We start from the raw sequence: 273,593 nt of genomic DNA, 5'->3' as shown, positions 1-273,593 counted from the left end.
TGGTCACTGCCTCTGGATTGTGTCATTCTTTGTCTTTGTTCCGTGTTTTAACCTTTGTTAGAGACTCAGCCATTGTGCAGTTTCTGCTCAGTGACCTATAATATCCTAATTTAGTTGGCATTTTGATCTCGGACTCCTGGTGAACAATCCATCAGACGCAATGCTCTTCTCCTTTTCTGTTTTCATCACTTTGCCACTCTTTTATTCCTTTGTACCTTTAGAGAAAGCTCTCCTGAGTTTCCTTACCCTCCCCACGCTCAGCTCTCTCTCTTCTTCAGTTCTCCTCAGGTTAAAGTTGGTTTCACCCATTCACATTTCTCTCTTTCTTCCTTCTGCATCTCTCCCCTCTTTCCAACCCTGCTCCTCCCTCCATCCCTCCGGTCACCCACAGGCTCTGGGATGCATAACACACCCGTGCAACCTCTGATAAGGAAACTGCTCTTCTGCTGAGCAACAGGTGCTGGGAGGTGAGGTGGAGCCCATGAGAACAAGCTTTGAGGAAGGATGTTTGCAACCCTCTGAGGACCAGCAGCAGGTGTATGTATGCACATACTCCTTACCATCACCAGAGGGAGTTCCCAGTGCTCACTTGCATTTTCTTTCCAGACATTGGTGGGAAGGAGAACTAAGCAGCTCTTGCCTCATCCCAGCACCGGAGCCTTGCTCTGCATTGCCTCCTACTAACAGCAAAGGGAGGATCTGCACAGCACCCCACAGCCTTCAAAGAACATTGAAGGATCCTCTCGCATCAGGGAGCACCACAGCACCCAGCAGGTGCCCCAGGGAGCAGGGCTGGAGCTCTTCAGTCCCTCTCCTGCCTTCCCTACCATCCCCAGTGGCTGGGACTAATTGCAGTATTCTCTAATCAAGACAGCATTTGGAACCTGAACACTCAGAACAGGATTGCCCCCAGTTTGACTCCCCCATTCCCATTGGCTTCGGCTCACCAATTGCGTTCCACTGTCTATGGACCCCATGGGGAACATGCCCACATCTCCTCCAGCCACAGGGACATGAATATTGCAAGGGCTGGGAACCAGCTGTACCAGGAGGGATTTACGTGCTGATATCCCTCTCCAGCAGAGCAGCAGGCTCTTGGTCTCTGGCACAGATGAGCTCCAAGATGCCAAGCCAATCAAGCACTACCCAGGCAGTGTGAAATATCTTAACCACAGCACAAGGTTGGCTCTGGGATGTGAGCAACCTAGCAAGAAGAGGAGCCAGAGGGTTTAAATCTTCTGCAACATGGCCTGAGACCTGCTGAGAAGATGCTGGAGGTAATTAACAAGGGAGATACAGCAGGTGTATATATGGGTGGAGGGTCCTAACAAGGATAGCCACCTTCTCGCCTGTGTGCAGCTGGGGCCACAGGCACCATTTCCAAAGGGGTTCAGACCCACACAGGGTGTGCTGTGTGCCTGCAGTCCTGTCCTCCTCCCCCTCGTGCATCACAGCACCGTCAACTAAAATAGCAACACGGGGCGCCGTGCACTTGGCCACATGTGCATACACCCCTGTGCAGAAAAAGGCGTGAGCTGCTGCAGCAGCAGCTCCCCATCTCTCCTTTTCTATCGCCACGGTGGCATTGTAATGAGAACATGAAACAGGAAGATAACACCAAAAGGAGGAAAATAAAGCCCTTTTTTCCCTTCTCTCTCCTGTTTAGGACGCGATGCCAACTGCAGCTTTGCAGGCCTATCAGATCTGTCAGCGCAACTGGCAGTGGAAGCAAAGGGAAGGTGCTATTGTGCGAGGCACTGCTTGGCGGCTCCTCTGCTGGCTCAGGGAAGGAGAGAGAAAACAGAAGCAAAACAAGATGCAGGCGTTCAATGGGAGCCAGAGACATTTGTTATCAAAATGGAAATGCGTCTCTTTGTTGATGAAGGTGTATCTGCTTCCCATTGTCTCTGGTGCCAGCCTAGTGAAAGGCTCCTTTGATGGCTCCGTGTTTGTGCACCGGCTATGAAATTGCTTTAGAAGACAAAGGGAGCACGTGTTTATTGGTAATGAAAAGGAGGTGAGGGCTCCGTTTCTCTAACCCCTGCTTGCCACACAAGTGCAATTTCCCCGGGAGCAGCTGTCAAAGGCTCCTGGAGAAAATTGGAAGGCTGAGGGTGGATGGGGGCCGCTGGTGCACGGCGAGACGCGCTGCTCTTTTGCAGGGCTAATATGGCCATCTGCTCTGCTTTAGTGCTCTGGTCCAACAGTTGGAAGCCCTTCAGCCACAAAGCACAGCATTGGGTTGGAGGAGAGAGAAAAGAAACCTAGAGCTGGGTTGATCCTATCACTGATGGGTGTGCAACTTATTGGCTTGCCTGGGCCACACTGAGTGAAGAGAAACTGCATTGGGCAGGGGAGAAAATATATAGTATATCTCACAGAATGGAATGATAGAATGACTTAGGTTGGAATGGACCTCAAAGGCTGTTTAGTTCCAACCTCACCACTGATGAATATAAGTAACAAAGCTTCCTTTTTAATAACCCGAGGGTTGAACACCTTTCTGCTCATCCCATAGAGCAGCTGTGGGCTCAGCTGGGAATGCACCAGGATGCACGCAGCTCTGGACCCAACTCCTGCTCATCACACAGCAGTGGTCCGGATAGGAAGGCGCTGCTGTCCCCATCTCTCCTTCTCGGTGGTGGCTGCGTCGCTCCTTTATCTGCAAACAAGGAGGGCTTTGTGGCAGGCGGATGCTGCAGCAATTTCACACTGGGCCTTATCAGCACTCACACACAGTGCTGGGCCATTGGAAGCTAGATGCAGCGTTTGCAAGTCTAACAAGCAGGGTTAAATGCTGCTTTCTCCCCCCCCCCCCCCTTTGCTTTTCCCCTCATTGCTCCTTCCTCTGCCCTCCCTCCTCGCTGCTCACAGCATCGCTGGCTTTAAGAGCATCCTGCCTGGCCTGCTGCTGCTAAAGGTGTTAATTTATTGTACTCCTCTCTTTATTCAATTATTGGTTTATTAAAACTGCCTGAGGTGATAGAGCAAAACCTCTGCTCTCCTTCAATCTGTCAGCAGCTCTCTGGGCAGGACACAGGCATGCGGTGGTGCCTTGCTCAGGAGCTGTGCCCTCATCCATGGGGCTGGGAGCAAGGCTGTCTCCAGGGCACAGCATCCCCAGCCCCATTGCCAGGCTCACCCAGCCCTGCCTCTGCCCAACCAGCACCTACAAAACCTCAGCCCCCTCTTTAGCCCTCTCAACAGCTGCCAATGCTTTCTCCCTTCTGATCTGCCCTCCAGCTCAGCCACAATTACTCAGGACACCATTACAGTGACATAGCTTGTTACAGATGGCACTGCCTGCCATGTGCAAGTCAGCAGCACGGAGAGGAGCGATTAATGATAATGGCTGACATTTTACACGGCGACTCCCAGTCTCAGCATTGGAGCTGGAAAACCAGCTCTGAGACCAGCACAGTGCAGCAGGTGGGGGCTCAGCACCCAGATCTGCCAAACAGCCTCAGATATCCCCACTTCCATCCCTAAGGCTGCCCCAGACACTGCTGATGTGTGTCCCGCTTCCACCCGTGCAAAGGAATCCATGTGCTGATGTCTCCACTCTTGGTGATGTGCTTGAAACCTCTTCATCACAACAGAGACCTGTCTCTGCTGACCCAGACAGCTGGGAGGGCTCTCGGGTGAGCATCCCATCCCTCCCTCTTTCACAGAGGCACAATCAATTGCATCCCAATGCCATTGCTGTGCACCAGCTGGGCTCACCTTCAGAAGCCCCCGAGGAGGAGATGTGATGACTCCTGGGTGCCTTGTTCCCACACCTCCTTCCTGTCACAGTTAGAAAGCTTTGCCTTATGCCTCACCTGAGTTGCCTTGTCACATTTTTTTCCTCCTTCACTTGCTATGGATAAACAAGCCATGAACAGAGCAGTTGTCCTGCACACCGAGATGAACTTGTAACACCATCCATAGGGAACAAACCCCACCTAAAACACTTGAGATGAAGGCCAAAGACCTAGAGATAATTGATTTGCAGGAGCAACAGGCATTTATGCAATGTGTTGATTATAAACCAGCACTCCCAGATCTGTGCTCCCCCAAACCACCGCAGGGCACGAAGCTCCTGACTCACAGTCAGCATTCTGGGCAGTGTGGGCTGAATAATTCATTGCTAACCCTACAGATTTGGCTTCTGCTCCCATCCGTGAGCTCTCAGCATAGAGATGTCTCTCCCAGAGTCTATTCATTAGGTGAGGTTGCTGATGAAAATGGCAGAGGGGACTCCAGGCGTGAAAGCCTGGCCCTGGTGGGAACTTTGGATTTGCTTTGCTTTGCTTTGCTTTGCTTTGCTTTGCTTTGCTTTGCTTTGCTTTGCGTTGCAGGAGGAATTTCATTGCAAAATCTCAGGGCTGCTTCGGATTGGCCACGCTGCTCACATGGTGCTGGCTCTGCCTCCCGAGGAGCTGAACTCAGGCTGGAATGAGTTTCCAGGGTGAATAAGAATATCACATTTGATTTCCACTAATGTGCTATAACACTGCTTAAAATTCACGTCTCCCCGACGGACGGATCCATCCATCTATCTGTCTATCTATCTAATTTTGTTTCTAGAGCACCCATCACTGCTCTGTCTAATTATTAATTCATCCGCTGGAGTGGTTGCTGCGAGCTCACATCAAAGGCATGTAGATACAACCGGGAGTCAATCAGCTGAACAATGCAAACAGATCTTGTCTGCAATCTGCTGGTCAAGATGCTTCCCCTCATCTAACCCCATGGGGCTGGAAATCTTTATGTGAGAAGGGCAGGGGGATGTAAAGAGATGGGAGCGGAGATTTGCTTCGGGGTGACAACGTCGTGCTGGGCAAGCTGCAATTTGCTTGCAAAGGAATGGAGGGATTTTGTGTGCTCTGCAGCCCCTCTGCACGCCCAGGTGCTGCATCTACAACAGACAGCAAAAAAAACAACGACAGTGTGGCTCAAGGGTGGATTTCCAATGGGCAGAAGGAGGTGTAATGCCTTGAGACAAGGGACAAAGAAAGGGAGAGGTCATGTCTTGAGACACCTAAAGGAAAGTAGCAAGGATAAGGATTGCTGGGCTTGTTTGGGTGATGATGAGCTTTGCAGAGGAGCTGGAACAAAAGTGGGGGCTGAAAGGGCAGCTGATGTCTGCCGCTAAAAACAGCAGCAGAAAGAGGAGGAGGGTAAATGGTGACAGAGTGGGAGAGCAAACAGAGAACAACCTTCGTGGTCACAGCTGGGCCATAAAGAAAGAGCTGCTGTGCTGCCAGAACCACCATGGACAGGTGGGGATCCAAAGGAGGGTACAGCCCAAGGAGGTGACCATGCCATGAGGGTACATGGCAGCCCCTCAGCCCACTGCATCCACAGATCTCCATCCTTCTACCCACAGCCCCTAAACCTGAAGGCAGGATGAGGAAAGCACATCAGACACTGCCTGAATGAGTCACCTTCCCCTCACCCCGCCGTCCCCCCAGGTGACACTACACGTGGGAGGATAAATATAAATAAAGAGGGGGGGGAAGAAGCCGGAGCGTTTTGATGACTCATGTAATATTCATTTGGAATTAATTCGTACATGATTCTATAAAAAAAGATACATTCCACGAGATTATTTTTGTGAGCTCTAATTTGCTGCTGGCAAGGAGCAGCGTTTGGGTCTTTTATGGGTATTAGTTCCATAGTGTATAGCAGGAGGCAGAGGAAGTTTAATTATGATTCAGTGAGCCACATTGTGGGTATGTTTTAAAGCCACTTAATTAGCGTAGAAATATACAGCTGTAATTATCCTGAAATATGGCCTAATTAACCTATGGAAAACCCATACACACGGCTCAGGAAACTTGGAAGCTCTAATAGTCTATTAATACACCAGAGCTGACAGCCTGTCATGCTCATGGGGCAGAATGAGAGGGGATCTCCTGCTGGGACAGCTGTGGAAGCAGAGATGGGACTGTCCCATGTCCTGTGGGTTGGGCACACTGTTCTGACAGCCCCTAGGCAGCAATGATGCTGTGGAGCATCCCAGCTCATCCCAGAGCATCCCGGCCCTTCCTTTGATTCTGTTCTCACACTGTAGGGCAGCTCTCAGCCCCATAAGCATTCAGGGGGCTCAGGAAGCACTCAGGGCACCTATGTTGCACTGGCCATGCTCTATAGCTCTTCTTCCTACAGGACTGGATCCCATTTCACACTGAATGGAGCCATTCTCTATTGGTTGAATTCCCAGCCCTGGAGCATGAAGTGGATGAACTGGGAGATAGCCAGAATGTGGCCAAGGCAAAAAGGGGATGGCAAAAGGCCTCCTGTTTATTCCTGGGTGTTAAACCTATTAAAAAGCAGGAAGAACCAATGACCAATTCAAAGCCTCCTTCATGTCATAGGCTTTCCCAAACAACTTGCAGACCCAACATTCCAACTCTTGGAACAGAGCAGGTAGGAGCCTTAGCAAAGCCAAGCATCCAATGGATGCCCTGTCCCTCAGCCCTGTCATTTTATAGATGGGGAAACTGAGGTACAGCACTGGAAATGTAACTCCCTGATTGTGTTTTCCTTCAGCTATGCGCTGACAATCAGAAGTTGGCTGGGAAAACAGCCTGATTTTAATAAAGCATCATCTGTCAGAAAGGGATGTTGACTTCCACTCAAGCTCCAGGAGCAGCAGCAGGACTGTTCCTGTGCAGGGGGTGAATGCAGTGGGGTGGGGAGAGAAGGGAGGATGGAGGCAGCTGGCGCGGATCTCTTCTCTAGGCAGAGCACATCCCTAATATTCACTGGCGTCTGCGTCCTTTGGTGATCAAAGCAAGAGAAATTGAATCCGGCTGTAATCATCCACAGGATAGTTTGCTTAAAATTCCCCTAATTATGGAAGTGTAGAAAATTACCGCTCCGTGGTGCTCTGAATAGGAAATGGAAGGTTTCCACAACCCAATTGCCACCACTGTGACTTAAAAAGAAAAGGCAAAGGAGGGCTGGGGAGAAGGAGAGGGAGAAAGAGATAAATGGACTGTGTGTGAGCAGGGCAGGGAGGGGAGGACCAAGAGAAGGAGGGTAATTGCTCCTATCCCTCTGCCTGGAAGGTCATCAATTTTGGAAGGCTGTGAGCTGAAGGGGGAAATACAAGCGCTGTGAGCTGGTCCTTGCAATTCAGCCATCACACATGTGGCTGTATCACAAGCAATGCTTCATCCAGAGCTTCTGGTTGGATCTCCAAAGACTCTTCCCAGTGCCATTCTGTCTGATATGCTCAGAGCCACCCAATTGTAACAGCAGAAAGGTGTCTGTGCGTCCCTCCGCCCATGGTGTCTGTTTGTCCCTTTGCTCTCAGCCCCTGGGTTCAGGTGGGAAGAGACCTAAGGAAGGTTCTTGCCCAACAGAAGAAGGTCCTCACAGCACTGTAGTGTTCTCCTTCAAGCACAGGCTCTGCCATGCTCCTGCCTCTGCACGCATCCTGTTTGATTGGAGGTGTCTGCAGTTCCTGGCAATAACACGGGACATTAGGCTGCTGATGACTTTGCATAACAAGAGGATTGCAATTAACATGACGATTCCTTGTGTTCCAGCACGTGTGCACGGGTCATGAAGTCGATGTAACAGAGTGATCCAAAGGGAGTTGTTTATCTAGCTGTGAAGGAGCTGCGTTCCTGCTTGCTGCTGCAGTGTCAGCCATTGCCATCTCATACTCACATGCCACCATGGGGACATGGTCTCACTCTGCACACGCAGTGTCCCCAGTCTGACACCCACCCAACGCTGTCACCTCCTGCACTGGAAAAGCAAAAGGGTCTCTGCCCATATGTTTGCCATCACATTTGCACAGACCTGCATGCCCAGCACCACGCAGCTGGGCTGTGTGCCATCATCTGCCACCTACCGTAACGGAACCGATGTCTCTGCACTCCCTTCTCCTCCACCTCTCCTTCTGTAGCTGTAATGAGTGGCCAGGAACAAATGAGCAGTGTTTATCATTCCTCTGATGTTAAGCAGCACGTGGTAATTAATGGAGACACACCTGAAGGTTTGCTGGCAAGTCCCCGGGGCTCCTGCTGTGCTATAGGAGAAGCGATGCCCCATCACAGCAGTGCTCCCTTGGGTGTCTGGATGGGGGTACACCTCTCTGGGTCTTCCCATTGCCCATCCTTCCTTCTTCCACTTCCCATAGGCTACATGGCTACATGGGATGTTACATGGCCTATGGGAAGTGGAAGAAGGAAGGATGGGCAATGGGAAGACCCACAGCTCTTCACATATCTCATTCAAAGCCTGATGAAAGCAGGGTTCTTAAAGACTTATCGCATGCTGCTGCACACTCATATCTTTCTGTTTCTTCAGCCCATGATTTGTCCCCCAGTTCATAGCCAATACAGTCCATACCTTTCTTTGCATAACTCCAAACCACCTCATTAACGAGAAGAAAACCAAACCCAAGCCATTATGAAACCAACATACAAGATACGAACAGCTAAGCTTTCCCTTCTACTGCAAGGATTAAATAAGCAGAACTATCAGCACGGAGTATTCCAGACACGTCGGGCTGCCGTAAAATTTAAGAGGTGAGCAGTTAATTTACATATTCCCCCAATGCAATGGGGGTGACACTTTGGAAATTAAAAACCGACGATACAAATGGCATTTAAAGTTCATTTAATAGTATTTGTTAAAATTCCACTGGCAAATCTGTCATCTGTATAGCAGTTCCTATTACTGGAAGTAGAGAGAAAAGAAGCAATTGAAATCCAAACCCACCCCGTCACTGAAGGGTCTATTAAGACAGTAGATGAGAATTTGCGTTATCGAATAACCCTAACAGGAGGTTTTGTAAGTGGAAATGTAAACTGCGGAGGGTTCTAAATGGCTTTAGGAACAGACTTGACTACGTTTCTCCTGGAGAAGAGGAGGAAACGTTTCCCTGGGGGAATGGGAGCACCTAAACAACAGAAGGGGATTTCCAAAGAACAGATCTGCACCCACCCGGGGTTAGGTTGAAGAAGTGCAGTTGGATGCACAGTGCAGTGCTGTGGGTCTGCTGTGGGTCCAGCTTTTGTTTCTCTTCCTCTGGAACTCTGAGGAAGGCTCAATCCTGGCCTGCAGGGCTGGCTTCCCTTGGGATGCACTAATAGCTCTGCCTTCGGCTGTCTTGCACCTAAAACAATCCTCTCAGCCCTTTGATGCTGTTTGCAGCCACAAACTCTCTTATTTAATGACTGGTCCAGAATCTCATCTACTACAGGAGCTTCATCCCGCAGTGAATACTGTTGCCTCTCCCAACAAACTCCCCAGGGTCTCTGGATCCTGGAGAACTAATGTGATGATGAAGAACATGACTCCCACTGGCCAGGAAGAAGCAGAGCAAGACTGTTTCCATGCAGCAAGGAGCATCTTGATTTAAGTGACAGGGAATTCGTGCACCATCTAAAAGAAGCGAGATATTTGGACTCCTTTTTGTTCATTTATTTATTTACCCCTGACATAAATATGGAAGGGGAAGCATTGCAGGTGAAATGGCGCATAGAAATTAATTTAGTTCACAGTCCTCATAAATATTAACAGGCTGGTAAATATGTAACCCTATTTCTCCTTCCCTCTGTGTTTATTTCCTCCAGGTCATCCTCAGCAGAGGAGGTGAAGTTGCTATGGTTAGAAAGGGTGACCATGGAGCACCCAGCCCTGGGGATGCTGCAGGATGCTGAACCCCCTCCTGTTGGAAAGAGAAATACCAGGGGGAAAAATAGAGATATTTCTTCTTTTCTTTCTTTCTTTCCTTCCCCCCCTCCCCAGCTCTTTCAATTCAGGAGAGCATCTCCCCGCTCTCTCCTCCTTCAGTAATTTCACCAGATAAACAACAGAGTGAGAAATTAATAGACGTTTTCATTTGCACTGTAATAAAGTGTGTGTATCGGGCGAGGACAGTGGAAGAAAACTCCATCTAAAGATCAAAGCAGCAGCCTGGTGTCTGATGGGCTCGGTGGCAATACGTGCCCTGAGCTGGGCGAGAGCTCAGTGCCAGCAGGGTGAGAAGGAACACATGGAAGGAAACACAGAACTGAGTTTGTGGGGTTGATCTCTCGAAGTAGCAGCACTCGAAAAGCAGATGGATGGAACCATGGGGCCATGTTGTCCCACGGAGAGTGGCCACAGCCATAGGAAGTGGGAATAGATGGGCAGGGCTCCCATGTGGGCAATGGAGTGGGACTGAGGGGGACACGGGGAGAGCAAAAGGCAGAGACTTGCTTTGGGAGGGATTGCTTCTCCTCCAGTAATTAGCACCTGTGCCCTGCTGGTTTGATTCCACATGCTCGTGTTTTCCCCTTCAACAGTGCAAGATGATGGAGGCTTGAAAGCAACCGTGCCATCTTCTGCCACCTGATCTTTTCATGCTGGGATTTATGGGAGATGGCACCCTGTATTTTGGTGCTTGCACGGATCGCTGCTGAATTGGAACCTGCCCTGTTTTCATGAAGGGATTCCTCCCTATTTGGCAGAGAAAACGGGTTTGTTTTCGGATCTAGCCTGTGTGAAAGATCACATGGCTGCAAAGAAGATCTTGAATGGGCTCCAAATGGTGAAAATGATGAAGGCAGATCTGCACCAAAACCTCTAACATTTGCAGCTTCAGATATTTTCAGCAGGGAAAACCCTCTGCTTGGCTAAACCTCACAGAGCAGACAGATTTCACTGGCACGAGCTTCCCAAAAAGGCAAAATTGTGAATCATATACAAAGGAAGCAGGAAAAAAAAAGAAACAAAAGGGAGGGGGGGTGGGGAAAGGCTATTGAGATGTTGCACAGTGCTGCCATGTTCATATCCTTAAGCAGCTTAAGGGAGCCAAGGTTGGCACATGGAGTGCGTCAGGTGAGGGTGCAGAGGTGCATGCAGAGAGATGTGGTGTGGAATGAGGGAAGCAGAGGGGACAGATGACAAAGGTGGCAATGCTATTTGTGCCCAAGCTCCCACGAGTATTCTGATCTTGGAGATGGAATGATGCCCCATCCCAGCATCTGCCCTCTGCCCCATCACTGTGCTTTAAGTTTCATTGTGCTCCAATGTTCCCTTTCATCACCACTGAGTGACCCCATCCCCTCCGTGCTGTTGGGTTCCGTAAGGAAGCTTAGAGCTTGGGCAGTAATTGCTGTGTCGTGGGTTGACACCTCCAAAGAGGCAGCTCGAGTCTTAGCAACAGAAAATCCAGAGGCAAAGCTGGAAACCTATTAATGTTTAACACACGGGGAAGCTGCTGTCTGTCAGATGCTCCCATCACCCCAAGCTTGGCAGGCAGAACGTGTTAGCACATCTGAAGCTGCCGAAGGGTTTGATCAGCCTGACATATCATCTCCCCTTCTGCTGTGGATCTGGTGCATACACAAAGAGGGGGACCCAGTGGGATGAACACAGAGAGGATCATGGGCAGCTCCTGTGGCCTTTTGGGTGAAGACAGTTGGTGGTGCAATGGGAACTCAGGGGCTGCAGTGAGCGGTAAAGCAAAAGATGAATGCTCCTAAAACCCATAAATAAATTAGAATAAAATGGACTGAAGGGCCCTCCTTGGACAGCCTCATGTCTGAGCACTTGTCTTGTCACGTACTGAGTGTTCAGTCTGTTTGCTGAATTTCTGATCCTGTTAAATTTCCCACAGAGGAATCATTTCTCTGACCCCCAAAGACCTCAGTTAAGCTGCTGACAACAAGTTGCCTTTCCTCCCTTCCTTTTTACAGCTCTTTAGATATGATCTGTTGACCCCCCCCCCCCCCCCCCCAGTAGTCTTCAAACTGCAGGTTGAAAACCACTGACCTGCAGCACTTTGGGGTCTGCCACCTGGAAACTGCCTCCTGACATCAGGGATTGGAAAACATGCCATAGATCCTATATTCCTTTATGGCATCACACAGCCCTGAGGGAAAGTGGCTCAGACCAAACCAGGAGGGCACACTCAATAGAGTGCACAAGGTTGGGACCGCTCATTCCCTTTGTCAGCCTGGAGACATGGCGACCCATAAATGAAGGTGAATGTGCCTGTCTGCCTCTGCAGCAGGCAAGGAGAAATTGGATTTTGTTGTACCTGGAGCAGCCGGAAACTTGTAGTTTTTAGCTGCTCTGCTGAGTGCTTTCAGGCACTGCTAGTTCACACGAGAATCCAGGAGATTCAAGCTAAAAGTTAAGTTAAAGGTTAAGATATTGCTATGGAGACAGAGGCAGTGAATATGCCCACTATCAGCCAGGGAATCCCTTAAAGGGATGCAGAAATGGGGTGACATATAGAATCATTATGGTTAGAAAAGACCCTTAAGATCACCTAGTTCAACCCATCACCACCATACCCACTAACCAGGTGTCACATCCACTCTTCTCTTGAACACTTGCATGGACAGTGACTCCACCACCCACATGGGGGTCCAGTTCCATATTGCACAAGCCCTAGAGCACCTGAAATACAGCTTTTTGCATCCAAATATCTGGCAAGAAAGGATGCAGAGGAGTAGGGGTTGGGCTGCACAGAGCTCTGACTCCCCCAGACCATGACATGCTGAGCCTGGCCAGAAGGAGCCATTGATTGGTGTGACGGATGGGGGCTTAAAGGAGGAAAGTGTGCCAGATCAATATGCAATCCACAGTACATGAATCACTCCAGCTTTTCCAATTTATTCAGCTCCAAATCAAACGAGCTAACAAAAGATAAATATATAGCCATGGGGAGGCTTGGAAGGGGGGGGGAGGCAGACTCATATGGGATAATTAACTAGCTCTTATCATTCTAAAGAAACACTAAGCCAGTAAATCTATGAGTAGGAGAATGCTTCAGAGAGTCATAGCTGGTGTAAAGCAGAAGCTTTGGAATCTCCTCCTCATCTCCAGGGATGGCAATACTGCCCCTGGGGCATGGCACAACCCCAAGCTCAGGATGGGGATACCCACACTGTGGCACAATGGGGTTTCAGCCTCTGCCCTGCACACGCAGACCACCAGCTGGAGGCCAACACCACCATTTGGTTCAGCTCAATAGAGGAACCCAAGGAAACCTATTTCCTGATGATGAAGGAGACAAACTCTGTATTTTACTCTCAGGTCAACTTGAAATGTCCTAATGTTCAAGTCAGAATATTTAGGTTGGCTGTGGGGATTGCCCTGCGGATGGCCCACCCCTTTGTAGCACTGTTTTCCTTGGACTGAAGGCTATCATTAGATGACAGATCGTGGTTGTAAGAGGAGAGCTGGCGAAGTTTAGTCAGACACAAGCAAATGCCATTTCTGCCTTTTACAAAAGCGAGGGTTTAGCTCTCAAATATGTAGACATGCCACAGGGTTTCATTATCCCTCAGACCTTCATTTTAGGCATTCATTTGCTATTTACACACAAAAAAAGAATACGGTTGCTGGGAGATCACATGCCCCTGCAGGCTCTTTCCCAGCACTCTGTACCCCCCCCAGCCCTCCCACCCCCCATGTTGAGGGGTTTTTTTTTCAGCCAAGAGATCTCTGGCTTTGCAAAAACAAATGGTGCTCCACTGCTGCAGCACCCTGATTAATTACTGATCTGGTAGGATTTGCTCTGCTCATTATCAACTTCATTAACAGGAGAGCGACAGGGAGGGGGAAGGCTTTGAGGGAGGGAGCCAGGAGTCACAGACAACAAATTCTGTTTGTTTTAGTGTGGAAGTATTTGGAAAAGGCCCATGCTTCTTTCTGTTGCTTCTTTCTGTTGCTTCTTTCTGTCTCTGCTAATGTCTTCTGCTCCACTGTTTGCGTTCCAGCTTCGGGTCTACACGTTGCTGGGGGGTGATCCCATGGTGTGTCTCATATATTCACCCCATTTTTGGAGCTCTACTTTTGGCTCTTCCCATTTACAACTGGTTTCTGCCTCCCACCACCTCCTGCTCAGCACTGCAGAACAAAGCCACCAGGAAGCAAAGGAGAGATGGAAGGGAAGAGATGGAGCAGGAGGCAAACCCACAGGTGCTGAAAACCTCGCTATTCAATTCTGATCACTTCTTCTCCCCTAGGCCCGCACAGGCAGAAAAGTCAGTTTAATTAAAACTACATTCATTCTCTTCATACTGAACTGATGGGTCTCCCGGAGCCATCTGTCTGCCAAAGCCATGTGTGTGATGCTGTGCAAGGTGTGCTTTTGTCACTGCACATGGGCACTTGGTCCAGCCCTCATGCTCTGGGATGGACGGGAGGACAGGGTGGGAAAAGATTTCTCTTATAGAGATCCATCTCAAAATGGAGATAGGAAACCAAAGTATTGCCAATTTTCCCAAGATGGCCAATTGAAATGTAGTTTAGGTTGGGTCACTCCACACTTCACTCTGATAGCTTTAGATTGCTCCATTTCAATTTTGAGCTTCGGGGCTTCTTTTTAAAAGCATATAAGTTTAAACTTGAAGTGAAATGGAACACTTCAGCTAAAACTCTCCCAGACTTTGTATCTGGATAACTCGAAGCTGGGGTGCCATGATAATTTCCAAGCTGTGTTTTCTCACCCCCAGGATATTCATCACAAATGCCTCCCAAACCCGAATCGTCCTGTTACAACAAATCAGTGCTGGGGAAAAACACATCTCAGTGTAAAATATTGCCACTGCCTCAGCCTGTCAGAAGCAATCTCGTGCTTTCCATTCTCCTGCCAGGTCTCTCAACCCTTCCTGACCACAGCACGCTTTGCTGCGTGTTGGGAGAGAATCTCAGAGCAGTTGGAGTGGCATGAGGGGAAAAAAGGCACTTTGTGCATTAAAGCTGAGCCTACAGTTGCATGGACAGACCTAGGTACAAGCTCATCTTCCCCTACACAAAGGTGCAGCTGTTTTCTGTCACAGCCTCAGGATGTCTTCTTGCTTGCTGTCCTCTTTGCTGTTCCAATTGGGAGCCAGGAGATGCGCTGAGGAGGGAAGAGGGGTTTTGTTGCCATGTCAGGGTTTTTAATTTCCCTGTGTGGTGATGCTATCGTGGCCCTGACAGTGCACTAAACACGTCTTATCTCTCTGCCCGTGGAAAAAGCAATATCAATTTTGTGGCTTTAAGGGCTGGAGCGAGAACAATGCGCCATGCATTGTTAAACAAGCCACCGGCCCTGTGCTGTACAAGCAGAACAAGTGTAGTCGATGATAGGGACTTGCAGCATAATTCCAGCTCATTGGTAAGCATGAAACCTTCCTTGTCGCCCCTACCTCACCTTGAGCATCCTGCTCTGCAGCAGCTGAGTGAAGTGGGACACAGGCTGGGAAGACACAGGGCTCTCCATCCATCCATCCACCTCCTGCTGCCTCCTTTGGGGCTTTGCTGTTTGATAGGAGCTCTCATATGCCCCCAGCAGCTGGGACAGAGGGTGGGCTGCCCAGTACACACCAGTGCTTGCAGCTCCCAATTTATACACGAGGATCATCCTGCACTGAAGCCTAATTGCTTCTCTTAGCAGACAGATTCACATAATGAATACATTGTTTTGAAATGTTGAATAGCAGCTGTTGATCAGTGATATCTCCGAAGCAAGGTCAACTGTTATGCAGTAAAACTCCATCCTGCCTTTCATATCCCATCAGCTCCTCTCCAAATACCAAATGCAACAGAAATCCAGAATGAGTTTCCTTGGAGAGCATCAGGGCTGGATGTGTGCTCTGGACATTGCACTGTCCCCAGCCCCAGCACAGCTGGTAGGGGAGCACACCTGGCATGAATGCAATGCCAGCCTCCAAAGGGTTAAGGGCAGCATCTCCATTGGCCCAGAAAAGAAAGAAGGGTTGGTTTCACAGGCTGGAGAGCAATTTCAGCATCCATTCAAGCTTTGTGCCACTCTCTGAAATCTCAGTGCACCCCGACTAGATCAGAAATTGGTTTACACTGCCTTCTATGCATTTATGAGTTTGTAAAAGTTGATTTATTTCATTCTGTTGCTACTCAATACTACAGCCGAGACACCTACTGAGAATAGAGCTAGGATTCAGTATAAAGTTACCTAAACAAAGCCACTGCTAATGGGGTTGCTGGATCAGACAGCATTTCATTTCTCACTGCACTGTGAGGAAATGCCTTGGCTGTAGCACTAAGTTCAGCCCAGCTTCTGATGGGGGAGTTTGGAGCTGTGGTCAGGTGCAGTCAGCAGAAAAATTGCTTTTCACTTCTCAGAGGGCAGGGTCTCACCTGGAGGGTTCCATTTCTCACAGGGCACCACACTGGCTCACAGTAGAGCTGCGGTTCCCCTTCTCCTGTCAGTGCAGGAGAAAAGGCAGCAGGCTGAGTGGATGCTCAGCCCAACCCAAACAGCGCCCTTCATGCTTCCTTCCCTCTCTGCATCCTCTTGCCCTCAGCCTCTCGGCTCCTGCCTGCCCCATCTTCCCAAACCTCTTTGCTCATCTCACTTTTGCCCACCTCAACCGAGAGCTTGACAAGCAAAACCCAATTGCAAAACAATTGGAAAGCAATTTTGCAGCTGCCTCGTGATAAGAGGCAGAACCAGGATCATGGGTGTCTGCTTAAAAAACCACGACACGCAGAAATAATTCTCTCTGCTCATGGAGAAAGAGAAAAACCATATGCAGCACGTGCCCTGGTGGCCTGGCTTCTTCTTCCTGGGTTCTTAGGTCACTGTCACACTCTTCTGTTTGCTTATGTTGGGTTGGCATATGGGCCTGATCATCTTTGAGTATCCAACCTTAATGACTCTGTGATTCTATGAGTGGATGTGATGGTGGACTTGGTGATCACTGGGGTCTTTCCCAACAGTAATGATTCCATGATTCTGATTCTACTTACATCCATCCCTATGATTGATTCCCCATTGGCTCGTGGCCTCAGCTGTTCTCTATGTCTATCAGCAGATCTGGGGAGGAGCTGTGGTTGCTTCATGCCTGCACAATGCAACACAACCGGGTTCTGGTCTCAGCTCGCTTCAGCTGACACTACAATAATAGAACTGAATCATTAAAATCTGACGTGACATATTGAAAACTCATGTCTTTTCTCTGAATGTAAAAATAATGCTTCCCTCCCCCTTCCCCCCCCACTAAGTTAAACCCAAATGCAGCAACTTCTAAAACTTTCACTGTAACTTTCTGATCCAGATCTGAAAATTGCCTGTCAAATCAAGCCAACAAATCACAGCGCTGCCCTTCCTCTGCTAATTCTGTGCCAAGAGTAGCATTCCTGCCGGAGCTGCAGGAAGAGCAGAATGAATAAACAGCAACTGCCATCCAACCCTGAACCTTTTCCTTCAAAGATGACAGCAGATAATTGCACATATTCTTGATTTAACAGCTGATGCTGGAGATTAAAGCTGAAAGGAAGAGGCCACAGTTGGGGAACGTTTAGCCATGGGTGGGAGAGATAACCAAGGTGGCTGTACATGGGCAGGCACACAGTCTGAGTGGACAGAGGTTTCCTGCTTCACCTGAGATGAAGTGCTTTCTTATAGGAGATAGGTCTCCTATATCTAAGGGGAGCAACAAGAAACAACTCCCCAGGTGAGGCAGCAGGAAGATGGAAGAAGTGGGAATACACAATGCCCTGTGGGGTTGGGGCTGGGTGGGCCCTAACTCTAACCCTAACCCTAACCCTAACCCTAACCCTAACTCTAACCCTAACCCTAACCCTAACCCTAACCCTAACTGAAACCCTAACCCTAACCCTAACCCTAACCTTATCCCTAACCCTAACCCTAACTCTAACCCTAACCCTAACTCTAACCCTAACACAAACCCTAACCCTAACTCTAACCCTAACTCTAACCCTAACTCTAACCCTAACCCTAACCCTAACCCTAACCCTAACCCTAACTCTAACCCTAACTCTAACCCTAACTCTAACCCTAACCCTAACCCTAACCCTAACCCTAACTCTAACTCTAACCCTAACTCTAACCCTAACCCTAACCCTAACTCTAACCCTAACCCTAACCCTAACCCCAACCCTAACCCCAATCTGGGCCATCCCACACCTTGCAGGGTTTCAGGTTCTGCAGCTTTTTAAAGGCTCCCAATCCTCAGACACAAATCCTCCCAAAGAGATGTGCAGCCCTCCCCATGCCCATTCCAAGCCCTGAGCTGTAGCACACCAAAGACAAACGATGCACCTATTAGCACCACATCAATATCATTTAAAGCCCCATTCTGAGGAGGGCCTGGCAGCCCTGTTAATGCACTTAATTTCCTTGTGTCTCTGAACAGACATAAATAATTGTGCAGCCTTAGCCCTTCCTGCTCCATCCTCCGCATCCAGACGGATTATCTCTTGTTCTTTCCCCAGATTTGGCTTCAGGATGCAAACACCATTTACAGCCATTGATTCTTCCAAAGGCCGAGTATATAATGTGCCATAAAATGAGATTTTGATACGTAGTGGGAGGTTAGAGCAGCTCTGAGTTGTTACAGCAGCCCACGTTCTCACATTTGGAACTCCAGCTCCAGCAACTTGCCACTGGTTCCAGCAGAACCTGCTGTGGGAAGGGCACATGGTGACCCTGCATGGAAGAACTATAGAATGGTTTAGGTTGGAATGGACCTTAAAAATCATCTCGGTCCAAAATTACTTCAACCCCATAAGCCTCACACGTGGGATTGCCTATGGGCGAGAGGTGGCTTAATGACATCCAACAATGGAGGTCCAGCATCATGAAACATCAGCTCAATCCTCCACGTCGCCCAAAAGTGAGTGTAGGGAACAGACTGCAAGCAAAGGAGTGAAGATTTATCATGAATTAATCACAATAGGGCATCTTTCCTTCGACTTGTATAAAACTCCTGCATGATAATTTAGTGGTGAGAGTATCCTCTAATGAGCTTCGAGGAAACTGCAGTCGTCTTAATGGGCTCCTTAATGAAGAATCATTTAGGTTTTTATTAACACTGAGGAAAAACACATGGCGTTTGGTAGCGATTCAGAGCTGGATGAACGTGAATAATTGCTTCAAATGCTCAAACACAAGGGCTGTAACGGGCCCCAGTTTGGTGCTTTGAGGGATAGCACAAGTTTGGTCTTTGGGAGATGTAACCAGAACGAAGAGTTGATTTTGGTTCCCAAGCAGAATTTCCAGAACAACACACTCTGTGACAAGTGTCATTGGTACCATAAGGATCCCAGATGTTCTCACAACTAAAGATGGAGATCCAGAGGAAACTACCCAGTGGATCTCAACCCTAAATCTTGCACTGGGTTTGCTGCATGTCCAGCCAATGCTCATTGAGAGCAGCGTTTGCCCAATCACGTGGACTTCTCAGTCTGCTCCTACATGGCATTAGGTATTTTCTTATTGAAGTCCTGTCTAATCCTATGGGAGGAGGGTTCCTGTTGGTTTCAGAGGAGCACAGCCCAGCCCCAGAGTGAGCAGCCCATGATGTCCATGTGATTTTCTCATTGCTGATCCTCTTCCAGGTTCTGAAATCTCCTCTGTGACACACCAAGGCCATGGCACATCAGTTGGGATGAGTTGGGAGAGCCAGGAGAGGAGCAGGGGATAAAGGTGTAGTGATGCACAGAGGTGATGCCCTGAGATGTACCCATCTCCTGTCCTGAGGGAGAGGCTTTGCTTAATTATAAGCTTTCTAAGAGCCATCTGAATTTGCTCCCAAGAGGCCAGCAGTTGAGAAAGACAGAAATAACCATGAAATTACTGTCTTAATCTACGCTGCTTGCTACGCAATCAGAAGGACAGCAGTTACCGTATCATTATGGAGTGAATTAAATGGGTATCTGTGCCCTTAAACATAAAACATTACCAGGAGGCACCTGCTGAGTGTTGCATTTTGGAGAAATAAACGAGACAAAAGAAGGGAGAATGAGAAAAGCTATTTTGGGTTAAAGGGGAGAAAGGAAAAGGGGATCATCATTGTCTTTTCCGATGTAGCCCTTTGCTAGATGCAGTATCTTCAGTGCAGTGCAAGCAGCAAAGGAAGGCTTTTGCCAAATTCAATAGAATTAGTCAATAATATTTCATTAATACCAGGGCAGTATCACAAGCTTTTAAGTGTGGACACAGAAATCACAATTTATTTTCAGGCTAGATCTACTCTCCCTGTACAGCTGGCAGTGAAATTAATGGCAATATTACCATTATAATTAATCTCTAACCTTGAAATTTTAGTAATGGCTAAGAAAAGAAAAGGAAGCTATCTTTAAGGAGAAACGTTCCAGGGAGGTATTATATGCAGGTGGATTTATTCCACTTCCAATTAAAAGACTAACCCTTCTGTTATTCTATCAGCTTTGATTTGCCAGCCGCTCTCTTTAGTTTCACTGCAAACTGAAATTAGGTTCCTCTGTTTCTAATGGAGTCAACACCAGATTAAAAGGAGATTTACCCAAATAGCTGAGGAGTGCCTTCAGCTTTACTAATTCATGCCAATTTGTGGATAGCAGCCCTGAGGTTTGCTTGGGCTCTCCCAAAAGCTCCATCTCTCTGCGATCCGGTCCAATTTATGTACAAACCACCTTGGGGTCACGTACCAAATTTGCTCTTTGTGAATGATGAGTTAAGGACCAATGGGCTGAGATCTGCAGAGCTGAAAGAAAGCCAAAATTTATACATAATCTCCTGTAATAACAGGGTGAAAAAAGGTCATCAGCTGGTCAAAGCACGGAGTAGGGATTGAACCATTCTCTGTGCCAGGAAGAGAACCTGGAGTCTTGAGCGCAACAGGGACAGATGCTAGACTGGGCCATTATTCAAGCTTCCATCATCTCCACCACTAATTAATCCAGACTCCCACTCCCATGCTGTGATTTACCATATAATCTCCTCTCTGCTTGCTTGCTCCTGTTTGGGTTTCCAAGAGACATTCCCCCACCCATTGGGGTGTGATAGCTTGATTCATTTTTGGCTCATTTCCCCATCATGCCTAAGTGATGGACAATGCGTCTGGAAGCCAGCACAGAATAATAACATTAACTCTATGTCTAGCAAACAGACTAAACTTAAGAGAATGCTGCCAAAGAAACCCCTAGGAGGAGAAAGTGATGAAAATATAAATGATTAGAAAGAGATAAGAGACAAAGAGTCTAAACCTGTCCAGGGAGAGAGGAAATGAAAGCGGGGAAGCGATATTCATTGAGTTTAAATCAACTCACTGCTCATCACAGATTGACACCAGCTGAAGATCTGCCTCCCTGGGTGCTGCTGGGAGGGCTCAGCCCTCATGCTCTGCAGGCTGAGTCCTCCAAGCCTTTGCTAGCCTACAAGGCTGCAGAGCATGGTGAGTTGTTCTGTGTTCTTGCAGCAGTGTGGCGATGTGTTTTGTTTGCAACCCCTCCTTCAGGTGCAGAACAGAAAGAGCCGAGCGGGTTTTGGTGCACCCTGGAGGATGGATGCAGATTTGTGAGCACACACGTGTGCTCGTGCAATTAGAAGTTTCCCTATAGAAGCACGTCCCTTAGACGTGGATGGGTTCCCCACCCCAGAAGGAAGAATTTATGGAAATGGAGGAAGGTGTTTTAAATTATTCAATATAAATGTAAATAGGAGAAAGGGTTCCTTTGAATAAATTGTGTTATTTATGCTCAGCCCTGGAAAAAATGGGCACAGGTTAGGATCTGCTTGCAAAGCAAAGGCATTTGTTTTCCTGGTAGTTGATGCAAATAACGTAAATACGCTTTACATTTTAGAGGGAAGCTTATGAAATATTAAAGGCAAATTCCTAGGTTCCCATCTCCTGTTGAGATGGAGTGATCTTAGGGGAAACTCGACGCTGTGATGGTGGAGCACAGGACAGCTGAAGGGTGCAGAGCAGAGAGAAAGCAGAGCATGGAAAGGGCTGGCTGGGAGAGAGCTGCGTGCATAGAGCTGGAGAGATGCCTGGAGGGACCAATATGCAATGAAGGAGGGGGACATGTAAGGGCTGTCTCCCAGGAGGGTCTCCCACTCTGCTGTTCCCAGTGTGTGCGTAGGGTGATGCATTTTCCCAGGGGACAACAACAGAGGAGGAACAGGGCATGGAAGTCCCTCAAGTGATTCAGTGCTCATAAATTACCTCTCTCTGCCGCTTCTGTGTCTGCAGGGCATGTTGTCATTGCAGGGGGGAGGCACAGGGATGGAAGAGCATCCTGAGCCCTGACAGCAGGCATCATTCAGGGCAGTGGTGGGATGGGGAGAACTGAGAGCATCACTTCGGAGTTTCAACATGTTTCCATAGCGAGAGACTTATTTCTCCCCATCCAGGCACCCAAAGAGCCATAAACCAGCTCAGAAGCAGAAGGTGAAGGGCAGCAATTAAAGGCAGTGGTTGGAGGTGCTGTTGGGCACGGAGGGTGTTTACAGCTGAGCAGGGAGCAGAAGCTATCCCTGCTTTGGTGCTGGGCCAGGATGTCAAGAGCAGGTCTTGAAAAATGCAGGAGAGTGGATGTGCATGACTTGGTAGACACTGTGACTGCAGTATGAGAGGGGATAGGAGCAGCGCCTGCCCCCATCCTCAGCAGCCCCAGTGGGGATGTGACATGTGGGATCGAGCTGCAGCTATCAGCAATGGCACTGCCCTGCAGCAGAGGCAGAAGGGCACACGCACACTCCTTTGGCATGCCTGAAGCAAGTAACCCAGCTCCTGTTTGACTTCTGATTGTGGGGTCTGCCAGCCTAAGCTGCAAAACTCCAACAACATCCAGCATCTTTGCAGCATTTTAAGCAGGACCCCCAAAAGAAGACATCACTTCAAACTCGTTGACTTGATGACTGATTGGGTCATTGCCTAAATCTGGAAGCTGCATTTGTATTTACCGACAGGGCTGGAGATTCCAGCAATGCAATCATTTGCTTGAGTTCCCCAGGCAATGGTGTATGATAGGCAGCTGCAAATGGTAATGGATAGAGAAGCATTGGTAGGGGCAGAGCTGCAGGAAGGGAGGAGGAGGAGGAGGCAGAGCTTGTGCTCCCTGCTATTGCACAACCAGTAAGTGCTTAATGGGATGATGGTGAAGGAAAAAACCCCAATGAAAAATAATAGGAAACCTCAAGGATAATGTGATGGCTTCTTGCATTATCAGCAATAAGGCACATTTCCAGCCAATGGAGAAGGGTTTTCCCCAGTACTGGCCCTAGGATAGAGCAGCACCCCAATGAAATCCAATAGGGATCATGTCTGTGTGCTGGGAGCGGATCATGCAGGCTCCAGCTGGGTGCTGCTCTGCCACCGGCTCAGCACCAATTATTTATGAAAGGAAATAGAAACAAAACTGCTTGACATTTGAAGAGAAATCATTACCACGCACTTGTGGCGAATCAGAGCTGGAGTGCTTTAAAGTTCCTCCGTCCCAGCGCTTAATTAGAGACCAGGCAGCTCATGTTTTAGCTCTCACAAAAACTAAATTAACCCTTGGCTGCTTTGCCAAGTTCCAAACTCTGCTCCTGGACAACGTCTTCCACTCCAGGTGTGCTCTGCTCCCATACCAGAACTCAGAGCATCCATCAGAGCTTTTGCTCCATAGCAGAAGATGTGGTGCTCCAGTGTGGTGTCAGCACCCACAGGGCTTTGCCAGCTGTTGCTTCAGGTCAGATATTGGGAACAGTTTCTTCTCTGAAGGAGAGGTTGGACACTGGCACAGCTGCCGATGGGGTCACCATCCTTGGAGGGGTCTCAGAGCTGTGGAGATGTGGCACTGAGGGATGGATTGTGGCTGAGTTTGGGGTTCTTAGAGGACTTTTCCATCCCTCGTGACTCTGTATTTCTAACCTTGGTTTGGGTTTGGGTTCCACAAGACATTTCCATGGATGGCTGAGCTCTTCCTAAGGAGCACACAGGGCAATGAGCAGAGCATCCTGCCTGCTTTGGGGCCCCAGCTCAGCTGCCATCCTCCCCCTGGATGCTGCCTCCAGCCACATCCATAAAGCAGAGCAGCAGGTGTAGCATGGAGATAAATAGACTGAGGAGCACAAACTGCTCAGATAATGGGATCTGTATAAGCTTCCGCAGTAAACGATCATTGTAGCTACAACTGAATTTCCTTAATCTAGACAAGCCTCTGCTCTCCTGTCCTTCAACCAGCAGTTTAATTTGCATTAAAAAATCCTTCCAAGATGATGTGGATTGCACTTCCCCCCCCTCCCCCCTTTCCATGCTTTACAAGATATAAACACCGCATCTTCTTTTTCAGTGTAGCCTCTGGGAAGGGATCCCTGTGAAACTGAGAAGCGGGGCCATTTAACAGATAAATGATTTATATGGAAGATGCTATGGATGACCTGACGCTGACCTGTGTGAATTAATTCCAGCGTTTGAGTTTCCATTTCTATTAAAACTCCATTTACCAGGGAAGTGAAAAGGTAATTATCGTCCCCTGCTTTAAATCACTCCGCTGCTGAATTATTAAAGGGAAGAATTAAAAATAATCAGGCTTTTTCATTATACTTCATAGAGAGGAAATTAAAGGTGTAAGAATGTATTTTTTTTTTCCCCCCCCCTTATTTTTTTCTTGCTTGCATTTAAGTATTCATTTCGGAGATTGATGTCGAAATTGAAATCATTCTCTCTGTATGCCCAGCTCATTCTCTTTATGAAGAAACACAGACACACGTATATGGGGAAAAAAAAGAGGGGGGAGAAAAACAGCAAAAACCCTCTTGTGATATTAAAAGAATAGAAGGAAGAAGGGATTTAACATGAAAAAGTACCAGGAAAGCGTTTTGCATTTTAATACCCTTTCTTTTTTCCTGCACAATTACACCTCTGAGTGATCCAGCAGAGGGAGATTAAGCTGCTACTAATTTCAGATATACAGTTGTAAAACGCTGGGTTAGTTCTTATCAGGAGAGGTAGGAAAATCCAGAGCTCTGGCAGGCAGCAGATTGCTGCTGGTGCATTGGAGCTCCCAGGGAAAGCAATACGGGGACTGCAGCGGTGCAGCACATTTGCACTGCAGTTGATGGCAAAGATGGATTGTTCTCCTTTGCTTTCATGAGGTTGGAAATGAGATCTGAGATCCCCAAATCCAACCCCAACCCATCCCTATGAGTCACATCCCTATGAACCACATCCACCCCTCTGTTGGCCAAACCAGGGAATCGAGGGCAGCTGACATCTGGCCCTGGCAAAGCAGCCACAGAAGTTGATATATGATCCAACTGATAAAGAATTAAAGGAGAGGAATATAATTAACATCAGTCAACACGGTTTTCATGGAAAATAGGCCTTGTCGGACAAATCTGATTTCATTCTTTGATGAGATTACGGGTCTGGTTGATAAGGGTAACTGCAGAGATGTAATATATTTAGGCAGTTGTAAGAGGTTTGACTTTGTATCTCGTAACCTTCTGATTAAAAAATTAGCTCTATACGATATCAGTAGAGCACGTGTTAAATGGATTAAGCAGCAGCTATCTGTCGGCTCCTAGGAAAGGGGAATCACTGCACCATGAAGGGAGGCACAAGTGGTGCTTCTTCCACATTTCCAGGCTTGGACTCAATTTTCCTCAATAATCTTGATATGAAAAAATCAAATTAATGCTGATGAAATGCGCAGGAAACCCAAAGATCTGAGGAGAGATGGATGGCAACAAAGAAGGGCAGAACGTGGAGCGGAAAGCTTCCCCCAGTGCAGAGCAATGGAGGATGCAGTGTACAGAGAGCACTGATCCATCACTCCCCGGGGAGACATGAGAGCTCCATCCGTTAGTTTATCAGAGATGGAGAAGTGACTTGACTGGAAGAGATAAAAACCTTCACGGGGAGACAATGGCAGGTAATAAAGGCCTCGTTAATCTGCCACCAGAGACACGAGGGGAGCCCGATGACTGTGAGATGAAGGCAGGGAAATTCAAATGAGAACTCGGGCCAAACTGTTTCACTACAACATAATTAAATGCTGACAAATTGCTGGGAGGACAGCCCTTCCTCCAGCTCCTAAAGTACCCATCCACAATGCCATGCTGCTGCTCCCAGCCCCACGAACCCACCCATCCCTTCCCAGCAGCACAGCCCCATCCATGGGGATGGGATCCACACACATGGAAAGCACTGACTCCTCTCAACCTCCTCATTGATCCCACTGGCTTTAACCCAGAACCAGGATAACCCAGTCTGCACTGCCCTCATGCTCAGCATCAGCCTTTAAGCCCCCGGCCTCCAGCAACCTTACCTTTTTACCATATTCCGTACAGAACTTAAACTACCCAATCTCCTGGGCAATGAATTTATTATCCCTTTAACAGCCTGAAAAAGAACTTACAGCCCTTGTAATAATACCTTATATCTCTCCAGGGTTTTCCTTCAAGGATCTCAAAGAGCTGTGCAAATAACTGCTCCTCCTTACGTTCCCACGTGCAGCATTCCCTCCCATCCTCCAGAACTCATGTAGATCACAGAACATCCCATGTTGGAAGGGACCCATAGGGATCATTAAGGACACGGAGATGTTTCCAAGCCCTGCAATTCCATGACATCAGAAGACAAGTAGGGAATAGGTGAGCGGGTAAAGAAGATGTGGGTGGATATTGCAGATGGATGAAGTGATAGAAGTGTGGCTACAAGCAGGTGGGGTCCCCAAATGGAGCAGATGCTCCATCCTGCTCCCATCTCCTGGGTTCAGTTTGTGGACCCATCAGCTGTTCTCCTCTTCCCATTGAGTTTATTTGGCCTCTTCAACCTCTGGGGCTCCAAGCAACTATTCTCACTTGGATTTCTTTTGTGCTCCTTCTCCTTCTGCCCTTGCTACCACCTCCTGCCCTCCCATCACTTCCCACCACAGCCCACTGAGTGTAAATATTGCCACCAAACAGAAATGCCTGCACAGACACCTTCCCATTCACCTCCCCTCCCTTCCCACCACGCGAGTCTGCAATAAATTAGGAGAAAAATGCTGCTGAGAGGTGTCAGAACAATTTCTATTAAACATAATTTCCTAATGAAAAGGTTATAAGTAGCTGTGTCAGAGCTAATCAAAATTCAATCTCCCCATCACAGCTCGGCAGCATCCCCCTGCACCTCCTCCAACCTCTATGGCCGTGTCTATGTGTCAGAGCAGGGCTCTGTGCATCGCACCCCATGCAGGATCCCAGCAGCCTGACCCCCAGGTCCTCACCAGCTCACGACCTTCAGAGCTTTGCCCCATAGCAGCCAGAGAGGATTCACTCCCAGGGATGACTTTTCCTTGCCTCCAGCACCGCCCTGAAGTCATCCCTCTCATTTCTTGCTTTCTCCCTCCCCTCCCACCCTTCCTCTTCTCTCTGTCTTCCCCAAGCCACTAGGGAGGACTGCAGACAGGATTACTCAATGATAACAACAGCCACCATCCTAAATCCAGTCAGGGATGGTGGCTAATCCCTTTAATGAGTTGCTGCAGCTCTGGCAGCTGAGCCAACCTGCACGCTAACACATCCTCCACCCTTCTCCTCCCAGAGAGAGGCTTCTGAGCCAGCAGACAGGCACAGGACATGGTCCCCCTGCCCCCCATTCTCTCACACTGCCTTCCCTTCCCTTCTAATGAGGCTTTCCCTCCTTGCATAACACGTGCTGCCCGGGCTTTTCCCTCCTTTTCCTTATTAAGATGAAGCTGTCATTGGCTTCCCCACTCTGCTGGTTTGTTGGGGCTTTCAAAGCTTGGAACGGTATTAAATATTCAGCCCGCTCCTTTGGGCTGCATTTCAGAGCTGTATCCCTCCCTTTAATTGCTCCGTCAAGACGAGATGAAAGTTTGATGCTGAGGCTTTGAGTGGAGCTAACTCCAACACTTTGGGCTCTGCCGATTTATTTATTTAAAGATAAAATATCTGGCTTATTCTGCTTAAATTAGGCACCGCGCAATTACTAAAAGCCCCCTTCGTTTGTTCTTCTGCTCATTTATGCATTCTCTCAATCCAATACCCAACAATTCACTCCTTCCCACACTGGTTTTGTGCCAAAATATACTCCTTCCTTCATCCCTTTCTCTCCATCCCTCTCCTGTCACCACACGTACATCTCCTCAAACACCTCTTCCAAAGCAGCACCGTGCCCTGAGCTCCCATGGGAAGCAGATGGAGACTTCCAGCCGAGGAGGCAGCTCCCCTGGGCACTGCTGCAACAGAAATCAGCAGCGGGAGAGAGCTTGGCTGGCGAGGAAAGCACAACCACAGCATCCTCTGCTCAGCTCCAAAGGCTGCTCTGATTGATGGGCGCCCAGCAGAAGCTTGTTAACCCACCTCCCTCCCTTCTACCCCACCTCTCCTAATGGGCTGAGCTCCCAGCCATTCCCCAGGGCCCTCTGGAGCAACCCCTGTGCATCCCCTGATGCCTCCCTTGAGCATCTTCCCTCTTGCTTTGAACGGTTTCTGTGCACGGAGTCCAGCTTCGCACTGTTTTCCACGCTCAAATTCAGCTCCTTCTCATTGCAGGCTGCAGCTGGATGGAGGTTTGTTCTCTTGTTTGCTGGGGGGCTTTTTTGCTTTGTCCTCATCCGCCCCTATGTGCATCCCAGCTGCTTTGCACTAAGGTCTGGAATCAGTGGCTGAGCACATCTGTGCCACAAGCAGGGGACAAGGTCAGCCCCTATCACAAGGCAGCAAACAGCAGCCATCCGGCTGCACTGCCCTCCTGCTTCCTCTGATGTAATTAACATCCCTTTGTTATTGTCTGCAATCACGGCTGTCTCTGCTTTAATCATCTCCCAGCAATGAGCATTCCTTCTCATTAGGGGCTTAAAAACCTCCATTATAAACATGTAAATGGGACGCAGTGAGGAGGGAAATATTTTACTATTCCAATTTCCTGTTGTGCCACTGCCAGCGAGCCGTGATGTTATTACCAAGCATCTCCATGCAGCACCAGCATCCACACGACCAGACCGCATCACTTTTGCCACCAGCATCTAACAACACTGGCATCAATGCTCCCAGTCTTCAGTGGTGAAAGGACGTTTTTCTTTTGAGGATGCGATAAGAGATGAGGCTCTGAAAGCAAAGGAGGATGTGATGCACCCCTAGGAGAGATCCAGCTCTCCGTTGGCAATACTGGTCTTTGGCCACTTCTGCTAAGAGCTCTGGGCCAGCAGCTCCTGACCTGATGGCACAACTGGGCTAATACAGGCCCACACTGTATGGACCTGGCTGATACTGCTGATTTCCTTCCCAGCTACCTGCAGAGTTGCCTACAGAAGCTCCCTCTCAGCACAAAGATCCTCCAAAGAGGTCTGCCCAAGTGTTTCTCCCCTCTCAGAAAGAGCAGGGTTCTGTATTTCAGGAGGGGTACAGTCCCTCCTCCCTTCTGCACACACTCCTGCCCTGCAGCCAATTGATTTGAGACGAACCCCTGTGTGGCCCTAATACACCCTCACCAAAAGCTGTTGTGCAACTCAATAACATTTACCATGCAAAGAGCAGCTCTGTTTGCACGCGGAGCAGCTGAGGAGGGAGTGCTGGGACCTGGCTGCAGCTGATCCACAGGAGCACTCGCCATCCAGCCCCAAAAAGATGCTGTTCTGGGGGGTAAGAAGCTCTGCTGCCTTCCACAGCCACGCTCATAGATCTCCCAGCATCTTCTGCTCTAAAAAGGCCTCTCATGCGCAGCCGCTATTTGGGCAACAGCTGGAGAGCAGAACAGCTGTGACACTGCTCCTCTGCTGTGACCACCAGAGCTCCCACCAGCAGCTTAACCTTCAGCATCCAACCTTCCCCCACGCCAGCCTGGAGCTCATGTTACAGCACTGTGTCCGTTTTCCTCTCCTCTCTGTTTTTGTCTGTAGTGGGGAACAAGGGACACTTGATCTGATCTCTGCAGACAGGCTTTCTGCCTCGTGCACAGTAAGGTCTCTGCGAGCAGAAATCACTGAATACACACAAAAAATTTCTCACCCAAGGTGGCTAACAAAGCCCCAAAGGCAGAAATAGCAGCCAAGGTGCAGAGGAGAGATAGCAAATCAGGCACTACTGTGCTTTCAACTCCAATCTCCTCGCCTTACCTGCTGATAAAACGTCGCCGAGACTTCTTCCATCTCTCAGATCCTTCCTAGCTCATGGATTTGGCACCCATGAACTTTTTAATTTCATAAACCAGCAGCGCCTCGCCTTCCCTTTTTTTGCACTCACTTGCCTTCTTGGAGCTCTCTAAGCCAGGTGCAGTCACTTGATAATTCCTTGTAATGTTATCACATTAGGGACTCTGCACCAGAGCTGAGCTGCAGCCTCAACTCCAGACCGCTGCAAAAAGAGCAGGGCAGCTGGGATCTCAGGCTGGAGGGCATCACACAAACCTTATTTATCTGATCCCCAGCCCTGCTGCTCATTCTAACACCTACAGCATCCTCCTGTGGAGCATCAAGCAGCTAGGCTTCTTGCCCCCCACCCCAAAATACACTTGGGTTCCTGCTGGGTGTTTTGTATCCTCTGTGCACCTAAAGGGAAGGGCATGCATCGTTTGGATAAAAGCACATGCACCTTTTTGCACTCCAGATGGGCTCACTTAGTGAAAGGAGCAAGGGCAGGAAAGCTAACAGAGGTTAAACAGAGCCTTTTGTGCCAGACCCTGCGCTCAGGGCAAAGCCATCAGGTTTAATCCTCTTTACAAAACACACTGGTTTGCTCCTGAACTTTTCTGTGTGTTCCCTTGGAGACGAGCCCTGAAAGCTTCTCTAGCAGCCCCAAGCATTCTGGCCATGCTTCTACCTTGCCTTGGCCAAGCAGGGGATGAGGGGCATGAGAGTGACCAGGTGATTGCCTCCTGCAACAGAAATACCCCCACACCAGCACAAGTTATGCTTTGTCCCATTCACACCTGTACCAAGCCACAGCCAGACAGAGCATCACTGCCAAGGGCAACAGGGATGTGCACAAACAGCTCAGGAGCCCAATACTGACCCACTCACAGCCAATGGCTCGTAGCGAAATGGGATTTATAGGCAAACACATTCACCTGCCCAGGGGCTGCTGCAAAACTGTCTCATTCCCTTCCAAGCACCACTCAGTCAGAATTTAATGTGTGCACTTTGCTGTTTATGTGCCCATCCTGGGAGCTTACAGCACAGCCAGTATTTTCACAGATCCTTGAAGCACTGAGCTGCTCCTGTGCTCAGCCTGCACCGTACAGCAATACAGATGAGATCTGGCCTTCTCTCATGGCTAGGATGGGATACAAAAACTACCACCCAAGTCAGAAGGATTTCAGCCTTTGCTCTGGTTGCTTTCTGCAATTCCTTTATTAACCAGCCAAGCCCGCAGTCATTCTGCCTCTCCTCACTCATTCACTTTCTTTCTTTCTCCCAGCTCCAAGGTCTGTAGGAGTAGCAATGAACCCAGACCACAGTGCTGGAGCACCCCAACTCACAATGCAACCGTGAAGCCTTCAGCCTTGGCATATGGCTTATGCACAGGGCTGGGGAACGATCATCAAATCATGGAATGGTTGGGTTGGAAAGGTCCTCAGAGCCCACCCAGTGCCATCCCCCAGCCATGGGCAGGGCTGACCCCCACCAGCTCTGCTCAGGGCTCCATCCCACTTGGCCTTGAGTGCCTGCAGGGATGGGGAACCCACAGCTCTCTGGGCATCCAGCCTGAAGTTCCAAGAGTGTAATTAATTCCTATCCCAAGACAGGAGGAGAAGTGTATTTGTTTAATGAACGCATTCACAATTTGTTCCTCGGCTCAGTGTGTGTTCTGGCATTTTATTAAGACTTTTTCTTACTGGTGGGGGGGGGGAGAAGGGGAACAAAGACTAATAAAACGTGTTAATGACAAATACCAACTGCGTGAAGAGAAGGCATTAAGGATGATTTGTGGGCCGGGTGGGGAGAGACCGAGCACCCAATTCAGAGTGAGGGAGGGCTGGCATCATCACACTGACAGCAATGAGCAGCGGGCTTCAGCCATGCTCAGGTCTTGCTCATCAGCTCCTATCTCCCACTGCATCTCCTGTGCAAACCCTTGTAAACCCTTTCTCCCCAGCCCGCTTCTCTCTCAGCCACCAGACCACATCCAAGGGGGAAATTATAATCTTTTACTTTCTTAATATTACCACCCTGACATGGCAATAAATAACCAGAACCTCCGCGCCTCTGTTTGCAGCAAATATTGTTCTACAAGAGATGAAGGCAGATATGATCCTCAATATACTGCCCTTCACCGGAGTTATTTTCTCATTCCTCTATTTTGGGTGATGCTTTCTGGAACCATTTATATTTTCCCTCCGTCACTTTAAAATCAGAAAGAGCTTTAAAGAGAAAATTGCATTCTGTTTCCCTCTCACCTCAGAGCCTCAGCTTTCTCCATCCTTTTCTCTTTGATATTTCTGTTTCCTAAAGGAAATAAATAAACAAGTATTTCCCCCAGCAGCCTCCAGAGGTGACACCGTGGTCATTTCTCACTACTTGGTTGTTTTTTGGGGTGTGCAACCCATTCAAAATGAATCATTCTTGTATTTTCTTTTTGCTGGGCAGAAGTTTCTTCCAATACCTCCAAGCTGGAGGACACCAAGCATCTAATTTCCAGCAGAATTTCTCCCATGCTGAGCTCTATCCTTGCTTTCAACACCTCTGCTAAGCGTGGGCTCCTGCCAGGACATGCATGGTGTGTGAGCCTGGAATCGTGCATCCTTTTGGCTTTATTACCAAGGACGAGTCACTGAGCCACCCAATGCCTGCAGCATGTTCTTCTGTACCCACATCAGCCAAAATCCAACCTATGTCACCTAGAACTCGTGCCCCTAAGAGAGGCACAGCATGCATTAAAACCACAAGCCACGCTGTCACTTCGGTGTCATCCCATCCTTTCAGAGGTGTGGGAGGCAATGAACAAAACCCCACCTCCTCATTGTACACAAGAAATTAAAACCTCATTATCTTTCGTACACCATGGGGAATAAACCACAGCTCATGAAATCCCACAACAATGGGTCATTATCCAAACGAGCACCGCCTCCTTACCAGCACAGCTGGGGATGAACACAGTTGCTCGTGCTGTGCCCATCCATAGTGATGGGCTGATATGTCAGTCATGGAGCTCCCTCGTGCCCTGACAGCCAAAGCCAGCCAAGGAAAGGCTTTTCTTTTCCTCTCTCTTTTCTTGGTGGTGGGTTTATTTTTTGGCAGGGAGAAAGCACACAGAGGAAGAGCATGGGCACTCCCTCATGATAACCATGCCATATAGGGGCCCTCACCCTGCTCTATCTCTCTCTCCCAGTATTGGGATGAAGACTCGAAATGGCAAACCTAGAGCCAAGAAACCAACCCACCACGGGGCCAACATCTCCATCCAAAGCTCCATAACTGCACATCCCCCCACCCTATTGCTCTGGCATCCCACATAGGATGCTCTGCCCCTCCCCAGGAGCAGCACCAAGCTGAGCATTGCCTCACACTGCAGGAGAGCAACCCCCCCCCCAAACCAGGGAGCAGATCAGTGGGTGCCTGACAGCTGAGAACCCATTTCCATACTGTTTATTCTTCATTCCCATTGTCTGGTGTAATGCACACAACATGTAATGGGCTTGCTCGCAGTTTGCAGTAAACAGTGTTTAGAAGCCTATGGGTGGATTGGAATAAGAGCTACTTTGTATGAGAAGGCTGAGGTTCATTCAGCAGAGCTCCGTGTAACTGCTGCAGCAGGAGGAGGGCTCCTTCCCTACCCAACACAAGCTCAGCCTTTGTGATTTCTTTGTGGCAGCAGTTAAGTACCTCGGTGCCTTCTAACAGAAAGTTATGGTGCTTCCTTGCCATTTTGGTAATGCAGAAATGAGCTGATTCATGAGTGCTGGGGGGGGGGGGGGGGGGGTTATAAGTTTTTCACCCTGATTTCATGCCAGTCTTGCAGTTCTCAGACACTGACTTGTGGCACAATCCCCCCCCCAAGCATCTCCTCCCCTACCGTGTGCTCCCAAGGGCAGCCTCGTTAACTCACCTGCAAGGTTATTTATTTGGCAGTAAAAGGCACAAATAAAACAGAGCAACCTAATGAAGACAGCGCGGTAAGTTTGGCCCGTTTTTAATCTTAATGCTGCATATATTCCCCGTTTGGGTCCACAGACTTGTCAACAGCTTTACAACTTTGGATGATACGAGGAGAGGAGCTGGGGAGCAGCATTAGGAGCAGCCCCAGGGGAGCCCTTCTGCAGGAGCCAAGGACGTGTCCTCACCATTGCAGCAGTGACAGAGAGCAGAGCAGAGCAAGCCCTGCTGCGTGTCCTGCCAATAAAGCCCTCCAAGGCTCATTCTCCTCCTTTCCTTAGACAGGCTTTGTAGTAACCAGCTTACAGAACGGAGAGTAAATCTATTCAGAAGCTAAGGATTTTCTGACAGAAGGATGGACGCAGAGAAAAAGAAGTTTCCTTTCTGTTGTAAGCAGAGGCAATGGGAGCTCCATGGCTCTCCTGGATGCTGTGAAGGTCTGCAGGAGAAGGCTCAGCCCTGCGAGGTCTGCATTCCTCATAGGCAAGGCAGGAGGCTCGTAGCTTTATGGATAGGAGAATTGGGACTGGGTGGAATTATATGACTGCTTCACAGCGCTACAGGGAACCTATGGCAGAGTTTTATTCCCGTTCTCCATCACCTTGCCCCATCCAGGGCTCAGAATGGGGTTTAATCAAAGCTGCATCCTTTACAGCAAAGTAAATCAGGAGCTGCTCCCTGGAGGTCCTTGCGCAACAGCCTGCAGGGAGCTGCAGGGCTGCACTCTGTGCACACAGGTATGGAAGTGGACAGACTTCAGGCTTTTCTGTCCCCCTGCCCCAGAGCCTTCCTGCTGCTCACCCCTCCTCGTGCTGGGATAACAGCATTGCAGTGCAAAGCGTGCTTGGTTGAGATCCATGGGCCCCGAGCCCTAGTGAGGAAGGAGCAGCCTGGCAACCCGGCTCCCTGCAGGGCGCAGCATGCAGACACACAGAGATGCTTCTCGTGTGAAGCACAGAAACTGCCACCAGCTGCAGAGCTGGTGGAAACCAGCCCAGCCATTGCCCAGCCCTCCTCCAGAGCGGGCTGACTCAGAAGGCTCACTGCCTCCCAGGCAGCTCCTGTCGTGTCAGGGCTGTCACTTCCACGTCCCACCATCAGCCAGAAGGGCTTTCTGTCGTCTGAGTTTGACCTTCTAAGGATGTTCAGCATCTTTCAGCATCTGGCCCATGAAGGATGTGACATGCTCCACAGACAGGCAGGACACAAGGCTCCTGCTTGGCAGAGCAATAGGGACTTCATTCCCTTTCCTCCTGCAGCAGGATTCCAGCTCCCAGCAGGAGATGTGGCAATGCACAGCATGGGACCCAGGTGACTGAATCTTTCCCTGGAGGAAGAAGCTTTGTCTCACTTTACTCCTGCAAAAGGACACTCTCCAGCCATGCTCTGCTTATTTCATTCCCTTGACACATTTTCCTGTCTCCATTGACGAGGGAAATTCCTCTGCACTTCAGGGCTCACTGAGCTGGCTGCAGCCTGGCTTTGTACCAACACCTGCAGCTACCCTGCTGGCTGGGTTTCCCGAGGGGCAAAGAAGCTTGTCTGTCTTTACAGGTAATTAAATCTGGATTAAAACAAGATCTTACTGTAATCCAGCCCAGGAGGAATTGTAAAGGGCTTTGGGAGGTGATGAAGCTCCACAGCAGTGCCCAAGCAGTGCCCTGCACCTTTTTCTGCCCCATGAAGCCAAAGCTCCCCTACAGTTTGCCTTATCGGCTTGGAGCATAAAGAGCACTGAAATACATTGCTCATCCCCAGCAAGGCTTTGCTAGGGGAATCTGCCAGACCCTTTCCCCATGCCTCAGTTTCTCCAACCATCAAGTGAGGCATCAGTGAGCAAACTAAGCCCTTGGTAAGCACACCAGCAAAGAGTGCATGCTGCAGCCCCAGCAAAACTCCTGGCACTTGCTGATCTCCTCAGCTCCTCCTGCTGCTGCTGCTGGGCATTTTCCATGGTGTGTCCCTATGACCGGGCACACGGAGCTGCTGTTCCCTGCTGGGTTCCCACTACACCCCCATCACTCCCGGCTGCTGCATAATGGGCCTGAAAACACAGAACCGATATGCAAATCTGACATTTAATTTGGATACAAGAGCTTAATGAGACTGTGGAGATTCTGCCACTTGCAGCCTCCACATCCTGCATCCCGCAGCCACACTCCTTTAATTGAGCACGTCCCCATCCACATGTACTGATGCACACTCGTGAGCATCTCCACTCTCCCAAACTGCAAACCTCTCCCTGTCAGGATGAGTGCTTCAAGCCATCACAGTAGGGCCTGGAGCACACATCCCACACTGTGTGTGCCACCAGTCCCAGTGTTCTCACCATCCCAAAACCTCAGCAAAATCAGCTCTTAATGAGTTTAAACAGCTCCAAAGCAGCCTCCCTGCTAAGCAAAGGCTGCTTGGGCATCCCTGGAGACCCCCTTCACCGCTCTGCCCTCCTCTGCAAGGTGTGGAAGGAGGAAAGAATGCATCCTCCTCAGCGTGCAGCTCGTTCTGACGTGAGAGGCACCCCTGGAAGCTGGAGCTGAACTGGAACAAATGGAACCATAATTAATCTGCCTCCTCGAGTGCAACAGCCTGAAATCAGCACGCTGCCGAGAGCCTCAAGTGAGATGAGCATAGGATATATTGGCACTGAGCAGGGCAACCAAGAATGGGCTCAGGCCTTCTGAAATCAGTGCAATCCTTAAAACATCCAGCGAAGAAAACAAATAGCAAAGCCCAAGCGAAACCAGGAAATCCTACATCCGTAGGAGTTACATTTTGTGCCACCTGCCAGAGTGTGAAGCCTTGCACCAGCTCAGAAACACAGCCCCTTATTGCAGCAGCAACAAGGCACCCCATGCACCAAGGGCAATGCTGCAGCCCCCAGCTAAAGCTGCCATGTTTAATTGGGAACTAGAGCTGGGATTGAGGCAAAGGGATGGGGAGAGCCAGCCTGGGGGAGGGGATGAGAGAGTGGCTGGGGCAGCAGAGCAGCAGGAAGGGTTGAGTACCTGGGACATGAGCTCTTCAGCATGAGCAGGATGAAATATTAATGCCAGCATCCCGAGAAGGCAGTGCAGCAGCGTCTGTGCCGCTCGGCCATGAATAAAAGATGGTCCTGAAAATGAGGAAAAGCAGCAAATTAATTAATCGAAGCAAAAGTCTCTCCACTCCCATTAAAGAACAAACTGCAACCCTCCCTCACGCAGCCTGGGGAAGAAGCTGGAGCACAGAGGCAAGCACCAGCAGGGACTTCTCCCAGCACCTGCCTCCTCCCATTGACCACCAGTGCCTTTCAGCCCTGATCCTGGTCCAGTTCCCCAGAGGAAGCGCTTGGCAGAGGGCTCAGTGTTGCTCCTGGAAGGCAATGTGGTTTTCTCCCTTCGGAGGTGGGGATTGTTTGGGTGCTGTTGTGCCCGAGGCTAATCCCTTCCGCCTCACCGGTTGACTGGGAACAGAGCAGGGGAGGCTGTGCAGATGGAGAGCCACCCTGAGCACCAGGCAGTGATTGATCTCCTCTTCTGAAGCTTCGCCCATAAATTATAGATTTTAAGCAGTGTTTGTTTAAAATATTCAGCTTGCCACTTAAAAAAGAATACTCACACACACCGGCAATGGGGAGGAGGGGAAGGGCAGTAGGAGCAAGAGGTGTTTCCTTGGTTGTCACACAAGCTGCCTTCCTGCCGGGTGCTGCAGCAGCACCTTCTTCTCCCCACAGCACATTGCTCAGGCCCAAAGGTTTGTAGGAGCAAAGAGCCTCTGCTTTTTCCACCTTGCAACCAGGGTACAGCTTGTCCCAGAGGCTTCCCATTGCAGCCTGGCTTTGTTTGCAAAGCCAGAGCCCAAAGGCTGAAGGAGGTGAGAAGGCAGCAATACAGCCACAAGCGCACCTAAAAGCACAATCACTGCTTTGATTCAAAATTCAGCTCTCCAACTGCCACGGCCAAGGGGCAAATCTGTAAGAGGTGAGAGGCAGAGAGCTGCAGCTGGGCTATTTCTCATCAATGAAAGATGCTGCCTTCCATCCACACTCGCCATCAGCAGAGCCTGCATTGCCGCCTGATGGCAGAGATGGAGCAAGGCTTGCTGCAGTATGAGATTTCTTGAGCTTGCAGCACCTCCCAGGCGAAGGATTTCATAGAGGAGACAGCACTGGAGATGAGATAGGACCGTGCCTTCTGCTGGCTTTTGCAGCTACCATCACTATGCTGTGTTGCAGCAGCACTGGCAGGGTTCATCCAGCCCATAGAACAGCAAGTGAGGCTGCCCAGCATAGCCTAAGGGTGCCGCATCCCCTCCTCCTGTATCCCTCGGAGCAATCTGTGGGTCTCTGGTGGTCTCTTCTCATCCCGCTGCCCACCTGCATGACTTCTCTGACCCCAAAAGGAAACAGCTGCACAAAGCTCACCAGCCCAGCCTGGAGCTCAATGCTGCAGCCATAACCTCAGCACAGGGAGTCAGATCCCCCGACTTTCTCAGCAAGGCATTAAAATGCACTGATAAGGCCAAGTAAAAGGAGTGAGGCTGAATGAAAATCTACTCTTCGCTTTCAGAGATTCAGAGGAAAAAACACACACACACACAAAAAAAAGAACCTCCAGGAGATCAAAGAGTCAACAAGCACCTGCTGAACGCATTGATTTTACAGCTTCTTTTTTGGCAGCCCTGTCTCCAGGTTTGCTCAGCACCTCAAGCAGGGCAGGGCTACGTGCATTGCACTGAGTCCTTCAGCTGGGGGCCCACAGCCCATCATTGCCCCACAGTGCCATATCCCAACAATCCCAGCCCTCCCTAAGCTTAAATCCCATGCTCTGGCAGCGCTGTGCTCCTCACCATCCCTCCCATGAGATGCTGACCCTTCTGGTGAGCTCCACAATCTATTTTGAACAAAATTAGCCCCGAACTCCGTTTGCATGGATAAATATAGCATCAGCTGCTCTGCCAAGCCATTTTTCTCTTGGTTAACACATTTATCCAAGCTGCTCTATTTGTCTTTCCTCCACAGACTCATATTCTTCTGGATTCATTTTGTCAAACAAATTGCACAAGCTGGACTGCCCATTTACCCAGTGTTGCTTGATTACAGGGGTTATTTATGAACCAGCAAGACATATGGCATTAAGCTTCTTAATAATAATAATAACAATGAGAAGGGGGGAAAGCACTAGAGAGGGGGAGGGGAGGGGGGGAATGTTTTTCATTGCAGACAAAAGCTCCTGCCATGGGTGATAAATTCCAGACACTTTTCCCCTGTTGTTGTGCTGCTGGCATGACAAGCTGCATGGGCAATGGCACGCAGCTGAGCTGCAAGAGCACGGCTGGAGGTAAGGAGGTAAAACAGCAGCATGCACAGGGCAGCAGAGGCATGCAGGGCAAGCAGGGGCTAAACTTGCACAGCGTGCAGCCATCGTCAGGTCCCTCTGGGTGTCCCCTCTTTGGTCCCATAGAGCAGTGAGATAGGAGGTGGTGAATTGTTGTGAGCACACCTCTGGGTTCCTGCTGTCAATTCCCAGCTCCCAATGCAAGGCATTTAATTTCTGGGTAGCTAAGCCACTTCTGAACCTGTTTTCTCCCAACACTTTCCTCTGACTCAGTCACTTAGTCTGGAGGTATGTTTGGAAACACTCTGTTCAGCACAAGGAGAGACCAGTCAGTTCTCTGGACTCACCCTCCTCTGACCTGGAGAGCCTGGCTCTAATGAGGACTCACAGTAATTCAATCAAAAGCTCTTTCAGAGGAAGATGCTTGATTAAGGGCCTGGGAGACCTCGCAAGTGAAGTCAGTCCTGCAAGAGGACGGTAATTAATTATTTTAATCAGTGGGCTCTAATCTCAAGGTCTAGAGAAAAGCATCAGCAGCAAAGCTACTCCCACAGACAAAGTGGAACCTTGGCACGTTACTGGGAGCCCAGTGCTCAGGATGGGGCTCAGCCCACTCCAACCTGCAGAGCTGCTGCACCATCCCATCCCACTCCCTGCTGCCAGAAGGCTGAGCCATTCCATGGGGCAAAGGCACTTAGTACAATTTAGCCTTTCAAGAGCAAAGCTTGGCAGCTCTTCTCTCACCCTGTCCCAAAAAGGAGAGTACACCAAGCCTGAAATCAGAGGCATCAAGCTGAGGGTCATTCCTTAGCATCCAGGCTCCCCTCACTGTCTCAAAGGGAAGAGCAGACAATAGGATAACCAAAAGCCAACATTAATACTCAAGGCTTTCTCCTGGAGGATGCAAATGGTTCTGCAATACTGCATCAGCTTCTGCTTCCTTTTCCATCAGCTGGCACAGAGCTGGGGATGTTGGGCAGGCAGACTTAATCAGGCCTCGTTTGTGATTACAATGAACTCTTGTATTTCATGGCCTGCATCCTAAACCTGCTCTCTAATTCCCCAAGGGAGAGGGATTTACACTTTCAATTTTATGTCTAGTTAGTTAATGGTTCATTACTGTCAAAAGGATCAGTCGCTAGAAGTTAAATCCTACAGGATTTATGATAAAGAAGAACCAAAGGCTGCAGTGGAAAACACACCAGGAATGGGGGGGGGGGGGGTTGTTGGACAGCCCTCAGTGCTGTGACATGGCGAGTCTAGAGCAAGGTTCATCTTGTCCCTCCCTGCTGGCTGCTCTTCCCTTGGATGTTGTACCACGTGTCTGAATCTGGTACCCAAAATTCAGTAGCAGGCTCCCAGGAAAAAGGGAATTGAAGTAAATTCCTCTTGTCTTGTTTTCCCCTATTCACAGAAAGAGGTCCTGCAAGCCAGGGATCAGATGGATGGGAAATCAAACGCCCAATGCTTGTTGAGCTCCAGCCTGCCTTCCATCAGTGCCATCCCAGCAGGATTCCCAAGCTCTCCTTGGGTAGGTGATGCAGCCACTGTCACCATCCTATAGCATAGACGCTGTGCTTATTGTGGGTAATCAGAGGCTTGCAGCAAGACAGCAGCTTTGGCAAGTCTCAAGTGGGTTTGCCCTGCTCATGTTGAGTTTAGCCTGCCACAACAAGAGGCACTGGAAGGTTTTGGCTCCCTTCGCTGGATAAAGGTTTCTGTGAAGTACACACAAGCCTGCCAATAGCTGAAAATTGGCATCTCTGCTTCTGATCCCATCCCCTGAGATAGACGCATGGTTTGTCTGCTGTCAAAGCGGAGGTATTACAGCAGCTACACTGAAAAGGTCTGTCAACATCACAAGGCTTGAAGTGCAGGGGCTTCTCACCTGCACAGAACTCACTCCAGGCTTGAAGCAGAGCAAGCAAAGTCCCCATACACCCCAAGCAGAGAAGTGCTATTTTTATTTGGCAAACACTTTGCTTTGCCGTGCTCATCATCGGAGGACAAAAGCACTGCAGCAAAGAGCAATGCTACCCTCTGGTGCTGCCTGGGGGAACGGCTGCTTTGCCTGCTGCTCTCTAGGGATGCTGCAGTTGCAAAGCGGGGTTGGTGCAAAGCGGGGTTGGTGCAGCAAAACAACTGCTGTGCCATGGAGGGAATGGAGGCAGCTGCACCCCAACGCTGCTGTGCAGGTGGGGACCTCAGCCTCCATTCGATTCCCATTTATCAAACGTCACCTGAATGGAACTTTTTGTTGTTATTTCCAATGGATGCATTAAGAGGAGGTGGTTCGGTTCCTAGCGTTCACTTACTGCTATTGTGGTAAACAGCAGCTTGCATTGTGATGCTCAGGAAATGCCCTTTTTGTTAAGTGTTTGTTTATATGGAAGTGGAGCTTTCCCCTGTGTCTGCGTGTGTGTGATTATAGCTGCAATGCTTTCTGCTGACAGCATGTGTTTTCCATCTAACTCTTTGAAGCCAACACATAGACTCGTATCATAGGGATCACAGAATGGCCTGGGTTGAAAAAGGCCACAATGCTCATCTCATTCCAACCCCCTGCTATGTTGCAGGGTCACCAACCAGCAGACCAGGCTGCCCAGAGCCACATCCAGCCTGGCCTTGAATGCCTGCAGGGATGGGGCATCCACAGCCTCCTTGGGCAACCTGTTCCAGTGCGTCACCTAGGAGACCATTGCAAAACAGCACTAACTTTGTGCCTATGGGGTGGTGGTTGGAATGGATGATCCCAGCGGTCTTTCCCAGCCTGGATGATTCTACAATACAACTTTACTTACACTGTAGGCTGGTTTGGGAGAGGTGAGAGGTGCTCAAATCACCCCTGAGTGTTCAGGATTAAAGCTTTAGACAGGGCTCAGTATTTGGCTGGGTGTCGGCATTGTAAGAAGCAATGAGGAGACTTGAAATACCTCCCAGTCTAATGGAATTCATGAATAAGAGTTTGTTTTCCTTCTGTAGCTCCTTGGGGTAGGGATGGTGCTCACCAAGACTTTCCAGCCCTGAGCAGGGAGGTGAGCTGCAGGGCTTTGATTGCAGGAAAAATGTCCTTTTGCCATAAACACGGACAACTTCTGCCCAGGTGGAAATAGAAGACCTATAAAAGGCTTACAATGCATAGGGAACGCTCTTATTTTCTCAGCTTTACAGCTCTGTGTGACCTCATTCCAGTGCAAAACAGCACACTCCCTTTGGAGCCTCACTGGCGGAGCAGCAGCACAAACGTGGACAAGATTAAGGAGGATGCTTTTATGTAGAATGAAAATCCACCTTAAGCGAGTGCTCTGTGGTTGAAAGGTTGGGGAACTCATGATGGAGTTCCTAATTTTCCATTGAAAATGGGGTGGAGGCATAGGGAAGAACCTAGGGAGCTGCTGCAGAGGGTGCTGTGGAGTTTTAGTGGAGTACATATATACTTATATATATATATATGCACCATATTTGCAATAAGCCGTGATGATGTGCCTTGTGTTACATTCTGATATCACTTAGAGAGAGAAAAAGGCAAGAGATATGGGAAGAAGGACAGAGAGATTGGATAGGCAGGGAAGGAAGATCTGAGTTACCAGTATAGGAACTGGTCTGGTAATACTCAGGTGATGGATGCACAGCTGGCTGTTGAGTTGTGGTCCTTTTTGTTTATTGCAAAAAGGGGATGTGTCACCAATGTTGGTATGTGAGATGGAAGTAGGTGAGATTCAGCACTTCCATATGCATGAAGGGGGAAGGATAACATCAGCCCTTTCCTCCAATAGAGATGGGGATTGCAGAGACACTGTCCCTTATTGCGTTGGTCACAGAGCATCTCTTGAAACAGGGGGGTTTGCCCACAGCTGCACAGGGATATGGCACTGGAACAGGTTGCCCAAGGAGGCTGTGGATGCCCCATCCCTGCAGGCATTCAAGGCCAGGCTGGATGTGGCTTTGGGCAACTTGATCTGCTGGTTGGCGACCCTGCACACAGCAGGGGGTTGGAACTGATGAGCACTGTGGTCCTTTGCAACCCAGGCCATTCTATGATCCTATGGTTGGATCTCTTTCTGCCATAGATGCTCCCTGCCTTTGGGACTGTCTGGCCTGGAAGTGGAGCTCCCCAAGAGGCAGTTAATGCACCAGCTGTCACAGGCAATTTGCACAGACCACAGGATGGACCCATTGCTTCCATTCCAGGTTAGAAAAAGAAGGCTCCTGGATGCATGCACACTGTCACAGCCCATTCCTGAGTGCATCAGTTACAGAAAAAACACAAAGCTGTGCATAAAACATAGAGCGCATTGTTAAGCTGTTAGAAGCAATACACAGATTAATAAACCAATTAAATTATCTTCAAAGAATAGGAGAGGTAGTTAATTGTAATCAAGTGCTGGCTGGCAGGATCCCAAGTTCCATTAGGAATCAATGCTTAGCCAAGTGTGGTGGAGCTTCTGATGCTCTACATGAGCGGCTGAGTACCTGGAGAGCCACAGAGAGATTTCTTCTGGTAAACACAGACATTCGGGAGCATTTATCTTCTCCAATAAAGGGTTTTTAACAGTGGCAGGGATCTGATCTTCATTCGTCGCCTCACTTGTTTTAGTGATGGCACAGAAGTGCGTAGCATGTGGCTGCACCGTTTGTCAGCTGTCAGTAGCAGAGAAAACAGGCTCTGAAAAGAGCAACAAAGCTCGCCCCAGTCTCCACGTCCCTGCTTAGCCCATTAAAATATGAAGGGTTTGGAATAAACCCACTGTTTCGTGAGTGACAGCTTTGATGGGAAACTCCTGGTGAGGGGATTTGCTGTCATTTAAGCGGGTAGATTGACATCTATTGCAATGCTGCAATGGGATCTTGCAAAGAGCAGTGACAGCACTGCCTGGTCACAGTACCTGTAGTTCCTTTCTTCACGGGGCCTTTGCCCATCACTTTCTTATTTTAAGGTGTTCTGTTTTGCTGCTTTCTCTGCAGTGACCCACTTAACTTCTCTGGAGAGGACTGGAAGAGATAGGGACAGGGGACTCCAGCTTGCTAGCTGTGCCCTGAGTACAGGAACACAAAGCTTTCCAGCCATGGTAGCAAGCAGAAGCAGACAACAATGGGTAAAAAGCTGCCTGGGAAGTGCTTGAAAACTGCCCTCTTCTCCAAACAATTTGTCATTATGGACTGGGGAGAACTGCTAAGTGCAACAGCAGTCTGGTTCAGTGGACAGCTGTGGCTCCAGGGGTGATGGTGATGGGAGAGGGGGTAACATGTGCCTTGGAGTAGAGCCCATTGGGCGGTGGGTAGGCAATGCTGTGCCCACACTGTGGGTGTCCCTGGGGCTGGAAGGGCTCAGGCAGGGCAAACCCACTGTCTGCCATCAGCTGGAGGGAGGGCAGAGAGCAGGGGGATCTCCTTGCCCAGCCCTTATACACACTGCCATTGTCCCAGCTAACAATGGGGGAGATGAGCGAGCCTTGCAGCCGATGACACAAACCCAAGTGCAGGGAGCAGCTGGTTGGCTGCTAAACGGGAGCACTGTGTGTACTGTAGCAACAGCCCCTACCCGTCTATTGCTGCCAGGGTGAGATCCAGGCCAGAGCATCCCTCTCCCACCAGTCCCCAGCCCCAGGGTAAAACTGTTCTGTGCCAGACCTTCCTGCCCATCTTTAACCCACCTCTTCCCAGAGCCAGGAGCTTTGCAGCTGGCCCAGATCACAGGGGTACCCTGCATCCCTGCAGGCATCTGCTTCCAGTTGGCTGCTCTTCTCTGAGAGCCTGCATGCTGAGAGTTAACCATCCTGTCCTGATGGTGTCTTCATAAATAAGCAATGCTCATAAACAGTTTCCATTCCTGAAGGCCCAGCAGGTAGGAGGAGAGAATGCAGGGAAGCTATTTCCATTTTCTGTAGCTTGCATTATTCATCTCTCCTGAGACAGAGAGCAGAAAGCCTGGCTGAGAATGGAAGGCAGAAGCAGTGCTGTGCTCTGAGACCCTTACTCTGCTCAGCAGCTTCCTCTTTTCCAGCTAAATTCCCCCAAAACAGAGCAGTCTAAAGTAGCTCTGAGCCTCAGCTGACTGCCCAGGTCCTGTAATGTCTCCCAACCCAGCATCATCCTGTGTGTGCTCCCCTTGAATCCCATCTTAATGAGGGATATGGTGTCACTGGGTTCAGCAGGAGAAGCAGGGAAGATCCAACCCTCTGAAACAGCAGCTTTTCCAAGTTCAAGTTCTCTGTCCACATCAAATCAGTTACATGAGCCCTTTGGCCTCACCCTGCAAGAGCCAGACCTAGATCTGCAAACTGAGCTAGCAGCTATCTATCTGCCAAGCCAGACAGGTCCATCTGACAGAGATGCCCCTCCTTCCCTAGGGATGAGTGTCCCTGTAAGCTCAGCACAGAGCAGCTTTGCTCAATACAAACAGCAGCTCTGGCAGCCAGCAGCTGTGTGGGAAAAACCCAACCCCTGCCAAGCACCAGCAGGATGCATCACACAGGAGGCAGCAAGGAGGAGGCGGCTGACGCAGGCAGTGCAGCTCTGCTCCTGCTGAGGCTGGGGAGCAGATGGAGTGAACATAGAGCTCCATGCCTCCACCAGCCCCCTCTTCCAGGCTCCTGTTATCCTGGCTGGATCCCACGAGGATTTCTGAGCCTCCTGCAGGAAGATTTACATAGCTCTAGGCAGGAAGGCTTGAGGCTTCCTTGCAAGGAGGGCTGCTCTGCTCTGGTAGGGCAGCAGCACTGTGTGTAGCACAGGGACTGTGCCTGGTGGGTTCTCAGGTCCCAACGGGGTGGGATGGCAGCAGTGCCAGATGAAGCAGGCATCCACTATGTGGGATCTGATGCTGTCATCAGAGCTCATTGACAGAGGCCTTCCTTCGAGGAGATATCACCTAATGCTGTGGGGACAGAGAGGTTCTTTTAGGGATCCTTGGTATTGAGGACAGCCCATATTGCCATGGTTATAATTAGAGTTTGATTATCACATATAAATGTTGGCATTCTGAGTAGATTATTGGTATCTACAATTGTGAGCAGTCAGTATAGCTCATAGTTGCACAGAATTTCCAGTAATCAGCATAGCTTTGTTGTTACCTAGAATTGTTCTGGATCGGGTCAAACTGTTACTAATCAGCTCTCCATACAGTAATCATAATCTCAGGCTCAGAGTTCAGCTAAAAGCCACCGACTCCTCAGGGATGGATGGTGGCATTGCCCCTGACCATGGGGGCACTGCAGCTTTCTCTGCCTGCCAGCAGTTCCCATCCAAGTCCCACCTCGGACTTGCAGCTGCTTGATTTCAGAGACAGTATTTCATATGCTGCTCCGCAGCGCATGTCACCACATCCCAGCCACCCAGTGCCCATGGGCAAAGCTTCCTGTAGCAAAACCCCCCCTGCCTATGGTGGGGCTTTGCATGAAGCATCCCTTCCCTTCACTGGGCTCACAGGGCTGCTTGGAGTGCAGCATCCCCAGCAGTGCTGCAGCCCTGCCCACCCTGTTTCTGTGGCTGTGCTGCACGCAGTGCAGTCTCCTCCACCCCTGCTCTGTGCAGTGGTGCCACAAAGCCCATGGGCTTTGTATCTGGGCCGTGCTCCATATAGCATCCTTGGGGCTCCCAGGGGCTGCTCTGTCTCTCCAATCAAGGGCAAAGCTCTTCTGCAGCCTCCCTTCCTCATCTATTGAAGATGGAGATGGAAGGGCCTGGGTTTTGCAGTAAGCACAAGTCCTTCACAGCCCTGTGCTGTCTGGCAGGTGAGCATTTGCATCCTTGGAGGCACAGCTAGATCGATCACAGTGGTTCTTGGATGCCCTCTCTTGCTTTTCCATCCCGTAACTCTGGCTCTAACAGCCTTGTGGAGAAGGCTAAGGACCTCTCCTTGGGAGATGATGGCCAGGCCCTCCTGCCTCCCATTCCCAGCAATAGCAGTGGACAATTACTGGTAGGGAGAGGCTGTGGTGTGGGCAGGGTGTGAGTCAGACCCACAGCATTCAGCTGTGCAGTGATTCATGAGCAAGAAGGAGGGATGCTCTCTCTCTCCATGCCTTGAGAAAGGATGAGAGCAGGGGAGAGGTGTTCTTCCTGAGAAGGATGTGCTCCCAGCCTTCTCCTGGAAGGGCAATGTGCTGCAGCAGACGTGCTTTGGGGCAAGGCCAGGTTTTAATTGCTGCAGCAGCACCAGACACCCGAGTCATGGTTCTCCTCTGCGTCTCCACTCCCAGCCTTTGTGCTGCAACTGTCCTGGTGCTGCAGGATCAGTGCTGCCCTGATGCATCTCAGCACAGCAGGAATGCTCCCTACATTCCCCACCAGATGGATTTCAATGCAGGACTGGGGGCAGTTTGGCTGATCTGAGCTTGCAGGAGGGTCGGCTGTGCTTTGTCCCACTGCACTGATCTGTGCCTGCTCATATCTGCCTGCACTGCTGCACTCTATTCAGCTACCTCCCTCCCCTGCTTGTTCTTGTCTGTCTGTCTGTCACTGCCTGACACCTACCCCTGCACACGCTGCCTACCCCCCAGTCTGTCTGCCTATCACTAGATCCACTCTCTTTTCCTTTCCTTTTGCCCCTACGTTATGTATGACTTGGGGTCTGATTTTTGGCTCTGATTTTCTCTGTTTTATGGATGGCATCCAGACTGCAGTCTGCAGTGAAGGGAGCATCCAGCTGGAGAACCTCTGCAAGGAGCCTTCTGCAAATCACCTATGCAGGATGCTCGCTGCCAGCACTGCCCAGAAACTGCACAATCACGCTTGCCTCCACAGCACCAGCAACCAGAGATTTAAAGGGAGCTGACATCACTTGCAATAGTACCGTGGGGCTAAATGGAAAAGAACCCACCGGTGTGTGTGCTGTTACATGTGCTGCCCCACATCACAGCCCTGTCTGGATGCAAGCCTTGGGCTTCTGGGGTTGTTTTTTATTTTGCACTATGACTTTGTAGCAACACGCAAGTGTTTCCGTGAATTTGCATGGCATCAATCTGTTTCCAGTCTTGCTAATGTTGGCTTTCTGTGCCAGTCTGCTATGCCTTTGCTCAGCGCTGTCAGTCTGTACCAGCTTAACCTGCTGTTATTGTGTTGATGCATGCACACAGCTAGGTGCAATCCTCAGCCAGCCTGGGTGTCAGACCCCATTTGGAGCAGCACACCTTGCAGCCCACTCAGTGAGCCAGCAGCCCCAGTCTACATTCTGTGGAATAAGCAAAACTCCCCTGCACCGCCAGTTTGCAAAACCTCAGCATTTGAATGTCACCTGGGCTCAGGTTTTGCTGGAGCAGAATATGCCTTTCCATATCATCTTTCACCAAGCCAGCCTTTTTTGCAGAGCCCAGCCAGGGATGGGAGGAGGTGAGGAGCAAGCAAGACCCCTGCATGTCTGTGCTCCTTCCATGGAAGCCTTAGGATCCAAACTTGAGGGCAAGCAGCTCCCTGGTGCTGCGATCTCTTTGCCCAAGAACAGGGGAGATGTCTTTTGCCTGGTTGCCTTCAGGCTTCAAAGATATTTTGCCTGTGCAGAAGCAGTTCTGCTTAGACCCTTCCCATTGTAATGCTGGGAGACAGAAGGGAATGGTTCTTGGTTGTGTCCTTTCTGCCACCAACCCCGGGGCTAAACCAAGAAGGCTTGTGGCCTGTGGCATCACAGTGCAGTGTCCCCACTGGTCCTACTACCACCTCCTGAACAAAGGCAAGCATTGGGTTCTTGAATTAGTGCAGGCTGCACTGGTGAGGACTCTGACTTCTATGCGTCTGGGGAATGGGAATCCCTTCCCTTCCCCAGCAGAGCTAAGCCCAAGCTCTTCTTCCCACATCCATACCACCCTCCTTTACATCAAAAAAAACCCCGCATTTCCAGGGAAGGCTGCGGGCTGGCATGCAAAATGCCACGTTCCCATGGCAATGGGGATCCAGCACCCCTTCCAGCCTGCACAAAGATGGAGAAGGGCGGTGGTGGTCTGCAGGGGGTGCCAAACAAGACCCCCCTACCCATACTTAACCATGCTGAGGGGCTGCCTCGAGGCTCCCTTGGCCTTCCAGCACCCCACAATACCCAGGCCCGGGGTCGGGGCGGGGCAGAGGCAAAGCTGCAGAAGCAGCCCCCCTTCAAGCACCGCAGGGCTGGGGGCTGAGCCTGCGTGACGCTTCCCGGTCTTGATTTGCTGGGACCGCCCGAACGGCCCTTCCCAAACTGCGGGAGCTCCGCGCCGCCCACACCCCGCCGGGAGCCTCGGGCAGCAGCGGGCGGCAGCGCCGGGAGCAGCGGGCAGCGGCGGGCGGCACCGCGCCGCAGGTAGGCAGAGCACCGGGACACCGCGGGGGATGCAGCCCCCGGGCAGAGAGGGGAGCCGAGGGGAGACGTCCATCACCCCGGGCTGGGGGTCCTCGGGTGTGCCACGGTGATGCTTTGCAGCGCGCACCGAGTGGGGAGGGGGTTTTGGAGCTGGGGGGGTGGCGGTGATGGACGGAGATGCTCTCGATTTTTCGCATTATGTTCCCTCTTCCCCTTTATTTCTCGAGGGTCGGGATTGCGGCGCTGCTCCACGGGCGCGCCCGCGCGCACACGCATCCACCTTCATCCCTGCAAGGGCGGATGCCCGCGCTCTGCTCCTTGCACGGACGCACGCAGATCCCCGCAGACCCCCGCGCACCCTCTTTTGCTGCCCACTCTCAGTGTCTCACACCCTTGATGTCCTGACATGTGCCATCCCCCGCCGGTGACCCCCTGCTTGGCACGGCGGTGGGCACGGAGGTGCACTGTGGTACAGAGCACGGTGCAAAGCTTCGCACTGCAGGGATGGATGGAGTCCCTCGGATGCCCGTGCCCTTGTGAGTCCTGTCCCCTTGCACAGCCCCTGGGGGCACGCAGGACAGGGTGATACCTGGCTCTGCTCCTGCTGCAGGCTACAAGGGACCAAAAAGCTGAGGGATAGGAAGCTGAGAAAATCAGAGTGCTTTTGTGCATCAATGGGAGGGGGTCATCCCCTCTGGGAGCACATCTGAACTGATGTGGCTGTGACCTAGGTAGTGTCCCAAGATGTTCAAGGAGGAGCAAGTCAGAGCTGGGGAACAGCAAAGCAAAGGGCAAGAGGAATGTGAAGGAGGCTCAGTCTCCTCTGTTGTGCCTCCATCTCCTTTTATAACCTCTTGATGATCAATACCAAAGAGAAGGGAATTTTTGTGCTTCACTGGGGTTTGAGGTTGTGCAATAGAGACCTTGAGGAGTGAGTGAATGGTTTTGGTATTTCCTCTTTGAATGTTATATGAAAGACCCAAAATATGCTAAAAAGAAAGGTCCAGCTGGCTGAGGTACGGGCAGTTCCTGGCTCTTCCCTGGATGCTTTGCCAGGTTCAGGCTGGGCTCTTCTCTCCCCTCTGCTAGACTGGGATCCAATGGGTGCCAATTCAGTACCCTTCTTGGACGTCCCCCTGTCCCCTCTGCAGAGCAGCCTTCAGCTCCATTTCTTCTCTGCTGCTCCCCCACTCCTACCCTGTGCTTTGCATGTCTGTGGCTGGATTTCCCATGCAATTGCTTGGCTGGGTTGCAAACCTTTAATTGATTCCTCTTGGTTGGATCAGATCATCAGCAAGGCTGGGGTTTAGCTCCAAACCCACGCAAACCACAAGCAGCCCGCAGAAGGCTGAATTGCAGGGATAGGAACCCAACAGGACATCAAAACCCTTCCAACCAGCAGCCAGGCTCAGCCCCTGGAGACTGGGTGCCATCCTTCAGCATCTCAGCTCTGTGTCCGGCTGCCGTGTCCCTCCTTCCTGCTGCTCTTGGCCCCTTTCCCTCACTGCATCGCAATGAGTCATCTCTGCTGAGCTCACCCGCTGGGAAGGGGGGGAGGGGGCAGTCTGGATCCCTCACCTGGCACCGAGCTGCGCAGGCACCAGGAGCATCCATTCTCCTGCCCGGTCCTCAAGCAGACACCCAGCCCAGCACAGGCTCAGGGCGGGCAATGCATGAGGGTCTGTGTTGTGCTTCATGCCTGGTATGGGGATGTATGTAGAGAAAAGAGTGTGTCTGGCATCCCTAAGGTACAAGATGCAGCATCGTCCAGCCCACACTGTGCGTGCCCACATCAGCACAGCACAGCTGTGTGCCACAGCACTGCTTGGCTCACCGTATCTCTCCCCCCACCCAGGCTCATTTCTCTCTGGCAGCAACCTCTGGGCATCTCGTCCTCGAAAAGATGAACCCCACCGTCAGCATTGCTGTCATCCTGACAGGTAAGGCTCTATGGGGTGGGACTGGGGGGGCTGCTCGGATGTCCCCATCACTCACCTCTCCCCTTTCTGTTTACCTGTCCCAGTGCTGCAGGCTGCACACTGCCAGATGATCCGGGACCTGAGCGCCTGCCTGCTGGGCCAGAGCCTGCGTGTGGACTGCCGCTATGAGAACAAGACCAGCAACCCCCTGACCTACGAGTTCAGCCTCACCAAGGACAACAGGAAGCACATCATCCAAAGCACCATCAACGTCTCTGAGAACATCTACCGGAACCGAGCCAACGTCACCATGCACAAGAACCTGGTGTGCCTCTACCTGCACAGCTTCACCACCAGCGATGAGGGGGTCTACATGTGTGAGCTGAAGGCTACCAACGACTACACTGGCAACCAGATAAAGAACATCACTGTCATCAAAGGTGAAATGGGCAGTGGGGCAGGGTGGGGCTGGCTGCATTGTATGGCAAAAAGACGAGGCGAGCAGCAGGGTCCCAGCACCCCATAGCACTCAACCCTCACCTTATTCCTGTGAGATCTCATTTCTCTCTCCCACCTCGCTCCCCATCCTCACAGATAAACTGGAGAAGTGCGCCGGCTTCAGCCTCTTGATCCAGAACACTTCGTGGCTCCTGCTGCTCCTCCTCTCCCTGCCTCTCCTGCAAGCTGTGGACTTCGTGTCCCTGTGAAAGGAAAAGCCCCCTGCACCCCTATGGAGCATCCCAGCCAACCCGCCTCCCCTGCCAGAGCGCAGCCCTTGGAAAGAGAAGATTTGGAACACACGAAACCTCTCTCTATGTTATCTCTATATAGCCGTGTATCTAATGCTAACCACCGTCCTGTGCTCAGCCCTGCCATCACGCCCTGCTCTGCTGCATGGTGGCTCTGCTAGGCAGCATCGCTGCTCCCATCGTGCCCTCCCCGCGCTCAGGCTGGTGCTGGGGGATCTGTGCTTCTCCCACCCCTTAGCTTTTGGGGTTCTGTTTGGCCTGGGGAAAGACAGCTGGATGAGCAGGTAAGAGAAGTAATGGGAGAGCATGGGGATGGGTCCCAGCGCTGTGGCTGCAGCACCAGGTGACCCAGTGACTTCCGTCCATTGCAGCCAAGCTGGAGCTGGGCAGGGGGGGGGGACCAGCCCGTAGCTGTGACGAGAGCAGTGCTGCCAGCCCCACAGCGAGGCCTGCGGAGCCTCTCTGAGCTAGCCACAGCCCCGTGCCCCCAGGGGAGTGAGCCTGGTTGGGGAGGGGGCTCCTCCGCAGCACCCCTCGGCTTCATTTGGGGAACATCTGGGGAACATCTGAGCTCCCCATCCTTCCCCATGGCACATATCCCTGTCCTCCAGCCCCATCAGACCGCTGGGAGGAGCCCGTGTGCCCCCTTCCACCTCCCTGTTCCCTTTCAGCATCTCCCTGTCTCTATTTAGGGGTAGAAAAAGGTAGCTAAGGCCATCCTTGATCAAGCTAAGATGTTTCCCAGTGGTCAGCAAGAGTGGGGAGAGGGACCCCGAGCACAGCCCCAGCTTGTCCCCATGTGCCACGGGACCCCAGGAGCCAGCAGACCCAGATTGAGCAAAGAGCTCTCCCAGTAAAGGACACGGGGTAGGAGGAGATGTTGACAAGAACATCAGCTCCTTGGAGTGAACCCCACACTGATCTCCACGTGCAGTGCCTGACAGCTGAGAGCAATTCCCAGCAGCTGGTCCCCACTCCTTGCTTTTCTCCGGCCACCAAAATCTGCCTTCCACCCCCAATGCCTCTCACCCCAATGCCTGTTCCTACCCGGCCCTGCCCGCTTGCTTGCTGTCTTAGTGCTGCCCAGGCTGTGCGTGGCCAGGGGCAGGGCAGAGCCCAGCCGACCACGCGGACACGTCTCCCAAGTCTCATTTTTTTGGTGACCATTTGTAGTTGTTTCCACAGCTTGTCGTCAAAGAGATTCTGTTCAAGGAGAAAAAAAAAAAAAAGAAAAATATGGAGAAAAAAAAAAGAAAAAAAAAGAAAAAAAAAAGAAAAAAAAAAAAGAAAAAGAGAAAAAGAAAGAAAAGCCAACCTTATGAAAAGCAACACCAACAGTAACAACAATACACCTGTCCTCCGGGAGTTTTCCTCTGTCTGCACAATAAAACCTTAGGTTGTGTGTTGGAGATGTGGCCACCTGTGTGTGCAGTGAGGGGCTGTGAAGGGGATGGGGGGGTATGGTTTGCCCTACTGGGGGGTGACCCCCCTCCTGTACCCATCTACGACTCCATTCCGTACCGGAGAACCCTACCAGAGAACCCTGCTTAGCTCATTGTGAGCTCAGGGTTGGGGCCACCTGCGGTATGGGGAGAGGGGCGGCGCAGGGTAGGTACCAGCAGGTATCCCTGGGCACATGGGCACAGGCTCCCTTGGCACCCCATCTCCACCTGTGGAGGCAGCCCTGGTGGGTAGGGACAGCGTGGGAGTGGGGCTGGGCACACGACGCATCCTATAGCCATGGGATGTGTGCCATGGGGTGCACTTACCCCTCTGTGTGACCCCATAGAAGCCTCTGGGAGTCACACCCAGGCGCAGACGCGTGGCCCTCCCTGTTTTGGGGCTGGAGCTGGGCAGCAGGGAGGAAGATGCCACCATAATTGCATCCCGCCTAATTATCGTCAGCAGGTGCTGGCTGAGTCACAGCCACAGCGGTGCCGGCTCACCGGGTGGGTCAGGCGTCAGGGAGAGGCACCCAGGATTGTGCCCTGATGTCCCTCTGTGTCACTGTGGGGCCACAAGGGTGGCTGCTCCCAGCCCCCTCCCACAGTGCTCTTCTCCCTGGGACACAAAACCCAAGACCACCTCCCCTCTCCCCACTTACTCCTTATCCATCCGTTCCCTCCTGGACCCCCATCTCCTTCCCTATCCCCTCACTCACCCTTCACCCCCACAACCCCCCTTCCCATCCCCAGCCTTACCATCTTCCCGTGGGCCACCTTGAGCTCACGTCCCCTTTAAGCCTCCCTGAAGCTGGAATGCGAGAGGAGCATTTCGGCGCCCCGCGAGGTCAGATAAAGACTCTATATTTATCTAGCTGGTAACCTGAGCCCTGAATTTCTGCTGTGTGGTTTTTACACTGCCCTGCAAACCCTCCGGCACGGCCCCTCCGGACCATTCCCAACTGAACCCCGGGGGTGATCAGACCCTGCCACAACTCCCCAACACATCCCTGCTCTCCTCCAGCCCCTGGAAGCACCCCGAGGAGGGAGGACTGAAACAAGGCAGCCCCATGAGCCGCCCTTCACCCCACACCGTGCCAACCTCGCGCTCCTGAGCGCGCACCCACTGGTGAGTGCAGGGAGCACAGGGGGGATACCAGCGCTGGGGAGGGGGCTGCGGGATGCCAGTGGGACCCTTCACTCTGCCCTCTTTTCCCTTTGTTAGGGGTGAACCCATGGGGAAGGTGTTTTTCTATCTCTGTAGAGGGTGTTCATATGGGACAGCCCAGCACCATGCCTGGCACCCGGCCCCTGGGTGGGCACAGCCATGTCCCATGTATTTCCCCCCAGGCTCCCTGTTTTGTTTTTCCACCTGCAGACCTCAAAGCAGTAACCTTGGGCCCTCCATCAGGTTTCCACTGTGGGTTTGGGTTTTTGCTGCCTTGGGATGGCCCTGGAGCACTGAGCAGCCAGGTGGGGATGTGTCAGCACAGTGACGCCAGGCCTGCACGCGTGTGCTGAGCTGGGAGCATTCTCAGGCTGTGACTGCATGAGGAAAGCTCCCCCACCTCGCTTCCCTCCCAGCACCCTCAGCCCTAAACCAGCCTGCAATGGGCAGCGTGCTCCACGTGGGATCCCCCCCATCGCCTCCTCTGTGGCAGCATGCTGGGAGCTCTGCAGTAACCTCCAGGCTGGGACATTGTGTCTCAGGGCACAGGGACAGGGCTCACAGCCTGCGTAAGTGAGAAGCAGCTGAGCCGTAACACCTCGGCTGGAGCCAGGGCTGTGTAAGCTGAGCTCACCCTGGGGCTCTGCAGCCACCAAGGGGGGGAAAGCTGCCACCAGGGCCACCAGTGCAAATGTCAGCTTCCCTCAGTGCCTAGGAGAGCCATGGGGATTCTATTGAGAATGCTGGTTGGAGCAGAATGTGCTCCCCCAACACGAGCATCCCTATGGTGCTCATGGCCACATGGCCACAGACCGGACATTCCCGTGCCTCAGTTTCCCCAGGGAGGATGATGAGGGTGCAGGAGGCCTGACTCAGCCATGCCAGCCCCAGGGCTTTGCTTTGCATCAGAAAGGCTCAGTATTATTATTGGGCAGGGAGGGGCCAGGCAGGTCAGGAAGCGATGGGAGGAACCGGGGTTTTCTCACACCCCCTCAGCTCCTCGGGCTCATGGCACGCTCCGCTCTCCCACAGCCCTGGGGTCCACAGCGATATGACATGGGGACAGCACGGTGCAGATCATCCTAGCAGACACAGCAGCCCTACATGGTAAGACCTCTCCTCCCATGATGCCAGTGGGTTCACCGCTATGTCCAGGGCAAGATCCTCTCCTGAACCCCACATCCCTGCACATCAGCTCCCCACACCCCCAGGGCAGACAGTGTCCTCTAGGGATTAATCCCATGGACTGAAAGCCCCTGTTGGAGCCACAGGGCTCCAGCACCCTCATCCCAGTGCCCATGGGAATACTGGTCCTTGGCTGGGTCCCACATCCCCCAGCAAAACCCCACAGTATGCACTGGATCCTGGCTGGTAGAGCAGCTCCAGGGCCCTCCCAGTGCTGGCACGGATGGGCCAGGGAGAGCCGGGTGTTGGTGGCTTGTTTGCCTGCAAGGGGATTATTCACCCCTCGGCCTCAGTTCCCAAACAGGTCTGTGCGCTCTGGCTTGCTCTCGCTTGTAAATAGTTTCCTCTTGCTGCTCCCTCAGCAATAGCAGCCAGGACACAGCCCAGGGCTGAGGAGGGAGGATCCCATGGTGATCCCACTCGGTGACCATCCCCATGCCAAGCTGCGCCCTGCATGGAGCCAGCCTCCATCCCATCACCTCCACGCTGCCTTGGAGTGGGGCCAGTGCCCGCCCCAACAGGGCTGGGAAAAACCTCTGAGCTGGGGTCATCTCCTGGGTGACAAGGGACTCTCAGAGCCACACGAGCCACTGTCCGGACAGGGAAGGGACGTGAGGCTGCACAGCCCTGGGACAGGTAGGAGACCTGCATCAGCACAGAATAGAGCTGTCCTCCCTGTTTGCTCGAAGCTGGGGAGGTTTCTTGCTGCCCTGTCTTTGACTCCGTGCTGGTTTCTTCTTTGCTCCGGGTGCCTCCTTCCCCCTCCTGTCCTGTGCATGGGTCACCGTGTGAGAGAAGCCAGCACTCCCCATGGGACCCAGTGCTTGGCTGTCACGCTGCCCTGCAGGCTGGCTGTGCCTGGTGACAGGGACACAGCGGTCACCTGCACTGCTGAATTATTGATGGCAGGCAGGCAGGGCACTGGCATGGCAGGCAGACAGGCTGTATCCTGCAGCACGGTGTCCCTTGTTTGTCCCCACTGTCCCCAATGCCTCCTGGTGGGTGGTGGCTGCAGCTTGGCCCCAGGCACCGTGCAGGGAGCAGGGATGGATGATGAGGATTCCTGTACTAACAGCAGTACTGGCAGCAGTGCCAAGGCTGGGGCAGGGACATCGGCTGACCATGAGTGCACATTGCCATGCCCTGTGCAGCCCTACTTTGGTGGTGTCAGGTAGACACTCTGTCCCCTGTGTCCCTGCAGCCTCCTGCTCACCCCTCGCAGGGTCTTCATGTGGGGGTCCTGGGGTGGGCACTGTCTGGTGTCAGTCATAGCCCATGCAGCTGAGCCCAGGCCCTTCTCTTGCAGCCGATGCCTCCAGCCAAGCCCTCTGAGCCCCAACCTCCAGCATGTCCCAGCTCTCCTCCACACTGAAACGGTACGTTGACTCGTCCCGCTATGCCGAGAACACCTACAGCAAGATGCCCAGTGGCTACAGCTCCTACACCTCCTACGGCTCCACTTATGCCTATGCAGACAGAGACAAAATCGGCTTCAAATCCAGCTACCTGCCCTCCCCTCGGTACCATCACAGCAGACTGTCCCCAACCAGCTGCTATGACAGCGGCCGCCTGCCCCTCTACCCCGACTCCAGCATCCGCCTGAGCCCCGCTTACATCCGCACACAGCCATCAGGCGGGGGGCTGAGCGGGGGCTCGTGCTACACCTTCACCGGGACCCCCGGCAGCCCCTCTGGCTACGTGTCCACCTCCACACTTCTCAGCCGTCGCAGAGCCATCAGTCACTCGGACCTGGCCCAGGAGTTTTCGGGGCTGCACACCTCGGATAGCGCCTACGCACCCAGCCCCAGTGCCCTGTACCAGGCTGCCACGCACTCTGACTACGTCCGTGACTACCTGGAGAAGAGCAACCACTGCAGCCTGCCCTCCAACCTCCCCGACAGCCAGCTCTGTGAAAGGGATGATGCTTACGGCCCTGACCCTACGGTACGTGGCACGCGGTGGGACGGTGACGTGATGCCAATAGGGCGCGTGGTCCAAGTGGGCTTGCATGGGGCAGAGGGAGACTGCTTGGGATCGGTGCAGTGCAGGGATGGTGCCATGCAGGGATGCTGCTCGTGTCATTCTGTCAGTGAGTGCCAACCTAACGGGTGCACACGGGAACACTTCTCTGCGGTGCTGGCTGCACCGTGCTGCAGCACACACAGTGGCATGGCATAAGCCATGGTGGCACAGTGGCACACGTGGTGGCACAGCATCATGCCTGATGACAGGCACTCAGGGCTCCAGTAGGCGCTGTGCCATCCCCAGAGCAATGGCCCAGGGCAGGAGCAGCTCTCGTGCACTCAGCCCAGCTCTGGTGCTCACAGCAGCGCTGGTAATTTTCCACTTGGGTCCCCTTCCAAGATCCCGTCAGGCTCTGCCCATGCTGTCTCTCAGTCCACCCCATGGTGGAGGTCGGTCCCCCTCAACTTAGTGCCTGACCCACAGCTCCATCCCAGTGCTGTGCACCCAGCAGGGAGGATAAGGGCTGGGGGTGTCATTTGTGCATCCCCAAGAGCAGGATGAGGGGCTCTTTCCCTTCAAGCCCCACATCCCCCCCTGTACCCACGCACCTGGGAAAAGTGCCATGGGAGAGCTCTGGAGGTGCCGGGGGACAGCAGGCAAGCAGGGAGTCAGATCGCTGACACCAGCTGAGGTTTCCTTGGCCTTTAATGTGCACACCTGCTATTTTCCATTCCTATGCATTTTTCCCCCCATTCCCAAGCAGGGAAGCGAACGTACCAGTCATAAAACAAACTGCAGGTGCCTGCAGTCACGCCAGGTGCCGGAAACATGTGCACCCACTGCTACCATCAGTTCTGCCCCATTACACAGCCTCAGGGGCAGCACTGCAGCCAGGGCATGAATGGGGCTGTCCCCATGCCTGCTCCCATCCCCTCACCTTGGCATCACACAGAATGGAGGAGCATGGCACCTCCATTTGTCAGCACAGGGAGGTTTGTGCAGCTGCAGCAAACAGAGCAGTCGTGGTGCCAGGGAGGGAAGGAGTAGTGCTGTGCCACCCCATTAACTGCCTTGTGGGGACATAGGGTCAGGAGGCCAAAGCCAGCCCCAGAATCACCGACAGCTCAGCACAGCCCCATCCTGAGCAGCTGATGGCTCTGGCCCTTGGCCAGTCCCGGCCCTGCCTGCTATTGCAGTGCCTGCTCATGGCAGAAGGTCACCGCTGTCGAGGGGACAACTAGGACGGGTTGCTGGCTCCTTCACTTCCTGGCTGCAGCCTTGCCCCAGGAGCCTGCATCCCTCTCCAGCTATAGGAGCAACCAGAGTCACTGGGGAATGAGGTTGGTTATGAGACAGGGCTGATGCCACCCCTTCTGCCATCCAGCATCCTGGGGAATGCTGCACCAGCACCCACACCGAACCTGGGGTACCCAGCAGGCTCAGTCCTGACCCCAAGCCACGTGCTGAGCTGCAGGGCAGGGTGCTGTGCCCCAGCCCTGAGTTGCAGCCATGCCCCATGTGGGTGGGATCGTACTGTGGGGCACCCAGTCTGAGCCCAGCGGGGTGTGCACCCCTCTGTGCACGCCGTGTCCCTGTGTGTGTACAGTGTACACAGCACAGGCTGTGTATATATATATATACACGAGTGCAGATTACGACAGGGCTCCTCTTGTGATGCAAAAAGCGCTGGCCCTGCAGATGAATAACGCTGCAAGATGCCTCCTCAGATATTTTTGCTGGTGCCAAAAATAGTCTCCTTTCCCCCTCCCACCTCCACCATCCCCTCCAGTGGCTGTGCACCGCAGGCAGGGCAGGCTGCAGCTGCATCACAGGGGGTACAAAAAGCACCTCCAGTGTGGGCTGGGGGAGTGCTGGGGGCTGGCAGGGGGCAAAGCAGCCTCACTCCATGCCTGCTACATAACAGCCTGTGGAAATTTCCCTGCGCAGGTGGTCAGGGCATGGATGGTCAGAGGGGTGAAGTGGTGGGATGAGGGATGGGGATGCAGGACCAGGATGCAGTTTGGGCACGCAGGTTGGGGATGCAGGATGGAGAGCTGGGCTTGCTGCCAGCCTTTTCACCTGCCCTTGCTGCAGGGACAGAGCTGGAGCACTGCCTGCTCCGTGCCTCAGTTTCTCCAGTGCTCGAAGGGGAGTGACTGGGGGGGGGTCCCTGCTCCATGCCTTGGTGAAACAAACCAGTCTGAGAACGACCCTCTGAGCCTAGTCCTAATGCAACCCCCTCCCCAGCCCGCCCTGCAAAGGGGTGCCTCTCCCTGCCTGCCTCTCTCCCCGTCACTCTCTCCCTTAACACTGTCCCGTGAGCTCCGCATCCCATTCGGATACCCTACAGCCCCGCTCCACGGCTCGGGGGCAACTTTCCATCCGCTAGGAGCCCCGGGGAGGGAGGGGGGTCGTGCCGGTGGTGCTCCCCACATTATGCCGTGCCGGTGGCAAGACGGAGCCCTGGAGCTCGGGGGACATCGCGTGTGTCCTCCCAGCGGTGCCGCGTCCCCAGCGCAGCAGGGGCAGCGGGCACGGCCGCCCCTCGCGGGCCCCCCTGGCTCAGAGCTGGCTGTACCACGCGGTGCGGCGGGGGCTGGCCGTCACGGAGCCCTGCTGCTGCCTCTCCACCCATTTGATGTCAGAGCTGCTCAGGTGCCGTCAGCTCCAAAGAGCCGGCATCGGCTTCGGCACCGCAACCGCCCGGCCACGGCGGTTCTCCGGCCCGGCCTGACCCCGTACTCTTGCCCTCGGCCGGCCCGAGGAGAGGAGACCCTCCTGCCCACCCTTCCTCGGCCCCTCGCCATTTCTCTTTGCTCGCGGGGGGCACCATGCGGGACTCGTACACGGTGACGCTGCCCGAGGAGCCCCCCGTGCTCCCCGACCTTCACAAGGAGCTTCGGCCCCGCACCTCCATGCCGGGCTCCCTGCTGGTCTCCACTTTCGTCGGGCTCGTTCTCAACAAGACCAAGGTACGAGCAGCCCGGAGGATGGTGGCTGAGGAGGGGGCGATGGGGAGGGGGAGCCTGCTGTGTGCTTTGGAGAGTGCCGGGCCCCCCGCTGCCCCTCGGGGCGCACATTGCTGCCATTGGGTGCCTGGCACTGGGTGCACATCGATGCCACCGGTGTTGGGGGACGGCACCTCCCAGGCAGGGAGCAGGAAGGGAGGTGAAAGCACGTGGCTGCGCACCAGAGTCCCTTGGCCAGCGCTGCCCCGGCCGTGACCTTGGCCCCATCCCATGCCCCCGTGGCAGGGAGGAGGGGGTGGCCATAACAGCGTCATGTCACCGGGACAAGTGGGAACAGCACCTGGGGTGGGGACCCCCAACGCAGGCACAGCGAGGCCGTGGAGGTCAGGGTCTGGGCACTTGAATAAGTCGGGCTTCTCCAGCTCTTTGCTGGTGTGCGGGTGGAGCGGGGCAGCCCGCATCCTGTCCCCATCCTCGCTCTCTGTCCCCTGTCCCCCTCCCGCAGTGCAGCCTCAGGGACTCCCCAGCCACCGCCGCTGCCGCGTGAGCCAGCTCTGCTCCGCCGCCTGTGAGCCGCGCCGTGTCCTAGATAAAGCCCCGGCCGGGCGAGGGGGATTAGCTGGAGTTGAGTCACCCAGGGAAGGGAAAACGTGGGGGAGAAATACGACCTTGGTGCGGCCACGGCCACGGCATGGGGGTTCTTGTGCATCCTTTCCCCATGGAAAGGGATGGGGGCTGTGGGGCCGCTGGGCCAGCTCCCTGCTGCGGGCATTGGTTTGCATGCAGAACTGCCGGGCAGAGCCACGTGTGCCCGGCATGGGGCATCTGGGTGCCCGTCGGTGCTGTGCCCCTGCGGTGGGTGATGCTTGCACCATCGCTATGGCACACGTGTAACTGTATCTGGGTTATTTTGGGCTGCTGTCAGGGCTGGGTGCTCAGCACCTCCCACACGCGCACCAGCTGCTGCTATTTTGGAGCTGACGAGCCCCCTCCTCTCCTCCTCCTCCCCCTCCTCACGCCTTGGGGAGGACCGGGAGTTGTGGCTGTAATGGGTGCAGGTCGGGAGGCTCACCCTGTCAACACCTTCTCTGGACTTTATCCCACAGTGCAGCCATGCTTCTGGAGGGTGGCACTTGTGTGGGGTGTCCTGGAGGGATGGGCAGCAGCGGGACACCCCATTCAGCCATAGGGCAGGCATGGAGCACGGCTACCCCTGGTTTCCCAGGGCATAGGGCTGGTAGGGAGAGGCAGAGGGTGGCCAGTCTAGCCTGCAGGGCATAGGGCAGCAAGAAGGACTTTGAGCCCTGGGAGTCATCCCAGGCCAGGCAGCTGGGTGAGCAATGGGTCCTCAGGCTTCTCCTACGCATGGCAGTGCCAAGAGAACCCAGAATGCCCCTGCATGCCCATGTGGGGCTGCCCCACAGGGGTGCTGGTGGCCCCACAGGCTACTCACAAGCAGCCTGTCACAGCCCTGCTCCTTCTCTCTGCAGAGCTCCAAGGTGGTGCAGGGGCTGACTGGGCTGCGGAACCTCGGCAATACGGTGAGTGCTCGTCCCCTTCTGTAGGCACAGCCCCAGCCCACACAGTGCCATTCTGTGGGCACATTAGGGACCCCAGCATCCACTCTCCCAGTAGTGCAGGTGGACAAATGCTTCCCCACTCTCCCCCCTGCTCTGTCCCCATCTCCTGCCCACCCGCCCCAAGGTGCCCCCCCTGTCACCACCCACCTCCCTCCATCCGCCTCACGTTGCCATGGTTTTCTGCCTCCCCCAGTGCTTCATGAACTCCATCCTGCAGTGCCTGAGCAACACCAAGGAGCTGCGGGATTACTGCCTGCAGAACCAGTACCTGCGGGACCTCAACAACAACAGCCGCATGCGCACCGCGCTCATGTCAGGTATCCAGGGTGGGATTGGGGGTGAAGGGGGGCAGGATGGGGACAGCCGTGGGGCACATCCCCCCCCTCCCCATATCACTGAGCTTCCTCTCTGCACGCAGAGTTTGCAAAGCTGATCCAGCTGCTCTGGACCTCATCCCCCAATGACAGCGTGAGCCCTTCCGAGTTCAAGACGCAGATCCAGAGATACGCCCCACGCTTTGTTGGATACAAGTAGGGACCGGCGGTGTGGGGCTGGTAATGTGGGGCTGGAGGTGCATGCAGAGCCCCCAGGGGTGTCTCACAGCCGTGTCCTTTTGCCTTACAGCCAGCAGGATGCACAGGAGTTCCTGCGCTTCCTCCTGGATGGGCTGCACAGCGAGGTGAACCGTGTGCTGGTGCGGCCACGGGCCAATGCTGACACCCTGGACCACCTCCCGTAAGTGTGGGGTGGGCAGTGGGGTGGGGGCTGGATGTCTGTAGATCTCAGCATTGCTCAGCATTGCTCTGTCCTTCTGTCTCACAGTGATGATGAGAAGAGCCGCCAGATGTGGCGGAGGTACCAGGAGCGGGAGGACAGCCGTGTCAGTGGTGAGCATATGGGAAGGGGAGGGGGCAGGCAGGGGGCTGGGGCTGGGAGTCTCACCCTTCTCCATCCCCTTGCCCCCCAGATCTCTTTGTTGGGCAGCTGAAGAGTTCGCTGACCTGCAGTGAGTGCGGCTACTGCTCCACAGCCTTTGACCCCTTCTGGGACCTCTCCTTGCCCATCCCCAAGGTGAGGTGCTCTTCCCTGTCCCCTCACCCAACACATTGTGCCCCATATTCTGTGCCCCTGACTGTGCCCTCCTCCTACAGAAAGGCTATGGGGAAGTCACCCTGATGGACTGCCTGCGGCTCTTCACCAAAGAGGACGTTCTGGATGGGGATGAGAAACCGGTATGGGGTGTGGGATGGGGGCACAGGGAGTTGCATGGGTACAGGATGGGTTCTCACCGTACTGCTCGCTGCCTGCAGACGTGTTGTCGCTGTAAAGCCAGGACGCGGTGCACGAAGAAATTCAGCATCCAGAAGTTCCCCAAGATCCTGGTGCTCCGTATCCTTTGTACTAATCAATGGGGTTGGCGGGGCTGGTGCAGGGTGGCAGCTCTTTGCAGGTTCCCTTTTGCTCCCCATTTCCTTGACGTGGGCCCCAGACCTGAAACGCTTCTCAGAGGCCAGGATACGAGCCAGCAAGCTCACCACCTTCGTCAACTTCCCACTGAAGGACCTGGACCTGAGGGAGTTTGCCTCGCAGAGCTGCAGTAAGTGCTGGGGCTGGGAGGGCAGAGCTCAGAGCTCACGTGTGGGCATCGCTGATCCTCACCCTGTCCCCCCAGACCACGCTGTTTACAACCTCTACGCCGTCTCCAACCACTCGGGCACCACCATGGGGGGACACTACACTGCCTACTGCAAGAGCCCCATCTCCAGCGAGTGGCACAGCTTCAATGATTCCCGGTGAGGCTGCGCAGGTGGCACGGGGAGGGAGACCTCGTGTGGGCACCTCATTGCTCATAATGCATCTCCTTGTATCTCTGCAGCGTCACCCCGATGTCCTCCAGCCACGTGCGCAGCAGTGATGCCTACCTGCTCTTCTATGAGCTGGCCAGCCCATCCTCACGCATGTAGCCAGCCCTTGGGCACCCCTCGGAGCTTCCTACCTGGATTTGAGCCCCCCAAGAACAGCAGAAAGCCCCATAATGAGGGCAGAACCCAGGCAGCCCTGGTGCCTCCGGGCCGCTGGCGTTTGCTTTTTACCCTGGGGTAGGTTTTTCTTTCTTCTTTCTGGTGTGTAATAAAAATACTGAGCAAGGGGCATGGGGCTGCCTGCCCCCACCAGGACCTCGGGGACACCCAGAATTGGGTCCCTTCTGGCATCTCCGTATCACTCTTGCCATCCCTGAGGATCCATGAGTCTCCTCCCAGCTCTTCCAAACCTCCTGGTGAGGATTGCAGCTCTTTGGTCGCCTCCATCCCACCTCCATCTGCTTTCCAATCAGCCCCGGACTCACAGCCAAGAGGGAGGACAATGTTTCATGGATTTTTCTTTCTATTTATCATGGACTTCTCTCAGCCTGGACCATCCTTCCTGGCTGCCCAGGGACTCACACGAGGGGGGGCTGACCCACCTCCTTATACGACGGTGCCTTAAACCATTTTGGGGCGCGGGAGGCCCTTGGGGTGCACAGGGATGTCCGTCCTATGGGGGGTGGGGGGGTGGGCAACACCTTTCCAGTACTGGGGCTTTCCTCCCCTGTTCACCAGGAGCCCTATGGGGTGCCCAGAGATGCTCCCTTCACCCAGCCCCACTGCTCCATCCTCCAGCTAGCAAACGCCAGTGGCCTTTTTAGCCTTTTCTCTAATTTATTCTCCTCCCCATCCCGCCCTGCCTGAGGTGCAATGGGGGTGGGTGGGGGGAGATATGCAACTGACCCAGGACAACCCCAGCCCCAGTCCAACCCAGCACCCATCCTGCTTTGGGCATGGACTGAGCCCCCCTGCCCCGAGCACATCCCCCAGGGGCATCCCAGCAGGGCTGGGTGGTAGAGGTGGGTCTCGGGCTGGGGTAGTGCTGCAGCTCGGCAGGTGGCTTGTTTACTGTGTAAGCAAGATGGGCAGGATGTGTCTCGTACAAGGGAGACTCGTGTAGGAATAAATTTTAGCTGGAACAGAGCGCTGTGTTTGTGTGCTTGGCTCGGGGCTCCAGCAGCGGGAGGGAAACTGAGTCAGGATTCAGGTTAAGAGGAACCACAGCATGGGGCTCCCCTGCAGCAAGAGGATGTGGTGGCTGTTGTGTCCATGGGGAACAGGGAGCCTCTCCTCCTTCTGCGTCCAGGCTCTGCCCCCAAAGCCCTGAACAAAGGCCCTTTTCTGCCCAGCTCAGGCACAGACCTGTGGCATTAAGGGGCAGCAGGAACACAGGCAGCAGTGCTCAGATATCAGCAAGGGGGGGACAAGAGGGAAGGAGGGGTGTACACCCAACACAGCCCCTCCAGGGCTGCCCAACTCCTACCAGCTCCTGGAAAGCTGTGTCCCCAGCCCCTGGGACAGCCTTCCAGCTCTGGTTCAAGCACACTTTCCCCTTTAAGATGTGGGATCTCCGTGCCAGGGTCTGACCTCGGCATCCTCAGCTGAGCTGGATTAACGGGGCAGAGGGAAGGGGCCCGTTGAGGGAAGCAGGGCCTCCCAGGGCTCCCCACACACGGCCATAGGGCTCTGTGGGGCTGAGCAAATGCGGGCACAACCAGCACCATATGCGATGGGAACATCCAGAGAGCAGTGGGTGGAAGGACATGCGGCCATGCTGGGGAGCAGAGAGCTCTGGGGGGGCTTTTAGATGCTCTGTACCAGGAATGCTGCTACCATGAAGGACTTCACTGAAATCACGCTTTGCCCCGAGGCTCTGGAGCACAGTGAGGTAGGGCTGGGGCAGGGGTGCCACCTGATGGGTCTCCACAGTGCAGTCCCTACAGTGCTGTGCATCGTTGCTTTCATGCAGACCGAGTTCTGCAACCCCGTCTTTGAGGGAGAGGAGCCCCTGGCAGTGCCCACAGCTGAGCAGCCACTGGACGAGGACGGGGTGGGAGCCACATCACCCCAGGATGCCCTCGGTACCTGCATGGGGTTTGTGTATGCGCCCGTGTCCGTGGGGCCACCAGGAGCTCACCCATGGGGGTGTGGGGATGCATGGGGAACTGCTGGCACCCTGGGGACAAAGGGCTGGGCTCAGGGGGTGGCACAGGGCTGGGGACACGGCAGCACCCCGCTCTGCCCACTCTCCTTTGCCCTCCCCAGGCCGGCAGCTCTGGGTGCAGGCGGGCTGGCAGTACCGTGCTGACTGCAGGTTCACCTGGCTCTGCGTGGCTCTGATGAGCGCCGTTCTCCTCTTCCTCATCTCCCTCCTGCTGGGCATCATCATCCACCGTGAGTGGCGTGTGCAGGAAGAGCAGGGGGACCGTGCTGTGTCCTGGGTGGGCTTCCAGAGCTCCCTCCCCATGCTACATCCATCCCTCTTGGTGCAGAGCTGACATCCCCGCCACCACCCCACTCCCCGGCTGCAGCCCTGCCTGCCCGCAGCTCCGCCACCACCACTGTGGCACCAACCCAGAGCGACCCCCAGGACTCCAAACCCTCCACCCCAACCTATGGCCGACCACCTGCAGCCAGCACTCCAGCACTGGGTAAGTCCCCACACAGGCTGCACACTGTGGTGGCCACATCCCCGTATCCCCTAACCCAAACCCATTTGTAATATGCAGTGTGTGGTGGGACCCTGTATGGCCCCGAGGGCTCCTTCAGCTCCCCCAACCACCCTGGCCCCTACCCACCCCATGCTCTCTGCATATGGCACATCGAGGTGGCATCCGGCATGGCCATACAGCTGACCATGGATGCATTCAGTGTGGAGGGCACTGCCTCCTGCCTCTTCGACCGGTTGGAGCTCTATGAGGAGCAGGGAGCCCGCGGGGGCACTGCCAGGTAGGGCTGTGTGTGCCCAAGGAGAGGGGTTGCATACCCAGGGATGGGGCAAGCAGTGCTATTACCCTCACTATGCCCCCAGGTTCTGTGGCAGTGTGGTCCCCCCAACCTTCAACAGCATCTCCAACCACCTGCGTGTCACCTTTGTCTCTGATGGCAGTGTGGGGGCACCAGGCTTCAATGCACGGTACCGTGCTGTGGCCCCCAGTGAGAGTGAGTACACCATGTGGGTTGGCCCCAAAATACCCAGGGGTACAGGTATGGGGTTGGTATGGGTATGGGAATGGGAATGGTATGGATATGGGTATGGGTATGGGTATGGGTATGGGTATGGATATGGGTACGGGTATGGGTATGGGTATGGATATGGGTATGGATATGGGTATGGGTATGGGTATGGGTATGGGTATGGGTATGGGTATGGATATGGGTATGGGTAAGGGTATGGGTATGGGTATGGATGACCAGCCCAGATACCTGCACTCACACCGCAGAGAGCTGTGCATGGGATGAGCACTTTTGTGACCAGGGGCTCTGCATCCACCTGGGCTTTGTCTGCGATGGGTTCCATGACTGTGAGGATCGGAGTGATGAGGCCAACTGCAGCGTGAAGCACAAAGGTGGGATGGCAGCGTGTGACCCCCCACCTCCACCCCAGCTCTGGGGAGGTGATGGTAGAGGGGAATGGGGGCACAGCTGCCATGTCTGTGTGTGTTGTGTGTGTTCCCAGAGTGTGGAGGGCCACTGACCGCCCTGGAGGGTCAATTCTCCACCCCAAGCCACCCCCAGCCTTACCCACACCAGCAGGTGAGAGAAGGGATGCTGGGAGGAGGAGGAGGAGGAGGGCAGGAGAAAGGCTTCATGGCTCTCATGGCTGTCCCCATAGCTGTGCCTCTGGCAGATCTCCGTGCCCCTGGGCCACGTCATAGACCTGCACTTCCACAACTTCAGCCTGGAGTCACACGAGGACTGCAGCTTTGACTTCGTGGAGGTTCACGACAGTGCAGGCACTGGAACTGCCAGCCTCATGGGCAGGTGTGGGTCCTGTGGTTCAGATGGGGAAACTGAGGCATGGAGCGGCTGCTGGAGTGAGCCAGAGGATGAGGTTTAGGGTTCTACACACCAATGCCCTCTCTTACCCCATGCAGGTTCTGTGGCCACCAGTTGCCACCCACCCTGACCTCGTCGCGCCACGTCATGACAGTCCTCTTTGTGGCAGATGAAGGAGTAGCAGACACTGGGTTCTTTGCCACCTACGAAGCCCGCAATGCCACAGAGAGTACGTAGCCAGGCAGGAAGCAAGGTGCCAGCAGGGGCTGCATGGTCTCCATCCCTGGGGGTTTCCAAGGCCAGGCTCAAAGAAGCCCAGGTTTTCCCTCAAGTCTGACCCTTCTTGGAGCAGGAGCTTGGGCTGGAGGTCCCCTGGCTCTCTGCCCATGCCCACCCCCATGCCTTGCCCTGGCAGAGACCTGCAGCCCCACAGAGTTTTCCTGTGGCAATGGTGAGTGCCGGGCACTGGAGTCTGTGTGTGATGGCTGGCATGACTGCCCCGATGGCACCGATGAGCTGAACTGCACTGGGGTCTCTTACCCTGCATTTGGTGAGTGCCCATGGCTGGGGGACACCCCCTGACAGCCATCCCACGGCCACCACCTACCCCAGGTCTACACCTGGAGGCCATCAGACCCTCTGTGACATACAACCCCTAACCCTAACCCTGCATCTCTCCCTGTGCAGGCTCCATCTGTGAGCCCGTGGAGGTGGAGATGTGCCTGGGGCTGGGTTACAATGCCACCTCCTTCCCCAACATCTGGCTGGCCATCCCGGACCAGGCAGGAGCCGCCGAGGTGCTGCAGGACTACCAGGTGAGGTGCTGGGCTGCAGGTGGGTGCTCTGCATCATACCGTGCTCACTGCTTCTCTCCTGCAGACGCTGATGGAGCTTGCCTGCTACCAGCACCTCCGCCTGCTCATCTGCAGCCTCTTTGTGCCCAAGTGCACTCCGGATGGGGGTGTCCTGCAGCCCTGCCGTGCTGTCTGCCTGGCTGCTGAGCTGCATTGCCAGCACTCCCTGGGTCTCCTTGGCATCCTCTGGCCCATCAACTGCAACATCCTGCCCGACTCCAATGACCCTGTGGAGTGCTTCCAGCCCTGAGATGGCGAGGAAAGAGGAATGGGAGCTGCAGAAGAGCCCCCTGCTGCCTCAAACCTCCATTCTACTCCAGCTGTGATGTGTCCTGCCCTGAGGCCTGCCAGTTTGCTCTGTGCTCAGCTCAGTGCCCAGATGCCACGGGCTCTTTGCAGGACTGAGTTCCCAGAGAAGGACTCTCTGCCCTCTGCAGCAGAGCTGTTAATGCTCCGTGAATGGAGCAGGGCTGGGCCAGGGTGAGCCAGGCTGCAGGCTGTCCCCCAGTCCCAGAAGCAGCAGAATAAAGAGCATGAGTAGCTGATGAAGTGATGGAGCAGGAGATGTGTTTGGGGACGGTCTGCATATGGGTCCCACCAGATTATTACTGGGGAAATGGAGGCATGGGCTAAGAGAAGGAAGCCAGGAGTGTGGGCAGGAATAAAAGGACACAGGACTGTCCCAGCTGCGGGGAGGACATGGGCTGGTTGTTGTGCCCTCAGTGGGATGGGAGACCCCAGGGAGATGAATGATGGGTCTTGGAGAGTGTCATGCAGGCAGCTCCATGGTGCAGGGAGCAGAACTCACTCCAGCCAGGGCTCTGCCCTTGCTGGCCATGCTGGCACCAGGCCACCCCACTGGCCACAGCCTGGCAACACCCTGTGGCCACAAACCACCTCCCAGCTGGCCAAAACCAGCAGCCCCTTCACACCTGGGGGTGAGCAGCCAGACCCCATGCAAGCACAACAGCTTTTGGTTATGTGGACCGGAAAGGCTCAGCCAACAGTGTCACCCACACCACCGCACCCTGCAGCATCCCTTGGATGCACTCAGTGCTGGAATGGATTCAAGGAGAGCTGGGAGTGCCTTGCAAAGCCCAGCACCGTCCCAGCTTTGTTGCATGCCTGCAGTCTCCCTGCCTGCTGCCTGCACCTGCAGCCTGTTGCATTCCTGCACCATGCCTGCACCCTTTTCAACCCCCACGGGTGCTCCCAGAGCTGGCACTGCCACAATGCATGTACCTCACTGTTCCTCTTGTAAGGGACAAAGCACCAGCCAGGGCATCACACACCTCTAGGGCTCCTGCTCCCTTCTCTAACTCTGCTTCTTTCTCTCCTTCTGCTTTCCCTCTGTTTTCTCTCACATTCCCCATTCCATCGTGCTGTCCTGCTGCCCAGATGCCTTCAGCGCTGATGATTCTCATCCCACGCCTCCCCTCGCCCCGCTGTGCTGTTTGTCTGGCTCTCCCTTCCCCCTGCTTACTGAGCTTCCGACACCACGGGATTATTTTTCTTTTTCCCCTTGTCTTGTAGCTTTTGGCTCCCGGGGCCCGTGATTTCCTTTGGAGTTTGGGAGGAGAGACGTGGGGAGGAGGAGGAGGGGGGGGGGGGGGGTGGAGAAGCAGCCTCTCCTCGGGCCTTCGTCAGAGCAAAGCGGTCAGGAAGAGCTGCAGCCATCCCAGCAGAGCACAGCAGGCTGTGGGGACAGGAGCTGGTGAGTTGGGGAGGGGGGAGCATGGACACAATGGGGTCCCAGCTCTGGCAATGGGGCAAAGAGAAGCCACATTTCTCCTCCTTTTCCTCTTTACTGCAGCCATCACATCCAGGAATGGGGAGAGAGAGACTTCATTAGGGCAAGGCCATGGGGAAAGGGCTGGGGGCTGCGCTGGGGATGGGAGGGCTGTTGGGTGGTCCCAGCACCGGGGTGGTCCCAGCACTGCCCCATGCGATGCTGCAGCCCTGGATGGCTGTGTGCGGGGAGCCGGGTGGCTCGGAGCAGAGAGCTGGCCGTGGGGATGCTGCCAAGGGCAGGGCCACGATGCAACTGGAGCTCCCGAGCTGCCGCCCTGCCATGAACTGCTGTCTACTGAAAACACAGCCCATGCACGGTGTCACCCATCCTGCCAGCAGTGCCCACCATCCAGAACCCGGCATGCAGCCGGTGTCAGCACTTGTGCACTGCCATCACCTCCCCTGCATGGTCCCCTCCTGTTTCTGGCTTTGGCACTTCCACGGTTTGGGTGGGCAATGGGGATGTTGCAGCAGGTGCAGGCAGTGCCTGCCAAAAAGGCAACTGGGAGAGAATTGAGGGCAGCTGCAGGGTGCCAGCTTTCTGAATGGGTGCCCATAGGACTGTAAGCTGTGTTCTGTGCCCCCTCCCAGCCCCTGCATGGAAGACGAGATGAAGCAGCTCTTCCTCCTCTTCCTCCTCGGGCTCATCAGCAGCTCTGTGCAGATTGAAGACAACAAGATCCCCAGGCAGTGCTCAGGGCAGCCGGGCATCCCAGGCACCCCAGGCTTGCACGGGGGTCAGGGTCTGCCAGGCAGAGATGGACGAGATGGCCGGGATGGGGCGATGGGGATGCCAGGCGAGAAGGGCGAGATGGGCCCACCAGGTGAGTAAGGGGTCGTGTCAGTAGGGGACCCTCACCAGGGGAATGAGCTTGTGTCTGAACATTGGCACAACCCTATATTGCTGGGCTGGGAGGAAATCCCACAGACACCCCCTTTGTGCTGCCACCACCCTTCTTCCCCTGCATGGAGGGCCCTCCAAGAGTCAGCAGCTTGCTGACACTGGCACCACTGTGTTTCTCCCTTTCTTCCACCTCCTGCTTCAGGAACCCCAATGTGGGTACAGCGTCCATTCCTTGGCTCCTTGGGATAGAGTGGCAGCACCCATGGGATGCTGAACCCCGCTGAGATGGGTCTGGGCAGCTGAGCTGGGGGAGTTCACACGGCAGGGGTTGTGCTGGGGACAGCAGCTTCAAGGTTACACTGTCCCCTCTGTGCTCCCTCCAGGAGCTCCTGGACCCCGTGGGGAGATGGGCAGCCCAGGCGTGGATGGCATGCATGGTGAGAAGGGGGCACAGGGTGAGTGTGCAGTGGCCCCCCGCTCTGCCTTCAGCGCCAAGCGCTCCGAATCACGCAGCCCACCTCTGGCCGACCAACCCATCCGCTTCGATGTGGTCCTGGTCAATGAGCAAGGCCACTATGACCCCGCTACTGGCAAGTTCACCTGTGAGGTGCCCGGTCTCTACTACTTTGCCGTCCATGCCACTGTCTACCGTGCCAGCCTGCAGTTTGATATCATGAAGAACGGGCATTCCATCGCCTCCTTCTTCCAGTACTACGGGAACTGGCCCAAGCCCACCTCGCTCTCGGGGGGAGCCCTGGTTCGCCTGGAGCCCGAGGATGAGGTGTGGGTGCAGGTGGGAGTCGGGGACTACATTGGCTTCTACGCCAGCGTGAAAACAGACAGCACCTTCACCGGCTTCCTCGTCTACTCCTACTGGCAGAACTCAGCTGTCTTTGCCTGAGCATGAGGCTGGGGATGGGGACCCCATGGGCACCCCTTGGGGATGGGATCTGGCCATATGGGAGCCAGGATGCTCAGTATCCTCCCCCTGCCCTGCCGTGGCTTCATCACCTCGTGCCAGGCAGGGGCACGCTCTCCCTGCTACCCCATGCAGCGCTGTGCCAGAGCTAAGCATGAAAGCACCCAGCTTTGGGGCTCTATGCCCATACTGGGAGCTGCAGTGACCTGATGGCCGCGTTGTCCGTAGGCACGCAGCATCTCCCCGGTCAGCTTCTCCCTGCGGGCTGTCTGGCCGCTGGCACGGCGAGGGGCCCGTCCTGCCACCCCCTGCCATGTCCCAGGGTGGGCAAGCCATCCTGCCTGCATCTCTGATGTCCCCGTCCTTGTCCCTATCCTCCAGCCGCCCCTCTCCTCCTTCACCCGCAATAAAAGGGGTCTTTATCCCTGCGCCTGCTGCTGTTCGGCCCTGACTTGGGGTTGGAGGGGCGGCTGGGACCGCTCGGGGGGCTGCACGGAGTTACGCCGCATCCTAACGCTGAGGACAAGGCGCCAGCAGCCAGCACAGCCGCTAGGTGGAGGCATCGGCATCCGTTTGCTTCCTCCCTCCCTGTGCGCCTTCCCCTAAATCATCGAGGGGAGGGGATGGGGCGGGACTCCCGTCCCAAAGCCCCGATTTCGGTTCCCTGCAGTGCGCGACGTCGTGTCTGGGGGTCGCGTCCCCGCACGGACCCCCCCCCCTCCCTCCGGTGCCATGGGACAGGCTGGGGGCCCCGACAGGGCTGGGGACACGGCGGTTGGATCAGGGGGATTTGTTGCCCTCTGCCGTGTCCAGGACTTGGGGAGTTGGCCAGCTCTCTCCCATCCCGGGATGCAGTGTGAGAGCAGTGATCCGCTCGGGAGAAAGGTCCCTATTTTTAGCCGTGGAACGAAGAGCTTCCTCATTCCTGCCCAAAATAGGTCCTGCGGGGATAGGGGACGAGCAGGGAGGGGGCTTTTGGCTGGGGGCCGAACTCTTTCACCCAGCAGCCGTGCTGCCCATCAGGCTGGGGACAGTGGGACCAGCAGCCCCACAATGCAATGAGCGAACACTACAGACCTTGGGACCATGCAGGAGCCTGGAGCCAAGGGCACATCGCTGCATCACACCTGGGCACACAGCACAGCAATGCCCGAAGCCACGCACAGCCCCACAAGGACTTGCAGAAGCTATAGGGCCAGGGGTGAGGGCTCGCTCCCCATGGGAGCCCTGCAGCTCCCTCCCAGCCCCAGCCACAGGGTCACGTTGCAGCGGAAGCGGCTGTTTGGGTTGAAGATGGCTTTTTCTGTAAGCAGAGCTGCTCAGGGATAAACAACGTGGCAGAGCAGATCGATGGTCGGAACTGTCTATTCTGGGAGGAGGAAAATGACTTCTCTTGGGATGAGGCCAGGGGAGGTATGTGGGGGTTGGGAGCATCTTCCAGGCCCTATCATGATGCAGAGCGCTTGGTGCAGCAGCTCTGGGCTCTGCTCTCCTTGGGATGCTTCTACTCTCCTATGTGCTTTGTATGGGGTCAGACTGCTGGGGCCTCCCCTGAGCACCATAGGGGTGCCCACAGCTGCTTAGGGATGAGGACAAGGAGGGGATAGGGCTAATGGGAGCCACAAGAGGCTTTAGTCTGTGGCAATACCTGGCAGCTTCTCACAAGCTCAGCTCCCTGAGGAAGAAGTGGCCACAGCCCCTTTTCACCTGCACCCAGGTGAGGGAGGGACAGTCACCCCTTTGTCCAACAGGAGGGTGAAGCTGCTATAAGAGCAGGGTGAGCAGATCGGTCTTGTTGTGCAGCTGACGGAGGTGGCAGCTGGAACAGAAATGTTTATTCAGTTAAAAAGCAAAGAAGAAGTTCTGGCAGCCCTTCCCAGTGCAGCACTCTGCTTCTTGGCCACAGTAAGGTCACAGTTTCCAGCTGGAGGCTCGGACCCAGCAGGGCTGGGGCTCTGCAGCAACAATCCAGGGCTACCATGTGCAGCTTGCAAGAGGTGTTGGTTGTGTGTGTGCCCAGAAGGGTGAAGATACCAAGTGGATCAATCATCTCCACCAAGATCCCAAACCTTCAACTACAGGAGCAGAGTATGGAAATGCCCTCGGTGGCAAAGACTGTGCTGGTGACTCCTGGCTGACCTGGTAAGAAGTTCAACCTGGGGGAGGGGATGGAGGCTGTCCTCAATTAGAGGAGGCAAGCAAAGGGCTCAAGTGTGCAACCTGGGCTGAGGAGGGGTCCATCCTGAGCATGCACACCAGAAATGCTCACACCAGCACTGTGCATGAGCTCTCATGGCTGTGCTGGGAAATGGGACCCTGTTGGGGTATCTAAAGTGCCTATAGAGCAGTGTGAGGACAAACAGGAGGGACCTGTGGGCTCTGTGTGCCTGCAGTTTATTGGGGTAATGGCAACCAAAGCACTGGTCCTTGTGGGAATGGGATCCCCCTTGGTAGCTGGCAATAGCTCACAGCAGCAGGTGGCTGAGGAGCGGTGCTCAGGTGGGTAAGCCCCTACAAACCAGAGGAGCTGAAAGAAGGGGACAAGACCAAAGGAGGACCCAGCTGAGGGCTGCAGGAGGGCAGACAACAGGTTCTTCAGGGATCAGCATGAGAGAATCCCACGTCCTGGTGAGCAGAAGGGGACCTACAGGAGTAAGGATCACCTCCTCCAGCCTCAAGCGATGTTTCCATCTGCACCCCAATGAGATGGAAACCCTGCGGAGGCAGCAGAGAGTTTCCATTCATGAGGATACCCTCAGCCCAGCTGAGCACAGCCCCGTGCTGCATGCTCTGAGCCACTAATGAGGGAGCAAAGCTGGTGCCTGGGAGCAGACAAAAGCCCCCCGTGGTTCTGCTGCTGATCATCACCTGCTCCCTCCCCATCGGCCAGGGGCTGTGAGCTGCTTTGCAGTGCGTGTCTGTCATGCCAGCTCCCTGCTGTCCCACAGGCAATGGCAGCTCATTAGGGCTGGGATGTTGCAGCTGGGCAGACAAAGGGATGCCAGGGATTTTCCCAAGGCCTGGGGCAGGCTTCAGTTCCAGCAAGCTGTCAGCATCCCCCCACACAAACACACCTCAGTGCTTTTAAGTGGGGGTAACCCAGCAGCACCACACTGCTCCCACCCTACTAGAAGGAAACACACCCAGGACCTCAGACCTTGTGCCCGTGCCTGGTCTGTGAGCATCTTTGCAGCCCCACACCAGCTCCATGGTGCTGGAGAAATATCAGGGCAGTGCAGGCTGCCATCAGCCAGGGGATGGTTGCATTTTCCTCTTGTAATTGCTTGCTGCATGTGAGCCAAGTGCGTGCAGGACAGCTCCCAGGGGAAGGCTGTGTCCTTTACATCCTGTTCTCACTTGACCACAATGGGATGAGCTGGATGCATGCATCTCTACATCCTCTGCTTGGATGCCCACTGCACAGGGCATCTCCCTGCTAAGTCCCATCCCCCAGCCCACCTCAGCTCCCTGAGGGCATGGAGGAAGGCAGTGCCTCAGTTTCCCCTGGTGCAGCCAGTCCCCTGCAGGGCTTGGCAGCCCCACGCTGGCTCTGTGCCTGGCTGAGCTGCACTCCTGCAGCCTGCAATCCCCCTGTGTGACTTTCAGCCAGGACTTATGAGCTTCCTCGTTAAAATTAGTTTGTTTGCTGGCACGGCCCTACCAAAGCAGGTGAGTTCAGGGCAGGGTGAGCCAAAACCCCTGAGGTCTCTGCCCATCAGGCTCCTGAAATGTATTTTCCAAACAGTTTGCAAGGATTTTGGAGAAGCCAAGGATGCTTAAAAGCACACAGTAGCCTGCCAAGAGCTCAGGGCCAGGGAATAACTGTGCAGCAAATGCATCTGCTCACCAGTAGCTCAGCACAGCTGAGCCCGTCTTGGCCTTTTTGTGAGGCAAAGCTGCCCCTGTTCTGCTCCCATCCCTGAGGATACGGGGCTCGCCAACACCCTCTGTCACAAGCAGCAGGGTGTGGAAGCACCAAGGACACATGGGAGCTGGGATTATGCATCCTCATGCTTTGTTCTGCCAGCCTGGGAAGTCTCAGCCTTTCTGCTCTGGGTTGTTCCAGCTCTAGAAAAGCCAAGCACAGATTGCTTTGGTCCAGGGCAGAGAAGCACACATTTCTTTCCAGGAGCAGCTCAAGAGCCTCCGCAAAGCAGACTGCTTTCTCTCTCCATTGCTAAGCAGCCCATAGTGACAACAGCCCTGGAATCCAATTCTATGTTAGTGATGGAGCCCAGTTGTAAGCAGAGAGGAGGTGCCAAGGGAAACCCACCCCAAGAACGAGGCAGCTTCTGGTAGAGGAAACTTTAATTTGCTCGTTTGTAGTGCAAAGAGTTAAACTTAAGGCAAAGCTTTCTCTCTCTTTTTTTTTTCTTTTTATATAAACAGGCAAAAAAAAACCACAAATGGGCCCCTAAAACAGTGACTGCTGTAAGAATAAAAAAGACATGTGGGGAGAAATCGCAGTCTGGAGAAGGCGTCCTTCCTCCCCTGAAACCCACATAGGAAACACTGCACCCCAAGATCACCAGCTGGCCCCAGTCAGGGGTGAGTCCATCTGAGCTGCAGGAGAGGTGGCTTGGAGGTGAGGATAGAGATCCCAGCACACAGCAGTCCCTGCAGAGCCGCTCTCAGATACCATCAGTCCACAAGCTTGCAGTGCAGAGCTGTCTCCCAGCATGGCCTGGCCTCTCTGCTGCCTCCGTTTTGGCTTAATTCACTAATCAATTATTTGTTAGCAGGAGAATGGAGAAAGCCACGCCAGCCGCCCCCAGGCTCTTGGCTTGCAGTCGAGGAGTCAAGGCTCCTTCCAATCTGGCTCCAGCCAAAATTGGCTCTGATGCATGGCTGACCCCAGACAAGCAGCTGAAAAAGGGAAAGCTTTTTAGCGCGTGGCTCTCTTGCAGCCCAGCAGTTTCTTGGAACAGTGCTGGGATGAGGCACCTCAGCCCTCCCCAGCTAGGAATGGACGGCCTTGTCAGACTTCGTGGGACGCTTACATTAAACAAACTGTATTTCACACTGCAGACACAACAGAAGTATAACCCTGCCCTAAACATACATAGCTGTGGTCCTGGTGCTGCTCCGTGCACACGAGGTCTGTAGCACTTGTGCCTGGAGCTGGAATGTCTCAGTGGGCTTCAAGAAGGATTGGGGTGTCCCCTTGTCTCCCAAAGAGCCACCCCTTCCTGCCAACCCAGCCTGGCATGTAGCAAATGCTCTCCAGCCTTAGGGAGCCTGAGGGCTGCTCAGGTTCCCCAAGCAGCAGGTAACAAACTCCCTTCAAGCCTCTCCATGCAAGTAACATGGTATGTGCTTGCTGGTCTTGCATAGGTGTGGAAGCAGCAGCAGTGCTGAGCTCTGCAGTCAGGTGTCCTGGGGGGAGATGGTGCACATTGTGGCTCCTACTGGCAAGGGAAAATTGGGACACCAAAGCCGTGGTGGTTGGGACATTAAGGTGCCTCAGAAACCCCACTGTCCTCCAGCTGAGAGCTGGGCTCAGCCCTTTGGTAGAAAAGCCTAAAAAGCTCGTGTGCTTTGCTAGAGCCTTGCAAAAGGGGCATGCAAATCCTTTCCCTGGGAGCTGCCCCACTTAAATGGCAGGAGGAAGAAAGAGTGCAAATGCAGTCCACCAGGTAGCTTTTTGGCCAAGCCTTGGTAGAAAAACACTCCTTTGCCTTGCACCAGTCCCAGTAATTCCCAAGGCAGCACAGCCTTTATCCTTCCATCAGCTTTGGCTACAAGGAACCAGAGTATCCCTCTGTGCTTTGTTTCAGATCACAGGCTCAAGGCAACAGGCCTTGAAGCTGAAGTTGTCAAATACAGAAACAAAATAACCCCAACCTTTCATCCTGCTGCAGAGATCAGTACTGTGCTTGCTAGCAAAAGCTACAGCCTAGTCGTGCACTGAACGTGGCTGACAGACACCTCTGACAGCCTCTTGGTCCATCAGCACCATCCTTAGTTCTTTGGAAACAACTCAGGGCAGCCCTGGGAAGAGCCATCCCGCATTCCAGCGTGAGGCAGAGGCAGGGGGTGTCTTCAATCGCTTGGGAAAACAACCCATATTACCCACCCTACAGTTCACAAGTATACGTTGAGTGTCTGGAGGATCATCTGGCGGCACAGCGGGCAGTTGCGTTGGTAGATAGCCTGCTGCAGGAGGACTTCTGTGCACTCCTGGCACAGGCACAGGTGCCTGCAGGGCAGAAGCAGTACTGTCTTGGTTTGATCTTGACAGATGACACATTTCTTACGTTCCTCTTGTTCTTTCAGAAGCATCCAGGGGTCGTTGTCTGGAGCTCCTGCTCCATCCCCAGCCGCTGCATTCAGCTGCTCTCTCCTTGGAGCTTTCCCCCAGGAGGTGCTCGGCTCATCCCTGGATGCCTGGAGACGCTGCCCAGACACAGTGCTTCGACTCAGAGCTGGATGTGCCTGCGGGACTTGCTCTGCATCCGGCTGTTCCTCCTGCTGGGCTGCAGCATGGTTGTCCTCTGCCAGCATCAGCCTGCCCAGGAGCTGGGCTGCCCCTCGCCGCTCGCTCTCTCTGTTCATCGTTCTGCCCCCTCGGCTCCAGTTGGTCACCTGCAGGCTCCAGTCCACCAACCTGCGCCAGGTCTGCGAGGTCATGGCCATGCCCATCACCAGGACAGCCATCTGGTAGAGCCTCCACACCTCCTGCTGCAGGCGGGGATACGCAGGCAGCGTGTGGAAGTAGCCAAGCACGTGGCCCAGGAGCGTGAGGAGCAGCCCGGGGTTGAAAATGACAGTGCTGACGACAATGATGGCAATAAGCAAAGCCAACCCGTACACGTTGACAAAGAAGATGCCAATGAGAAGCTCGGTGGTGGAGACCAGCAGCTCAAAGGCCAACTGGCAAGGAGACCAGAGCAGGATGGAGACAGCAATGGCGCTGCTGGAGACGTGTGCCAAGAAGGCAGCAAACAAATCAGCAACACGCAGCACCGGGCTGATCACCGAGTCCCAAAGTGCCAACAACAGGGTGAAGAAGTTCTGCGTGCCCAGCAGGCACAAGTTGACCATGCTGTTAACCAGGTAGGCCAGCAGGCTGATCCCTATGGCCAACCCCTCACCCGCCTCCCTCAGCAAGGCCTGCCCCGAGCCCAGCAGGCTGCACAGCCCGCGCTGCAGCAGCTCCCTGCCCCGCAGCCCCACGTGTGTCAGCAGGTGGCCCAGCACCTTCAGGCCCTCCATGGCGGAGCAGCAGCCCCTCAGCAGCCCGCCCAGCCCCTGCGTGGCCCCCAGCACCAGCCCGCAGGCCGCCTCGAGCAGGCCGCACAGCCCGCCCAACAAGCCGTTCCAACAGGCCCACAGCCCGGCTGCGGCCGCTCCGGGGAGGCTGGCGGCGGTGGTGAACAACCAGAGCAACGCGGTCACCAGCGAGGAGACGAGGAGGAAGTTGAGGTCGAGCAGCAGCAGCAGCAGGTCCAGCGCCAGGCGCAGGCCGCGCAGCAGCAGCAGCACCAGCTCCATGGCGGGGCCCGGCCCGGCCGCAGCCCTCAGCCGAGGCCCGAGCGGGGCCCCCCTGCTATGGGCGCCGCCATCTTGTCGTGGGCGGGGACGCGGAGCTGGCCAATCGGAGGAGGGGGACGCGGCTAGTCTCGTCTCTCATTGGGCGGTTCGGAGGACGCGGCGGGGGGGAGGCGCCTCCGATTGGTTGTTTGGGTTAGGTCGGATTTAAAGGGCCAGCAGCGCCGAATTAAACCCTGTCCCCACCCGGAGCTGGCTACAGGGGTCACGCGTGCGATGAGTCGGTGCCGGCCTCAGCGCTGACAGCCGGCAGGTTTCCGGTCGTGACGCTCCAGCACAGGGTCAGCCGGGGCAGTGCTGCTCGCTCCACATCAAGCGGTTTCCTGTACAGGTCTCAGAATAATCCCAAGGCCAGGACGGGCCCAAGGTTTGGCCAGGGAGTCGCTCTGACAGCAGGTCCTGCTTCCTACTGAGCGGTTCCTGCCAGCTTCCAGGCTGGGCATCCCCAGGAGACAGCCTGGCCCCACTGCATGGACGGTGACGCCAGTCAGAGGAACACCCAGCATCGTGCCCAAGGCTTTTTAAGGAAGGAGAGAGCAAGTGGAGCAGATGACCCATAGGAAAGACATCCAAGGCCCTGGGCAGTGCCTGGACACGGTGGGATCCCCTTGGAGTAGGGCTCCTTGGTGCCTCCCTGCAGCCCCCTTGCACTGCAGAGCGAAGCCATGTGTCTGTCTGTCTGTCTATCTGTCCTGCTGGCTGCTTTCAGGTCTGTTCCATCCCTGCCTGGCTGCTTTCAGGGTCTTGGCTGTGTGTTCCCCCCCCCCCCCCAAGTAGGGTGTGTGCCAGTGCCCACGTGACAGAGCCAAGATGCTTTGAGCATTTATGGTAATGTTTGGATTTCTTATTGCTTTACCAGGAGGCAAAAAAAAACACAGTAGGTGGTGGTGAGGGGGGGGTGGGGGGGTTGCAGAGCAGCAGAGCTGGGCGTGCTGTGCTCCATTCATTCCTCACTCCACGCCATGGGGAGGGGCCCTGCAAGCCCCATGCACCTGTGTCCCCTTCCCTGCTGCTGCTGGAGGGGGGGGTGGGCAAAGAGAAGGGCCAAGAGTTGCAAGGCTTCTCCTTCCTTGCTCCTTTTTCCTGCAGGTAAAGACCTGAGGGAAAAATCACCCTGAGAGAGGCATGAGGGGCTGCAAACACCCAGGGGGGGGTCACTGAAACCTCTTCATGATGGGGTGCTTGGCAGCCAGCCCCCCTTTGTCAGGCTCCCCCCAGCTGTCCCCACACTTGCTGGAGGTGTGGGCACGATGCCACCACCCTCCCAGCTGTGCACAGCAGCTGCCTGGAGCGGGGCGGGCTCCTGCTGCTCAGACCTCATTGCACTCATTGAGTCAGGGCTGGGTTGTACCTTTGGGGTGTAAGAATCAGAGTGTGGGTGCATCATGCCCCGGGGTTATGCTGGCACCCAGCCCTGATGTGAGGCTGCATCACTGCCTTCCCAGCTCTGAGCTCACCGCAACGTGTCGAGAAGCAGCAGCAGTCAGGGCTAAAAGCAGAGATGAAGCATCTCGATGCTGGAGGAGCTTTCTGGTTGTCCTGGATCTAGGGGGGGGTGTGTGTAATGCTATGGGGCGTGTGGGACCCAGCGTGCGGCTGTGGGGGTGGAAGAGGAATGGGAAAAACAGGGAGACAAAGGGTTGGCAGCCCAGCCTGCAGCTGCACAGGGGGGAAATGATGTTGAGGAGGGGGGAAACGGCGCCGGGGGCTGCCACGGCTCCCACCTACGCTGCCTTGCAGCAGGACAAAGCTTCCCCGGCCCCAGCATCTCCTCCCAGCGCTGCCTGGGGGCAGGAAGGGTGGTGCTGGGGTGTGGGTCCTGCTGGCATCGTGCCCCCGCTCCCAGCCCTGGCTGGGCCTATAGAACTGTCCCCAGGGTGCTGACCCCTTACCGGGGCAGGCTGGCTAGCACAGCACGGTGACACCAGCACGCAGCCCTGCCTTGTCTGCTCTCAAGGTGCCCAGCTGAATGCCCCAGCACAGCCCCGTGCTCCAGGTCAGGCTCAAACAATGGCTCATTTCAGCACATCCGCTGCAGGAAGGTTCCCCATCCCCGTCCCCAATTAGGCTCCGCTCCAAAGCGGTGTGTGCCTCGCTCTTCCCCCAGCCTCCACCTCCGGGTGGGAAGGAGCTGCGTCCCCAAGCATCCCCACTGGAGGCACCACCATCTATAGGCTGTGGGGATGGGGAGCCCGAGAGCTGTAAGGAACGGAGCTGGGATCTCTCTGTCGTGTTGGAGCCCAGCCAGGCAGCCCTGGGAAAAGCAAGTCTTCATCCATGGGAAAGTCCTGCGAGGAGAAATCCCTGCCCGGCCCCACAGCTCCCATGGGTGCAAGTGGCCTGGCCTGTCCCCAGTGTGGCTGGTGCAGGCAGGGGGATGGCATGTGGATACAGCCCCGCTTGCTGCCTTTGCCCTCTTCTGAGCAGCCCCAAACCCTGCACAGCATGGAAGCCCCCCCACCCCCTTCCCAAATGTGGTGACACTGTGATTTTTTGGCTCTTCCTTCCTGCTCAGTGACACGAGCTGGGGAAGCCCGGTGACGTGGAGAGCTGAGACCTCGGGTGCCCGTTCCTCTGGGAGCTGCAGCATTAGCAGGGGGCGAGCATGGAGCACAGCCGGGCCCCCGCCTGTCTCTGCACCATAGGACCCCCCGCCATCCAGTCCTATAATCCACCCTATTGTGCAGGCGGGTGCCCGGCCCCGGCCCATCTGGCGCCAAGACAATGGGGCCTTTTTCCATCCGGCAATAGCCAGGGGGAGATGAACTCAGCATCTTCCGAAGGAAAAGGCCTGTTTATAAATAGCTGTCCCCACTCTGCCGGCTTCCCCCAGCCCCAAAGCCTTCCCCTCTCAACTGTGGTGCTGAGAGAGGATCCTCAAGGCACAGACGTGATGGTCCATCCCAGTTTGGCTGTGCAGTGTGAGAGGGCAGTACGTGGCCATCTGCACACCATGCAGGGCTGCACCTGCTTTGGGCTGCAGGGAGCCCACATCCATGACATGGGGTGAGCATCCAGCCCTGGGTATAGGGCTCCTTCCCCATGCCTTGGCGGTGGCCCCCAGCCGGGTAGGGTTTCCCCTTCGCTCCCCAGCTGTCCTTGTCCATCTGAGCTGCATGTTCTCGGAGCAGGGTTGCATGCCCCAAAGCCTTCCCCACCATCTCCAGGGCTAATATGGGGCTGGGTGTCCCCTTTGCCATCTCAGCTCCTTTTATGGGAGCTTTGTCACTACTCGGCATCTGCAAAGCCGCCTTCCATCCCCAGGTGCACAAATCCAGATGTCATCTTCCTCCCCCCCCTTCCGCTCACATCCTTCCTCCCTCCACCTGCTCCCAGCCCCTCCTAAACAAAGCCCCGTAGCCATGGTCAGTAATCCCTGCAGAAGGGAGAGCGGAGGCATAAAGGAGCACTGGGAGCCCAGCCGAGTAAGGGAGCTTCCTGCTGAGCAGTGGGACATCACAGGGCTCTGGTTGTGGTGCAGGTTGTCTGTGGGCTCCTGGCATAGCTGATGCTCATCCCTCACCCTCCACATGGGATCACATCCTCGCAATTCACCCCATGCTTCCATCCATCCCTCCATGCATCCTGCAGATCCCTACAGCTGGAATGCAGCCCCAGGGGTTTCTCCCTGGACTGATGGAGGCAGTGAGCCTCCCATGGTTGAGTGCTGGCCCCACTCCCAGCCCTTCCCTGAGGAGGGGGCCCCTTTCACCCCAATGGTGTTGTATGAAGCAGCGCAGGCCTGGGCGGATACAGCAGCCGGCTTCCATCCTCCTTTCATCCACACCGAGCACAGGAAGCTGTGCCAGCAGCAGCGCATCACACAGCACCCATCAGCAGCCTTCATCACCCATCATCATCTGATGCTCAGCCCCATGCACGGCCCTTCCTGCAGCTCCCCGCTGGCTGCACAGAGCCAGGTACAGGAGGAACAAAATGCAACTACAACCCGCCTGCAGCTGGAGATGCTCAGACAGCGCTGTGGGACAGCCCTGCTGCGGGCACACTGCCTGTGGGGCTGCCCCACACCTCGAGCAGAGCAAGGATCCATGCACCGACCTCCCTGCTCCGGCTGCGTGTGCGGGACGGCGCCCCCACGGCACGGCGCATGCTGTTTGTTTGCATAGCAGTGAGCAGGAGCCGAAGCCAAATCCATTAAGCAAGCAAATAAATAAGAAGGCGTGAGATAAAGCAGCTGAAGGCAGCCCGCCTGCTGTGCTCCCTGCTGAGCCTTCACCCACTGGGTGCCAGGTGATTTCATGCTCAGCCTGTCCTCCCAAACCCATTATCCCCAGAACCACGAGGTTGGTTGGGAAACAACAACCACCACCATAGGAAAAAGTTCTCTTCAAAGCAAAGCGCCCCCCAAACCAGGAGGCACACAGAGGCTGCTGTAGGCTGGCACCTGCAGCCAGGCTGTTTTCTCATGGGACCAACGTTGCCCTTTTCCCAAGGGCTGGGAGTTTTCATTTTGCTTTGTATTTAACGCGGAATAAAGGCTCGCAGTGGAACTGAAGGCACAGCAGCGTGGCAGCCAGGCTCTCCCACTTGTTTGTTTGCAGCTCTGGGTGCTCTCTCTGCCCTCGCTGGGTGGCATTGGGGTTCATTCAACTCTGCTTCGTACAAAACAAGCAGAGCACGGGGCTGTGCTGCAGCATTTGGGGAGAGGAAAGCATCCAGGGATCCCCAGCCCTGGGCACCTATGTGAGCATCCCCATGATGCACCCATAGAGGAGTGAGTGAGGCTCTGCTCCATGCACTTGTTCCTGGAGGGCCGCCCCTCCGCACAGCAGCGCCAGACCAGGAGCCTTATCACTGCCCAGCACTGCCATTTTAAGCAACTAATCTCGCCGGGAAAGAATTTAATCATTTCCGATGAATCATCGAGTCCATTTGGCTAGGAAAGGGTATTTTGTGGGGGGGGGGGAGCTGCTCCGGCACTCAGCCAAGGCAGGAGGGGGCAAGGCGAGGGCTGGTGTGGGGCATTGCTGGGGCTGGGGAGTGAGAATGGGGATGCTGAGGGGACTGATGGCAGGGAGAGGGGCTGGGTGGGGTGGGCAGAGGTGTGCAGCCCCCAGGGTCCGTGTTTCAGAAGCAAAGCACAGGGGTGCAGAGCTGGGGGAGGGCACACTGCCTGCAGCAGGATAAGGGTCAGCAAGCTTTGGGTGCAGATGGGGAGAGGGCAGGAGGGGCTTCGAGGGAGCTTTGGTGCTCACAGCATAGATGTGATAGAGAATGGGGACACTGAGGCACAGGAGGGTTGCAGCGGGGAGTGGGGGCTGCTCTGCTCTTCGGGCTTGCACCGGGAATGGGTCTCAGTGGGGTTGCGTTGGGGACGGCTGATTTCCCCTGGATAATAGCAGCCTTGTCCGCCCCACCGCCCCCGGGCCGGCCCCCAGCCAGCCCTCTGCCCCGGCCGTGCAAACCTCGGCTCTTCCACAGCCGCCCCATTCAGCAGCTGCGCGGGGGTTGGGGGGCAGCTTTGTGCCATGGGGCCCCTCCGTGGGGCTTTGCTATAGGGACGGGACGCGGGCTGGCAGCGAGCATCCCTGCCGGTACGGAGAGCGGGGTCTGGGGGCAAAGCCACAAAGATGGGGGTCTGTATGGGCTGTCCGCTCCGCAGCCCAAGTAACGACAAAAGCTGTTTCGTTCTCCCGCTGCTCCCGAGCCCCTCTCCGTGGCTTCAAGGTGAGCCGGCTGCTTTATGGGGCTGCTTTATGGGGCTGCTCGTCTGGACGCGGACTGAGCCCCACTCTGCTATTCCCGAAGAACGGCAGCCCGGTCGCACCCCGCCCCCCCCCCAACCCCCGAGGGGTTCCCACCTCCAGCGCCTGCCTGTCTGCTCCCAACAACCTGAGCAAGCCCAGGCAGGGCGGGCGGGGCGGCAGGAATGAGCCGCAAAGGAACCCGGCTCCGGAACCGAACCGAACCGAACCGAATCGGCATCGGGGTGGGGCGGTGGGAGGGGGAAAGAGGGGAGAGGAGCTCGGCGCCGCGCGACCGCTGGGGGGGGATAAGGGGCCGCGGGCGGGGGGCAGCAGCACCGCGCCTTCCTCCTCCCCGCCTTCTCCTCCTCCTCCTCCTGACGTCAGGCAGCGGGTCCCGCTCAGTCGCGAACGGGCGGCGGCGGCAGCGGGCATGGCTGGGGGGCGGCGGGCGGCCCCGAGCTGCGGTTGGGGCTGGAGGGGCGGCTGGGGCTGCTGGGGCTGCTGCCCTTTCTTGTGCCTCTTGCTGTGCTGCGGTAAGTGGGGCTGGGGGGTCGGTAGGGGGGCAGGGAAGGATCTGGAGGCACCTGCGGGGCTGTTTGCGGGGTGTGGCACCGGGAGCACCTGGGGGGGAGGAAGGGGGGAATCGGAGCGTGTCGGCTCTTTGGGGAGGTGCGGGATGCAGCCCGACTTGGGGTGGGACGAGGGGCGCTTCGCTGTTGGGATGCGGTTGGTTTGTAGGGTGTCCGCGGGGTGTGGCTGCTCTTGGGGTGCGTTTGGCTTTCAGGGTGAGACGCGGCGTGCAGCCGCTTTTTGGGGTGCAGCCGCTTATTGCAGCAGGGCGCTGAGTGCATCAGCTTTGGGGTGCAGCGTGGAATGCGTCTGCTTTTGGGTGCCGGGTCCTCTTTGGGGTGCAGTCCTCTATGAGACGGGAGATCGCAGGGCGCAGTTGCTTTAGTGCTGGGATATGGTGCTCTCAGGGTGCGGGGCTTGAATAGGGAGCCCCTTCCCCACCACTCCCCTCTCCCCGTCCCTGGGATGTGGCCAGACCCCGCTCCTGCGGTTGGGCTTTGTGGGGCTGGGGGCTGTGCTGCGCCCCCTCCCCAAATGGACCTGAAGGGCCCCATGGGCCGTTCCCCACTCTCGGGCTGAGTGCAGACAGCCGGGGGGAGCTGACGCCCTTCGGGCACCGCCTGGCCAGAGTCCAGGAATGCTAAAACCGTGATGCGGGGGAGCGGGATGGGAGCAGCCCCCCCCCCTTCCCCGAGCCCGTCCCCGCCCTGCACGTCCCCAGGCTCCGCTTCAGGAGTGGATGTGTGTGTGTGTGTGTGTGTGTGTGTGTGTGTGCAGAGCTGGGACTGCCCTGTGTTGTCCCTGGGGCCGCTTTGCAGCCCCCTAAAGCAGCACAGGGCAAGGGATGCCCGCTGTATCCCCGGTGGCCGTGGGCAGGTGGCTGTGCCTGCACGTGTGTCCAGTGTGCACGGGGTGCCTCGGTCAAGCAGTTAGGAAGCATCCACCCCTTTCCTTCTAAGGAGTTTTTCCCCAGGCTCCGTGTTTCTCTTGGCTTTTTACACTCTTTCTTTTTTTATCCTCTTTCCAGTTTGTTTTCCCCCCTGGTTTATGGGCTGTGCTTCCTGCCCCACACCGTGCCCTCCCCATACCAGGGGTCCCCACGCCTCAGCCCTGCCTGCCTGCAGCACAGCACGGGGGTAACCCTGCCCTGATTGAGGCCTGGGTGATGCAGGAGAGCAAAGAGCTGAGCTCCCAACCCGTGCTGGGATCCCCTTCCTCGCAGCACACGTGTCGAGTGAAGCACCCATTGGTTGGCAGCACCGTGGTGTTGGCGAGCAGAGCCGCTGTGAAGGGCTTGATGCTTCCCAGAAGCTTGAGGGGCTGCAGCCAAAGCCGTTCCCAGGCGGGCTGGTGGCTTGCTGTGCACCCTCAAGTTGGGGTATATGCAGTGGGGCTGTTGGAGAGGGGAGTGTGAGATTTGCCATTCCCATTGCACACAGCTGGGGGGTTTGGGATGGCAGCAGAGCATTGGCTCCATCACCATCCCCAGCAGAGCACAGAGCTGGCAGCAGCTGCTCCCCCCCAAGAGGGAAGCAGAACCCCACTGCATCCCCCCACCACCATGCCCTTCTGCTCCGTGTGCTGCCTGCACACCTCGGCTCTGCACAAGGCTGCTGGAGGGGCCGTGCTGCTCCCCACCCCCTTCCTCTGCTCTAAAAGCAAATCTTTGTTCTTGCAGAGCGTTGGCTGCAGGCCGGCTGTCCGCCAGCCAGATGGAAAGGCACGGGGGCTCTCCTCCCTTCCCCTCTCACTTGCTGCAGGCGGCCCCTCCGCATCTCGAGGTCTCCCTTTGGAGTTATGCCAGCCTCTCAGGGCTCACTGTTACGGGCTGGAGCTCAGCTCTGCAGCCCGTGCATGGTCAATAGTTCTCCAGCCTTGCCCCGGTGCCCATTGCTGGGTTGAGGGGGCTGCCCTTGTGTCCCCATGCAGCAGTGCCTGAGGTGTCACCAGCTGCTCCCTATAGCCTGGCGCCTGGCTGAGCCCTTCACCCCGGGTATCCAGCCTGTCCTGGAGGAGGTGGGGAGCAGGGAGAGGTGGGGAGGGGGCTGCAGTCTCCCTGTTCGCCTCTTCAAGGGCAACGAATGGGCAGGAGGGGTTCCTGCTGCCAGTCCCGGATGCCAGCCATTCCCCAGCTCTGAGTTCATGGTTTCGGCTGCTTGGCGGCCAGGATGGGGGCTGTCATGCTGAGTGGGTGAGCTCTGTGAGCTGCAGCTTTCCTGCCACGGCGTTGCCTCTGCCTGGGGCTGGGGAGCAGAGCCTGGCATGCCCAGGTCTGTGGGTGCCCGGCTGTGCCAGGTGTCTCCGGTTCTGCACTCAGTGCAGTTTCCTGACCCCAATGCATCCTTTATCTCTGGGGCTTTCACCTGTTTTTCCAACTCCTCCTTTTCCTGCACGCTGTTTTGCTTGTCCCTCTGCTTAGTGCCAGCTGTGCTATGTGCCTATGGAAGGGGTGAGGGGCAGGAGTGGGCTGCTGCGGTGTCCCAGTTGTGTTGGTGGTGTGAGCCAGCACCTTGGCTGTGGCAGGAAGGGCTCCTGACTGCATTATGGGGCCGTGCCACTGTGTGCCCACTTCACACAGAGAGCGTTTTATGGGCACGGCGTTACCCTTTGAAGCTGCTGCCCGTGTGAGGCTGTCACCAAGCAGTGCTATCAGGTGGCTGTTGACACAGCTGCCTCCCTGCAGCCCTCTTATCTCCCCCTTCCCATACGTGAGCTGGGCGGTGGGTACTGCACTGCTGGACCTATTCTTGGGCTCCCCATTGCCATCCTATCCTGGGGGACTGCATGGGGCATGCACAGCTCATGGTGTGCCAGCCATGCCATGACACAGCTCTGCTCTACGCTGTGCCCAGCTGGGGCTGCTCAGCCTCAGTGCAGGGCAGCTCTGCTCCGGGCCCTGGATCGATAGCCATTACCTTGGAGCACAGCCAGGTGCTCCATTAGTACTGCAGGCCCCCGTGCTGCAAGCAGGGATATAACAAGGAGCTCACCTTGGGTATGTTGCAGGGAGGGTGCTTGGGTTGCTGGCTCTTGGGGTGGAGACCTGGGGTGAACCCTGGCCCTGCTGTGCTGGGGACGTGGTGTGAGGTTGCCGTTCCTCCCCCAGGTGCAGCTGGCAGGTTGGAGGTCCACATGCCAGCAGTGCTGGAAGTGGAGATCGGGAGCACAGCCAGACTGGAGTGCAGCTTCTCCATCCCTGGGAACGTCTCCTTCACCTCCATGGAGTGGTTCTATGTGAGTGCTCTTGGGGTTGGGTGGCCGAACTGGGGCTGTCCCTGAGGTTCTACATCAGGCTGGTCCCCAGGTCAACCATGGTCACTCCAATCGGGTGAGGCTGTGCGTCATCACCGCCAGCGGGGCACGGATAGATGAAACGGAGTACAGCGAGAGGCTGTCGGTGGGGGAGGACAAGGCTCTGTCCATCAGCAAGGTGACAAGGCACGACAACGCCAGGACCTTCATCTGCCGGGTTGGAGCAGATGGCCAGGGTGTGGGGGAGAACCGCACCGAGCTCTACACCTACAGTGAGTGATAGGGTGGCCACGGTGTGGGGCTGGGGGTCCTGTCCTGTTCCTCCTAATGCGTGGGGTGGCTTCTTCCAGAGATCCCCGCTCCCCCTGAGATCATACCCAACTCGGCCGGCATCCCCACGCAGAACAGCGACATGTCGCAGGTGAGGAGAGGTCCCCAATTCCCCATCCCCATAGGGGCACCCCCAGGGCTGTGCCGTGCCCATGGTGCTCCCTGCTGCTGCAGATTGCTCAGTGCACAAGCGAGAACAGCTTCCCGTCCCCCAACATCACCTGGTACAAGAACGGGGAGCCGCTGCTGCAGGAGGAGGACAGTGAGTCGGGGTGGGGATGGGGATGGAGAACCGCGTCCCTCCATCAGAGGGATGGGATACCCGTGCCCTCCATGCTTGCGGGCTGGGAACAGCAGCTGCGTCTCCTGCAGAGACAAAGATCCTGACCACGTTGGTCCGCCAGTCGAATGGGCTGTACACGGTGGTCAGCACGCTGTTCAGCAAGGTGACAAGGGAGGACCGCCGGTCCCTCTTCCACTGCACTGTGCACTACTGGCTGCGGGGACAGATGCGCACCAAGGACTCTCCGCGGGTGAACGTCACTGTGTTCTGTGAGTTGGGGGCCAGGGGCTGTTCCCAGTGCTGTGCTTTGGGGACCCGCACCCACCCTGCCTGCTCCTTCCTCCCACAGACCCCACGGAGCACGTGGAGCTGCGCGTGGTGACCAACTCGGGGACGGTGAAGGAAGGGGATGATGTGAAGTTGGTGTGTGATGCTGATGGGAATCCGGCACCTGTCTTCAGCTTCTTCAAGAGAGAGGTAAAGGGGGGCGGGGGGCGGTCAGGTCCCTCTCCCTTAGCATCCCAGGATGGAGGGGCTGAGGGTTGTGCTGTCCCCACAGCTGGAGGACAGCTGGCAGGATGTGTCCGCGCTGGCTGACACCAACAATGGGGTGCTGATGCTGCAAGATGTTAACAAGAGCAGCAGCGGGCTGTACAGGTGCCAGACGCTGGACTTGGATGATATGACCCAGCATGAAGGGGATGCGGAGCTGATGGTGAACTGTAAGGCTGGGGACACTGCACCCTGCGGGTGGTACCGCATCCCTCTGCTCACACTGCCCCGCTCCCCATCCCTCTCCTAGTCATCGAAGGGGTCCAGGTGAAGATGGAGCCATCCTCACCCCTTCAGGAAGGGGACAGCGTGAGGCTGAGCTGCAATGCCCACAGCCCCGTGGCCCTGGACTACCAATGGAGGGATGCAAGGGTGAGCAATGCTCGGGTATTGGCCTTCTGGGGTGCCCTTTGGGGCCCATTCCTGCCATGGAGTGTGGGAGGTGCTGACCCTCAGCCCTGGGTTTCCCTCTCCAACAGGGCAGGAAGGTGGCGGAAGGCAACCAGCTCCTCCTGAGCAACCTCACCTTTGAGACCTCCAGTAACTTCAGCTGCAAAGTGCAGGCTCACAGTGTTCCAGGGCTGGAGAAGAGCAAACAGGTGGCTGTGGCTGTGCAGGGTAAGGATGGACATGGGTTGAGCACCACGCTGCTTCCATCAGCCCCATCCCATGGGGAGATGCAGACACTCACTGTCTCTCCCTGCAGGGAAGCCCCGCATTGTGGCCATCAGCTCCCCGCTGTACGTGAAGCAGGATGAAGTGATCAACCTGACCTGCAAGGCCATCGCCTTCCCCCGGCCCTCCGTCCATTGGAGCATCAACGGGACGGTGAGGGATGGGTGGGGGCTGTGGGTGGCTCTGGGGATGGGGGCTGTGTGTGGGTGCTGAGCCCTGTGCTTTCCCATATCAGACCCACGAGTACATGGAGAACCAGCACATTGCCAGCAACCTGACGGTGCGTGTGAACCACGACCTGCTGCGGGAAGGAGCCAAGTGCCGGGTGTCCAACGCGCTGGGGGTCAGCGAGAAGCACATCCAGCTGCTGGGTGAGCCCCATCTGCCCCCAGTTCTGCTCTGGCTGCTCTGTGCCACTAGGAGTCGTGCTGCTGTCTGGCCTGGGGAGGGAGCCTCCTGCATCTGCTGCTGCTTTCCCTGTTCAAACAAGGAATGAGGCTCTGTCTCCACCTGCAGGGGTGAAAGTGCTGTTTGGTCTCATTCTCCTGCTCAGCAAGGCCAGCAAGCTTCCTGCAGGGCAAGGCTGCAAAGGGATGGCTGGGAGCTGGCTGCCCAGGGAGGTGCTGGTATCACCATCCCCAGAGCTCTAAAAGGACTGTGGAGATGTGGCACTTGGAGACAGGGTTGGGGTTGGACTTGGTGGTGTTGGAGGTCTTTTCTACCCTTCATGGTTCTATTGTTTCCATGTGTCCTGCAGACAGCAGGTGGTTGCTTTGCTGGGGAAGGAGCTCCTTTTCTTACCCCCTGGGAGCACAGGCAATGTGATGCACGCTCACCCCCCTCTTCTCCTCTCCTATCTAGATCAAAAGACATCAGAGAGCAAAGGCATCATCATCGTGGCCATCATCATCTGCATCCTTGTGGTGGCCGTGCTGGGCTCCATCATTTACTTCCTGCACAAGAAAGGCAAGATCTCATGTGGCCGCAGCGGCAAACAGGACATGTAAGCACCGCCGTCCTCGGGGCAGAGCTGCTTTGCCATCACCACCGCTTCCCATCCCATCCCACCTCACCCTGCCCAGCATGCCAGTCTGGGCCGCTTCCAGCTTCCCGCGTTGAGGAAGGAGCAGAGCTTTAGAGCAGCCAAAGGGACCCATCCCCAGGGATGGGCTGTACAGCCCAGGGCTTCCCCCCAGCTGGAGCATCGTCCCCAGCCATCCCCTGCCCCACGGCATCCCGCGAGGTGGAGCCTGGGGGCTCGGTTTGCCTCTCTCCCCCCAGCCACGTGCCCTTGGCTATGGCAAAGATGTCTCAAAGTTGTCACCTCCCTCCCTTAGCACAAAGCCAGAGGCACGTAAAGACAAGAATGTAGTTGAAGTTAAGTCAGATAAACTTTCCGAAGAGGCGGGGCTCCTGCAGGGTGCCAACGGAGACAAGAGGTCGGCTGCTGACCAGGTAGGACCGAGCATCGTGAGCTGGGGCCAAGGGCTGTGCTGCAGCTGAGCAGCAGCCAGAAGCGCTCCAGGTAACGCTTTCCTCCTCCTGCAGCCTCTCCCCACCTTGCATGGGCCTCCATCATCCATCAGCAGCGCTCGAGGAGGGGCTGGGAGGGAAGGGAGGGGATGATGTGCTGCTTTGAGGATACGCAGGGCTGCTCTGCCAGCTCTGCTCCGTGCCAGCCCTGGCGCTTCAGGAAACAGCTGCCTGGCTGTGCGCCGTGCAGGCTGCTCCTGGGGCTGCCCCAGGGATGCTGGGGAAGCGGCTGCACAACCAGCCCTGGCAGAACTCAGCCCATTGCAGGCTGAGATGGCTCTCCCAGGGCTGAGAGCCCCCAGTGCCCATGCCAGGCTGTCACCGTGCCAGAGCTGGGCTCTGTGCGCTCATCCCATATTGCAGCACTGAGCAGGCTGCACTCCTGTTAGCCTTAGATTAGAATGGCTCCAGCCCCTCCTGATGCCAGCACAGCTCGCTGCTCACTGCCCTGGGAATGGCACACGCTCCTGTTCTTACCCCCACCTGTTTTGTTTTACTAACTAACTGCTTTCCTTTCTCCCCCCCCCCCCTCCTTTCTCTTCTGAAGAGCGAGAAATACATCGATCTGAGAAACTAAGAGAAGGGCGATACTCCTAAGTGCTTTCTTCCTTCGATCCTTTCCTGCTCTTGGATGGCCTTATCCCACCCTGCCCCACACCTGGGGGGCACAAGCCAGAGGCAGCGACCCCCCCCCCGACAGCTCACAGCGGGCTGGCGGGTTGTGGGCTCAGCAGCAGACTTCGCTTACTGCTACGGAGAAGCCAACAGCAATACTCACATCCCCACTCGGCTCTTACCTACCATGATGGAAGGGTTTGGAGGCTTTTCTTCTTCCTTTTTCCTTTCGTGTTTTTTTTTTTGTAATGGAAACCTGTTCTGTACGTGTGTGAGGAGGTTTTGGGTGCATTTTGGTTCCGAAAAGCTGATGGGACTTTGCTTTTGCAGCAGGATGCCCCAGGCAGCGTATATAGGCACAGGGGGGGCGTGCAGCTGGGAGGGGAAGGGCTCTGTTAGGGGATATGGGGGAGGGCTGTGTTGAGCCCTTAGTGTAGGGCCGGGCTTTGCTCTCAGCCGGGTGCCAGAGCTTTGAGCTCCCCAGGTTTGGGGCTGTGGATAAAGGGGGAGGGAGGTGAGATGGCGGCAGTGGGGCTGAGTCTGGGTGTGAGCAGAAGGAATGCGAGGGCAGAGCCAGGCAGCGACGGCTCAGGGTTGGATTTGTTGTTTATCCCTTTCTCTTCCCTTCCCTTTTCTCTTCCTTCCCCCCTTATGACACTTGCCTTACAATAGATTAACCCAGGGAAAACTACTTCATTTCTTCCTCCCGCCTCCTTCCCCCACACAAGGCAGCAGGACAAGCAGATCCCTTCCCCCCCCCATCCCCAGCCCTTCCTCTTTGCCTCCTCTTCCCCCCCACCCCTGCATTGCAGCAGGTCCTCAGGTCACTGGGAGGAGGGACAGCTGCCATCCCCCCCCCTTTCCCTTTACTCCACTCAACCTCCAGAGCTGCACTCGTGAGCTGCAAGTGTTGTCGAAACAGATGCTTCAGTTTATATATATATATATATATATATATTTCTGTTGGATGGTGTGTGTACATTTCCAGTTCTTTGTTTTTTTTTTGTCTGATAATTGCGAGGTTTGTTTTGGTTTTTTTTTATATATATATATATATATGTGAGAATAAAGTACCGGGTTCAACACTTGGTGGTGGCTTTATTCCTTAGTGGGGTTGGTGGGGGGGTGATGCTCTGCTTTGTTCTATGGGGTTCCCAGTGCTGGTAATGGATCCGTACCCACTCAATAGCAACTGCTACATCCATTCTCCATTGAATCCATTGAGCGTGGTCCTCATTTGACCTCTGTGTCCTCGTTTGACCCTAATTAACCTCATTTGACCTTTAGGACCACTTGTTATATGGGATTTGACCTCACTTGACCTTTGTGTCCTCATTTGACCTCTGTGTCCTCGTTTGACCCCAATTAACCTCATTTGACCTTCAGGACCACTTATTCTATGTGATTTGACCTTTCTTGACCTCTGTGACCTCATTTGACCTCTGTGACCTCATTTGACCTTCGTGTCCTCATTTGACCCCAATTAACCTCGTTTGACCTTTCAGTCCACTTATTCTATGTGATTTGACCTCACCTGACCTTTGTGCCCTCATTTGACCTCTACGTCCTCATTTGACCTTTGTGTCCCCGTTTGACCCCAATGAACCTTATTTGACCTTTAGGGCCACTTATTTTATGTGCTTTGACTTCATGTGAGCTCATCTGCTCCCTGTTATCTTCATTTAACCCCCATGTCCCCACATGGGCAACCCTTGGCCCATCAGTGCATCACAGCCCCATCAGTGCATCACAGCATGGCACAGCCCAGTCCCTCCATCCAACCTTGTTGGACCCCACACTCTCTCATGTCTCCATCCCACAACACACAGCTCAGGGCAGGCAGAGTTTTAAGTGCATCTTTGCCTCTGTACAAGCCTCCAGGCCCAATAGGGTTCATTAGACATGATGCATTCATTAGACCTCATAATGACACTAGATATGTTGTACGATGCAGGTGTACCCATCACCTCTGATGTCTCTATATAATCTGCATTCCACAACAGTGTAAGAGATACATAAACTGGATGTAGCAAGTGTAAGAACAGATCAGCATCTACTGTGATAGACCAATGGACCTGATGAGAGGTAGATAGTTACAATACGATATGCTCTATCAATAGACTTAATAGCTTTAATGCCCCATCCCAGCCTGCATTGATCTGCCCGGCCCCACAGAACCAACCCAACTCATCCCATCTGCTACAACAAAAGGAAATTTTATTTAAAAATAAAACTTTTGTTTCGTTTTTCTTCTTCTCTCTTTTGTTTTTTTTTTTACCGACACGGGTGAATGAAATCCCAAAGAAGCTTCTTTAGTGGGCAGCGCACGAGAAATGGCAACAAATTAATAAATAACATTAGTATAACCTCTAAACATTAACGACGCCTTTGCAAACAAAACGAGGACTTTAAAACCAAGTGAACCTTAAAAGCTCAGCTACTCTCTGTAAGAATATTTACCTTCTGTTTTTTCCTTATTCTTTACAGATCTGAAAGGATTAAATACTGCTATTATATTTTATATTAATGACACTATTATACTTTTTATTTTTTAAATATTTTTTGTGTGTGTTGTGTGTGAAAATCTCGACGTTTTTAACACTGATATTATACAAATGGGGATTTGCCATTCGACTGCTCCTCCCCCCCCTTTATTCCCCTCTCATTTCCAATGTGGCACCTTGAGAAGGAAGTGCCCTGGGAGTTGCATTTTGTAATTGCTCGACTGGCAAACAAATAAACAACCAACCCACTGAACAACAACCACGTGCAGGAAGGACCCTGCCTCGGGATTGGCTACAGTAATGCAGTGAGCCTCATGCAGGGAGCAGCACGCTTGTTCTCCCTGTGGAAGGCTCAGCAAAGGGTGAGCAGCAGAGCCCGTATGCAGAAAGCAGGGCTGCTGGGAGGCTGCACACCTAAGCCTGCAGCTTATGCAGGGACGGGCAGAGCAGGCAGAGCAGGGCAGTGCTGCAGCCAAGCTCTAGCACACTCCTGACAGGATATGTCTCATTGCAGGATCCCGTTCAGCTGTGGTGGCATCCAACTCACCAAGTCAGTGGGGCAGACAGACGATGCGTGCTGCTTTCCTGCTGCTCCCACACTGTGCCCCAGCCCTCGTTGCACAAAGGTTTTTCTGCTTGCTTTGTGTCCTGGCTTGGCAGGTCGGGGGGGGCAGGAAAAGCAGTAATTTTTTATCGTGAGCAGAACTATTTTGTCACATGCAAAACCAGTCCTGTTCCTCCAATTCTACCACCTTCACACCGAGCTCAGTGCAGCACCAGTGCAGGCAAGTCATGGTTAGTAACAGGTAGAGTAGGAAACCTCCACAGCTGAAATGCTACAAAACACAGTGTTGTAAATGACAACTGCCCACCTCTCTCGTCCCTCCTTCTCACACCTTTTAATGGAATCTCAAAGGCAGCACAGGGCAATTCCTTTCCACAGAGGGATCCCCAGATCCAGCCCGGTGACACAGCATTCCCTTAAGAAAGGCACAAGACATTTGGGTTTCTCTTGTTAAAGTAGCATCACAGAGTGAACTTCTTAAGAATAAAGGAGGTGAAGGGAAAGAAAGAGAAAATAGCATCAGGCTCACCTTTCTGAAAGAAAAACAGTAAGAAAAATACACTGTACACAGTGCCTGGGTGGACTTCACAGAGCACAGCCATAAAACACAGGCAGGACTCTGCTGCACTTCAGTGGTGCAAGCAAACACACATCTAAGGAAGAAAAGCCAAGGCTTAAGTTTCTTAACTCAGTTGGAGACACGAACAGTGCACAGAAAGGACACATGCAGAAAGATTAGTGATACATGCCACAAAGATTGCTCTCTCTAATCTCTAATACCTGGAACAACATCCCTTGGCACACACAGCCCCAGAGACAGGCCTGCATAAAGCTCTGCTAGGTGTGGGTTGCTCAGCATCATGGCCAGCCTGGAACCAAGGGCTAGCAGGGGATGGGGCATCACTACTCCAATGGCACACGCTGTGCAGGTCAAGAGTTAAGGCTTTCCAGCTGGCTGCACTTGGTTCCTAGCAGCCCTGGCAGCAGCAGCCCTGCCTGCATGCCGAAGCCTCACGCCACACTTGAGCACACTTAGGCTGAGTTTACACAGCAAGGCAGAACTGAAGTGGCTCCAACACCAACACGGAGTGAGTGGCAGCACTGGAGAGGAGGGAAATACAGAGCAGTGCTCCCTCACAACACGTTCTTTTATGTGGGTCTCCAGGAGAAAGCCAGAAAATAACACCCAAGCAGTAGGACTGGATGGTCAGGCTCACAACTGCAACGTGCAGATGGGCAGCGAGAGCACCCAGGGTTTCCCAAGTGCCTGCTCAGCAGTGATGGTGCTACCCAAGAACTGCCAGGCATCACTGAGCACAGTGAGAGCAGGGCTGTGTCAGGGCACTGCTGACTGCTGCACCTGTGGGCACAGGAGAGGGAGCAGCTCTGCTTCCCCAAGCACAGCATGCACAGACATCAGCCTCCCTGCCAGGCCAGACCCTGCTCTTGGCTGCCTGACCTCTCTGCAGCACTGCAGAGTACGTTGCTGGCTGACAGCAATCTCAGCAGCATGCTGCATTTGCAATTTCAGCCCCAGCCCCAAAATAGCAACAGCAGCGATGGCCTTAAGCGTTGCACTTAAGAGATCTCCTTACAGCTTCAGAGAAATACAGAAAGGAGGGGAGTGAGGTGGGACAGCTCATGCTTTTAAACTACGTGGACCCCACATGATCAATTTACAAAGCTGTAGATTTAGAGAAATACCAACACTCCACACAGAACAGACATTTGATGCTTAGTTTCCTATGCTAACACTGGTCAAGTCCCCTCTGCAAACTGCAAGCTGCTTCGCTCAGATCTGGAAGCAGCAACCAGATCCTTTAAAAGCTTCAACTGCATCCAACAGCCGCCAGCTCTCTAGCAATATTTCACGTCGTAACCCTTTGCCCGGTGACTGCTGCTGCCCTCTCAGTGATGCAAGCAATGCAGGACATGCTGTGCAAGGCGAGCAGCCCTTTGGTGTGCACAGAGCACCGTTCATCCAGCAGGCTGTGACCTGCGGATCCCTACTCCATTTAAATCCCCTCCAGAGGAACTACGCTTCTCACACTCCAGGCAAATTATGCACAGTTAAGTAGCTGAGTATGCAAGTCAGGTTTCTGTGAAGTAACTGCCCAGTTCTGACTTGTAAAGCTCAGTGTGATTGTTTTACAAATGCAGAGGTTTCCCAGATCTGCTTCAACACAAGCTCTGGCAATTCCTTGGAGTAAGGGCAGTGCAAAGAGCCCCCGTGTTGTTTGGATAGCCATGCAGAGAAACTGCTGCGTTTATTTTACTGCAAAGCAGGTAAGATACCAACAAATACATCAGCTGCATCTACCAATCCCACACGACAGCCTGGCACAAAGACAACTGGCTCCCAAGAAAGCTGTCTGAAGGAGACAATGGAATGTGCGTGAAGGCCACGAGTCTGTGACAGCCACCATGCAGGTAAGATAAATAAAACATCATATTAACCAGGTGCAACATTCCTAGAGGAAGAGTGCGTGGGAGCGCCTGGTGATGCTGCTTAAGCCCGACAGGGCTGCAATTGGAGCACCGAAAGCACGAAAGGCTCGAGGCTACAAAAGGAACAGCAGCAGCCAGTTCTCTGCTCTCGGCTCAGCTTCTTCCCACCTCTCCAAAACATGCAGAGCTTTCAGCACATCTTGCTCCCTGGAATCTGGTGCTGCCAGCACAGCTGGCACGAGGACACTTAGAACAGAAATCCAGCTCCAAGATCCCAAACGCCTGGCAGATGCTGGTCAGGCTATCTCCAAGCAGAAAAGGACAATTCAAATCATAAGCAATAAATGCTACTGTTACAGGTAAGAAGGAAACGCCGTGGCAAACAGGAAGCAATCAAGCGATTTCTTCCAAGGTCTCCTATTTATTCCCAGCAGAAAGTGACCTCTCAACTGCTCTGAAAAGCCTGAGCCAGATACACAGCAGCAAACAGGACCAAACCTAGTACCATGAACCACAGGACACACTACACCGACCCGGAGACTTTGTTTCTCAGAGCACTCACTTAGAATTCACAGCACAACACACTCCCCCCCCAGCCTCCAGGGCATCAGCTCTGGGATCCCTCCTAATGAAACCTTCCTCTACCGACACCCTGGAAATAAATCTGTTCTCTCAAACACGAGGTAGGGGTAAAGGACTCCAAGACACACACTCTATAAAACACCATTCCGCTCCATTCCGTTTCACTGCTTTGAAATCTGGAACCACAAAAACCTGATAACTGATTCTCTTAAGAGGCAGGGCTGACCTCCGCATGAAGTCTCTAAAGGAACCCCCTTCCCCTTTGGTGCGTAGCCGGGCTACGGCTGCCCAGGCAGTTGGTCCACAGAAGCTCTAGGTGTGGAGGTAATGTGCTATGTGGCCACGTGTGCAGGGGAGGAAATGGAAACAAACTCACGGAGAATATTCTTGGCCATTTCAATATTGTTATGTGCAATGACCAGAGCTTTCTGAATGTCCTGATATGAGTAGCCTTGGCTCATGAGGTTCTCAATCTCACTGGAGAGCTGCAGTGATGTCCCGGTGCTGCTGCTGGCTGCTCCTGGCTGGCAGCTCCCTGCTTTGCGCTCAGAATTGATTCTCCGTGGCAGCGGCTTCGGGGGCCTTTCTGGAACTTGAGAGCCATCCGAAAAACCTGGAAGGAGAAATAAAGGCACATGACTCTTGCTCGGAACACAGAATGACATCAGACTGATAAGTGGCACTTAAACACAGCACCGAAGCTGGTGTTGCTTTCTCCAGTCAGCCCATCGTCCCACGCAGCGTCACAGATCAGATCAGCTTCCCCCGTTGTGTGCAAAAGCAGCCACAGGGATTCATTATTTGATGGGTACATCGGGCTCATTTATTACATTAAAACTGAAGAAAAATTTGGCCACGGGGGTATGCATCCACGTAAGCAGAGCTCAGGCATCAGCCTTAGAGTGAGACAGAGTCCTGCTGTGATAAAACGGCACAGGGAATGCACAACAGACTGCACCAAACCTACTTTGCAAGTGATGAATAGACATCACCTTAAAGAAAGCTGAACTTGCCTTCCAGAATAACTCCTCGAGGTTCTTTAACAGCTGAACTTGTGTAGAGCACACAGATCTGTAAGGCTAAGAACGCCCACACAATCCCTCTTTAGGAGTGGGCAGAGATGAAGCCGTCATTGTGGAGCTTTTCTAACAGACTCTGACCAAAAGCACTAAGATAAAGGAAACAAATTCACCGAGGCTTCCTCACCAACCACAATGCAGTTCATCTCCCTGATCCTCGCAGTACGAGCTTCTTACTCATAAAAAGCTTTTTGTACATTGGAGAGAAAGGACTACCCGCTTCTCTCCCCCAAACTGGCTTTTGAAATAGCTGTTCCAGCTCGAGCTGGTTCCAATTTCAGGCACCGTGGGTCAATTTCAAAGGGCGGCTACCAGCTCAGCTTTGTTGGTAAATGATTAAGAAACTAAATTGTAGATCACAATGCATGAGAACATCAATCTGCCAGAATGCATCCCAAAGAAGTCAGGCTTGCTTAGCACCAGGCTTCAGCAGCAGCCAATACCCAACAATTCAGACAGTGGCAGATGCTTCCCACAGCACTAACATCAGCATTTTTCACGAGCAGATCTCCCACCACTACAAAGCAGAACAACAGCACTATCATTTCAGGGCTGTATAAACAAGGAAGGGTCAATGATTAAGCTCAGTCGTTCATCTGGGAGTAGCATGTGAGCTCCCTTTGCACTTCTTCTCCCTGCCAGCCATATTCTACAGACACAGTGACAAAGGCAGGGAGCAGGGAGGTGTGACAACAGCTAATACATGTATCTGAACTAATAAACTCTGAGCTGAGCTGAAGAAGTGAAAGCTCCAAAAAAGGGAGCTAATGAAGCAGGTGAATAGAAGACTCACTGGGACAAGCAGCCTTGGGTACGGGAAGCTCAAGGAACAAGAAACTCACTCCTCTTACTTGGAAAATGGCCAGAGTTAAGCAGTGCTGAAGCCCAGAGCACCCCAACAGGAAGTGTCAAAGCTTCCTTTTGCGCTGCAGGGCAGTCATAGGGACGAAGCCAAGCATTATTCACAAATGCTCCTGGAGAGATGAGGCTTTGGTTTCCCCTTGGTGAACGTGTCTCACAGTCAGGAGGACAAGATGTCCCCTGGTTTTAGTTTGGGGACAAAAAGCTGATCTTGCTGAGCCACTAAGTCCTCACTCAAAGACACTGAAAGCATCAAGCAGTCCTCTTGTGCCATCTGCTGGCAACCACCAGCTTGGAGCCAGGCAGAAGCCAGGCCAGCCATCCCATCTGTGAGCAGCAGTGCTAAAGTTGTGCTTCATGCCCTAGTACAAAATAGAATCCTATAGGACAGTGGCTTAAGGATATCCTTCGGGCTGAGAATAGGTTTTGCTAACTGTGATTTAATGATGATTTGCTAGCTCAGTGATTTAAATGAGCGAGGTGGAGCATTCCGAGTCGTAAATCAAACTGAGCAATTAAGGACCAGAGTAATTCTGCTCCGTAAAGCTGATTTTACAGCCTGCACACAAAGCCTTGAGTCAGTGACAGAAGTTTCAAGCACAGAAAGCCATCAGTACAAGAACATCCAGAATACAGCTGTTCTCAAACCTGTTACTGGGTCATTTTCCAAAGACATTCGGCTGAAGGCAGGTGTGGCATTGGAGATATCAGACAGTGTGCGACGAGCAATAGCAACTGGTAGTGGTGGTTTGGGGATATCATAGCCGTCCTCTTCATTTTCTGACTCCTCAGGGCCGTTGCTGGCAGTGGCTGCTGCCAGATCCCCTTCATCTGGAACAAGAGGCGCAGTCTGAGCTCTGGGGCCAAACAGAGACTCTGGCTCTCAAGGCAGACTCTGTTCCCGTGTCCACAAACACTGACAGGACACAGAACTAAAGCTCTGCTGCCAAGAACCCATATTCAATGGAAGCTCTTTCCAGAAGGTAGTATGGGATGAAAAATATTTACCATATATGTGGGCTGACAACTGCTGCAGCTGCCTACAGCAGCTAAGCCCAGAAAACAAAGTCTTCAAAACAGCAATTCTGTTCAACGACTGCTGGATAATTTTACAGTACATTCCAGCTATGCTTCTCCCCAGCATCCCCACACGCAATCTGCAGTGCACAGATACAAATGCTTCCATATACATCACGGCTATTTTAATAGGAAAAGCAAGTAACATTCAGCACAAGAAGCTAAATGTTATTGCAGCTGGTACTGGGGTCAATCTATTGCATCCTGGTTTCTCAGCTGTTTGGTTTTGGTGGGGTTTTTTTCTTAGCACACCCACTCACCAGAAGCGTTGACGGTCTCAAAAGCAGAGGGCACTGCTTGGGAGTGAATGTTGTACATTGCTTCATACATGCAGCCATCCGCCTGCCGGTCACACTCCAGAACTCTGAGGGAGAGAACACACATTCTGCAAGTGAGCAGCAGCCACATTTCATTTCTAGTTCACTCTGCTGAGTGTCACCAGGGAAATGCAGCTAACGGAGAAGGCAAAACCTCCACCCTACTAAACAAATACGCTTCCCCAGAGCAGAGAGGAGGAAGCACAGCACGTGCAAACAGAATCTCACCGCAAACTCTGAGTCATTTCCAAAGGCATTTTGATCTCTGGTTTTTGTACAGCAGGACCTGGAGGCACCACTGGCAGAGAGGAGGGTGACATGTATTCAGTGTCTTCGTCGCTTTCAGACTGTTCCCCAGGAGGCAGTTTTGGTACGGGCAGTGGTCTGAAAGCAGAATAAACAGGATATAAACACCAGGAAAAAATAAACATTTACACTAGATCTAATTAATATCAACGTGTCCTTTCAAAGGCAGAGCTGAAGGAACAAGCAGTCACGTTCCATTAACACTGTCTAGAGAAATAATCTGGCTTTTTGGTATTCTCTGCAGCCCAGCTGCAAAGTCTCACTGACACAAGGTCATTATGCAAAAAGCAGTTGACAGCACATCATACATCACCTGCTTTGCAACGTGCATTTATAAAGGCCAACTCAGAAGGAAATTTATGAGAGAGCTAGTGGCAACTGTAGCCTCTTTCCTACTGCCACAGCCAAAGGTGAGCACTCAGCCCCAAACCTCTGGATGCTGATTTCATCTCCTTTCTCTTGCTTGTGTGTTTTGAAGAATCCATCATCACAGAATGAAACTAAGACTGGACAGAGTTATGTCAGACTCTCCCTCTGCCACCAGCACACAGAGACCTACAATTACCTTTCTGTAACTTGCAAGCAAACAGCATACCTGGCAGCTAAGGAGTAGATAGCATTGGCAGACGAGGAGGGTTTAATTTTGGGATGCTCACATTCTGAGGTTGCTGGTGGACCAGTGTTCAAGTTCTGAAAGGAAAAATGCCAACCCAGGAATTAGAAATGCCAGGTCTACCAACGCAGTTGTGAAGCTGTCAGCCAGCCACCCAACATGCCCTCCTGGGGAATGAAACACCTTCATTTATCCAAAAACATTCGCTGACACTTTAGAAATTCAGCAGTTCTGTGTTAGTTTTCCCTTCCTGGGAAGCACAAGAAGAGTTTTTCTCCTCCAGCCAACTGCCTGTTTACACAAGAACCAAAGGAACTCTTATCTTTGAGACTCCAATGACTTTGTCATACTCAGCTGAAATTGACCCAAAGGCCAAACTGTTAATAAGGGAAAAGAGCAAAAGGATGTAGAGAAGCATATATACAAACAGTGACAGAATCACAGACCACAGAATCACCGAGGTTGGAAAAGACCTCCAAGATCAAGTAGTTCAATCAAGTGCAACAGAATGACAGCTGCACTGGTGTCAATTTCTTAGACAATCTGGCTAAAAAATGTACTCGTTTCTGTTTCTATTTTTCAAGAAAGATGGAGATTTTAAAAGGAAAAAGTAAGCAAATTGAATCAAAGGAAGCCAAACTGCCTCAGGTTTCTCTTAGAGGGCAGTATGTTGGACCACCAAGTTACATACCATGACATTATTAACAGTAACAGACCCAAACGTAACTCAGATTTTACTCTGTTAATCATTGCTGCTGTGTGCAGGTTTTACACGATTGAAATCTGACATGTGTGAATTACACTTTTTCAGCATACCAATGCAAAACAGCCTCGGTGTTTCAAAATCCAAATGTGGACAGGGTTTGTGACACCAAGGCTCAGGACTGCTGAAAGGTAACTGTGCATGGCAGGCTGAGATTTCAGCCCTGCTCCCGAGAGGCAGGAAAGCACATCCCTAAGAAGTCCTCTGACTGTTCTCCCTTGCCTGGCAATCACCAGCTCCTTTCCGCCTCTCCCTTGGCACAGGAACGCCCTGTTCTGATGCATATGAGACAAGGGCATGACTCAGTTCCCCACAATCTGCCTTCACCTCCACTAGATCCACTCACCACTGGGTTGTCCAGGCTGAGCGTGCTCCCAAGCCGATGGCTTTCAGGCCTGGAATCCATCTGAGAGGGCAAGGAGAAAGGAAGCGAGTGCCTGTTTGACAGTTCTCTCCCAGGCCAGTGGTCACCGGGGCTGTGAGCTACAGATGGGGCTTTTGGAATCGGCCTGGAGGGCCAGGGATCCCCCTGACGGTTGGAGGGCACAGGGGGTGGTTTGTCCCTTGTAGGACAGTCTGCTGGTGTGCAGGGCAGGGGCCGCCTCTGAGGTCGAGCATCGGCTCCAATGGAATGCGGTCTATCCGGAGGCGGCGGCGGAGGGAGATCTCGGAGCGTGGGTGGGATGGGCAGAGGCTTGTCTTTGTGAAGGGTACCAGGAGCAGCCTGGAAGGCAGAGGAATGTGAAAACATTGCTTAGCAAAGGTAGTTCAGCTATAAAACAGAAAAAAATTGGGGGCGGGCGGCAGAAGGGCTGGTTTTCTTTCATTTTTTTTGTTGTTTGTTGACATGAAATTAACTCAATGGATGTGCAATAATGCCAAGTTAACCCTCCAGTGACACCTTCTCTACAAGCTTGAGAAGACAACACAGTATGACTACATGCTGCTACAAGAGCTGGGCACCGAACACACCGGGTCATCTTTCTTGAAGGAAAAAACACTCTCGAGGCAGTATTGGATTGGATTCCAAACAAAGGACACTCATCATTTCAAAGAACCTCAGCTGCAGCCTATTTACAGCTGTCATTCAGCAGTCAGCATGTCACATAAATGCTTATTTTCTTCTGTCCGGACTTTCGACTTGATCACCCAAACCAGCTGAAGAGCTGCTGCTGAATCTCAGCAGCCAATGAACGAATGTCAACAAGACCACACTGCTGCCTTCTGCTCATCTATCACAGGAACAGCCAGTCTCACCCAGTCACACACATTTCATTCCATTCTTACTTCTCCATCAGTGGAAAAGTCTGGGAAGAGATGAAAAACTGGGACAGGCTTGTGACACCTTTCTACATCTAGCTGCTAGCTAGAGCAAAATACAGGTCAGTAAATGCAGCTCCAAGGGCCACAGGCAGCAGTGACTGGGGCTGAAAATCAGTAAAGGCAATGATGATCACTTGGTCGTTCACCCTAAGTGATCAAGCGCTTCAGGATAGGACCATCTTCCTTCTGTCAACTGTTTGGATGAGTGAGAAGAAAGACAGGTTTTCTAAATAGGAAATAGAGACTCTCCAGGAACAGACTCCAGAAGGAAGCATTTACTTTCAGCAGAGACTAAGCTCTTGTGGGGAACAGAAGAGCTCTTGTGGCCTGACAGAAAGAATACAAAGCCTTGTGTGTAAGCACTTAGGGATGGCACAGAGAACACACAGCATTCAGCAGAATGCTCTCCTTCTCATCTGCCCCACCAAATCACACCTGAAAAGGCAATTAGTGTGCTTTACCTTTGAAGAGGTGCTGGGGCTGGAAGCCCCAGGTGGATTGGACACTCGCTGCTGCAGAAGATCCAGCCGTGGTGGCACAGGAGGAAGGGTGGCTTGTGGAGCTACTGAGAACGGGGAAGGAGGACGCTCGACCTGAAAGAGAAGATTGGGAAAATCAAAGAATGACAAAACCCAGCAGAACTCTTTTCTAGAGAGGCTTTCAAGCTCTGTGACTTTTATAGGCTTCGGCATCACGACTGGTAACAGATGATTATATTAACAACCATGCATTAGTAAATTAAGGTAATTTCACAGCACAACAGCATTTGACTTGCAGCAAACAACCACAAATGCAAGCTTAGCAGGGGCACAATAAAAGACAAGCTGTTTTGCTGCTCACTGAGCCCTGAGCAGCAGCAGCAAGCTTGCTTGCTTTTCAACACAAGAGGGCACGATCTGCTGCAAAACCTCCTTATCGCTGCAGGCGCTGCTGTGCAAGTTGCCTCAACTACAGTGTCATGGCTGTTGCAGCAATCATTAGTGTGCACCAAAACATCCACTTTTGTCCCCAGAAAGCTGCTTTTTTTTTTACCTAACGGAACAGTGCCTCTTCTCCTCTGTTTGTTTTGTGAGCAAGGTTAGTGCTTGGTAACCCTGAGAATCTTTAGACATGTTTGAACTCACTAATGCTAACAAATATGGAATACTAGCCTGCTGCAAACCGCAACAGGATGTCACATCAAGGAAACTGTGCTTTGCTTCCCCAACCTATGTATACAAAAACAATCCCCAGGAATACAGTTTACAGGATCTCACAGGGTAGAGGCTAAAGAGAAATCTGACCATAGGTTAACAGTGTAGAGCAGGAAAAGCAGCTTCTTTTAATGGATTCAACTATGGAAAATGAGCCAAGTTTAAAACCACCTTCCAGTGAAGCAAAACAATGCTTCCAAACTGCAGATGTGCAAGAGCAGCAATACGCATTGAGAAAAGAATGGTGAGAGAACCATAAAGCATCCTTGCCCTGCACACATATCCTGGAAGGAAGGCGCACTAATGGCAGAGAGCTATCAGACCTTTATTATACAGTTTTATCAGACACCACGTAAAAAGATGAGAGTCAAACTGTCCTACTCAGCAAAACACCCTGCCCTCTAACCTGTTAGTCATCATGACCTTGGGAAGACTGTGTCTGGTTGGTTGCAGTGATCACTGCACCAAATGGACCAACTTTTGCTGATATGAGGGAATTCAAGCACACGGAGGCGACCTTACTTTGGTACCAGCGAGTTCCTTCATCATGAAGAGGGAATCATCAGCTCTGTCATCGTCATCGTCATCATAGTTGGGTGAGGGAGTTCCTTCTGCACCTTGCCGTGACAATCCTCCTCCTCCTCTGGGGTCGAATGGATCTACAACAATTGGCTCCGTGCCTTTGATTTCACAGCGGCAAAAAGGACAACCCTGGCCTTCTGATTCCTTCAGGGCAGAGGAGAGATCTGTTACAACCACCATTAAGATGCAGAAATTAAATGCATGGTTAATACACAGGCAGGTTGAAGCCTGCTTTTTGGCAGGTACAGAGAGGAAGAGAGAAATGCAAACTGTGCTAGAAATGGGGAGTACAAAAACAACTTTTTAGCAAGTCTTTGCACTTCTTGGCTCTATACTGAGATAGAGCATTGCACGTCTTGGCTATATATTGAGATAGAGCATCTGAGCAGCTTCTCCCTGCTAGCAGGGAAAGCTAGCACTGATGTTTCTGAACTAGGAGCATATGTCCCCTCATCTTCATACCTGAAGGAAACAGAACAGGAGGACACACTGTGTTTCTGTTGTAAAGCAATTAGTTGCACTCAGGGAGACAAACAAGAGGCAACACCTCACCTGCCATGCAGTGAGACAGGACGTGCACATCAGATGGCCACATGGCTCAATCTTCACATCCTTGTCGTTTTCAGCGCATATTTTACACAGCTGGAAGGTGGAGCCCATCTCACAGTACAATTCGTATTGTTCCTTGGAGAAAAGATGGACAGACGTTGTTGACATTGTAAAACAATGTGCAGGATTTATCGTAGCTACAAGAAATCCAACACAAAACAGGCACAAAAGAAACAGATTGCTCTGAAGAAAGAGGACTTTGGGTTTTCCCAGATTTTCATTCAGGTGTGTTAAGAACAGCCTGGGAATGCAGGGCTTGAGGGTGCAGGTATGTTGGATAGCACAGAAGGATCCATCTGTTGCAGAACATACTAAAGAAGTAATTTAAAGTCTGTGAGCAGAAAGCTTTACAATCTCTCTGCCCAGCCCTACCTTTTAAAGAGTTCTGCAGCTCCTACAAGATAAAACAGAGCAGCCTGAAAAGCAAACCTTTAGGATACTGAGCATGAAAGCAATTCACTCACCTGCGTAACTTTAATGTGGTCCTGAGGTGTGGGCTCACACAAGCCAGTCAAGTCAGGGTTCTGATTCCGGCCATCGGGAAATAAATAACTGTAAGCAGTTGAAGAAAAACAATATCTCACTCTATATGTACATATACACACATACACATAAGGTTTCTTTTCAGGGTGGGGGAGGAAAGGAGGAATGAGGGTGAGAACAAAGGGGTGGGAATTCAAGGTAGTGTGAATTCAAAAGAAGTTTTGCAAGAACTTCCTTATCAGACAGAAAACAAACATGCCATTCTTTACTGCAGAAAGAAGCTTGTTTTCCTTCCTGGGAGCAATTATACTCTTCTTAAATCATTCCACAGTGAAATTGTAATTATCCAGAGTGAGAAAACCGAGCTCATAGTATCAGTTAAGCACAAATTAAGGAGCCAGTTGCAGAAGAGTCTATGATGAGGAAAACACTGACACACACTTATTGTCTGCTCTTGCAAAGGGCAATACAGCTCCCTGTACAAACGATAGCTGTCTGAGTACTCTCAAGTGCCAAAGCATACAAATTTTTTCACTGACATCAATTCACTTGCTGGAAGTGTTTTCCTGAATCAAGGTTGAAATAAAAAAGGAAGAGCTGAGAGATGTTCAGAAGGAGCTGAGTGATGTCAACAGTGATTGCTCGACCTATGCAAAACGCCGTGTCTCCCAAGGAGGGATAACATGTCATCACCCAGCAGGTGCACTTCACCATTCAGCTGACTTTGTGGCAGCAGGATTAAGAAGGTATAAAACAAACTCCCAATAGAGAACAGCGAAAGTTACTTACAAGCCTTCCCTGAAGCCGTCAATCAATGCTTGAAAAAGAGGTTTGTTGTGAGGGATTGTCTGAAGAATGTTCCCATCTGCAGTGACGTATCCAATGGCCCACTGACCAAGTCGGGTGCAACTCAACCTAAAAATGTAACTGAAAACACAAAGGAAAAAGAGCTTCAGTTTGGACTGAAACAGGCAGAAAGTGTGAGATGCCAAGCAGGCCTTTGCCTATCTCAAGACAGCAAATAAAAACTAGTAGGAATGACCATATGATTTATACCAGCTTTCCTCACTTTACTCCCAGGCAGATCAAAGGAGAACTTTGCAATCTGATACAAAGTAAGAAAAGCATCCAAGCAATGGTCTCTATGTGAAATTAAACACAGGATCCACAGCAAGAAACTTTGGCATCCTCATAATCATTTGTTTCAAATTAATTTCAGAAAATAAATAAATAAATCAAACTACACGAGGTTTCCATTTTTAAAACCTGCACTCAACTAAAAACATGCTAACAGCCTCCAGAAGGGAGCACTTGACCCTTCATCTCCATAAAGAGAGATCTGTCAGCTCTGCTGCACTGCGCCACATTTACTCATGTCCACAGATCTCTGTGTCCTGCTCACCCCCGAGTCAGCTGCTATGAACCTTGTGCAGGTAAGCCCTGACATGGATTGTTAGCAATAGCTACCAGAAAGGCCGAGCACTAACCTGCCAGGTTTGTGAATGAATTTCTGAAGCCGGGCTTTCACCTCATCATACGTTAGGAATGCCATATAACCAGGATGAGTCACTGCTAGGCTATTCCAGTTCCTGAGCAAAGAGGACCATGGCTAGAGAAACAACAAAGTAATATATTAACCTAAAAGGCATCAAGACATACAGTACTCCTTAATCAAAGGGCTCGGTGCTTTGCTTAGAACAATAGGTTTCTTATCCCACCATAAATCCCACAGATGACCAAAAGCCTACAGACTCCTGCAGCACCTCTGTGTTGGATTTTCTCTGGTCAGCAATAAAAGCATTAGCTGAGAAGGACCTTCATCAGAACCCCTTTATAAATGAGGGAGAGGTCACTGACATCACAAAAAGCCCATGAAAAACTACCAATTGGTATTTCTTCTTTAGAGAAAATGACTCATTCCTCAGACGGGGACAGAGATGGGAACTTGGGAAGATTATGCAGAAACCACGACCAGCCTGATCCCATCCCTGACTTCCTTATGGCCTCAGGAACGTGACCTCCCTCCTCTGTCATGGTTTCACTGTGTGTAAGCTGCTTGTGACTCGAACTACCTAACCTCATTTGGGTGTGGCATGGACTACTGCCTAGTCCAAGATCTGAATCAATGAACCAGCACATACATGTTAGGTTTTCCCCCCAAAAAGCGATGGTTTGAAAGCTTTCCATTCTGAGAAGTGCTGGGACGTCTAAATCTCATCCAATATTCCCAAACTATTCGACTTGCCCCAAACGCTGTCTCTCCCAAAGAACTCTCTCTTTTATGTAGCATAGCTGGAAAGTGAGGAATGAGATCAGATACACTGCAACACCAAACATGGGAATATTTCCTCTAGATGTTTCTTAATTACAAGCCATCCTATCACATGGGAAAAGGCAAGCCAGAGCCAAAGAAGTCAGTGTTTGTTCCTGTAAATACCCATTTGCACCATCAAAAGCTGTGTTTCAGAGCCCAGCACTATTAAAGACCATGGGTTAGAGTATTACTTGCTATTAATATCCCTTCAACCACACAAATACTTCTTGCACACAGAGCACAGAACGTGTCTGCAACATCCTGGATGTGTCAGTTCAAAAGCTAGGAAACCTAAATTTCCATGCTATGATCCACCCTGAACGTTCCCCTACGGAAAATAAATCTGACAAGAAAAGAAATGGATACAAGGAAAGATGAACTGATAAACTCAGCTTCACGTTTCCTGAAGCTGTGTCAGAACTTTGGTCTAAAAATGACCTTCGAAAGGGGAAAAACTGATTCATGGGAGGATACAAAACGTGCCTTACATTTGGTTACAATCTAAACTTAGAAAACTTTTTCTTCTTCAACCAAATATATCAAATGCTCTTATGTGATTTAACTAACGAGTGTAGTTAAGAACTGGTCAGGGGATGAGGGGCAAGAAATCCTTTGCAATATAAATACCACTTCAGCATGCAAAATCTGGTTTATCTTTGGAGATAAGCTGAAGCACTGAGACAGATTTCAAGTGATTTACACTTACCTGAAAGAGTCGTGTGAAGATATCAAACTCAAATACTGAAATGTAGTCATTGCACGTCAAGTCGATCGTTGATTTCAAGGCCATGGCTTCCAGCCCTGAACTGATGGGATGCACTTCGTGAAGGGCTTGGCGGAAGCTCTTCCAAGGAACAATGGTCCTGGGGGAAAACAAGTCATCTGTGACTGGATGCGTCCAAAGACTGCAATCACATGCCTTACCACCTTATCCATCCTACCTGTGGAGTGGACAGGTCATAAGAATGGAAGAGGGAAAATCAAAAATGGCCACAAGTGGTTTAATTGTGTTGTATGAGCAAAAAGACTTCTTGGTCCTGAAGGAAATCAACAGCCAAGCATGTTTTAGCCAAATTTCCCTGCAAATACAAAACTCTGGCATCTGAAATCCATCTCTGCTTTCTCCTTTCTCTTTTTCTGCTGCCCTGTCACGTCAGTGCTCATATATAACATGGGCTGTACACTGTCATTTGGTAAGAGTTTGATGTCTTTCTAGCTGGCAGAGAAGGAGTTAACAGTAAGTAGAGGTGCAGACAGTTAAAAAACCCCAAAAAAAAGGCTGCAAGCAATTCTCTGAACAGGCATTAACAGGAGAAGGAAGATAATCAGCAACCCAAACACAGGCTCCTGTTGAAAGGAATATATTCCTTCCTTGAAATATCAAGTGGAATAGAAACATGAAAAGAATGTGTCCAGCTTCAGACAACCGAATACGTGAGTAAATACATTACAGCTTTCTGTTCTGACAGCTACTAATTAAACCCTTTATGTGAAGTACCTCACTTAAAAGCCGTGCCTAATTCCATTAGCTTTAATCCCTACACACTGCTGCGGACACCTCTGAGGTTCATTTCCATAGCATTTCATTAGACACAAAAATTAAAGCTGACATTTCAACTGTTTACACCTAAATACACGTTGTGCTTCACTTTCTCCTTCATTCTGTCTTATCAAAGCCATCATGCGAACTGAGGAAAGTTCAGAGGATGCAGAAGAAAGGTGTCTAAGTGACTGGAAAGACTAATTGGAGGGAAGATGAAAGTATTTAATATGATGGCTTAGCTCGAGGACAGCTAATATTGGGGGCACAGCAAGCTTTGGAAGAAGAAAGGCTATTCTGCATTGTTTGTGGAGCTCACTTAGAAGTTAAAGAACTAAGTTAAGGAGAGGAAAATTTAAGCTGAATAATCCAGAGAAACCTTATGACAGTCCAACAGCCTGCTAGGGAAAGCAGGAAGGACCATCACTTAACACATCTAAAATAACACAGGACCAAGAACTGGAAAATATTGTGTAGGAACAACTCTGTACCCCACCCTGAGACTGTGTACCAAAATGACCTAACAGGTCTCTCCCATCATTCATTCCCATTGATCAACCTTAAAAATACACATTGTATATACATAATACATTGTGCACAACGTGTGGTCACAGCTCTGATGTTAAGCACAGCCAGAAACTTACTTCTCCCCAAATGCTTTCCTCCAAAATTCTGCAGCATCAGCTTTGGTGATCCGGAATGTGTCTCCTTGGAAAAGGCCACTTGGGAAAATACCTTTGAGTTCTGCCAGCATGTGGCTGAATATCAGGGATAGCTTCGTCAGGTTACGCCTACAAAGGAACACAGAAATAAATGTTTCTTTTAGGAAAGAAAGATGTGGTTTTGTGGGATTAATGCCTGTAAGAACTGGAGGGGCAGAAAAAAAGAGCTGGGTATTTCTAGGCCAGAGACCTTTCTTATGCCCCACATCACATGCTGGGAGGAGAAAGAAGGAACCAGCATCACATGGGGAAGGACAGCTTCTCCTCCAGTCACATCTGACACACTGGGTCTGCTCAGGAGACCACACAGACAGGCACAGGCTGGTGGGACACCAAGCAGGCTGACACAACAGTCTGCAGGTTGCAAAGCTCAGCTGCTTCTTTGTGGCAGCAGCTTTTGCCCTTACGTTTTCATGTGCACATTGTGTTTCAGCAGTGCTTACACCACAAGGGATAAATACTGATTTATCCATGCCCAATACCACCACGTGCTGAAAACAGACCAAAGTAAAACCACCCAGATGCTCCTCTGGAGGCTGCTCAGTTCAGTAGCCCTCCCTTGGATGCATCCCAAACGTGAGGATTTCAAAGCAAACATTTGATTTGATCCCACAAACAGGGTTAAAAGCTGTCCCTGTTGTTCACCTTCATTAGCTTCCAGGAGAGCTGATGTGGGAAGCCCCCCAGCCCATCGCTGTCCCAATTCCCAGTCACATTGCTTCCTCTGTTTCACACCTTGTAGTGCCAGTGCCATTCGGACGAGCACCTCTGCATTCCCTAATGCAGGCTCAGGTTAGGGGGCACATCCCTTATCCTATAGGGGTGAGCTCATCCCTTTGGAAGCCCACATGTTGTGTTCGTTCTATCCCTCCTATGTGTTTGGTTAGCAAACACTCAAATAATTGCCAACAAAAGGATCCAGCCGCACAGCTTGCTCCTCCAGCCCTCTCACCTTCACACAATGAGACAAGCAGACAGTTTATGGCAGAACACAGAGGATGGGGTGAGAAACAAGCTACAGGAACAAGGGCATGGTCTGACAAAAAGCAAGTGGGTGCAGTGCAAGGAGACAAATGGCATTCCTGTGTGCGCTCACTATGAGAGCTCCCTCCCTTCGCTGTGCTTCAGGAAGTGCCTGCAATGAGCAGAGCCCAGCGGGCAGACAGAAGAAGGACTTCCTTCAGCAGCCTCCGGTGTGGATAAACAAATGATGACTTGACAGCACACACACACTGAGGGACACGGGGCTTGCAGAAAGGTTTCTGAGGTCTAAACACTTTCAGGTCTTATGCTGAAGCTGCCATCATTTCGTACAAATATTGAGTCATATCTCCTGTAAACAAAAGCAGGAAGAGCATGGGCTGTAAACAAAGAAGAGCAGATTACTGGAGGCTCCAGGTTAGAAACCAGCTGGCATGCAGCAACCAGTGACCCATCCTGTGCTACTATCACATTCCCTTTAAAAAGCACGCTGCTTTATTAGAACAAGCCAAGTTATATGTTTGTAAATGAATGCAGACCAAGTGAATGCTTGTAGTTACGGTGATGTTTACAGCTTGTTATCACGTTTTTATTGGTGTGTCTGTGTTTAGTGATTTTGATGGGATTTTAGTAACATCAGCAACTGTCCTCATCTCTGTAGCTCAACAGAAACAACGTGGCAATGTTTTCAAAGAACATTTAAGCAATTTAGGTCATAAAATCCCAAATCTTTTTGGCCAAGGACCTGCAGGGTTCCCTCCATGTTTCTTACAGACCAGCACAGCCCCTGCCTCACTGCTGACAGAACACAAAGGCTGCTACCAAGAGTTGCCCCAGAGCTCTGCCAGCCACAGCTTAGCACCTAAATCCTGTTGGCCATCAGAGGAACTTCAGCACCTGTCACACACGTATTTGTTAACGCTACCCGGGCAGCACGGGCCACATCAATGGGCTCTCCTGGCTGCTTGCAACGAGCTGAAGGCAACACCTGCACCAGCTTCAAAAGAAGAACTGCAGCAGGTCTCTGCGCAGCGGTTGGGTCTGGAGGCAGAGCATGAGGTGGGATCTCATGTTCCCTGCGAGCAGCTTCACACACATATGCAAAGCTTGCAAGCACAGAATCAACCACACACACAAAGAACGAAAGCGTGCAAACCCAACACTTTTCCACTCAATACAGTAACCAAACATAATACTAAGAAACACCTGCAGCTTTAGCACAGGGCTATTAACAAGCAGCAACAAACCAGCAACACCAACAAGGCTTCCTCAGCTGCCGTTACACTGTTCTGCCTTCACAGCAACAAGAGCTCCAGCAATGCTGGTTTGCAACGGTGCCTTTGGGGAGGCTGTGACCGCCCTGCTCAGCTGGTGGCTGTGTGGGCTCCATCCCTGCGTCCCCCCAGTGCTGCGGTCGCTGCTTCCTTCCTGCTCGGCTCCACGCATTGCAGCGGAAGCCTGGAGGTCAGCCGGGCACTTCCAGGCACACCAGGGCTGTTCCCTCCCCCAGAGCCCAAGCACAGCTCTCTCCTCCAGTTTCCTGTTTGCTGGACAAAGCGTTTTCCCTCTGTACAGGCTCGGTCTTGCAAAGCCATTAACAGCAGAGGACCGCTCTAATCTCAGCATTGCCTTTTGCTGCTGCAGTGATGCAATGAGTTCAATTAATCCACGTTACAATCATACAACAGCATCTGGCGGGCTCAGGACTACATCAGCCTTACCTCGAGGCAATGTGAAGGCAGTGCTGCCTCTTCCACTAGTGCCAGCCAGAGGTTTGTCATTGTCTTCCAACATCTCTCAGCTACTTCCTAGCAAACCAATTGGCATGGGGTGATCCTGCTCCTCCTCCATTGGCTCAGTACTGCACCAACATGCCCTGATGCAGCACTGGGGCTGCAAAGCTACTCCATGTGCTGTGCAGAAAGGATGAGGAGCTGCCATGAGACAGCCAACTACAAAACATTCCAATTGTTTGGAAGTCATTGCGTGCATTTCTTATCTAAGGCAATTTCCAGAGGGATTTTCTATTGGCACTCCTACTGATGTGAGAGGGGGGTCTGCACAAGCAATGCTCAGCATCTTAAGGTACAGGCTGCTTTTAGCAAAGATTCTTCAAGGGAAGAAGGCAGCCACCCCTCTACCTCAGCCCTGAAACAAAATTCAATGCTGTTATTTGATAAAGATGAGCAGCAAGCTGAGCTCAGTTACAAAGCAATGACGAAAACTAAGAGGGTAATAAACCAGAGCACCTAAGTTTCAATAAAGCCGCCCTACTCAAAGTTGAAGAGAAGGCTCTCTATATGCAAACTTGGCTGTTTGAAAGGGCACGACCCGAAACACAAAACAATCTCAGTCTGTGGCAAAATGACAAAGGACTGGTGAGTGTTTTTGAAGAAAGCAAAGCACATTTCTTTAGTCTGATGGGAAATTGAGGAGGAAAAAAGAAAAGCATAAGAGAGGATGTGGGAGTGTCTGCCAGCTAACACTAACCCACTGACTGCAAGTCGGGGCTCCTATGGGAGATGATGCAGTTTCTGATTGTGTTTCCCCAGAATTAACACACACCTCGGGCAGCTCCCACACACTGCTCCCTTTCCTTAGAAATTCTGCATCGCTGTGGTGGTCTGGAAAGGAGATGGTTGTTCTGTTAAAGCAAAGTAAAGCGCTCTGATGGCTGTGTTATTCCTTGCTGCTGCTGCTGGGAAAAAAGAGCATAGGACACACAGTGCTGCAGCTGTATGGCTGCACCCCATGGGAGCAGCCAGACGGAGCTGTTGGCACACTGTGATTATTTCAGTAGTGGAGCAATTAATGGTTGTTTTCCTGTAATGATATGCCACTGACCCTGCTGATGGACGAAGCTTCCTTCAGGACTTGGACATGCTTCAGGTTGCCCAAGGAGGCTGTGGATGCCCCATCCCTGCAGGCATTCAAGGCCAGGCTGGATGTGGCTCTGGGCAGCCTGGGCTGGTGGTTGGCGACCCTATACACAGCAAGGGGTTGGAACTGATGATCACTGTGGTCCTTTTCAGTCCAGGCTGTTCTATGATTCTTCTATGATTCTGAATATAAGATCATACTGGACTTCCTAGAGGCAAAAAATCCCAGTGATTTACCTTATTTTACAGGCAAGGCAGCTGAAGCAAAGGCAGTGCTGGAATCTAGAATGGAGAATCTAAAATCCTTTATCACATGCTCATTATTGAAGAATACTGTCCATTAAGTGCTGCTGCAAGGAAATATAGCTATGGAAATCCAAATTCCCTTCCCTCTCTCTCTTTAAGTCAACATATAGTTACATTCAGGATGACACTCAGCAGACAGGATTTGTACCCACGTGGGTAAATGGAAGCACAAGCTTCAGGACTTAGGAAAATAATGAAACCACAGCTCTTGGGGTCCTGCAAACAGACAGATAGGGGGGGAAAAAAAAGACAACTACTTTATATATGTCAGAGTTTGAATAAGTCAGCCTTTTTTAACTCTCCAATAAGTCAAACTCACGTTTCAGAAACCACAAAGGCATGAGGTTATCGTGTAACAGATGCGTTTCAGCTGTTAGCAGCTATGCACCAGCCAGCAGCAGCTTCAGCCCATTTGGGCAGCTAGGTGGCTGCACCTGGTCCCAGAAGGAACAACTGCACCAGGTTCTCATCTTCGCGTCAGCACAAAGCACCATGCACAATCAGTAACAAGTGGGAATGCTCGAGGTGCTCCCAAGCTGACTTTCATAACTCAGACAGCTTCAGAGCCCTCTATGCACAGTGATCAGCTTTAAAAATAGCTACAACGGAACTACTTTCAACAAAACTTGCAACACAGGAAGTGAATGAAATTCCACTTAACTATTGCTAGTTCAACAGAAGTCACCTTCTGCAGCAGCAATGAGCCCTGACCTGCAAAACACACAGCCAGCAAGCAGCATGCAGGCATCTCCCAGCAGGGAATTCACTGCCTTATTCAGACTTTGCTAAAGCCACCTTGGTTTTGTGGAGGAGCTTGTCTGGGAAAAAGGAAGCAAGTAAAATGCTTATCATGACTTGTTCGTACAAGTTTCACTTCCAACTCACTTTTTGGTTTAAAAGGGCGCAGGTTTTGCTGTTTCGTTCTTCATAAAGTTACAAAAACAGCTGATCCAACCTGCAGTTCTGAGCCTTCCCTCACTAAACCCACACTGCTGAAGGTGCTGTGACCTCAGCGAGCAGAGCTGCGTCAGTGCTGCCCTCCAGTCCTGCAACGCTCCATGCAATGCAATGCTGCTCACCAGCAGAGCCCCAACTACAGCCCTCTTCAAAGCCATTGAGGCCCTGAACACAACGGCCTGGCCCTGTGCATGCAAGCTGAGCACCCAAGGGACACAGCACAGCTGCCAAGAAGCAGAATCACACTTGGCCAGCATCAGAACTCATTTTAGGAGGTCATTCCTTCCGACTAAACAGCATGCTGGTACCAGCAGCCACCAAGCGAGTGCACAGAGCTGGCCTTGCATGAAGCTCTACACTTTTATAGACCCTGAGAAGAATAAGAAGTTTACTTCCCCTTTGTGCAATAAGCTGGAAGGTTACCTTGGCCTATAAACAGATTTTCAAGACATTCATGTGAATTCTGACCGAAAGAAAATGAATGCAAGCTTATGCCAATGGTATGAAGCCTTATCTGAGTTCCGTAATTATCACCTCAACTTGCAGTTTAAAGCAGAGTTAAAGAGAAATAATTCACATTCCTCTCCACAACAACATTTAAATGATAATGAATTTCTCCTTGGGTAATAAGCAGTTAGTTAGCACTCATGCTCTGGAGCCTGGCAAGGAAACCTTTCTTGTGGGCAGCTCTGGAGCCTGCTCTTTTCTTTAAGATGTTCTAATTTAAATGCAGATGTAGACTTCACACTAGTGGGTTTTGTTTAAAAGTCTTTGCTGTGTTGGAAGGAAGCAGCAGCAGGAGGACCGGCTCACAGACTGTGTGTGTGTGGGTGTGCAAGCACTCCCAAATACGTGATCAGAGCAGAACCTCCTCCGGAGGGCTCTCCTGGGTCATGGCATTGCACCAATGCTTTCCGAATTATTACATTCCAATCCTTTTTCCAAGTCATTCTTCACGCATTTCCTTCCCCTTCAGGGACACACACGGTCGTTTTGAATACACATTAAATCCCGGTAGCTTTTTCCTGTGTAAATCAGTCTCTGTGCTGGAGCTGGAGAAGAATACAAAATCCTGCTGAGCCAGCATCCCTTCTGTCAGGAAGACAGCAGTTAAACACAGACGGCTTCCCAAAACTTCCCTTGTTACAGGCAGGGTTTACGCCACTCCCTGTCCAACCCCATTTTCTCTTCTACAAGTGCATTAATTTTGTTAACCGCTTATCACAGCTCGCAAGCTCAGCTTGCAAGTTCACTCGTGCTATTTCCTAAACAACCAGTCGATATCCTGAGTAATTACTTGTCCCTTCACCTGCCCCCACCCACTGACTCAATTCTCACATGGAAACGTTCACAACGGTCTGATTTTCTTCAGGAAACAACTTATCTGAACTTCCCCTCGTGGCAGATGCTCTAATATACTCAGTAAAGCTGATTCATGACTGAAAATGCGACTCTTTGCCCTAATTTATCCTCTCCCAAGTAAGAGAGGGTTGCCACTACAGGTCCTTTGTGTGTTGAACTGTACAGAATTGCTCTTGTTGCACTGCTGTGGCTGTATAGCAGACAAGCTTCCTCATTTTTAACAAGCTTTAAATACCTTCTGCGTCAGGAAGCAACCGGGATCTATGAAGAAAACAAAGCAGTTTCAGAAGTGTCTGCATCCTCAAGAGCGCTGCTCAACACCTCACCTTCAGCACATGAAAAAGCATCAAGAATGACAGATCAGCTCCTGAGATATTATTGATCCCAGTACCCAACCCTGCAACTTTAACTTCATAGCCTGGCAGATTCTCAAACATCAGTTTGATTTTAGAGACTGAAAGAGCCCCCATTAGCAAGGGCAAGCATAACCAGCAGCCAACAGTCAGTGCTCAGAGTAACACTGCGCCTCTGCTAAAAAGGAAAGCCTACTCAGAAGTCACCACATTGAAGCATATCTACGTGCCTACTCAGTCTATAAGCAGAAACAAGAAGTTACCACGCGTACTCAATTAGTCAGGAAGTGCACACACAGCACCCTTAACAGTGCTGATTTTTAAATAGAAACACCAGTGACCTAAAGCAGATTTTAAATAGTTATCTTTAAGGCTCTACTAATAAAACAAACAAGCAAGTTCCCCTTGCAAGAACTGCAGGATGGGTTTGAGGAAGCTGGTACCAATGTCAGCTGAATGACTGCACCCAACCACAGCGCCCAAGGACAGAAAGGAAGCCCTGAGTGCTGATAGCAGTACATGAACCACGAGGACAGCCCAAAGGGGGATGCTGTCAGCAGGCTGACCGTTGAGGTATGACGCAGGAGAGCGTTTAACAGCTCTACCATTGCAGCTGGACTAAAACTGAAGGAACAAAGACTCACCCACATCCGTAGTAAAGCGGGCGCACACACGAGCCCATCCTGACCCTGCTTGTGTTTGAAAGTCAGAGTAACACACCAAGGCTCATGTTGTGCTCTGCACAAATACACCTTCTGATGTCCAAACGCAACCTTATTCCTACTTGTGGATTTTAAACTAAGTCTGCCTTACAGCAAACCCTGAGCAGCATCAGTGCTCTGCTCCCATGCTGCCTGCAGAGCACTGACACTGCCTGTCACACATCTTGCAGCTCTGAGGGACGTATAATGCAGCATGGGCAGCCACAAGACACGGTGCTCCTTGCAGCTCTGCTCCGGTTCTGTCTCAGCCCACTGCAGAAGGATGTGCAGGAGAGTCTGTGAAAAGTCTGAGCAAAGGCACAGAGAGATTTAGAAATGAGAAAACCAGCTTTGGTCGCTTTGATGCTCGAACACGAAGACAAATGTGCTCCTACAACCTCAGACACTCCGGGCATTTCTAATGGCTGACACATTTGCTAGCAGCAAACACCTGCACGGTTTGCACGCTACTTATGCAAATGTCACAACAGTGCATTTGCTTTACATCAAGAGATTCTAGGGGTGGGAGGAAAACAACAGCATACACAACAGGAAACAAACTGAATGCTAAATCTGGAAGACAGGAAGAAAGAAGCTTCAAGGACAACAGGGGGGGGAAAAAAAGCTAGAAAAAGTCAAGAAAAAGTGATTATTCAGTACACTAAATTAGGTTTTTAAAGGCATGTTTTCAAAACACTATAGACTAACATCAGCAATGAGCTTACATAAGATCAAGACAGATATTTTATATATACATCCATATGCACACACACACGCTGCCATGAGCACGCTTGCAATGAATACCAGATTCGAGTTATATTTGTTTGCTCTGCAGGATGCTGACAAGCTTCCAGAAAATTTCTCCCACGCTTTGGATATTTGAACTCATTCATGCTTACAGACATAAAACACACACACACAAACCCACACCGCTTTTGTCTTCAGCTCCTAACAAGGTAAGAATGTCTTACCTTTGAAATCATAAAGGTGCACTGATGGCAATGTTTCTTTTAAGCAAATTTAAGGAGAAACAAACAGCATTTAGTTACCAGCTCCCAAAAGGCCACACAGATGCTGGAAGTGCAGCAATTAGCAGATTCCCTATAGCTGAACCAGCAGCAGCATTGTTTGGGCAGAGCTCTCTCTTAAACTGGCATATGGTTCACATGCACGACCTCTTCTCTATAACAAATCAGAGAACTGAGAAGGTTACCACTCTTGTTACCAGCCCCAGGATAATCATGTTTTGCCCTCTGTGCCAAAACAGTAACTGCTGCTTCCTGGGCTGAGCACAAGGCAGGAGGTGATGCCATGAAACCAGCTGGGATGCAATTCTGCTTTCACACTTAGGTCTGTAAGTCTCACCGCAGTTGTTTCTCTGGTAAATTGTTTATTTACAATTAGCAAATCCCCAGAGACTCCTGTCACCTCTAATGGAATCCTCTTTGAGTTCATTCATTTGGATCCTCCTGCTCCTCTTCCCAATTTGTTTGAGCACAGACAAAACAAATTGCTTTTCCAGGATGGTTAACGCTGCAGAAACATTTCTCTGCTTCCCTCTGAAATACCAAGGGACAGGAGGGGAGAGGTTGAACCTACTATTGACACGGCTATCCTCCATTTGCTCATCAGATGTTCCACACTGACGACAGGCGGATCACAACACACGCACAGCTAACCAGAACAAGCATCAGATAAACCCTGAAGGGTTTCACATACCCTCAGCCTATTTCTGGAGGCAACAGTGAATGTTCTAGAGAACATCACCCGTATTACGTGGCAGCAACATACAAACCATAAACAATAACTGCTACTTCAGCTATTTTAGGAACAACCTGTTGCGTTGCAACATCACCATCTCCAGTGCTCATCCATCTGTCACCATCTCAAAGAAGAATCCAATCAGAGACTCAGAGTTCAGTTATTGTGGGTTTACACAGAAAACTCAGCTTCTTCTAAAGGAGACAACCAGACCACGTGAAGATGCCATACTTGCACTCTCAAGCCCCATCTCCAGCAAGCTAACTGCAAGCCTCATCTGACAAAGCGATGCTAAACAGCAAATCTAAAAGAGATTTTCATTTCTTAGTTCATTCTTCATTACTGGCAATGAGAAATCAAACAGCACGACCAGCACCTTCTACAGGCACTCTAAAAGACTTGCTGGAGTTCAGCATTATAGAATATGCTGCAGAGAGTTCGATATATACCAGAAACATGTGCCAGCACTTCTCTTTTTTCTTTACCCCAAAGTAATTCAAGCAAGTAGTTGCCAGGGCGTTAACCACATATTCTCCCCAGAGCAATTACGTTCAGCTACTGAGTTGTTTCACTTTTTTTCCACTGTTTCTTAATTCAGTGCTTACTGCAAAAAGCTGAAATGAGTTTTAAATGACAAGTGCACTCTTTGTCTGCCTCTGTCCTTTACATCTTGCTGCCAACAGTTGGACAAATGCATAGGATCAATGTTTCCCAAGGCTTTATCCTTCTCTTAAGTCACCCTATCTCTCCTTAAAGCCAAATGAAGGGACGATGCAGCCATTCAAGTACAGCACAGCACTCCTCAGGTTCCAGACAAAGGCTAAAGATAACCGCTTTGCTACGGAACACGAAGCATTCTCCTGTTTCCTCAAACTGCCAGAAAGGTTATTCTGAATCTTATCATCCTTTACGAAAGGAGAAAGACCTTTTCACAGCACAATTTATTGTTCACATGCACCTAATGAACCTGAACTACACAACAACAAGGGCCATGTAGGCTCTGAACACGTACTCTGTGCTCTGATTTCCATAGAACCAAGTGTATTTTACTAGAAACCCTATATTTAGCCTTAAATTTCACCAGTTTGTTCTCATGTACAGACACGTCACCCAGCATACATCGGTTCACTAAAGCACATCAGTATCACGAATACTGGAATGCCTTTTTCCCCCATTACCTAGGCTGAGAGTTCTCCTCATACATCCGCTCTTTCCCCTCCTTGAAGAGGCTGATGGTCTGCTTGGTTTTCTTCATCAGGTTCTCCATGAACACACGGAAGTACTCGTTTTCTCCCAAGGTCTCCATCTTCCCCTCATAGCGTGACAGGATGGTCCGGAGGTGCTGGTAGGTGTCAGGCAGAAGGTCCAGGATGTAGGGTGGGCTGTTCTTCAGGGCCAGCTTTGGGTTCTGGCACAGTCGCACCACCTGTGGTTCAGCAAAAAGATTCATTTTTAAACTTAAAAATAGCAAACAAGTCATCAGGCACTTCCAGACTATCCCGTGTTACTTACAAACCACATCTCTTTTGTTCAGACAGGGAGCCTCAGTCACTGGGCAAGCCTAGAGCCTAAAGCATATAGGATGCAAGCTGAACTTACTATAGGTTTTCACTGTATATGCCCATGGCTCATGATAACAGGTTTGTGACTGGGGGGAATAAAAGAAGCCACTCTGCCATTCACTACTGCCAACACTTTCTATTGCCTAGAATAGGGCAAAATGGCAACTGTTGTGCTGTCAGTTGTAAGAAGAACCAAAACTCTGCTGTTCTGTTCTACTGTTTTGAGCCCAGTTTCAGAAGTTCTCAAACTAAGGAAGCAGCTCGTACAGCCTTACTCCATTCCTGCTTCCATCTTTAGCCTCTTACATCAAAAGCGAGCAGAAGACTGGCACAAAATAGGCATACAGCTTCAAATAAACTCAGGCTGAAAGAAAGCTTTAGCATTTCACTTTGCCATTGAGGGCTGCTAAAAGCAACCCTGAAGGGTTAAGCGCCATCTCCATTGCCACCTGACTTAGAGCAGTGCCTCCAATGCAAGCAGACTGAGAAGGACTGTGCCACTGAAGAGATGGGCACACTGTATGTTAACAAACAGAAGAATCCGACTGACATTTAGAGAACTCTTTGCCTAGAAAAGAGGAGATGGAAGTAAAAGCACCAAAATGGCCCCTCTGTGCGTGTTAAGAAGCCTCGACCAGCAGACGGGTGGTCACGCAGCTGACTTAGCCAATTGATTTGGATGCCTCAATTGCTGCTTCCTTGGAGCCTGTGAACGCTACAACAAACCACATCAACAAATAGAGTCAACACATTCGTCCCCTGGATAAAACCGGATTCACTGCATGCTATGAGCAGAACCTAAATATGCTCTACAGGCAGCAAAATCGCTTCCTCTATAGAAATGGTTTCTTATGCAGTGGCTTAAAAACTTAACAAGAGCAGTTCTTATAAGGAAGCCACATTAAATAGGCACACAGGTCCGAGTGTGCCCTTCTCTCAGTCATCTATAATAGAAAACAGTTGGAAAACACCCAGCCACAGAAGCAGACCCTGTGAGTCAGTCCTGCACCAGCTTCAGCAGTGATTCCAACACGTCCATGCAGAAGTCCTGCAAAGCACAGTTCCCACAGGATGCCCTACAAAACGTCCCTCTTGGTTCACTTTGCTCCCCATTTTGCCCTACCAACACAGAAACTGGAGCCAACCCATCTGCTAGGGCCACCAACCAGTTGCCCGATGGCAGAAAGGCACCACCAGCACAGACACCTCTGCTCTGTGCCATGGGCTGGGGATGCACAGCAGAGCCTGCCCAGCCCCTGGAACCACTGCACCACGGCACAGCTCTCCAGCACTGCTCAGAAATGCTACAATTCTTTCCTTAAGAGTAAGTTCTATTGCAGTGACATCTCACCTTGGCACAGCAAGACAAGAAAAGCTACTCAAACTCTTCTTATCTCTTGCTGCATTTGTACCCGGCCTCTCTGCTATTTGCAAGGAAGGTGACCTACAGAGGTGGTTCTCAATATCAGCTTTAGAAGCTCACTAACATCAGCATGCTGCTCTGAGTTACCTATAAGCTCACCTTCCTCTGCCGGATGTCACTGCACTGCACTGCATCCCTTAAACCTTGCCTCGAGTGCTTCATGGACCACAACACCCATCCCTGAAATGCACCCAGGTGGTCTGCATCAGCTGCTGCCCCTCCACATCTGGGAGAAGCAATTCCCAATTGCAGCTGTTCATGTAAGAACCAAAGAGCTGATTTCACCAGCCATCACACTGTATGTTTTCTTACACTGAGCACTGCTTTATTTGCTGAAGACAGTGATAAGATGAGCAAGCGTGATAAAAACAAATGAAAAGCTGTTCCTCCCACTTGAACCAATCTATACACCATGCTGCGAGGAAGTGACTGCATTACTTACTGTGCTGTTTGTGCAGGCTCACAAGATGCCTGACAACATACCCATCCTCAGAAGGGCGCTGATATCTCAGAGATAAATGCACATATATCACCTAGTTCAGTGCAGGTGTGTATCCTTCTGCAGTGACACAGAGTGCTGTCCTGTGTGTTATAGAGTGCAATCAGGGCAACGGCCCACACTCACAATTAGAACTTCAAGTTAAAGAATCTGAAAGGCAGGAATAGATCAGGCAGCTTATGGAGAACATTATGGGGAAAGTATTTGGACAAGAATCAACTTGCATAGGAAATTCATCAGTCACATCCAGAACCAGAGATGCACGATTGCTTTGACAACCCCTGCTCATTATTCAGGCTGAGGAATCAGGCCACGAATGCACTGTATGCACAGCACACATCTCTGCAAGGAAAACATCATCTATTAAACATGCACGCAAGTTGTTTTGCTTCATTTGCACCTGTACCTTCATCTAATTGGCCCAGAAAACTAACCTATTTTCGATAGCTCCCACGCACCCCTTCTCACCACTGGATCCACAACCACTGTACAAAGGCCTGGCAATTTCCTACACAGCTTTTCAGTTCTAAGTGTGCATGAACACAAGTTAATTGAAATCAGAGAGGCTTTTCAATGTCAGATCTCCCTCCTGCCCCCATCACACTGCACAACAAGCTGTCTAAGACTCCAAAAGTTAAGCCAGAGCTTTCAGGTGTTGCTTGGGAAGCTGGTGCTCTTAGAATTTCCTTTGACTTGTGGCAAACAACCATACCCATAGCTTGGCTCTTCTGCTGGTGATTTCATGGTGGAGATGGGGGACAGCCAAGGTCCTATAGATCTGAAGTGAGTGCACACCCAAAACAGCCCATCACAACCCAAAACTCCTAAGTGTCTGCAGGGCAGCCTCTTCCTTACAACAGCCCACCTCACCAAAGCAAACACAGACTGACATTCACCTCTATATCACAGGAGCAAGAAGGGAGATTTGCATTCCTACAAGTCGTGCCTGCAAGTTGAATTTATTCCCAACAGAATCACATTTCTGTGCTCATCTTCAAACCAGTCTTCCCACCTTAGCCCTTATACTTATGCCCTCAGTGTGCGTCAGAAGCAGCCACTGGCACTTCTCAAAAGACTTCACTCTGGATCGCAGTCCCTCTCTACAGGAGGTGATCAAAGCTCATCCCAAACCCAGCAGGGTGCAACTATAAACCGTGCCTTTTGTGGAGCCAGCCAACGCAAAGTGATTTCCTGGCATGAGCATCATTTAATACGTCTCGAAGAAAGTCATCCACCCTGCCTTCCTCAGCACTGACTGTGGGAGATTCAGACACTGCATGCATCAACGCAATGGAAAAGAGAGAAAAGAGGTGAAATGCATAAGCCCACGGGGCAATAGGGTGAGGAATGCCCTCAACCCCTACACTGTGCTTCTGGAGGAGAGTGACTGCTGGGCTCTTTGCTTTGAGGCTGCTCTGCTCCTTAGGGCTGACCTCCTGCCTTGAACCCAGCATGATCCACCACACTGCAGCACACAAAGCCCAACCTCAGCACTCGACAGCAATAAGAATTAGCACAATCACAGGCAAAAACGCATCACACACTTTTATTTCCTGCCCAACCATTCACCTACTGGGCCACCCTACACACAATATGAGACCCCATGACGGGCTGCTCATCAGGTTCTCTCCCAATAGCACACAGGGCCACAGCTCCAGGCCGGGAGTGCTGCCGCCCTGCTGTCCCCATGGCCATTTCCTGGCGGCTTGAAGACCACAGGAGGGGATCGCCTGACCCCAGCACCAAGGCCTAAGGATTGGAAGAGGTCTCCCTCCATTCCCAACACCGCGAGCTCCGGGTGCTTATGGTTAGATCTGATTCTCTCTATTTTTGCTGAGGGTTTTACGCAGCGTTTCGTGGCTGTTACTCAGCTCTCAGCCCTCGGGGACACAGCGATGCGGCCCCATCCCCGAAGGATGCCGCACAACCTCGTCCCATCTCACCCTACGCCCCCCCCCCCCCCCCAGGCCCGGCCCACCCCGAGGGTCCCCCCGTGTCACCACCCGCCCGGGCCCACCTTGTCCATCAGCTTCCAGCACTTCTCCACCATCTTTTTGTCCACGGCTCCCGGCTGGTGCGGCCCGAGGTGGTGGTGATGAGGTTGGAAGGCGTCCTTCATCAACCCGATCAGCCCCCCGGGGCCCTTCTTCAGCGGAGCCGACATGAGGGCAGCGCGGGGGCGGCCGACTGAGAGCCCACAGCCGCCCCCACCCTGAGCGGCACCGGGCCGCGGCCCTGCGGGGCTGACGGCCGTGGGACGCTCCGCGGGCCGAGCCAGGCCGGACCGGGCGGCGACTGAGGGAGCCGCGGGCGGTGGCGGCGGCGGCGGGGGGCGCCCGGCTCCAGCGCCGCTCCGCCCTCCGCCCCGGCCACGCCGCACGCTGATTGGACGGCCGCCTCCTCCGCGCGCCACGCTCCGCCCCCTCCTCCGGGGAGGAGCCGCTTCCCATTGGCTGGCGCCAGCGCCCAGTAGGAAGGAGACGAGCGGAGGGACGAGCGGCAGGCCCCGCCTCCTCGCTTTGGAGCATGCGCAGAGCGGCGGGAGGGCGGCGCGGCGGCCATGTTTAGTGCGGGCGGGCAGGGTGGGGCGGTGTTGCCATGGGAACGGGTCCCGCTGGCGGCGCGTTGCCCGTAGGCCGCTCGGCGGGTCTTTGCGCAAGAGATGCTTATTTCCCCTTTCTGCAAACCAGCTTCTCTTTTCCACAAATACAGAACTGACCAGCGTTGAAAATGGGAAGTAGGGAGGTGCAGTGTTCCAGCAGGGAGCTGCTCCGTGCCTGTGTGCAGCCATCGCCCCCACAACCCGCTGTGGTGCCATCCTAAGGTGTCATGGCGGCATCTCCCTCCATGACAGGGCATGGGAGCAGACACAGAGCAAGGAGAGGAAGTGAGAGCATGGGTAGGCTTGATTTGACTGCCTGGGACAGGCAGCTCCTTGTCTGGCTTTAATTACCTGGGCAAATTTTCTTAAGGATTCTATTGACCTCAAATATGTCAACGTTTATTGAGGCGTGTGTTCCTGAGGCTTTTCCCATTAGATGGTAATGGATTCTGGCTAATAGTCAAGCCGGATTGACCACCGGAGGGTGCCCTGGCCAGCTTCAAGATACCACAAACTCAGCTGCTGCAATGAGGTGGGTGCGGGGCCAGGCAACCTGCCCTCATTGCAGACGCAGTTGCTACAACAACTTGGCTTGGAGGCAGCTGCTGTGTGCTGAGCTCGGTGCTCCCGGCTTTGCCAGAAGGATGCCTCCAAAGGGCAAAGGGAAGAGGAAAAATGGAGTGAAGCAACACAGAAAGGGGAATGCAGCAGGTGAGTCCCTGAACCTCGGTGTGCTGAGGACCCCAGCTACTTCCCTATCTTCACTATGAAATCTCAGCTCTTGATCCCAACCTTGCATGCAACTCTCCAGGGAAGCGGCTTCAAGTAAAACTGGCTACACCCTGCACAAATACAGCCCTGGCACTGGGGTTTCATATCCCAGCCAAGTTTTCCTGGGTTGAACGTCTCCAGGCAGGGTTGCCCCCAGGCCATCTGACAGCTCCCAGTATCCCTGGGCCAAGCCCCACCAACCTGCTACTCCTGACTTGTCCCTTTTCTTCTTCCCCTCTGGCAGCAGAAAGCCAAGCTGCAGCCACATCCAGGAGAGCAGCGCTGGAGGCTGACAGGCTTCAAGAGCACCCAGGTAAGATGGGGAAGAGCCAGGGGCATGCTTGGGAGCAGGGAAAAGCTAGGAAAGATGCATTGCTGGACCACAGTGCTGGGCAAGGCATCTTGTCTCATGGCTTGGATACAGCCACGGGCTCCAGTGTGCTCCAAGGGCTGCATCCCAGTGGGTCACCCCCAGCAGCACGCTGCCCCCACAGCAGCACTCTGTCTTGCAGTTCACTGGAGGGATATGGTCTGGAAGGTGAGGGCTGATAGTGATGGGCTCCAGCGGAGGCTGTGGGAACTGGAGCAGGCATTGGAACGGGCGCAGGAGGACAAGCGAGACATGCATGAAGGTAACAGATGGGGTGGGAAGGGGCAGGCACAGGAATCTCACACCTCAGTGCCAGCCAGGGATGCTAGCCAAGCTCACCACACCTCACCCATCATCCTGTTGTGCTCAACCCCAAACCACCCATGCTATTGGCACACCAAGGTTCTAGCTGTGCACTCACTGCACCCCAACTGCTGTGCTCAGACACAGAGCAGACCAGAGCCTGTAGAAGTCACTGCCTCTCCACTTCCTTCAGTGTTTGAGAAGGAGATGGTTTTAGTCAAGGTAAAACCTCAGCCAGAGGTTTGTGGTCTTTGCCACATGCAAAACTCCGTGCTCATTTTCACTCTCCCACGCTCAGCAGAGGTTGAACTAACTTTCCACCCCCCTCCTCAGGGCTCCCTCCTGCCCCTGCCACAGCCCAGCGGGACAGGGGACACGGCCACTCCAGGTGCACAGCCTGCAAGAGAAACCCTCCATTCCCACTTGCTGGAGCCCTGTCTGGCCACAGATTCTGGGTTTCCAGCACAGGGACTGCCTGCTTGTCCCTTCTATTGCCACCATTTGTCCCCTTATCCTCTCCTTGGCTCCCAGAAATGACCCGGCAATACCAGCAGCTGCAGAAGCAGACGGCAGCACACAGCCAGCGCTTGGAGGCAAAAGTGAAAAGCCTGCAGGAACAGTTGGGTATGGCCCTGGCATCTCTGCCTGTCACTAGTGGGACGGGAATGGGTTCATTCACCCCAGGGCAGGAATGCATTTGGGGAAGTATGGAGAAACAGGAGATATTCACCCTGTGCTGTCTGCCAAACAGCAGCTGAAGGCAAAGCCTGACCCTACTCCCAGTGCACCCCTGAGCTTGGAATACTGACTGCAAAGAGGATGCTGTGATCCCACACCATCCCAAACACTGGGGTGGAGGCTGTGCAGCACCCTCCATGCTCCATTCACAGTACCCACACACTCAGTGTCCCCTGCCTTTGTCCCCAACACCCTACAGCCACCAAGCTGCAGGAGAGCCAGCACATCCAACAGGCCACCACCAAAGCACTTGCAGAGAGGGACAGGACCATCGCCCAGCTGCAGGGCAGAATGAACATCATGCAGAGGGAGTATGAGAAGATCTTCCATGTGAGTGGGGACGCAGCTGCGGGTGGCTCCCCTCAGCACAGTTCCCCCTCCTCATTGCCCTCTCCCCCAACTAGGATAGCCTGGACCTGGTGCTGGCCAAGATGGCAGAGGCCAGGCAGCACTGGAAGGAGGAGGGCACAACCATCTGCCTGGAGTACAAGCAGCACCTGCAGGAGTTCGGCCTCAACCCCCTGGAGATATAGCACTCAGGGCTCCTCAGGAGAGGACAGGCTCTCAACCTCTGTCAGCACAGCTGTCCCAGGGTTCTGCCTGTCCATGTGAGTGACAGACCCCCCAGCACACCACTCACGTGAACGGCAGCATGGACTTGTCCTTTAATCACTCTCCAAAGCAGTGACACAGGAACAGTGCTGTGATGGGTGCAGGTACCACCCTGCAGTTCGCAGAGGAGGAGCATGAGGGAGATGTCCATGCAGGGCAGACCTGAGCCCAGATGAGAGCTGGGGGGGTTCCTCCAGCACCCTCTTCCCCTTGGCTCAAAGTCCAGCCCCCTGGGTCATGGCATGGAGGGCAGTGCCTTGGCTCTCCTGGGAGCAATCCAGAGCCGAGAGCAAGCATTATGTCCTCAATTACCCCTGGAGGTGTGGGTCTGTCCTCAGGTTCCTGCTACATTCAATAAAAGCTTGAGGCCAGCTTTGGCCAGTGGAGATGAGTCTCTGGTAGTTGTGATGCTGGCAGTCCCACCCCAGGAGCAGAGATGCAGTGCAGTCCATAATGACAATCGTTTTGTTCTCTGGGTACATCAGCAGTGCTGCGTGGGATCCTGGCTGGAGGCAGGGTGCTCCAGGCTGCTAGAACGCATGGCGCAGCCGCCTCTGCTCCTCTCTGCATGGGCTCTGCAGGGACACAGCAGGGACAGGTAGGCAGCACACTCCCACCAGGGAGTGTTCATCACAGAGGGCACAGGGTAGGGGGGATGCCAGACTTGAAGCAGCACGGTGAAAGTGGTTTACCTGTGTGATGGTTATACTGTTGGCAGCAGCCATCAGCCAGGAGCCAGGTCCCTTCGGTCCCCCATCAATGTGATGAAACCCAGGGGAGTCGCTGGGAGAGGGCAGGGAGGGCGTGCAGGAGCCCAAGGCAGGGTCACCACCATCGAGGAACAGCAGAGGGGACAGCCCAATCTGCAAGAGCAGCACGGGTGAGCCATGCAACTCATGGAGCTCCTTGGCAAGCTGGAGGTCTTGGAGGGAACCTCACTCCGTAGGTCTGGGGGTGAGGGATCCACCTTGCAGACTGTGTGTTCCCCAGCACGTACCGAGCGGTAGAATGCATCGCTGGCGGGGTCGATGACCAGCAGTGTCACCTGCTCCTTGTGGGCACGGATCCGCAGCACAGTCTCCTGGTGGTCCAACCCCTCGATGCTCTCACCGTTCACAGCCAGAACACGGTCCCCTTCCTTCATCCCTGCCTGCTCAGCTGGCAACCCCGCATCTATGTCCCATAGGAACTGGCCTGCAGGGATGGTGGAGGAGAGATGCTCACCAAGGCATTCAGAGGGCACCCCAGCACTGCTGTCCGAGTGCAGGTGGGATCGGCTCCCTTACCTACTTCCCCTGAGCCGTAGTCATCCTCCTTGAGCAAGAACCCATAGCCAGCAGCACCTTTCACCATGTGCAGCTCCCGAGCCTTGAAGGGCAGCCAGGAGGTGTCCGCCAGGGCAGCTGTCGCCTGCAGTCCCCGCAGGCGGTAAAACTCCTCCACTGGGCCGGATGCCACCAGCAGTGTCACCTTGCTGCCGCTCTGCTTGAGCTGGAGGAGACACGCACGATGCTCAGCACCACAAGCAGCCCCAGCCCTGCACCCAGCACCAGAGCACACACTTCACCTTTCGGGCCAGCTGGGTGTGCGAGCAGTTCCTGACGCTGTGCCCATTCAGCTCCAGGAGCCAGGAGCCTGATGGCACTCCAGCTCTCTCCGCTGGCCCGTCCTGCCTCACTGACAGCTGGAACGTGCCCTTAACACCTGCAAGAGGAGAAGGCTGCAGTGAACAGGGCGATGCTCCAAGCAGGGTGATGCTGCAGGCTGGTGGTGCCGGCTGCCTTCCTACCTTCTGGACCCGACACGCTGAAACCAAAGCCGCTTTTGTCCCGTGTGATGTGGCAAAGGCGCGGGCGGATGTCAGCAGGCAGCATTTGGGACAGATCTCTGCCCAGTGCTTTGGCTGCTTCGTAGGAGTCACCATCCAGCACTGCCAGCAGGACCTGGTTCCCGCTGGCCTTGATCTTCTGCACCACCTGCAAGGGGCCAGGCTGCAGATCCCGAGCCTGTTCTCCTCCAGTGAGGCCAGCATCCTGCACTCCCTCTGTGCCCAGCTGGGGTTACCCAGGTGTTCCCACATTCCCAGCTGCTCACGGCTTACCTGGAGATGGTCCATGTGGTCCACGAAGTGGCCGTTGACCTGGAGGAGCCGATCCCCATCCTGCAGCCCCCGGCGCTGGGCCAGCCCCCCCAGCTCGACCTTCCGGATGATGTGGCCCTGGCAGCCCAGCTCCTCATGTAGGCAGAAGCCGAAGGTCTCTGTGCTGCCCTTGCTCAGCAGGTAGAAGCGGGGTTCCCCCATGGCCTCGCCATCTGCGTGGGGATATGGCCTGTGAGCAGGGCAGCAGGGATGCTGATGGGGCCACGGTCTCCCCATTCCTCTCTACTGTAAGCATTCACCTCCCTGAAGTGCCCAGGGGTGACCACAGCTGCCCTGACCCCACAGTGAGGGGGGAAACCCACATATTTACCAATGTCCTCAGCCAGTGACAAGGCGGGGTTGTCAATCCCATCTTTGGGGTTAAATTCAAATTTTCTGCAATGATAAAGGGTAGGAGAGGCCACATTAGAGCAGCCCCACCACCTTCCCCTGCTCCCCCATAGGAGCCCAATTCCTGCTGGGGCCACAGCGGCAGTGCCTCCTCTTCCCTAGGGGAAACCACGGAGGGATGTCACTTTGGGATTGCCCCTCTAACTCTCTTGTGGTGAAACAAGAGACAGTCCTAGCCCCCACCACCCCAGCACTGCCCAGCTGTGGGGCCGGGAGGGAGCACAACACTTACATGATGGATGCTTTGTCGCCCTCGAGCCCTGCAGAGGGAGAGGAGAGGTCAGCGCAGAGGGTAGCGAGCTGGGAGCAGAGCTGGGTGCTCAGGGCTCATCTGTTCACACGGTGTGCAGGGTCCCACCTCGGGACCAGGGCCCCAAAGAGAGAGACAGCAGCATTCCCCTGCACACCTCCCCCAAAACCCTCCGACACCACCAACCCCTTGGAGAGGGGATTCCTGCCAACACCCCCCATCAGCCCATTGGCATTTTCCTGGGTGCCCACAGCTTCTTTCCGTGGCTCTGACGGCCTTTTGCTCCACGAAGAAGCAGAGCCTGGAGACACACACACGGGGAAGGGTCTCTTGCAGGACGAAGCCCTGCAGCCCCAGCACATACCTTCTGTTTGTTTCATGGCCGCAGTGCATTCGAGAGGGAGCAAGGTACAGGGTGAAGTGGCAGGGAAGCACGGCGTCCCCGCCTTCTCCAAGACGCCCCATGTTTAATGGTTAAACAACCCCAAGCTTCCCCTGCCCTCCCAGTCCTGGCAATGCCAGCCCTCACCCAACAGTGCCATGAGCTCAACCAGCACCTGGAGCTCGGGGGCAACCCCTGGGTGTCCCACAGTAGGGAAGATGGACACCAGGAAACAAAGTGGTGCACTTTAATGCTACCAAGGGTTTCACAAGCAAGCTTGAGTCCAAGCCCAAAAGACAAGTCCCATTCACTCTTGGGCTTTGTGCCATATTTCAGCCTGGCCCCACGTACCCAGCACCTTCAACAGCTTCAGCAGCACCCAACTGCTGGGCATCTCTGCTGGGATAAGGACACCGGTGTCTGCAGGTCTCAAAGGGTCCCATGCTGGAGTTTCCCCAGCATCTTCTTCACCTCACTCTCCACCCGTAGGAACTTGGCTTTCCTCCAGGGGTTGACTGTCTGCCTCCTGCTGCTCTCCAGGTCCTGCAATATGATGGTCAGGTGCTGCCGAACCCTCTCGCGGTCCCAGAAAGGCAGATTCTTGTGCACCACATTCAGGATGCTGGACCAGTAATCAGAGACATCAGTGCCTGCTGTAAGGAAGACCAGAGCCCTGACGCCGTCCCGGTCCATGCGCAGGCTGTCGAGTGCCCGCTTGCCGTCCTCACTGATGTCATTGAAATACAAACTATGGGATAAAAGGAGATGCTGAGGGCTGGGAGGAGGGATGCGGGGGCTTGCTGCTGCAGGGAGGGATGCTGGCTCACAGCATCCCCTGCAAGAGCAAAGGAAAGGGACGGGGTGAACTCACTGCACTTTGTCCAGCGTTGTGTGCTTTTTGGCCACCTCCACCACACGCAGGGCGGCCGTGTCCGTCAGGGAGTTGTAGCCCAGGTCGAGCTCTTGGAGCTGCTGGTTCTCAGCCAGGTGCTGGGCAATCAGCTCCACGCCACGATCTCCCAGCGCAGTGTGCAGCAGGGACAGGTGGGTCAGTGAACGGTTTCCTGCCAGCGCCTCGGCCAGGTACTGTGCCCCCTGCTCACCTATGGGGTTGTTCCCCAGCCTGCAGGGATGTGAGGTCAGGGTGCTGCTTGCAGCATGCAGGGGGGTTTGGGGTGAGGATGGGGCAGTACTCACCGCAGGTTGCTCACCGCACACTTGTCATGCAGGAGCAGGTCACGGATCTCCTTGCAGGCATCAGGGCCCAGGCTGTTGAGCTGCAGACTGGTGCAGAGCAAAAGAGGGGGGCGATGGCAAAACCATCAGCCGTGGGGCCATCCACCCCATCCACCCCAATGCCATCCTACCTGGGTTCCCCATACAAGGTCACCCAGGGCTCCCTCTCCACAAGCAAGCCCACAGCAGCCACCCCAGTGGACGCGTAGCATCAGCCAATAGAGCCAGCACCAGCAAAAGTGAGGGAGGGGAGTGGGATCCGGCTGCCGCTGGTGGGGCTGAGGGCCTCAGGATGGAGCAGGACCCCACTGAGCCCTCCAGAGCATCCGCAGGAAGGAAGCACCGCACAGCCCAGCTGCACAGCTGCGTCCATCTCTGCCTTGCACGGTTCGCCACCCCCTGGGCAATGAGCAGACTGCAGCTCTACAAACGGACCGGGACGATCTGGGCTGCATGTCTCCTGCCCTGAGCGAGCTACGAAGCGATGCTATGGGGCCTCGGGTGCTGAGCAAGGGCAGGGAACCGCATTCCAGCCCGCAGTGCCAGGCGCAGACCGCTGTCTTGGGGAAGGGTGGTTGGACTGCAAGTCCCAGCGTGCAGTGCCTGAGCAGGGCTGCCGGTGGAGCACTGCATGTCGGAAGCTGTAGTCCCTCCCCGTCGTGCGCACAGACTGTAAACAAAGGCATGCCCTGCCTCCACCGTGGCATCTAAGCGCATCCCTGCGATCGGCACAGCGCCCAGGGGCAGCAGCAGCAGCAGGGGGTACTCACTGGAGAAACTTGCACCGCAGCAGGATGGGGAAAAGAGTCCTCAAGCTGCTGCTGTCAAGGTTGCAGGAGGTCAGATTCAGCTCCTCCACCTCGTGGTTCGTGCTGCCTATGACAGAAGCCAGAACGGAGCACTTGAGAGGGGTCATCTTGACGGAGGAGAGGTTGATAGTCCGGAGGGAGCGGACGGCCTCAGCTGTGAAGCGCTCGTTCTGGAACTCGTGTAGGAAGAAGAGGTAGTCCATGAGCTCGGAGGGAGGCAGCCCCTTGCGGCTGTTCCTGATGACAGTCTTCTTCATGGCTTTGGCTATCTCGAAGGCCGCCAGGTTCTTGATGGAGCAGCCTAACTGCTCCAGGATGGCACGGTTCCGGCGGGACAGGATCCCACCCATGAAGATGGGGAAGAGCTCAAAGACTTCATCGTCAGCGGCCTCATCAGGGTGCCGCATGGGGCCTTCCACACCCAAGATGCTGGAATTGATTTGATCCAAGACGTCGTCATTGTAGTAATCCTCCTCTTTGAACAGCTCCTCTGCCATGGTGCGGGCGATGGTGTCCCGGCCCTTCCCACTCAGCCGCGAGAAGAATCGAGGGAACATTTTGAGCAGGTTGAAGAGCACCGGCAGGAAACGCAGTGGGAGCACTTTGGAGATGATGCCCAGCACCACGGCGGCATCTTCGCTCACCTTCCCGATGATCTCCGACACCTCCTTGCCCACTTTCTGCACCAGGGTCTTCTTCTCACCCAGCACCACATACAGGGCCGCCAGGTACTCTTGCATTGCAGGGATGGTGAAGACAAAGGTGTGCTCCTTGCCTGGCTGCACACACGGCGTGAGGAAGAAGCGGAAGACATCACTGCGGAAGACCTCCAGCTGGTTGAGCTCGCTTTCAGTCTTCATCTCCACCTCAAAGCACTGCTGCAGGTCCTCCTCTGTGAAGCTGGTCTTGCGGGACATCACCCCTTCGTGGGCCAGCTTGCCCACCGTCTTGGCCACGTATTTCATCATGGAGATTTTGGTGGGGTCGGTGCTATCCAGCACCTCCCCGCTGAAGTTGAGCCGCAGGAAGCTGGTGTAGATACCACTCAGGGTCTGGCTGGGAGGCACCGTCCTGGTGAAGTATAGGAAGTGCAGCGTGGTGCACACCAGCCAGCAGTAGGATGGCAAGAAGCAGGCGGCGGCGATTTGGTTTTGGCGCTCCAGGTTCCTTGACAGCATCTCTACCAAGTTATCTTGCTCACCCGAGCGGCTGGCCACGTTGTTTTCTCCATCACAGCCAGGCTGGCTGAGGCGTAGCTGGAAGTACAGCTTCTGCAGGTTGGTGTCTGAGAAGCCACAGATCTCTGCATAGCGGCCCACGTACTTACCAGGGATCCGGCGCACCGCAGATGGGCGCGTCGTGACGATGATGCTGGCCTGGAAGCAGAGGGCTGGGTGAGTTTGGAGGTGCCTCTGATCTAACCTCAGCAGGATCCCAATCCTACAACCTATATCCAGGAACACCCAGGAGCTGGGGTCTGAGAAGCTGCTGCTCAAAGGGCATTGGTTCAAACCTGGCCCAGACAGAGGGGACAGAAGAGCTTTCCACATCCCTTTCTAGGTATAAACTGAATCTGGAAGGCAACAACCCTGCAAACTGATTCTCTTCTTTGTCTTATCAGCCTTCCCAAATATTCCCCACCAACAAACCAGCATGGAGAGTCCCACCAGGTGCAAAAGCTGCAAGTTGACTGGCAGCCAAGCTGCTCTACAAGAACTAACACAAGGCTTTAACCTGCAATACCCCAGCAGCAACTGACCTCTGGCAGGAGGTATTTCCGCAGCAGGTTGACCACGATGGCAGAGGGAGGCACGGGCTCGTTGGCATCACAGCACAGCTCAGTGCCAGCCAGTCGGAAATCCAAGTTGAGGCGCTCCAGTCCATTAAGGATGAAAAGCACCTTGAGGTTGGAAGAGCCCAGAAGTGGCACCACATCCCGGAGGTGCTGGTACTTCTTGGTGATGAGGCGTCTCAGGGAGATAGGGACGTGACTATAGGACAGGTCCTCACAGGAGAAGGGGATGACCAGCTCAAAGCGGGGTAGGAGACCATGGCACCAGTCCACAACTAACTTCTTGATGAGGGTGCTCTTCCCTGTGCCCACGGTGCCGTACAGCACCACGTTCTTCACCTGCCGCCCACAGGCATCCACGTCAAAGAGGTTCTGGAGGCTGATGACCCGCCTGCAGGGCTGCTGGAGCTGGTGCTGGATAGTCAGGTCAGGTGAGGGCTTCAGGACCTGCTCCAGGGAGCTCTCCCGGATCACTGGATCCACATGGACGGCGTCTAGTGAGAAGGAAGGGCCAAACTGCCTCTCTTCGTTGGGCTGGTTGCTGAACCACGCAGACAGGCTCTTCTGGTGTTTCTTAATAGCATCTGGGAGGAAAAAGGTGTTTGGCAATACAATGGCTTCTTACTGGCAGGAGTATGGGAAAGTGCAGGGAGGAGGCAGAACCCTGCACTGCCCAGAGCAGCAGCTGTGCAGGACTATCCATCCTCCTCAGCACAAGGCTGCAAGCTTACCAGATGAAGCCACGTTCCTGAGATGGTCCAAGCCATGGTGAGAGGAGCCGCGTTGGGCTCGATTCTCCTGAGGTCCTCCCTTGTACCGAACACAGCTCCTGCTAGAGGAGAGGAAGCATCAGGAGGTGGGCAGGGGCCAGCAGCCCCCAAGGGCAGGGTGGGACACCATGAGGCAGTGCCATATAAGGGCTGAGTTCAGAGTGGCAGGGAGTTGGCTCTGGGCGGTTTGCTTGTGCAGGCAAAACAGCATCTCTGCCCATAGAGCCCCAGTGGTCCCGAGGCAGCAGCTCAGTCACCCACATCCCACTGTACCTGGGGAGGGAGGTGCCACCCACGTGAAGGATCTTCCTGTGGAAGCAGCTGCCTGCAACACCTGTGGGGATGAAACATTCCTCCACTCACCAAAAGCTTCCCCCAGCCCAGCAGAGCTCACACCTCCGAACTCACTGGCTTAGCACCCTGCAGAGGTGACACACAGGCTGCCCAGGCTCTGCTGTGGAGCTGGGGAGGAACTTCCAGCAGGGACACCCAGGAATAGGGTGGGTTTGGGGTCACAGCTCACCTGGCCCCGAAGCAGCACAGAGGTACACACACCGTACTGCCCTGCAGCTGGGCTGGGATCCACACAGCCGCATCCAGCTGCCCCAGGGCAGGCAGCCATGGCACTGTATGGCCCGGGACATCTTCTGCCTGAAAGAGAGAGTGGTCAGCTGAGAAGAAGCAGGGTAGTGAGGATGTCCTCACTTGTGGGGTGAGCTTACCTGCCCCCAAAGGACCACAGAACTCACCAAGGGCACGAGGGGCAGATTAACGTTACCTCCTGATCCACAGCCCAAAGTCATCAGCCTGGATTCAGCTTTAACACCGCATCCCGGAGAGCAAAAGCGCTGGAGCTTGACGTTTTAAGTGCTATATAGCGAAACAGCGCCAAGCCCGGCTCTCCCCGCCCTCCCCCAGCTGCGGACGAGGGGCTGAGCAGCTCGGGGGGATCCCGAGGGCGGCTATAGGACGCGCTGCCCTCCCAACCTCCCACCGCAGGACGGGGCCGTACCGCCGCCGACTCACGCGCAGCTCGCCCGGCTTGCAAAGGGAAACTGAGGCACGGGGAGAGGGGGTAAGAAAACTCCAGCGCACAGGAAACGATGAGCCAAGCAGAGGCCGAGCAGGGCTCGCACCGCGCTGCTCTCTGCCATCCCCGCCTTACCCGGCTCCCAGCCCTCCCTCTGCTCCTCCAGCACCTTCCGCCGCCTTCCCCGGGGCTCTATCTGGGGCAGCGCGGCCCCGCTTCTCTACCCCGAGTCGGGAAGAGCTCCGAGACGGCGGCGACTTCCTGCAGCACCGCCCCGGCACAGCACGGCACGGCACGGCCCGGTTCGCCCCCGCACGGCGGCCGAGAGCAGCGGCGCACCCGTGCGCTCAGCCACGCACACAGCGTTACCCACGGGCCCGGGGACGGAGCTGCTTTGCAACCCCGAGAGGTGGTGCCGAAAGCCGGGCTGCTGCTTGGGGAGAAGAGCCCGTGCTCACAGCCTCGAGCATCCGTCTGCATCCCGGCATCCCGACACACGCGGACCCTCACAGCCACTAGGGAGGAAGCAAAGGGTTACACTATAAATATAAGTTTTATTGATGTGTGAAAGTACAGCTGGCAGCTCAGAAACACCGTTACAAGCCGCGACCCCTCCAGCCGTGTGGCGACCATCCGGCCACCGTGAGTGAAGCCCAGAAGCCAGGACCCAAACACACCGGGCACTCACCTGCAGACAGCGCTGCCCTGTGCTCCCCCTGCAGCCCAGGTTATGTCCCTCCCCCCCAGGCCCGGTCATACCTCTGCAGGGCAGCGATGCATCCCCATTGCAAGGCAGCAGGACCCACCGCTGGCAAAGGCCTTGCACAGCAGAGCACAGCCCCGTGAGCAGACTGCCTCGGGCTCTGAGCTGCTTGTCTGCATGTTATTTTGGTCAGCGGTCCCATGGAGTACAGCTCACCCCGACCCACATGCACACCCAGCACAGCACAACCACACACACAGCACAGGGGGGGCAGGGAGGCAGCAGGAGCCCCTAGCAGGACAGGATGGATGGTGTCCACACATAGCAAGAATGAAACACTGCTTTATTGCCTGTTTGGGGTGGGTGAGGCCCCGCAGGCAGCTCTTTGCCCCTTGTGCTGCCCTGCTGTGCCCTCCTGCAAACCCCAGTGGGTGAGGATGTGTTTGCTCCTCATGTGAACGTGACAAAGGTGACCTGGGCATGCATGGAGGGGAGAGGCTGAGTCCCCTGTGTGCCTGGCAGCGTGCTGGGGGCTGTTCATAGCACACAAGGGGGGAGGCTGAGCTTTTGGGCCTGAAGCAGTTCAAGATGGGCTGAGGTTCAGCTGGCGCCCTCAGAGAGAGCTGCAGCCACAGCCCAAACCTCATCCTAATGCACTCCAAGTGCATTGCAGGGGAAGGGAGGGGGTGGGAAGGGAGAGGAGGTGGAGGGGGAGAAGCCTGCTCTCCTCCATCACACTCCTCGTGATTATCCAGACGCGTTCCCTGGAGAGGTGCCTGCAGCCAGAAGCACCCAGAGTCCCACTCCCCTGCTCCAATAAAGTGCATCCTCACCGCACACATCCTGGACAGGGCAAAAATCAGCACGGATCCCCCTTGACCTCACACTGCAATCCAAGAGCAGGGCAGAAAGCGGGGCACTGAAGTATCCCAACAGCCCCAGAGACAAGAGATGAAGGTAGGGGACAGCCAGCAGCTCTGCCATTGCCTGGTGGCACAGCAGATGTGGGGACTGCTCCCTGTGTCCCTCCCATCCCCTGCAGAGCACAGCACAGGGATAGTGAAGGTGGATCTAGGAGCAGAGGGGAGTTTTTATGGGGCACAGCAATGAGTCAGCTGAGATCCCCTGGGGAAACCCCAATGCTCAGCACTGGAATTGCATCAGAGCACGTCCTGCTTCTAGAGCCTTTATGCACGAGCTCCTCACATCCATGCAGGGGAAACCCAGCCCTGCTGCAGCTGCATCTCCATCTCTGCCCTCCAGCCAGACCCTGCAGTGCAAAGCAGTCCCAACAAACCAGGAAAAGAGTTCAGAGGATATTGCTGCAGTCTCTCTGCAGTCCAATCCCCTGCCATGTCCATGCTCACCAGCAAGCAGTGGGCTCAGGTGGCATCCATGCAGCCCCATGACAGCAGTGCCAGCGTGCTGTCCCCACCAGTTCCACTCCGCCAATGAGGTGCTAAAATGCCTCTGAGGGGTTGCAGAGCTTTGGAGGAACCACCAAAAGGTTCTTTTCTCCTGGTACCAGTCCCAGCATCAGGGCGGCTCAATGCAAACCAACTGCTGTCAGATCTCACCTGCCTTCCAGCTCCGGCACCACTGGGACCCACTTGTCCATGCTCTTACCCACCAGTCCTGCTGCAATGGGTGGGTGCCCACAGTCTTCATCCCCTCCCTGATGATGCTGAGGGAGGTTGGGATGGGGGATCATCCTGCATGGTTGTGCTGGGGAAAGGGAACAAGGGGCCGGCAGATCTCAGGTGATGGCACAGTGCTCCATATGGGGTTTGATGGGACGGTCGCTTCTTTTTGTGTTGATCACTTTTATCCTCTTGGCTCAGATCTCAAAGACTGAACGTGACACTGCCTGAGCTCTGAGAGCACTGCCCCACTCCTACAGACACTGCTGTGTCCCCACGTAGCAGAGGCCATCTCTGAGGATGGCACTGAGCAGCAGCATAGGAGAGCCCCGAGTCCTCTGCCCCCTGCTCCCATTTCTCTCCATGCAGACTGAAAGCGGCGGGGTTTCAAAAATAATTTAAAAGGAGGAAAAAGAAATAAAAAGGAAAAAAAAAAAAGAAAGAAAGTCAAGGGAGGATTGAAGCAAGAAGGAAAAGGGAAGGCAGCAATCTGTGGCTGCAGCAGCATCAGGAAACACAGAAGCCTTGCGCAACTTGGTCTATGGTGGCTTTGGGCTCTTCTCTATGCGACGGCTCTGTGTGTGTCCCCACGTGGCTCAGACCCCCAGCTCCTCTCTTTCTCCTGCTTGGAGCTCCCCACAGCCCCACTCTGCCTCCATGGATCAGTCCCTGGTGTACCCACAGGCAGTCATGGTGAGGGATGCAGCTCCACGGGGTGAGGCAGAACTGGGGGGACACGCGGTGGGGCTGTACAAAACGTTTGCCATGAAGAGTGAGTGGAAAGGTTAAAACAGTTCCGAGATGTCTCAAAACCCTTCTCGACTGAGCCAGGCCTGGCTGGCACCTACCGACATGGTCCATGGCTGCCATGCAGCAGCTCAGGCCTGGGGGCAGCTCTGGGGTCCCGTGGGCCCCTTTATCTCTCTGACTTGACTTTGTACCTGAGCACCAGGTACGCCAGGAGCCGCAGGATGATGAAGAAGATGCCCAGGATGAGGAAGTCCAGGTAGAGCTTGGCCTCCTCCACGTCCAGCTCCTGCAGGATCTTGATGGGTTTTTGGAAAGGGCAGAAGTCCTCGAGGCACTCCAGGTCCTCGCGCTCCATGGCGTAGATGGTGAGGATGACGCCTTCAAAACCATACCTATGGCAAAGCACAGTCACTATGTGTCCCACATAGCCCCACTCCCACCCCATGGACAGAGTGTGCGCTCCCACCTGACGTAGGAGACATAGGAGCTCCACTGCAGGTAGGTGGGGATGGTCTTGAAGCTGACAAAGAAGCCCGAGAAGAGCAGGACGGGGATGGCAGTGACGGGTCCCACAAAGGTGGCCACCTATGGAGCAAAAGCTGTTGGGTGCCACATCCCCATATGTGGCCCATGGCACTCCCTATCTGTGGTTCTTTGGGACACCCATGTCCACACCACAGGCAGAGCCTGACCTGCAGGGAGGTGGAAGCAGCTCCAATGAGAAGCCCAAGGGATTGGGCTACCAGAGCAGTGGCGGTGGCCAGGGCAGAGAAGAGGAGGAAACGTGTGGCCTCAGGAGGCTGGCCTGTCATCCAGTACACGATGCTGCAGTAGGCAATGGGGCAGATCACCTGGAGAGGGGTGAGCAGGGTTACATTCTGGACCAATGGCTGCCCTGGTCCCAAAGACCCTCCCCAGAGGTGGAGAGTCCAAGGAACCCATTCAGGTCACACTGTGCCAAGGGGCCATCTCACAAAAGCTCACCTGGAAGGGCACATCCGCCATGGTCTTGGCCAGGTAATAGGCTTTCAGGCTGTACCAGTAGTTCAGGTGCTCTCGCAGGAACACGGACATCTCCTGGGGGACTGTGGGGAAGCAAGGAAGGAGTCAGCAATGCCCCAGGCCAACACACCCTGTAGCCTCCAGCCCACGGGTGGGAGCTTCACCAGGGACAGAAACTGAGAGCGAGAGGGGAACCTTCACATGGACAAGTCAGCTCAGCCAGGGGGGTTTTGCTCAGGCTTTTTGAGGAAGTGAAAGGGAGATCTGAAGCAGCTGAAAATGCAGCTGTGCAGTCAGTTTCTCAGCAAAATAAGTAAATAAATAAATTCCAGCACACTGCTTAGAGCCATTCGGTAAACAGTGGCGATAAATGAACCAGACAGTAAACAAATGGCAGCTGGGGGATGTACTCCAAGTGATGCAAACGCTTCCATCCTTCTCTTTGTATTCTTTCCGTCCCTATCCTATTGCCCCACTTTGGAACAACTCAGCATCCATTGGATCTCTCCCATGGACACAGCCCACCCTGCACACCCAGGGGTGGGAATGGTGGGGCGAGGAGCTCCTTACAGGTGAGGATGGTGGGCATCAGCGCGGCGAACATGAGGAAGAGCATGGAGAAGAAGAGGAAGCCGGTGTTGTTGAAGACTTTGCCGGCATCGTTGCCGATGTGCAGGTAGAGCAACCCAATCAGCACCCCGATGCAGATGTGGGACATGAAGCGCAGGTGGGTCAGCACCTATGGGTGGGCAGAAGGGATCAGTGAGGCAGGACCGCATCCCTTGAGCATCCTGGAGAAGGGTGAGCCCCACTCAGCTCTGCTTGCCCCCAGCAAATAGCTCCCATCCCTTTAGAGTTGGCTCACCGTGTCCCTCAGGATGCAGATGAAGGTTCTCTTGAAGAGGATGCAGAACTGGGTGGAGGTATTGGTGGCGAACGTGTGGCTCTCAATGTGGTCCACGTCCTGCAAAGGGATGCCCAAGTCAGAGATGCAGGTGAAGGACAGGGATCACCTCCCACATGGTGTCCCCTCTCAGGCTCTCACTGTCACACAGTGTGCCGGGCACGACGAGTCCGCCTTGTCAGGGCTGCTCTTCTTCTCTGCCATGGTGCACATGCCGTTCTGCACAGCGCGGAACAGGACGGGGTTGAGGTCCCCATACTCTCCTGAGGCCACCTCGATAACTGCAGAGCACAAGAGCCAAGAGCAGCACTGAGCCAGCCCTCACCATCACACTGCTCAGGTCACCCAGATTCCCCATGGTCAGGGGATGGCAGCCCAGTGCAGCTCCCACCCCACAGCATCACACCACCCACAGCACAGCATCTAATGGGAAGACATGAGTTTGGACCTCACCACCCTCCAACCCCAACACTGCTGAGCTGAAGAGGGGCCACTCACTGAAGTCAGCAGGGTTGTGGTATGTGGGGCAATGGAGCCCAAGGCCCTTCAGGTAAGGGATGAGGTTGGTCACGACGCCTTTGAAGATGCACTGGCCCTGGCTAAGGATGTAGAGCTGCAAGAGAAATGAGTGATGGGGCAGGTGCAGAGCAGCCAGGAAAACCACTACCTGCTCCAGATCCTGTTATCAGGGCTGTGAGCTACACAAGCCCAGGTCAGCAGCCTGAACCCACCCTTCCCACAGCCTCTCTGCATGGTCAGAATGACCTGCCCCAACAGAGAGCCTTGTGCCCCAACCCAAACCTTGTCGAACATCTCGAAGAGCTTGGCGCTGGGCTGGTGGATGGTGCAGATAATGGTGCGGCCACCCTGAGCCAGGGAGCGCATCAGGGAGACGACCTGGAAGCAGGAGGCACTGTCCAGACCACTGCAGGATGGGAGAGAGGAGAAAGAGATGGCAAAGAGCAAAGGAGAGAGCTGAGAAAGCCAGAAGGACGTCCCCAAGACACCTCCACCACCACGTAGGCACCCTCCTTCTGCCTGCTGGATGGAGAACAGCATCTCTTTGCAGCCCCAGCCCTGTTGTCCTCCAGTCCCTTTGGTGCCCCACAGCCCCTCTCGGATCCAAAAGGCTCTGGTCCCCCCCCAGTGAATCCCAGTGCTGGGGAGCTCCAGTCCCTGCAGTCTCACCTGGTGGGCTCATCGAAGAACATGACTGGAGGATTGTTCACCAGCTCCAATGCGATGGCCAGGCGCTTGCGTTGCCCACCCGACAGCGAGATGGTGCGGGTGTAGGAGCACTCCAGCAGCCCCAGGGCTGTCAGGATCTCATTGACCTAATGGATGGAGCTTCATTCACCATGAGCTCCCATGGACCCTCGCCCTTTCCCCATCACTTCCTCCCACACCCCCATCACTGAGGGTCTATGATTCCTTCCCTTCTCCACTGTTCCCACCTTGGGGTAATACAAGGGGCCTTGGACTCACATTCTTCTTCACTTACCAGCTCTTTCTTCACCTCCTGCTTCTCACTCAGCTTCAGGTTAGCAGAGACCTGCAGGGAGAAGATGAACAGGAAGATGATAACATCATAGAATAGCTTGGGTTGAAAGGGATCATCAAGCTCCAACCCCCACTGCTGCACGCAGGGCCACCAACCTCCATATCTATCTAATCCAGGCTGCCCAGGGCCCCATCCAACCTATCCTTGAACACCTCCAATAGGTACATCATATGTAGACAACAGAGATATTGCACTCATCTCCAGCTGAGTGACACAAGGGCGAGGGCAGGGCTTCATCCCCACATCCCACAGCCCTTGGGAGGCTCCCAGCTGAGGATCCAGCCCCAGGATACCCTGCAGCCCCTCTCACCATCATGGCCTCCAGCACGGTGAGGTGCGGCAGCAGCATGTCGTCCTGCATGATGTAACAGGACATCTTGCGAAAGGTGCGCAGGTCCCGCGGCCGTCCATTCACCAGGATCTGACCCTTCATGCCCGTCTCCCTGCAGGACAGAGAGGATATAACACAGCCCCCAGGCCCTGCTCCCCCAGCCCCTCCTCCAGCCCTACCTGTAGCCAGCCAGGATGTTCATCAGCGTGGACTTGCCGGCACCTGATGGCCCCATGATCCCAATGAGCTCTCGCTGGCAGAACTTCCCTGACAGGCATTTGAGGAGGGTCTTGTAGCCTGGAGGGAGAGAGCAGCACGGTGGGATTGCAATTGGACCCCTGCTTCCCCATCGGCTCATCCATTTCCAATGCAGACAAGATCAGAAAGCTCCTGAGACACAGCGTGAGGAAGGCCACCAGACTGTGGCACTGCCCTGGTCCCCATGCATTGAGGTGCCATGGGGCAGCAGTGCCCCCATGCCCGCTGAATGCCTGGCTGCTGCCTTCATTGGCATTCATGCCATGACACCCAACAGCAGCCACTGCTAATCAGACCTGGAATTATCTCTGCTTTAAAGGCAGCTGATTAGCATTTCCTGGCAGCAGGAACGCAATGTGTCAGGAGCACGGAACAGGCACAGCCTCAGGCTGGCAGAAACTGCCCCAAAACACAGCCCTGCATAGGGTTTGCAGGGTACAACAGACCAGCTCTGAGCGTCTCCCTACTAGAAATACATCCCCTTGCCCCATGGCATCAGCTGGCATTGGGCAAGGACAACACACCCATCCCATACCCACAAACTGGAGCAAGCCTCGGGATCAGGGCAATGAAACAAGCAGGAGGGGACAGGCCCGTCTCTAGGGCTGGGGTCCAAGCACTGTGATCTTCCCATGCCCCAGCAGCACCCGTTGGGGTCAGGCACCCCCAGCAGAGGGGCTCTGTGGGCTGGGAGGTGTGAGCAGGATGCTGTGTGTGACGGCAGCAGGGCGAGCCCCGCTCACATCCCCGGCAGCGCATGCTGCTCACGTCGGTGCCACTGCAGCTTGCGCAGCGGTTACTCGCGTTCATTGACTGCCAGTAACCTCCTGCTTTAGCAGCTCGCGGCAGCAAGGCCGGATCCTGCACAAAGGCACCTGGAGCTCCACAGCAGCTCCTGTGTGCGGTCCAGGGGAGAAGAGCATCCCCCCAGTGCAACCCCACAGTCGCAGCCCCCCTCTGCTCCAGCTGCCCCAAGTCTACCCCCATCGCAGCGTACACAAACACTTCAGGTACCCCTGGCTCTAACCTCCATCTTTTGCATCCCAGCATCTAAGAAGGCAGAGCTCACCCTGGGGGCTTTGGGCTGCTCCTGCTGTCCATCAGTGACTCAGTTTCCCCAGCTGTGGAGCTTAGCTGGGAGCAGCAGGGACCCCACACCCTTAACCAGCTCACCCCAGGACCCCGCTCAGCCTTATCTGCCCTTGCCTTTCTCACATCAGCCCCCCCTATTCCCCCTCTGCCTCACAAGGCCAACTTGATTGACATCCCATTAACTAACAGAGCTAATTAAAGATGACTACCACCCACCAGCCACCATCTGCCTCCCCTCCCCAAGCTGTTGGCCGCAATTGCACACAGGGAGCTGCCAAAGAGGAAACCCCCTGCAAGCCCAGCACCCCCCTGCACACCGGGGCACCCCTTGGAGCCTCCTATTGCCAGTACAACAGCACTGAGAAAACCCTTCCATCTTGTCAGCCCCAAGCTGACCAACAGCCCTGCCTGCCTCATACAGCTTCTAGGATGGGATCTGGTTTTGGGGATCGCAGGGTTGGGTGGCCAAAGGGAACAGCGGGGTGAGCAGCTCCAGCATTTCCCACTGCTGTGCTTTGAGTCGAAGTACTGCAGAGCTGAGGCTGCATCAGCAAAGAGGGATGGACCCAGGACAGGGGGTCTGGGAGAGATGAGAGGAGACGACTTGGGGGGGTAAACATGGCAGCCTCAGGGGTTGGCAGCCTCAGGGGTCCCCAGCCCTACAGGCAGCTCCTACCTCTCTTCCTCCACCAGGAGCCCTCGCGCACAGAGTAGGACAGGTCAATGAACTCGATGTTGACAGCTGAGCGTTTCGGGAGGTGGGAAAACCTCTGGGCCTCTGTGATGTGGTTCTCCACCTTCTTCAAGTGGGTGGTGAGGAGCGGAGCATCCGGGGGGCCGGCGTGGCAAACCGTATCCTCCAGGGCGATGGAGACGCACGCAGGATCCATGCCTTTCTCTGCCATTGTGCTGCTCTATAGGGAACATACAGGGATGGACCCACTCGATCTTTGGCACCAGGGCTCTGCAGTGATGGGGGGATGCTGAGCCAGGTGAGGTGGAGAACACGCTGCGCCCCAGGCCCTCTGCAGCATCACAGATGAGGATGGGGCTCGGGGTCCCTCCTTGTGCTGAGGGCAGGAGGCTGAGCCGTGCCCTGCTGAGCTCAGCACCCCCCCTCCCCTGCAGGGCCGGGGTCCTAATGCCGTGCTAACCTACATTTTGCTGAGCCGCAGGCTGCAGGCAGCTCCTCGCCGCAGCTGCAATGCACACACACAATCCCCTGGAAGGGGAGGATGGCCTCGCGAGGAGCTGCTCCGAGATCTTCCCAGCCCTCTCCCCGATGCAGACAGATCCCTTTCAGGGCTGGAAAAAAGCCAGCCTCGGCTCTGTGGGAGAAAAGGGGCGAGCGAGGGCTGCGTGATCCCATCACCGCCACTCCCTCCGAACGCTTTGGGTCCCCATTTCCCACAGCCATGGGGCACAGGGCCAGCAGGACGGGGGGCTGCGGGAGGCACGGACCGCCCTCGGGCTCACCTTGACTCCTTGAGCCGCTCCCCACCCCACCCCCGAGGCGAGGGCATCTCCTCCTGGGCCGCTCCTCCTCCATCCCTTCTCCCTCCATCCGCCGCACCCCAACCCCTCCGATCCCCCCCCGCGCTCACCTGTACGAGCTCGGGCTCCGCTCCCTACAGCCTCCGCCGCTCCGCGCAGTGCCGCAGCCGCTCCCCCCCCACCCCCCTGCGGACAAAGGGGCGATGCCCGCGGCGGGGCCGAGCGCCCGCAGCCTCCGGTGCGCACCGATGGACCGCGGGGGAGGAGAACGGGCGGCGGCCGCTGCTCAGTGCCGCTCCCCGGGCTGAGCGCTGCCCCCGCGGTTCCCTAGGCGGGATGCGCTCCCCATCCCTCTGTAGGGCTGGGCTGGGCAGGGCCGGGGCGGGCGGTGGGGTGGGAGGCGAGGGGCGGGAGGACCGGATCCGTGCCGTTATCCGCTCCCGTATTGGTGCCCCGGGCCCGTCCGTGCCCCCCACCGCCGGCGCTGTCTCCGCTGCCGCTGTGCGTCGGGACGGTGGGAATTGGCTGCCCGGGCGGCGCTGCCAGGCGGCGAAAAACCCTCTTAAAGGAACCGGCTCTATTTCCTCTCCCCTCTCTTTGCGTGGCTGGCGGAAGGCCCCGAGCATCTCTCGGTTGCAAACTTGGGGTTTGGTAGCCCCCGTTCTTCTATCCCCGTGGTCCCACAGCAGCGCCTCTCACACAGCAGAGAGCCCAATGCCCCTCACCACAAAGCCCACTCCCAGGGCTCACCGAGCCACACACTGAGCTGCCTTTGCATCACATTGCATTGCATTGCATTGCGTTGCAGCCAACAGCCTCCACCGCAGGGCAGAACACTGCTCAGAAAGCTCACAGCAAGCATCAAGAGCCAGAGGGCACAGCTTGCTCCCTCCGGGTCCTGGTGGGAGGGTGCCAACCCCTCAGCTTGCCCCCTGCATGCTGTTCATGTGATGCTCCCTCCTCGCACCTCTCACCCACCCCTGTACTTAAACATGAAAGACATATGGAAACGAGCTGCACTGACAATGGTATTAATTAAAATACCCATCTGGTGAGCTAAGGAAATCCTTCCCCTCCCACAGCCAGACTGGGGCTGGAGGCAGGTATTTGACCCTTTAGGAGTAGGATTCAGGCAGAGGAGAGGGCAAAGGGTGCTGGACAGGGTGCAACATCAGAATCAGCCCAACATCGAAGCCTGCAGTCAGTTCCTTGTGGAGCAGAAGGTGCTGGGCTCATCCCAAAAGCCATTTCAGCACACTGCCTCCTAACCCAGGGCATTCACACCTGGGGCTCGGAGAGCCAGTCCTGGGCCTGCCTTCTCTGTGTGGAGCTGCAGGGATGGAGCAGGCAGCAGAACCTCCATGCATACCTGCACCCTCTTCCTCCCCAGGGAATAACTATTTTGGCTCTTCCACTGCTGCTTCAGAGGGATCCAGGGTGTCCCTGGGGAGCATGTGGCACCCAGAGACCATCACAACAATGGGACGTGGGACAGAATTAAGGGCTCAGGGTTGGGATCCCAAGAAACCCAGGACCAAGGAGGGGTCTTTAGCACTTAGGACAGCCCCTTGCATCTCCTTACCTGTCCTGGTTGCAAGGCATCAGCTACCCAGAGATGTCCCTGAGGAGGAGGGGGGGCTCAGAGCAAATCACACACTGCAGGAAGGAGCAGCCCCTATCCTGCAGGCACCATGCACAGCAGCCCCCCGTGCCCCGCCTGCATGGATGGAACAGCAGGACAGTCCTGCTGACTGCACACAAGGGCAGGAAATAGCTGGCAGAGAGAAATGGCAGCCTGCAGGACAGGCACAGCACTGCCTCCCTGCTAGAAGAGGATGTGAGCCTTCTCCAGGGAGCAGCCAGGAAGAACAGCTGAGACACCGAAGTCTCCAAGCCCTCTGTGCAGCTGCCTGCTCCTGCTGCCCATAGCATTCCATGCATGCCATATGATGCAGCCAGGCAGGAAGGCAGCAAGTCCCAAACCTCTTCCCCCAGATGACAGCTTCAGGATGGACGGAGATTATGGGAAGGAAAAGTCCAGCACTGGAGATGTGTGGCCAGCAGACCTCAGTGCAGAAGGCTCAGCTCTACCAGGAGGAAGCTGGAAGGAGAACAGAGATATTGAGTTGCTCAGCAGCCCTCATCTTGCAGCCACCCCTTCCCCAAGGGCAGCATCAGCCCCTCACCTGAGGTGGGCACCACTACCGGGTCTCCCCGCAGGGCACGTGGCAGTCACACTCACAGACATCACAGCGCAGGAACCAGCGCACCCAGCCCGAGCGTTTGGTGCTGCAGGAGGAGATCTTGATGCAGCCACGGTGCAGGGAGGCTCCCAGGTGGCTCTGGGTGCTGCAGGACGACGAGCAGCTCCCGCTGATGTCCCGCTCGCTGATCTCGATCCGACCTCGCAGGCAGATCCCTGCAAGAGCAGGACTGGAGCACATCCCCACTGTGCCCACCAGCCCCTTTTCCCCCCTGGTGGGCTGCTGGAAAGCAGTACCCATCCCATCCCATGGTACTCACGCAGGCAGGTGGGCTTGGGCGTCCAGTGGCCATTGGACTGGCAGGCACTGGCTGGGTCCCCAAGCAGCATGAAGCCGGGCCGGCAGCTGTAGCGCACCACGGAGCCCACCCACCAGTCATTGCCATACACCACTGAGTTGAAGTCCGCCTCGGGCCGCCCGCAGTTCACTGGGGATGGAGAGGTTCCCATGGGCAGGCAGCTCAGTGTGACACGCGTGGATGGGAACGTGGAGAGGATCCACGCTCCCAGAACCCCCCACCTCCCTGCGGTGGCCATACCTCGGCAGAAGGACTTGTAGCCCAGCCAGCAGCAGCTGCCATTCCCACACTGGCTCCTCTTCAGCTCCTTATGCTTCCCCTTGCAGCCCCCCACACAGATGGGTGCAGTGCCGGACCAGTAGGTATCCAGGTCTCCTGGTGCCACGGGAGCAAGGCAGAGCGGGGTTTGGGGCTGAGGACCTCAGCCCTGAGCCCTGCTCTAGGTGGTGCCCAAAGGCTCAGCCACAAGGAGCACATCCACTCACAGCCCGGCACCTCCAGCACAGCTCCTTGCTGTGTCAGCAGCCTTAGGGCACCCTGTAAGCAACCCTTCTCCCAAACACCCTGTTACCTTCTGGGTGCTCACAGGAGACCAGCGTGGCCAACACAATGAGGAAGAGAAGACCCAGTCCCATAGCAGAAGCACTGCTCTCCTCCCCTCACCCCCGAACACTGCCAAGGAGAAAGTGAACTTGGTTTCCATACACACAGGACGGCATGCTGGAGGGCCCAGGGGAGGGAGGAGACTCCTCTTGATGCCAATCCTCTCCCCATCAGATAATCCCAGGCAGATTACCTTCTCCGGACCCAGTGTTTAAAGGGACAAGTCTCCTCAGGCACCACCCCACTCCTAACACCAAACAATTGGGTAGCAAAAGAATGCTGCAGCTTGAGAGCAGCGGCGCAGCCACAGCTTTGGCAGCAGAGCTCATGTGTTGGAAGGGGAGCCAAGATGGAAGTGCTGCGAATGCAAACTTGGCACGAGTTCCTTCTCTCGAAGGTATCTGCAGCCCAGCTCAGCCAAGCAACAGTGAGCAGGCGCCAAGCAGGGAAGGCTGGGCAAGGCCAGGGCACACTGCATGCTGGTAGCCCAGAGACACTCACCAGAGCAAGCAGCATCTTCTGACAGTGAATGCCATCAGAGCTTCTGGGGCAACCAGCTGCCTCCTGCTCTGCCTCAGCCCCAAGCACAAGAGGCCTGGCTTCATTTCACTGGTCAAAGGAAGGCGTCTTGCTTTCACACCCATGTGTAGCCCCAGAAGACCTTCTTACTCAGTCTGGGGCAGGGGGCTCTGCTTCTCATCTCAACCAGGGCACAGGCCCAAGGGGCTGCTCTCATCACTCCTGGCCGAGGGCATAAACACGGATCACACCCACAGTGCTTGTAATTAGAAAGTGAGCAGATGGCCAAGGGTTTAGCATAAAGTGATTTTCTCCATTAACCTGGAATTCCAGCAGCTTTTGCTGAACTGCTTGAGGAAGCGAAGGGAAAAGTCAGCATCTGGCCCAGACCAGCCAGGTTGCCTCCCTGCCTCCCTCAGGGCACATCACCTCCACACGCTGTGCCATGAGGATCCAAGGGTCACTCCAGCTTCACACTGTCCATATCATGTACAAAAGAGGAAGCTGGTTCGGCTCACAAGATCAGGGTACTCTTCAGATTTAGAACAAACAAACACCACTGCAGGCAGCTGATGCTGATGACCAGAAGGAGGCAGCAAAAAATCAAAACCATGACGGGACAGCAACAAGAAAGGGCTTAAACTAACCTGGCTTTCCAGTGACACCACTGGGGATGTGGAACTGCACATCCCAGGCAGCACCAAGCAGCAGAATGCAGGATGTGCCCGTAGATCCCAGCAGCTCTGCAGTGCTTGCCCCATGCTGTAGGCCCTACGAACCTTGCTTCACAACACCTTTCAGCTGACGGGAATGTGGCTGAAACAGACACCAAATGCTGGCTGGCCCGAAAGTCTGACCTTTATTTGGCTCTCCAAAGTACACTCTGCACAACCAGGAGCCCAAACCCCCAATGTGGGGAGCAAAACTCATGGAAGAACAAAAGCAGGAAGGCCTCAAGCACCCCCATACTGCAGGGCAGTAGTAGCCTGCAAGGGCCAGTGCCTTCCTGCAGTCCTTTCCTCCCATAGAGATCAATGCAGTGAAATGGGAACGGCAGTGCAAACACCTCTGACAGCATTGGCAGAACAAGTAAGAGAAGATGATGTTCAGGGACGCACTGATGAAGGCAGAAGTGGAGCACGCCATCCCATAGAGAACAAGTAATGGGGGAGGCAGAGGAGAAAGCTAGCCGTCTGCATGCAGAAGACAGGATGGACCCTTTCCCCCTACACATTTCCCAACCTCTCCCTGCACCACGTCCCACAGAAGCCCGAGGTTTTCAGGTGAGCACCTCACACAATATGGATTCCCAGCTCTTCAGCTGTCTTCTGCAGACGGTCCATGATATTCTCCTCCAGCTCCATAGCCAGCCCGCTGGCTGCTGCCGCCCGCTCCTCTGAGGGCGTGTTGGCCATGATATAATACACAGTCTCACTCTCCCCGTGCTCATTGGTCCTGTTCACCACACGGATGATGGGGTTGGCTGGGGTGATGGGCTCCTGCTCTGAGGACTGCACTGCTCCTGAGAGAGCATTGGGCTGTGCTTCTTCAGAGCTGTTGGCAGAGCAGGCTGCGGGCTGCAGCAGGGCCATGTGTGGCTCGGACACGTTGCTTTCCACAGAGGGAGCCTCTGTTGGAGCCTCCAGAATGATACCCTGCAGGTTGGCCTCACCTTCAGGCAGCACCACACCATCAGTGGAGCCATCCAACGCCTCCTCCTGTTTCTCTCCATCCTTCAATAGCTGCTCCGTCAGCTCCACACTCTCATAACGCACCAACTGCAGCCTCATGTAGCCATCCTCGTGTTCCTTGTACCTGAACAAAGGCCCAAGGAGAAGGAGAACAGCCTGAAGCAGCAGCCAAGGAAGGGGCACTGTATTCTGGGCTCCAAAGCCCAGCACAACAAACCCAACATCAGACATGTAAAATAAAACCAAGCCCATAGCCCCAAAAAGCACATCTGATCAGCAGCTTCTGAGAATTCAGCCAAGCCTTTATCATCTTTCAACTCCATCTGGGAGCCACTGGGAGATGAGCCTTGAGCATGTTACAGGCAAACACCATGGCCCAAGCACTGCCATGTTTCTGCTGGCTCCGGCAAGAAGCAGAATGTGGTTCCAGATGCTGCACTAGAGGGTGTGAGGATGAGCAGTACCTGAAGCGAGGATGCCCTGAGGGCCATTTGAACTGGTGTTTCTTCCTGAGGTGGACAGTGAGGTTGTTCCCACGTGTGAAGCTCTTGTCACAGACATGGCACTTGTAGCGGGGCTCTGAGTCACCCTGAAAGGCAGAGAAAGGGATATGAACACCTCATAAGATTGATCAGAAGGGCTGGTATCTATACATGTAACAGAGGAAAGAATTGGGTTCTCAGAGATTAATGCAAGCTGTCATTGCAGCAAGAAGAAAGGAACACAATCCAAGCTCATGCTCCTACAGCCCTGGTCAGCCTGGGGCTCTTCAGGTGACTTTAGTTTTTTTTCCTCATGCTCCTGCAGGCCGTGCTGCATTTAGAGCTTGTCAGCCTTGCCTCAAGAGTCACCCTCTGCTCCTTCTCTACCTCATGGACTTTCCGATAGTGCAGTTTGATGGAGCAGAGGGAACGTGCAGTGAAGCTGCAAGCCTCAAACTCGCAGCGATAGGCTGGCTCTTTGCTGTGCGTATCCAGATGCTTCCTCAAGTCAATGAGATTCTTGCACCTAAGAGGAAAGAGAGGAACAAAGCTGAATACCGTGCACCACACACGTGCTTCTCTACCAATAGGAAGGGAAGACAGAAAGCACCGTTCCTCACCTGTAGTCACAGTAATCACATTTGAATGGCCGTTCCTCACTGTGCCTAAAACGGATGTGATTGCGCAGGGAGGAGGGCAGTGGGCAGGTCATGTCACACAGAGGACACTTATAATGGTTCACTGTGGGAAAGAGTTGGAGGAAAACATCACCTCAGAGCGGGGAGAACACAGACTTTGGAGCCTCAGCTGGGACAGTGGGCTGTTACTCACCGTGGTTCCTCATGTGGTCACGGAGCAGCCTCTCTGTGGCAAACCTCTTGGAACAGTGAGAACACTGAAACCTCTGCTCTGTAATAATGGCACCAGGATGAGAAGGGAGAGAGAAGTGAGAAAGGGACCAAAGCAGAGAGCAGAATGCAAAGAGCAACATAATGAGGGAAAAAAGATGCAGTTACAGTGGAGCTAGGAACCCTTCCCTCCAGTCAGGGACAGAAGATATAACTACAAAGCCAAAAGACACAAACAAGCAGCATCCACGTGCAAGGACCATTCTGCCTTCTGTTCATGCACCCTCTTTTTGCTGCCAGTGTAGAATCTAGGGAGCTACAACCACGCACATCCCCTGCCCACAGAAGCTTACGGTCCAGAGCAGTCTGACGGCGGATGTGGTCAAAGAACTTGGTGTTGTTGGCAAACATCCCACCACAGGTAGGGCAGGCCACCACCTTCTCCTGTGTGTGGCTACGCAGGTGCTCCCTCAGCTTGCAGCGCCCTTTGAAGGTGCAGTCACAGTCTGAACAGGAACAACAGAATGCCATTGAGATCCTCCGCTTGAGGGCTCGACAGGCCAAGCATCTGTGGCCTGACCGTGTGGCAGGCTGCTTGCACAGAGCCACACAACAATCATTGCAGGTAACCCAATACCTTTCCAGCCACAGACGACCACGTGGTTCTCCTTCCCATCAGCCTTGTATTCCGAACAGAAGCTGTGATCCTCCACGTGCCGATAGAACCACTCAGGGTTATCGAATGATCTCTGTTGGAGAGGAAGGACAGACAGAACACAGCGATGAGATCAGCACGTGCCACGGCACAGCGGGCAGGGCAAACACCTTCCCCTTGGCTCCCATATGACACTTGGGGGAGCAGAACGAGGCCTGTGTCCTCACCTCACAGTACTCCCACAGGCACTGAAAGTTCTCCTGGATCTCAGGGATGATGTTGCGGCTCTGGAAGTCCAGCTGGCAGTGACTCACCTCCGACTGACCCTGCAAGGCCCGCAGCCCCAACTGCTTCAGCTTGGTGTGATAGCAATGGAAATAGACATGGCGGATGAGGTCGGCGGGGCTCTCCGGGGAGCAGAACCCACATTCCTGCCACAGACACGAGTATTCCTCTGCGACACGAGCAGAACAACACACGGACCGTAAGGACCTGAGGTTAAGGCTGCACATAAACCCATAATGGTCCCAATGGGGGCTCAGCCCGCAGCAGGCAGAGCCGTCCTTCCCACCCCCCCATAGCTCCTTACCGAGCGGGTCCAGCTCGTCCCGCTGCTCGCCGGGCAGGTGCAGCCGCAGGTGCTGGGTTACGTGCCCGCAGAACTCCTCCATGGCGGAGGCCACGTAGCTGCACGCCTCCCACTCGCACTGCAGCACCAAGGCCTCCTTACCGCCGGCCTTCACGGGCGGCATGGCCGGAACCGCCCAGGCCTCTCCTCACCCTACCGCTCGCTCCCAGCCGGACCGGAAGCGTCTCACAGGGGGACACCGGAAACATAAGGACCGCCGCCCGCTTAGCCAATAGCAGCCGTCTCCTCTGAACCGCCGACCAATCAGCGCACAGGGAAAGCCAAGCGCGTCCGCCGGCAGAGAGGAAGAGCACAAAGGTTCCGGGGACGTTTCTGCCCGGGGGAGTCACAGCGGGGTCTGGGTGCTGTCCTATGGGACCAGTGTATGCTGGGACTTGGCAACCTTTTTCCTTGCAGCTAGGCTCCATACATGGAGGACTGTGTGTGTTTTGATGCAGGTTCCAGCTACTACAGTAGCAGAACATGAGCTATTGTGCACAAAACTCCTATTTGCAACCAGAACACACACACACAGCTGGGAACCCAGCTGGACACAAAACACAGCTCCAAGCATCCACCAGCAGCACGGTTCCTGCTGTAACACAATGCAACATAGTCTCTGTAAGGAGAAGACAGGCCGAAGCGGCGGTTGGAAGCAAACAAACCCCCATTGAGCGCTGCATCCGCTGCAGCAAGCTTTGGAGGTTCAGAACAGAGATAGGACTGCCAGGAAAGTTTGCTTTGGCACAGGGGAGATACCACACTCAAACGAAACGGTGCCATAAAACGTGCCCTATCGACGCACACAATTGCTTCCATCACTCCTGCTGTATACACAGCGCACGTCACCTCCCAGCTCCCTGTGTTACATGGAACAGCTGGATCCGATGCTTTGTCAGATGAACTTCGGGATTGAGCCCCACCTAACAGAAGGCAAGCTGTGCTTTTGTTTTATCTCTGTTCAATGCTTTGCTATTGGATCTGCCGTTGTTTTCCATGCTACTGGTTTATAAGTGGGACAGAAAACACCTGGACCGGCCAGATAGTGCAAAGCTATTAGCTGGGACAGAGCAGGGATTTCATTTCTTTGTCCTATCCAAACCAAAGTACATAAATATCTGGCACGAGAGACAAAAAACAGCCTGCCAGGAGGCAGGTGGCAAGCTGAGCCTGCTGCTGATCACACAGACACAGCTCCTTGCTGATGGGACCTCTCGAGATCTGCCTGCACCTCATGGAACTGCCTGCTGCTTACAGCCCTTCTGGCACCTCTCAACCAGATCCGAGGCACTGCATGATGGCCAGGGATATTCTCTCCCTTTCAACAGACAGATCCCTCCCAAGTGCAAGAGGTGATATCCATTTCTGGCTGTGTCCTGTATCCAGATGCTGACCGGTCACTACACAGACCACACTCACTTCTATCCTGACTGTTTTGATCCTAAGCTTCTTGGGAGCCTTGTGCCCAGACTTGATTGAAATCTCCCTCTGCTCAGTATCCAAACACCAAAATCAAGGGGCAGGTGCCCCCAAACTGCAGTCTCTACACCCAGCAAAAAACATTTGAGGTAACCATGAGCCAGCACTGAGATTCTGCATTACTTGCACCCTCTGCTCATCCCTTTCCAGATCTCCATGTATCTGTGCACCTGGGAATACAATGCCACATGAATTCAAGTGGTAAATGGAGCCCAACAGCGGGTGCTGAAAATCAGCCAGGCAAAATAGTAAGCCCCACTTTGAGACATCAAACGTGTCAGTTGTGGAATGGCTGTTTGTGTTCTCGCAGGGGAACACAGCTGGGTGTTATCCAAGGGATTAGCTTCAAAGTTCAGTTTTTCTCTGGAAGACCTCAACAAAAGCCCATCTGCACACCCCTCCCTGGTCCTGCAGGTGCGAGCTGCGTAGCACAGCCTATCAGCCTGGATTAGGGTGACAAAAAAAGAAGCCCATAAAGGACTCAGTGCCATCTTTCATCTCCACAAAGCATGTAACAGCAGTTGCTTGCATTCACAGATCCAGCTGCAAGGAACATGTACCTGCACATCGAGCATGTTGCATAGCACTGACCCAACCCCAAAGGGCAGAGGGCTTCAGTTTCCTGCCCAGAGCATCCCACAGACTCCAGGTGAGGCTGCTGTGAGCTCTGTTGCTGTTAGATGGGAGTTATGTAGCATGGAGATTTCAGGGTGTCCAACCTTTGCAGTGTTTGGATGAGCTCCTCTTCAGCTTGCCAGTGTCCGAAACGATCAAACCTTTGAAAAATGATGTGTTAGTGTTGAACAGATGTGGAATCACAGGCTTTTCTCCCCAAAATCTAGGCAACCTTCATCCCACCCATGCCACCAGACAACATCTGCAGCCATCTGGGCTTGCAGTAGGACATCCATGGGGACATCCTGGTCTGAGAGGACCAACCCTCATTAGAAAGGTTTTAGGACATCTGTCATTGCCCTGTGCCACCTCTAATGAGGCTCAGCTGTGCTAATGAAGCAACGACCTCCACCTGCTATGGGGCTGGGGCTGCCAAGGCACAGAGCTGAACACCAAGATGCTCAGGGGTGGTGGGCAGCATCAGGCTGAAGGGTGCTTTGATCCTCATGGATGCAGTGGATCCCCCTCTATGGGAGCATGGAAAAGCAGAGGTCAGGGCAGTAAGGTCACAGCAGAGCAGGAATGGGCACAGCAGAACTATGGGCAGCAGAAGGCACACGCTGCGAGTTGTGATGCTCTTCCCCCTCTTTCCTGCCCCTGAGGGCTTTTGGCCTTTAGCAGAACAGAAGGACAAACCTGGAAGGGACTCTCAAGCACTTTTCCTTTAGTGCACATTAAGACAAATAAGGCAGAAAAGCAGCACGGACCCAAGCAAACAATACAAAACCTGCCTTTAAGCAGCAGAGAAGGGCAGGTGAACCTCTGAGCCACAGACAGGCACTGGAACACACGGCGACCACACCAGGAAGGCATTCAGGAAGACTTCTTGGGGAGCACTGGGAAGGAATGGCTGTGGTTGTATCCATTTCAATCATCCCTGAGGAATATCTGCTTTACTCACTGCCTTTCTGGAGGCAGCTTTTCCATTCAGCACTTTAATGAGCACAATGGAAAGCCCAAGGAGCTACAAAACAGGCACTACTTCCTCAATTGGCCTCTGCTTTATACCCCAAAGCTCAGTAGTTGCGTGGATCTCATGCAAAAAAATCAGCCTTATTGCTAATTCCCTCTGATAGACAAAAGACATTGCTGTGCAGGGCACATGCACCACAACACATCATGGAACAAACAGCAGTAAGAGCAGCTCTTTATCTGACAGATAACACGATCCAGACTCGAAGCAAACAGCAGATAACCAAACAGCCCTTTGTATATTTATCACACCGCCTAATTGAGCGGCACCTTTTACTTGAGCGTGATCTTGCCTCCAAAAACAGTACATCTTTGTTGTGCAAGGAAAGCTCTATGGTGTGTGTGGGGCCAGGGCTTCTGACAGCTGAACACGTGTGGGCTGCAGTGATGCTAAGCAGATGTGCTGCAGAAGCCCAGCTAGCCCAGTCCCACTGCACTGAGAGGAAGTCATGCAGGAGGAAATGGACTAATGGGCTTAAATTAAGCCGCACCATTCATCACCCGATAAGGAGCCAGGAGGCAATGGAAATCAAGCTCCCTGCAACATGAATGTGCTTGCTGCAGGGAAAGCCGAGGGTGGGCAGCTGCAGAGGCGCTGTGGTTGAATGAGGAGAAGCCCTCCCCAAATGCAGAGTTAGGGGTGTCAAACAGTGCTGGGCTGCTTCCTACTAAGATTGGAGCCCAAACCCTCGTGCAGAGTGCTGCACCATTACCTTCAGCCAAAGGTTCAGAAGAGAGTACAGACAAACTGGCAGCATGATGCTGTAGCCACGGGCAGGCAGAAGCACACGTAGCAAGAAGGGCATCTGCTGAGCCCCAATTTGCATTGTGGCAGCTCCAGCTCTGGAGCAATGGTCCCACTGAGGTCCATGCAGACACCCAGCCCGAGGCAGGTGCAGCCCTTACCCTGTGGGGTGAATCTTGTCTGCCCAGAGGCCACAGGGCTCCTTCCTGCCACCTCCTGCAACTTGTGTGGGCTCAGGACTCATTTCCATGCTGGAACAGGGAGCAGCTGCAAGCCTCCCTCAGCACCAAAAGGAAGTCTTAGCGCTGGCAAATTTAATTCAAATCTAAACCTCTGAATTTGGTTGCTTGCTGCGGCAGGAACCTCCTGTTTGCACTATGCAAACTGAACACAGCATGGCACCATCACCGGCCATGGAACCATCACCAGCCAGCCAGTGTCTAGATGCAGAGCTCAACACAGCCCCATGGATGAGCTCTGCCCTCGAGGAGCAGGTGTCATTGCCACACTGCAATAAGGAATTAACCACCCTGAGCACAAGGGTCACTCGGGGCTAATTCTCCTGTACCTCGGGGCCAAGAGGGGATTGCTGTTGTTATTATTGCTCTCAGCATTGCTGTACCACCCAGCCAGGAGCTACAGACAACTGCCTCCATATACACCAGGAGCCAGCACAAGAGGCTCTGCAGCAGGGAAATGCAGCACGACAGATCTGGTCGTGCAGATTCAGCCTATTTTGATGAGCCAAGGACTTATATATCGACTCTTACCGAGACCTGTTTTGTGCTGACGCCAAAATAACTGCTCAGCATTGTGGCTGTGCTGAGGGACCTTGAAATATATGGGAAAGAAAACAGTTATCTTGATAGTTCTGCCACCAGCTCTGCCCAAGTCCTTTGAAATCTCTTCTTAGCCTACATCTGCTAAACCTCAGAGGCCCCGGGCTTGAAATCTCAAAGATAATCTCCCCATAGTGATGGCACCAAGGCTCATTGCAGCGCATCGCAGCCACGCCAACACCTTCCTGAGCTCCGTGCTCAGAGAACTACCTCGCTTTGAAGAGACATTTGGTAACATGCCTTTATCTTTTGTGGGTCAGTGGCAACACGACTCAGTCATCTTTATGCCCCCTTCCCTCCCCACCAATAGATAAATGCCTTCTGTGCTGGGTGGACAGAAAGACACAGCCCCAGAGGAAAGTATTTAGAAGAGTTAACCCAAAAGCAGTGATAACTAAGGGAAGACCCCCATAGCCTTATGTGAAATCCCCAAAGGGAGGAGAGGTAAGTAACAGCTCCCACCTGTTTTGATGGAGGTGGCCCTTCTTCCTCTGTGCCTTCCTGTCTTCCCTAGACCTAAAGAGAGAAAGCACAAAGCCAGGAGCTGACAGCGCTGTTCCTTAAGGTCCTGGGTCAGGAAAAAGGACAGAGGCAGAAGGTTTTGCTGCCAGGCACAGGCTCACCTCTCTCCCGAAGCTCATTTGGCTTGCTGCAGGTGGAGATGTGCTGGCTCAGGTGCTACAAGCTCTGGGCTGATGCTCCTGGTTAAGCCAGACTGACTCCCGCCTGGGGAGGGGGCTTTGCTTGGCCCCTGCAGAGGGGCACTGTGGTTCCCCAGCTGTGATTTTCCCTCATCCATCCCTTTCACCTGCCCACAGCAGGTTTGTTCATCCCAGCTGGTTACTGCAGGCAGAAACTTGCACAGAATCATAGAATGGCCTGGGTTGCAAAGGACCCCAAGGTTCATCCAGTCCCAACCCCCTGCTGTGTGCAGGGTCACCAACCAGCAGCCCAGGCTGCCCAGAGCCACATCCAGCCTGGCTTTGAATGCCTGCAGGGATGGGGCATCCACAGCCTCCTTGGGCAACCTGTTCCAATGTGTATCACCCTCTTCTTTCTGATTGTTCCCATCTCATTGCTCCTTTCCCTTATCAAGACCAGCCCCTAAACAAACAGCTTTCCTTATCCCTAGACAACATCTCCATTAAGTCTGCTGAGGTCTCTAGAAACATCCTTTGCTGACTCTGGGCAGCTCCCCATCCCTATCTCTATCCCTGCTCTTCCCCACGAGCCAACTCCACTCATCCCACAGCGAACCTCCAGCCCTTCACCACACCTTAGTCTGGACAAAGGAGGATAAAAGGCCCACCTAAGGCCTCCGAGAGCTGGAGAAGGAAAATAGTTTGTTACTGAAGCAAATGAGTTACTTGCGTGCTTTTTCCCAGCTGGTCCTTCAAACAGAAGGTGTGAACAGAAGCACTGATGCACCATATCTTGCTTATGAAAGCAATTCTCACGGACGCCCCCCAACCCCACCGTCGTGCTCCATCCCGCTGTTACCGGAGCAGACATCGGGGCCGAGCCCGGCGTGCAGCCGCGGCCGCTAGAGGTAGCTCTGCTCACACGAACACGCGAGTCCTGCGCTGCCCTTCGGGGCCGCTCCTTCCCTCGGGTACCCACGGGAGAGGCAGCGAAACCCTCCCGGATGAATCCCAGCACCTGCGGATGTGCAGGGATGCTGCAGGAGACCCTCCATGAGCCCCCCTCCCACAGCCCGGTGCGCTCCTCCATCCCTCAGCCCTCCAAGATTTCCCACTCTCCATCAGCACGGGCTCCACGCGAGCCCCCCATCCAGAGACTGGGGTGAACTCTGCTGCTTTCAGGTGTCCCCCCGTACCGCCCAGCCCCACGGCTGCACCCCGGTACCCCCCAGCAGAGCCCCGGCTGTGCGGCTGCGGCTGGCCGGGAGCGCCCGGCTCCGGTCCTGCCCTGGTTTCTCTCCCCGATGTCGCTTCCTGATTCCCCAGCCCTGTTCAGACCTGTTGGGAAACGCAAACCCCCGCGGCTCCATGTGCCCCGAAGCCCTCGGGCCGCACCTTTCTGTTTGCCCGGGGGGGGTGGGAGGGGGGCAGACAAACTCGGCCAGCAGCCGAGCACCAGGAGGGCTCTTTTGGATGCGTTTGACCCACTCAGCTCTTCACTTGGAATGGCCTCTGGAAACACTTCTAACCCAAGAGCAGGCTCCCCTCTGCATCTCCAGCTCCAAAGGCAACCACCACTGTGGCTTCTGGGAAGCATCTCCAGCAATGCAAGGGCATCAATACATTTAGCTTCATCAGGAGGTCCCTGTGCCCCCACTGAGCCCCCTTGTGTCTCATAACAGGACAGGGAGAGGGTTCCTTGCTGGGGCAGTGTCCCTACACCCAGCACAAAGGCAGAGCAAAGGAAGGGACCACCACCATGCCCTCTCCTCCCCAAAACTGAGTGCATTTGTTCTACTTCAAGAAGAGATTCAGTCTTAACAATAACCCCAACTGAGCAGCTGGTAGATGATTAACAGCCCGGCCTGCATTCTGCCATCAGCCAGCTATTCCCAAGGCACGACACTGCTGTGGTGCTCAGGGTAAAGAATAAAACACGACTTAAAACCAAAAAAAAACCCAAATACATCACTACAAAGCAGGGATGGAATTGCCCAAAACCTGCATCATCCCACCAGGCTGCAGCCCATCTGCTTGCAGCACGTGGGGCAGGCCAGTGCTGCAGCACCCATCAGAGGGGTTGCCTCGTGCAGGGAGAGCACACAGCCTGCATTTAGGGGAACATGCATGTAAACTCCAGTACCAGGCCAGCATGCAGGGAGAGGGAAAGGAGCACAGTGGGAGGAAGCAGGGTCCGGGTGGCTTCCACCAGCATGCCCAGTGTGGCCTCCCTGCTTGGCCACATCCGCCCAGTGACATTTTGGTTCAAAATCCAGAGTATTTTCCCTTAAAAAGTGCCAAATAGTGCAAAAAGCCACTCGGTCCTTTGCTGTGTCCTCTCTGCAGGTAGCACATGAAATATGAGAGGGCTGGAGCCCAGCCTGCACGTCTGAGGGGAAAACACTGAGCTGGGTTCGAGGCATCTGCTTCGTTTGGGGAAAGATGGAGAAAACCCTGAAAATGTCAGAAAAGCACAGAGTGAGGAGGGCAGCCCCGCTGGATCTTATTCCCCCAGACCCTCTGCTAGATGGGGATGTGCTCGGTTTCACAAAAAGATAGCCCATTTTGTGGAGCCTTTGAATATTCAAATTGAAAGTATCGCGCAATCATTGATTGTCAAATCATTGGTTTCTAGAGGTTTTAAATACTTGGCATTAGGGGAGAAAAACTCAAACTTATACCCGTAGGTATAAAACAATAATATTTGAGCGGGCACCACCTGGCATCGCCACGAGGCCGCCGGGTCCCTCGGCCCCCCAATTCGCAGCCCGCCGCCTCCAGCTCCCATCCCCCGCCGCGGGGCCGGGGCCGGGGCCGCCGCCGCTTGCACTGGGGCCGCAGGGCGAGCCGCTGCCACCGCCGCTCAGGATGTCCGGTAAGCCCCCGGCCCACGGAGCCAGCCCGGTTTGGGGCCGTTTCGGTGTTCGCGGGGTCATTCGGCGTGCGAGGAGGCAGCGTCGCCTCCCCGGGCGAGGAGGAAGCGGGAGGGCGGGGAGCGGGGAGGAGGCAGCGAGCGGCTCCTGCCCGACGGGGCCGGGGCGCAGCGGAGCGCAGCGGGCAGAGCCACTCGACGGAGCCCCCACCCCATCCCCGGCCCCGCAGCCGGGACCCTCCGCTCACCCAGCCGCCCCGCTCTGCCCCAGCCTGCCCTCGCTCTGCCTGGCTCCTCATCCCCCGCTCCTTCCGTGTTCAGCCCGGAGGAGCCGGCAGCCTTAACCCACGCTCGCTTCTCGGGGTGCAGCCCCCCCCCGCCAGTCACCAGCTTAGAGGTATGGCCGTGCCTCAGCTGTTGGGGTTGGCTTGAGAGCTCTCATGGTGCAACTGACAGCCCTGCCTGCCTCCCTGTGCAGATAGACGTGTTGCACGCATCCCAAACTCACAGCAGGGTGGGTGCCCTTCCTGGCTATACGGCCCGCTAAAGGGAGCTCTCATTAAATTCAGCTGAGGGTGCAGCTCAGCAAAGTCTCCTTGAAGCAGCCCCAGCTGAGCTTGCTGAGTGGCTTCCAGGGTGACCCAGCAGCACCTCTTGGCAGCATCTCCTCAACCACAGCTCGGAGGGGAGGTCAGACAGGATGGAGAGATGCTGCATATCCATCAGCAGCAGGGAGAGGTTATAGGGGGGGAGCAGAGCGTGATCGATGTGTGAGCACAGCCTGCAGTGGGACAGGGAGCCTGCAAGCAGCTGTTGGCTGGGACCGTGCTGGTGTGCATAGGATTGGCTGTGGGATGGAAATAACAGCAGAAAGTCAGGACGGAAACTGAACTGCCAGAGGCTTGAAGGATTTCAGCATGAGTACAACAGGTGAAAGTGATTCTTCGGATGAGATAAATTCTTTGCCATTTCCTGTACTCAAAATCCCTCCTCAGGTAGTGGCTGATGATTGATGGTTGTTTGGGGCTGGATTAAAGGCATCCTAAAAGCTCGTTTGAAGGCAATGGGAGTTGCACAGAATGGGTGAACCGAAGAGATAATGGAGGCTTTGCAAAACAAAAAGAATAAAAGGAGGCATGAAAGCGGGCATTTTATCTGTGTTTTATTTAACCCTATGAATAACCACCCACGTATTGGTATTGTTTGATTCCTGCCCTTCATCTGCCAGACCAAGCAGTTCCCACTTCTGTTTTCAGGTCCCAGGAGCAGCAAACACAAGGGGGATTTGAATGGATGAAGCAGCAGCACCAGATGGAGCTGGGTGTTAGGACACCTGGAAGGCAAAATAAGAGATACCAAAGAATAAAACCCATATGATTAACATATAGGATCAAACAACTGGTTGGGGTTTTTTTCCCCTCATAATTACCTGCTTGTCACAAGCTTGAGTAGCAGGCGTGAAAGAATTGCCATTGCAAGTCCCTTCTGGAGGGCAATGTTAGCTCTAAGCAGGGGGTGCCTGAAAACGTGCCACGTGCTCCCCAAAAGGTCCCCCATCCTGAGGAGAGTCTTTCCATCCTTTCTTTCAGGAAAGCCCAAAGTGTACCAAGGTGTCAGAGTAAAGATCACTGTTAAGGAGTTACTGCAGCAGAGAAGGGCGCGACAAGCAGCAACCGGCACAGCGGTGAGTGACCCACTTGGTGTCTGCTGTGTATCTTCTCCCTTCAGCGTTTGTTTAATGCTTTTGCCAAGGTTGTAATCTATGTGACATGGGGTTTGAGCACGGCAGGGTGATAGGGAAGAAGGAAACTCAGCCAGGACCGCAGCAGTGGTGCAAACCGGTGCTGGGCTGAGCCTTGTGCAGGTGGAGGATGTGTCCGTGGCATGGTGCCCAATGCAGCCAGGGCGAAGGTGTGCCATGCTGAAACCACACAAGGTTTGGGAATATGGGAATCCAGGTCTCTTGTGTTGTCCAGCACGACCTGAGCTCCATTCCTTCTTAGAGTGGGGAAGGAAAGAGGTGGGTTCACCTGTGTGCAAAGCGCATGCACTCAAACTCTCCCTATCTTTGTGAGAGCCCTCCAGCTCCAGCCACGCTGGGGATTTGCATAAAAAAGGTCAATAAATCATTCCTGCTTCCTGGTTCGTGACACCACGCCTTGGCATGGGTCTCAGATCTCATCTCCCACCTCCTGTACCTGATGGCAGCTGATTGCACAGGCTGGAAGCCAGGCAGAGCAGCCAGGGCCAGCAGAACACAGAGCTGCTGGGCTTTGGGAATGGGGGGTCTCTGCTCCCAAGCAGCCTCCGTGCAGAGTGCAGTTGGGTTTCCTTCCCAGTGCCAGCTGGCACGGCGCTGGTCTGAGCCACAGAGGAAGAAGCCAAATGGAGGCAGCGGGGTGGGAGGTTCCCACTGTGGATTCCTCATTGTCCTGGAGGGATCCGCTGCTGTCTGAGCTGGACCCAAAGACTTCTGCTGTGGTGCACATCTGCAGCCAAAGCCAGGAGGGGCAGTCATACTGGTGCCCAGGGCAGCCACTGTTAGCAAGGAAATGAGGTATCAGCATTTTGAGTAGAGGAAAAGAAGTGGAAGTCTGTGTAAGTTACAACTGAGGTGGGGGGGAAAAACGGATTTGCATTTGCAACGTAAAATCCTAGACCCCAAAGCACAAGCATCAGCACTCCCATTGCATTCGGGGCAGATATCTCCCCTCCAGCCAAGCTCCTGGAGCAAACACAGACCCATCAACTCTAGATTGCAGCATCCTTTGGGAATCCCGTCCCTTCCCATGGGGGCATAGAGCTGTGTTAGGGGGAGATACGCTGTATCTCAAACAGCATCAGCACCAGCCTCAGTGATCCAGAGATGCCTGGCCGTGGGGACACCTGTAATGCCTTTAGGCACACTTCAAGGCAGCTATTGCTGCACTTGTTAATGGTTTGTTCTTCATCATACTCATCCCTGCAAGTTCCCAAGGATCAACAGTCCTGGGCATGAACACATGTCAACGTGGGGAGGTTTGCAAGGCAGCCCCATCTCTGCTGCAGTGACAGCAGCGAGGCGGCAGGCAGAGTGTGCTGGTGATGTTATATTGAAAGCTTTGCAGCAGGCTGCTGCTTTGCTCCTCCAGCCCCATTATCTACACAAGCTCAGGCTAAGAATGTTGCTCTGTCAGTTCCAGAGAAGCTTACCATGCCTCAGCCCCAAGATAAATGAGCTTTACATGAATAGCTTGAAGCAAAATGACTTACCTCCGTGTGCAGAAAGACACTCCTGTGTTACAGCACCTCCAGACCCTTCCTCTCCCCTTCTCTTTGCCAGGTTTCCTGGGGCAGCAGCAGCATCCAGTTTGCGGAGCCTGTGTCTCCTCCTCACCCAGGTTGGTACAAAACCCTCCCAAGTGTCCCTTCCCAACCATTCCCACAGCCCTTGGCTAAGGCAGAAAGCCAGCAGTGCAGCCAATCAGCACCTGAATGGAGCCCATGGAATGCAGATGAGGATGCTGCCGAGAGGCCAAAAGGGGACATATTCCCCTCTGCAGGAGCACTATCAAACGCTCTGCTTGGACACTGCAGGAAGGCAGAGCCCCTTCCCCAAGGGATGCTCAGCCCCAGAGAGCGCTGCTATCCCTGGGCTGCAGCCCATGGGTTGTTACCTGGGAGCACTGTGCACTGTTGGCTCTTCTTGCTCTGCTGGCAGCCCCTGCAGCAGTGAGAGGAGTGTCAGACTTTCAGCTCCTTCCCCATCTCAGTGGATATCCAAGGGAAGGGGGAAGGGCTCTCGGGGCTTTCAGGTCCTTCAAGTGTTCTGCAGCCAAAGCAAAGAGACCTCAAGGGTTGGGCAGGTGTGAATATATACATTGTGTGGACAAGGAAATGATTAAATCATCAATATTTAGGAATCAATTTGCTTATGTTAATACAGAAACATGAGATGTACTCAAGGTCTTTCAGGGTGGTAAATCTCCATCTGTTGATGTACTTTGGGTACTTCTCACTCCTTCCCCCATCCAGCTACGCACTTCTACTTGCACCTACAAGTAGATACCGAATTGGATACTGAATAACGCGCTGCTTCTTGCTTTACCTTCTCCCCCAGCTCCTTTTGATGCAGAACCCATCTCTTCAGCTCCCAACTATTGCCCGTCAAGGCAGTTCTCAAACTGCTTCTCCTGTGAGGAGAGCCCCGGCCACCTGGAGCAGCTGGTGGACTCCTACCTGCAGGCAGAGGCGGCCTTCGAGCCATCCCTGGGCACTCTGCAGACACCATCGCATTACATCCCTGATTCCTTCCAGCCAGTCCCACTCTGCTTCAACCAGGGCTTGGTAAGCACCGTGTGCACCAAGGGATGCTGGGGATGGGGTCACAGCATGGGGCAAAGCAGCAGCAAGCTGATTTGGGAATGGGGGTGCAGATATCACAACACGGATGGTGCTCTGCATGGAGATCCCCCACAGAGCTCAGAGAAGGTCTCTGTTAGTGCTCATAGAACTGGAATCGCCTCTTGGGTTTAGTCTGCTGTTGTGATGATGCCACATGGGATGGGATATCCATATGGCCAGCTTAGGTTGCCTGTCTCAGTTCTGTCCTCTCCCAGATCCTTGTGTCTCTCAGCCCCCTCACCATCAAGACAGCATGAGAAGCTTTTCCTTGTCTCTGTGAATCAATACTCAGGAACAACTAGAAAGACTGGTGTGTTATCCATGTTGTTGATCTCCTCAAGCCAAAATATAGCATCACACCAGGCAATATGGAGAATATCAGCTCCATCCCTGCTGAAACCAGGACGTCCTCCAAGGGCCAACCTACCTTCTGTGCAGCCAGACCCTCTGAGTGGGCAGCAATCCCAGCTGTCCTGCTGCGTCCCCAAGACAACACCCCAAACCAAAACCTGCTTTTCTCCTTTCTCTCCCTTGCAGGCTACAGCATCCCCGAGCCCAGCTGATCTGCCCAACGCGCTGCCCCACGGCTGTCCTGCTCCCCAGCTGCCCCCATTCACCCCCCTGACCCACAGCCCACCCCCTGCCCTGGACCCTGCTCCCTACGGCTGCCCAGCAGAGGGCTGGCCCTGCCACCCCTCATCCCCCTACACTCCCCTCGCCTGCTGCTGTGCCGCCTGCAGCCCCCCACACATGGACCCCAAAGTCCCACAGCGCTTCCCCTGCCCTGGCACAGACTGCTCAGGCTGCCTGCCACCCACCGACGACTTCTTCAGGAGGGACAGGAGCTGGGACATCTGCTACAGCTAATGGGGAGGGGGCTGCGTGCTGCCTTCACGTCGGCATCGTTGCCTGGGAACTGCGCACGGTTGCACTGCCTCCATTGTACTCATCACTACTCACACACGGTGTTGTCACTACATTCATCCTCCTGTTTTCTGTGGTTCGGGGGTGGCTTTTATTATTTGGTCTTTATTTTATTTCCTGGTTTTGTTTGTAAGAACTCCCCCTCAGCTGACTTACCAAACCCACGTCACCAACGCCAGCTCTTTGTGTCACAAATAAATGACTTGGTACTCACACCACCCTTTCTCTTTGGCTAATGATGGAGGCTCACCAACATGGGGAAGGAGTCCTCAACCCCCAGCACACCCCCAGCTGCCACAGCAATGTCCTCTGGTGGCTCTTGTCACTGAACAGCTTCCTCTGCCCAGAGCTGGAGGTACTCAAACAGATGGGGATGCAACACATGTACTGCTGGCAGGTAGGGAAGCTCCTTCATTCTACCCAAAACCAAACCAAAACAAAAGCCCAACAACAAACCCAACCAATATTTCGTCCCCTTCACCGCGACATTCAGTGACGTTTTCCCCCTCTTCCCTGTTTTCACCTGGTTAACCTCAGAGCCAGCCCAAGCATTAAACCTGTTCTAAGCAGGAGTCAGCAGCTGTGTTTTTGCTGCACCTCTGTGATGCTCCTACAGGTGTCATTCAGTGGTGCTGGAGGTGCTTTGTTCCCTGTGGGGGTACGGTCACCTCCTGCCCCAGCAGTGCTGAGCTCCTGGATGCTCTCATACCTCCAAGCCCATCCTCACCAACATTAAACAGTTGTGGGAGGATGAGGTTGAGGTGAGATGTTTGAGGCTGCTGATGGAAATGGGATAAGCACATCCTCCCCATGGGCTGGCTGCATTAGCCTGAGCTTAGCAGAACTGCCAGAGGGTGTTCTCGTGCTGCAAAGAAAAGAACACGTGCAAATGGGTTGCAAGCATAGAACAAGGAGAGCACCCACATTAGCACAGCAAGGCTGACACTATCCCCATCTGTTAGCTAAGTCACTCTCCATCCCTGGCAGCCATTTCCCATTTCCCTGCTGCACTTCCTCGTGTTATTTTGCAGTCCCCCATAGCAAGGGAGGTGCGCACATCTCAGACACCAGTCCCCAGTGCTGTGTCAATAGCTCCAGGTGGCACGTGCAGTGCAAGCCAAAGCTTGCTCTGTGTTGACACAAGGATTCCTGGGCTGATTGTGAACTGGAAGGAAGAAAACAACAGAAGGGGACCATTCAAAGGCTGACTGTGGGTTTTCTGGCTGTGAGGAGCCTGTTATTTCCCTGCTTTCCTTCCTTGTAAAAGCTGATTACATGAGAATAGCTCGTGCCGTATCTCCAACAGAACTGGCACAGCGCTACCAAACACCAGTCCCTGCCAGGTGGAATAAACACATGGGCATGCAGAAATGGGGATCACCCCGCTCCGAGCCACGAGTAGCACCAGCAGCAGCCTGCAGTTATAGAGAAAATAAAGGGCTCTTATTTTAACCATTCGCTCCAAGGACCTGATCAAAAAGCTTCCCTTGCCAACCGCTCAATGGCTTTTCCACGGTGCCACTTGGAAGCGTTTGTTTAGAGATAACGAGCCTTTGTTCTCTGTGACTTATCTGAAGCCACAGGTAGGAAGAGATAAAGCCTGCAAACAAAGGGTACTGCACGCTGCTGCCAGCGCTGCTGCTGTTATAAAAGGGACATTCCTCCTCCAAACAGCTGCAAGAAATGGAGATGCTGCGATCCGACTCGAAGGGATGAAACTCATCGTGGCACAGAGAACAGCACAGGGAGCACTGCTGAGCCATGGGAGGGATCGTCTCAAGGTGGAGAAAGAGAGAATTTATTGACCACTTTTCCACGTCAATGCAGTTCTCACTCATTTGGGTCTTGTTACAGCATCCCACCAAAGCAAGGAAGCACATGCTTGAGCCGGCCAGTGCCCAGTTCCATGCAAATTTATGCAAACACATGCAAATATGTGTCTGCTTTCTTTTTGTCAGAGGGTGCTGGCAGGTTTGTAGGCATGATGTAGTGAGAAGCAGCAGCCAACCAGTAAAGAGGAGGGATGAGGAAGTTAGAAGGTCTCTTTTGTTTGGGTCTGCAGAACAGTCATTGAAGCAGTCCAGGTTTGCAAGGCTTACCAGAGGATGAGAAGCTCTGTGTTGGCTGTCACAGCAGAGCTCTCACTCCCTGTAGGCACCTGCCTTCACTCCTCCTGCCCCACACACTGCCAGCTGATTGCACAGCAATTCACAAATCATTTCACAGAAAGGATAAGAACTTAACATGGGATGAGGATAGGAGAGAACCCGCGCCACGCGCTCGCCCTCAAAAGCATCTGCTCTCTTTTCATAGGGTGAAAGGAGGGGGGCAATGGAGAGCTGATTCAGCTTCCTTCCTCAAAGTGCTAAGAGCAGGGACAGCAGCAGCTTGCAGGAGCCCTCACTTGGAGGTCTTCTGTTCAGCCATGCCCCTGGAAACTCTGCAGTCTTGGCGCGACCACTTTGGTCTGAGTCTTTCCCTCCTCCCCCCCTCCATGTTTGTGCATCCCAGGGACAGTTGAGCTCATTGCACATCACAAGGGCTTCAGCATTTCTCCCAGTGCCTCTGCACAGGATGTGAGCGTGACTTCCAGCAGTGTTTCTCAACCATTGCTACCAAGGACCATCTCTTGTTTTGGCCACCCGTTGCCATCAAACCAAAGCTTGGCTGTGTATTAAATGTTTGCTCATTTGTGTCAGGGGATTATTAGTGCTCCCTGTTAACAATATAAGCCTTTCAACCATCTCAGAGCTTATCTCTTGATATCTACCATGCTACTCATGGTCCAAAGGCCACAGGTTGAGAAACACTGCCATTCCTCTCCAGTATATAGAACCTGGGGGCAGAGACGCACTGGTTAACCATCTTCCTGGTTGTTCTATGGGGCTTTGTGCCATTGACTGAAGCTGAAGCCATTCCACAAGCTGCAGGCAACCTAGGATCTGGCATTCCGGCAACAGGAAATAAATGTTGATGCTACTTTCCCTCTCTTCAGCAAATGCCTGATCTGCCAAAAAAAAGCAAAGGTTTGTAATGCACCACATGAAACTGTGGGGGCTGACATATCACAAGCTGTGTGTGGACACTGAGATGCATACACACACACACACACACCCCTCATTATATAGACATATAGGCATAACTAAAGACACATTCTAACACACTAAGACCAAAATGAGCTCCAGGAGCCTCTTCATGCCCATAGACATGAAACATCATCTTCCCTTGAGTCATGCTGCCTTTAAGGAACAGCTGTAGATCGGTATAGCACAGCTGTGGCACTTGGAGACGTGGTTCAGTGGTGGGATGATGGTTGGACTGGATGATCACAGAGGTCTTTTCCAACCTTAACGATCCATTGATTCCAAAGCCTGCTTTGTGCTCCTCGATTTGCTGAAGTAGGAATCCCCCAACAAGCTCAGCCCCACGCCACACAACTTGGCCAACACTGTTGGCACGCAACGTCCTCCCTGTTTCCTCCACTAAAGGCAGAGGGCACTGGTGCAGCAGGAACACATACCTGGTCCCCAGCTTTCCCAGAAGGAGCCATGTGGATCGGCTGATCGTTGTCTAAGTTTCGGATGCTCGGGTCTGCCCCGTGGTCCAGGAGCAATTGGATGATTTCCTTCTGGTTCTTGTCACCATGCAGTGCAGCTGCCATGTGCAGAGCTGTGTTTCCATGAGCCTAGAAATAAACAACAACCCTCTGAAGGGCTGTGCCCCTTTCTTAGAACTGCCCTTAGAATGGAGGTTGGCAAAACAAGATCTAGAAACCTCGCATCATTTCTTAACCAGAGATGAGAGAGTATCCCTACCCCATGTTCCCTATTCATGGCTTCAGCAAGAGGTGCTCCAAAAGGCACTGCAGAAGGGAGCAGGGAGCCACAGCTCCAGCAGCTCACATCCCTCCATACACCACAGCCTGAGCATGGGGGGCTCAGCACGGGGCATGGCACCTGCCCATGCAACCCTAATGCTGCCCAGTGGGGTATGACCTGTAACGGTTCTACACGGCGAGAAGCAAGCATGCAGATGCACAAGGAGAGGTATTTTTAGCCGGCACCAAGTCTCGATGTGGCAGCTGTATCTGTTTGTTCCTCACTGAAATCATCACACGTTTCTGATGGGTTTGGGAAAGATGGGCCCAGATGGCACCGCGCATCACTACTCCAACTGTGAAAAGGGATATGTATGATTTTCACCTCCTGTTTATCAGCGTGACATAAGAGATGTGGAAGCACAGAACAAAACGGCGAATTAGAATGGAAATCTCTATAGTTATTCTTAGGCAAGGCATTTTTACAAGCACTGAACAAGCAGGCACTTGTCAATTTTACCATCCCATAAACTCAAGAGATAGTTTATAAACTCTTTATACGACTTCTCATTAAAAAGGAAACATCTGCATTTGTTTGCTGCATCTTGGTGGCAGAGGAACCTGACAGCTTCCAAACCCAGGCAAAGGGCCATGAGGACCAGGCCAGCTGGCAGTGCTTGATCTTAAAGCCCCTCCATTGACTTCAGTGGGATGTGTGTGAGCCACTATTTCAGTGCTCTATATCTGGGCTATAAAAGTGTGTTAAGATGGAAAAATACCTCCAAGCCCTCAATGCTTTTCTCATTGTGAAATCCACAACTGATTGGATTTGGAATGAGACAGCTTGCAGCAAGCAAAGGGTGAGCCAGGAAAGCCAAAACAGTCTCCATTTTCTTCCCTTTGTTGTGCTTGGAAGAGGTAGGAAGACCAGACAGGACCAGCCAACCCTGCCACTGCATTTCTTCCTGTCCCAGGCATCCCACCAACAAAGCTCCAAGCGATCCTATCGCTGTAAGAAGCTCTCCCAGCATTGTGATCAAGAGACAACAGCAGACTCCCCTGGACAAGATAGCACGTGCCTGATGGCTCTTCAAAGATACAGAAAGAATGCAGTAAAATAGAAACCCAGTGTAATTACCTGTGCATGCACACTAAACCAAACATGTTTCCCCATCCTCCAGCCCAATGGGTTGGATTTTGCACCCTAGCCAACAGCTCAGCTCTGCAGGAGCACCCAAATCACCACCCAGACCTGCACAGAGGTGGAAGCTGCTGGGATCTCTGGCTGACGGTGCAGGGTGATTGCTCAGCATGCACAGGAATGTCAGGATCTCTGCTCAGGAGGATGGGTGCAGCTGATGCAGCTACAAGATAGTGTCACTGCTTCGTGTCTGCTCAGAGGTGAAGCACGGGGCAGGCAGGGGGTGGGTGACAACAGCAGGGCTGGAAAGATCCCAGCTCATCCATGATGGCAACACCGCACCAAGGCAACATCTCAGCTCTGTAAGCAGAGCTACACAGTGCCTGAATCCGTGCTTTTAGCACTGGAGCTTTGACCCTTGCTGTGCAGGGCTCTGCTGGGGAAGGTTTCCAACACACAGCTGTTCCAAATGCTGCCAACAGCAAAGCATCACAACACTGCTGAGCTATTTTCTCAGATTTCAGCCCAATGTCACAGAGTTCCCATCCCTTCCTAGGAAACCACATCCCACACCACTCTCCCCCCATTCTCTGTCTTGCTGCCAGGGCTCAGCCCAAGCTCTGCACTAAGTCCCTTGTGACTGCCTCTTTGCTGCTCAGAAAACGTATCTGAGAGGGGAGACGGTGTTTTCTGCAGGACCCCAGGGCTATTTGCACTGCTTCTGTCCAGACTCACCTTGCTGTTGATGAAGTCCTTGGATTTGAAAGCATTCAGCTCCAGGAAATAGCGGAGCAAGGAGACGTTCCCATCCTGGACGGTGTAGTGAAGAACAGTCTTGTTGCTTTTCACATCCTATTTAAATGCAGACAAACACCACCAAATGAGAATCTTTCTGCAGAGCAACTTAAGGCACAGTCCCCGTACCGGCAAACAGCAGAGGGACAACTGAAGGATGGGGAGAAGCAGTTCCTACCCGGCTGTAGATGGAGGCTCCTGCCTGCACCAGCTGCTGCACGCACGTCTCCAGCTCCCAGCTCTGGTGCTGCAGATCTTCACTCTGCTGTTCCAGCAGTGCCAGGCGGCTCTGGTCCCGCAGCAGTGTGTTGTGGGCCAGGACAGCACAGTGCAGCGGGGTATGACCTGGGGACACAGCAGGGAGGGAGTGATGATGGTCTCCATCAGAGCAGCACCGTAAGGAGAGGATGTGAGCTCCTGATGGAGCTGTGGGTGTTCCTGCTCAATGCAGGGGAGGTTGGACCAGTAAGCCTTTAAGGGACTCTTAAACATTAAAAGATAGAGTGCATGCATCTTGGTATTTAAGCCCTGAGACCTTTCTCTAATTCCAAAAGTCCCATTCTGGCTGTACAAACAATTTGGAGGCATTCTGGTGCATACTCAGCTCCACGTGTGCACTGAGATACCACTGAGCCCTATGGCATTTGAGCTTCCAGCAGTGATGCCTCTGAGCCCACCACCCCATGCACCAGCCAACCCCAACGTGCATCAGTCCATGGCATTGCTGCTATCACTTCTTCCTTCCCTTCATTTTTGTTTTAGGACCACTATAAAATACTTGTGCATAAGGTCTCACCTTCAAAATCCTTCATTTCTAAATCGAGAGGGAGGCCTTGTGAGAGTATCACCTGGGAGTGGCAGAGAAATGGGGCAATTTTAGCTCAGCAGAATGTTGTCCAAACCACAATGGTTGGAGCTAACAAAAGATGGGAAAAAAAACCAACCAACCAACCCCCAGCCCTCCCAAAAGAAGCAATTAGACAATAGGTGACTATAGTTTAACTGTAGGCTAAGCAGTTTGGCACTAGATTTTGGTACTCTGAGCCCTATTTCCTAGCAGGGATGTCACTCAGTCACACAAGTTGATCACATTCCCCAGGTCCCCTAAAAGTAACCCAAGGACATGCAGCCAGATCTTCAGCCTTGTCTGGATTACCACAGGTCATGCATATTTTGCTCTGGACTGAATGCAGAACGTTGTTTGCATTGCAGCATCTTGCATGGGGATTTGGCTGCGCGGTGACTCATCCCAACCCCGTCATGCTGGACAAGGCACGGGAGGATTACTCAGAAACGTTAGGGCTTGTGCTGTCTTATCATAACGAGAATATAATATACCCAGAGCAAACATTGACAAGAGGCTTTGAGCTGCCTGATGTTTGGAGATTAGACGTCTCAGGTGTTAAGAAGAAGAAGAAAACCAAAAAACACCGTTGCATGTCATGCCTGTGACCCAGGCGAGCAGCAAACCCACGTGCACAATTCCTTGCTCCATCTGATTCCTCTTTTTATGTTTAAAAAACAAACACCGAGAGTAATAAAAAGACTCATTTCCACCACTCCAGTTGGCACTGATGGAATTATCTGAACGTGCAGCACTTTAAATGAAACACCTGCTTTCCAAAGAACTGCCTGTGTTATACATTAACCACTGCTGCTGGCCCTCCCGGGATGCGTGCCAGGCTGAACCGATGGCCACTGGAGCTGCGTATCCCATAATATTGGGTTTATCCAACCCCCATGCAGAGTCTTGCTCAACCCAAGTGAGCCCACCGTGCAAGAAGATAAATACACTTTTTTCTCCACTAAAAATCTTAACTGCTTACAGACATCCTCCCATCTGAAAGAGCTGTTTAAAGATGGCGATAATGAGACGATAACATAGGCTTGCACTGCTAAGAATGAAACCATAAAAGCTTTTCCTACCTGGAGAACATGGGCATACCCATACGTTGCAGCAAGGTGCAGAGCTGACTGCCCTTTGTTGTCTACAGCATTGACATCTGCTCCTGCCTGGATCAAATCATGGACGATCGCTGGCTGCCGGGCAGTGACGGCCACCAGGAGCGGGGTCTGCAAAGGGCAGCACAGCAGAGAGCCCTGAGAGTCTGGAAGGAGATGTGATCATAAAAAGAAGAAAGGCAGAGGCAGGCTGGGTCAGATGGGATCTAGAAGGCCAAGGGTTGTGGTGCACAAGCCAAGGGGAGCTCACAGGCAGATCTGGAGTCCCATAGCACCGTGAGTGAGAAGCACTTCCCAGCTCCTGCTGGGCTCTCTTAATTCAGATGGCAAACCAAGTGCAGCACTTTCAGAATGCCAGAGCAAGGCATAGCACTGCTCAGAGCTTCTCCTGCAGGAACAGAGAGGCTGAGGGGGGATTGCCCATCCCAAATGCTGCTGTTTGCAGGAGGAGATGGTCAGCATTACCTTTCCTCTGTGTTCCTTGGCATCAAGTCTCCGCAGCTCCTTCATGCGCTCTGCAGCTGCCAACGTAAACGCCCTCATACCTTTAGCTGCATAAATATGTAGAATTCTAAGACAGTAAATAAAGATATCAATCACTGCTTGGCCATGGATCACCCTGGAAGCAAACAGTTTTACAGGGTAGCAGTGCTGCATTGGGGGTTTTATATCCAGAGTCCCCCCAGATTATGCCATAACCCCAAGGGCTTGAGATTCAGATAACCCATTTCCAGGAACTGGGTTTTCTACCTCAACACAACTGCTGCTTTCCCAATCCCTCAGCACCCCAAGCTTTGCCACGCTGGCTCCTTTCCACATCAGCACTATCCCTCAGGTGAGCTTGACACTTGTGCCACGATGTACCAGAGACCACCACAAACTCAACACTGGGGCTCCCACTGGATTGGAGTCACACAGCCTGCATGCCATGGTAGCATAAAACCATGGCACAAGGCAGCCCTAGCAGCCCAATTTACTCACTCTCAACACTTCTTAGTCATAAACTGGTGGGCAGTCGCTTCTTCCCCCAGGTAATTTTGTACCCCAGAGCCACAGCTTGCAATTTTAGGAAGTAGAAATGCAACTTCACAGCTGGTCTGGTTTGCAGTCAAGCTCCGCATGAGCTGTGAGCGCACACCGCGCATCCCCATGGTTACCAATAGCAGATGACTGTGATCAAACCAACACCCAAACAGCAGCAGTGCTTGTGTCAGTGAGCAAGCAGTGCTCCCAGCCCATATTTGGACCACAGAGATCCTCTTTAGCCTGACTCAATGCAAAAAAGTAGCAGAAAGACCAACAGCTCCTTGGGCTCTGGGCTGTACTCATGGGCTGACTGCTAACCCAGCGTGCTGGGTTCTACTTCTGTGTAGGAAATAAAACACTCCAGGCGTATGAAAGTTACTATAGATCTTTATTGGAGAATAATTTGTCTTTTTCTAACCAGAACAACCCAGAAAGAAATTCTGAAGCAGTTCATCTTTGATATCCACACAGAGAATTTACATACATTGGAGCGAAAGGAATTCAAATGCAATCTTAGCAACCACGGGCTTGGTTCGCACACCTATTATCCCAGTTTTACTGAGTGATTCTGTGCTCGTAAAGCTGGAGTAAGCGGTGGCGAACCAAACTCCTTCTCATTAATTTCTTTGCTGGGTTTTTCTGCAAATGTAAGCCACTAATTTCAATGCGCCTGGACTACAGCTATTTTCAAGTGACTTTGTGATCACTTATGTGATCTACTGCTCACGTCTTCTAGATTGGTGAATATTAAACAATGGAATTTGCTTTGAAAGTCCTCAAGACTTTTGCTCTGATCTTGCAAACCTCACTCAGGCATAAAACATGAAGGTTACTTGAAATATTGCCTGGGTGGCAACTGGAGTGCTGGGCACCAGGCAGGCAGCAGTGCAATAAATTACTTCGCATAATCTCACAAGTACTGAATTCAGTTAAGGATCCTGGGCTTCAGAAAGCAGAAAAACCCAGAGAAATTGTGTTCATCAGCCAAGAGCCTCCAGTTTGCTTGGTTTCTTAAGGGAATGATAAACAAAACTCAGAAGGGGGGTACATCTCCTGCAAGTATGTTTGTGGCACGGCACTCCTGAACATCAATGACAATATTTACAGTGGCATCAGAGGAAAAGGTAAAGCTACTCACTGTCTGGGAAAGCAAACCAGAAAGCCATAAAGAGAATGTGTGCACCTGTGAGCTTGGGAAACTACAGCGAAGAGGAACTTTCCATAGCAGTAAGGCACAAGAGAGGTCACTGAGGTTCCCTGGCTCAGCACACCACCAACTTCATTCTCAAATGCTACAGAAGAAACAGAAGCATTACCAGCTAATAGTAATGTCATGAATTTCTTGTTAGGCTGAAGTTCAGATTTTGGAAGGCTCTGTCTTCTCAATGATTTGCTGATATGGGGCCATGTTGTGCAATCCTGACTCAGGCAAAACTCTCAGTGATGTCTATGGGACCAGGATCTGTTCATTGGTAGAACACACACCATTACCAGCCACAGAAACAGCCCTCCATCTCCAAGGTGGAAATTCAGAGTCCAAAGAACACTCTGCAGATGAAAGACCACGACTGCAAAGCACTGTCCTCCAATACCAACACATCTGTCTTACAGGGACAGATAAGGTGAGAGCTTTGAGTTTCACCTTCACGTGAAATCAAATGATTCACCCAGGTCACTTTGCATTGTTCCGTGCACAGGGATACCCAACTGCACTGCCATGTAGTTCAACCGTATTGACTTTTCATCTTTGGACTGATGTACCATTTGCACCAGGAGAACAAATGCGCCTTTTACACTCTCTTGTTTTCCAAAGGGGTGGTTCAGTTTTGAAAAGCACCAATTCAGGCCCCCGACCATTTTCTAGTGGCATAAACAGCTCTACAGACAGAGCAAAGGCACACACAAGGCATTTACACTGAGCTCTAGAAAGCAGTCCTACTGGAAAGGTCTTGCCAACACTTAAGAGGTGAGGGCACCCTCACCAAACACTGCAGTTGGCCATGGCTACGCTGTGGTTTGTCCATTTCAGGCTGTGAGATGAAAGTCACCTCGTGCTGAGGCTGTAACAGCACAGACTTTGGGTGCTGGGCCCCAGGACAAAGCAAGTTTCACTCAGCACTCAGCCACGGTGTGCTGGAGATGGACAATAAAACCTTAAAGTCAACTCACTGCCCTCACCCCCTGGGCCAGATTTCCTCTGTACTCAATGCTCATTGTGATTCCACTTGGAGCACTGAGTACACGAGGATCGGACCCAAGATGAACAACTTAAAGCCCTTCAACAGAGAGAGCGTGGTTTAACACATACGTATCATTGTCTTCATCTTCTAGCAGCAGCTTCTCTATGGGCAGTGTGCCGATGACCCTCCGGGCATCCTCCAGCTCCTGCGGGGCCGGCTCAGGGATGGAGATGGGCAGGGGCACAAACTGTGGTGTGGGAAGCGTGGAAGAGGCTGGCTGGTACTGCAGGGTGGGAGCAGGCAGTGCTGAGAGGGGCTGTGCCCATGGGAAGTAGGTGAGGGGAGGCTGCTGCTCCGTCACCTCCAGTTGGGGCACCACGGCCGGGGTGCTGCTTCGGGGCTGGTGAGAAGGAGAGGCATTTAACAGAATAAAACCATTGGCCATTGGGTGGGGCGCGGGGAGGACGCGAAATGGGGGGAAGGATGCTCAGTCTCACTTTGAACATCCCTTTTCCTGTCTCTCTGGGGAAGCTTTACACCCAGGGTGGCAGTTTTCCCACGCTGGCTCCCATGAGAGCAGTGGCTGTGGGTGTCCCAGGTGCTCGCGGGCAGTAGCTTGAGCTCATGATGAGTTAGTTCCCTTCAGCTTTCTGTTCCCACTCCCACCCTCACTGCAAGGCCATGAGACAGCTTCGCTCTGCATTGAATGCTGCCTTCTTTGGCAGCATTTTTTTTTTACCAAGCCATTTTCCTGGCATGTCCAGTAGGTGTTTCCTAGAATTCACTTTTTGGTTTTTCTTTCTTTTCCAAGTATTTGGAATTAAATAGTGAAGAATCCCATGAAGACTGCCCAGACTTCTGGAGGGACAGCTTCCTTCCCATCCCTGGAGGCACTCAGGGCCACCAGGTGGGATGGGGTCCTGGGCAGCCTGAACTGATGGGTGGCAGCCCTGCCCATGGCAGAGGGTTGGAACTTTGTGACCTTTGAGGTCCCCTCCAACCTGAGCCATTCTATGATTCTAAGTACTTGACTTGACAACAGTGTTTACGGGCCATAGAGTAAACCCACTCAGAACTACAGCTTTCTCAGCTATTGCAAATCTAAGATGAAGAACCCCTTGTCCAATTGGAACCAATGACAACAGTAAGCTGAACACTCCCCATTAACATTCCTGAGCTGCAAACAGCACTCCCTGAAGATATATAACTGTCCACAGAGCCAAACAAACACAAGGCAATGGCAGCCCTGCTGCTGACATGGTGGGAGATGACTCACTCCACAGGACAGCAGCAAGAACAGGCTGTATCAGTGACATGGAAAGCACTGAAGGAGTGCAGAGAGATGGAGAAATGGCAGAGGAGTCTCCAATTTCAAAGCAACTTCAACTCATTGGAGACGCCCAGCATAGTACAGAAGGGGCTACACTATGAGAACTACACCCAAGAAAGGACTGTGTTATTGCAGTTATATGAGTTATATCCTGCACTCCCCATTGATGCTTACTGGAAGGTGGGGAATTAGCCATCATTTATACATAGGTATCTTTGACTTACTGCAAAGTTGGTGATCAGCGGCTGAGATGCATAGGTCAGCACAGACGAAGGTCCAACCAACGTGTAACTGGGACACACGGGCTGAATGTACATGTCTGCAGTGTAAGGACAGCTGGCTGCTTCGTGGGACACGTAGTCGGGGTAAGTGGTCCACTGAGTCAGAGGCTGCAGGGATGATGGAGAGGGCTGGGAGAGCCAGCTGGAACAGAGGGCTCCTTCCTCTGCGCTGGGCAGTGTAGGGGCAGCAGCATCCACATCGATACATGGCTGGCCTGGAAGACAGGAGGGGATGACAGCTCAGTTCTGCATGGCTTTCCCTGCAGCAGGGTGGAGAAACACATAGAAAATCAGGGAAACATTACCCATTGGTGAGTAGGAAGGGAGTGGCTGGTGGGGCAAAACAACCTAGGAAAGAGAAGAAAAATATCCAAGGATTAATACCATAAGCGGCAGCCTCTCTTTCAAATCAATGGCAGCTGAAGCTGCCCAGTATCTTAAAAGCAAAAATGCATTTATTTCATAGAATGGGTCGGAAGGGACCTTTAAGATCATATAATTCCAATCCTACAGGCAGGGACACCTCCCGCTACACCACGTTGCTCAAAACTTGGTCTTCATTTACATCTGATTTATAAATTACCTTTAAAATATATCATTGTGTTTCTGGGTAACAAGAGGTTCTGCCATCTCTGACCACTCGAGTGATACAAAGGTTTCTCTCATTGCACCAAGCGGTGCCGGGGCAGCTCAGTTATTTCGCTACCCAACCCAGCTTTGCTCCTGCATTTCTTTCTCCCTCCTACCGTCGTGGCTGCTGCTGCAGTGGCATTACGAACATTTCCCCGTTTCCTTTTCAGCAGCTCCTTCACTGGCTCTTTCACACGGACCCCTTGGTAGGGGCGAGGCTGCGGCTGTTGTTCTGAAGCAGAAGCTGTAAAAATGGGGAAAGAAAAAAAAAGCAAAACACATGACAGGTGGTGTTTGTTTTCTTTTCTTGCCCCTGTTTTCCTGCAGAACGTTCCTACGTGATGCCCTTTCCCTTTTGGTCTATCTGCTTCCTGTTGCTCCTGTGCCACAGGTGTGCAGTGCGGTGATTTATGCCACCTGAAGGGCAAACAAGACCGAGTGAACCTTCAGGTTGGTTGAGGAGATATTCGAGAGGGTTATGTTATAGTCCCTATTTAGAAGCAAGCTGCAAATAGAACCAAATGTGATGAGCATCCCCATTCGGGCAGCCATTGCTCATTGGACACATGTGCCCCATGGCTTTTGGGAGCAGGCAGGGAGAGCTCAGCAAGGTACACGATGAGAGTAGAGGAAGCACTGTTCTTCATCAGCAGAGATTGTCACTCAACGTTATACAGAGTCACTGGAGGCAGTTTAGAGCAGGAAACCACGGGATAGCAAAGCTCAGGAAGGCCCTGTGTAGCACTGATAGCAAGACTTGCTGCCTGCCCCTTCGATTTGTAAGCATATCAATTGGTAAGTTTCCATTTCTGAGGGCTGCAGTTGGCTTTATGAGGGAGCCCAGCTGGATACCCAGCTCAAATCATCCACATAAAGCACCGTCCCAGTAGGAAGCGCTGATTCAGATTTACGCTCTGTGCTTTGCGCTGCAGAACAAAAGGAAAAGCTGAGTCTAAAACTGCAAGAGAACCTCAAAAATATTCGACAGAGTTGACTTTTCTGCTTGGATTTCTTTTAAAAACGAAATCCTTATTTTCCTTCAGCTTTGAAACGCCAACAGTTTGCTCTTTCAGCCCCACCACATACCATTTAATCACGAAATCTTGAGAGGCCATTATAAATACTTGTGGCAGCAGATAACACCACAGTTATGTGTGGAACTGCTCTCTTTGTTTGTTACCTTTATGCATATAGGGAAAATTCCATGCTTTAGAGCAGTAGCTGAAGGAGAGCTGATTTCTCAGCCTTTGCCTGATGTGTACTTGCTCCCTCTGACCATTCCTTGTGGAACTTCAAAGCGAGTTGCCTGCATTCTCATAACTCCCGTGGCTTTGGAAATGCAGTTAGCAAAGGGAATGAAGGTCACTTGGTTTAATGCAGCTCTGCTTTTACAGCGTAATTGGCATTCATTTCTCTAAGCGACAACTAAAGGCAGTGCCACACGGCACCGTGCTGTGGGCTGCACTGACAGCTCTGAAAATGAGCTGAATACTGGACGGGTCTGAAATGAAGCCCATCCCCAATGCACTTTTTTTGCTCTTGCATGACATTTCTTTGGAAGAGATGCACTGTTGGTACCTTACCAAGAACGTCTCAGAATTGGGTGTTGCTGCTGTTTATGCTGAGCAAAACCATCGGCTCAGCCAAAGCCAACACGCTGTAGGGTGCATGAGGGGCAGAACGTCCCTCCTAGCAGTGCCCTATCCCCGAGGCAAGCTGCCCTCGCAGCTCCTCTCTGCAGGGTTGGGTGGGGAAGGATGGCAGTTTCTGGCTCCAGGTTCGGGGGGATGGGAGAGAAGAAATTTACTGTAAAAGCTGACAAATATACCTATTCACAGTTTCCGGTGTAAGCAGAGTAACCAGAAAAAAAAAAAAAAAGAAAGAAAGATAAGAAATAAAACCAAAGTCTGCACAACATATTTCGGTTCCCCCCAAGCTGACCTCCAGAAATAAAAATAATGCTAGCACAGCTGCTTTTCCACTGCTCAAGTGTGCACCATGTCTGCGCAGCGCAGAAAGAAGAGAGCAAGATGAGCTTGGGTTCCAGTGTGCAATTCCTCATAAAGCAAAATAACGTGATCTTTTACAAGCCTTTTGGGTCTTTAATGACCATTAAGTAACCCTAAGCAGAACGTTGATGGATTGAGCACTCTCTAGCCATTTCTATCTAAGGGTTGCCTTAATGAGCTATCAAGCCTACCTTGAACTCAATAATGACTGCTACACTGAGCTGCAATGCACCAACAAACCCAGAACAGATAAAGAACAGCATCAGGTGTACTATGGTGCTCTAGTGTGCACAGCACAACAGCTGTACATCTTCCTTACCAGGCACTATGTCCCAGTTTACGGCTGCTTGCTGAAGCTGGAGCAGTACAAAGCATTGGGAGCATGGAGAGAAGAGAGGGAACCTGACCCAGCCGGTAGGATTGGCCATAGTTTCTGCGTGCAAACTTAGTTGAGCTCATTGCAACGCTTTGGTCATTGCAACGCTTTGGTCAGGCCGCCTTACAAACTCAAGCTCCTTTCATCAATGTTATCACTCACTGCATTTGCTGATTGCTGAGAAAAGGCTGGCATGAACCCCAAACCCTTTGGAGCAATCTCTCAAAGTGGATGGGGAGCACCAAGCGGTACCAAACACAGCACTCCCTGCAGTGCTATGCATCACAGACAACAGCAAAAAGCCCACAGAGGTGTTGGGATTGAAGGCTGCTCTGCCATTCAGCTTGCTGAGATTGCAGAGAAGCAAACGACATTCTTGCCACCGCTTCACAAGGTTTCCTTTCCCTGTGCTCATACTCTATGTTTGATAAGCTATCAACCAATCAGTGCAACCAGTGCAAACATTTTGCTCTTTCCTTCCAATGTAATAAAAAATAAATTGAAAAGAAATACAATAGAAACCTTTTTCATCTTTACAGGAACACCAAAAAGCAAACGGTTCCTCTTGGATAACAAGAAAAAATGGCATTTTGCTTAACAAACCATTGACATTTGGCCTTTGGGCTTGAAAATTCCATAGGGCAGCTGCTGACACTGCTATGGTGTGCAGTGAACTTTGGTGAATTACAAGTTATAAAGAGATGTGGGGGGAAAAATAAGGTGTAGCTTTGGATCCACTGCTTGGATGCTTTGACTCCAACCCAAACCTTTTTGGTAGCATTGGTTTGCAACAGCTGCTGCTTGGAAACGAGTCGTAATCAAAGCAGACAGACCATTGTTGTAAGGGAGCTGTGTTGGTAGTGACAAGTTGGGTTGGCTGGTAGACACTGGGAGTCATGACCAACAGACCTTTCTTTGACTGACATGCTGAATAAACCACAAAGTAACTCCAAACGTGGCATTTCCCCACATCGCCTTTGGTCATTGCCCACTGTGCTGTCTCATCAGTGGTCTCTCCATCTGAAATGATGTCCAATGGCCATGGTGTTGGCGTGGTGTGACCATTTGGAGGCCTAAAGGCACTCTGTGCTTCTGACACATCCCGAATCTCCTGCGAGGTGCTGCCATTCTTTTTATAAGACAACCCTGACTAAGAGAATTGGACCAGAGCAGGTTATTTCCTACACCGCTTGTCACACTGAGGGTGTGTACCTCAATAAGGATTTAGTTAAATGCAAAGTGCTAAGCAAACATCTGGGCAGAGAATCTGCTGTACAATAAACAGAAAAACTCAGAGCAAGGGCAAAAGAGACAAGCGATGGTTCATTGCTCAGCATAAGGAAATGAACCCGGGAGGGTCCTTAGTGTAATTAAATCAACAGACTAACTATTTCACTTGCTTACCAACAACTCAGAGCAGTATTTGGTCTCTTTCTGCTCAGTTGCTTAGCACTACAACTACCCAACGGAGTGAAACAGATTACTGCCACAGTACTATATTTCACAATTATGCCCATTCCCTTCGTCTTTGGGTGTTCATCTACAACGAGAAGGTGGCCAAGAACAAAAGCAACCTCGTGTTCCAGCAGATCCATGCGCCATCATACCCTGCCTGAGTCCTTCCTGCATCCTTCTGCATGTTGCCCTTGTAGGAAAGGTCTCCTCCACACCTCCAGGAGATGTAAAGGAGTGGAAGCCATGGGAGCACCGTGCAGAAACTGCTTTCTGCTACAGCACAGGGAGATGGCTGCATTGGCCGTGTGGTGGTGAGGGCTGCCAAAAATTATCTCTTTCAGAATAAGAGAACTCCCGTTGCAAAGGGGAAGCTGAGATAGACAGAAAGTGGCTTAACCATAAGTCTCACCCCACATGTCCTAATTCCTCCCAGCCCAGAATACTCTTTCCATTTTAGTAATGCAGGCTTTCCATTTAATTGCCGATGTGGTCATTCATAGAGCCCGACACCTGCTTTGTAAAGCATGGATGGACTCAACTTTCATGCTATCCATCTTTCCCAGTGGGGTTTTTACCAAAATTAAGACTCACAAGATGTGACATATTGCAGTTTCACCTCTCAGTCTCATTATCTGATACTTTCAGAAAGGCAGTATAGAGCCCCACATCTGCTGAGGGCAGAAAAGGCTTCAGGGGCTTAAAAAGCGTTTGGGAAGAGGTTTGCAAAGGGGAAGATTCACATCTCTCTATTGCACAGGAATCCTGCCTTACCTGCACCGGTCCCACAAGACTTGAGTAGGAGTTGAGTGTCCAAAGCTTTTTGACCTCACCAAAAACACCACGTCAATGTGAAACGCTTGCCGAATTGCAACCTGCTCGCATACCCTCTCATAACAGAAGTAATTTGCATGAGAAGTATGTTCATTTTGTCATCAAAATACAACACGGATTTGCTATCTGCATACGGACACGTAAGAGGAAAGGTGCTGCGCAATAGAAATTACCCATCCCGCTGAGCGGATGGCTTCCATGCAGCAGAATCCTGCCAAAAGCTGGGAAGCCCCTACAGTCACTTTGCTCCTGCCGTGGGAGGGGATGCTTTCAGGCTGTGCCTTTTGCTCAGCGGAAGCTCTGGGCCCCATTCCTGTACAGAAGCTCCCGCAGGGTCACGGCACAGTGAGCATCTCCAGCCATGCGAGACTCCCCAGAGGATGAGGGCCTCTGGTCACCGCAGGGCTGAGGGCTGTCCTGTTCCTGTAGGGCTTTCTGCTGAAAGGTCCTCTGCAGAAAGCAGGAAACTGCCCTTCAGAAGTGCCCACCAGAAACTGCCCTCTGGTGAGGCGACACCTATTCAAATCATCGGCGTCGCTCTTCGATTTTCACTTGGTTTGTTTTGATCTTTGTTTTGGTTTTGTTTATTTCACGGCTGTGGTAAAGTATGGGGATGATACCATTCCTTTTGAAACCTCCTCTTGTGCTAAAAACCCATTTACATCCATACTGAGGCATCCTGATGGAGGAGGCTGCCAGGAGTTCTGTGCAGCCTACTTTCATGCAGGTACAGATGGAGCAAACATCTCTGCCTCTACCTTTGCATTCCAGCTGGCACTGCCCTCAGCTCAATTGCAAACGTAGCTGTGAAAAGCCAATATTAGACTGAATATAAGGAAGGTTTGGCACTGAGGGCAGTGAGGCACTGGCACAGGTTGCCAAGAGAGGCGGTGGTGCCACACAGCCAAGGTCAGGCTGGATGGGGCTCTGAGCACTGCTGGAGCTGTGGGTGTCCCTGTGCACTGCAGGGAGTGGAAGTGGGCAGCCTTTGGGGGTCCCTTCCAACCCAAACCATTCTCTGAAATGCAACAGGCACATGATGTACACAGAGCTGGACTTACTAATGGCTTTGTGACTTGCACGAGGACACTGGAACATCCGTGTGGTCACAGGTGCAGGAAACACGAGCCCACAGCTGGTCACGCTGGCAGAGAACAGAGGGACTAAATGGGGACCCACAGAGCTATTGCAAAGTCTGACTTCCACTGAAATCATTGAGACCCAACACCACGCTCAGCAACACCTGGAGAGTCAGTACAGAGAAGGTAAATGCACCCCAGCACTGCTCACGGCTGCACCTGAAGCCAAAGTGATCCATCCCTGCAGCGCAACAGGAAAGCAAGATAACAGTGTAACGTTGAAACAAATGATCCTATATTCAGGTTTAGCAAAAAACCCAAAGGACTCTGAGACTGAGGAACCCCAACCATGCCATGACACAACAGACACCAACAGCAACCAGGCAGCAAGCTGCCCTCAGCTCCTTCCATGTCTCAATTAACACAAAGCCAGGCTGATCCAGCAACCAGCCCAGGGGCAGAGGGAAGCCTGGCTGCTCCATCTGCAGCAAGAGAAGCCCAAATGCAGACAGTTGTTGTCTTTCAGAGCATCAGGGAGCATTGCTACAATGAGAAAGTCCGGCCCTGGGAGTTCAGGGACATGGAGGGAATGCAGGGATGGGCAGAAACTCACAATGGGGAGATGGCTGACTTTGAAACAGAGGTTTTGATCTCTACTGCTGCAGGCTTGCAATCCCTGCTTACCTGTGAAAGCACTGAGTGTGTTAAAGAAACAGTGTATGGGGAAAACACCTTATCAGTTGCCAGTTTGGTTCTTCCTACAACATAGCTGGTTAGTATTGCTTTGTCATTGCAGTAAAAAAAGAAAGAGAAGTAATAATAAAAAGAAGATTGATAGGCTTCTCAGATGGCAGATAACATCTGACCCTTGCAGCATGTTTCACATCATATACCTACTGGTACTGAAAACAGCACGAGATCGTCGGAAACAAGGTGTGTTACCATAGTGCTCCTGCTTGCTGCTGACTACTCATCACACAAACTGAAACATCGCAGTGTAAGGAACCAGGGCTTCTTACTTCAGGACTTACAGTTTTGCACGGTGTAATTTCATGAATTCACCTTTGAGCTTCCAAAGTTCCCAAGTGAAAAGAGTAACAGAAGCTCTTAGCAGGGAGGAATTAAATGTTGATAAGTTCAGAAAGATGCGGGGGCATCGTAAACCCATCTCTGTATAACCTACAAGCTGCAGTGTCAAGGAGAATAAGATCGATCTTAGTTCTGTGTTAAATAAGACATTATTAAGAAAGAAGCTTCTTCCAGTTGGATATATTGTATTACCCCGCATTAAAAGGCAGCATGGTGAAGTGCCAAGGAAATGCTGCAGAAATGAATCTGGTCATAGCATCGTAGAATGGCTTACTCTGGAGGGGAACTCAAAGCTCATCCAGTCCCAACCCTATGCTGTGGGTCATTAGGCCAGGCTGCCCAGGGCCCCATCCAACCTACAGATCCGCACAGTGAGAATGAAAGAGCTGCAGAAGCAGAGCAAACACCTACCTGCATTGGGACCGGCAAATTATCTGCACAAAGGTGGGCCAAGAGCAGTGAAGTTATCTTGAAAACAAGAAAACTGATTTCCTGTAAACTCATAACCGTATTGCCTTCCCTCCTTATCTTTATTATTAGTTGAAGAAGAAAAAAAAGGTACGTATCAAAAAAGACACAGAAATAAGCTTTCTCACAGGTTTCACTTTTAAAAAGGAAAATTCTCTGGTATGTAACCACCGTAACCTTTGATATAATACCTGCATCCTGTTATTGTTTTTATGAATCATAGTCTTCCACTTGATTCATAGTGATGAATGCCAACAAAGCAGCAACGCTGCTGCCTTGTCTTGATATCCCTGCTGGAAAATCAGCATCACGTTCTCATTTGTCTCTCCTGAGAGCGCTCACCTCATCCTGAGTATCTCTACCGTGCTACGCTAACGCTCACTTATCCATCACACCTTTTATATCAGATAGGAAAACAAAGGCAATCAGAGCTCACTTACATTTTTGCCAGTGCATGCTGAGTGGTGGGACGGAGCCTTTTGTCTCTTTAGCCGAAGACAGTCGGGCTCTTTAAGAGCCAATGTGGGTTTGACTCCCTTTCGGGGGACGCGATCTCTGAGCCTCAGGATGTTTCTTTCAGCTTTTTAAAAGCCCCGTGTTCCCGCTGAACTCTGTGATGTCATCACATCCTCCAACCACAACTACTTCTATATTTTCCCTTGCTCTGTGTTGTTCTTCATGACGCTAAAAAGTTCCTCCAAGACCCAAAAGCGCTCTGGAAGATATTAAGCATCAAGCAGCACGTGAGATCACCAAGATCCATTTAAATATACTACTGGGCTTGGAACTTGCCTCTCATGGGGCTTTTGATGGAGGTTTGTAAAAATGGGGTCACACAGCTGAAAAACAAGTGGGGTTTTTAACAAGGCGTTGACCATCTGTGGCACTGTGGATGACCTCGGCTCAAGTCCAATGGCCATCCTATTGTAGTCATGGGCTCCAGACACTCAACCAGATTGAACACACTCCGTGTCTGCAGGGCCCTTTAAATGCCCACAGCTTTTAAAACACAAAACTGGAGCGTTCGCCCCTGCCTTATGAGAATCTCAACTCCCTGGGGCCACTAAATTTGAACTTGTGAGGAAACACCTGTAAACACTTCAAGCCTCATTAAACGAGGACGTCCTTCATTTAAAAAAGAAACCTCTCCTTTTTTCTGTTTTGTTTTTATCAAAATACAACACTTCCTACCAAGGAAGAGCTGGCCCTTCCAAAGAGCCTTGCAGAGCTGAAGGAAGGCTGAGAGACTGCCATAGGAGCTCAGGTTCGTTCTGAACATTATAAATAACAACACTATTATATCTAATCTGCTCATGCCGCTGCATGAATATGACCTCTTTAACCACTTGGCATTCCCATTAAAAGAACAAGACGGGGTCTGGTCTTTGGCCATGAGTAAGTCAAAGGGATTTCAGCCATCCAAAGATGCCCAATGTGTCTTGAGAGCGGGTTCATACTGCAAACCATTTGTCAGCGTAACGTTGGCACGTGTTTCATGAAACAAAAACCAACAAGCAAACAGAATAAAACCCCAATGGACTCACAGAATGGAGAACACAGAATCATACAATCAACCCAAAGACCTCCAAGACCAACCAGCCCAACCATCCACCTACCACCAATATAACCCCACTAACCCATGTCTGTTGGTACCACATCTAAACGTTTCTTGAACAGGAGAGACTTGCCCAAGAAACAACCTCCAAGCCAAGCAGTGACACAAAAGAGACCACACAGCTCCACACTGCTGCTCTCAGCAATAGCCCCCACCTCTTGAGCATTGTTCTGCCATGCTTTGCATATCTGCATTCATTCTTACTACCAGCTGCACGCTGTGATATCCTCTCTGCTGTCAAAGTGCTTAGTAATAGCAGGCATGCTGTGAGCTAACACTGCATAGACGGGCAGGGGAGGGCCCAGCTCACATCCCTGTGCTGTTGGAACTGCCTTCAATGCCATTTCATTTGCACCAACACTGGGATAATATGTGAACTCGACTATCTCTGGTACAGCAACTATTGGATTTCTCCCCCAAATAATGCAATTATAGGATTTCATTACATTCATTCAAACTGCATCCTATCAATGCAAAACCTCTACTTCACAAATGATGTGCTTCAAATACCGCTGCTTGGTCAGCTATTCAGATTTACTTAAAGCACACAGTACAGGGCAGTAGCAGGAAGCAATGGTAGAAGTTAAGGACACTTGGCCTGAGTCAGTGCATGAGAAAACAGTGAACACAATTAGGAGATGGACTCAATGATCCTCACAGGTCTCTTTCAATGTGAGATATTCTATGACCGTGCTCTGTTGCAGTTTTCTTCTGGAAACACCTGACTTCTACCACCACAAAGCTGCTTGGAAGCAGCACGGCCAAGGAAGGCCTCCAGCAGGTCTCTGCCACGAATGAGCTCTCTATTTTTAAACATGAGAACACACCCTGTGTACATCTGCAGAAGCACTGCCTGAGTCTTGTACACAGCAGACTGGCAGTGCATGCAAAGGGGGATCGCACACGGCATGGTCCCATGCTGACACCCAGACCCAGCATCTCACATTAACCCATGCTGTAGCTGTATTTAGGAATGCAGAGGACAAAACAGACTTACTCAGGATTCAACTGTTTTCCAGGTCTTTGCAAATGTGAAACCAGATAAAGTCTGGTGATAAATATCTAAAATGAGGAAGTTGCAAAAAAAAAAGGGCACAGATATCCACAGGTAAATGAACTGGCAGTACTTTGGTGGCTGACAATCGCCCATTTCCATTTATACCCACAGTCAGTAAACTTTTGATGTTTGTTTCTATGCCTCCCAGTCCCGCTTCGATCAATTCACCACCAAAGCAACAAGCTCAATGTCTTGGAGCCAATGAGATCTCTGTTAGCATGGAGCATCTCTGCCCCAAGTCGGGGTGAGATTTCTCTTGTTCCTGGTGGCTACACATTGAGTCGTGTCCACAGACCAAAAGACTCAAAGGCAACAAAGTCCTGCCACAATTCTGGGAGTACAAACAAAACAGAATCATAGAATCATCACAGAATGGCTTTGGTTGGAAGAACCTTCTATCTCCTGGCCATGGGCAGAGCTGCCCCCAACCAGTTCAGGCTGCCCAGAGCCCCATCCCACCTGGCCTTGAGTGCCTGCAGGGATGGGGATGTTGCTGGGGGCGCCTCCATAAGGGTAAGTTGTGTTTGACAATCTGATCCCCAGCTTTACATTGCAGGTTATGAATTAGGCACTCCCTCCCCTTCTCTCCTTATTATTGTCTCATTCCCAGGACAGCGGTTGAGCTCATAAATAATTTTCTTCCCAAAGTGGATTAATGCTGCTGACAGATATCCTTTCATACGTATATATTTTTTAACATGTGTCAATATTGGTGCTTTAATCCTACCATACAATGTCAGAAGTAAGAACACACAAGCAGCAGTCTGGTATTTCAGAAAGCTCTGCGGTCTGCAAGCACAAACATTTGTCTTTGAGGACACAATAATGAACTTAATAAGAGGATTCTCTATCTCATAGCTCTGAATGAGTTTAAAAGACAACCACGCGTAGCCAAGTTTCCTTCTGAAACTTCCTCCTCCATCCATCAGGGGAGACAACAGAGACTGAGAAGCTGAGACTCATTGGAGGCAATAACGTCTGCCTGAATCAGGGTGGGTATTTCAGACTGCAAACTCCATATCTCGCATCTTTGTTCTGTTGCATGACGTTGTATGTGAGAACACAGAGTGACAATCTAGGACTGAAGTCCACAGAGCACGAGGCCAGGATCCATTGCAGTAAACTGATGTAAGTTGTATCATTCAGCCTGGGAGCATCCCCACTTCTGGGAGCTCCTGCAAAGGACACTTTAAACCCGTGTTTGGAATGCAAAAGGTGACTTCAAGCAATGAGACCAACCCCCCCAAACAATGAAAAATAAAAGAAACTTTCCCATTTTCAGCAGAAACTCTGAGGGTTACCAGGATTGCGTGAGTCACAGCAGGAGGGAAATCACAACCCGAGCAGGGCTGGAGAGACCCAGAGCGAATTTAGTCTTAAATCTCATCAAAACTCATTGGGTAATGCCAGATTTTACTCTATGCCCCACAATGGGAAGGCCTAAAAGAAATGACAGACACGTTTCTGATGTCCTGATCCCACTGGGAAAGGCAGCATTCCCAAGTGGCACAGCCTGCTCCATCATCTTCGTGTGTCACAGAGCCAGAGAAACACAAAGATGCACTTGTTTAGCAGAAACCTGATGGCAGCGCTCATATGTTTGTCTGGTTTTCCCTTGGAATGCTGCTGCTCTGAGCACAGCCATGCACAACATCAGCCCCTCATTACAAGCATCCTTCAATCAGCCTCTGAGCACCTGGTGGAGCTGTTTCTGCTCATCGCTGGGGAGTTGGGCTAAGTGACACTTGAGGGTCCCTTCCAACTCAAATGATTCCATGGCCCTATGAACATCACCTATTTTTTTATAGTACTATAAATAAGAGTAAAGCAGCTACGGTACAATGAGCTCCACTTCGAGCAGCTCTGTAATATTTTTATTTTTCTACGTGAGCCTCACACCTCCCACTTGGCTCTTTGAAACCGGCTCTGATTCATGCTTCAGTTTTAATAAGGAACAAATGAGGCATCCTCCATTCGCAATCAGCAGCGGCATTAAGCCCTTGGGCAGCGTAAAGCACCGTCACCCTCATGACCTGTCACACATGCTGAGGACGTTCCACATCCAATCACAGAATGGTTTGGGTTGGAAGGGACCCCCAACACAGGGACACCCACAGCTCCAGCAGTGCTCACAGCCCCGTCCAGCCTGACCTTGGCTGTGTGCAGGGACGGGGCACCACCAGCTCTCTGGGCAACCTGTGCCAGTGCCTCACCGCCCTCAGTGCCAAACTTCCTTACATTCAGTCTCAATCACTCCTCTTTGAGTTTGAAATCATTTCTCGCTGGTCCTATTGAGTGCCCCATACTGCTCACACCTAACGTCAGACATAGAGGATAACGTGAAAGCCCTCAAAACCTTTGCACACAGGTGACCCTATTCCCCAGTGTCCTCAATAGCATTCTGAGTTCTAGGCTATAAATTACATTAAAAATACATTTATAAGTCGAGCCAATACAAACTTGTTTGCTGACAGACTTCTCCAAGCTTGCCTTGCAAGCTGCTTGCAGCAGGCACAGCACTCGCCTGTTCCTGCCTCTCCCTTCCTGCTCCTCACTCACACATTCAGGTGTTTGTCTGCAGATGAGTTGCAGTCATGCTGAGCTTAAAAGTTTCCGGCGCTGAGTCAGGCAGTGGGAACGGCAGCAGCCAACACTGTGAGCTCATGCAATGAAAGCCAACTGTGGTCAGAGTTTGTCCTCTTGGTAAGAGGACAAAGAGCAGCGATGGTGCTATGGGCACCATGCAGTCAATGCGCACAGAAATGCTCACTTTGAAGCAAGAAAGGAGGGAAGGAGCAAGGCATCTTCCAACTTCCCCACCTACAGTAAGTAGCACCAGCTCTGGGTCTTGCTGGCTTCCAGGGCTTGAGCACCAACACAAAGAAAACCACTCATCTGATCTATCTGTTGAGAAACTACACACAGATCCACCCCCCGGAATCAACCTGAAAACAGGCAGAAATCTGAAGATCTCAAATGATTCACCAAGGGAAAAGTACGAGCAAGAATACCATTGCATGTTACTCACATGGGTCGCATGACTGGCTCTGGAAGCTGAAGTGTGAGGCTGCGAGGAAGCACGGGGTTTCTGCAGCTATGAAGGCAGTGCAGCAGAAGGGCTCGTTCCATTGGAGTCCCAGCACAGTGGTCCTGCATAAGAGCCAGAAACAGACCACAGCGAGGGCTCGGGTCCCTTTTCTGAGTCTCCTGCAACAGCATTTCTTGACAGGAACACATTATTAACAACCTCTTTCCCCTCACTGAAGCAAAACTGAAGCTCAGCAGATGAACAAGGAAGGCTTTGTGTAATGTGAAAACAGCGATGCTTCTTACGACCAGCGCTCACAGTTTGTAAAGCTGTTCTCACTCAAAATTTGCCTAACAGTTGACACGGATTTCAGATGAAACTCGATTTCTGAGGGCCTCTCATTTGACTGCATGGCGAGTCCTAGAAAGGCACCATGCTTCTGAGCTCACACGGTGCAAGTAACACCCAAACACGACTACCAGTGGCTCAAAAAGCCGTATCCAACCAAGCCATGGGCCTAAACTCAGTAGAGCAAACCAGAGGCTTCACCACCTCTTTCACCACTGAGATGTTGGGCCAGACTTGCCTGGTTTTCAACCCAACAGCTTTGAGCTATTGGCTGATATTCTGCCACCTGCACATCAGACCTTGTGCCAGAAACCACACCGTGGGGCTGCCTCTCGCTGGTTCATTCTGAGCCTGAGCCCTGTTACCAAGGCAAAACCTTGAGCCCAAATTGTGTCACAAGGAAAGCCAAACCACTCATGCGTGGTCCTATCTGGAAACCATTCACACTGAGAGCTCTCTCTGAGCACATTTAACCCCGGAGTTTCATCAAGAAACAGGACTCAGCAGCTCCACAGCATCCTCACCCTGAAACCTGCAGTGTTCAGCTGCAGAGGAGTGGGCAGAGAGCTGCAGAGAACAACAGGACCACGGCGAGATGTGAATGTGCACAGAAGTTCCCACTGCGTCATTCGGTGCTTGCTTTTCTGTGGCCTCCTTGGAACACCTGGGAAAGCCCCAGGCAAGGTGCAATCCACCTGCAGATCCCAACCCAGCTCACCACTAAGGAGACTGACCCTGCCTAATTTAGGGGAAGCATTAGGAAGTCTAAGGAAAAATAATTGAAGCTTTTTTTTTTTGGGGGGGGGGTTCCTATCCATGTCCCCCATAGATTGGCATATGGCTCAGTTACAGACAGGCTTTGGACAGGCTTTTTTCCCCATCTTATTCGGCCTTTGGCTATGCTCTTTCCCTTGGAAGCTCCTATCAGGGCTTAATTATACCTTTAATAATCCAGTTAATAACTCACTGGCAAAAATTCCCCCTCTTCTTTGCTGGCCACTGGTTTTGTAGATGGCCTTTCAAGCCTGACTCCACTTGATTAACTGAAAGCAGCACTTATCAGTCTCTTCTCATCATTACAGCATGGATGATGGAGCTGTGCCACCAACCTGCAGAGACACCGATGGACCTTGGGATAGAATCATAGGATGGCTTAGGTTGAAAACACAGATCTCACTCTAAGAGCATTGAATTCAGTTTAGACAAGGAGATGGGTTACATCTTCCTCTGGCCCTTGTTGTGCTTAAGAGAGGCTGCAAGCTTTACAAACTGATTTTATATTCACATGAAGGAAAAGAAACTAAACATGTCCCCAGCTCTGGTTGATGGTTAGGTTACGCTTGGGGTCAGTTTGCAAAGCAGCACAGTGGGGTTCAGAGGGAGAATCTGTGCTGGTTCTGGTCAGAACGAATGGGAAAACCAAAAGCAAACTCAAAAAAGAAGATGAACAACCCACCCCAAATCAGCACCTGGACTAAAAGGCAGAATTAAAAGCGTGGTAAAGTGGAAGCATCACTGCCTGCCATAAAGACATGTGTATGGCTGACAGCTCTGTGCTGGAAGGGAAGCAATGAACACTGACTATGGCAGCTTCTGGTTGGAACCAGCCTACAGCATAGGGGATGGAAATAGATGGTGTTAAAGGACCCTTCAAACACAAATCATCCCATGATTCTATGAACTGGGAGGTCCTTTCCAGCTCAAGCCAGTCTATGATTCTATGGTCACTGCCATGGGAGCAACAAGCAGGGTCTGTTCTAAAGTGAGATGGGACTGGCTGCTGCAATTCTTCCTGCGCCCTGCAGGACCTGTATTAGGGTAAGGAAGGAGAATCTCACTGCGGCAGCTGATGGTGGCACTCACCGTGTCCCCTCTGTCGCCCATCCGCTGGGCGAAGCTGCCACCTGCCGGCCCGCAGCCTTCATCCAACCCCCGTCGAAATGGAGATCTAAAGGCGCAGTGGATGGACGAGCAACTCACCGGCAGCACCCAATGGCACCTTGAAAGGGAAACGTAGACGCTGTCATTTAAAACACAGCCCTAAACATCTATGCTACGTATTTCTGAGTGCAGAGTTATGGGATGTTTCCTTCCATTCCAGATGCACTGAACGTGCTCCATTGGTACCATCTGTACCCTGGAAACGGAGGGACTTTCCTTCGGCCGGGTCAGATGCTCTTATTCCTCTTTGGACTGTGGATCTGTCCATTTCTGCACCTAAAACCAAACGTTTTGCCAAATGTGAAGAGTCCTTTGTGGTTTTGTTGCTCTCTTTTTGTTTTTTTTTTCCAGCCTCGACCAGGCCAGGTGATTTCCAAAGAAAGCATTTTAAGTCGCTTTTGTGTTTACAGAAGGGTTGGATTTTCATACCGCGCGGTTTGGATTACACATTAAACTGTTATAATCATTTATCCCCTTACAAAGACTGGGTCCCTTGGAGTTTAAGTGCATCGTCCAGCAGCGTGCCAAGCCAGGTGAATAAATTCAGAGCTTTCAGGACGGGGCTGCCAATGGCAGACAGGAAGGCTATGGGAAACACTCGGCCATAGATCACACTTTGTACGCCTGTCTTCCTTCTCACTCCTGGCCAAAACCTTGAGCAGCCACAGAGGCAAAAATTCACCCCTCCTTCCAACACCCCACTTTATCCCATTTATCTCCACCAAAACCCCCCTGACAAAGATAAGCCCCAAAAATTCATTGGAATCAGACTGAAGTATGAACTTTGTCTGCTCGGAATGGAATGGATTTTATCAGCCTTTTGAAGTCACAGCCCCAGCATAGGACACGAACCTGCACTGTGCCGGAGGTCCTGAAGGTTCCCCAGTACTTACCTAATATTTTCTGTTTTAGCTGATAACATCAGAGAAAAAATGAAACAAATCGGATCATGCCGTTCCAATTATGAGTCGCTACAGTGAGGCAAACCTGGACTTTCCCAGCTAAACATCTCAATATTGTGAAAATATTCTGACTCAATTATTTGTTCCTTCGAACATCTGAGAGGCACGACTGAAACAAAAGAAGAAACGCTCATAAAATCAACCGAGAGGCTCAGTGTTTTCATGAAGGGAAAAGCATTGTTTTCAGTTTTGCTTGCAAAACTTTTGTGTCGGTGCTCAGTTAGTCAGAATTCAAGCGTTGCCTTAATAAATGGGGCAGTGCAGCCCTGCAAGGGAGGTGTAAAGGCTCCAAGCACAGCCCTGAATCCTGCCCTGTTGTTAAGTCGCTGGATACTCAGAAACTCAACCAGCTTTTTGATTGCTCGTTGGTAAAACACCATCACCACATCACAGCCAAACACGGGTAGGATTCCCAGGGATGGGACCTTACACCTCCCTGGTTGGGGCAGATGATCTTTTGCATCATTTGTTGCCTCTTTCCTTCAACGCAAAGCTTCTCTCGGGCATCAGCTGTGAAATGAGTGGAGACTTTTGCTGTTTCATGCACATTCTGCTTGGGGAATAGAGCTCAGTCTCCATTAACACCAGTGCTGGCCCCAGGGCCACACAAGGTCATTTATTCTAGAGCTTTCTCCATAGCACACATCACCTCAGCAGGTGAGAACCTCACCTCCATCCCCAGCCATGATGTCTTTGAAGCTCGGTGAAGCTGGATCCCAATGGCACAGCCTGATGCTTCTGGGACAGCTCCTCTTGCATTCCACCTGGACAGAAGGCACATGGGGTGGGACTCAACATGTCTTATGAGGTTTTTCTGACCCTGAAAGCACAGCTCGCTATTGCTGACCCATGCTGAAATGGCCACTTGTCCCATAGGAAGGGTAAGGTTGGCAGATTTACTCCTGAGGAACCCGCTCCTTTGAAGTGGGTCAAAGCAGGAGGGAGGGCAAAGCACCTGGTGGTGCTTCATCACCAGCTCACAGGTACTGAGATGTCATTGTTGTTTTATTCCTTTCTGGTTTATTTGGAAGTTTGTGATGTTTATCTTAAAGATCCCACACCTGCAATCAAGTGGTTGCGGGTACGTCTTCATTTAAAGAAGGCCAATCCCTGAGACTTGAAGCATGAAGCACTTGCAAACATGAGCCGAGTACATTGAAGATTCAGAAATAGACTGCGAAGGGAACTAAGTTCTCAGCAGCACACAGAGCATCACGTGGCATCATTCCTCCTCTGCTGGGTTTCCCTCTGCCCTAAAGCAGAGCCAGGTCTAAACAGCATCCCCAGGAATGCAAAGGTTCAGAGCTCAGAGCAGTGTCTGAAGGTTACAGCCTTGACGTTTGAAGGAGCAGCAGGTTTTGGAATGAAGCAGTTTGATGGTATCATATATACTTTGTTTTCAGGCTTGTAAACTGAGAGCAGAAGTTATCCTATTGAGCAATACATACAGAATGGTCCATGCCTTTGTTAAGGGCTTCTCTGCCTGGGAAGAACAAACACAGCAGCCCATGTGAGTTACAGCCCTGAGGAATTGTTGCTCCCGGTGCTCCTGATGATATCAGCTGCCATTCAGCTGGCTGTAAAAATACAGTTTGTCCCAAGGGAAAGCAGTATGTCCGAAAGCTATGGGGTGTCGGATGAAGCCCTCTGTTACTGAGGGCTGTAGGGTCACTCCAATGCCTCACTGAGCTGAACAGATCAAGTGTTAGCAAGAAAACATCTGTCTTTTGTAGTCTGCATGCCAGCACTCTGTTTGCATCCTCAACAGAGGGGGCACGAGCCACATGAACATCTCCTCTCTTGTACCTCCAAGTGGCCACTGCCCCTTGGGACTCAGGTTATACTGCTTTCAAGGGAGGAAGATTTTGTTCTGCCCACCAACTCCATCAAAACTAGGAGCGTTGTTTCCATGTCACTCTTCAAACCTCAGTCCTGCAATGAGATGAGGCGGCCATCATTGGCCATACCTTGGGTAGCTCCCATTGCACAACAACGTTATCAAGGCTGGGGAAAACCATTTCTCACTGCACATACGGGAGCCAAATCCAAAGCTCATGTGTCCTTCTCAAACAGTGAACACAAAGGTTTGTTGCCATTAATTTAGATCTCGATAAGCCCCACAGAGAACACTAGCCTCGTGTTCTGAACACTAACAGAGCTTCTACCGCAACTCATACCCCAGCACAAGCACGACATCCTTGGTACATCCAATGGCAAGAGAGGGAAAAGGGCACCTGAGCTGGAAAAGGATGTGGAAAAGCAATGGCAGAGCTCTCAGGGCTGCCGTTCCCTGCAGAGCTGCAGGCAGCGCACGTCCCCTCCTGCTTTGCACAGGTGTGAGGTTTGCACCAGAGCTTCGGTTCCCCGTTTGGCTCTGCATTATTTTTGTTCTGGAATTACTGGAATGATAACAAAGGGGCTGCGTTACTCAATCTGCCAATTGGCATTTCTTTCACCCGGTAAATATTTAATTCCTTTTTGCTCTTGTTGGAAAGACCGCCTCGCTGCAGGTGCTGTGCTTCCATTAACCTCCCGACCCTGGATAAAGAGGCTCAAACTCCAAAGCAAGACCTGCATTGCACAAACTCACACCCAGGCAGCTACACAACCCAAAGAGCTGCACCATCTTCCCCTTCTGTTCATTGACATGAGGAGCATTGCTGGGCAACACCCAATGCGCTGCATCACAGCAGTGCAGCAATGCAGCAATGCAGCAATGCAGCAATGCACTCATGCTGCACGTTGGCTCAGTAGCAGACCTTCCCAGCATGATGTAGAATGAAAGCTTAGCTCAGCCAAAGGGAAGACAGCAGTGCTTTCATGGGAACTTGTCAGCTGGGAATGAGAAACAAACGTGGCAAGAAACCAACCCAAACAATCCCTGCGTTAAACTGGTTCGGTCCGAGAGTCCCATCCTCTACAGCCAGCGTAGCACTCACATATTGATTCACAAACAGAGCAAGAACAACCTGAAGTAATCACCACTGATCGCTAACGAACATATACCTTTAAATTAGACCTACACAAGCACAGCACTCTTCCCATTTGCCCTCTTAGATCAATTTTCTCTTATACTTTCCCATTTCTTATGATGTTTCTATTATCCATCCCCCATTTCTTGCCTGAGCTTAAGAGGAAATGAAGGTTTGGTTATTAGAGCTGCACGCACACAACTTGTCTCCCGTCCTGCTACAATGGAACTGAAGGCAGCTGGATGCGTCGCTCAGATCTGTTGGTTAAGAAGGTGCACTTCCTTCTTTCCAGATAAATACCAGATGTCACAATTATTAAAGCAAAGCCAAGAGTAAATACTACACACGACCCTGAGCAAATAAAGCAGTGCAATCATCCCCACAGTTACTCAGACCTGTTTTTCAGGGTTCTGCTCTTATTCATTGTGTTATTGTACAGAGATTATCATAGCAGCGTCTGGGTCCCATTTCACCATGAGGTGTTGACCCCAACCACGTTGGGGCAGTGTTACCTGCCCCCATTTGCGGAACAGATTGGGTGAAGCCCATTGGGAATGCAATGTGACCTCTGGGTATGGGAAAGGGACTGGGAAACCTGACCCCACTTTACCACCTATTGTTGTCTGCCACTCTCACCGGTTTTGTGAGGAAAAAAACGGACTTCAGGCCTTTATTTGCTTATCTCCACTCGAGTCATTCCTTTTAATGATTAACCTTAAATAAGTCAATTGTTACGGAGCTCATTGGTGGTTAATGGGAGAACACGCGCTGTTAGGGCCATCGCAGGTCTGGTTTGGTTCAGCTGCTCTGTTGCAGAATGACAAACGGGCAAAGCACTAAGGAACATGGGGAGCTTTGTTAATGGGGAGCTTTGGGGTGGGTTTCATCACCCATACATGCCCTGTTGTTAAATATATATTGATAGGACAAGGGGAAATGGCTTCCAAAAGGAAGGGGAGAGAGGGGAGGCTTTAGAGGGGATGTAAGGAAGAAGGTTTGGCACTGAGGGCAGTGAGGCAGTGGCACAGGTTGCCCATAGAGGTGAGGTGCCCCATCCCTGCACACAGCCAATGAAAACCCATCTGAAAAGTTGGTATCTCGGTTTCACGTGCCGTAACTCAGTTCCCAGCGCATGCAAGAAAGCACTTCAAGGAGCAACATATGGCTGTGGCTATCGGGGGCAGGACTGAGACAACAGGAGAGGCAGAGTTATGAAAGAGATGGAGAAACTGAGCCTTGTGCCTGGCTGCCAGCCACGCTGCTGTATTTTAACAGCTAAGCAAGTAAATGATCCTTGGGAAAGAAGGCTGTAAATAGAGAAGGTGGCTCGAGTACCCAGCATCAAAAAGGTGTGTTTGCAGCTCTGGCACAGAACGTTAACCCTGACTGTGCTCCATACGTGCAATGAGTTTAAGCCAATGGTGCTGCGTGGGCCCAAGAGTGCAGTGTTATTCTAGCCACATTCATAGAGCCATAGGATCATCTGAATTGGAAGGGATCCTTAAAGCTCACCTCATCCAGCTCCCCTGCAACCTACAGGGACATCGCTGAGGTACAGCATGAGACAGACTGGGGAACACAGGGTAAGCCCTCATACATCCCAATGGGTACATACATCCTCATGCATCCCAATGCTTTCAACAGGAGATTTGGAAACCCTGTTCTGGACTCCCCCGTGTGCCCTGAGGGAAATACTGCTGCTCTTCACCCATCTCTTTGCTGTCCGGTTGGTTTTGGTAGCTGGTTTGTCTTACTTTAGTCTGCCAAGGAGGTTTTCCTTCGGTCTGATTCACAGCACCATCTCGTGGCACGACTTGGGATGTCACAAACAGGGTTTTCCTATTTAATCCCCATTATTCCACCATGGTCACTTAGGCCTGAAGCTGAGAACATGCACTTTTCAGAGCTGAAGGTGTACACGGCAATGCCAAGAATAAACACCCAGGAGCTCAGTTCTCAGTAGAGGGAAAATAGAAGAAGCTCTAAGGTGTAAAAGTCACAGTGAATCTGGCTGCCCAACACTCACACGCGTGCCTGCAAACGCAGATGGGTTTTGGAGAGCCCCCTATCAGCCACTACAGCCACCCGTGAGCTGGGACCATTGCTCTCCAGAGCCTGTTCTAATTATCAGCTACACTTAATGGGCTTCGGAGTGCAGATCCACAGCTCTGTGGCTCCTGAAATTTCACCTTGGCAAAGAAAGAACAGAGGAAAGATCTGGCTCAGCCCCTGTGGCACCCACCTGAGAGGCAGAACTGGAGGCACGGAGGTGGCTGCAGATGGCATGGAGCAAATTGTGGGCATCCAGGTGGAAGAATCTGGAGGTGTTGTGGCTGCTGTGTGCTCAGCCTGGTCCATACAGGTGATGCTGGTGGGCACCAGCACAGAGAGCATCAGGAGGAGCCCGGGGTCACCTGCTTCCTGGCAGTGGGAATCTGGCTTACCTGGGCAAAACAGAGGCACAGGGGTGCCGGGAGCTGCTCTCTGGGCCTGGCTCTTGTCCTCCAGCAGCACTGCCCATCAGTGGAGGAGACTGGATCCCCACCACAGTGCATCAGAGTACATGGGTCATCCCCACACCAGGGTTTCACTTGGTGGGCCAGAGCCAAGCAGCAGGCAGGCAAGGGCAGCCTCTGGCAGCAGGTGGAGCAGAACATGGGGATGTCCCCACGTCAGCCCCTATCAGCCCAGCATGGCCGGAGCGTGCAGCTGGGCCATTCCTTACCTGGAGCATCACCTCTGCATTCTGCCACCCTATGGGCCCCAAGCATCCCTTCACTGTGGATGTTATCACCTTACAGGCCCTGAGCAGCACTTGTGATCCTGGGGTCAGGTCCTGCTGCACTCCAACTGCAGCACACAGCACCCAGAGCGCTTGGGAAGAGAACAGACATCTCCACACCCCTATTTCCACACTCAGCATGGCTGGAAGCAATGCTACATCCGCCCATAACATCACAACCAGAGCCCCGCTGGGCAGTCAGGGAGGTTTATTTGTGATGGAACAGAGCAGCTACAAAGCTGAGGAGCAGGAAGATTTCCCCATGGCAGCCCTGGATGGGGGGGAGCAGCTCAGAGTCCTTCCAAGCACAGCTCTGCCCCTCAGCTCCAGCCAGGATGGGGGTCCGGCAGCCTCAGTCACTGTCGGCCACGTTGGGGTTTCTCAGCCTCGCCAGCATCTCGCTCAGCATTTGGTTGCATAGCGCCGAATAGGGGTTGAGCAGCACCAGCTGTCGCCGTGCGAAGGCGCTGCCAAGCCGGGCCGCCTGCTGGAAGTCCCGTCGGGCTTCGTCATCTCTGGCTTGAAGCCGATGGATCAGCCCACGCTGCACCAGGCTCTGACACACAGCGCGGCCGCAGCCCCGACCCAGGCGGATGGCGGCATCCAGGTCCCGCAGCGCTCCTGGATGGGATGAGAGGAGCAGCGGGGGGATGCGGGGCGGCTTCGGGCCATCCTGGTCACCACCCAGCACCGCGTTCCTTACCTGCCACGTCGCCCTTGAGGCGCAGCGCCTGCGCACGGTTGTTGTAGGCAGATGCGCGCTCGGGCAGCAGGCGGATGGCCTCGTTGAACCGCTCCAGGGCTGCGCTCAGGTCTCCGGATTCGGCAGCAGAAACGCCCTGCAGCTCCAAGTCTCTCACCTGCTCCAGCAGCTCCGGCGCAAAAGCCGCCTCCTCCTCTGTGCATGGCAAACATCTCTCCGTCCCATCACCCGCTGAGCCCCAACTCCGTTCCCCAACACCCACCCACAGCCCAGGGGGAGCCCCTTCCACCCCATCGGTGGGCATCCTCAGCCACATCCACCTCACCTTCCAGCTGAACGTCCTCGTCCTCATCCAGCCCTGGGACATCCCCGAAGGGAGTGCTGGGGTTGAAGATGGTCTGCAGCACCGCTCTATCGTTGGCGCTGGCCATGGCGCACTGCGAGCCCTGGGGGCAGGAGGGCACCCAAGGCAGGTTAAACTTCACCCATCCCCTCCTATAGCAAACGGGCTGCAGCTCCTCCACCCACCGACACAGCCGACTCCCCCATCAACAAGCCCGGAGCACAGCGCAGCTCTAGGAAGGGAGATCAGCCCCCATCAACCCCCATTAGCCCCCATCAACCCCACATCAACCCCCATCAGCCCCACATCAACCCCCATCAGCCCCACATCAACCCCCATCAGCCTCCATCAGCCCTCATTAGCCCCCATCAACCCCACATCAACCCTCGTCAGCCCCCGTCAACCCCACATCAACCCCCATCAACCCCCATCAGCCTCACATCAACCCCCATTAGCCCCATCAACCCCCATCACCGACAGCCCCCTGCGCAGAACGAAGCACCCAGCAGCCATCTGCAGCAATAAACTTGACATGTTTATTAATTAAACTATCACTTAAATAAAAAAAAGTGCATAGAAAATAAACATGTTTAAAAACTCCTTTTTTTTGTGTGTGTGTCTTTTTTTTTTTTCTCTTTTCCCCACCGTTTATTTTTTTTTCCTTTTTTTTTTCCTTTTATTTTTTATCTTTTTTTTTACAACTATGTACACTTTATTTTTTTTTACATTCAGTCTTTTTGCAGAGCTTTCAGCCATTAATTATTATTATTAATTATTATCTTTTTTTCCCTCTCTTTTCATTAGCTATTAAAGTATTTCCTTCTTCCCTTCGTCAGGGAGTTTTTTTTTTAACACTGATGCAACTCGAGACGCGGTTTGTTTTGCTTTTTGTTTGCTTGATTTGAACCCGGAAAGGAAAACCAGAACAACAAGGAAAACAAAAGGGAGGTTTTGTTGTTATATATGAGAAGCCGTCAAGAAATGCAATCTCAGAACGTAACATGGCGGATTTTTTTGGTCTTTTTTCTTTTTTTTTTGCCTTTTTTTTTCCTCTTTTTTAGTTATTTTTTTTTTGCTTATTTTTTTTTTTTAACAATACCTACCTGTATTTACTAAAGAGACTGTTTAAGTTCAATGAAAGAAACACCACAAGTCTAGAGATCTCGGTTGATAAAGACAAAAAGCTACTGTAACCTCGTTGGAAAAGATAACCGGGAAAGCACAGAGCACGGCGCTTTGGGGGATCGGGTTCCTTTTATCCCTATATACGCGGGTGGGACCCCCAACATTCATCACCAAAAGAAAGAAAGGGAAAAAGAAAGAACCAACCAAAAAAACAAAGCCAAGAGCGGAAAGGAAAAGAAACCAGAGTTGTACAACTGGTAACAAGAAAAGGGCAGGAAAACCAGCCCGCAGGCTGCCTATTGCCAAGCAATGCCCAACACCTCCAACCTGGAAACACACAGCCTGGGTTGTTCCTACCTCTGTTAGCAACTGTAACACAATCCTTATCTATAGTGTTAAAGAGAATTAAAAGCCATGGACCGATACTGAACTAGGCTTCGTTACACGGTGCGTTACTATATTAGTTCCTATATATATCGTATTTATAGTTATTCGAAAGAAAAAACAACGAGAGTAATCATAAAAGAAACCAACAGCTTGCAAGGTGTTGAGTGTGGACCGGTAGCGTGGGGTTTGAATGGCATGATTCTGCACAAAGAGCATCCCGCTGAAGAACCTGGTATTGCTTGGAAATGAAAGAAGGAACAATTAACAGAAAGATAACCCAGCCCTTTTGCAATGACCCGCTTCTCCTTTACACAACGACACACAAAAAGATATAAAAACAAATAAAAAACAAACGCCCTAAGGTTCCATTTTTGTAGTATTTTTCGCTTTTCAGATATCGTGATCTGTGTCAGTCCTTATAAAATATACATTCATATACTGGGGAAGCTGTGCTGTGCTGTCGGCCCAGGCAGGGCATGCAAACCAGCACCTTGTGGTTGCTTGATAGAGAACACACAGCAGCTGCCAAGGCTTCTCTCTCTCCCTGCCTTCCTTCCAAGCTGGGCCATGGCAGCGGATCGGGGCCCTGCTCAGCAGCACAGCTCACCTCCTCTGGGTACAGACAGTTTCACTGGCCACGGCGGTACCGCCACAGGTATAGCAGCAAAGCAAACAGCGAGCTGGGTCTCAAGGACCCATTCTGCTCGGCCGGTCCTCAAAGGAGGAGATTTCCTGGTGCTCAGCTCCTTGGGGGTCCCACGGCTCTCCTCCCCACCCCTCTTCTCTCTCTCTCTCTCTCCCAGTGTTTCCTATAGGAACACTGTTAGGGCTCCCAAAAACACACAGCGTGGCCACAAGGGACCAGGCTGAGCCGTGCAACTCGCCAACACTGTTCTTGGGTTTAACCAAGCACTGCCGTCCAAAACAAGCTCATAAAGGACAAAGAGCAGCCGTGTCTGCGGATACAAGATCCAAGATCCCCCCCCAAGACGTGCTGTTTGGCCTTCTCAAGGTATGTGCGTTCCCAAACTGTCAGTGCATCAAATCATTTCAGTAACAAATGCAGCTTCGATTGGATTCTTCTTTCAACAGTTATTACCAAATAATAATAATCACACAGTGCAATAAAGAAAGGAAACCAGCAGTTCCTGACCCTGTGAGAGCTGTTATTTCATTCCCAGGTCAGAGGAAGAGGTCTGAGGGCCTGAAGAGCACAGATAATGGAGCGTGAGATCACGAGCACTGGGGTATCGCTCAGTTCGGTCCATTCCCTACCAACTGCTGATGCTGTTTCAGAGCAGCCTTTCCATTTGCCAGCTCGCCTACCCACAGGTCCAGCTTAGAAAAGCAAGGCTGCTTCAAGGAATTACTGCTCCAAGGCAAAAACTACTCTCTGTTTGGTTTGGGGATGAGGAGTGCACGTAGGGGTGTGAGCCCCATGCTGCCCTGGGTGGCAGGTCCGGGGCCCTATTGCTTCACTAGACTTCCACAGGACTGCATTTCCATGTCTGGAAAGATGTGGGTTTACCCAGAGCAGAAAGGCAAAGCCTTCCCTCAGGGAAGCTGCTCTGGACAAAAGAAGGATGCTGAGACCCCACAGGCACCACAAGGCTGGGCTGGCAGAGCCCCCCCACTGCCCTCAACATCCAACTCTGCGCACTTTGGGGTGAGACAAATCACACCTCCCACCGAAACACTCAATTCTGAACACCAGGCAAAAGGGGTGAAGCTATTTACGGTCAGTTCTCTCTCTTTTCCCTCTCTTTTCTCCTTAAATACACACAGGATACTGGTGTGTGGCAAGGCAGAATCAAGCCTCCTGCCTGAGGGCACAAGCAGTTGTTCAGAGTTCCCAACAAAGCCAGGCAATTCTCCCTCCTGCCCCAATCTGGATAAGAGAAAAAATAATCCAAGTTGAAGGTCCAGCCAAACCTCACAGAAACAAGTTACCCAAGTCAAAAAGGCAGAACAAGATGAAAGGACAAAAATAAAGTGTACCCCTCTCTCTGGAGAAAGGATCAGACTCAGACTGTGTCCAGCCACATATTTCCTATAACCGTCCTATGAAAATAAAAAAGAAAATTATTAAAAACAGATTCTTTTAAATTAGGATTAATACCACTGTTTAAAAAGCCTCGTCATAAGTGCTTTTCCCTATGAAGTGCTTCTCATAGAAAAATATACAAAATATATTTACATTTATAAAACCTTAAATACTAAACTGTAAACAGAACAGAGTAAAATCCGATGTCTCCATTTGTTAGGCTTGGGGCTTTTTCTTTCCTTCTTTTTTTTTTATGGTTTTTTTCTATTTTTTTTCTATTTTTTTCTTCCTTTTTTTTTTCCTCTCTAAGCTTTGGAGGTGTGGAGCAGACCCAAAAGGGAGGAGCATTTACTTGAACCAGGACTTGAACCATTTACTTTTGATTCTACGTTGGACTCTTCAGCTACCCGCCATTTCCAACCGTGCCCATCGCCTATTTGTTTCCTGTGCGTTTTTAAGTGCTGCAAGGAGCACCTGAGCCTGCTTAGTGTTTGGCCTTGCATCTTCAGTGATTTTTACACTCCATTTTGCTGCCTCTTCCTGTGCCTTTCATGGATGATGACGATGGGTCAGACAGGCACCTGCCTACAGAAGCCATTTGTTTCTCCCCCTAGGATGCTGTTCAATGGGGCTCCACACAAATCTCCCCCCTCCTCCAGCTCCTGCTCTACAGCCAACAGCAGCAGCAGCTCCCATCACTGCCTCCTTCCCCCCAAAGCGCAACCTCATGGTGGCAGACACAGCTGAGACCAGCCGAGCCCTTCAGTCCCCAGGTCAAATGAGAAAGGCAGCCTCCAAAGGAAGAAGCATGGGAAAAGATTGCTTCCCTCCTTTACAGCAGGGGGAGGCTGCTGCTGAAAGAAAGCCTTTGCTCACAAAGATTTACAGCTCTACGACCAGTTGGCACAAGCCTTTTCTCTGCTAAGGAATGCCAGGAATTCCCTTTGCACTCCAGCTGGAATTTCAGAGTGCAACTACCCAAATCCTTCTCAGTTTACTTACAGCTGCTGTATGACCCCTCACCCCCGTTCAGTCTTCCTCGATTAAAGCAGGTAAGTCGGACCCACACGGCACAGCAGGCCACCTACACCACGCAGTACACCGACCAACCCACAGATAGTGTTTTGGAGATGCATAGCACAAGGAACCACAGACTCTCACAAAGTTCTCAGAGTAGCTGGTTGGTGGGGTACGGTTTCTCTCCCTAGGAGAAAAGCGCAGTCACGTACTGTGCTCTGGAAACTTCTAACACAGCAACCGAAGGAAAACAAGAACTCCACATCCACCTCTTTGAGTCAAGAGAGCTCAAAGGGATGGGATTTGTGAGCAGCCCTCTACACTTGGGTCCGGGTCTGCCTTCCCTCCCCTCTCCCACTCATTAGCCCCATTCTGAGAAACAAATTCTGAGGAGGGGGGTGGGGTTGGGGCTGGAAAGGGAATAGCAAAAACATAATCACATTGAGGATCTTCTCCAGTCGCCCGTGTCTTTCGTAAGGGTAAGTGTGCGCATGCAAGACATGAAGATGTGGACTCTGACAGAGAAACACAGCCACCAGTTGGGTCCCTGAGCCCAGCTGATCTTCATTCCTGCTTCTGTCCTTTCCCCTCCCCTCGTGAACGGCAGGGTAGGGGTTCGCTGTTAGCTTTGGTTCGTCCCATGCCCTTTAGGGCTCACTTGCAGCTCGTGGAAGTTCTTAGTTTAAAAACTTCCTGCACTTCTTGGCGCCGCAGTTACAGGGCAGTTTGTTGCTGGCGTCTTCAATGGGGAACTTGTAGTCATACGTGAGTTCTTCCCCCCGGTAGATTTTGCGCATGGCGAAGATGACGATGTGTTTCTGGCCATCGATGTTGATGACCCGAGAGTAGCAGTTGGGCTCACAGGAGTGATTGATGAAGCGGGCTGCATTCCCATGCATGGTGGCATCCACCACTTCAGAGTCATCAATGCGGAACATGTAGCAACCGATCCCCTACACACAGAGAACAAGAAGACAGTTATGGGAAGTCAAGAGATAGATACTCTAATGACAGTCTTGCTTAATTACTGCAACGTGCTGCACGCTAAGAGTCAAGTCATTAAGAATATCTGCAATCCTTCTAACCTTTGCCTCCATAAGTGCCTGCTTGAATTATTTCAACCCCTTTTCTCTTTGGAGCTGCAGTGTGAGACCACACTGATATCTTTCCCTGACCATGGGAGAAAATGACTCTGGATAAAATAGCTCCAGCAAATATGGTAAACGCACAGAGAATTCCTTAAACCCAAATCATGATGTTTCAAACACAGTTTTCACATGGCCTATGCTTATCCTGCCTTTAGGGCTACTTCTTAGTTCTCCCAAACTCCTCTCCTTGCACAATAATCTCACCAGTCACACCTGACAATGATTTATTTCATCTTATATACATCACTACTTTGAACTGAAAACTGTTTGAAGTCACTAATACAAACGCTAAAAGCATTTGAGAACTCTAAATATTCTATGACTATACTTGTCCTGGTGCTGTTTAGACAAAATGCTTCCCTCAAGAATGACAAACAACTGCAATCTGCAGCAGGGAGGCTAGCATGCAATAAAGAAGTTTTAATTTAGAGCAGACCGAACAGCTTCTTGATTTTGTTTGAGAGTTCTGGTTTACACACTTCTTTATGTGCCAGTCCTCAAGCTCTGATCTCACCTCCTGTGGCACAGAGTAGATTTTTAACAGCTTAAGCTTCTCTAACTCTCTGAATCATAAAAAGCAACTTCGTTTTCCCTCCATTCTCTGCACAGGAGAAGCACTACACCAGCTCTAGAACTTGACACTTCAGCACGTATTTTTATCAGCATTACAAATAACTCGAATCCCAAAGCCTCATCAGCAACCAAGTTCTCCGTCTGCTCTGTTTCCTTGGATGATTGTGTGGGAAAGGGGCTTATGATGCTTTTTAAGAAGTTCTGTGAAAGCCCTTAACTCACCTTACTGTCATAGTACTTCTCTCGTTTGTCAGTGAGGATGGAGCGAATGACATTGCCCGAATATTCAATCACCATCTCACCTGCATCGATGTTCCTTTTGCAGAACAGGCCCCGGCCGTGGATGGGAGACCTAGAAAGGTAACAGGGTGAGAGAATGTTCAAACAATACAAGTGAAACTCAAAAACATTGCACCAACACTGCAGAAAACAAGTTATTTCGTGATCAGGACCACAGTAGTATTGTTTCACTTCTACAACGTTAACGCCAATGAGAACAACAGTAGGTTTCTCCTAATGCCTTGGTTGTCAGCAAGGCATAATAGAAGGAACAGTTGTTTGTGCTGAGGATTACTTTCCAAATATATACCTTAAAAACCTTCCTCTGTCCCAGACGTCAAATTCAGAGTGGCAGAACAAAACCATACCTGTAGACACCGACTGCCTCCTTGGAAGTCTTCTTCAAGTGTCGGAATCGCATGGGCATTGGCAGATCCATGCTTGTTGCTCTCCTAGAAGAAAGAGATACCTCTAAGCGATGACATCCATGAGAGCCCATATCAGGTATCATCTGAGATAGCTTCCAAGATTCAACCACTGCAGCCCACTGAGAACACCATCAAAATTCAGGGTAATATAAGTGCATGCATATACACGCACACACTGAATGTAGAGCTGTTCTTAATTCTGTATCTTAATTCTAACGAATTTATAATTGCTTCTTAAAAATTCAATGCAGATCATTTCTCCTCTTTGAGTTATCAACAAAACTTCTCATGTCAGCAGGAAAAAGAAAAGTGGAAAGGACAACTGGACCGGTTGACCACCTTCAGCTGGTGCAGGACTGCAGCAATCTCCCTTGTTGTTGTAGGACTTGGTAGCTTTGAACTCTTAAGCACTACCTCAAAAAATAGCAACATGTAACTAAACACAATCTCTTAGTTTCTCCCCCTTTAAACCTTCAAATCCTACCACATACCGAGCTGATTTCAGCTGTACTTCCTCCTCTTCCTCATCATTTGGGTTGTATTCCGGTGGCTGTCGGTGTTTAGATGCCAAGAAATTAAACATATCAAACGCAGATTTCCTGTAATTTAACAAAGGAAGTTTGTGTTACTAACTGAAATTAATGTAAACATTTGGTTGGCAGAACAGCTTGGCATGTTTACTGCTCTACACCTTCTCCAGTCTGTCCTCTTTCACAGCTTTCTATGCATCAGGATAACACACAACAGCTTCTGAGAACTGTGAATAAAGGCACCAGCCAGGAGGGCTGTATTAAACAAAGAAATGCATAACAAAGCGTGCAGATAAAGAAGATGCAGTATCATTGATTTACAGGAGAAAGTTGCGTACATTTACTCATAAACTGAGAGCTCTCAGCGCTCTAGAGATTTTTTGCTTGTGTCCTTGTTAACCTTAACAACTGCAAAGCTCACACTTGCCTCAGGTGGACTTCAGCCCTAGCAGAGCCATGTGGATTCAGAGGGGGTTCATTGGCCTCCTCTGGTTTATGAAATCTGAACTTGTAGTTGTGGCAGTGCTTTGCTCCATAAAGTTGCTCAATCAGAAACACAACAGTATCGTGGATAATTCCCAGCATCCTCAAACCATTCACACCTGGAACAGGAAACAGAGCACAAGAATGACAGAAATGATCAAGCATACTGGGAAGATACAGCAGCCCATTAAACAAAACTTGTGCTAGCCTGAAGTTTTCACAGCAGCACTGATTAACTAGCTCATTCCAGATAAGCAGTTTTAATCAATTCATTAGGAGGCTTTATTTTCCACTAAAAAACCAGCAGCTCAATTGAAATTCTTAAGACAGTGAATCCAAAGACCTGTTTGTTCTTCTACATTCAAGAGCACGTTAAAAACGATGGTGGCACTGGACATTACCTGCAAATGATAGCTGTTTCAAGCGGGCATTGGAACGGGCTTCTTGAACCTTGTCAGTCAGTGATTTCCAGGCATCTGCAATTACACAAACAGAAAACAAAACTGTGAAAGGGTATCCAAGCTTTGGGCACTGAGGAGTGCTGCAACAACAGCCTTGCTGTCAGTTCTGGCACGTTCCATCAGATTTCCATCAGTAGACTTTTACATACATGTGCAGTATGCTGTTTTCCAAAAAAATATTGGTATTTATATAAAATGACCAGAGAAAATGAAGGTTTCATTCCACCTATGGACTACAAATACTCCAAACTCACTGTGGCTGAAGGGAAATGAGTTTCTTCAGTAACTGGGCTGTAGGACAAGTCTAGATGTCATTGAGCCTGAGTTGCACTGTTTCTTTACAACACATGGTTCAAAACCATGGGTGAATGGATAAACCAAAATGGGATAGTGACATATTATATTTTCCAACAGAAACCACGTATTGCAAGGTACCAGGGCTGTAAAATTAGGATAATTTGTTTGTCATTTAAAGATCTGTGAAAATAAGTTAACGCTCTCAGAAGTCATAACTTCTGGTAGGGAAAGTTAAAACCAACACAACAATAAAAGCACAGTTCTCACCTTCAATGCTTTCTGCACAGATCTGAAAGCCGTCGTCACTTGAGATCTCAAAAACCAAACCTTTCTTGGGTTTCTTCTCACCAAGACACTCTTTCCTCTTTTGTTCTTGCTGCAGCCAAAACATAAGTGGGGAGCTGAAAGTGCTCTCTTCTTCCTCGATAGCTTTTGAGCCTAGGAAAGACAAAAGCTAGTATGAAGGTGGAAATTAAGCAGAACGAAGCTTTTTCCCCCACATTTGAATCAATCACTTCTATTTAGTGGTCAAATGGCAAGTCAGTAACGTGTCTAAGAAGAACCTACAGAACTCAGATTACAATTCCACTCACATAAGGACTCATACAAATGTACCAACATTCATATCTTGGTGGAGGGACAAAATCTATTCATTCTGAAGCTATTTTAACAACAGATGACATTAGTAGCTTCTAAACAGCTATTACAGGAGAACCAGGTTTCCATAAATCATCATTTGCAGTAAGGACAAAGTGCAGAAAGACTATTATTTTATATGTGAGAGCTATTCACACTACTGCAACCGCACGTAAGTGACAGCAGACTGGGAAGATATGAAGGACAACAGTCTACATTTCCAGATTTACTTTGAAACATTCAAAAAAGGCCTCAGAGCTCTCATATATGGCAGTCAAACTAAAATATACTTTCTAAGAATCGAGTTTCCAAACAGAGATTTTACTCAAAGGAAAAAATTCCAGACAGCACCGCAGTGTAAAATCTCAAGTACTGAAATTCTCACCAGCCAAAAATTAGAAACAACTATTTGAGCAGATTTTATTAATAGTGAACAAACCTTTCCTCCCTTCAAGGCATGAATAACAAGACTATTAGCTCTGAGATTTTTCTCTGCGAGAACAAGAGAGACAAATTAGAACAACAAGCTACCAGCTTCCCAGTCATGGAGAGCCCCAGGATCTGGTGCATGTGAAGAAACAACATACCTGCATTTTCTTGCTCACTTGTCGAGGTCTGTGTTGGTTGAGATTCTGGGATAACTGCTGTTTGCCTTCAGAGGGAAGGAAGTGAAAATGAAGAACATGAATAACCATTTTACTACACCTGAGCCATTGTTAAGTATGTTCTAATGTGAGCACAATTGGAAATGAACAGGAAGATTCTATTCGGTTGCATTTATCTTTGTGGCTTCCATCAGTCAGTAGACTGACTTAACAGAACCTGTGATCTGTCGTTCTTATTAGTCCTGCTCTCTAATAAGATGTTTGCTAACACAGGATCTGCTTGAGTAAGAAATGCATTTCCCACAGCTATATTAAAACCAAAATAAAAAACATGGCTGCTCATTACAGACTGAAAACTTCCAAGATAAACCTGTTAGCAAAGACTCCTTGCATTCTTCAGACTTTTTTATGTATTGATTTATTTATTTAAGATCAGGTCACCAAAACCTGACACAAAGGTGTACTTCATGCTTACCCTGTAGACTGGCCGCATTGTGTTTGTGATGGCTGATCTGTGCTTGCTGCATCCTGCATATCTGTCTTCACAGCAGGAGTCCTGGAAGAAAAAGAGTAAGGAACATTCAAACTACCTTCCAAATCACACATGCTATAAATGAGACTGGAAGGCAGTAATAGATCTACTGGGATTTGCAACAAGTGCTTCGGCAGTTCAGCACAACTACAGAAGGAGTAACAACAGCTGCTCCTGTGATAGGAGAAAACAGATCACATTCCCAGCACTGCATGAGATTCAAGAGGAACGGTTCTGAGCAACCACAAGCCACACACTCAGGGGTCAAGTGATGTACAGTGGAACACAGACACAATCACAGCAAATATTTACAGACTGAAACAAATTGGCAAGTAATCAACAACACACACACACACAACAAAAGCTATAAGCCATCTAAAGAGTTCTGAATCAGCTGTTTGAGAATCAGGCTCATTTCAGAACACTGAAATGATCAAGTAATCACAGGCGTCACGTGCAGTATTTCTCAGTTACCAAAATGCTAATGTTCTTCAGCACCAGCAATAATTTAGGACCAACCACTAAGGTAGCCAGAACTGAAAATAAGGGGTGCAATCTTTAAGGTGCTAATAGCGAATAGAAGCCCTCCTCACCCTGATCCTCAAAGGCTCAAGTTTCTCAACCTTCCCTTTCCAGAGGCAAAAGTTCTAAGAACTTCTTCAGAGATCTGCTTTCCAAAGCCAGGTGAGGTTTTACATTAGAAACTATCATTCAAAAGGCAAATCTGCTGTAGATACAGGTGCAACATTTTCTCTTATACTGCTGCAAAATCTCATGGACGAGCAAAGCAAGCACTTCCCTTACCTTGCAGCTGAGACCTGGGGTGCAGCAGTGGTCCCTCTGTCAGGAACCTGTGCTTCAGAGGAACCGGTCCACATGTGAGAAGTTTTGTGCTTCTTTCCATTCCCTTTCTCTAAAGACGGCTGAATGCGTTTGATTTTTGGCTTCATTTTCGATGAGCCAAGCACAGAGCTACTTGCAGACTGCTGGCCAGACGATGGGGAGCCTCCAGGAGATGCTGAACTGGCATGCATCACAGATGAGGAAACCTTGTTTTGTTCGAGTCCGGTACTGTTGGGAACATCAACCAGCTGTGGAAAGCTTGACAGCTGAGCTGTTGCTGAAGCTGCACCAAGGTCCAGCTGTGAGGAAGTAATCCCAGTTTTGCTGGCCAAGAGTTGTGTCATATGCTGAAGCTGATAAGAGCCTTCTGGGTCAGAAGATGACTGGGCAACTGTCATGCTCATACTCTGAGCTGAAGGCAGAACACAGATGCTCGATGCAGCCGTCATTGCTGCTGTAGATGGAGTTTGTGATGTTCCCAGTTGCGAAAACATCCCAGAAGCTGGTGGTAAAGTCATGTGCTGCTCCTGAAGACCAAGGCTTTGCTGACTAGCTTTGATCAAGAGGTTGCTTATGGAACCAAGGTCCCCTAATAATCCAGGGCTAGTTAACGTCACCGAGCTTTGTCCCAAAACGTGTCCAGGAACTGACCCACCAGTAGTAGGGGCTGCCGTGGCCTGCATGGATACCACGTTCAGTACTGAGGAACTTGATGCCAGCCCTGACACAGGCCCTGCTGGAAGGTGACCAGCATCTGGCCCAATAACGCTAGGAGATGTGCCAACTGCAGCAGCAGTCCCACTTTGAGGCAGCAAAGAGGTTTGCTCAAAATACATAACTCCAGACTTGGATCTTTTGATAATGTTGGGGACGGTTCTGTGGGACGTTGAATTTGCAATGGTTCCCAGATCCAATGGGTGGTTGGAAATTTGGGAGGGAGCAAAATTAATTAAAGTCATGTTTGAGACCATATCAGGAGGAGCTATTGCAGAAGGGGTTCCAGAGGGAGCCAGTTTCTTATTCTTCCTTGACTGCAGTCGAGATATTGGCCGTTTCTTGCTCAGGGCTGCAGCTGGTGTTGAAGCAGTGGTACCAAGATCAGTCCTCTGATTAGCTTCAGACACCAGCAGCTGAGGATCAGGGGGTGGCTGCACACCAATAAGGAGACCTGGCGAAGGACTGCCAATATTCGGTGGGAAGCCAGTCTGAGTGGCCGTGGAGAAGGGATGTATATGCTGGTGATGGGACATGGGCAACAACCCTTTACTAGTGGGAGGATATAAAGACTGAGATGAGGGCAAGCTTGGATTTAATCCTGTGGTCAGCGTGAGCCCGCTCCCCACAGGCCCCAGCACTGAGGCATTCGTCTCCATTACGCTCTGTGCTGAACTAACAGAAGGTGTCAACTGTATCTTTTGAGTAACGCCATTGGGAAGCGTTTGGAGCACGTAGAGTGGCTGCATATTTTGATTGACTACGAGAAGCTTTTCTGCAGCTGGTTTAAGGTGGGGTGGTGTTGTCTGTACTGCAGCATTAGAAATCTGAGAGGGGCCAGGACTATCCGTGGAATTGGGAACGTATTTCTGGTTCTGCAGGGGAACGGTGGGTGACACGGGCACTTGGATACCTGGAGTCCCACTGTTCCGAGTTAAATCCTGGTTGCTGCCATGTCCTTGCTCTACGGGGCCACAAGGCGGGCTGGCTATATGCTCTGCATCTATGTGACCCTGGATGAAGTGGTCAGGAGTCATGTGCCCTTCAGGGCTCGGGTCCACTCCTGGACTCAGAAGAGCTGTATCGCCCTCACTAGAGGTGGATTTTTCTGTGACCGTAACTCTTTTTTCCCCAGATTCCGTGGAGGGCAAGGCAAGCATTGACCTCTCTCCTGAGGAAGACAGCGAAGACTCTGAAATGACGGCAAGTCTGTTGTGATTTTGACTGGGCACCGTAGGGCTGCGAGTAGTCAGAACAGAGAGGTCAGAAGGAAGTTCCAGTGGTAATTCAAATTGTTCCTCTGCTGATATGGACGAAGAAACACTGCTATCCACCGGCTCAGCTGTTGGCAGCTGTTGAGAAAACACTTCAAACAAGCCCATGTCTTTGCCCCGGTTGCTATCGAGACCTAAACCTTCTCCAAGTGTTAGAAGTTCAGATGACGAAGACTCTGGACTTTCTCCTAATGCCTGCATGGATGGTGTGTTCTTCAGTACAAAATCCATGATGTCTGAAGGGAGGATGTTTCCACAATCATCGCTGTTGTTATTGTCAGAGTCAGATTTCAGAAGTTCTGTGTTAAAAGTATCCAGTAAGTTCTTATCAGAAGGTGTGCTCGCATGAGCCCTACGACCCGTTTCCAAAGAGCTCAGCTGAGCTTCCAGAGAATCCTGACCTTGAGTTTTAACCCTGCTCACAGGATGGCAATTATCCATCTTTGGATCAGCTTTGTGGACAGCAGGGCTTTTTGTGACTTGTACTTTCTCCCCGGTTTCTTCAGTTCTATCCAGCTTTAAGTTTTCTGTTCCATTTTCTTTCCCACTCCGTTTAGTTACTTGATTTACTTTTCTTGTTGTGGCCGTGACACTTGTATCGCTTTCAGTCCCATCATCTACACCATCTAACTGGGAGATTTTTGGAAGATCACACTGCTCTTCCTCCCTGAATAAGCTATGGGACGCAAGCCTCTCCTCTGTGTTGGAGGAAACCACTGTTCTAGTGAAATTATAGTAGTACAAGTCATCCTCATCTGACGTACTTAAATCATCTGCACCATCCACCTGTCCTTCTGCAGACCGCTTCCCTCGCTTCTTCCCTGTTGAGTTACTGTAGAATGGAATGTCTTCCTCTCCATAAGACCTCACACCATACAGAGGAGTCAGTCCAAAGAACATATTAGACCTGGCCCGAGCGCTTCTACGTGGATACCTCCGCTTGTATGAACCTTCTTCTTGAGCTTTAGACCCATCCTGAAGCATCAAGCTGTTATCTTGAACGGGCAAGTTTTCATATGCATTATTCTGAGATTCCTGTGTTGGTGCTTTATTTGGACTTCCTTGAACAACAGAGTTATCTTCCAGGCTTTCAGAATTTGAGGAGGGCTCTGTTGGAGTGGCAAGCTCTGTCCCTGCAGGCTGAGATTCAGCATCACTTTCCTGCTGTGCAGCCTTAGACTGGCCTTCGCTTTCCATCTTGAGAGGAGTCAGAGTGACTTTGACGGTGCGTTTTCTAGGTGCCTGTGATTCCTTAGAGGCCACTTCAGGCAACACTGCAGAACCTTTAGACGACCCCTGCGAAGGTGGAGACTTCTCAACGTTTTTTTCAGCAGGAATATTATTACATAACCTCTGACTGATTTGTTCAGTCACCAAACCCTGATTACCGAATTCTGATGCCAGATTTCCTTCATCGCTGCCTACTGCCTGACTTGAATCTGTAAGAGATTTCAAAGAATGCTTCTCTTTAAAACTCTCTTTCACTATCTTTTTCCCCTTCTGACGCCTGTCTCTGGAGGCAGGAACTGCCTGCTCACTTGCTGCAGGAGATCTGCTATTTACTCCTGCAGGCTTCAGCATCTTTGCATCCATCTCATCAACTGAAGTAGTTTTTTCTGGCTGTGCAGATTCCAAGTGCTGATCTCTGTCTTTCCTTGGGCCTCTCTGATGCAAAGATGGAAAGGATACTGTTTCTTTAGAAGAAAATGATCCTGCAGATTCTTGAAAGGTTCCTATTTTAACACTTATTTCCGTGCCCGACGAACAGTTTGGCTGAGTTGATGTTTTGGAGTTTCCTGCAGAAGAAAAACTATGAGCTGAATAGTCTGGGTCCCTTGAGGTCAGTGTTTTCATCTTCTCTCCCTTTGAAGGTGTGCTTTTGGCTATAGAATCTGAACTACTAGGATGTTTTCCTTCTGTAGGCTGAGATGCATCCAGCTGGTAAGTTTTAGTTCCACTTGTAGCTGCTGTTTTCTGGGAGCCTGAACTGGAAGAGCAGCTTTGAACTGGAGCACTTGCGGTACCTGAATTCACAGATCCCACATAGTGGTCAGTAGTTTTTGTACTCTGTTCATGCTCTGAAGAAGGCCCTATGATGGAAACTGAAGACAGACTGTGCCTGGAATAAGTATTCCCAGCTCGTGTAGGTGAAATCATACGGAGTTTTGATTGCTGCTGTGATAAAGAAGAAGTGCTATGTCTTCTAGAACCAATGCTCTTAAGTCCAGAGGATAGTAAAGGATCTCCCACTGTAACTATTTCATGGGTCATTGGGGTAGGACTTCCTGAGAAAATAAAACAAGAAGACTGTCAAGAGATCTGAATCCTTCACAATCAATACACACCTAATTGTTTCAATCACACGTCTTTTGACTGGCCACCTCAACTACATACATTTCAGTACATTCCTTCTCTCAAACCTATTGACATTTTCCATGTTCTTCAGAAAATAACACAAAAATAAACACCATATTCTGAATGCAGTCACAAAAAGACACTGAACCAACCCACCAACAGTTACCTCCAAAGCAAACAAAACCAAAACAGAAATCCAAGTCAACAACACTGGACATACCTGCAGAGGGTAAAGGCCTAGAGCCAGGAGACCTCTGTGTGGATGGATAACTTGGTGTCCTGATCCTGAGACCTTTTGAGATGGTGGGATAGTAACAGGAACTAGAGGTCTGAGAATGCATGGGACGATCTGGAGATGGTGGGTTTACAATTTCAGGTGTATTTCTGCTGTCTTTGAACAGAGTTTCTGTCATTGCATAAAAGAGAAACAACAGTCTAAGTCATCACTGAGCCCTAAACACTATGACCTGGTTAAGCATATACTGCCTTCAGGGTTTCACATGAAGAATCCAGGCATTTGTTAGATACACAGTCAAACACTACAGCTTTCTTGCCATCTGATGTTTTTTTTCCCCAAGAACATCGTCAAATACTTCTTATCAACATGTTACCTATTGACCCACAAAGTATATGTGAATACTGACACTAGAACTTACATTTGATGTTTTAGACCATTAGAAAAATCTCAGCTCTGTCTACTAGAAAGCAGTAGTCTCTGTTTGGGACCTGCTTACCAAGTTGCCAGTGCACTTAACACTGGAATCACAAACAGGATTCTGATCCAAATCAGATTTAAAAGCCAGAAAGTCCTAATTACTACCTGACTTCCAGGTAAGAATACACTATAGCAATTCCATGTAGAAAATATATACCTTAAGAAAGTCTTTCAAACATTACCTGTAAGGGGAACAGGGCTATGGGCAATTGTTCTGTTATCATCATGTTCTACAGTGCTATTGATATCAGGTTCTACGACTGGCGGTCGGCATTCCATGATCTTGCAGGTATAGACACAACGTTTCCTGGCATCTGTTGTACTCCAGTACACCCTGGAGCACCTGGAAGATAATTCAGACATACGTAAAATCATTTACTCAACAGCCAAGTAAGCACTGGCATTATATCACATATGCATTTTCTTGAACTTACATAGGATAAAGGCTTTCTGGTGTAACATAACGCACAGATAGCTTAGTCACAAGATTCGTTAACAGCTCATGAAAGCTGCAGTTGATTTCTACCTATGTTACCTCAGTGGTGGTTTGACTTCTGACACAGTAAGACAGTCATGAAACAGCTTATACTCACTGATAGCCAATGGGAAACAACTTATCTTCACAGTCTGAAAGGTCATTCAGAATTCCTAAACAGTCTATCGTCATTGAACCTAAGCAGAGAGAGGAACAGAAAAGTTCTGTGAACAGAGACCCAGCGCCAAAGATGAAACAAGTGCTCAGGAACAAGTTCTTACCAATCATCATGTGGATGTTCTCCGGTTCCAAGCCACTAAGAAATTTTCTTCTCAAACTGATCCCTTCAAAATCCACAAAAACTCTCCTAAGAACTTCAAACCCATTCTCAGGAACCACCTGGAGCAAGAACCCACAAAACATCTGAGTAACTTGTTCACAAGAAACACATTCAACATTAACTCTTAAGAAACATTTGTAGTTGCAGGCTGTCCCCACCTTCAAAAAGCAAAGCAAGTGTGAAAGATAAATCTCACCTCTCCTTTGATCAAATCACGGTGCCTCTGGCAGTAAACTTTCTTATCATCCAGAAAAACACAGTTCTTGGCTCGTGAGCACATGAAATGATAGTTACTCGTGCAGGAAGTGAGGCAGCAGCCCACTGTGGCACCCGACTTCTGGCAGAACTCACATCTCTACAAAAGCAAAAACAAAGGTAAATGTTTATTTATTCTAATATCAGTCAACCATCACTGTCAGCTGCCTTCATCTGCAATGGGAGAACACAAATACTCACCAGCTGCTTTCCCCTGATCACAGCCATGTGCACATTTTTCAGAGAACCATCATCATCTTCGAATACTTCTGCTGACCACAAAGCACAGTTCACGTGTGTCCACTCATTTTGGCCAATATAAAGAAGGCGTCCAGCATCCTAAGGAATGGGAAGAAACCTTTTTTCCTTTTTCTTTTTCCCACTTAAACGTTTCACAAGACACAGCAATGCACAAAAAGCCTCGTAGGTTTCAACTGCACTGAATTTAATCTTTTCTCAGTGAAAGTTTAACAAGACAGCATTACTTTTAGAGTTTAAAAGAGAGATGTTAACTAGGCAGAGAAGACTGCAGCTAAGAACACACGATATAAAAAGCAACCTTAGGAAGGAAAAAAATTCTGTTCTTGAACAAACGGCAAGAGGCTTCAGTGTAAGAAACGCACGCAGTTCACATAACTGATGCAAAGTGACATGGTGAATTTCTTAATGACATGTCCAACATTAACGCCACACTGCTTTCTAGGCAACAGTACAGCTAGAGGTCATTTTCATTCCAAAGAAGGCATGCCAAGATATGGAAAAACCAAACAAATAAAAAACCAACACCCACTACTCCACCCCTTATCTGTCCTATTCATACTACTAAATCTATAATACTGCTTAAGTCAGCTACTATCAAAATGAGCGCATGCCAGATACTTACATTAGCACTATCATCACCATATTTCAGGCACAAGGCACACTGCCTGTTGTCTTCTACGTCCGGAGGCGGATTAAGCTCAGGACTATCTTCTCTGCTTCTGTCAGAACCTTATCATTAAAAGAAAGAATGCTTTTCATTCTTGAAGGTCAGGAAGGACAAAATTTATCTGGAAAAACTGCCAGTAAGTGAACAGGGCAGAAGAGCCAAATAGCAGCCTAGAGTTTGAATAATCAGCTTGTAAGGCAAGGAAAGGCACGTATCTGCCTCTACACAGCAATCATCCTCAGGAAACAGGGGCAGGTGAAAACGTGTTTCTGGGCCAAAGCTCTGTTCAAAAACATATCAATATGTAACACTCTCTGAATGGTTTCAGGTCACACAGATCTCCAGAATTCCTCAGTCACATGAAGAACTAATACCACCCTCCCTATTAATAGAGGGCTCAAAGTGAAGCACTTTGGGTTTGGGTCTAATGGCACTGCAATCTATTTTCTCACCAGAGATAGGTGGTGTAGGAGGATGTAGAGGAGTAGGTGAATCTGGCTCTCCAGGCCCTTTGGGTTTTGGAGCTGGAATGATTTTCTTCATCAGAGGAGGCTGTTCAGTGCGGTTGTTCTCTTCACGCTCCTGCCACTGAGCATAATTGTGATCAAGGGAAGGAGGGAGCACTGCATTTGGCAGCATACCACTGCTGAAGACACAAGGAACCAGCCATTAGACCTGGCTGCACCAGATCAACTTCTGCACTGTATAGAAGCACTACAGACATTCAACATACTGTATCAACTCATTTAATTACCTTCAGTCTAAACATGCTCTCACAAAGGCTAAGATCAATCACTTATCATTTAATGTTTGTGCCATAGCTGTGTTTCTTTGGACGAAAACAGATGCAGAAGGGTCAAGATAAGAAAGGAGATGACTGATAAGCCAACACACAACATACTCAGTTCTAAGTAACACTTTTGATTTCTCTGCTTCAGAACAGTGACATGTATACAGAACACAATGGCAATGTGATTACTTCTTAAAAACAACACCATAATTACCATTAAGAAGCCAACCTCACAAACAGGCTCTTAATACTTTTTGCTTGGACAGCTGGAAAACCACACATGGTGTCATAGTCAGACACAGGACAACTACTTACTTGCTTGTTACTTTATTTGGCTCCCAAAATCTGGACTTCTTTACACTGAACCATGGAAAAACACGCTCCATTTGCTGAAAGAAAACAACATTCCATTAGAAATCTTATCCAGTGCACCTAGAAACTCAAAGAAGCTTAGCCAAGATCTACTATAAAACCAGAGAGATTTCAGTAAAACTAACAACTAAGACAAGTTATTTTTTTCTTCTTAGAAATGTGCATGATGGACATTTTGGATTCCAACAGCTACAAACAGCTGTGTGATACAAAGGAGACTTGAAAATAGCTGTAAACCCACTCACCCGAATAAAGAAGGACTTGACCATGCTATTGGCTTTTTTAATTTCTGGCTGCCCTCCATCGGAATTAATTGCTGCTTGAATTATCTTCACAATATCATCACTAAAATCCAACTGCAAGAAAAACACAACATTGTTTGATCAGCAGGATTATCTCCTGTACAGCAACATCACCCACTCACTTTTAAGGTATCAAGTGAAATTCCAGGTAACAAAACGACTGAACCAGAACATTGACTTCTGCTAGAATTTGGCTGTAAAGAAGCAAGCAGCTCTGCGTATTTGCAAACTGGCTTGCAGAATGGCTGCACAAACAAACCCATCATCTTTCCCCTCTTTTCTTTAACCAGGACCTGGCTGCTGATACACTTCACATCTACTACATTAACTACCTCACCAGCATTTGGCCAAAATCTGGCAACAGCATGTTTGCAGTGGGACTTCCTAACACACACTCCTCAAGATTACATGCTCCGTAGGAGGAAGAAAGTAGGGCTTTTTTAGGGTTTATTTTGTTTTGTTTTTAAAGCTACTCCATATAAATATTCTGGTCAACATTTTAAACAATGATCCTAGAAGAGATCACCCCTCCAAAACATGAGCTTATTGGTTTCCAAATAACTGACTACTGTCAGTGTTACTTGGCTGGTCTGTTTGCTAGGATCTGCAGATAAAGGATGACCTATCCTGTTCCATGAACATAAATAACTAAGAGCAAAAGCAGTTTAACCAAGCATCACAGCCCGTTAAAGAGAGGCATACAACAGTGCAAATTACATGTCTTTGGGCCAACACTAACATGAGTGCCAGAAAGAATTATTTTTAGCAGTATATTAGCCTGTTTTCTTGTTCATTAAGAAAAGGCTTAGGCATGCTCAGTTATAAATACCACAGGTCATTAAGCAGTTCATAGGACCTATTATTAGAACGGAGCACTTTGACATACCACAGAAACGTAACCTCCTTGATCCATTTTTCTTTTCACTCCTTCCATATCCAGAGGCTGCTGCTCCTCTTGTTTACTGACTTCTGTTAGGACAGGAGGATCAGGACCTTCTGGAGAGCTTCTCGATGGGATACTCTCCTCCGTCTCAGGATTTAAATCAGGTGGTTTTGCTGCCTGTCAGTATCAAGAAACAGATATTAGCCACTGAAGTGAGGTTGCTGCTCATGACGTACTCCCTTGCCCATTCATAAGCACAGAGATTCTCATTAGCATGAAAGAGACTCAAGTTTGGAATTCCTGTCCAGAACGACAAAAATAACAGCTTTCTGCAGTTGATCAGTAAGGCACATTGCAGGGCAGTGACCACCTATAAGGATCAAACTCATTTTTCTAAAGTCTTATTTCCAAATACGTTTCAGGCTTCAGCTTACCTGTCTGTAACGCAGCAAGTGGCTGGTAGTTCTAGAATTCAACAGGGCCGTTAAAACCTGTTTTAAAGAAACCTGCAACTCCTTTTCCAGTGCAAGACGCCATTCTGCAGGGTGCTGCTCTGTACAGTTAATGCAGGTGTATGCTACACTCTCAGGCAAGTTAGAGAGTATCTCATACATTTCATCTGGAGATGGAAAGAAAGAAAAAGAAAATAACAACCTGAACTAATTTAGTCAAGAACAGACGTGGGGAAAAGCCTTACCCTGTATACAGCACATACTGTTTACATCAGATGCCCTTTATGCAACTAAAGCATCTTGTGTAACTCATTCATACTGCATTTGAAGTAAGTCCTAAGCTTTCAGGTTATCGCTGATGTTAGTTAGGTATTTCTCAAGCAGAACACAAGTGACAGTGCTAATGCAACACTTTGCAAGACCAAAGCGTTCCCATTTTGGTCTTGTTTGCTGCTGCCTCATGCTCTTAAGGGCTGAGGAGATAAGAGTTTGCCTTACCAGAAAGGTTTTCACATTTGGAGTGTACCCAGCGGTCACATTTCCCACACTGCATCATCTTACTCTCATAGTCATCGTCATCGTAGCATTTGTCACAGAGGGGACAAAAATTCCCTGCAAACAAGAAATGAAAGATGTTTTTAATCAAAAGTTCAACTGCCACACAGACCTTAAAGGCTAGATGGTTACTTACTAGTGTGCTAAGAAAGAAGCTCTCTGAAACCTCCCACTGGTAAGCTGCCAATACAATTACATCTACTTTTACAACACTGAAAACAATGGCCACAAAAATAACCTGCTTGAAAGACCAGTTATCCCTTTTTTGTGGGGTTGTTGTGTTTTTTTTTTCGGGGGGAGGCATGTGGGGCAATGAGATTAAGTGAATCAGCTTTACAGAGCAGAATGAAAATGACAAGGATGACAGAGGCAAAAATGTAGGAGGGACACTCAAGATTTCTCCCTGGATTGATCCCTCCTAGATTCAAAGGTCTCATAACTAACACAAGAACAAACTGTTATGTTACAATAGGAAATGTGCTGCTTTTGAGACAGGATACCTTTAAAACATCTTTTTCCTCATGAGCTACTTGAAGCCCTTAACCAGCAGGTCTGTAATTCCCTTTCTATGGTATTGGCACTTAATTTTTGAAGTCTCAAACTTTCCCAGTGTAACAGTAGTGACTTTTGCTATGCACTGTGAAGCCCATGAACACAGCTTTCAAACTATGCTCTGCTTCTTGACCCTGACACCAAGTTTCACTCCTGTTCGTACCATTGACAAGCTCACAAGGCCTTCATTTTACTAACACTGGCACCACCTCATTAGAAACAGCATCTGAGAAGATACTTAGCATAAACAATTACAACTTTACGTACCTTTAGCAAAGAGTTTGGCACAATCATGACACAGTGAGAAGTCATGAGACCACTGTGCATCCCACCCTTTGCCTGGCGTTGTGGATCCACAGCTCTTGCAGCGAACACATTTGGTACATATCTGGAAGAAGGATGTGTTTGTTATTTGCTTTCATCCAGGGGCTTCTGTTCCTTTGTTCTAACGATAAATTTAATGGTTTTATTCCTTCGTGAGAGCTGAAAGCTTACACAACAGAACGAGTTTCAAACACCAGAACTTCCACTACTAAAAAAAGAGCTCCCTCCCTTTACAGTAAGATGGTGCTAATTCTAGAAAAGGAAAAATAAAATAACATTTCATATTTACACTTGAGAAAATATCACCTTTCCCTTCACCTAAGAAGGCCTATGTAGTTGTAGCGTTTCTTCCACTTAAAATACAACACTATATTTTATCAGCTTTCCAGCTTTGAATACAATGTAGTAGAAGCACTAAAAAACAGCTAGTACCAAATACACTAAAGCTTCAGCGCTGTGTGTTAATGACATCACTGCTTCCATTCTTACAAACCTCTTTCACCTTCCGGCATTATAATCAGTTAACAAGGGAATTAACCAAAGAAGAAATCTGAAAAAACCTCACCCAAACTTTCTTTTTCTTGGTGGGTTTGGTTGGGTAGTTTGGGCCCAGGCACTCAGGGTGATAGCTGTTTCGGCACTTGTTACACTCCAGCAGCTGCTACAAGAATAATGGGAGAAAGTATTGGAACAAAGATGCTAAAAGAATGCAAAATCCTGGACATTTTCATTGTACATTTAATCTCCTATCCAGAGCAATAGGAGGAAGTTGCAACTAAGCGACTTGAGCTAAATCCACAACCACAGGAGGCAGCGCTCCACTGCCTGCTGTCCCGGTTCCCAGCTGAGGGTTAGAGCAAGCAGAGCTCGAGGAGCAGCACAGGGAAGGCTGGCTGGGTTGCCCGGAGGTCAGGGGTACCTTGGTGGCCTGGTGCTGTCTCCCACACACGTGGCAGAACTTGCAGCGACGGCAACACCAGTTTTCCAGCTGGTCCTCCAGGGGCCGCTCGCTCTCCTCTAAGCAGAACTTGTGGAAAGGCTCACAACAGACCTGACAATACACAAACTGCAAGGGGGGGGAGAGGGAGGTTTTAGCAAGTCAAAAGCTTTCCTGAATTCCCGCTCGCACTCCAAACTACTTTGAATCCTGCTTTACAACTAACAGAACAAGGTCATCTATTGGTATATTTCACTGGGGAAATGGTGTGTGTACTTCGGAGCACCTTAATATACGCCTGTCTATCTAGATTATGCATCTAGCAGCAAACAGGAGTCTGATACCTTTTGTCTACATGTTCTGAGCGTTGCTAAAGGCCTATAGGCCTCTTCAGGACTTCCCTCCCTCGCTGCAACACAAGCCAACAGAACTGAAGACACATTTAGCAGAGAAGGAAGGGACACACGGAGCAGAGAGACATCTTTCCCTCTGTTTAGCTCAGAGGGTTCATTGGGAAGCTTTAAGTATCCTCTGCAAGGCTGGACATCCTAAAAAAAAACAGTCCTTGGGGCATAAACACTGCAGGCTCAAACAGGACAGAAGAATGGTTCACCTGAGCAACCTGACAGAGAAGGGGATTGGCTCCACGTGCCACTGGACCCTTGTAATCTTCAAATACACTGATGTTCACACGCAGAACTTAACCCCATTTCCCTCAAGTATTGTTTGCTCATCATACTCGAGCATTTTCTAGGTGCTAGCATCACCTTCCCAGGATGGCTGGGCTGAAAACTCTGAGAAGACATCTACCTTTTCCTGGAAATGCATTTACCAAAACTTAAGCCTAAATTCAGGTGTTTCTGCAGCACCAAAACCTCGCCAGTCACGTCTCAGCAACGATCTGCAACTCTTTGGAGATAGGGGCACCCCAGGGAAAATCAACACTGCCTAACACCACTTCAAAACTACTGAGCAGGTGTTTTAGCTTCAAGCAAAGAGAAAGCAAACTCCCTGCTTTACCTCAGCTGTGGGATCCCAAATTACATTTTAGAAGAGATGCAGGGGCTCTTGAAAACGTCATTCCTTACAGCTGACAGTGTTCACGTATAAACTAAACGCCACAGAACTCCTCAAAGACAATTCGTATGCTTTTCACTTTAGTATCTTGGGACAAAGTTTAGCAAGGACAGGTTCTCAGGTATTATTTTAATCTCTTCTTATGCTTTTTTTTTTTCTTTTCTTTTTGGTAACAATATGGTGCTGTAATTAAGTCATCAACAGCAGAACACAATGCTTTACCTCCACATGTCCACTGCTGGCACAGAGAAAACACACCACCCTGGGAGTAATAGGTACCGAGGTCACGATGCCTAACCCACCCATCTCCCAAACATTCTCCACTTCACAGTCCTCCTGAAAGTACAAAAGGATACATCACCATGCAGAATAAGGCAATACAACATCAGTATAAAGTGCTCACATTGCTGCTTTATGCACCGCGCCTTCAATAAAGTGTTCTAAAACAGAAATGGTTTTAACTTCTGCCTTGGTCTACCTTATAGAGTATATTGGAACAGGAACAACTCAGCGCTCCTCCTGCCAAGAGAGCTCAATCAAACACTAACCTTCCCTCTCCAGAAAGCAAGCCTAACAAGCATGAGAAAGTTCTTCGCAATTGCTTATCACTAAAAACGAAATGTCACAATAGTTAAACTTTATTAAAAATCCATATTTGTATAAAAACACTTACGAGATCTCACTATAACCCCCGTTATTAACACTTATATAAATGACTGAAAAAATATTAGGAAAATAATTGATTTTTATTATTTCAACATCGCTGTTCAAAATAGTACATGATTTATCAGTTAAAACCCCCAGATATCCCCCAAATACTGTGAATTACAAATTACTAACATTTTCCCCAAATCTTGTTGACCCAAGGTAAGGTTTTATAGTTCCATCTTAATGGAATCAATCTTCATAAACCTCAAATTCTTGCTCATCCTCACATTGAGAGTTAAGGTTTAAAGCTTTAAGTGTCTCTTCATCCAGTACTCTAATTATAAGGGAAAAAAAAAGGCATAACAAACTTCTAAGGATCAACCGAGTCAGGTTGGTTCCTATTTACAGTTCTCTCTGATCAGGACCAGACACACAAACTTAGAAGTCACTGTCAGCATTCTTGAGGGACTCTACTTCCAGTGTTTAGAGTCAGTTAATATTCAAATACTTAAAACATATTGTCCTCTACCTTGAAATCCACTCGGATTCTGTGGACTCCATCTGTAGGTGGCTTTTGCTTGGAACTGCTCCCATTAGTCAAAGTGCTGAGCAAATTCAGCGTGCTGCTTTCTGGCTTGCTTATAGGAGGGGGCTTTTCCTAGTCAAGTAAAGGAGCCTGCATTAATCCCAACCTCAGACATCAAAACTTCAACAGTAATTCAACACCGCACATGATTTATGTACCAGAAAAAACAACAACCAAAAAAACCAACTCATACCATCACAGAACCAACACGTGGATAAAAGTTGCAAGAAAGTAACCATTCTGCAATCCATTTCCAAAGCACTCCATAAACAATTGCATTTCTAATTCAATTTGTTGCATCTTCTCCCCCACCATCGGGTCATTCTCTCTGATCAGCGCTATCTTTTTACTTTGTTCCAGTGGGGCAGCTCTTGGTGTAATTATTACCAACACATTTCCCTCTCAGATTTAAGTGTTGCATCATTTTACAAATGATGAACCAAACATTCATCCCACAGCACACAAATCTCAGTGAAAATTAATACCTATGCTGAATTATGGGCATAAGCCAGATAAACTGGCATCCACATACTGGCACAAGGTAAAGCCTAACATTTGTACAGCTTGCTCAAACTCACAAGAAATCACGTTTCTCATTGACAAGACTGAAAACTTCCTTCTCAAATACCATAAAAGACCCTGAGTAGCATTAGGAATCGAGTTAGATCGGTCTGAAATCAGCATTCAAAGGAGAAGGAGCAGAACTGAACTCCCACAGGTATTTCAAGTACACAGAAATCTGCAGAAGGGTTAAGTAATACAGTTTTACTTTCTAGACAGACAGATGGATGCTCTCGAAATTCATTGACTGCGTACAAAAAACGGTATTCACCTTTTCTTTTGGTTTCTGTTTCACAGGGAAAGTTGGACGGGGAGCAATTTTTTTCTGTTTGTTTTGTTCTGTGCCTAGGAAGGGGGGAAAAATTATGAGTATTTCAAGTAACTAACAGGAACCTGTAGAGAAGAGAAGGGAAAAAAAAAGACAGCTGTGTAAAAAAGAGATGAATTTTAGACTGGAATTTTTTCCACCATCTTTGTGACTGTACATCACCAGCTATGACTGGGGCAGTCTGCAAGGCATGGCCAGTTGAACTTGGTCTGCTCAAACTCTTAAGTGTTCCATGTGTAAAGCAACAGAAGTCCTGGAGCTGCCTTTCTGGTCACTGTCCACACCGATCTGTACTATGTGCAATGCTAGGCTATGTTTTTGTAGTAAGACATTACACTCCTGTTGTTTCAACATTCAGGCTGTCAGTAAACTTAACAATATTGAAAATAGACTTCAAGACAGCATGACTAAAAATCACATTAAGGGTCATCCCTTAACTTTCTTCCCATCCCAATAAATTACGCAGTTCAACAAAAGGAAGCCAGTTCTAAACAAAATTACCAAAATGACTCGCTTTAATTTCACCAGATCATAAAGCACTTATCAGTTTTAAAATCCAGCAGATTTTAGCAGCATTAATACTGTTACTTAACATGATTCAAACATATTGAAGATAAACAGTCCCATTTACCTATTTCTGGCTGTGGAGGCTGCTTTTTCTTAGGCTCAGAAGTGGTAACTTTTGGTGCTTCCTTTTTCAAAGGTCCTGAGCTCGGTGGCTGAGACGGAGGGAGCTGTACTGGCTGGGCTGTCTGTTTGCCAGTCTTTCTGGCACCAGATGCAGGGGTCTGTTTGGGCTCTGGTGGGGGAACAGAGGAATTCCCATCCTCATGCTTCTCCTCCACAGGTTTACGAGCAGGTTCGCTGCTCTTCTTTACAGCACTGTCTTCTCTTGGTACAACAGTTGGAGGAGTTGGTTTCTGTCCAGAGTCCAATTGGTTCTTTCCAGAATGACTTTCTTTCTTTTCATTTGTCTTGGATTTCTTCTCTTTCTTTTTTGCAGCTAGAAAGAAAAAAGCATCAGTAAAACAACACATATAAGACTGCGCAACTTCAGATGACTCAAGTGCATTGTTAAAACTTTATCTTGAGGGAGGTTCAGCATCCTGACCAATGTGACAATAACATGCAAACCTCCAGGGGTCCAGTGCCAAGGATGCAGGGATTTAAGAAAACACATATAACGTACATACAGCTCACTTAAGGCTTATGTCAGAGACGAGGATGTGCCAAGGGATTTATCAGTCCTCATATCACTTAGGAACAAAGAAACAAACCTCTGAGAACTGGCTGAGCTTAAGTGCTGAGGGAAGGCTCATCAGCTGCCAGCAGCTGTTCCTTACAGAAAGGAGGAGAAACTACAAGTCTAAGCTGAAAAAGATAATAGCTGTCTCTGTTTATAGTTGTTAGCTGTATTCACATCTCTCCTACAACTTTCACATGACCCCAACAAAAGAGCCAGGTTCCCTGTTAGCATTTGGTTTCAGACTGAACTTTTATGATCGTATGCAGTCACAAAGAACAAAATTTAAGGTACGAATGTTTCTCTCATGCTGCACTTGAGCCAAACCTCTCAGCCTACCTTTCGCTTGCTTCTGGAGATATGCTTTTGAAGGCATCCACTGTAGATTCTGACACTTCCTCATTCTGCAAAGAAAGAACACATCACCCAATCAGAAATCAAAAGAAAAATGCAGACATTAGTAAGGCATTCCGTAAACATTCAACATGACTTAAAAAAAGAAAGAAAACCATCATCAATGCATCCAACAACTTCCTCCAAACTGTTTTCTCCTTCTTCAGAAACATTTAAAAGCACCTTATTTTCCTGTATTTTCTTCCCCCCGCCCCCTACACAATTTTGAAGATAATAAAACATTGCTTCACTGGTAAATACCCCATCGATCCCATTTCTTAGAAACTGGCATTTGGGAAGTATCACAATACTTCTAAGAGCTCTGAAACAACATCAGACACTCACCAATAGGTTTTATGTAACCCTAACAGGCCATTTCAGATTAAAAAATACATATATATTCTATTTCCATGGAGTGGGATTGGATTAAATGTAACCAAATATTTTTTAAGCATTCAGTTCCTATTTTCCTCATGTCTAATGCACGTTGTCTTCTAAATATTGAGCAACAGACTTTGTTTCTGCCTTCATTCTTGTAGCAAAGTCAGTGGTTTTGAAACCCAGCCCAAGGCCGGGGCAAAGCTGCTAGGAGTTAGATTACTTATGTTCAGAAGTCTGCTGTCTGCTTTCACACAGATGAGCACCCTATAGCAATTCTCAGAGCTGCACTTTATAAATAGCTTTTATATCACAATCTTTCTGATACCACTTCATTTGCTGCCTTTTCAGGCAGATTATCTAGTCTGGAAAAATCAATTTGAGAGAGCAATTAAAAAAGCAGAAGGTTCAGAGTAAGTGATATGAATAAAAAGATGGGAAAACTAAGTAATGGAGTTATTTCCTAATGATATCCAGAGACATCCTTGCTATACGAAGCGTATATTCATGAGATAAATTTCATTTAGAAAAAAAAAGCTCTCCATAAACACATTCTGGGAGAACAAGAGGTAAAATATATCTGCATACATTGCCATTCATTCCTGCAATAATCATCTTTCACTCAGAGGGTGGTGATGCACTGGAACAGGTTGCCCAAGGAGGTTGTGGATGTCCCATCCCTGCAGACATTCAAGGCCAGGCTGGATGTGGCTCTGGGCAGCCTAGTCTAGTGGCTGGCAACCCTGCCTATGGCAGGGGGGTTGAAACTAGATGATCTTTGAGATCCCTTTCAACCCAGGCTATTCTATGATTCTATGAATAACCCATAGTGCTGAATGAAAGTCACTGGTCTCGTTTCAAATGGCTCTCAGTGCTACTGTGACAGTGTCTTCTGAACTTCAGAAAGAGCTCATGAAAAGCACAGCTTCAATCAGGATCAACCCTCCTAAATTAAATTGCTTTTAAATCCCTATAGTGATCCAGCCTCAGCACAGGCCAAATTCATCCAAAGCCTGTTGTTTCCCACCCCAGAGCGTGGGTGTGCTTATCCTGCTCCGTACACAGATTAGCCAAGCAGCTTCTCAAATACTCAGACTTACTTGCAGCACTGCTTCTTTATATTCCGCCCACCAAACTTGGGTTTGTCCAGACAGTTAGTGCAGACACCACAGTCCTCTGGAACCTGACAGCCTGAGCACTGCCCACAACGCCTCGAGCGTCGGCCCTTCTTCACTGGAGGTTCTTGCTGTGCCTTGTTTCTGGTTACCGGCTTAATTGGTTTGATAGGTGGAGCAAGAGGTTCAGCCTCTTCAGAGCCAGCTACTGATGATTTGTCTATTAGAATAAAAAATTCTGTGAATTCATAGAAGTCAAATAATCTTACTGAAGTGTCTAATGAGCTCATGGAATCCCTTCTATTACATCTAAGTTCACCTTCAGAGCCACACAAGGGGCATGTGAGACCACATATGTATACATATATACAAGGTCCATACACACACACACCGCCCTCAACAGACCTCAAGTGCAGCACATAACAGATTTCTGTAAAAATTAACAGTGGTTAAAAGGGTTAACCTTGTCCTAGTGGCATTTTAATTGCTTAAGATTTCATCCTCACAGGTTCAGATGTGATTTCAGTTGTATTTATTACAAATGGAAAGATGCCATTAACCCAACTAGCAGACTTTCCATGAATCCACAAGTGAAAATTGGAAGTCTTACCATCATTCCCCATGGAAGACAGTATCTTCTCTCGCTCTTCCCACGGTAAGGCACTCAGAGTGGGCATGTCATCAGGAAACACCGCTCGCTTTCGGCCCAGGGCAACAGCTGCTCTCCTGCAAACATGCTTTATTCGTGGTCCTCGGACTGACGTTTCTGATGAATCGCTCTCTTGTCCCTGGATTTCAAGATATGAAAACAGACAGTGTTCCTAAGAAAGGTACAGAAGCGGGACTGTGACACATGCAATGGAAACTTCTAAATAACCTAAGAATTAAAGTATATCCTAGCTTGCATTTTGTAAGAGCCATGGTAAAAATAAAGACTCTCGGCCTTCTAAGCCTCAGATACCCAAGAGAAGATAATTCAAAAGGACAAGAAGTTTTGCTCATACGGATTTACAAAGTTTCTACCTGTTACTGAAAAGCAGACTCACTCCTGAAGCCATATGTTATCAAAGCAACGGCATTAGAAATCCAGAGTTGACTGGAATCAGGATAAACAGACTAACGTTGGGTACAAACTGATCTGGCAGAAGATAGAGGAAAGTCAAGCTGTTTAAATCAGGCTCTTTGACAGCTTTGGAGCTGCCAGGATGAGGGCACTGTGTTTACTGAGGTGAAAAATGCAGTAATTTCGTGCAATTTTCCATGCTTTCAATGCAAGGTTCTGAGACGTATCCTAATAAAAGAACTCCCCCAAACAATTAATTGCAAGGGTCTGGGTTTCTTAATACAAACACGCCAAGCACACACATTTTCATTTTGGGGACAAAAGAGAAGCACTAATAATTTCTAACATTAACATTATCAAGGAAAGTAATAGTTCAAATAAAAAGGAAATATTCTGTGACAAGGTATTGCTATCATATAACACCTACCTTTTTGATAGCTAAATAGATTTGCAGGGTGCGTTTGTGGTGGGGCAAATGCAGAGAAAGCAGGAGGAAGCAGTTCTCCAACCAGATGCAAAATCCCAAAGAATTTTGCCTCTGACCAAAAGTAACAGACCAGATCATCATACGATACAGTTACAGGAGAGAGAACGAGATTAACTTCATCTTCAGAAAAACAACTGCAGTCTGTTAGAACTATGCTTTTAAAAATGCACATTACCCTTGATGTTCACTTTGCTTAGATGTGCACAGAGATACCTAATAACAAGCTCCACCGTACTGCTGTCCAAAACTGCTCCCATCTCCCCTGAGATGAGTACACAGCAGCTTTCTCTCCCCCTCAACTTCTGCCCATGCCTTCTCATTTTTGGATCCCTAGCCATCTGTTGCACTAACAGCTTCTTAGCCTGGCATGTTAATTCTTCACGCTCAGGATATGAAAGCTGCTTGTGATTTTCACTGAATATTGCAAACAAGATGGACCCTAGCAAAAAAAAACCACAACAAAACAACAAACACACATACACAAAAAAGGACAAAAATACCTGTGCTTTTGGCTGATCTGCTTGCTTGAGGGACTTGCTCTTCTCGATCTTGTACAGCTGGGCTTTTGCTTTTTTCAGAAGACTGGCTACCCTTTTGTCAGTCATTGGCAGTTTGTCTGCTTGAGCCAACATAGAGCTGATGGAGGAAGCGGAATGTTTAACGGTGCTTGAAGCAGGAGTAGAGAGACGCAGAGCTTTTTCCTTCTCCAAAGATGGCACAGCAGGGCTGAGGTCCAGATCTGATTTGTCTAACCCTCCTCTACCTTTCTTGGATGTTTTGGTTTTGATGGCTGTTGTATCTACCAGAGCAGCAGTGGAAACATCTGCCACAGGATCTATTGCTGTAGACTTCCTCCGCCCGGCAGTTTTTTTTGCAGAAGATGATGCTGCAACATCTTCACTGACAACTTTTTCTTTGGGCATTTTACCTACAGGAAACAAAGCAGAGCTACTCTGAATTTCTGACCCTTTTCTCCTTTTCTCTTTCCTTGACTCACGTTTGTTCTCCTTCTCTCTCTCTCTGTCTTTCTCTCTGCTCTTGTCCTTCTCCACACTCTTATCAGCGTCTTTATCTTTGGACAGTTCCTCTGTTGCCCTGTCTTTGTTTCTGCCTCTCTCTGTCTGGGGACTTGTTGTGAACCAAGGAAAGAGAGGAGTAGGACTACTAGATGAGAAAGGCTCTGCTGGAGTGCTAGTCTGCTTCCTTTGTCTCTGGCTTCTTTCTGCTGATTCCCCAGACTGTGTTAGGGAATGGGAAGGAAAAGTAAAAGTTGAATTTAAGGCACTAGTGGCAAGAGAACTAACAGAAATGCTAGTTAATGAGGAAGAGACAGAAGACTGTGGGGTGAGAGTTGTCAGGTCAGAGGTACTAAGTCTCCCACTTCTTGTCCTCATGGAGTGCGAAGGAGATCTGGGTTCTGAGCGGATAGGGCTAAACACTTTTCTCTTTCGTTTCCTAGAAGAGACACCTGTTGCAGAAGTTCCCGTAGTGGTTCGACCAACGGCTGAGGGCAAAGTTACAGATTCAAAGATTCTGGAGTGGGCCTCGCTTGGAGTGAATCTCGGAGCTCTCAGAAGAGGACTTCTCTTGTGCATATCAAATCTTGTTCCAGAATGAAGAGAAAACAGACGTGCTGGAGCCGTAGCACCTGGCGTCGAGAAGCCAGACGCAAAGCCAACGTCCTCCGGTGTCAGCGGCGGGGGTCTGAAGTTATCAAATATTGGTTTGCGAATAAGACCCTCTTTGGCATATTTTGCTGATGAGAAGTACTGTGGTTCTGACCTGGAATGCTTTAGAGAGGTCCACCTAAACGTTGGCTCTCGCAGAATTGATTTACGTTTCTCTTGCATTGGTGCAGCAGAAGTGGGAAGAAAGGGTGAGGCTAACGGTATGGTAGGAGGCATAAGCCAGGGAGTGTGGTCTGAGATGCCGGAAGCAGGTTGTAGTGGTGGGGGAGGAGTGAGCAGAGGGGGAGGAGGAGAGGAGGAGGACTGCTGCTGTGGCACACTTGGCAAGGCTGACAGCTTTTTAGCAGTCCTCTGGCCAAAACTCCTTTCTGTTATCGAAAACCTTCTGTTCCTCCTGTCGCCGTTATCATTCTCAGGGGACTGAGAAACGGGTAGAGGTGTGTGAACTTCTGGAGTATTACTTCGTTCCTCAGAAAGCGTCTGCATCTCCTCAGAAGCCTGAGAGTCTGTAGACGTATCAACGCTTGGGCTACTGGACCGGGAGGAGTCTGAAGACATCTGAGATGAATGCTGAGAAGCAGCACTGGATTTTTCACTGGATCCACAAGACGTAGCACTGAACCTGCTGTTCGGCGTGGATTCTAGTCGGGATATTTTAATAGGAGGGTCATAGTCTTCATCTTCAATGAACCGTTTGGGTGTTTTAATAATCCGTGAAGAGATAGCGCTTACAACTGGCATGATGAACTGTCGGATGTTTTTAAGCTGGGTTCTCCCCTTTCGGCCCTGCAGTTTGGCTGCTTCTTTCTCAATCTTTTTTTGTGCCCCCTTCTTAGCCCTCTGCAAAAGTTGCTTAGCGATCGTTGCATCTGTCCTTTTTGTGGAAGGTATGATCCTAACAGGCTTAATCCTGCGTGGACTCTGTCTGACAGCAGTCTTCTCTTCCTTCGTAGGAGGCGGCGTGCCATCCTTTTCTTTACGTATCCTTTGGGGTTTCTCCAGCTGTGAATTTATGACCAAGCTTGAGGAAGTCTTCAAACGTTCAGAAGATGGCGGCCTTCCTCTCCTGCGCACAATCTGAACACTTTTCCTCCCTATCTGAATTTTTGCCCCAGGCTTAAATTTAGATTTTAGTGGGGAGAGTTTACTAGTTCTTAATTTCTTAATTTTAGTTGCTTGCTGAAACGTAGTGGATGGTGACCTTTTGATTTTTTTCAGACTCTCTTTATCTTCTTTGCTTCCCTTCTGAATATCTGATGTGTCCTTAACTTGCGACAACTTGAACTTTACGCTAGTAAGTGTTGGAGGTCTTCCTCGCCTTTTTTCCCCACTTTTCAGTTCTTTCTTCTTTACTTTCTCCATGGATGTGGTTTCAGACTTGCTTGAAGGGGAACACACTGATGAAGAGTCTGACAATACAGCTGAACTCCGGTCAGAACTGCTCCGGGGCCTCCCACGAGGTTTTCGTGGACTAGATTTAACTGAGAGGGAAGCAGAGAAAGCAGAGTACACATTAAATTTCCCTGAGCGTCAGATCAGCACTGTCTAGGTCACAAAGGTACTTACTCGGTATAAATCACATAACCTGGACAAGTTGCTAAAACACCTCAGTTCATTAAGAAATAAAAAATAGCATTTATTAATATATAGACAAAGAATTCCATCACAAAATAATCTCTTCAAAATCTCTAAGTAAAATATACAAAAGAAAATGAAACCCCTAGTTTTAGCTTTGAAATACATCTAGCACTCAGGACTCCAGTTAGAATCAACAAGCAGACATGTGCGACTTGATTACTCACCTCTACCAGTGCATCTCAATCCACACCCACCAACCCAGCTATTCCACTTCTGGATCTTCACATAGCTCTCACTACATACTTCATTCTTCGTGTGAAATACCCTATTAGCAAGGCTGTCCACAATAAAATTCACTGGCAAGGCTTAATTGAGTGCAGTGTTGTGGTGAATGAGTAGAGTACTGTGGTGAGAGCAATTACTGATGAGAACCTAAATCAAAACCACTCATTTGCTTTCAGACCCATTGTCATTTCAACCTACCTCTTGAACAGATCAAACCTAAAGACACCACAGTGATAGACAGCACCCAAAACTAAACTGAATCCAAGGACCATCCAATGCCCTTTACGGTGTATGAGATTTAAGACAAGAAACAAGAAAGACATGAGAACAGCATCACAAAGGAGCACAGGAAGTCAACATGCACTCCTGCTACTTGAACGTACCTGTGGGGGACCGGGTGGGACTTTGTACTTTGATTTCTTCATCTGAACCAAAACCTAGGAACTGTTCATCCTGCAACAAAAAAAGAGGATTAACATCTGGGAACTTCAATGGGGCCTTTACTTCCCTCCAGCCCCATTCTGAGCAGCCTCCCCCTGCTCCCACAAAAGCGATGCTCGCAGGCCCTGGAAGGAAAGCACACAGTTTCAGGGCTTCTGCCAACCCCGCAGGCCTTCAGATGTAGCCCACCCCAATACCTCCACCACCCAATGGCCTCCAAGCTGAGCAACAGGCTGGACTGGACTCCAACTGCTGACATGAAGATGGAGCAATCCCGAAGGCATTGTTCTCTCTACAACAGCTCTGAAACCCTGCAACAGCACTGGGTATATGGAAATACCACTAACCAGTACGGTTTATTCTTTATCCTGACAGTGACAACAGAAACCAAAAAGAAACAGGAAAAACAGCAACAAAAAACAACACTACAACAAGTGCTGTAAGATAAGGTGCAGATCACGAATTAAGTAACACCAACGTAAGGCAAATCACAACTGGCAAAAAGGCTCACGCTACAAAAAGCTGCTGAATTGTGAGATGGCCACTTTCAATACAGCAAAGCAAATCAATATCCCAGTGCAATTCTCAAGTCACTCTGTTCATATTAAGTCAGTTTTCTCACAGAGTATGCAAATGTAAATCCTCGTGATGTAACACCAATGTTTGTGACTCTATTTTTATGCTGATCTGTGTTTCCTGGTGCAATTTCACCTCGAGCAATTACGTTCCCCATTCTTAAATTCCCTCTGCCACTTGCTGCTTGCTTCTTTAAGCACCTGTGCACCCTTGCAGCATGCTGGAAAGTAACTTCTTGTTCTACCAGGAAGGTTCCACAGCTCTAATGGCAACAACTCGAGTCTTCAATGAGCTCTGAGAGAGGAAGTACTTGAAAAATAGTATGCTGAAAGGAAAAAGGAGCAATACTACGGAAGGGGAATCCTTCAGCAGCGCAAATCAACAACAACAACTGCTTTATTTAGCTCTGGGCTGATTCAAGAGTATGTTGAAACAGTGCTTCTTTCCCATCTTGTGCTTTATATGTTAAATACCTCATTCACTTATGCTCAGAAAGTCTCAACTGCTGAAACAACACTTTAGTTTTAAAGAAACTGAACCACATGCTGGTAACCTGCATGACCATGCCCAGGAATACGAAATTCATTCAGGTGTTAGGAAATGCAAACCTAAAATACACCGGTTCCACTGGGGTAGCTGAGCTAGCCTGACTCCTATAGGTTTCATGGGGAGCAGCACAAGTGCAGAGCTGTTCTGGGAGATCAAACCTCTGAACTATCATTCCCAATTTCTCCTCTAAACAGCGCCTTCGAAGTTCAACCATTGGCATTCAGCCCTGAACTTCCAATGGTTTTCAGTTTCCTTCCTTTCTTCCCTTACATCTCCGTGAATGTAACTGTCACTCCCACTATGATAGCTTTAAATTCTTTCTTCCCTTGTCCTTCTGTTTTACAAGAACAGATCACAAAAGCGATGCTCCCACGCAGTTTGCAGTGCTCCCTCTGAACAAGTCCAACCCATTCCCACTCCCAGGCCAGCAGTGCTCCCTGCATATCCACCTGACCTGCTCTGGATTTTGTTTGCACTCTGCTCACCCAACATCTTATCTGCCTCTTCAAGCACTAAGACAGACTACGTGTGGAGCTGTGGAGGATGTATGTGAAACAAGCTGACAGCTACAGGCTTTGGAGGCTTCATAAGGGGGCTGCTGAGCTAAATTGAGGGAAAAAATAATTAAACTCCTTGCTGAGAGGAAGGCTAACAATAACTATTAATCCTAAAGACCACTTGGTGTAAAAGATAGCAATGATTTCTTTCCATAAAGCAATTCAGTTCCAAGTCTCTCAGCTCCAATTAAACATCCCCCAGTGCTTCATTCATTTGCTGTGCAGAAACAGTGCTGAACGAGGGGAGCTCACAGCTGCAGCTCCGGACCCACAGTGCTGCTGTGTGAAAAGCACACCTTTAAGGCTTTTAATACCAAAAGCATCTGGAATATTTTGTCTTCATGTCTCACACTAGCCTGTCCTACATGGAAGTTAGTAATCCCAGAAAGTACAGTCGTGTAAGTTGGATTTTCTTCTTCATATGGAACAAAAAGAAATGAGACGTGAGCAAAATCTTGCCCCACCATCTTATATTATACAAAGCCCTTGGAAACTTGCAATTAAAAATAAGCTCACTTAGGATACCAAAGGGGCAAGGGCATTGTGTAGCAGCAGTTATTGTCATGAGATGGCAGTTTGGCATTCAAAGAGTGGGACAGACAGAAGCCAAGCTCCTAATGGTTCTTCTGCCCAGAACAGAACACTGAGTTGGAAGAAACCAGAACTCACAATGCAGCCCGCAGGTACTCCAGGCACAACCCCCCCCTCCACCTTTCTATGAGCTTAATGAAAAGAAATAAGGACTTAAGCACCACTTTTACTTCCCCTAAGAAGGTTGCTCAGATCTGCTTCCCTGCGGTCTGACCCAGGTCAGGGCTTCCTTACAACTGCACAGGGAGGAAAGCTGGAGAAAATTCAAGGCAACATGCACAGTTTCTGCAATAAGAATCCCCATTCCTGCTATTCTGAAGAGAAGCTTCCCATAAGATATCACAGAGCTACTATCCTGCCCCAGCCATCACAAAACAACTTGGAAACATACAACCTCTCAGCAAATACATGGAATCTGGGGCCATGAAGTAAGTAGGATAAAAGCCAACTGTCTAACAGTCCACAAACCAGAACCTGCATCATTTTCAAACTAGCCACTCTTAAGCGACAAGTCCAATGGGTTAAATAAACTCTGGCTTCAGCCCAGTACCCTGGGAATGATCATCCTCTCTTATTTCCTACCAAGCAGTCACAAGAATTGTCTACAGTGAAGAGGCTCTCCAAAAAAATAATTACTTTGGCTCCATTCTCAGAAATAGCACGACCAATATGCCATTCAGGTTTGTTTGCTGATGTTCACGAGGGCATCATTGACCTCAGAGTGGCCATTCTCACAAAGTAAGAAGGAGGCCATGTAAATTCAGCCAAATTAGCAATGATGGAGAAGGCTGCTAAGTACTCGTATGCATTAATGTGGCTGTTATCCATTCGGTCAGTCCTATGGCAAAACTGAGTTTGGAGACAAATAAAGAAGGAAGTCTCCTCCGTTTTTTTCCCCAAAGTTGGTATAAAACACGACAGATGGAGAGTGATTAAAAACCACAACGGTTTTTCACATGGCCTCATTTACCTGAGAAAGAACAATGCAACACAAAGGTCATCCAGGATTATAAGTAACGGGATGAGGACAGGCTCACCTCATGGGCAAGGCTCAAAACAGCTCTCCATGCAGGGGCTGCCCAGCTTCCAATGCACCTCCCCACCCAACACTCAGCACACAGCCCAGGCTAGACCTTGAGGTTGTGAGCAGATGAGTGGAGTCTTCCCTTGAAGTAACCCAGTTCCTGCAAGAACAGGAAAGTCCCAAACACATCCTTGTTTGAACTCAACCCACCACAGCACTCTGGAGCAAAATTACCTTTCAAGGAACTTCTGATTGAAGATCTCAGAGGAAAACCCAGCTACAGACACAAACCTGTCCTGAAGGAACTGGCTTTCTGATTTCTGAGTAATACTACAACCCAAACCACCACAGACCTGTCAAACTGCAGAGGTCTCTTATCGATGATATCAGAATCACTAAACCCGAACCTCTTACAGAGGTCTATGTCACTTAAAAGCAGAGCTATCCGAACCTTGCTTCACTTCTCTTCCTACTCACCGTTCTGGTTTTGGCCCCAGTTCTGCAGCACCTCATCTTCTTGGAAAGAGAGGAGCTATTTTTAGCAGCTCATTCAGCAGCATGCTTGGTAACTACAGCACCGTGTCTCAGGGCCTCCTTCCAAAGCAACGGGCATCCTCAGAGGGCAGCAATGAGCAACACTAGAGCCCAACTCTGGGGGCACTCGTGGCTTTGTGGGAGGTGGACCCCCTGGTAATGCTGGGAGATGCTGCCCAGGTGTTACTTAGGGGCAGCCTCGCTAACAAATGTTTGTGACCAGGCTGCCCAGCTGCCCTTTCACTCTAACTCAATATCCAAAAGCTGTGAATGGGAACCATACAGGAACCCTGCTAGGAACTTGCCTCAAAACAGCCCCAGCATCCTGTATGTCAAGTAAAACTCTCAACTATTCACCTCCCCATGACAACAGAAAGACCTGGCCCTGCCACTGTTTGCAGCAGTACTTTCAGACACTAATTGCAACAACACAGCCCTGGTTAGAGCTCCAGTTTGGGAGTCCCTGAGCTTGTAGAATCACACAGAGCAACCCACTGCAACCGTCTCACAGGGTGCGCTGATCAGCACTGCCAGCTTGCTAGAAGGAAAATCCCAATATCCAGCAGCAGGGGGGAACAACACAGCCAGTCTGTCACTATTTGGCCCAAACCACAAGCAACAGGCTCACTTCTAACAGCTCACCAACAAAACACAGGCGGTTCCCATGTGCTGCCCAGCTACGACTCCCATCAGTCAATACTCCATATGAAGACTTCTGATTCACAGCAGGAATACTCGAAGCAGTTGAGAAATGCTCTTGTTTCACTTGCAATACCACCACTCAGAGTCAGCTGTACTATTGTGTAGAGAAATTCAACTTGCACCCAAGCAAAGAAAGGCAACAGCAGAGCCTCAGTCTGCAACTCACAGAGCACTGGCACTCTGCTCTACAACAAACACTTAGGAAGCAATGCTCCAGCTGAACTTCCACAACTGAGAGATGGAAAGAACTGCAAAGCTGTGGTTAAATAAAAGCAGACGCAGCTCACCACGCTGCCCAGACACCAAAACATGGCCTGAAGTGCTTCTGACACTTCTGCACACACAGAGCTGTGCTCTGTAGCTGCTGTATCAAAGGATAAAGAAAAAAAATTATCTTCAATAACAATGACTCATCTTTCACTTCTCAAGAAATGCATGCCACCTAACGAAGCATAAAAGTATTACAAAGTATTTCTTTGCTTTCTTGCTTCACTCAGTGCAAACAGCACAACCCTCCTGCCAGGCCTTTTGCAGCATCTCTATTAACTTCATGCCCAAGAGCTCTCTTGCTGTCAGTGTGCACAAGGCTGAACTGTGGGCTGACCCTTCAGTGCTGTCAGTAAAACACAACTGGACCATTTGCAAGATGCATTTCTCTCCATCACCATCCTCAGCAGCCACCAACGCTGTAAGGAAAAAGCAAGATCAGCACTGCATGGTGATTCTCCTTACTCGCCCTTTATCAACCAACCCTTGACTGCAAAACCATCAGCTCTAAGTAGATCAGGAGGCTATCAGGATGCCATCCAATACATGCCAGGTATGTTTTACTCAGGTGCTCTAATAGAAGAGGCCAAGAAGAGAGAATGTGCAGTAGGCAGGCATGTTCCCCTGCGTGCGGGCACAGGAGAGAAGCAACCGCTTGCTCTCGGAAGCCACAAGTGGTCTCCTATGCATTCAACAGGTCAGGAGGATGCTGCCTCAGCTGGGAAGCACCTGAAAGCCAGCTAAGGGGGCTGGGAGATGAACAACTGACTCAGAGTTAGCAAGCCTCCTCTCATTTCCTTCGCCTGCGGTACAGTAAAAGCTGCAGTTCAGCACTTCGATTACAGTACAACAAAAGGCAGCAAGAGATGCTCCTGCAAACATCTGCCCTCTGAGTTTTCCAGCACCAAGAAACCCCCAGAGCAGTGAGCATCACTGCATTGAAAACAGCTTCTCATGGGGAAATCCAAATTCCTGTCCTCTAAAAAACTTCACAGAACCGATACTCTGAGGGTTATGAGCACTTGCTAACGCTGACTGAACTTCAGAAACAGGGTGGTTAAAAACCGTACTCTTATTTTCACACTTCTGACAATGATTTCCTAACCCTTCAGAAAGGAAAGGAAAGCGTGAAGGAGCGCACAGCTCTCAGGCTGCAATCTGTACAACCTTCACCTTCATGCCTTTTGCTTTATATCGATACCTGGAAACAGCTCTGCCCCATCTCACAGTCACTAGTAACACTAACTGTAGCAGACCCGTGCTTCCCAGCTCTGCAGTGAACATTCAGCATGAACTAGGAAGGGAAATCCCAATGCAGACAGAACTGTAATGCTCATGGAGGAAAGAAGTTATCCCTACTTCAGCTGGGTGACACAGAAGCCACTCCTCCCCACACATGCTGTGGCACATCTCAAACCAAGCCAGCCATCAGCCACCATCAAAGGCTCTACCATTTGCTTCATAAAACATTATGATCCATGTATAATTACAGCAGCGCTGCTAGAGACACTATCACTGCTATTACATTCCATTTCCAATCTCGAGTTTCTGCAACTTAGCTTTAACTTTCCAACTGATGCAGATTTATGAAGTAAACTGTCAGCACACATCCGACACACTGTCAGCTTTTATGTCCTGAAGCTTCAATTAAACTGCAGTGATGCTGAGGGAGCTCTCAGTGACAGTTCCAACAGATACTCAACAACCACACACCACCTTCTCTTTTATACCACGTTTTACAGAACACAGGCAGAAAACACAAACAAATTCCCCTTATTACTTAAGTGTCATTCCCACCAAGCAGAAAGGATGACACTCGGTATGAGTGCCACTGTTTTCAACCCGGTAGAGCTTTGCTATGCAAAAATCCCCTCTGCCAGCTCCCGCTGTGCCAAAATCAAGTATCACAATGTTGCTCTCTTAAAGCTAAATGGTTTCAATATAACTCAATGAAAAACTGAACTCCAAACAGAAGTGCTCACACAGCACCACCAGAAACTTGGGGAGTATGCCACCACATCCCAGAACTGTGAGCTTTTGTATAGAAATGAAGCCTACAAAATAGATGGCCCTAAAAACACAAGCAGGCCTCTTCCACGTGACTTCGGTCACCTAAACACTAATTAAATGTCAAGGTTTGACTTCTGATACAGAATGTGATCTCAGCTGAAGACAGCAGCTGATGTGGTGCAGGGAGGACAAAAAAGCCCCATGGTAAGTGATGCCAGCATCACCAATGGGCAAAATGAGCCCAGCGAGTGGGAACTCATGGAAGCCCCTCTCTAGAAGATGGCTTTGCCCACAGCCAGGTACCACGCAGGCACCAGAACCTCACCATTAACACACAGCCATGCTCAAGAGACCACAGGCAGAACCCAGACACTCATTGCTCAGATGAATTGGAGCTCTTCTCTCATCCTCTGCTCCTGCCACACAGAAACTTGTGCTGTGGGAGAGAAGAGTCTGTCCTAGGCTTCCCGGTGCTGTGCTCTTCACTATGACTGCAACACACAGAACAAGTCAGTGGTTAAGAACATCTGAAGCTAAAATACTTGGAGCATCACAGAAGGAAAGGCACCTTCTTGTAGGAGCAATGAAGAAAAGAAACCAACCTTTAAGACAACCTGAACCGAATGCTCAAGAGCATCTGCTCTCCTGGATGCACACAAGCAAACACTGCAGTGTCAGAGCAAGAACAAGCATCCTGGGTCTATTCCTTCTCTGCTCGTGGATGGTCAGATAGACCTCAGCTACAGACATCAAGTCACAAAGCAACTTCATTATTACTTCCCACTGCGACAGAAGTTTATAGTAGTTATATAGAAAACAGGTCTCAGAAGAAAAACAGAACCTGAAGATCCAATGAATGTTTTCCCCACCAGCTGCTGGTACCAAAAACGTATTGGAACCATCTTAAAGCAAAGATGCCCTAAAAGCCAAAGTGACAAAAATCTTTCATGGATATCTTTGGCTTTGGAGATGAAAAAGTGTGGTTTGAGAGAAAAGAAGAAAATCCAAAGAAAAGAAAAGAAATAAGTGAAAAGTTTTCATGGAAGATGCAGCAACTTGTTAGCTGTGCCATTGGATCAGTCAGTGAGATGGCAGTCGTTTCTGTTCCTGAACCAACACTTATGAGATGGCATATATAGTAAATAGTACACATAGAAAACTCTTACCAACCTGCTCTATCACAGACAGCAAAATTTACCAGTATAAACGCCAACCACCATGAAGGTTTCAGTACCAACCAAAATGGATGCTAGCAGGCAGCATGCACGCCTTCAGGAGGTGACTACAAGCACTGTTAGGCTGACAGCATCTCCAGACCGCCTCTGAGTTTGTGACTCTGAGCCCCCAGCATCACTGCCTGCTGGAGCAGGAGCTCAGAGCTGCACATGACATCACCCGCCAGAAAGCCCTGAGAACAAACCCCAAAGTAGAACGCACCCTTACACTCGTTTTCATCACCTCTGCTATTACTATCAATCAGTGATGATAAAGCAAAGTAGCTGCTCTTTAACATGACGGACTCATGCACTCCACAGCTGACAGTTTGCCCTCAGAGCCACAGACAGAACATGCCTCCCAGAAAAGCAAAACCAACCAAGAATAAATGCCTTCTATTGTAAAGGAACCAAAGAATTTTCCTGCCACATCAAGGACACAGCTAACAAGCCATGCAAAGCAAGCAACACAGAAAAGGAACGCTGCAGCCTGTAGTAAGTAACACATCCCCATCATGTCTTCCCCGTTCTGTCAATAGGTGGGTTGTTGTCAGACTCTTGCTCTGGCTGCATTAGAATGGCTTAAAAAACAACACAACAAAACGAAGGCAAGTAGAACAACTGAAAAAAAAAGACAAACCAAATAGACAAGCACAGCTCTTCCCTGCTACCCAGCAGCTCTTCCTGCCAGGCTCTGCTGCCCCGGGGTGCAGCTCAGCAGCCAGGTGCAGCCGGGGGCGGCAGGAGGAGGAGCACCGCAGGACCGGTGCCCGCGGCACCCAGGAGGAGCGGGCGCTGACATCTCCGCTTTCTGCTCCGCTCCAGCGCCCGTCCCCCGGTCCGGACAGCTGCTGCCCACCCGTGCTCCCCCCTTAGCGCTTTCTCCTAGCGATCCCGAAGGACCGGAGGCCGGAACACCTCCGAGCATCGCTCCTCCGGGGAGATGCACAGCTGCTGCCAGCGGCCCCTCCCTCCATCCCTCCATCCCTCCCGGTACCGGGGAGCGCGCTCCTCACCCGCCTTCTGCTGCCACCGCGGGCCGCCCTTCCCGACGAAGGAGCCGCGGGAGAAGGATAATGGAGGCGGCGGCGGGGAGGACACACCGGCGGCAAGTCGCGTGCGCGGGGAGGGACCGCGCGGCGCGGAGGCGGGCGGGCGGAGGGCCGGCACCGGACCGACACCGGGCCGACACCACCGCCATCCCCGGCGGGCACCCGCCGCGCGCTGCTCCCGCGGCGCCCCCCGCCGCCACCCCCGGCGGGCAGCCGGCGGCGGGGCGCGCCCTTTGTGCGGAGCGGCGCGGTAGGTGTGTCCGGCGGCGCGGGCCGGGGCTGCGCGGGCAGGGGGTGTGCCGCCCGCCGGGGCGGAGCGGGGATGCTGGCGGGCCGGGACCCGCGCTCCGGGCCGCGCCGCGCCCTCCTCCCTCCTTCCCTTCCCTCCCGCCCCGCCGGCCCCTCCTCACCTCTCCGCTGCCCGCCTCGGCCCCGCAGGCCGCGCGGAACCGCCGCAGGTTGATGCCGATGGCGGCCGAAACCTGGAGAGCCGCGTCGAAGCCCGGTCCCACCCCGGCCGCGGGGCCCCCGGAGCCGCCGGAGCCCGGCGCTGCCCCGCCTCCCCCGCTTCCCGCCGCCCCGCCGCCGGAGCACGGGCCGCCGCGCTCCCCATCGCCCGCCGCCTCCGGGGCCGCCGGTTCGGCCGCTCGCAGGCTCCGCACGGCCGGCACCCGCAGCCGGGACCCCCCCAGCCCTCGGCGGCCCCATCCGCCGCTGCCGGGCCGGGCAGGGAAGCGCCACCGACCGCTGTGCGCCATCTTTACTGTGAGGCGACGAGCCAGAGAGCGGGGCCGGGCCGCGCCCCGCGCCCTGCATATCTCGTCGTTGGCCCGCAAAGGTCCTGCATAAGAGCCGGAGCTATGCAGGTTGCGGGGCGCCGCCATCTCGCCGCCCCGGCACCTGGATGAGCCGCGCGCAACCGGTGAGAGCCCGGCATAACGCTGGGCGATATACAGGGTACCGGGCTAAGGCTCCAGCGCGCCCCCTCGACCTGAATAGTGCAGCGAGCCGCCGCGGCAGCTCGTCATAACCCGGAGCGTTATACAGGTGCGGGGCTCCTCGCACGGCAGCCCCAGAAACGGGCTGTTTCACAAGGCGGCCGTAAGCAGCCCACATAACCGTCACGGCAATGCCGAGCGAGAGCGCGAGTCCCGGCTGCCCGGGATCGCGCATAAGGCATAAGGCGCCCCGCGAGCCCCCTGCATAGCGCTGGGCCGTATGCGGGGCGCGGGGCTTCCGCTCGGCTCAGCCCCGGGCCGGGCATGGAGCGTGAGGAGCGGGCGGGCGTCCCGCATAGCGGCGGTGCGCAGCCAGGCCGCGGGGCGGGCGGTGGGCCCGGGGGCGGCCTCACAGGGTTAGAACGTGGGGGGGGTAGAAGAGAAAGGGAAGGGGTCGCGATGCGGAGGGCTGGCTCCAGCCTTCGGAACCGCCGCGGCCTCCCCCCACCCCGGGCCCAAAGGCTGCGAGGAGGCCCCACCCGCAGGTAGGTGCCTCACGGCAGCCGAGGCCCCGCCGCCCGTCCTGCCCCCCCTCCCACCTCCGCTCCCTACCTGCCGCTCCCCGGGGCTGCTGCGGGGATCCTCCCGCCGTCATCGCCGGGAAGGAGCGGGGATGGTGCCGGAGAGAGGCTGGTTCCGGAGCCCTGATGTCACGGTGCGGCCTCACCTCAGCGCTGTGCCGTGTGGGGAGAATGGGGTTAAATTCCTACAAGTGCCGCTTTGTTCCCTTGGAAAACAGCGCTGCCCAGACACGAGCCGCAGCTGTCAGGCAAAGCCGGTGTGTGCAGGAAGGGAAATAACCTGGTGCCGATCGGCTGGAGGGAAAGAGTGGCAAATGACAGAAGCAAACAAGCAGGGGCCGTGCGGGCTGCTTGGGGTGCAGGCGCTGCGTGCACAGAGCGGGGCTGGGGGTCGGCACTCCTCGTTAGGACTCCTTCTCCCTCCCTCGTTGTCTATTAAAATAAGATGGGTTCTGTCGCTCCAGGGAGCATGAAGAGGACTGGAGCGTGTCCAAGCCTTTCCTAGTCAAGTTGAATTTCACGTTCTCAATGAAGGGAGCTTGACAGCCACTGCAATCCAACAGCAAGCTGCAGCACAGGGCCCAGAGCTGCCCGGGTTGGTTGCATGCTTTCATCCTGGCACAAGCAGCACACACAGGTCGCACAGATGGACCTTATAGACTTGCCTTCTGGTTGGTTCCTTTATGCTGGGGCTGGATCAGTCGTGCTTTTAATCCCACATTTGACCTCTCTTGTCACCCAGTATATGTGCTACAGCCCACCTCTATGAGGCTCATCAGGTTCCCCTCGCAGCTGGGTGATGGATTATGGAACTGGGAGATCAGGAGTGCCCAGCAGTAGTTCACAAGGCTGTCAGTCAGAAACAGAAGAAACAAGCCCCTTCCCCCTCATCCCCCCTCCACGTTAACCATGTGCTTACTTGCATAACAGGCTCCTCCAACACATCGGACCCACTGTGTACTACCACATTTGGGATTCATTGCTTTCCCCTGCAAGGTATCTGACAGCAGAGCAGTGTGGGAGAAGAGGCAGGAGAGCCCTTCCCAAGCACCTGTAGACAGCCGTGCTTAAGTTAAGTGCCATTCAGTTACTTGAAACAGAGCCATCAGCCCCAGAACACCCAATACACACTCACTCGCTGCTTGGCTGGGACATCATCTCCTCAGAGGCATTTGGGGAAGGGAGAAAGCAAGGCAGTAGCTCTGGATAGCAGGTTGGAAGCCCAAGTCCTGATGCATTTACCTGTGGAAGTCCAAAAGTTCTTCCAGCCTAGTTTTCCCCATTTGCCTTGTTCAAATTGTGAGAATTCCAGCCATGAAGTCTGGCAAACTTTGCATTGAAAGGGCTGAGAATGTCTTAAAAGACTCCAGTGAAGTAAGTCCAGCATCATCTTCTTAGCTTGTAACCTATGCAGCTGCTTGCCATAAGTACACAGCTGGCTGCCTCAAAGCTATCTCAAGCGATCTTTCCTGCCTATGCATCCTTTGTTACTGTAGCCCTTCCATTGGGGAGCTCTTTGCAGGCCATCCTGTTCTGCCTGGTACCACTCTGGGTCAGGAGTCAAGTGTGGAGCCACAGCAGTGGTCCAGTTCTGTAACGTGGTGAATTCTGAACACTGGGCCATTGGCCTCCAGGGAGGGACATGGACAGTGCATGCAGAAAAACAAGAGAAAATAATGCTGCCCATCAGCATCTTGCCTCAAGGCTCCACTCCAGAGTGTTGGGGGAGTTGAGACTGCTGCAAACATAACGCTATAACTCTGCTACAAGTACAGCATCACCAGAGCTGTGCGATGTGGGGCAGCCAGGCTGGAGGGCTGAGGGTCACCAAGGAGCTTAACACAGGGCCCGGGGGATCAAAAGAGCACCTGAACACAGCATCAGGAAGCAATACTGACTGGAGACTATTTTGACAGCTAAAAAAACCAACCAGTTAAGAACAAAACTGAAAGCTTCAAAGACCTCCTTTAGAAATTAGAGAGAAGGGAACTGTGTTGAAACGCTGTTAATCTTACCAAGCTGCTCTACAGATATGGCTATAAAGAATTTGTTTAGGCAAGGTTGTGAACTTCTAAACAGCTCGAGCCGAGTTAAGATGATGTGCACGGTACCATTCTGCTTACCTTCAAAGTCTTGCAGCACAAGTTTCAACCTGAAACCAAACTGCACAGAACGATGCTATAAGACCATATATATACACACAACGCCAAGGTATCCTCTGATACCTTCAAATACTGTGATTTCTTGCACGTTCTCACTGTCTGGTGTTAAATATATTCAGAAACAAGAGAAAGTATTCATATAGTCAGTTTGAAATGGCCAGTCTCTGCACTTCTGCAGCGCTGTAGCTCGTTGCATACAAGTTATCCGAACATCGAGCACGGAAACAATGATTAAGCAGCACAACTGACCAAAGCCAGCTTTAATGCTGCCCCACATGTTGAGGGAGGGGCAGAGGAAAGGGAGTCACTTCAGCAGCATGCCCTGCTGTGCTGAGATGCCCTTCAGGCAGCTGCGTTAGAGAAGCCATTCCCCGCTACTGGTGACATTGCCAGGTCACAGCCAGGCTCACATCCCAACCACTGCAAAAAGACCACAACAACTCTACATCAGCCCCTGGCTTTATTTGTGTTACAGGCTCGGGGCCGCAGCAGCCAACACTGTGTTACTGAGGTCGAGTCTTCAAACATTGTATCCAATCAGGCCTCGTTTGCCTATGATCTCACCGATGTAAAACCACATCAGCACCTCTGTGGCCACCAAACCGTTCCTCAGCGCTTCCTGAAAGAAAAAAAAGCCACAATTTAGAATATTTGCTCCTGCAACAGCTTCCTTTCTTGCTCTTGTCATCAGACACCATGCATGACTAGCAAAGCAGTCATCCGATGGGCAAGACAACAGTTTAAACCAAAAGCAGACGTGCAGGTGAGCGTTCACCACATTCATTCACCCCTCAATGGACCACGCTGTTAAAATGGCTCTAAGACATTAAATGCTGCATCGGCTGATGTTTTATTTCAGAAGTGATTTTAAAGGGCTCTAAATCCAAACCTGGAGGAAACTAATTGAATTTCAGGGCCAAGCAATGCACCAAAACAGGTGACACAGCTTTGACTGGGCAAATCCATTCCCTGCTCTCTCCACTTGAGCAGATAATGACAGGAGCCCAGAGAACACAGCACAGCTCTGCTACAGTTGTGGAAGAGCTGAAACGACGCTGAAACATTAAAACACTTTCAACTCTTGACCCGTAAATGCTCTGAGCTTCAAAGGCAGCTGACAGCAGCTCAGTTGTTTTCCATGGTACGAGGAAAGTATGTCAAGCTAGAATGCTGGTGGTGAAACCCTGTCTTGAAAATACCACTCTGCAGGCTGATTTTGCCTGTGGCTCACAGACTGCAACTGCCAGAGCCTGAAGAGACTGCAGAACTCTTCCATCCTGGGACTTATACAGGAAAACAACAAGTTTTTTGTATAAATAATGTCTTATAAGAGCTGAACTGGGCTTGCACCACTCTGTGTTCCTTCCTTAACAATCTCAGCTGCACTATGCACATCCTCTGTGACGGCCATCACTGTTCCTTCGCAAGCTGTACCTCATAGTTACACACATTAAACCTATTTTTGAATTGCATTTGTGAGAGTTAGAGACAATGTGACGCCCTCCACAGACAGAGCTGACAACAGAAACCCTCTGTTCAGATGAGGCTGCTTAGGGTGCTGAATTAAGCAAAGGCAGCAGCAGGAGGAAGGAAGCTCGTCTGAGCCAGGCAGCAGGTGAAAGGCACCAATAAAGCCTTAAAAACACGAGAGTGCTGAGGCAATGAGATGCCTCTTCAGAAGGACTTGAAAGACACACAGCGAAAGGGCCGTGGGTAGATGGTTGAGAAAAGATCATGATCCAAGGCTTGCAGCAGAGGGCCCTTTTTAACAGCAGAAACCAACACTGAAAACAAGCTGACTTAATAATGGCTGAATACAATGGTCACAAGGAATAACACAAGACCTTAACATGCCTGAGTGATTTCAAGCATTACCAAAAACCTCATGTAATATGAGGGATTCTCCTGAGTGATGGCCAGTTTACCTCAGCTGGCTGATTTGTTCCCTATCCAGTTGATCAGACTTTCATATACATTAAGGTTCTGGTTTGGGGAGCGTGTTACCAATAAAGACACAGGCAAACTGCAGTAGCAGATGACTTAACATCAGGCTCCGGGCAGAAAATGCAGCCTCAGCTTCCTCATGGACACGCAGGCAATGAGATGGAAGCTCACCATGCAGGAAGGCAGCACCAGAGCTGCACATCTCTGACTTGCAGTGCGTGAGGATTAACAAAGCAAGCAGGACACAGGCTGTCCAGCTTGAGCAGGAACTCCTCGAGGGCAGCATGAGACACGTATGTTAAAGCTCCCATCTCCACATGTTATTGCAGCATAAAATACCTTCCTTATAAGACACGTCCACAGACGATCCCTGTCTTCCCCTTCGACTGAGCTTAATCAGAATTACTCAGAACAGATCCTAAACCTCACAACGTAACACTCTGGAGGTTAAATGCACCTTAAAACATAGATACCAGGAAGGAGAAAACAGAAAACAAGCTCAACGTCTGTTTGCTATCAGCTCTATCACACTGTTAGTAACAGACACCAAGGTCACGTTCAGGAACACCCATGAATAACAGAAGGACTGTGGAAGATGCAAACCACAAAGACCCATCCCTGGCTTTGTGAGCACTCCTAATATAAACGCAATAGGGTGGAAGCACCAATAACTACAGGTGTATGGCTGACCGGATACTGAGCCGGGAACTGCAGCTCCTTCAAGGGTCCTGCAAGCAGCCTTGTCTAAGCAGCCAATAAGAAGCAGAAGCAATAAGGCAGCTTGGATTTACACTGCCATGCACGGCCCTGCCTGGCTATGCCTGCAGGGAAGCACACGCCGCCTATTTCCATCCATCCCCACTCAACCAGCCGTTACCTTCACCGTGAGCTGCGCCAGCCGACCGGACTGAAAGCTCCTGACCATGGCTTTCATGCTGTCGATGGCCTTGGGGATCTCACCGGGGGTCGGAGGTGCAAGTTCGACCTTGGCGTAGTACCAGAACGTGGCCAGCCGAGGCTTGGAGTAGGCCACAGCAGCTGGAAGGCACAGAGGAGCAGGGTGAGCCCCGGCAGCAGACAGCGGCCCTCCCGACCCCAGGCCAGGCCCGGCGCCCTTCCCCTCCATCGCAGCGCACGGAGCCGGCTGAGAACCGGAGCCGACCCTCCCTCCCCGCCCCACCGTGGCTCAGAGCGGCCGCCCGGCGCTCACCGCTCAGCAGCTGAGGCCCGCGAGTGCTCAGACGCTGCACCAGCTTCTGCGCGGCCTGCGCCATGTCTGAAAGTCACCCCGCCGCCGCCTCAGGACCCCGCCGCAGCGCCTGTCCGCAGCGCCTGCTTTCCGTGCGCCCGGCAGGCGTCTGCAGCGGGCAGCCCGCCCGGCGGCATAAGGACCCCGCACCACGTGAGCGAGGCGGGGCGCGCCTCCCGAAGGTCGGCGGGTTCGAGACCCGCGCGGTGCCGGTCCGTCCCCGCGTCCCCAAAGAGCGGCGAGAAACCAAGCGAGGGACGGAGTGAAGGCAGAGAGGATTTATAGCGACCCTCGGGAGAACGTACACAGCCTGAGGCGGGGGGCAACGCGGCTCCGGACGAGCTCTGAGACAAGGGGTGCTCTCATTCACCGACAGCAAGGAACCGCTAATGACGAGCTCCCTACGAGCTCCTCCTATAGAACCAGCAGCCTTGTCATCCCTCCAAGCTAAAGCAGAAGCTTTTCTGCCACTAATTTCTCCCTCCAGGAGCTCTATGAGCTGCCAGACCTCCCCAGCCGACTGTACAAGCATATTGCATTTTGTCACCCCTTAATCCCATCTAACACCTGAAAAAGAAACCCTGCTCCGCAATCAGCACGTTTGCATAACTGTCCCCTTTCAGTCCGTGCCCCCCAACCCCTCACATCTGAACTTCAAACCTCCTACAGATGCAAAGGCATCGCTTTCACAGTAAACAAGATCACATCCTTTGAACGACTCGGGAGTCAACAGCAACAGAAGAGGCTGGGGTAGCAAAGGACGTTTTTGGTGTCACTGCAAAAGTAACATGGCAGTCGTTAGCCAACACAGAGAGCAATTAGTACAGGGGCAATGGGACAATTAGAAGAGGTTGAAGCTTCCCAAAGATACAGAGGTGAGGAAGCGACAGCGCAGTGTTAATTCTTGGTATTCAACGGTACTTCTCGAAAGGAAAGACAGAACAAGAGAGAAAAAGAAGATACTATAGGAGAGGTTCCAGGTGTGGTGCAATACGCTGGGTGTGTTCTTCATTCACGTGGCAAGTTTCATGGATGCTCTGGAGAAACTGCCTTCATCACTGCAGGACATTCATCTCGCCAATGATTGCATGTCTGCGTATGGAGATCTTTATTCTCAGTTCAGTGTGTCCTCCAGCTCCTCCTTCTGCTTTTTTCTCTCTGCGAGCCACTGCTGAATCTTTTCTTTCAGCTCCCTGTTTGGTCTAATCTGGTCCATAGTGAGCGGGCTCCGATTAAAAGGATCCGTCTGATCACTGAAAGAGAGCATTGAGGAGATTACCTTGACTGCCCATTTGCTAAGGGGAAACAAAAGGAAGACTGGTCAGGAAGAGCAGCACAATCTTCCTGCTGTTAAGTGAACTTACTCAGCCAACACTGAGCCCGTGTGTCACTGGATACCATGAGATAAGTCAAACTTATCACCCCAAGACTGCATACCCCACCCCATCCCAAGCTTCCAACTTGGAAAAGCCCCATGAAAAGCACTCAGTGCCAAAGGAAGCTTAATATAAACAAGGATGCACTTAAGCCTATGTTTCATACCTGAGTAGGTGCCGGGCTATGGTTGAGCGATCCACAGTGACCCGGGATGATGGCAGGATTACTGGGTCAGACATCAGAGTGCTCATGATGGGATCCAGGAACTCATCGCAAGCATCTGCGTACGTCTCCTCCTCCTGCTGCTGACGGTCTGCAAGAGACTGGCAAGCACACACAGCTTTTAGAACCCAAGAGCTCCCAGTGCTGTTCTTATTCTTTCAAATACAGGTTTGCTTTGAACATCACCGTGACTGAAAAGAACACCTTAATGGACCACAGAACAGGTTGGAGAGCCTGGTTTAACATACAAACATTTGCCACTAGAAGGTGACAAGCTTCAATAGCCAAGCCTTGCTATCAGCCTGCATGCATTTCTCTTCTCACGCTATATGCTCATACATCTGTAGGTGCATTGAAGAACTGCATGCAACAACTTATAGAGGTCTGTGCCATAAAGGAGCCTTCTCAGCTGCCCAAACACACCTTCAAGCACCATTTCCCAGAACAGCTTCATGGCAAAGGTGCAGCCAGAAACAGATGGAAAAGGATGTCAGCTTCATTTCTGTTTGGCTTTTATCCTATCTCCTTCTCACCTTGATCCTCTCCGCCAGGTTACTGAAAGCCACTATCATGTTGCCAGGCTTATTGATTTTCTTCAGAACCCTCACTGTCTGGGCAAAGAGTGTTGGTGAATAGGAACGGCCGTCCTTCGGTACCGTGGCACAGAAGTTTTCTTCATCCCTGGACCACAATGTGAAAGGAAAGCAAGAGTTTAACAATTCATATTGCTCTGGCTGCAAATCACAGTGACCTCAATGGCCGCGTTACCAGAGCAAGGAACTCAAGTTACATGGTATAGAGAGAAAAGCTTGACTGTAATCAAATGTTTTTTTTCCCAGGTCATCTCCAAAGAGACCCATGGGATGAATTGAACTGTGATTACGCTCAGCTTCCACTCTTAGTAATTCTGTCTTCCCTGTGTAATCCAAGAACGGTTACAGGAGAGCACACCACGCTTCTGAACGGCCCATTAAGGACTCCTGTTCCCGTGAAAACACTCCCAACCCTGTGGCAAAGGAGGTCACAGGGCTCTGCTACCCCAGATGTTCACCTAACTGCAGCTGCAGTTCCCATCCCAGTGCAGGTGTTGGTGTGCACAGCACATCTAGTCCCACTTTAGGCCAAATTAAGAGCTCCAATTCCTTGCAAACATCATCGGTGTCCGACAGACATAAACCTGTTTATACTTCAAAGCACCCAAAGGCCATTCTTCTCCACGAGCACTTCTGACATCCCACCTCCAGCGCTCCCTTGTCACATACCCAAGGTTCAGGTAGATCGTACAGATGTCAGAAACTAGCTGCTGTGGTTTGAAGTCAAACTCGCTGAAATCCTTGACTTTCAAAGCTCCCATTTTAGGGCCAACCAGGTGTTGCAGAAAATAGTTTAGCATGGAGATGATGCGTTCAGCAAGAAAGGGATGCACAAACAGGGACTTGATTTCTGGAACAGAAACCAACAGTTCCCTGAGCTTCACGGCAATCCAGTCCCTGTCTGACAATACTTAAACTACTACTTAGACCTGCCCAATTCCCAGGCAATGCAGTTCTGTAGGTCCCGGTGGGCAGGATTTGCTCTTCCTACCTGATGTCAGGAAGGCCAAAGTACCGATGGTTTCATTGGACATGATGTTGTGGAAACGAGCCAGCTGACCAAACATCTGCAGGCTGGATTCCTTCTCCCGACGAGCCTCCTGGGACAGGCTGTCCCACTCACCACGGTCCTTCTCTATCTGCTGAATTTTAATCTTACTCAGGTACTGTAAAGACACAGCAGGGAAACATATGGGAGCAGCTGCGTGAGTGAAGCAGACTAAGATGCTTTCCTTTCAGCCAGTCACTTCAGGGCACAGAAGAGGCACGTGTGCTTGTTAGAGGAGCATGGAATACATCTCCCACAGCAACCTCAGGAGAACAGGCAACAAATAAGCAACGAAAGCTAATCCAGAGTGCTCCCTCATCACCACCTGAGAACATTAGCAGGGAGATGCTACAAAACAGAATGTCTGCAGCAGGTATGGACTACATTAGGATCGCTCCTCATAGAACCTTCGCTCTGTAACCTGCTGCCAGCACCAATGTAGGCAGAGAAGAACCTCAGTGAACCAAGAAAACTGTCAGAGATGTTCAGCACAGCTCAGCACAGAGAGCATCCACATTCCACATCATCTCCTCTGGTGAATCAGTACAACGTCAGCAACCTTTCTTATGGCAGATTCCACTTTAACACATGTAGGCAACGTTAGCAGAAAGCATCAAATCTCACTGCTCCTCTGCCTGACCTCAGGAGACAGAGGCAGCAAAACCAAAGCATATTTTTCAAGAGGGGGATGCCGTGAGTTCATTTGGTTTCAAAAGCTCTAACAAGCAAGAAATAAGAGCTTACTTGTGTTATAATGCCTCCTCACCACCCTAAGGAACTTAATGGCAAGACCTCAGATGTTATCTGCTCCACTCTGACAGAGGTCAGTTATGGAAGGATAAGGTAGAGCACCTGAAAGGGCTCGTAGGTGCATAACTGTAATAAAACATACAACTGCTCATACTGACAAGTTGTATGAAGTCTGTAGATGTTCGAAACCAGACGTGCAATATTCATGTGACCTGTCTGATCTGCCAGCCTCCATTCTGCCACAGGTAAAAAGCTCCACAAAAAGCACTTTCTGGCAGCACCAAGAGGCTCTGGAAGGCACGGTGAGAAATCATCACATATGGGGACACAAATCCAGCTGAAACTTGCCTTGTAAACCTAATGGAAAATTGCCTAGAGACAAAAGGTCCTTATTAGCCAACACCACCTGAGGAAAGGCCAAGGGGATTTGATAATCAAAAACTGCAGAACTCATTTAAAGCCTGGCTGCATCCAGATTAACAACAGGCAGATTTCCTTCCGACCCTGCTAGCACTTCATTCTCCATCTGGGAAGAAAAAAAAGGAAGCTTTTTTTGTTTCCTTTTGTTCTGATCCGTCCCCCAAGATGAAGGGGAATGGAATCAAGTGCCCTGTGAGCGCTGGCCCAGACCCCACCATACTTCTGCCATAATCCCTTCTACCATGGCTTTTGCTATACCAGATTTGATGCTTGCAAGATCATGAACCTGGCTCAGCTGAGTTTCCCAGCATGTATCTACTGCGAGGATTCATCCAAAGAACAGAAGTATATTAATATTGTTCTGGACATAAAAGGGCACTGCTGTAATCAGCCATCTAAAAGGGATTAGGAACCATTTCTACACGACGCCTGCAGCACAGACACAAAACCCTACCTGTATGGCTTCATCCAACAGGAAAATTGCATCGTTCATGAGCAAATTAAGGAAGCGCAGGAAAAGAGGAGGATTCATTGCCTCCAGGTTCTCTGAGGCATAATCAGCCAAAGCCTGCAAATAACAAGAAAATGATTACTGCTCTGATCCAAACTGCACGACACAAAGCTATATGCTCCGTAAGGAGCTACACAGACGTGCTTAGATTTACACCGCTTGCTTTACCTTTATGCTCTGTCGGTATGAATCCGTGCCCCACATGTATCTCAGGATGGGATACATTGGACGGCGGTAGTTGAATTTCTGCTCAAACTGATGAGGGTCACCTAAACAGAAGGGAGAGCACCACGTTTTGGCCATGGGCACAGGTAGGGATTTGTAATTCCTTATAGTGTTTGCTGTACAATTTGTGGTACAATGGACAAGGGGGAGGTACAAGTGGCTGCTGAGATCACAGCTTAAGATCACCTGGGATACTTTTACAACAGGAGGGTGCAGTCAATGGATAGACAGTGTGCCTGACAGCATCCCAAGCAGAAATAGACACGAGCAAACAAGAAAGGCAGCACTTCAGCTCTTGAGTATTTCTCCTATTTCAAAGAGCAGGAAGTGCCAATCGTATGTAGGGCAGCAGGAAACAAACAGAGTCCAACAGAACCCCCTGGGAAGGAAAATGACTGCCTCAGCTACACAGATGCGTTTCCTCTAACAGCATGTGTTTCCTATTGCTCTCTGGGGGATTATAAAGAACAGCTCCTGGAGAAGTCAGAGACCTGTTACCGACTTCTTCCCCTTCCATGCTTACCAGTAAACTCAATATCCACAAAGACTTTGATAAGTGCCTCAGCAAGGTGGGCAGCATGCTGGTAAGAGCAGAACACTCTTTTACGATGAAACACGCTGGAGACAAGTGGATTCTGGGCCTGATCTAAATGAGGCATCACAGCTTCCAGCACTTCTGCCAGCTTAGCTCGCAGATGAGGATTTTTCATTCTGCAAGTGAAAAGACAGTAGAATTCAAAGGGATACTTGAAGATTAACTCCAAGACGTTCCTGTAGCAACTAGCAAAACGCCTCTTACAAAGCACTGTCTTATGTCATACAGGAGCACAAAGCAAAGGCAGGTTGTTGTAGGAACAACATCTGATTCTTTGCATCACTACCAACTCCCACTCAAAACCCTTTCAAAATGAGTTTTTGTTAAATACAGCACTTTAACCCACACCCAGATGACCACAACTAGCATCCAAATTCGACTCAGCTTGTTTTCATGTACACAGCACCGTGGGAAGCAGCAGAATAAGTAACCTTACAGGTACATTTTGATTAGGTAGTGATTTCCAGCTGTGATCCACACTCTTAGTGCTCCTGCAGCATATGACCTGTGTAGATGAGAGTGCCAGGGTAACCAGAAAGCACAGAAGTAACTTCTTCAGGTTAGAAGAAGTATTGGGAGTGTTGGAAAAACTCAACAACATCTGGAGATGAGCAGCAGTTACTGTTACAGCAACAGCCAAACCTTCCTTCCTCAGTGCTCACTGGCACCTAGAATGACCAAGCTCCCGCACAGTATGACTGTATAACTATTAAGATGCTGAATATTCTGTTTGCCTCCTGTGAAGCACAAGTTGTTCAGGCAGCTTTTAGTGCCTTCTGTGAGCAGAATAGGATTTTTCCAAAGAGATCAAGCAACCTACAGATGCATGAGCCAAGCCCCCAAGGCACCTCTGACTGTTCCCACCTTTTTGCTTCTATCCAGGTGCTTTGCAGTAAGTATAAAGGGTTTATACCTGAGGCTGCACGTACCTCTCCACATCACCCATGAAAACGGTAACAAAGTGAAGGATGTGCTCCAGGGAATCAGCAGAAGTCTCCAAGATGTCATCGGCAAAACGCCGCAGGAAAATGAAGAAGTCACCCAAATTATCTGCAAAGAATTCTGTGAGGAGAGATTGCATGTGAGTTCATCAAGCTGCTCACACAGCACTTTTTAGTAGAAACAGCAAAATCACGAAGAATACAGAGCCTGAAGAAATCAAATGCACAGGATCCACTTTGCTCATCTCAAAACTCACTCTACAGGGTGACACCCAGCAGCTCTCTGTTGATATTATGCACTGCTACATAGCAGAAGCTCAAGGGAAGAGAGTCTCAACACAACAGAATTCAGTGTGCAGGGAGAACAGTAAACCAAGGCAGGATTTGGCCAAACAGCAACATGGCAATGCATGGGATCTTTAAAAGGTCAGCAGCAATCAAAATCTGAAGTGTAACCTGAAAGAGCTGCAAGTGTTATGAGAGTTAATGACCCTCTTCAAAGAGAATATTCTGTGCAAAGAAAAATGCTACCAGCAGCAGCACTGTATCCTCTCCCCTGGAAAGCAAAGCACTTCCTTGGACAGCACTTCCAGTATTCAGCTAGACAGCACCAGGACCAGCTTGCTGGGTTAACTGAGAGATCTCTGCCTGTTTTGGATGCTATGATCTCAGTGTTGATGTTGTTGAAGTTGCAGCTGACTCAACGCTACAGTGTCTTACACGTTCTATAACTCAACCTTCACAAAGTTAAAAAATTAAGGGGAAACCCTGGTGCTTAAGGAATCTTAAAGAATAAGATGCCACGTATGCATAAACACTCTGAACAGAGCACTTCTTAAGCTGCTTTACATTCAGACCCTTACGTGCAGCAGCGCAAACCAGCAGAAGTGGCTTCACCTGGTACATAGGCCAATGCACTGTTTTCCACTCCTGGCAATGGAAATGTCAGCTCTAGAGGCTCAGTCCCTTGGTTTCCTATAGCCAGCTGTACCAGGAGAACTGCCATGGACACCTGCAGATTCAGGCAGTTCTGCAGCATCTGTGGCTCTGTCATCGCTGTCTTCATGGAGAGATAGATGGTCATCAGGCGTTCAAACTGCTCCCTGAGGCTGTCAGCAGCAGGGCTGGAGCTCTGCTGAGCTTCTCGCCACGCTACCTGCAGGCGGTGAAGGCTTTGGTTTATCTTTACCATCTGGTCATGCAACCTACTCGGGGAAAACAAGGCAAGAGATCAGACAAGATGCAATTAAGTTCAGTACAGACTGCCTAAGCAATACAGAAGTCACCGTGCTTGTTAGCTAGAACGTAGCTTGTTTGTTAGAGACGTTCTGTGCAGCAAGCAAGTACCTTTTCTGTTTAAGCTATTTCCCTGCAAATAATCTGTTCCAGGGGTCAGTAGCAAGAAATGCATAAAGAAAGGCAAGCCAGCGCTTGAGAGGACAAGAAATCCTCCTGAAACACTAAAGAGGTTGGCTGAGCAGCCTGGTAAAGCAGCAGCTCCTACGAAGCACTCTGCAGTGGTGCAGACAACGAGCCCACGCAGCTGCAAACCTTGTTGGGTTCCCAAGGTCAGGGTGTGGGTAAGCCTGAGAGGTGACAGTTTCCCAGCAACAAGCCACTTGCATAACTTTTTCATCTATTTCTATATTTAGATAATAAACCAGAAGGGGACTATGCCTGAATCAGTGGTGACCTCATAGTATCCAGGCAACAATTTAGAGAAGAAAGCTATAAAAATAGTGCATTCTGGTGTCCAGAAAATTGTTTCCTGGAAACGGCCAGTTACCCTGCACTGCTGCTTCGAATAAAATCAATTTAGTGCAGCAGTTCTGACACCTCACACTCCGCTCCCGAGATGCTCTCTAGTAGATAAGCAAAAGAACAGAGGCCTGCTCAGAAGGTATCAGAACTGAGCGAGCCCTTCCAATCCAGCACCTAGATGTTCAAATACTATAGGTCGTGTGGATTCTGTAAGGCTGTTATAGCTCTGACTGAACACAGGTCATTAGTCAGCCCGATGCTCAAGTTGTCAGTCAAAATGCATCTCTCAACTCTGAATACGCACTAAAAACGCATGTAGTCACATGCGGATGCATAACAGCACTGGGAACGATCTTTTACCTAAAGCTTGAGCTTTCACATTATTTCTGAATATCAATTATTAAATCCCAAAGACATAAAACCTCTCCCAAAGTGCATGTCTCAGTAGCACCTCTAACACCTTCTCAGCAGCCAGCTCTGTAAGAACACACACAGCTCTAGAATTATTACCTGTGAAATCCTAAGTGAAGGGTATATTGTGTCAGAACCAGGTTTTCTGTCACCAGATTGTAGCTGTTTGCAAACTCTGGCTCTTGTTCAGTCACAGCAGGTATCAAACACGTTTCTTTTTCCAAACCTAGAATCAAAAGCATCTTTGCATTAAGCTTTGATAGGGGCTCAAGAGAGCTCTTCCTGATAGTATGAAATGCCTGCAAGTGACACTGGGCAGTGTTTCATTTGAATTCATCTCTTCCACCTTTTCCTCTGTAGTCTCTCACTTAACTCACCCTTTACCAATGTACAGAAAGCATGCACTGGAGAGGTTAAGACCTGAGAAGATCCCTTTTTACTTCACTTGCTCCCACAGGTTTTGGACATACCCTTCATATGTACATTCTTACTCCTCCTCTCCTCTTCATTCAGCTCCTTCAGGGCACAGTAAGTGGGGTTAAAGGTTAGCAGCTTAGGAGATTTTGGTTTGCAGAAGGGCTGACACAGCTTCAGGAGGGCAGCTCCCAAATTCAGGAAGAAGGCATCTGAGGCATACATCTGGAAGAAGATCTCTGGCATCTGATTAGCCCAAATTTTGGTACGGCCTGAGTTAGCGTGCAGACAGTTTCCAAGCCAGGAGAGAATCCTGTGCTTCGTCTCTGGAGACAACTGCAACAGGTTCTTGAGCATCTGGTAGATCTTCTCATGGAACTGGGCCATAAACTGTTACAGGGAACAGAAAATGGTTGAAGGAGTCATGATCTGAAGGCTTCTTTTGACTATTAATGCTTCCAGAGTTGTCCCTTGTCCAGACAACTTCCCACCTTCAAAAGGAAGGATTTCCAAAGTAAATTATCATTGTGACACCTGTATTATGAATCACTCAAAACCTGAGGCCAGAATAATGAACAACACACTGAAATGCAAGTTGGTTCTGTGGGAAATACAAGCAAAATTCTTGGCAGAAAATGACGAACCTGAAAGAACGTATGGCTGGAAATCTCACTCTCTGTGAAAAGCACCTGCACCTGAGGATGCTTCTCTGCAGAACGAGGGCTGTGTTTGTGCCTTATTCTGTGATGCTTCTCTCTTCTGAAACAATCTAGGATCCTACTAGCACTGCTGATCTCGGGAGGGAAGCTATTTAATTTCATAGAGCAAAAGTGCTGCTCGTCATTCTATCTGCTTGGGAGACAATGTTTTAATTACCAGAAAAGCACTGAAAAAACTATTTCACGGTAATTACAACAAAGGTAAATTATCTGCATATACCATCTTAAGCTTTGGTGCTAGGATCTGCCCTGCAAGTACCCTAGTGATGACTTCTTAAGCAGCATAAAGATAAGGTCAATATGAAGGCTTTGGATACAACCTGAATAAGCAGTTATGCCCATCCACATCTTACAGATGGAATCTACAGGCTAGAGTAGTTCTATGACTTGCTTAGCCACAAGCCAGGCTATTAAAGAACCAGCTAAAGAACACAACTCCAATATCCAGTCTTCTCACTTGAACCCAGAAGCAGAGACCAATGAAACCCATTGAGAAGCAGCAATGTTACGCTTCAGTCTTACCTGATGAATGTTGGATTCCTGCACCTTGATCTCTTGTGGACTGGATCGGGATGGATTCAAGAAATACCCATGATTCTCTACCACACCAGGAGTCTTTAGCAAGCAGGAGATGTTTAAAATGGCACCTAACAAAGTCTTCTGGTACATCTGTCCATTGCTGGGATCCTTGGGCTGAATATACCCTGCAAACACCTAGGGAAAACAGTTGAACGTGCAGCAGCCTAACTGAAATCAGAATTCCATTGTAGATGAGTTTCTGAAAACAAGAAGAGCACAAGAAGTGCCACAGAGTATCTGCTTCTAGGACTGCTGTCTGCTTCCCCGCTGTCACATGCAAACTCCTTTCCCACTTATTCTACCTCTTGTCTTTCTGAGCAATGCTATGGAAGCATTTATGGGACAACACTAAGATGATATAATTCCAACCAATTGGGTTTCCCCATAACAATCAAAAAAGCAAACAGCTCCCGATAACTGAAGAGCACATACCTTCGCTATATCTTTCTGCTTTGTGAAATAGAGGATCATATCCAAGTAAGTGTACAGCAGGATCTGACAAAGGTCCAAGTCCTTGATCCTGCTCAATAAAATATCAAACACTGGAACCATGACTTCCCCAAACGTCCGCACTTCCTCATCCATCGTTAAGGCTTCTATGACCTCCTCAAGAAACTCAGTCATGTCTTCAAAATCTAGCAAGGGACACAAAGCAATTACTGACAACACTCAGTGCAGCCAGATCTTACAGTATGCATACGCTACAACCAAAACACAGCACCCCTCTTCATCTTCTTTCTAATGACAAAGGGAGTCAAAGCTTTATCTGAGCCACAGCGCCGGTCCTACTGGCTTTACCAATGTTGAAACTCTCTTTGCTGCAGTCAGATACAAGAATTCAGAATGCCTTTTAGAACCACCTCCTCAGAGGAGACAGGAGATCTCATTGTCATTCTGACTGCAAAATGTAAACCTCTGGAGGACTAAAGACACTTGCAAAGAAACACAGCTGGAACAAAACAGAAAGCCTCACAACTCTTAACAGTAACCTCACTAAGACATAAATTAAGTTCAAACTTACGTGCTCCTCTCAATGCTTCCAGCATCAGATCCACCAGCTGCTCATACACATTTTGGTTGACATAAATCTCTGGGGTGAGAAGAACAGTGTGAGCATTTGACACAGTCAGATTTCGGCAGCGCACAGCAAAGGGCAGCAAGTTCTCTGGAACCTTGGTTATCTGCACAGAAAGAACAGAATGGATCAGAGGCTGCACGTCCACCTCTTGCCATGAAAAGATCAGCTTTTAGATAACAAAGTTACCTCTTCTCTTGCCCTCTGGAAACAGGCATAGAGGTAGCGTAGGATTTGTTTCTCCCCTGCATCTCGATCTGCAGAGAGATTCTGTGTGCCAGCAGAAGTCATGTAAATCAGGTTGTTTCCAGGCTCCTGCAGCAGCAGGCGGGTAAACAGTGCCTAGATACAAGAAAAAAAACAGCTTGAAAGTGAAACAGCTCCTGCGAGCCAGGATTTTAACAGTTTGGCCAGTTACAATCAGCATCTCTCTTGTAGCCCTGATGCAGTCTCTATCTGGACAGTCATTGAACTGCATGAGATATGAGGCACGCAGTCATTATACCTGCTCGATGTTTTCCATGTCAAGCCAGTCTTGGTCATCCAGATCTGCAGCCATTTCTTCCAAATACACACAACGAGCTGGAATCCCATTTCCACTCTTCATGCTGGGATCACCTGGTGAGAACATAAATCACCTGTAGTCACAGTCGATAGAACATAACTGCAGGAAGTGAAATCTGCGAGCAGGATCCTGCCTGGGGCAGAGGCAATCATCTGCTACTGGCTGCTGCAGGGAAGCACTGCCCACCTCCCAGCATCCCTGTCCAATTTCACATAGATGTGATGAGCTCCTGCTTAAAACACATTTCATTAGGGAATCCAGCAAGATGTTTTTCTGCAAGCACAGACCCCACATCATTAGAAGCTGCACTCCTACACTGATATCACTTGTAGGAAATAAGCTTCGGGGTACTGCATGGTTCCTCACAAGACCCCAAGCTCTCAGGGAGTTTCTCTATTCACACCTTTGCCCCACGCAGCCCCACTTAGCAGGAGCAGCACGAGCTCCTCAGCACAGTGGTGCTAGATCTGAGACATGCTAAGTGACACTTCCATTTGCTGCATGCAGAGGATGATGCTCAGAGATGTTAATTCTCAGGACTGTTTTTTCAAGGATAGAGGCAGAAACAGCCATTCACAGCAGTTGCGTAACGTAGTTTTCTCTCACCCTTACAGGTATAATGCAAACACATAAGCTCTGTTCAAGGTTCTGGGAACATAGAATATGAACCAGGTGTGTGGTTCGAGGACACAGACCTCTTCCACCTTGCATTCCTCCCAGGCTGTTTTACACCTGAACAAGAACCAGAGCGGAGCTTGCTGTCTGAGGACAGGCCATGCCTCCTGCTGTTCACCCAGAGAACAGAACACCAGCATCCCATCCCCTTGAGGCCCTATGAAGGCCTCCACAAACAATCCACACCACCAGCAGCGGGACAGCAGGAGCAACTCACTGTTATCAAGAGTGATAAGAAAGATCCTTTGGATCATGTGATTGATGTTGAGCTGCTCGCACAGCTCCCTCTGGGACCGGAAAGAACGGCTGATCTCCGCCACAGAGTAATCACAGTCATCCAGGCTTTCGGACACGCTGTTATCGGAGTCATCCTGACTGACCGAAGTTTCCTCTCCTGTAAAATAAAACCTCTTGAGCTCCTTCCTCGGCGCTCACAGACACGGAAAGGCTCCGTATGAACACAAGGCAGCACAGAGCGGCCCGCCTCCCCCATCGGCAGCAGCAGAGCCCCCCCCCAGCCCCCATAGCCCCCCCCCATTCCCCATAGCCCCCCCCAGCCCCCATAGCCCCCTCCCAGCCCCCATAGCCCCCCCCAGCCCTCGGCCCGGCCCTGACCTGCCAGCTGCCTCAGCTGCTGCTTCTGACCGGCTGCGAACTGCTTGGCGTCGGCGATGGAACTGAAGAGAGCGGCGAAAGGGTTACCGGAGATGTTGTTGTTGTTCTCTTGATCGGTCATCTCCACTCAGAGCCGAGCCATGCGGGTCGGATCGAACCGCTCTGAGGTGACGGAGACGAACCAAACCGAAGCGGGCAGGCCGCCGAGCTCACCTCCTGCTCAGCCAAATAGCGGGCGTCAGCACGTCGCACCCTAATGACGTCATCACAAAGAGCCGGAAGCTGAGCAGGATGGGCGATAGAGTGTCGCGGTGCTTTAGCGCCCCCTGGCGTCTCGGAGGACTCCGGCACGTAAACAAAAACAGCGGTGCCGCCCGCGTGCATTAATGAGTGAATTAATGACCTCATGTTGGAGTTCGCACACTTACGCACAAGCCTTCGGATATCATATTGATCTATGGGTGTCTTGCATTGGCATCACTGTCCCTAGAGGTGTTCAGAACCGTGGGGATGCGCTGCTTGGGGCCGTGGTTCAGTGTGGATGGGCTGGGGTTGGACTCAGGGATCTCTTATGATTCCATATGTGTGTGCATTGCAACCTTCCCCCCGCCCCACCCGT

The 273,593-nt window shown here is 51.3% G+C and overlaps 20 protein-coding genes and 1 long non-coding RNA gene across 34 annotated transcripts; 7 read left to right on the top strand and 14 right to left on the bottom strand.

The window, feature by feature from the left end:
- Positions 1-49,249: 49,249 nt before the first annotated feature.
- On the top strand, positions 49,250-53,451 carry THY1 (Thy-1 cell surface antigen). Of its 2 annotated transcripts, none has more exons than XM_072354793.1 (4): positions 49,250-49,374; positions 51,230-51,314; positions 51,398-51,733; positions 51,888-53,451. In XM_072354793.1, the coding sequence occupies exons 2-4, from the start codon at positions 51,278-51,280 to the stop codon at positions 51,998-52,000; spliced, it is 486 nt and encodes a 161-aa protein (XP_072210894.1). In that variant the 5' UTR covers positions 49,250-49,374; positions 51,230-51,277; the 3' UTR covers positions 52,001-53,451. The 2 variants fall into 2 exon arrangements, with proteins under 2 accessions (XP_072210894.1, XP_072210895.1); XM_072354794.1 differs by having other exon boundaries at positions 49,287-49,374; positions 51,249-51,314.
- A 1,044-nt stretch (positions 53,452-54,495) lies between these two features.
- On the top strand, positions 54,496-65,360 carry USP2 (ubiquitin specific peptidase 2). Of its 4 annotated transcripts, XM_072354792.1 has the most exons (14): positions 54,496-54,613; positions 55,685-55,759; positions 57,144-57,781; positions 62,262-62,312; positions 62,545-62,668; positions 62,770-62,881; positions 62,976-63,086; positions 63,174-63,238; positions 63,319-63,422; positions 63,503-63,583; positions 63,662-63,740; positions 63,841-63,948; positions 64,024-64,144; positions 64,228-65,360. In XM_072354792.1, exons 3-14 carry the CDS (start codon positions 57,185-57,187, stop codon positions 64,313-64,315), a joined length of 1,641 nt encoding a protein of 546 aa, XP_072210893.1. In that variant the 5' UTR covers positions 54,496-54,613; positions 55,685-55,759; positions 57,144-57,184; the 3' UTR covers positions 64,316-65,360. The 4 variants fall into 4 exon arrangements, 2 of the variants coding, with proteins under 2 accessions (XP_072210893.1, XP_072210892.1); XR_011905703.1 differs by lacking the exons at positions 54,496-54,613; positions 55,685-55,759; positions 57,144-57,781 and adding an exon at positions 60,446-60,774 and having other exon boundaries at positions 64,228-64,454; positions 65,257-65,359; XR_011905702.1 differs by lacking the exons at positions 54,496-54,613; positions 55,685-55,759; positions 57,144-57,781 and adding an exon at positions 60,449-60,774 and having other exon boundaries at positions 64,228-64,412; positions 65,026-65,359.
- Positions 65,361-65,855: 495 nt separating this feature from the next.
- MFRP (membrane frizzled-related protein) lies at positions 65,856-69,612 on the top strand. Its single transcript, XM_072355043.1, has 13 exons — positions 65,856-66,104; positions 66,186-66,297; positions 66,482-66,610; positions 66,709-66,867; positions 66,946-67,165; positions 67,248-67,378; positions 67,660-67,785; positions 67,896-67,972; positions 68,052-68,200; positions 68,314-68,444; positions 68,631-68,765; positions 68,903-69,030; positions 69,095-69,612. The coding sequence occupies exons 1-13, from the start codon at positions 66,024-66,026 to the stop codon at positions 69,317-69,319; spliced, it is 1,803 nt and encodes a 600-aa protein (XP_072211144.1). The 5' UTR covers positions 65,856-66,023; the 3' UTR covers positions 69,320-69,612.
- Positions 69,613-70,689: 1,077 nt separating this feature from the next.
- C1QTNF5 (C1q and TNF related 5) lies at positions 70,690-73,051 on the top strand. The gene is made up of 3 exons (XM_072354985.1): positions 70,690-70,783; positions 71,452-71,684; positions 72,088-73,051. The coding sequence occupies exons 2-3, from the start codon at positions 71,459-71,461 to the stop codon at positions 72,603-72,605; spliced, it is 744 nt and encodes a 247-aa protein (XP_072211086.1). The 5' UTR covers positions 70,690-70,783; positions 71,452-71,458; the 3' UTR covers positions 72,606-73,051.
- Positions 73,052-76,921: 3,870 nt separating this feature from the next.
- On the bottom strand, positions 76,922-80,213 carry RNF26 (ring finger protein 26). Its single transcript, XM_072355082.1, has one exon. The coding sequence runs from the start codon at positions 80,115-80,117 to the stop codon at positions 78,708-78,710; it is 1,410 nt and encodes a 469-aa protein (XP_072211183.1). The 5' UTR covers positions 80,118-80,213; the 3' UTR covers positions 76,922-78,707.
- Positions 80,214-86,256: 6,043 nt separating this feature from the next.
- MCAM (melanoma cell adhesion molecule) lies at positions 86,257-94,780 on the top strand. Of its 2 annotated transcripts, XM_072354856.1 has the most exons (15): positions 86,257-86,415; positions 89,559-89,686; positions 89,757-89,976; positions 90,055-90,125; positions 90,209-90,296; positions 90,407-90,586; positions 90,667-90,794; positions 90,877-91,039; positions 91,120-91,241; positions 91,349-91,487; positions 91,576-91,697; positions 91,780-91,915; positions 92,406-92,547; positions 92,882-92,999; positions 93,625-94,780. In XM_072354856.1, the coding sequence occupies exons 1-15, from the start codon at positions 86,313-86,315 to the stop codon at positions 93,652-93,654; spliced, it is 1,890 nt and encodes a 629-aa protein (XP_072210957.1). In that variant the 5' UTR covers positions 86,257-86,312; the 3' UTR covers positions 93,655-94,780. The 2 variants fall into 2 exon arrangements, with proteins under 2 accessions (XP_072210957.1, XP_072210958.1); XM_072354857.1 differs by lacking the exon at positions 92,882-92,999 and having other exon boundaries at positions 93,625-93,792.
- Positions 94,781-95,802: 1,022 nt separating this feature from the next.
- Positions 95,803-128,707, bottom strand: CBL (Cbl proto-oncogene). Its single transcript, XM_072354945.1, has 16 exons — positions 128,375-128,707; positions 124,052-124,299; positions 113,496-113,642; positions 112,018-112,174; positions 110,485-110,606; positions 109,787-109,924; positions 108,979-109,066; positions 108,458-108,589; positions 107,846-108,049; positions 106,592-106,723; positions 105,154-105,531; positions 104,027-104,121; positions 103,354-103,509; positions 103,069-103,172; positions 102,380-102,562; positions 95,803-100,404 (listed from the first exon to the last, which is right to left on the bottom strand). The coding sequence occupies exons 1-16, from the start codon at positions 128,519-128,521 to the stop codon at positions 100,124-100,126; spliced, it is 2,712 nt and encodes a 903-aa protein (XP_072211046.1). The 5' UTR covers positions 128,522-128,707; the 3' UTR covers positions 95,803-100,123.
- A 239-nt stretch (positions 128,708-128,946) lies between these two features.
- DRC12 (dynein regulatory complex subunit 12 homolog) lies at positions 128,947-131,823 on the top strand. Of its 3 annotated transcripts, none has more exons than XM_072354688.1 (6): positions 128,956-129,670; positions 129,975-130,043; positions 130,243-130,362; positions 130,935-131,027; positions 131,341-131,471; positions 131,546-131,823. In XM_072354688.1, the coding sequence occupies exons 1-6, from the start codon at positions 129,487-129,489 to the stop codon at positions 131,672-131,674; spliced, it is 726 nt and encodes a 241-aa protein (XP_072210789.1). In that variant the 5' UTR covers positions 128,956-129,486; the 3' UTR covers positions 131,675-131,823. The 3 variants fall into 3 exon arrangements, with proteins under 3 accessions (XP_072210788.1, XP_072210789.1, XP_072210787.1); XM_072354686.1 differs by having other exon boundaries at positions 129,360-129,670; positions 129,978-130,043; XM_072354687.1 differs by lacking the exon at positions 130,935-131,027 and having other exon boundaries at positions 128,947-129,670.
- A 301-nt stretch (positions 131,824-132,124) lies between these two features.
- Positions 132,125-135,425, bottom strand: NHERF4 (NHERF family PDZ scaffold protein 4). Its single transcript, XM_072354684.1, has 10 exons — positions 135,288-135,425; positions 134,537-134,564; positions 134,225-134,289; positions 133,855-134,066; positions 133,543-133,729; positions 133,321-133,457; positions 133,040-133,244; positions 132,751-132,947; positions 132,446-132,616; positions 132,125-132,328 (listed from the first exon to the last, which is right to left on the bottom strand). Exons 1-10 carry the CDS (start codon positions 135,328-135,330, stop codon positions 132,284-132,286), a joined length of 1,290 nt encoding a protein of 429 aa, XP_072210785.1. The 5' UTR covers positions 135,331-135,425; the 3' UTR covers positions 132,125-132,283.
- On the bottom strand, positions 135,366-141,221 carry NLRX1 (NLR family member X1). Its single transcript, XM_072354680.1, is given in 13 exon segments — positions 135,366-135,684; positions 135,808-136,059; positions 136,134-136,220; positions 136,943-138,357; positions 138,741-139,357; positions 139,505-139,605; positions 139,817-139,877; positions 140,067-140,194; positions 140,709-140,869; positions 140,872-140,975; positions 140,978-141,107; positions 141,109-141,146; positions 141,149-141,221. Coding segments are annotated over 13 exon segments (3,471 nt in total). The 5' UTR covers positions 141,207-141,221.
- Positions 141,222-141,602: 381 nt separating this feature from the next.
- ABCG4 (ATP binding cassette subfamily G member 4) lies at positions 141,603-150,560 on the bottom strand. 3 transcript variants are annotated; one of them, XM_072354681.1, is made up of 16 exons: positions 150,419-150,560; positions 149,973-150,142; positions 149,491-149,728; positions 147,644-147,761; positions 147,444-147,576; positions 147,074-147,124; positions 146,761-146,906; positions 146,374-146,497; positions 146,071-146,185; positions 145,714-145,853; positions 145,534-145,632; positions 145,239-145,407; positions 144,651-144,751; positions 144,359-144,517; positions 144,133-144,251; positions 141,603-144,058 (listed from the first exon to the last, which is right to left on the bottom strand). In XM_072354681.1, exons 3-16 carry the CDS (start codon positions 149,717-149,719, stop codon positions 143,833-143,835), a joined length of 1,929 nt encoding a protein of 642 aa, XP_072210782.1. In that variant the 5' UTR covers positions 149,720-149,728; positions 149,973-150,142; positions 150,419-150,560; the 3' UTR covers positions 141,603-143,832. The 3 variants fall into 3 exon arrangements, with proteins under 3 accessions (XP_072210782.1, XP_072210783.1, XP_072210784.1); XM_072354682.1 differs by lacking the exon at positions 149,973-150,142 and having other exon boundaries at positions 150,419-150,554; XM_072354683.1 differs by lacking the exon at positions 150,419-150,560 and having other exon boundaries at positions 149,969-150,096.
- A 1,740-nt stretch (positions 150,561-152,300) lies between these two features.
- Positions 152,301-153,505, bottom strand: LOC140261349 (complement receptor type 2-like). Its single transcript, XM_072354655.1, has 5 exons — positions 153,442-153,505; positions 153,111-153,245; positions 152,832-152,999; positions 152,495-152,727; positions 152,301-152,409 (listed from the first exon to the last, which is right to left on the bottom strand). The coding sequence occupies exons 1-4, from the start codon at positions 153,503-153,505 to the stop codon at positions 152,510-152,512; spliced, it is 585 nt and encodes a 194-aa protein (XP_072210756.1). The 3' UTR covers positions 152,301-152,409; positions 152,495-152,509.
- A 1,327-nt stretch (positions 153,506-154,832) lies between these two features.
- Positions 154,833-158,470, bottom strand: HINFP (histone H4 transcription factor). The gene is made up of 9 exons (XM_072354895.1): positions 158,258-158,470; positions 157,896-158,122; positions 157,651-157,762; positions 157,367-157,519; positions 156,997-157,074; positions 156,786-156,906; positions 156,553-156,691; positions 156,148-156,272; positions 154,833-155,807 (listed from the first exon to the last, which is right to left on the bottom strand). The coding sequence occupies exons 1-9, from the start codon at positions 158,418-158,420 to the stop codon at positions 155,285-155,287; spliced, it is 1,641 nt and encodes a 546-aa protein (XP_072210996.1). The 5' UTR covers positions 158,421-158,470; the 3' UTR covers positions 154,833-155,284.
- A 1,895-nt stretch (positions 158,471-160,365) lies between these two features.
- LOC140261574 (uncharacterized) lies at positions 160,366-163,674 on the bottom strand. The gene is made up of 3 exons (XR_011905746.1): positions 163,630-163,674; positions 163,469-163,522; positions 160,366-160,551 (listed from the first exon to the last, which is right to left on the bottom strand). It is a non-coding gene; the product is annotated as an uncharacterized lncRNA (long non-coding RNA).
- A 2,728-nt stretch (positions 163,675-166,402) lies between these two features.
- POU2AF3 (POU class 2 homeobox associating factor 3) lies at positions 166,403-171,769 on the top strand. Its single transcript, XM_072354663.1, has 5 exons — positions 166,403-166,522; positions 168,109-168,203; positions 169,842-169,899; positions 170,619-170,845; positions 171,440-171,769. The coding sequence occupies exons 1-5, from the start codon at positions 166,516-166,518 to the stop codon at positions 171,767-171,769; spliced, it is 717 nt and encodes a 238-aa protein (XP_072210764.1). The 5' UTR covers positions 166,403-166,515.
- Positions 171,770-174,761: 2,992 nt separating this feature from the next.
- NFKBID (NFKB inhibitor delta) lies at positions 174,762-180,084 on the bottom strand. The gene is made up of 7 exons (XM_072355057.1): positions 180,007-180,084; positions 179,506-179,652; positions 178,376-178,427; positions 177,758-177,924; positions 177,520-177,636; positions 175,347-175,511; positions 174,762-174,833 (listed from the first exon to the last, which is right to left on the bottom strand). The coding sequence occupies exons 1-7, from the start codon at positions 180,082-180,084 to the stop codon at positions 174,762-174,764; spliced, it is 798 nt and encodes a 265-aa protein (XP_072211158.1).
- A 2,751-nt stretch (positions 180,085-182,835) lies between these two features.
- Positions 182,836-192,838, bottom strand: POU2AF1 (POU class 2 homeobox associating factor 1). Its single transcript, XM_072355056.1, has 5 exons — positions 192,736-192,838; positions 185,105-185,232; positions 184,664-184,706; positions 184,302-184,573; positions 182,836-183,147 (listed from the first exon to the last, which is right to left on the bottom strand). Exons 1-5 carry the CDS (start codon positions 192,749-192,751, stop codon positions 182,836-182,838), a joined length of 771 nt encoding a protein of 256 aa, XP_072211157.1. The 5' UTR covers positions 192,752-192,838.
- Positions 192,839-198,683: 5,845 nt separating this feature from the next.
- Positions 198,684-208,134, bottom strand: TTC36 (tetratricopeptide repeat domain 36). Of its 2 annotated transcripts, XM_072355083.1 has the most exons (4): positions 207,947-208,134; positions 207,704-207,915; positions 207,371-207,621; positions 198,684-198,701 (listed from the first exon to the last, which is right to left on the bottom strand). In XM_072355083.1, the coding sequence occupies exons 1-4, from the start codon at positions 208,132-208,134 to the stop codon at positions 198,684-198,686; spliced, it is 669 nt and encodes a 222-aa protein (XP_072211184.1). The 2 variants fall into 2 exon arrangements, with proteins under 2 accessions (XP_072211184.1, XP_072211186.1); XM_072355085.1 differs by lacking the exon at positions 198,684-198,701 and having other exon boundaries at positions 207,353-207,621; positions 207,704-207,898; positions 208,029-208,134.
- Positions 208,135-208,568: 434 nt separating this feature from the next.
- Positions 208,569-254,373, bottom strand: KMT2A (lysine methyltransferase 2A). Of its 4 annotated transcripts, XM_072355138.1 has the most exons (37): positions 253,015-253,389; positions 243,471-243,540; positions 241,005-242,705; positions 240,037-240,464; positions 238,597-238,774; positions 237,972-238,206; positions 236,440-236,504; positions 235,489-235,860; positions 234,801-234,874; positions 233,912-234,040; positions 232,957-233,070; positions 231,640-231,786; positions 231,286-231,381; positions 230,664-230,784; positions 229,788-229,901; positions 229,272-229,456; positions 228,841-229,014; positions 227,898-228,008; positions 227,596-227,669; positions 226,943-227,136; positions 226,446-226,552; positions 225,764-225,901; positions 225,504-225,662; positions 225,249-225,366; positions 225,086-225,164; positions 224,675-224,835; positions 223,998-224,183; positions 219,396-223,707; positions 218,535-218,615; positions 218,042-218,106; positions 217,086-217,256; positions 216,462-216,536; positions 216,005-216,179; positions 215,539-215,646; positions 214,988-215,071; positions 214,563-214,692; positions 208,569-213,572 (listed from the first exon to the last, which is right to left on the bottom strand). In XM_072355138.1, the coding sequence occupies exons 1-37, from the start codon at positions 253,360-253,362 to the stop codon at positions 213,297-213,299; spliced, it is 11,355 nt and encodes a 3,784-aa protein (XP_072211239.1). In that variant the 5' UTR covers positions 253,363-253,389; the 3' UTR covers positions 208,569-213,296. The 4 variants fall into 4 exon arrangements, with proteins under 4 accessions (XP_072211239.1, XP_072211238.1, XP_072211236.1 ...); XM_072355137.1 differs by lacking the exon at positions 253,015-253,389 and adding an exon at positions 254,155-254,373 and having other exon boundaries at positions 240,037-242,705; XM_072355135.1 differs by having other exon boundaries at positions 240,037-242,705.
- A 2,353-nt stretch (positions 254,374-256,726) lies between these two features.
- On the bottom strand, positions 256,727-259,598 carry ATP5MG (ATP synthase membrane subunit g). The gene is made up of 3 exons (XM_072354948.1): positions 259,440-259,598; positions 259,107-259,267; positions 256,727-256,904 (listed from the first exon to the last, which is right to left on the bottom strand). The coding sequence occupies exons 1-3, from the start codon at positions 259,501-259,503 to the stop codon at positions 256,806-256,808; spliced, it is 324 nt and encodes a 107-aa protein (XP_072211049.1). The 5' UTR covers positions 259,504-259,598; the 3' UTR covers positions 256,727-256,805.
- A 144-nt stretch (positions 259,599-259,742) lies between these two features.
- On the bottom strand, positions 259,743-273,241 carry UBE4A (ubiquitination factor E4A). Its single transcript, XM_072354946.1, has 19 exons — positions 272,975-273,241; positions 272,577-272,753; positions 271,625-271,737; positions 271,309-271,461; positions 271,066-271,225; positions 270,477-270,679; positions 269,988-270,179; positions 268,803-269,136; positions 268,432-268,558; positions 267,058-267,365; positions 266,149-266,281; positions 265,148-265,335; positions 264,568-264,668; positions 264,343-264,456; positions 262,662-262,836; positions 262,340-262,520; positions 261,611-261,758; positions 261,021-261,178; positions 259,743-260,731 (listed from the first exon to the last, which is right to left on the bottom strand). Exons 1-19 carry the CDS (start codon positions 273,093-273,095, stop codon positions 260,593-260,595), a joined length of 3,225 nt encoding a protein of 1,074 aa, XP_072211047.1. The 5' UTR covers positions 273,096-273,241; the 3' UTR covers positions 259,743-260,592.
- Positions 273,242-273,593: the final 352 nt, after the last annotated feature.

This window comes from Excalfactoria chinensis, chromosome 21, assembly GCF_039878825.1.
Source record: "Excalfactoria chinensis isolate bCotChi1 chromosome 21, bCotChi1.hap2, whole genome shotgun sequence".
NCBI classification, from domain to species: domain Eukaryota; kingdom Metazoa; phylum Chordata; class Aves; order Galliformes; family Phasianidae; genus Excalfactoria; species Excalfactoria chinensis.
This window is presented reverse-complemented; position numbering and strand designations above follow the sequence as displayed.

What these genes read in the sequence shown, in the direction of transcription:
- HINFP (XM_072354895.1), bottom strand. Translation starts at nt 158,420, where the DNA reads ATGCCGCCCGTGAAGGCCGGCGGTAAGGAGGCCTTGGTGCTGCAGTGC. An exon ending in GGACGAGCTGGACCCGCTCG is followed by an intron (nt 158,123 to 158,257) that starts GTAAGGAGCTAT and finishes CTCGTGTCGCAG; the next exon opens with AGGAATACTCGTGTCTGTGG. An exon ending in ACTATCGGAAAGTCCATGAG is followed by an intron (nt 156,273 to 156,552) that starts GTAGAGAAGGAG and finishes TCTGCCTTTCAG; the next exon opens with GGTGACTCAGAGCCCCGCTA.
- TTC36 (XM_072355083.1), bottom strand. Translation starts at nt 208,134, where the DNA reads ATGGCCAGCGCCAACGATAGAGCGGTGCTGCAGACCATCTTCAACCCC. An exon ending in GGTGGGTGTTGGGGAACGGA is followed by an intron (nt 207,916 to 207,946) that starts GTTGGGGCTCAG and finishes TGGGACGGAGAG; the next exon opens with ATGTTTGCCATGCACAGAGG. An exon ending in CCTCAAGGGCGACGTGGCAG is followed by an intron (nt 207,622 to 207,703) that starts GTAAGGAACGCG and finishes CATCCCATCCAG; the next exon opens with GAGCGCTGCGGGACCTGGAT.
- C1QTNF5 (XM_072354985.1), top strand. Translation starts at nt 71,459, where the DNA reads ATGGAAGACGAGATGAAGCAGCTCTTCCTCCTCTTCCTCCTCGGGCTC. An exon ending in GGGCGAGATGGGCCCACCAG is followed by an intron (nt 71,685 to 72,087) that starts GTGAGTAAGGGG and finishes TGCTCCCTCCAG; the next exon opens with GAGCTCCTGGACCCCGTGGG.
- POU2AF1 (XM_072355056.1), bottom strand. An exon ending in CTGCAGCAGCAGCCACGACG is followed by an intron (nt 184,707 to 185,104) that starts GTAGGAGGGAGA and finishes TCTCTTTCCTAG; the next exon opens with GTTGTTTTGCCCCACCAGCC. An exon ending in CCCTTCCTACTCACCAATGG is followed by an intron (nt 184,574 to 184,663) that starts GTAATGTTTCCC and finishes CCTGTCTTCCAG; the next exon opens with GCCAGCCATGTATCGATGTG.
- USP2 (XM_072354792.1), top strand. Translation starts at nt 57,185, where the DNA reads ATGTCCCAGCTCTCCTCCACACTGAAACGGTACGTTGACTCGTCCCGC. An exon ending in TGGATGGGGATGAGAAACCG is followed by an intron (nt 63,584 to 63,661) that starts GTATGGGGTGTG and finishes CGCTGCCTGCAG; the next exon opens with ACGTGTTGTCGCTGTAAAGC. An exon ending in GTTTGCCTCGCAGAGCTGCA is followed by an intron (nt 63,949 to 64,023) that starts GTAAGTGCTGGG and finishes CTGTCCCCCCAG; the next exon opens with ACCACGCTGTTTACAACCTC.
- THY1 (XM_072354793.1), top strand. Translation starts at nt 51,278, where the DNA reads ATGAACCCCACCGTCAGCATTGCTGTCATCCTGACAG. An exon ending in CATTGCTGTCATCCTGACAG is followed by an intron (nt 51,315 to 51,397) that starts GTAAGGCTCTAT and finishes TACCTGTCCCAG; the next exon opens with TGCTGCAGGCTGCACACTGC. An exon ending in GAACATCACTGTCATCAAAG is followed by an intron (nt 51,734 to 51,887) that starts GTGAAATGGGCA and finishes CCATCCTCACAG; the next exon opens with ATAAACTGGAGAAGTGCGCC.
- POU2AF3 (XM_072354663.1), top strand. An exon ending in TGTGTCTCCTCCTCACCCAG is followed by an intron (nt 169,900 to 170,618) that starts GTTGGTACAAAA and finishes CTTCTCCCCCAG; the next exon opens with CTCCTTTTGATGCAGAACCC. An exon ending in TCTGCTTCAACCAGGGCTTG is followed by an intron (nt 170,846 to 171,439) that starts GTAAGCACCGTG and finishes TCTCCCTTGCAG; the next exon opens with GCTACAGCATCCCCGAGCCC.
- MFRP (XM_072355043.1), top strand. Translation starts at nt 66,024, where the DNA reads ATGCTCTGTACCAGGAATGCTGCTACCATGAAGGACTTCACTGAAATC. An exon ending in AGGCTCTGGAGCACAGTGAG is followed by an intron (nt 66,105 to 66,185) that starts GTAGGGCTGGGG and finishes GCTTTCATGCAG; the next exon opens with ACCGAGTTCTGCAACCCCGT. An exon ending in GCCCGCGGGGGCACTGCCAG is followed by an intron (nt 67,166 to 67,247) that starts GTAGGGCTGTGT and finishes CTATGCCCCCAG; the next exon opens with GTTCTGTGGCAGTGTGGTCC.
- LOC140261349 (XM_072354655.1), bottom strand. Translation starts at nt 153,505, where the DNA reads ATGGGACTGGGTCTTCTCTTCCTCATTGTGTTGGCCACGCTGGTCTCC. An exon ending in CTCCTGTGAGCACCCAGAAG is followed by an intron (nt 153,246 to 153,441) that starts GTAACAGGGTGT and finishes CCGTGGCACCAG; the next exon opens with GAGACCTGGATACCTACTGG. An exon ending in CTACAAGTCCTTCTGCCGAG is followed by an intron (nt 153,000 to 153,110) that starts GTATGGCCACCG and finishes CTCCATCCCCAG; the next exon opens with TGAACTGCGGGCGGCCCGAG.
- NFKBID (XM_072355057.1), bottom strand. Translation starts at nt 180,084, where the DNA reads ATGAGGGCGTTTACGTTGGCAGCTGCAGAGCGCATGAAGGAGCTGCGG. An exon ending in CCAAGGAACACAGAGGAAAG is followed by an intron (nt 179,653 to 180,006) that starts GTAATGCTGACC and finishes TGCCCTTTGCAG; the next exon opens with ACCCCGCTCCTGGTGGCCGT. An exon ending in AGGACTTCATCAACAGCAAG is followed by an intron (nt 175,512 to 177,519) that starts GTGAGTCTGGAC and finishes GTTTATTTCTAG; the next exon opens with GCTCATGGAAACACAGCTCT.
- ATP5MG (XM_072354948.1), bottom strand. Translation starts at nt 259,503, where the DNA reads ATGGCGCAGGCCGCGCAGAAGCTGGTGCAGCGTCTGAGCACTCGCGGG. An exon ending in CGGGCCTCAGCTGCTGAGCG is followed by an intron (nt 259,268 to 259,439) that starts GTGAGCGCCGGG and finishes TGTGCCTTCCAG; the next exon opens with CTGCTGTGGCCTACTCCAAG. An exon ending in TGGCGCAGCTCACGGTGAAG is followed by an intron (nt 256,905 to 259,106) that starts GTAACGGCTGGT and finishes TTTTTCTTTCAG; the next exon opens with GAAGCGCTGAGGAACGGTTT.
- CBL (XM_072354945.1), bottom strand. Translation starts at nt 128,521, where the DNA reads ATGTCGGCTCCGCTGAAGAAGGGCCCCGGGGGGCTGATCGGGTTGATG. An exon ending in GAGGAGAACTCTCAGCCTAG is followed by an intron (nt 113,643 to 124,051) that starts GTAATGGGGGAA and finishes GTTCCTTTGTAG; the next exon opens with GCGTAACCTGACGAAGCTAT. An exon ending in TGAGACCGTCAACGCTTCTG is followed by an intron (nt 102,563 to 103,068) that starts GTGAGTGGGTGT and finishes CTCTTGTTCCAG; the next exon opens with ATGAAGGGGATCTGGCAGCA.
- RNF26 (XM_072355082.1), bottom strand. Translation starts at nt 80,117, where the DNA reads ATGGAGCTGGTGCTGCTGCTGCTGCGCGGCCTGCGCCTGGCGCTGGAC.
- NHERF4 (XM_072354684.1), bottom strand. Translation starts at nt 135,330, where the DNA reads ATGCCCAGCAGTTGGGTGCTGCTGAAGCTGTTGAAGGTGCTGG. An exon ending in GAAGCTGTTGAAGGTGCTGG is followed by an intron (nt 134,565 to 135,287) that starts GTACGTGGGGCC and finishes CTCCCTCTGCAG; the next exon opens with GGCTCGAGGGCGACAAAGCA. An exon ending in GTCACTGGCTGAGGACATTG is followed by an intron (nt 134,067 to 134,224) that starts GTAAATATGTGG and finishes ATCCCCACGCAG; the next exon opens with ATGGCGAGGCCATGGGGGAA.
- DRC12 (XM_072354688.1), top strand. Translation starts at nt 129,487, where the DNA reads ATGAGGTGGGTGCGGGGCCAGGCAACCTGCCCTCATTGCAGACGCAGT. An exon ending in CAGAAAGGGGAATGCAGCAG is followed by an intron (nt 129,671 to 129,974) that starts GTGAGTCCCTGA and finishes CCCCTCTGGCAG; the next exon opens with CAGAAAGCCAAGCTGCAGCC. An exon ending in AGTATGAGAAGATCTTCCAT is followed by an intron (nt 131,472 to 131,545) that starts GTGAGTGGGGAC and finishes TCCCCCAACTAG; the next exon opens with GATAGCCTGGACCTGGTGCT.
- MCAM (XM_072354856.1), top strand. Translation starts at nt 86,313, where the DNA reads ATGGCTGGGGGGCGGCGGGCGGCCCCGAGCTGCGGTTGGGGCTGGAGG. An exon ending in GGTGAACGTCACTGTGTTCT is followed by an intron (nt 90,587 to 90,666) that starts GTGAGTTGGGGG and finishes TTCCTCCCACAG; the next exon opens with ACCCCACGGAGCACGTGGAG. An exon ending in GGTGGCTGTGGCTGTGCAGG is followed by an intron (nt 91,488 to 91,575) that starts GTAAGGATGGAC and finishes CTCTCCCTGCAG; the next exon opens with GGAAGCCCCGCATTGTGGCC.
- UBE4A (XM_072354946.1), bottom strand. Translation starts at nt 273,095, where the DNA reads ATGACCGATCAAGAGAACAACAACAACATCTCCGGTAACCCTTTCGCC. An exon ending in CTTCACTTAGGATTTCACAG is followed by an intron (nt 267,366 to 268,431) that starts GTAATAATTCTA and finishes TTCCCCGAGTAG; the next exon opens with GTTGCATGACCAGATGGTAA. An exon ending in ACGATCTACCTGAACCTTGG is followed by an intron (nt 261,759 to 262,339) that starts GTATGTGACAAG and finishes ATTGTGGTCCAG; the next exon opens with GGATGAAGAAAACTTCTGTG.
- KMT2A (XM_072355135.1), bottom strand. Translation starts at nt 253,362, where the DNA reads ATGGCGCACAGCGGTCGGTGGCGCTTCCCTGCCCGGCCCGGCAGCGGC. An exon ending in TGATCAGGGGAAAGCAGCTG is followed by an intron (nt 225,663 to 225,763) that starts GTGAGTATTTGT and finishes TTGCTTTTGTAG; the next exon opens with AGATGTGAGTTCTGCCAGAA. An exon ending in GTACAGCTGAAATCAGCTCG is followed by an intron (nt 215,072 to 215,538) that starts GTATGTGGTAGG and finishes TCTTTCTTCTAG; the next exon opens with GAGAGCAACAAGCATGGATC.
- ABCG4 (XM_072354681.1), bottom strand. Translation starts at nt 149,719, where the DNA reads ATGGCAGAGAAAGGCATGGATCCTGCGTGCGTCTCCATCGCCCTGGAG. An exon ending in AACATCCTGGCTGGCTACAG is followed by an intron (nt 147,577 to 147,643) that starts GTAGGGCTGGAG and finishes TCTGTCCTGCAG; the next exon opens with GGAGACGGGCATGAAGGGTC. An exon ending in CCACAACCCTGCTGACTTCA is followed by an intron (nt 145,854 to 146,070) that starts GTGAGTGGCCCC and finishes TGTGCTCTGCAG; the next exon opens with TTATCGAGGTGGCCTCAGGA.